Source organism: Tachyglossus aculeatus, chromosome 1 (assembly GCF_015852505.1).
Source record: "Tachyglossus aculeatus isolate mTacAcu1 chromosome 1, mTacAcu1.pri, whole genome shotgun sequence".
Classification (NCBI taxonomy): Eukaryota; Metazoa; Chordata; class Mammalia; order Monotremata; family Tachyglossidae; genus Tachyglossus; species Tachyglossus aculeatus.
The window spans coordinates 112,659,172-112,947,529 of record NC_052066.1 but is presented as its reverse complement, the minus strand read 5'-3'; the positions used below and the strand labels follow the sequence as shown (position 1 = coordinate 112,947,529).

The 288,358-nt window shown below is 42.0% G+C and overlaps 1 long non-coding RNA gene across 1 annotated transcript; it reads left to right on the top strand.

The window, feature by feature from the left end:
• Positions 1-103,474: 103,474 nt before the first annotated feature.
• On the top strand, positions 103,475-261,850 carry LOC119928058. Its single transcript, XR_005451067.1, has 5 exons — positions 103,475-103,554; positions 110,040-110,121; positions 111,793-111,849; positions 175,463-175,529; positions 261,789-261,850. It is a non-coding gene; the product is annotated as an uncharacterized LOC119928058 (long non-coding RNA).
• The last annotated feature ends 26,508 nt before the right edge of the window (positions 261,851-288,358 follow it).

The following is a 288,358-nucleotide window of genomic DNA, read 5'->3' as shown; positions in this document are numbered from 1 at the left end:
GAGCCCCATGTGGGACAGGGACTGTGTCCAACCTGATTAACTTCTATGTACCCAAGTGCTTAGTACAGTGCTTGAAACAGAGTGAGCTCTTAACAAATATATATTTTCACAACAATAATCTCATTCAATCTTCACATGATACCTGTAAGATAGGGAGAAGCTTTTATCAATCCCATTTTACAGATGAGGAACTGTGGAAGGCTCAGAGAGGTTGAGTGACTTGTGCAAGGACACACTGGAGGTCAGAGGCAGTACTGGTATTAGAACCCAGGGCTTCTTACTGTCAGACCCATGTTATCCCCACTGCTAACAATCATTAATAATCATTTAGGACTATCATTAATAGTAATAATGATAGCAATAACATCAATACTGATAATAAACCCCATGATGGGACTTTTCTATTCTGTCTGTATTGTGGGGTTGCGAAAAGATTCTCCAGGGCAGCCAGGTGACCTGTAACTCCAAGAATACTGGACTGGTTTTCATGCAGCAATTCATGCTGGAAGATCGCAACCAAGTATGGCTCAGAAAATGGAATCTGTCACTCATCAATCCTCCCCAAAATGCATCATGCCCTCTGCAGAACTCGTCACTGAAACACAGATCTGTTATCTGACCACACATCTGCCTTTGGTTGCCCTGGTATCCTCATGTCTCTCTCCACTTCAATCCATACTTCATGCTGCTGCCCAGATTATCTTTGTCCAGAAACGCTCTGGGCATATTACTCCCCTCCTCAAAAATCTCCAGTGGCTGCCAACCAATCTGCGTATCAGGCAGAAACTCCTCACCCTGGGCTTCAAGGCACTCCATCACCTCGCCCCCTCCTACCTCACCTCCCTTCTCTCCTTCTACTGCCCAGCCCGCAACCTCCGCTCCTCCACCGCTAATCTCCTCACTGTACCTCGTTCTCGCCTGTCCCGCCGTCGACCCCCGGCCCACGTCATCCCCCGGGCCTGGAATGCCCTCCCTCTGCCCCTCCGCCAAGCTAGCTCTCTTCCTCCCTTCAATGCCCTGCTGAGAGCTCACCTCCTCCAGGAGGCCTTCCCAGACTGAGCCCCTTCCTTCCTCTCCCCCTCGTCCCCCTCTCCATCCCCCCATCTTACCTCCTTCCCTTCCCCACAGCACCTGTATATATGTATATATGGTTGTACATATTTATTACTCTATTTATTTATTTATTTATTTATTTATTTTACTTGTACATTTCTTTCCTATTTATTTTATTTTGTTGGTATGTTTGGTTCTGTTCTCTGTCTCCCCCTTTTAGACTGTGAGCCCACTGTTGGGTAGGGACTGTCTCTATGTGTTGCCAATTTGTACTTCCCAAGCGCTTAGTACAGTGCTCTGCACATAGTAAGCGCTCAATAAATACGATTGATTGATTGATTGATTTTTGGCTCTTCACCTCCTAAGTCCAGAGACTTGAAAGGCAAAGAGAGAAATCTAAATTTAGAAGAGGATTCCTAACATAGAGAGTGTTACTGCTCCTTTTGGGTCCCAGGGAAAATTCACAGGGGACTATGATTTTTCTGAACTACAATAAGATTCAAATTTATGCCAAATAAGAGCTCTAACAGTTATGAATCCTGCAAAGGGAGAGAACAGCCTGGAGTGACTCTTTCTGTGTGCTTGTCCAGGAGGGAGAGACTGTTTCTCTTGTGCTGCGTGCAAAGCTAGCATGGTGGCTAATACCAGAGTATCATGATGGTTACCCATCTAGCTCCAGATCAAATAGAAATTCCGTAATGTTGGCTTTAAAGCACTCCATCACCTTGCCCCTCCTACCTCACCTCACTACTCTCCTACTACAACCCAGACCGCACACTTGGCTCCTCTAATGTTAACCTTCTCACTGTGCCTCCATCTCATAATAATAATAATGTTGGCATTTGTTAAGCGTTTACTATGTGCAAAGCACTGTTCTAAGCGCTGGGGGGGATACAAAGTGATCAGGTTGTCCCATGTGGGGTTCACAGTCTTAAGCCCCATTTTACAGATGAGGTAACTGAGGCTCAGAAAAGTTAAGTGACTTACCCAAGGTCACACAGCAGACATGTGGCGGAGCAGGGATTCAAACCCATGACCTCTGACTCCAAAGCCCGTGCTCTTTCCACTGAGCCACTCTGCTTCTCTGCAATAATAACGGCATTTATTAAGCACTTACTATGTGCAAAGCACTGTTCTAAGCACTGGGGAGGTTACAAGGTGATCAGGTTGTCCCACAGGGGGCTCACAGTCTTAATCCCCATTTTACAGATAAAGGAACTGAGGCACAGAGAAGTTAAGTGACTTGCCCACAGTCACACAGCTGACAAATGACAGAGCTGGGATTTGAACCCATGACCTCTGACTCCCAAGCCCGGGCTCTTTCCATTGAGCCACGCTGTATCTATCTCGTCACCTACCTCTCACCCACAACCTGCCTCAGTACTGGAATACCCTCCCTCCACATATCTGACAGACAATTACTCTTCTCCCCTTCAAAGCCTTATTGAAGGCACATCTTTTCCAAGATAATAATAATAATAATGGCATTTATTAAGTGCTTACTATGTGCAAAGCACTGTTCTAAGCGCTGGGGAGGTTACAAAATGATGAGGTTGTCCCATGGGGGGCTCACAGTCTTAATACCCATTTTACAGATGAGGTAACTGAGGCCCAGAGAAGTTAAGTGACTTGCCCAAAGTCACACAGCTGACAAGTGGCAGAGTTGGGATTCAAACCCATGACCTCTGACACCAAAGCCTGGGCTCTTTCCACGGAGCCACACTGCTTCTCAAGATGCCTTCCCTGACTAATCCCTCCTTACCTCTTTCCCACTCTCTTATGAGTCACCCTGTCTGGCTCCTTTTATTCAACCCCCGCTCCCATCCCCACAACACATATGTGCATATCTGTAATTTATTTATTTCTATTAATAATTATGGTATTTGTTAAGTACTTACTGTGTGCTAAACACTGTTTTTAGCGCTGGGGTAGATACAGGGTAGTCATATTGTCCCATGTGGGGCTCACAGTCTTCAACCACATTTTACAAATGAGGGAACTGAGGCGCAGAGATGTTAAGTGACTTTGCCAAGGTCACACAGCAGACATGGTGGAGGTGGCATTAGAACCCACATTCTCTGACTCCCAAGCCCGTGCTCTTTCCACTAAGCCACACTGCTTCTTAATGTCTGTCTCCCCCTCTAAACTGTAAGCTCGTTGGGGGCAGAGAATGTGTCTGTTTATTGTTGTACTCTCCTCGGGGCTTAGTAAAGTGGTCTGCACGCAGTAAGTGTTCAATAAATATGATTGACTGCAGAGCACTCGTCCTAAGCGCTTGGAAAGTATGACATTTTGAGTAGAGCCTAGGAATTTCACTTCACTTACCAATTCTTGGACCCTTTCAGAGTCTTCTTTTGTCCCATCTCTCCATGAGATGATCCTGGAAGTTTATGTTCTGTATTTCCAAAACCCAAAGAAGACATAGGATGATACTGCTTGCTCTCATCAATATCATTAAGCAAATAAGCAGCCTGGCCTAGTGAAAAGAGCACAGGTCTGGTTTCTAGTCCCAGCTCTGCCTTCTGGGTGACCAAGGAAGACGAGTCCCTTAACTTCTCTGGGCCACAGTTTCCTTGTCAGTGAAATGGGAATGAAATCTCTTCTCCCTTCCCCTTAGTCTGTGAGCTCCATGTGGGGCAGGAGCTGTTTTTACTCTTATTGTATTATAACTACCAAAGTGCTTAGCGCGGTGTTTGGCACACAGTAAGCACTTAATAAATACCACAGAAATTGTTATGATTATCAGAAAGAAAGACTATGAAATATGCCCCTTACACTCCAAAGAAGTGGTTCTCGAAGATATTTATTATGGTGCAATGAAGTGAGGCATGCAGAGAGCAATAATAATAATAACTGTTGCTGTACTACCTCACAGAAATTTTTCCTCCTATATAGGATTTCAATACGTGTATTTAAACCCAGGCCCCTGCTGGGCTCTGATTTCTTTAACTACCATGACTCCTATCAATGTTTCCACCCTCAAGATTTCAAGGTCTATGCATGAGAATTGGTCTACCAGATTAATTTACTCCCATAAGTGCACCACTTGTTTGCATAATTTTGCAACTTCAAAACAGGGGAGGGACTATTATGTGGGGAATTTTCTCTCTAGCAATAAGGGGAGGAGGAAAAAAGAGAAAAAAGTGGAGGAGGAAAATGAAAGGAGAAGAAAGATAAAATAAGGGAGACTATTTGTTATGTTTATTTCATTTGTAAATACTTTAATCTCTGTCTCTCCCATTAGAGTAAAAACCCCTTCAGGGAAGGGAATATGTATTATGCTTCCTTTGTAGTTTCCAGAGTGTTTAGCAAAGGGCTTTGTACCCAGTGGGTTCTCTATAAATACTTTAACAATAACAACTATTACTACAGCTGCTGCTACTACTACTACTACTAATAATAATAATGGTATTTGTTAAATGCTTACTATGTGCAAAACACTGTTCTAAGCACTGGAGAGGTTACAAGGTGATCAGGTTGCCCCACCAGGGGCTCACAGTTTTAATCCCCATTATATAGATGAAGTAACTGAGGCACAGAGAAGTTAAGTAACTTGCCCAAAGTCACACAGCTGACAGTTGGTGGAGCTGGGATTTGAACCCATGACCTCTGACTCCAAAGCCCGTTTACTTTCCACTGAGCCGTGCTGCTGCTACTACTACTACTACAACTACTACTGAAAAGGACACCTAGAAATGTTGTGTCATAAGGAGTGACATCTGGCTTCAGAGAAAAGACTTAAAAACACCACAGACCTCTTGTATTGCTTTTCTTTATCTCTTGCAAAAGGGATTTGAGAAACGTTGAAGAGAATTCTGACCTCAGATTAGTATTTTGGGGTTCATAAATGATACATTTTCTTCCTTTCCTTAAAAGTTACCTTGCTTTTCCTGAAAATTCCTAAAACCAGATTTTGACTTACATAAATATACTCTTTTTAATACATTAAATCTTCATTCTACTCAATGGGATGAAAATTATAGTCATTCACAAAACTTGGAGATTCATGCAGAATTTCTGAAAAGTATTTTGTATTTGATTTTTCAAATGGGATAAAAACAAAAATAGCACGTGAATTTTGTAATGACAATTCTTGGCACTCTTCCCAAAGAAAGGTTCAGCAGAACATTTTTAATCAAGTGCACATCATTAGCATCTGAGTCTCCTGTTCTAATCTTCTGTTTTGGAAATTAACTTTTGTTAGCATAGCAATTCAAGAAAGATTTAATTTATTAAATGATGATGAACAACCAAAGGCTAATTTGGTGTAAATTTAGGTGTAGGAAGGATATCCTAAAAATGTATAAACAAGTCACCTTCTGGAAAGCTATATTTTAAAACTTCAAGGAATAAACCTTTTAAGGACAGCAATATCAAATATCAGCATTTTCCATCTTTTAATATATTTGCATGATTACCTGTCTTCATTAGGGAGACACCTGAAAACAAGATACTACATTGGATTAAGAGGGCATGGTTCTTCTACACACTACATGTATTGTATAACATTCTACCATAATTAGCAGGTTAGTGTTCTGGTTTTCCTGCCCAACTCCTTCTCTATTGAGGAGTCCTCATTCACCTGGGAAATGCTAATGTTTCAGTTTCTCCACCTTTAAAACAAGAATATGTGAGCTGACATGGCTGCTTAATAACAATTTTTTTCAAAAAGCATATACTAGAGCAGATTTAAACAGCTCTAGTTTTCATACTCAAGGTGGAAAAGAAATGAGATCTAGTGATAAACAGGAAGAAGATTTAAGCCAATGGTTTTGTGTTGGGTTTTGTTTGGCTCTTCAAGTGTATCTACTACAGTTGAGAAAATGTTTGCTTTTCCTTAGCCTAGTGATATGCAAGGCATTAATATCAATAACTGTAATAATAATTGTGGTATTTGTTCAGGACTTACTAGGGGCCAAGCATTCTATTAAGTTCTGGGGTAGAGGCAAGATATTCAGATCAGACACAGTTTCTATCCCACATGAGCCTCATAGTGTAAGTGGGAGGGAGAGTAGACATTTAATTCCCCTTTTATCAAATAGAAAATTAGGCACAGAGAAGTTAAGTGACTCACCCAAGGTCACACAGCAGGCAGGTGTTAGAGCCAGAATTAGAAACCAATTTATCTGACTCCTAAACCCAAATTATTTCCACTAGACCACACTGCTTCTCTGTTTGCAAGGTTGATTTGGGGAAGGTAGGAAGGGGATGGGATGGCAAAACATGGAATGTAGTGGAATTTAAGTTTAGTCAGGATATAAGAACAGGGCAAGATTATATCTAACAGAGTTGATAAAAACTCCACAAATCCACTCACACCAGGAGTTTTACTGGCTCTCCTGCAATACCCACAATCAAGGAATAAACACAGGACACCAATAGCCATAGCCACTAACCTTAAGTCTGTTGAGCTAGGTTAGGAAAATACTCAGGTTCTGATGAAGGTGAAATTAGAAACTTACTTTTGCTTCCTGAAAATTGCATTTCCCAGATTCACCTGAAAATGACAGCCAAACAGCAAGCTGGGTAGAGCTCTTATATTTTGGAAGAGGAAGCCCTAACTTGACTTCCTCTTTTGGCTTCCTTGCTGGGACAGAGTTTGATAACTTTGGTGGCTTGTGACTACACAGAACATTGTGTGTCTAAGGAAATGTGCTTGTTTGTCAAAATTTGTGGATATGTGCTATTAAGGATTGGTTTCAAAGTATGTGGATCTGGCTCAGCATTCTCTTTCTGCATCAAACTCTGTTCTGTGCCTCAGTTCTGAGTGTTTTGAGTGAGTGGTGTGTCTTGAGTTTGGAGTCATGATCTGTAATTTATCATAGTACTTGAGGTCCAGCACTATTTTATTGATTTAAGTTGATGTATGTTGCTATTTGTGTCTTCTTTTTGTTCCTTAGTATTCCTCCCTGTTGTTTTTGCCTACCTTTTCTCACCATCAGCTCTGTCATAAATCCACAACTTCAGGAAAGTAGAGTCTTCCCATAGCTGGGCTGCAATCCTACTTCTTGCTGTGTCTCACAGCTATCTTAAAGTGTTTCTGTGCATGCTTTAAGTTGCTTTAAAATACATGAGCTGAGCTGTATTTCCACAGGTTAAACTGTCATCACACAAGATCTTGTGGGAAGCATCAGAATGTTTCTTTGTGGTTTTTTCACTGTACTAATTGCTGGGGTAGGTAAAGGGTAATCAAGTTGGTTACAGTCCAGATTCCCATGGGGCTCACAGTCTTAATCCTCATTTTACAGATGAAATAATTTAAGATCGAAGAAGCTAAGTGACTCACCCAAGGGCACACAGCAGAAAAGGGTCAGAACAGAGATTAGAACCCAGGTCCTTCTTACTCCCATTAGGCCATGCAGCTTCTCAGAATGCAGAATGAGTTTTCACAGCATGGCAATAGATTAAGTTTTATACTTGCAACTGCCTCAGCCAAAAGCAAGCATCATAAATACACATAATGAATTGGACAGACATCTTTATTTCTGGTTGTATATACACTGCAGGACTTTTATACCCTGACTCTATTCTTCTGGCAGGATCAGTCCATATTTTGAGGACGAACTCTCATTTTTAGTAGATCATGAACTTGTACCAAAAGTATCTTTATGAGGGAGATGACACTGTGAAGGCAGCACACCTGGAAATAATAAACATTAATTGCCTCAGCCATTGTAACATAAACCACCAAGCTTAGAAAGGAGATAAGTGGACCTACACTGAAAGGAATCAAACTGATTCAGTGGGGAGGCAAATTCTACAAACAGACAGCTGTTGGAAAAGTAAGGTCACACCTGAATAGCCTAAAGCCTAGAAGGAACCAGTCTTTGCAACTGAGTTGTACCTAATTAGTCTGCCTAATTAGTACAACGGCAGCAGATGACTTGCTGAATGGTATTTGTAGCACACTTTGATAAAGAACATCAGTTGTGCTTTACTTATCAATCATTTATTGAGCACTTACTGTGTGCAGAGCACTGTACTAAGTGCTCTGTACTAAGTGCTTGAGCCCCTTCCTTCCACTCCCCCTCATCCCCCTCTCCATCCCCATCCTACCTCCTTCCCTTCCCCAAAGCACCTGTATATATGTATATATGTTTGTACACATTTCTCTATTTATTTTACTTGTACATATCTATTCTATTTATTTTATTTTGTTAGTATGTTTGGTTTTATTCTCTGTCTCCCCCTTTTAGACTGTGAGCCCACTGTTCGGTAGGGACTGTCTCTATATGTTGCCAACCTGTACTTCCTAAGCACTTAGTACAGTGCTCTGCACACAGTAAGCTCTCAATAAATACGATTGATTGATACTAAGCGCTTGGGAGAGTACAATAAAACAATGTAACAGACACATTCCCTGCCTGAAATGGGCTTATAGATTAGAGACAATCTTACATTCCCCACCAGCCTCCCCTCTCTCCATCCTGGTGCCCTCCCTCATCCAGACTCTACCACTCGCTCCCCTGGGCTAACATACCTTGAGCTACCTTTTTCTTAAAATTGATGGAAAGTCATCCATGTGCAGTGCTTTTGTAAATCAGTAGCTCTAGAAATGCCTAAAAATATGTTGAGCTGTATTTCTTTCCAGTGCCCCCATCAGTGTGGAGAAAAAGCTGAAGTACATGAACTGTTTGGGCCCTAGGTACCAATCAGAGTGGGCCAGCAGCAACAATCTCATGAAGCTCTGCCACTACATAATTTCAGAGCCACAGAAGGGTGTTCTAGCATTTTTGAAATTTTGCAGACCTGTGAAGACTTCTAAGCCTCTTAGGGGCAGTTTTACGAAGCTATTGCCAAAGAAACTACCAGAGGGTAATGTCTCAAGGACTCCTAATTTGCAGTATCTGCCTCCCTTCGACCATGGAACTTGTTGGCCTTTCTTTCAGTTGTATTTGAGTGTGTACTGTGTGCAGAACACTGGGCTAAGTGCTTGTAAGAGTACACTATAACAATAAGCAGATACATTCCCTGCCCACAGCAAGCAAGGCTACTTACACCCTCCATTCCATCTTGTTGTGGCCCTGGTGTAGAATGCATCTTCTTCCCCTGCTCAACAGGTGAGAACCTCACCGGTGTGGGGAGAATTGCACAGTGAGAATGATGTCCATTGGGATGGGTTGGCAGAAAAAAAAACTAATTCCAAAAGGGATTTAGAATAGAAATGGATTATCTGGGTGACGTGAGAGTGTGGCCGAGGGGGCTAGGAAACTTGCAGAAATATGACTCATGGGCTAGGAAGAGGGGGTTTACTTCAAAGCCAGATTTACTAAAGCAGAGATTTAATCTGCTGTGAACCTCCAAGACAAGTACTGTCCACCCCCGTGCTCTGGAAAACTGCAAGAAATGAGGGAGGCAGTTAAGATCTGGGTGGCATTGGCAAGAGAAGGAATCAGGAGATTGGAACTTGTCAGAACAGTTTGGAGTTGGAGACAAACTCAGTATTTGCTTACCTGAAGCTCTGCCTAAGATCCCCCATGCCCTCCCCCTGTATTTTTAGAGGTTATTTGAACCCCCTAAGAAAAAAATATATTGATCCAGGTGTGAGGGTCTCTTAAGGGCCTGAAAGAGCTACCTGACCTCCTTGAAGATGAATCAATATTCCAGGAGTGACTGAGTCACTGAGAAGCACCTGGTTCTATCTGGGCTGCAGGTGCTGTGGAAGGGCTACCCCTGATCCAACAGTCATCATCTCTCTCCAACCACCCATGTATTGTTCTTCCATGGAATATTTGTGTTCCAATAGGGACAAGCAGGGGTTGATGAGTGTTGTATGTATTCTGCCAGCAAAGGGTTTGTGCAAATATGCATAACGGAGAAGTAGTAAGGCTTAGTGGAAAGAGCATGGCCCTAAAAAGAAGTCTGGGTTCTAATCCTGGCTCCCACTTACCTGTGGTGGAACCATAGACAAAGCACTTAATTTATCTGTGCTTCTTTCCTCGGCTGCGAAATAGGGGTTAAATATCTGTTCTCCCTTCATTTCAGTCTCTGACCCACATGGGGTTCACAGTTTATGGCTGACTTGATTATCTTATAGAAACACAGGTAACGTAGAGTGCTTGCCACATAGAAAGTACTTCACAAATATTATTATTGTTGATATGGCACTGTGTTTCTCCTTTGTGTGATTTTTTTTTCCTGTTTATAAAGAGAGGCTAGGATCTAGATATACTGAAGATCCAGGAGTTAGTGCCCTTCACTTCTCATGTGTAGTTGACAAGTGGACTTAAAAACTGTATGGCTGATTGAATATGAAAGCTTTTATTTTAGCATGATCCACTTGTTCCCTTTAATCATCAAAGCACTCTATGCTGAATGTTATCCCTTTTAAAATGTGCGTTGTTATCCTTCACATTGTCATGAGTATGTGGAACACTTAATGATTTCCAGAAACTAAATGGCCAAGATTTTTGACATTTACTTCATGCCAAGTTTGAGTCCTATTTTTAAAGAATCAGATCCTTCTTATTTACTTTGCCCTGTCTATGTTCTTCTTAATACTAACTTCTCCATCATGCCATTTGTGAGATTTGTGTCACGTGCTGACAGAGAAATATTTCCCGAAAGGCTGAAAAAATTCTACCCACAGAAATGTGCTTAGTGTTTTTTTTTCCTTTCTTGAGACTGTTAATCGTATTTATGAGCAATACATTTTTTTCCCCTTTTGATTCTCCTTTTCTTCTCACTCTTCACATCCTCTCCATTCCCTTTATTTTAGTAAAATATAGAGGAGCCATGTTGATTTAGTTCTCTTTGCTCAGGTCAAATATGTAGTACTCACTCTCTAGAGCAGACTTCTAAAAATTGATATTCTAGCTAGCAAATTGGCATGTGCCCAGTCATCCTAGACTAGTCCAATCTTCTTTACTCTAAAATCTTTAAAAGGAACTTGGCTTAGTGGAAAGAACCCAGGCATGTGAATCAGATAATAACCTGGGTTCAAGTCTCAGCTCTGCTATTTGCCTGCTATGTGACTTTGGCCATGTCGTTTAACATTTCTGTGTCTGTTTTCTCATCTATAAAACAGAGCATCTGAACTGTTCTCCCTCCTACTTAAACTATGAGCCATTTATAATAATAATAATGATGATGATGATATTAAGCGCTCACTATAATGGTAATAATAATGGCATGTATTAAGCGGTTACTATGTGCAAAGCCTTGTTCTAAGCACTGGGGAGGTTACAAGGTGATCAGGTTGTCCCACGTGGGGCTCACAGTCTTAATCCCCATTTTACAGATGAGGTAACTGAGGCCCAGAGAAGTGAAGTGACTTGCTCAAAATCACACAGCTGACAAGTGGCAGAGCAGGGATTTGAACCCATGACCTCTGACTCCAATGCCAGTGCTCTTTCCACTGAGCCACACTGAGGTTACAAGGTGATCAGGTTGTCCCACAGGGGGTTCACAGTTTTCATCCCCATTTTACAGATGAGGAAACTGAGGCACAGAGAAGTTAAGTGACTTGCCCAAAGTCACACAGCTGACAGTTGGTGGGGACAGGATTTGAACCCATGACCTCTGACTCCAAAGCCTATGCTCTTTCCATTGAACCATGCTGCTTCTCATATGGGCCAAGGACCATATCTGACCTGATTACCCTGAATCTACCCGAGAGTTCAGAACAGTACTAAACACCTAGCAGGCGCCTAACAAATACCACAATAATAATAATAATAACATAAATTTTGTATTTAATAATAATAAATATTATTGTTATTATTATTATCTTGGGAAGCCTTGTCTGCTGAAAAATAAATTCAGAGGTAGGAGAAGCTGTGCTCTATATTCTGTCATCAATAAAAATGCAAAGCCTTTATAGAAAGGACTTTTTGAATGAGATACAAGCATTTAGTCAATCTCTTCTCCTAAACCTTGTGAGACTTGTCCAGGGAAACATAAATTTCTGAGGTGGAAGAAATATGTTCTATTTTCTGTGTTCAGTAAAAAATCAGAGCCTTTATAGAAAGGTATAGAATGAGATATGGGGATTTGGTGTTTTTATATGGTGAAATAAACCTAATAAAAAGTACCAAGAGTTCTCCTTAATTTCTATTTAACCACAGAGAAGAAATGGCCATGTTGAGTGTCTCCTGAGCAGCAAAACTAGTCCCTCCAGCTCTCATAAAATGTCTCATTTGTTTAAAAATAAAAACAATTTACACGAGAGTTGTGACAAGTGGTTTAACTGCTTCAATCATCTGACTAGGGGTAGTGTAATGTAACCAGAGATCTATTTTCACTTACCCTCCTCTTTCTGTTACTCTGGAACTAAACATTTTCTCTCTATTTCCTAGAAAGTGAAATGTCTTCAAAATGACCTCATCACTTCTCTGGTGATGCTTACTAAAACAAATTAATCCCTAATGTACTGTGTTGTCATTTTTGACTCATTCTAAAAGATCCAATAGCTCTGTCCAAATTATTCACCCTTCACTTTACTTTAGGCAATAAACCATGAAAAGGAAAATTATGTGGATGATTTTTTAATGATAAAGAAACATTAATTTTCCTCATTTCCTTGCAATTGCAATTTCTGCCGAAGATTTAAGCTTCTACATTAATATTACAAAAGGCAGTTTGCTGCAGGCAGTAATATGAAATGGAACCTGGTTACTGTCACTTTTTCAATATCTGAGTGTAAATCTCCATAAGTTTGCAATATTCTTGCCAGCATATATTACAAGACAAATGAAATTCCAGAATAAATCAAATCCTGGAATATTGTGACCATTTATCACTGCTAATTCTTTTATGTTGTGCCATGAATGCCGAGTTGATGTAAAGGAATCCTTCTTTAGGTCACATTTAATTTATGGATGAGGGAAAACAAACTTCTTCCTATAGATTTCTTTTGAAAGCAATTTATGTGTTTGGAATCAGATTGTTCAGTTACTTGCTTGTCTTTCATATTCTTGTTTAATTACCTCATTCAACAGAATAGTAACACCAACCTCATAGAATTCCTTCAACTGATGAGCTGGATGGATTGTAAAATCAGAAAAGCTTAAATTGAGTCTGGGGCTTGTCTTAAACCCTATTTTGAGCCCAGTGACTTTGACAAAATAATGTTGGCAGAAAACATTTATTTTAAAGTACACCAGTTCCTTGTTTGGAATTCTCTCAGTAGGTAAGTCTGCAGGAAACAGGTTTCCCAGGAGAATCAGCATGGCCTAATGGAAAGGGCACAGGCCTACGAGTCAGAGAACCTGGGTTATTATTCAAGCTCTGCCACTTGCCTGATGTGTTGCATTGGGCAAGTCGCTTAAGTTCTCTGTCCCTGTTTCCTCATCTATATATATATATATTTTTTTTAATTTTTTTTAAATCTCTGTTCTACCTCCTACTTAGTATGTGAGCCCTATCTGGGATAGGCATAGGGACTGGGTCTGATTAGGTGATCTTGTACCTACCCAAGAAGCAGCGTGGTTCAGTGGAAAGAGCCTGGGCTTGAGAGTCAGAAGTCATGGGTTCTAATCCCAGCTCCGCCACTTGTCAGCTGTGTGACTTTGTGCAAGTCACTTAACTTCTCTGTGCCTCAGTTACCTCATCTGTAAAATGGGGATTAAGACTGTGAGCACCACGTAGGACAACCTGATTACCTTGTATCCCCCCAGTGCTTAGAACAGTGCTTGGCACAGAGTAAGTGCTTAACAAATGCCATCATTATTATTATTACTATAACCCCAGAGTTTAATATAGTTCTTGGCACACAATAAACATTTATCAAAAACTACAATTATCATTAATAGTCAACACTTGTTGAAGAAGAAAAACAGCACCATCACATTTGTCTTATTGATGAAACTATTTCCAGTATAACTTCGAGCCAGTCCAAGAGAGATGTGTCATCCTTTACCTTTGTCAAAATTCAAGGTACTAAAGCCATTCTTTTGTTTTTGTCTGGGAAGGAAGATGACCAAGGTTTTGCGGGCTTCAAGTGAAATGAAAGCAGGACCTAAAGAGAGAGGCTTAAAGGGCAGTTATAGGAAAGAGTATGGGTGTAAAAAAAAAAGCCATCTCTGGATCTGCCATTTCTCTTCTCTCCTTCTTGGCCAAACTCCTTAAACAGGTTGTCACACCCTGCTTTCACTTCCTCCCCATCAACTCTCTAGACCTATTCCAGTCAGATTTTTTCTGTGTTCGCTCCACTGGGACTGCACTTTCCAAAGTCACCAAAAAGCTCCTCATAACAAGGATTCACGTGGTCTTTGGCCTCCTGTTACATTTAATACTCTTGACCAGGATTTTCTCTGTGGATCATTCCCAGTTCATGGGTTTCCAACTCAGTATTCACCCAATTCTCCTGCCTTTCCAACCATTTCTTCTTAGTGTCATTTACTTGCTCTCCCTCCATTCATTCAATCATATTTAAGGGCTTACTGTGTGCAAACTTGCCAACTGTGTTGCCAACTTGTACTTCCCAAGTGCTTAGTACAGTGCTCTGCACACAGTAAGCACTCAATAAATACAATTGAATGAATGAAAAGCACTGTACTAAACACTTGGGAAAGTACAATAAAACCATAAACGGTGACATTCCCTACTCACAGCGAGCTCACACTCTAGAAGCTGGGAGACAGACATCAATACAAATAAATATAATTAAAGATACATACATAAGTGCTATGCCTTGGGGCTGGGGGATTGAGAGCAAAGGGAGAAAGTCATGGTGATGCAGAAGGGAGTGGGAGATGATGACCCCATTCCCTCTCATCTTATGAAATCTCTCGCTCCATCCCTTCTCCCCTCCTTAACTTCCATCTTCAACCGCTCACTCTCCACTGGTTCCTTCCCCTCTGCCTTCAAACATGCCCATGTCTCTCCCATCCTAAAAAAAACCCTCTCTTGACCCCACCTCACCTTCTAGTTATCGTCCCATATCCCTCCTACCATTCCTTTCCAAACTCCTTGAACGAGTTGTCTACACGCGCTGCCTAGAATTCCTCAACACCAACTCTCTCCTCGACCCCCTCCAGTCTGGCTTCCGTCCCCTTCATTCCACGGAAACTGCGCTCTCAAAGGTCACCAATGACCTCCTGCTTGCCAAATCCAACGGCTCATACTCTGTCCTAATCCTCCTCGACCTCTCAGCTGCCTTTGACACTGTGGACCACCCCCTTCTCCTCAACACGTTATCTGACCTTGGCTTCACAGACTCCGTCCTCTCCTGGTTCTCCTCTTATCTCTCCGGTCGTTCTTTCTCAGTCTCTTTTGCAGGCTCCTCCTCCCCCTCCCATCCTCTTACTGTGGGAGTTCCCCAAGGTTCAGTGCTTGGTCCCCTTCTGTTCTCAATCTACACTCACTCCCTTGGTGACCTCATTCGCTCCCACGGCTTCAACTATCACCTCTACGCTGATGACACCCAGATCTACATCTCTGCCCCTGCTCTCTCCCCCTCCCTCCAGGCTCGCATCTCCTCCTGCCTTCGGGACATCTCCATCTGGATGTCCGCCCGCCACCTAAAGCTCAACATGTCGAAGACTGAGCTCCTTGTCTTCCCTCCCAAACCTTGTCCTCTCCCTGACTTTCCCATCTCTGTTGACGGCACTACCATCCTTCCCGTCTCACAAGCCCGCAACCTTGGTGTCATCCTCGACTCCGCTCTCTCATTCACCCCTCACATCCAAGCCGTCACCAAAACCTGCCGGTCTCAGCTCCGCAACATTGCCAAGATCCGCCCTTTCCTCTCCATCCAAACCGCTACCCTGCTAATTCAAGCTCTCATCCTATCCCGTCTGGACTACTGCACTAGCCTTCTCTCTGATCTCCCATCCTCGTGTCTCTCTCCACTTCAATCCATACTTCATGCTGCTGCCCGGATTATCTTTGTCCAGAAACGCTCTGGACATATCACTCCCCTCCTCAAAAACCTCCAATGGCTACCGATCAATCTGCGCATCAGGCAGAAACTCCTCACCCTGGGCTTCAAGGCTCTCCATCACCTCGCCCCCTCCTACCTCACCTCCCTTCTCTCCTTCTACTGCCCAGCCCGCACCCTCCGCTCCTCCACCACTAATCTCCTCACTGTGCCTCGCTCTCGCCTGTCCCGCCGTCGACCCCCGGCCCACGTCATCCCCCGGGCCTGGAATGCCCTCCCTCTGCCCATCCGCCAAGCTAGCTCTCTTCCTCCCTTCAAGGCCCTGCTGAGAGCTCACCTCCTCCAGGAGGCCTTCCCAGATTGAGCCCCTTCTTTCCTCTCCCCCTCGTCCCCCTCTCCATCCCCCCGCCTTACCGCCTTCCCCTCCCCACAGCACCTGTATATATGTATATATGGTTGTACATATTTATTACTCTGTTTACTTATTTATTTATTTATTTTACTTGTACATTTCTATCCTACTTATTTTATTTTGTTGGTATGTTTGGTTCTGTTCTCTGTCTCCCCCTTTTAGACTGTGAGCCCACTATCGGGTAGGGACTGTCTCTATGTGATGCCAATTTGTACTTCCCAAGCGCTTAGTACAGTGCTCTGCACATAGTAAGCGCTCAATAAATACGATTGATTGATTGATTGATTGATGAAAAGCTGGACTTAGTCTGGGAAGGCCTTTGGAAGGAGATATGCCTTCAATAAGGGTTTGAAGAAGGGGAGAGTGATTGTCTGTCAGTTTTGAGGAGGGAGGGTTTTCCAGGCCCAAGGCAGGACGTGAGCCAGGGGTCGGCGATGAGACAGGCAAGATTTAGCATTAGAGGAGCGAAGTATGCAGGCTGGGTTGTAGAAGGAGAGAAGCAAGGTGAGGTAGAAAGTGGCAAGGGGATGGAGTACTTTTAAAACCAATAGTGAGGAGTCAATACAGAGGTGGATAGGCAACTACTGGAAATTTTTGACGAGTGGGGTGACATGTCCTGAACGTTTCTGTAGAAAGATGATCTGGGCAGCAGAGTTAAGTATGGACTGGAGTGGGGAGAGACAGGAGGTTGGGAATTCAGCTCATCCACTAACAGTGCAGTCCCACATGCTTGTCCTGGATCCCCTATTCTTTCTCCTATACACTCACTATTACATTCTAACTTAGTTTCTTAAATAGTAACCACTGTACAAAGTCTCCCAGAATAATTTGAAAATTGCAGGCTATTCAGATCTAGTAAGAAAGCACTATTGTGTTCGTTGTGGGTAGGGAATGTGTAAGTTGTTTTATTGTACTTTCCCAAGCACCTAGTGCAATGCTTTGCACACAGTAAGTGCTCAATAAATTTGATTGAATGAATGAATGGGAGGCAGAAGACCAGGGTTCTAAACCTTAGCTCTGTAACTGGTCTACTGTGTGACCATGGACAAATCCCTTCTAGACTGTGAGCCCGTTGTTGGGTAGGGACTGTCTCTATATGTTGCTGACTTGTACTTCCAAGCGCTTAGTACAGTCAATAAACAGTCAACAGTCAATAAATTTTGTACTTGCCGAGATCCGCCCTTTCCTCTCCATCCAAACTGCTACCCTGCTCGTTCAAGCTCTCATCCTATCCCATCTGGACTACTGTATCACGCTCCTCTGCGATCTCCCATCCTCTTGTCTCTCCCCACTTCAATCCATACTTCACGCCACTGCCCGGATTGTCTTTGTCCAGAAACGCTCTGGGCATGTTACTCCTCTCCTCAAAAATCTCCAGTGGCTAACAGTCAACCTACGCATCAGGCAGAAACTCCTCACCCTGGGCTTCAAGGCTGTCCATCACCTCGCCCCCTCCTACCTCACCTCCCTTCTCTTCTTCTCCAGCCCAGCCCACACCCTCTGCTTCTTTCCCACTAATCTCCCCCCCGTGCTTCATTCTCACCTGTCCCACCATCAACCCCCGGCCCACATCCACCCCTTGCCTGGAATGCCCTCCCTCCACACATCTGCCAAACTAGCTCTCTTCCTCCCTTCAAGGCCCTACTGAGAGCTCACCTCCTCCAGGAGGCCTTCCCAGACTGAGCCCCCTCCTTCCTCTCCCCCTCCTCCCCCTCTCCATCCCCCCCACCTTACCTCCTTCCCTTCCCCACAGCACCTGTATATTTGTATATATGTTTGTATTTATTACTCTATTTATTTATTTTACTTGTACATATCTATTCTATTTATTTTATTTTGTTAATATGTTTTGTTTTGTTCTCTGTCTCCCCCTTCTATACTGTGAGCCCACTGTTGGGTAGGGACCATCTCTATATGTTGCCAACATGTACTTCCCAAACGCTTAGTACAGTGCTCTGCACACAGTAAGTGCTCAATAAATACAGTTGATTGATTGATTACTTGTACTTCCCAAGCACTTAGTACAGTGCTCTGCACACAGTAAGTGCTCAATAAATATGACTGAATGAATGAATAAATACAACTGAATGAATGTAGAGCTCTGAACTAAATACTTGGGAGAGTTCAATGCAAAGTTGGTAGATATGTACCCTGCCCACAGTCAGTTTACAGTCTGGGGGGGATAAATAAATACCATTGATTGATAATTTAATATATTTCTTTTAATGAGCGTGACAAAGATCATGGCATTTCTTTGCTATCAGGCTTTATTCCTTAATCTATATTAAGGCTTTTCACTGCATCCATTTACTTCAGCTGGGGATGGGTTACTTTTCAGGGTTTTGGCAATGTTACCAAGTACAAGTCATAGTTAAAGTTACGAAATTTACCTTCTCTTTCCACCTACTACTATATGTTAATTCCATTTTTAAGATGTTAATAAAATGGCTAAATTCACCTAGAATAGATATAATCTGATATACTTCCAGCATCAACTGCCTAACCCCACTGACCTAATAAGACAGTTTAGATCACCATCAATGTCTATTTTGCACAGCGTTTGGTTAGAGGCAAAAGAATTAAAGACAAAAGAAAAGCTGTCAATTACTGGAGCTCCACAAAAAAATGTTTCTAAACAGAATGTCCTCAATTTAAAAAGTACAAACTGAAAGCACGATTAAGGAAACTGGGTCAGTGAGGATTTACATATCCTCAAGGATAAGAATTATATCTTAAGCTTTGGACGTTTCTGTAGTTTTCCCAAAAAAAACAAACCCAAAACTCCAAGGGCAGCATAACATTGGAAAATTATTCCATATAAAGATATACAGTAAGCCTGTTTATAACGCAAATGGAATTAATTTTATCAATGGGCTAAAAGATGAAGGTAAGTATCAGGTAAGTAATAGAAGCAGCATGGCCTAGTGGCACGAAGTCACAGCAGCAAATGAGAACTTCCTCCACAACTCCCCCCTCCGCACCCCACAAAAAAACCAAAACACCAGATAAAAGGGGGAAAGAACTGGTCCCCTGGGACTGAGGAACAAAGAAAAAAAATATCTAAGATCTGCATTGAGAAACCTTATTGGGGTGGAGGCCAAAGCACCTAAGACTTGAACCAGGAGGGCATGCTGCAGGGGGCCAGACTCATTGAAACTCCTCTGATGAGGGACTATTTTCAGGAAACTTGGGGAAGCCAGTTCGAGTGAGCCTGAAAAGTTTTTCTTCCACTGTAATTTAGTGCCGTGACTCGGATGACAACACTTGACAACGGTCTGGAGCAGCCCATCTTTCAGTGACCCTCAAGCATAACCTCAGAGGTTTTAACCCAATAGGACACAATGGCTTCTAAAATAAGGTCAAGAAAAGGGATCATCATTTAAATGACTCCCAGAGAGCCTATCTTCACCTCAGCAGATCCCACAATCTGGAGCTGTGGGAGAGCGAATCCTACCCAGACTCAAAAATTGCTCTGGATTAACCAGAGGTGAAGCCCATAGAGGTGCTGCAGAAGGTGAGGAAGCTGACCGAGTGACCGAGGTCACCGATCCATCAGTCCCTGCGTCCCCAGGAATCCAGCGGAATCACCTTCTGTACGACCTCATCTTCCGAACCAGCAAGCGGAGATGCTTCCACTGCATTCTCAGGGTCTCCCCACATCTGGAGGCCTCCTCGGCCTGGGGTCTCCTGCCCCCACGGAGAGATCACCGAGCAGACCGGTGACCAGACAAGTGGCATCCAGCCTAAACCCAGTGCTTCTGGTTTGGCATCCTGCCCTTCTCTGGAAAGCTCCCTTCTCTCCTTCTACAGCCCAGCCTGCACACTCCAGTCCTCTGGTGCTAACCTCATTGTGCCTCGATCTCGCCTGTCCCGCCATCCTACCTCTGGCCCGGAATGCCCTTCCTCCTCAAATCTGCCAAAAGATCACTATTCCCCAGCTTCAAAGCCCTACTGAAGTCTCACCTCCTCCAAGAGGCCTTCCCAGACCAACCCCCCCTTTCCTCAGCTCTCCCTCCCATCTGCATCACCTCAATTCACTCCCTTTGCTCATCCCCTCCTCTCCCTACCCCACAGCACTTATTTATGCATATATGTATAATTCTATTTATTTATGAAGCAGCGTGGCTCAGTGGAAAGAGCCCGGGCTTTGGAGTCAGAGGTCATGGGTTCAAATCCCAGCTCTGCCACTCGTCAGCTGTGTGACTTTGGGCAAGTCACTTAACTTCTCTGGGCCTCAGTTACCTCAGCTGTAAAATGGGGATTAAGACTTTGAGCCCCACATGGGACAACCTGATCACCTTGTAAATTCCCCAGCGCTTAGAACAGTGCTGTGCACATAGTAAGTGCTTAATAAATGCCATTATTATTATTATTATTATTATTTTATTTATTTATATTGATGCCTGTTAACTAGTTTTGATGTCTGTCTTCCCCCTTCTAGATTCTCTTTATTGCTGAATTGTACTTTCCAAGCACTTAGTACAGTGCTCTGCGCTCAGTAAGTGCTCAATAAATATGATTGAATGAATGAAAGAGCTCCGGGCTTGGGAGTCAGAGTTCGTGGGTTCTAATCCTGGCCCAGCAACTTGTCTGCTGTCTGCTGTCACTTAACTTCTCTGTGCCTCAGTTGCCTCATCTGTAAAATGGGGTTACCAGTTCTCCTTCCTATTTAGACTGAGAGACCCGTTGCCTCATCTGTAAAATGGGGTTACCTGTTCTCCTTCCTATTTAGACTGAGAGACCCATGTGGGACAGGGATGTCTGACATAATTAATTTGTACCTACCCCAGCACTTCACAGTAAGTGCTTAATATAGATTTTTTTTCTTTTTAAAAAAGAAAACTGTTGGCACTTGGAAAAGTACAATACAACGGAGTGGGTAGCTGTGACTCATGACCACAAGGATCTTACAATCTACATGGGGAGACAGACATTAAAATAGATTACAAATGGGGGAAATAGTAGAATCATTGGCTTGGGTAAAGATCTGCTAAACTGGTTTCTATTCAGAAGACTTTCCCCACTTCCCTTCCTCTCACTAAAAATCTCATCTGATGGACTATGATTTGCATAGTCCAGAGGAAGTCCAGGGTCTGTTTCCAGGTTTCAGTACTCTTAATGGGGGAGGGAATGACATTGCTCAAGGAAGATTCTTGTGAACACCGGATGATTATATTTTGCTGGATAAGCACAGATATTTACAGGCCATCCCATATAGTTAAAGGAAAGGTACACAAATGTCTGGGTATTGATCAATCATATTTATTGAGCAATTACTATGTGCAGAGCACTGTACTAAGCATTTGGGAGAGTCCAATAGAACAGAGATGATAGACATGTTCCCTGACCTCAGTGAGTTTACAGTACAGAGGGGGAGACAGACATTAATACTGATAAATTATGGTTAGAGACTGTTTTAGCCACACCAGTCAGTCTACCTTGGCCCAACTCCAGCTATTCTTGTTCACCTTAATTGAATGGCCTTCCATGAATGATCTGGAGAACAGTCAGATCGCAAGATTTTGAAGGAGAGGGAAGTAAGCTTTATTTCATGTGCAATTATTTTTGGAATAACTTTTTCCTCTAAAAAGGAACTAAAAGTAAATTACGTCAGCTTGGGGAATTCTCCTTGATGTATTATTTAAGAGTGATTCTTGAGGGATTCCATAGAAAGAATTTTCTTTAACTTTCAATAGACTTTGGGCAGACTATTAGGAAAAATGAAATTCTCATTTGAAATTTCTTTGAATTTATTCTTTGAAATTATCCTTAGATTCTTATTTATACTTGCCCAAATTATGCATTTAGAATCTGTATATTATTAAGTAGAAACAGTTCAGCAACTTGGCAATGAACTCTTCTTTTACAAAAATTAATATGAGAGAAAAAAATGCTTGGGTTTGATTTCATGAACTTGTATGAGTAATAAATCACTATAGAAAGTGAGACAGTTCCCATTTCAACACTTGAAATCATGACTGTTTTTTTCTGAATGATTTTAATTGATTCACTTAGAAACTTGGAAAAGAGTTGTTTTCAACATCTCTAACTCCATACTACATCATGATGAGAGTTTAAATTGAAATGTACTTGTCTGGTAGAAATAGCAGTTACCGTGGTGTCAGTTGACAGGAGATATGACTTTTGAAGATGCATGCATCAGGATGACTAACTGTAATTTTGAAGTAAGTGAAGATGATAGCAGCTTTTTTTATCTGCCTCAATCTGTGACCTTGCCAAAGCCTTGAATTAGCTAAAAGTTGATGCAGATGGCTTCAGATAGAGTATATTTTTAAAAAGAGGTGTTACAAGATGGGAGAAATAAGGATGATATTTGGCTTTTATGGTTGAGTGATTGACTTTGGTCAGCGCTGACCTTTAAAGAATGAACAACTCCCATTACAGACAGAAAAATCCCTAGAGTATAGAAAAGTATAGCCAGAATGTACTCATCAAAAAAAGTAATAAATAATAAAATGTCTTAAGGCTTCTTCTAGATTGTATTAGAAGTATGCCATTACTAAAACAATGCCTGTATTATAACACAATAGAGAGGAGGGAATTAGAAATAAAGATACTACTACTACTACTACTACTACTACTACTACTACTACTACTACTACAACTACTACTACTACTACCACCACCAATAATGGCATTTGTAAAGTGCTTATTATTTTCCAAGCAGTGTTCTAAACTTTGGGGTAGATACAAGATAATCAGGTCAGACAAAGGTCTTGTCACATGGGCTTCACACTTTAAGTAGGAGAATGAGCATCCCCTTTTACAGATGAGTAAACTGAGGCTTAGAGAAGTTAAGTGACTTGTCCAAGTTCATGTAGCAGACAATAATAATAATTATGGTATTTGTTAAGTACTTACTATGTGCCAAGCACTGTTCTAAACGCTGGGGTAGATACAAGGCAATGAGGTTGTCCCATGTGGGGCTCACAGTCTTAATCCCCATTTTACAGGTGAGGCAACTGAGGCACAGAGAAGTGAAGTGACTTGCCCAAAGTCACACAGCTGACAAGCGGTGGAGCCGGGATTAGAACCCATGACCTCTGACTCCCAAGTAGCGGAACTGGTTTTAGAACTCAGGTCCTCTAACTCCCAGACCTGGGCTTTTTCCACCACAATCTCCAATAACAATAATTACTCCTCCATCATAAGGGGGGCACATTCAGGGGAGCATGAACTCTTCCAGATTTATTTGGAAACATTTGCTGTGCTGCAGCAGAAAGTATTTGTATGATGCATGCAACAACATACCAAAAATTCCCTCCACATCTAAAGATAATTCCACTGATGGTGGGGTTTTCTGACAAATGCAAGAGAGAAAGACAAATGCATGACTACTGTCCCCGGGTGTCCTGCTTCCAGTGACTAGTGACGGTTTGGTTTCCAACTACAGTCTCATGGAAAAGCCTCCCAAAACATCTTTTGAAAAGAGCTATTTCTTTCTGGATTACGGTGTGTCTAAACTGGACTCTTCATGGTTTTTCCTAATTTCAGCTGCTTTACTATGCTGTCTCAGGTGGCGTTTTACTGTGACCTTAAATCTTTTTCTTCTTCTCTTTGCTTTCAGCTATCCCATTTCATCTCCCCATAGAGGAGCTGTTTGCCTATTCTGTTGTCATTCAATAAATCAATCAATCAATGGTATTTATTAAGCACTGAGTGCACAGACTGTTACATTAAGCACTTGGGAAAATACAATACAACAGTGTTGGTAGACATGATCTCTGCCCAAAAGGAGCTTATGGTCTTCAGGAGGAGGCAGATATTAAAATAGGGATAGGGAAAATAGTAAAGAATAAGGATATGTACATAAGTACTGTGGGGCTGTGGTAAGTAGCAAAGAGATTGAGGGGTTCACAGCAAAGTGTGAAGTTGAGGCAGATGAGAGGGAAGATAGGGGAAATAAAGGGCTTCTTCTGGGGAGGACTCTTGGAAGATGTGATTTTAGGAGGATGTGATTTGAAGATAGGGAGAGTGTGGAGGTTTTGTTGGGTACATCCACTAACTGGATTTGCATCTCTTAATCAGTGGTATTTATTAATTGCTTTTTGTGTAGAGAAAACTGTACTAATCGCTTAGGGGAATGCAATACAATAGCACTGATAGGCATGATCCCTGCCCTCAAGTACCTTACAGTAGAGTGAGTTTACAATCCATTAATCAATCAGTGGCATTTATTGTGCACTGTACTAAGCTGCCTACAGTCTACTGGGATTGGTCACAATGGAGATTTTTGTAAACTGCTCTTATATCAGGGTCATGAGTTTCTTCAAGGAGCTTCAGTGTGTTGCTTGCTAGGTTGCTAATAATTTTATATATAATTATTTCTCTCCTAAAGTGAGGCCTGAGCCCAGATGCATAATCACCTAAGAATGAGTTTTTGTTGTTGTTGTTGTTTTTTGTTTTTTTTTAATGTTATTGTTAAGTGCTTACTATGTGCCAGGCTCTGTTCTAAGTGCTGGGGAAGATACAAGCCAATCAATTGTGAAACAGTCCAGTATCCCACATAGGGTTCATAGTCTTAGGCTGCATTTTACAGATGAGGTAACTGAGGCACAGAGAAGTTAAGTGACTTGCCCAAGGTTATAAAGCTGACAAGTGCAGAGCTGAGATTAGTTTGCGAGAATGGGGGTACTAAATGAACCAAAAAGTGGTCAAAAAGTTAGTATTTCTACACATCTCCAACTTCCTGTAACAGCTGTTCTCTGAGTCTAGAAGGTTATCCTTTCAATGGTGAGATTTCATCAGTAAGTGAATGTGGCTGAAAAGGATATGTGATTGACACACTCATCATCATCAATCCTATTTATTGAGTGCTTACTATGTGCAGAGCACTGTACTAAGCGCTTGGGAAGTACAAATTGGCAACATATAGAGACAGTCCCTACCCAGTAGTGGGCTCACAGTCTAAAAGGGGGAGACAGAGAACAAAACCAAACATACTAACAAAATAAAATAAATAGAATAGATATGTACAAGTAAAATAAATAAATAGAGTAATAAATATGTACAAACATATACACATATATACAGGTGCTGTGCTCTTCCACATTGTCAAAATTCCAGCTAGTCAAGCAAAATACCACATTTACTTTTATGCATACAAAGATGGTTGGAAGCATTGGTAGTAAAGACTGGTTTCATTAAAACAGTAGCCTAATGATAATTGTGGTAATTGGGTTGGACACAGTCCCTGTCCCACATAGGGCTCACAGTCTCAATGCCTGGTGCCCTTTGCTGTGTGATCTTGGGCAAGTCACTTAGCTTCTCTATGCAGTCTCCTCATCTGTTAAATGGGGATTCATTACCTGTTCTCCCTCCTAGATCATGACCCCCAGGTGGGTCTGGGACTGAGTCTGACCTGTTGATCTTATATCTACCACAGTGCTTGGCACATAGTGAGCGCCGAACATATATGATAATTATTGTTATTCTTATGTTAATGTCTGTCCCTCCCTTTAGACTTAAAACTACTTGTGGACAGGGAATATCTGCAATCTCTGTGCTGTACTTTCCTGAGTACTTAGTGCAGCACTCTGCACACAGTAAGTGCTCAATAAATACCAGTTTGCTTGATTTCTTCCCCGCCTCTGCCTCTAAAGCCCGATTTCACAACATTCTTTTCACTGAATTTTCAGTCTTACTTTCTGCAGTCCTAATTGTATCATTTAGAATGAAAAATTCATCACATTTATTCAGGGGTGGACTGGGAAAATAAATTGTATTTGAGGATGAGGCAGGAGTACTGATGATTAAGACCCTTCTTGAAGAATTCATATGGGTTCTTCTGTGAAGGTTTGTTGTGTAGTTTGAAGACTGCCATGGACATTCATAATTCTTGACAATCACCTACACACTCAGTTTTCTTGGTGAGATTTATGCTATTTTCATGGAGTGGATTTCTCACTAGTTAGCAACTCTGGAATGACATTTAGTTTGATCCAGGGCAAAGAAGGATGGAGGGTAAGGAAGGGAAGTAACTAGAAAGCAAAATCAAAGACCAGACAATAGAGGGATATGTACTGGACAAGGCTTCAAAGTATGTCAAGTATCCCATCTTTATAGTTTCAAACAGGTACAATTTTTCATTAATTCAATTAGAATTAGTATTTCAAAGTTTTAGATAGTTTAGGATTACGATAGTCATGGATTTCTTTTAGACTGTGAGCCCACTGTTGGGTAGGGACTGTCTCTATATGTTGCCAATTTTTACTTCCCAAGTGCTTAGTACAGTGCTCTGCACATAGTAAGCGCTCAATAAATGATTGATGATGATGATGATGATGAAAAGCAATAGCATGGGTTCTTCTTCCACTTTTGACAAACTGGAGATTCTTCATCATCACTAGAATCATAGTTTTATAGGGTCATTAAACGAATCCTAAACTGTGTAGGTGAAATTGCTACTTGGCACTGTTATATTCCATAGTCCTCCCACATGACTACATTCATTCATATTTATTAAGTGCGTACTGTGTGCAGAGCACTGTACTAAGCACTTGGGAAACTAAAATACAGTGTTGACTGTAGTTAAGAACTGTTATCATTGCTTCCCACCATAAGAAAATTCTTAGCTTTCCAGTGCCTTAAGCTCACTCTGGTGTTTGCCAGTCTTCTACCTAATGGGCCAAGAGTCTGAATTCTGGCAATAAACATTGAAAAGATCAAAGACGTTCTCTGAACAGATTCTACCACTTCAACTCAGCTTTCAACAATTACATAAACAGTTCAGATGAGTGAAACCAATTCCAATTTTAAGCCTTGTTAAGGACGTAACATGTCTATTCTATAAGCCATGTCTTTCTAAGTTTATGTAATGTAAATGTTGCCAACGTGGTTCTACGTGGAAAACATAACTAGGGATACTTCTTTGCAAACTTGTGTTTCCTCCTGTCTCCAAGACATTTCTACTTGCATGTCCCAGTAGCACCTCAGTTTCCCTCCTTTCCCATTATTTTTCCTTCACTGTTGATAATACAACCATCCTCCCCATCTCACAAGCCTGTAACCTTGACATTATCCTTGACTCCTCTCCCTCTTTCATCCTGCATAATCAGTGTCCAAATCCTGTCAGTTCTTTCTTCAAATTTCTGGAATCAATCCCTTCCTCTCATTCAAACTGCCTCCACACTAGTCCAAGCATTCATCATATCCTGTCTCAACTACTGCATCAGCCTCTTCATTGGCTTTCCTGCCTCCAGTCCCTCCTCTTTCCAATCCATACCTCAGTCTCTGGTAATTTTTCAAAAACATCATTTGGTACATATCTTCTAACTCCTCAAAAATCTCCAATGGTTGCCAATTCCCAAGCATAAACTCTTTGCCATCAACTTTAAGGAGCTCAGCTTCCTTTCTGCTTATCCTTGCATCTCTATCACTAAAATCCAACCCACCTTCTTTGTACTGTGCCAATTTATTCACTCTCTACACCTGGTCTCTTTTGCCACTGACCTCTGGCTCATACCTTCTTCTTGCCTGTAATTCGCCCCACTTCCCTTCCAGCAGACCACTGCACTCCCCACTGTGAAAACCCTACTGAAATCCCACCTGCTCAGAGAGGCCTCCTCTGATTAATCTTTCAACCCTTATCTCCCTCTTCATTGTCCTTACACGTTAATACGCTCCTATCATCTTTGCTCTGGAGCCCTTCCTGCCTAAGCACTGAAGTGCTCACCCCATCTCCTTCCTCCATCAGCACTTATGAATATATCTTTAGTCTTAATTCCAATTTACAGATAAGGAAACCAAGGCACAGAGAAGCTAGGTGATTTGTCCAAGGTCACAAAGCAAAGAAGTGAAGGTTCCAGTGTTAGAAACCAAATCCTCTGTCTCCCAACCCCCTTTTCTTTCCACTTGACCCTACTAAAATCATATCTCCTCCAAGAGGCCGTCCCTGATTAAGCCCATATTCCACTTATTTGTCCTTCCTTCTGTGTCACCTATTCATGTGGTGCTGACTCTTTGTCACTTAATATTCACCCCACCACCACAGCACATAGGTTCATATTCTTGTACTATTCCATTTCCCTTATAGTAATTAATTTTAATGTCTAACTCCTCCTCTAAACTGTTAGCTCCTAAGGAGCAATATTGTGCACATCAACTCTAGTGTATTGTCATCATCATCATCATCAATCGTATTTATTGAGCGCTTACTATGTGCAGAGCACTGTACTAAGCTCTTGGGAAGTACAAATTGGCAACATATAGAGACAGTCCCTACCCAACAGTGGGCTCACAGTCTAAAGCGGGGAGACAGAGAACAAAACCAAACATACTAACAAAATAAAATAAATAGAATAGATATGTACAAATAAAATAAATAAATAAATAGAGTAAAAAAAATATGTACAAACATATATACATATATACAGGTGCTGTGGGGAAGGGAAGGAGGTAAGATGGGGAGATGGAGAGGGGGACGAGGGGGAGAGGAAGGAAGGGGCTCAGTCTGGGAAGGCCTCCTGGAGGAGGTGAGCTCTCAGCAGGGCCTTGAAGGGAGGAAGAGAGCTAGCTTGGCGGAGGGGCAGAGGGAGGGCATTCCAGGCCCGGGGGATGACGTGGGCCAGGGGTCGATGGCGGGACAGGTGAGAGAGAGGTACGGTGAGGAGATCAGCGGTGGAGGAGCGGAGGGTGCGGGCTGGGCTGGAGAAGGAGAGAAGGGAGGTGAGGTAGGAGGGGGCGAGGTGATGGACAGCCTTGAAGCCCAGGGTGAGGAGTTTCTGCCTGATGCGCAGATTGATTGGTAGCCACTGGAGATTTTTGAGGAGGGGAGTGATATGCCCAGAGCGTTTCTGGACAAAGATAATCCGGGCAGCAGCATGAAGTATGGATTGAAGTGGAGAGAGACACGAGGATGGGAGATCAGAGAGAAGGCTGGTGCAGTAGTCCAGACGGGATAGGATGAGAGCTTGAATGAGCAGGGTAGCGGTTGGGATGGAGAGGAAAGGGTGGATCTTGGTAATGTTGTGGAGCTGAGACCGGCAGGTTTTGGTCACGGCTTGGATGTGAGGGGTGAATGAGAGAGCGGAGTCAAGGATGACACCAAGGTTGCGGGCTTGTGAGATGGGAAGGATGGTAGTGCCGTCAACAGAGATGGGAAAGTCAGGGAGAGGGCAAGGTTTGGGAGGGAAGACAAGGAGTTCAGTCTTCGACATGTTGATCTTTAGGTGGTGGGCAGACATCCAGATGGAGATGTCCTGAAGGCAGGAGGAGATGCGAGCCTGTAGGGAGGGAGAGAGAGCAGGGGCAGAGATGTAGATCTGGGTGTCATCAGCGTAGAGATGATAGTTGAAGCCGTGGGAGCGAATGAGGTGACCAAGGGAGTGCGTGTAGATCGAGAACAGAAGGGGACCAAGCACTGAACCTTGGGGGACCCCCACAGTGAGAGAATGGGAGGGGGAGGAGGAGCCTGCAAAAGAGACTGAGAATGAACGACCGGAGAGATGAGGAGAACCAGGAGAGGACGGAGTCTGTGAAGCCAAGGTCAGATAGTGTGTTGAGAAGAAGGGGGTGGTCCACAGTGTCAAAGGCAGCTGAGAGGTCGAGGAGGATTAGGACAGAGTAGGAGCCGTTGGATTTGGCAATCAGGAGGCCATTGGTGACCTTTGAAAGGGCAGTTTCTGTGGAATGTAGGGGACGGAAGCCAGACTGGAGGGGGTCGAGGAGAGAGTTTTTGTTGAACCTTTCTCAAGCATGAAGTACAGTGCTCTGTATGCATCTGGTGCTCAATAGATAACTTTGATGGCACAGCCAGTATATTTATTAATAATAACAATAATAATGGTATTTGTTAAGCGCTTACTATGTGCAAAGCACTGTTCTAAGCACTGGGGGGATACAAGGTGATCAGGTTGTCCCATGTGGGGCTCACAGTCAATCCCCATTTTACAGATGAGGTAACTGAGGCACAGAGAAGTTAAGTGACTTGCCCAAAGTCACACAGCTGACAATTGGCAGAGCCGGGATTTGGACCCATGACCTCTGGCTCCCAAGCCGGTGCTCTTTCCACTGAGCCATGCTGCTTCTCTATTTACATCTATAACCTGTGAGAAAATGCAAAATTGAGAATAGTCATGGGCCAGGCATAGATCTCAACTCAGTGGATTCACCTGCTGCTGATACCCCAGGAGATTCCCTAAATCCCAGTACTGAACCTGAATCAGTATGACATCAGATTCTGCCTTTTCCCATGTGAGCATCAATATAGTTTATTGGTCACAGGTGCCTTAGATGTATACAGGGACTCTATCCGAACCTCATAATATTTTAACTGCCCCAGTACTTAACATACATTAAGCTCTTTAACATGCCATTTTTACATTTCAAAAGTTCATCCAACACAGAAGGACAGTTCTATATGTATGGCCATAACATAGTCATTTCCCAATGAAGAGAGAGAAAGGAGTAAGTTACCTAATAAATAGGTTCTCCTTTTAATAGCCCTTCAAAATACTTGAAGGCTTCTAGTAAATCACCATTCAATCTTCTCCATGCTAGATAATACACTCCCATTTATATGACCTTCATTCATCAGATTCTTAAAATTCAAAGTGCAAACCTGAACATGGCCCACCAATGAACAGCCAATCTGTGCCATCAGTTTTCACTAGCATCAGACATACATAGCACTTTTTAAATGTAACTAGTCTGGTCAACTTTCCTCAAAACTAGTTGGCATGCGGAGTTTAATACAAACCAATTATTAATTATAGAAAAAAATCAAGATTAGTCCATCTTTTAAGCACTCAGTCTGAATAACCCACCAAGCCTAATAAATGGGAGCTAGCATTAGGCAGATGGAAAAACAATAGCAGGTGGTGACAAAACCCCACACCATTTGAGTGAAAATAATTTGTCTAAAAAAAAAATAAGGATGAAAAGTTGCACAGAGAAGCAGCGTAGCTCAGTGGAAAGAGCACCGGCTTGGGAACCAGAGGTCATGGGTTCCAATCCTGGCTCTGCCACTTGTCAACTGTGTGACTTTGGGCAAGTCACTTAATTTCTCTGGGCCTCAGTTACCTCATCTGTAAAATGGGGATTTAGACTGTGAGCCCCACGTGGGACAACCTGATTACCTTGTATCCCCCCCAGCGCTTAGAACAGTGCTTTGCACATAGTAAGTGCTTAACAAATGCCATCATTATTATTATTATTATGAAAAGTCCCTCCCCATTCCTCTTCCTGCATCCCCACCCTCCCGACACATACTCAGTCTCTCATTAAAGTTCACTTCTATTAGTTTTCAAGATGCAAAATAACATAAATTAATTGGAAAAGGCTTTATTGATTCCTTGCAACTGTGATTTATCAGTACCTCTTTTCTGAATGCTGAACGATTATTGATTGAGAAAAATTGCCTACCTTCTCAAATGATAACAAATAAATTTAACAAATGCTTCTTCTAAACAGCAGAAGCAATGCCGCCGAGCATAAATCACTTTCAAGGCATTTAAAAAGTCAAATTCACAGTGATGAATAAAATCTAGCTATAAATCAGTAGATGTTTTGAATCAAATATACCCTTATTTTCTCTGTTTTCCTATCTCCTATATGAATATTTTTAAAGGTGCAGGTTATTTTGACAATTTCCTGTGTGTCATATGCCTAGGTTATTAGGTAATATAGAAAATCATGTAGGTGATAACTTATCTAAACTTTATGATGTGAAGGAACTGGAAAATACTTAGAGCTTATTTGAGACTAACAAGTTGAAAAGGTCCAGGTTTCACAGTCTACATGAGATTGGACATGATAACCCTCTAGACTGGCAACTGGATGTAGAATTTGATGTCCCATTCCTCCGCATAGGGAAAGCACACAATAAATACCACTGATTAAGTCATTGTCACTGCATTCTTTTCTCAGGCCACCAATTGCCATTTTCTGTCTATATAGCACTTATGAACTGCCCAATCAGTGATATTTATTCAGTACTTACTCTGTGCAGATCACTGTAACAAGTGCTTGGGAGAGTACAATACAATAGAGGCGATAGACACAATCCCTGCCCACGAGGTGCTTACAGTCTGAGAGGGGAAACGGATTTTAAAATGAAATACAGTTAGGGGAAATGGCAGAGTACAAACGTATGTGCAAAATTTCTGAGGAGGTAGGTTGAGTGTCTAAGGACTTAAAGGATGCACATCCAACAGTAGAGATGAAGCAGAGGGAAGGGCAAATACAGTGGGGAAATGAGGGGTTAGGGAAGGCCTGTTGAAGGATATATGAATTTAGTAGGGCTCTAAAGATGGCAATAGAGGTGATATATTGGATATGAAAGGAGAGGGAGTTCCATGTCAGAGGCAGGATAGAGGCAAAGGATTGGTGAGAGATAAAATTGAGGTACAATTAATAGTTTGGCATTTAAAAGAGGTAAGTGAGCTAGTTATCTTGCAGAAGGAAATCAGCAGCATCAGATAGGAGTGGTCGAACTGGAGGTGGACCTTAAATCTGAAGGCACTGAGTCTCTCTTTCTGGCTTGGAGATGAATTAGAATCCATTGGAGGATTTTTGAGGAGTGGGGAGAGATGGACTGAACTTTTTATCCTTTTTTTTTCTTTTTTTAGAATAATGATCTGGGCAGCAGAATGAAGTTTGGACTGGAGAGGACAGAGGTAAGTGGCACGGAGATCAGTGAGGAGGTTGTAATAGGCATGTAACTTTCTTTTTGAAGTTTTCATGCCTATTACAGTAGCAGTCAAGGTGGGATCTAAGTGCTTAGATCAGCCTGGTAGTAGCTGACATAGAAAGGAAAAAGAGGATTCCAGAGATGCAAGTTGGTGCTACAGACAGAAAGATCCTGAAAAGAGGATTCCAGGCTTTTCAGGATCTTTCTGTCTGTAGCACCAACTTGCAAAATGGGCAGCTGAACATATGTGCATACGTTAAGGAATACTTACCCATGTAAGTAGCACTCATTCAATCGTATTTGTTGAGCGCTGTGTGCAGAGCACTGTGAAACTGAACAAAAAAAATTCAAGGCTCCAAAATCCCTTGAATCACATTCATCAACAGGATCACAACATGGAAATCTCTATGGAAGAATGAATTTGAAATAAAAGCCCTATAAGAAAAATACATAGGTAAACTGTCAAATTGGAAGTTTATGACCTTGCAGTACATGAATTCTACTTTAATCCAATGCAGGGACATTTTGCGAGACATGAATGGCTAGGAAGAAATTAACAATACTAATAACTTGTTAAATTCAGGCAAACTCACTCTAATACTTGCCCTTAAAAATAAACAGAACACGTGAGAAATCACTGCGGGAGAATGAAATTTTTCCTGCCTGAGAGTTTTTCTTTCTTTTTTGTTTTTTGATTTCCTTTAGTATTGTGTGTCCCCACAAACTTTTGGGTAGAAGCCACAGACACGTTGATTTTGGCACCTCCCCCACGATGATATTCTGGTTGTCAGAAGTGAGTCATCCCCTCAGGATGGCAATTGAATAGGAAACATATCTCAGATTAAGTCCTGTAACCAGGAGTCCTATTGAACCTGATATTTCAGAAGCAATAGGCATGTAAATTTTAAAAAGATAGCCAAGTCACCAAGGAGAACAGATTTAAAAGGGCGTCAACTGAGCATTTTCATGGCAGCAAATATTAACTGCAATGGATTCACGCATATAGCTTTTCCCAGGGCATTGCATTCACCGAGTATGTATCCCCCTGGTCAAAACTCAAAAGTCATGGTCATTCATTCAATCATATTTATTGAGCACTTACTGTGTGCAGAGCACTGTACTTAGTGCTTGGGACAGTACAGTACAGCAATAAAGAAAGACAATCCCTGCCCACAACCAGGCTCACAGTCTGGGGTGGGGGGGCGTTGGGGTGATAGACATCAGTTCAAGTAAACAAACATCAATATAAATGAATAAGATTACAGATATGACTGAGCATTCATTAGAAACTTCCACTGCTTTGTTACCTTAGGTAGACTGGCCAAATTCTTGTCAAGAAATGATTCCCCTGCTTCATCATCATCATCATCAATTGTATTTATTGAGCACTTACTGTGTGCAGAGCACTGTACTAAGTGCTTGGGAAGTACAAGTTGGCAACATATAGAGACAGTCCCTACCCAACAGTGGGCTCACAGTCTAAAAGGGGGAGACAGAGAATAAAATGAAACATACTAACAAAATAAAATAAATAGAATAGATATGTACAAGAAAAATAAATAAATAAATAAAGAGTAACAAATATGTACAAACATATATACATATATACAGGCGCAGTGGGGAAGGACATACTGCTTGTATGTCCTTGCCACTCAACAAGCCAAAATTTGATATTCAGTTTAGATAAGGTGGATCAGACATGGGGTGGGGAGAGAGAGAGAGAGAGAGAGAGAGAGAGAGAGAGAGAGAGAGAGAGAGAGAGAGTGAGAGTGTGTGTGTTCATTTGGGGGAAGCAAAAAGGGTCAGTGACTACTTCAGCCCCATCCTTCCTACAGAAGCTTAGTATGGGAGAGCACTTCTAGGAATTAAGAATGAAGTCCAAATCATCATCAGGTAGTGTGCATACAATGAGAACAAGAGATGTGATTTAAATTAAATCAGATCTTGTAGATGTGCAGAAATGAGACCATGTTCCCACATAGCACAATGAAGTACTCCAGAAGCAACTCAATTCCGGCCATCCCAAGCAGAATTAGTCAACCTCCTCCCACTGAAAGTTAGAGCACCTGTCCTCAGCACTTGTGTATACCTAAAACTCCCTTTGGTGATGTGCACTTCCCAAGTACTTAGTACAGTGCTCTGCACACAGTAAGCACTCAATAAATACGATTGAATGAATGAATGAATGACTTTCTACACTGTTTCTCCACACCTATGTATGTCATCTTCTTTTTCTTCTCCTTCTTCCATGTCTTCTCATCTCCCCCAATAATTTTCACTGTCCTAAAGGGTAGTGTCTTATCTTTTCTGATGTGTTCTCCCAAATACTTAGTACCATCAGTGGCACATGAGGTCACCTTTATTGACCACAGCTGGCAACTAAGTTTCAGAGGCAAAGTAATGCAGGGATGCCTTGGAAAGTTCCAATTTGGAGACCATGCCTCAGATCTCTGAAAGCATGATATAATGCTGATCCTATCTGCCTTGGACAGGAATGGGGGTTTAAAGGAGAAAGCGGTGTGGCATTAGGGGAAACAGGACAGGCCTGGGAGTCTGTGAACTTGTGTGCTAAACCCAACTCTGTCACTTGCCTGCTGCGTGACCTTTTATTCATTCATTCAATCATATTTATTGAGCACTTACTGTGCACAGAGCACTGTACTAAGCACTTGTGAAGTACAAGGCAGCAACATATAGAGACGATCCCTACTCACAACGGGCTCACAGTCTAGAAGGGGGAGACATACAACAAAACAAAATGTGTAGACAGGTGTCAAAATCATCAGAACAACTAGAATTAAAGCTATATGCACATCATTAGCAAAATAAATAGTAAATATGTACAAGTAAAATGAATAGAGTAATAAATCTGTACATATATATATATATACAGGTGCTGTGGGGAGGGGAAGAAGGTAGGGCAGAGGGGGGATGGGGACGAGGAGAGGAAAAAGGGCGCTCAGTCTGGGAAGGCCTCCTGTAGGAGGTGAGCTCTCAGTAGGGCTTTGAAGGGAGGAAGAGAGCTAGCTTGGTGGATGTGTGGAGGAAGGACCTTGAGTAAGTCACTTAATTTCTCCTTTACAGATGATAATTTTTAATTGTTGAAACCATTTTTTTAATTTGTTCATCATCATCATAATAAAACAATTGTGGTATTTAAGCACTTAGTACAGTTCCTGGCACACAGTAAGTGCTGGGGTGATTACGAGCAAATTGGGTTGGATATAGTCCCTGTCCCATGTGGGACGCAGAGTCTCAATCCCCATTTTATAGATGAGGTAACTGAGTCACAGAGAAGTAAAGTGACTTGCCCAAGGCCACACACCAGACAAGTGGCAGAGCGGGGATTAGAATCCATGACCCCCAGGCCCATGCTTTATCTACTATGCCATGTTGCTTCCCTTGTTCATTCATTCATTCATTCAATCGTATTTATTGAGTGCTTACTGTGCGCAGAGCACTGTACTAAGCGCTTGGGAAGTACAAGTTTGCAACATATAGAGACGGTCCCTACCACAACAGCGGGCTCAGTTTGTCTTCTCCCATTTAGATTCTGAGTTCTCTGTGGGTCAATGTCATCTTAATTGATTTTCATGTATTTATTCTACTGCTAAGTATAGTGTTTTTTTAGACTGTATAAACATGAAGATAATAAGGATTGCTATCATTCCTCTAGATGGTAAACTCCCAAGTGCTTAGTACAGTGCTCTGCACATAGCAAGTGGCTATGTGCAGAAGTAGTGTGGGCTAGTGGAAAGAGCACAGCCTTGGGAGTTAGAGAACATGGTTTCTAATACCAGCTCGACCACTTGACTGTTGGGTAACCCTGGGCAACCCACTTAACTTCTCTGTGCCTCATCTGTAAAATGGGGATTAAGACTGTGATCCCCAAGAGGGACAACCTGATTACCTCGTATATACCTCAGCACTTCGAACAGTGCTTGGCACATAGTAAGCACTTAGCAAATACCATAATTACTATAACAAGTTTTCAATAAAAACCATCGATTGATATTAGTTTCCTAAACTGTAAAACAGGGATTAAATATCTGTTCTCCCTCCTGCCTAAAAGGTGAATCTCATATAGGCTGTGTGGAAGCTGATTATCTTATAGCTACTCCGATGCTTAGTACAGTACTTAGAATAAAGCATCTAACAAACAACATGAGTATGATTATTGTTACCCCAGTTGGAAGGATATCTGGAACCTTCAAGCTGAGTGAGGAGGTGAAGATGAAGGAAAAAGGAACTTCAGTTAGACAGACACCACATTATACAGAAAAATGAATACTGTGAATGAAAAACCTTGCTCTTAACTGAAATTTTAATCATAATGATGGCATTTATTAAGTGCTTACTATGTGCAAAGCACTGTTCTAAGTGCTGAATAAATTCAGGCTACTGAACTAAATAAGTTCAGGCTACTGGCAATGGACACAGGGTTTTTTTGGTTTGTTTTTTGTTTGACCACATGTTGTGAATTCACCTTATCCAATAAAATATGATTAGCTCTTCTATACTGCAGGGATTACTAGACCCCTCCACGTAAAGTAAACTCCTGCTTTAGCTCTGTCACATCTAATGCAACTGTTTTTATTGACACTATGATCTATCTAGACAGAACAATGTTGTCTGAAAACATTTCTAAATTCTGCAGCCACATTCCATCCAAAATATGTGGGAACACATCATGAACAATTGTCAATTAGTACATCAGTTATATTGAATGCTTACTTTGTGCAGAGCACTGTACTAGGCGCTTGGGAGAGTACAATATAACCAATAGGCACTTTACCTGCCCACAATAAACTTATAATTTAAAGAGGGAGACAGACATTAATATAGATAAATTACAGATATATACATAAGTGTTGTGGATTTAGGAGGGGTGATGTATAAAGGGAGCAAGTCAGGGTGACTCAAAAAGGAGTGAGAGAACAGGAAAGGAGAGCTTAGTCAGGGAAGGCCTCTTGGAGATGTGCCTTCAATGAGGCTTTGAAGAGGGGAAGAGTAATTGTTGGCATTCCAGCCAAAGATAATTGACTGCCTTCGGGTGAAATGCTGACAAAAATCTATCTCATAATCAAAATTCAATCAATTAATGGTATTTATGGGGCACTTACTATGAGCAGAGCACATAGGAATTCAACAACAAATTCAGTAATGTATTGGGTTTTGCCTTTTTCCCCTTTTAGTCCTTTTTTTTTCCCATTCTTCCTTATATTGAATTCATCTTTTCTTCACCCTTTTTAAAGTTTGAACATTTACTAGGTGGAAAGAGTCTACAGGCTTTATTTTAAACCATGCTATTTTCATTCTTTTCTCAAAATACATTTCTGCAGTTACCTATCTGTGGAGTCTTGATTTTAGGCTGAAAAGGTGGGGAAACAATGGGGGCGGGGGAGGGAAAAATAAGGATAAAGCCCAAGAGCGGAGGTGGCTGAAGATTGGCTCAGAGGAAAAAAAAGAGCAAAAGTAAAATATCAGGAAAAATAAATGACTTTGTAAAAAAGAATACAAAAACACAATGAGAAAAAGAAAGGTTAGAAAATGTCTGTGATCAAGAATAAACCTGGCTCCAGGGCAGAATGCGGTCTTAACTGCTGCGATTTAAAATCTGCCAGGAAACAAGTTTTTTGTTCTTTTTTTAAAGTGGACATAACCTAGAACCCAGCATGGGCTCTGTGAGATCAAAGATCAGCTCTGCGTCCACTTGAATCAAAGCTGGCTGGCATGGGTGAACTGCAATCAGACCACTTCAGGCCCAAGCACACTTTCACTTGCATGGCCCTCTGACACATTTTAAAGTCTGGGGTCGTCACCCATATGGCTGAGACTACCTGTCCCAGAAGACTCCAGGAGGAGCACTGAACATATTGTGCACCTCAAGGCTCTTCTACCTTGCTCAGCCCCCTCATCAGGATGGACTCAGAAACCTGACACATCTGACTTTGACACCAATCCTAGGTGCCTGCTCATATGTGGCCCTTGGCTCTGAGATTGGCCCACGCTGACCGGAGCTGTGAGGCTGGCTCATCCACTAAGAATTCAGTGGAGGATTGGAATCCTTGAAAGAGATACAATATGTGTGTTACAAATTTAATTGTCAGTCACCTCTCTCCCTCTGCTTATCCTCCTTCCTCTCCAACTCGACCCCGGATTGCACATTTCATCCTGCTCAAGCCAACTTGTCTACTGTGCTTTGTTCTCTTCTTTCACTACTGGCCTCCTTCTTGCACCTGCCATTCTGCCCAGAATTACCACCCTTCTTCCTCTTAAACCCACTGCTATTCTTCCTTAGCAGTTGCTCAGTAGACACACTGTCGTCAATCGTATTTATTGAGCGCTTACTATGTGCAGAGCACTGTACTAAGCGCTTGGGAAGTACAAATTGGCAACATATAGAGACAGTCCCTACCCAACAGTGGGCTCACAGTCTAAAAGGGGAAGACAGAGAACAAAACCAACCATACTAACAAAATAAAATAAATAGAATAGATATGTACAAGTAAAATAAATAAATAAATAGAGTAATGAATATGTACAAACATATATACATATATACAGGTGCTGTGGGGAAGGGAAGGAGGTAAGAAGGGGGGGATGGAGAGGGGGACGAGGGGGAGAGGAAGGAATGGGCTCAGTCTGGGAAGGCCTCCTGGAGGAGGTGAGCTCTCAATAGGGCCTTGAAGGGAGGAAGAGAGCTAGCTTGGCGGATTGGCAGAGGGCCATGGATCTTCCCTGGCCGCTCACTGTGCTGTTGATCAAGTGACATTTTATTGTTATATTAAGTCTGTGGGTCTAGTCTTCCTCTCTTTACTTTTGTATATTTGACAATTTGTCTGCTTGTCTCCCCCATGAGAGTCTAAGCTTCTCAAGGGCAGGGACTGCACTTTTTACTCCTACTGTATAATAGGAAGCACTCAGTAAAGTGTTCTATCCGTAGTACATGGCTGAACAAATAATGATTTTGCAGATTCTCCCCCCACTGTTGTGTCAGCTGGGAGAAGGAAGTTGCTTGCATCCTTCTGCAGCTATGAGAAAGCCTCTTTGTTTCCCCTGTTTTTATTAGGAGAAGGATAATCTAGTTCATTGATTTACAGAAGTCAAAAAGGCAAAGAAGAAAGACTTAGGGATAAGCATCAGCAGATTTCCTCCCTTACTTGTTGGGAGACTTAGGAGTATGATAAAGACTTATTAGTAAGCCTAAACGAAAAGGATCTTATATTTTCACACTCCCTTGAACTAGAAATGTGATTAAATCTCATAAAATTCAAAGGGCTCTGAGATGGGGAGGAAAACAAAACTATTAAATCAGAACTGCGGTCATTTTTCATAAATCTTTTTAAGGCAGCAAGCTCAATAAGAAATCTTCCATTTACAGTTCTCAGAGCCAACCCTTGTCACCATGGAAACAGTTGGTCCACCAAGAAAGGAAAAGACCCAGTCCTGGGTTTGAATAGAGTGATTCAGATTTAATCCAAAAGACTGGAACTTCAAAGCTTTCAGGATCATTTCCAGCTTCTGTCACCAACTCCCACAATACCTCAGAGTAGAGAATTTAGCAGCTCTGAATCTCAATTTTCTCATCTGAAAAATGAGGCTAATTCTAGCTATTTTTAAGTGTTTGTGTCAGGCATATCTATGGAAAAAAGACAAACACAACTCTTTATGAAATGGCTAACCTTACTGAGGATGATGCAGGAAAAGCAGGTGAGTAGGGTTTTTCCATATGTGTCCAGGAAGTATTCCCATTATTCATTCATTCATTCGATCATATTTATTGAGCACTTACTGTGTGCAGAGCACTGTACTAAGAGCTTGGGAAGTATAAGTCAGCAACATATAGAGACGGTCCCTACCTAACAATGGGCTCACAGTTTAGAAGGGGGAGACAGACAACAAAAGAAAACATAGAGACAAGTGTCAAAATCATCAGAACAAATAGAATTATGGGGATACTTCTCCATCTTTCAAGTTCTCACAAGTCCTGTGGACCCCACAGACTGATACATACTGTGCGGCAGAGCAAAATGCTCATCCATCTCTTCTCCTGGCTGCCTGCTCCTGTCTCCAATTCCTGCATTCACCTGGCTTCCCCCTCGTTGTTTCCACAAGGGGCCAGAGGATGGTTGAATGAGCTGTGGATCGTTTGCTACTTGTAATTATTATCACTGCCATGGACGTTGCTTATTAGCATTTAGTTCTGCTGTTCGTCTGGGGCAGGAAAACACTGTTCAGGGATCATGTCTAATCAACTCTATGGTAGTGTACTTTCCCATGCACTTAGTACAATGCAGATCATAAAGTGCCCGATAAATAGCATTGATTGATCGCTAAGGTTATCAGCAGGCCCGGTTTTAATGCCAGTTCTGCCTCCTGGAGTTATGCTATCATCCATCAAGACTGCAGAGCCACCTTGTCTGTTCCATGAGATGGAGAAGTCCAGCAGCAATAATAGTGGTATAACGTGGGTTGGAAAGACTGCAGCGGTTACCAAGACTACGGTGTGTTGAGTTTTGGCAGTACAATGCAGCAATGCAACTATGTCATGGTATTTTGTAGACTGCATGCACATTATTACAGTTTCCTCACCTTTGAAATAGGAATTAAGTATCAGTACTCCTTCCCGCTTAGACTGTGAGCCTCATGTGGGATAGGGACTGTGCAAAACCCTATGTGTGAACTTCACAACAGGTCACATCTATGCCTGCCTATTCACATGTTGCATTTCATACACTACTGGGCAATGTGACTAGCGGGGAAGAGAGAGTGTGAGTGGTGTACACTAGAACTAGAATCAATTGTTTCACACAGGTTTTCAGCCTGAAATTGCCAGATCAAGGCTTGCCTTTTCTTTCCAATGGGAGATTCCAATGTTGCTCATCAGAAGTGATAAAGTATTGCCTTTTTTTGTTGTTGTTATCTATTAAGAGCTTACTCTTATACTGGGATAGATGCACATTAATCAGATTGGGCTTGGTTCCTATTCCACATGGGGTTTATAATCTAAGAAGGAGGGCATGGCTCAATGAAAAGAGCACGGGTTTGGGAGTCAGAAGACATGGGTTCTAATTCCAGCTTTGCCACTTGTCTGCTGCGTGACCCTAGGCAAGTCACTTAACTTCTCTGTGCCTCAATTACCTCATCTGTAAAATGGGGATTAAGACTGCAAGCAGTGCTTGGGACATAGTAAGCACTTAACAAATACATTATTATTATTATTATCATTATTATTATTATTATTATAGGATTTAATCACCATTTTACCGATTAGGAGCCTGAGGCAAGTGACTTTCCCCACCCCACCCAACAAGCAAGTGGCAGAAGTGAGATTAGAACCTATAGTCCTCTAAATCCCAGGGCCATGATCTTTCCACTCAACCATGTGGCTTCTCTCCAGAGGAAGGAATGGCATGCCTGGGTAATTTCTGAGCTAATTATCTTATATCCACCTCAGTACCTGTCTCATACTAAAAATAAAAATGAAAATCAGAATCAAAATTATTAATCGTCGTTTAGCTGAGTCTGAAACTCTAACACCAATCCTATGTTTTGTAATGCCTGCTACTGATTTGGGAAGTGTGTGGGGATGGCTCAATGCAGCCCATTACCATTTCTGGAAAAACAGTTCCAGTGTTTTTGGAGCGGAGGTGGGAATTTATATGCCCTCTGTGGGGCAGGATAAGAGTTGCTTAGTTGTTGAAGGCCCAGTGGCATTTTGGGGATCTGAATAGCCTTGGGTTAGTGTTGCACATAAGGATGGGGCTCATAAAAGTGCAAGGAAGTCCCTAAACACTCCTTTGTATCAGCATCTGCTAAGCAGTGGGGAATCATGGAATTTTCCAGCCTTCTGGAGGAGGCAAAATTCTACTTTTCCATCTGTTGAGATGGTGCTATCACTGCCAGGTATTTGTATAAAGCCTCTGACACATGGAGCCTCTCTCTCTGTTTTTTCTCTCCCTGAAATCAATTTGGATTTCCCCAAATCAATAGAAACCCATCTATATTTTAAATTATATTTTCCCTAAAAGATGAGAAACTAGCTTATTCAGCAAAGGCCACTTCCAGTGGGCATCCTATTTTTGAATTGCTAAAGAAAAATTAAACAAGGGTTTGAAGAAAAAAACATTGCTAAAGAAAAATTGCTAAAGGAAAAAAATGAACTTTTGTCCAGGCAGATAATGTAGGAGAAGCTAGTAACTAAATACAAACAACTAGTTTCATTGAAATGAACACAATTAGGATGCAATTTATGAAGATCCAGGGAACATGTCTACCACCTCTTGCTGTATTCTTCCAAGAGCTTATTACAGTGCTCTGTGCACAATAAGCACCCAAATACCATTAATTGATCCAGTTATTTATAAAATATATGCTATCTATATATATACTTGTGCATTTATAAACGTGTATATATGCATCAAGCAATTACAATATTTTGGCAACATTATAAATAATAAATGAAGTCCAAATATGGTTTAACATCATATAACAATAATGATAGCATTTGTTAAGCACTTACTATCATCATCATCAATCGTATTTATTGAGCGCTTGCTATGTGCAGAGCACTGTACTAAGCGCTTGGGAAATACAAATTGGCAACACATAGAGACAGTCCCTACCCAACAGTGGGCTCACAGTATAAAAGGGATATGTACAAGTGTGCCAAGCACTGTTCTAAGTGCTCGGGAGATACAAGGTAATCAGGTTAACTCACATGGGGCTCACAGTCTTAATCCCTATTTTACAGATGAGGTAACTGAGGCACGGAGAAGTTGTGACTTGCCCAAAGTCACACAGCTGAAAAGTGGCAGAGCCAGGATTAGAACCCATGACCTCTGACTCCCAAGCCCTGGCTCTTTCCACTGAGCCATGCTACTTCTCATATATGTATCAATGTTTTCTAGAACACGATGAAAGTGCTCTAAGGCAAGCCAGTGTGAGGAACCCCCAAGCAAGATAAGCAAGGAAAATAAAAGTAAAGTAAAAGGAAACTACTGAACTACTACCCCAAGAAATTCCATGGGATTTAGGGAAACAGGAGGAGAAATTAACTAGAGGCTCAGCAGTCTTCCAGATCAGCCACTTTATAGTCCCAAAGAGAAAAAGAAATGTTTCAGCTGCAAGCTCTGGGTTCCCACTTTTGAAAGGCCAGTTAAGCTTCCAATAATAGCATCTTGGAGAGCAGGATTCATTTTCAAAGGAGAAGTTTTGTTTCATGACTTAGAAAATACTTAAATACTGGTGATTTCTGATTTGTGCTTTTTTGACAAAGGACAGTATTATTTACTACAGCATCAGAAAGACTTATTTCAGGTAGAAAGTCAATATTTTTGACATTTTTTCCATCAATCAATAGTAAGTATTGGACAGTTACTATGTAGAAGGAACTGTACTAAACACCTGGGTCACTAAAATAGAGTTAGTAGATACTATCCCTGCCTTTAGCCTACGTTATGGGCTATGGTTATTGATACTTCTCAAATCATTTGCATGATGACAAATATTTTTAAATATTTGAGATGAATCATGTGCAAACATGGTTTAAAATGAAATCCTAAATAAACACTGTTTTCTTTTAGCATGATCCATAGCAACATGATTTGTTTAGGCTGTAATTTACGAACTTTATCATTTCGATAGAATTTGAATTTGAATTTCATGATATAAAGAAGATTACAGAAGTCAACTTCTACCATCCACTACATCATTTTTGAAATGGAAAATAGGCTCCTATTCTTTCCTAGCCCATTGTTGGGTAGGGGTTGTCTCAATCTTTTGTTGAATTGTACTTTCCAAGTGCTTAGAACAGTGCTCTGCACACAGTAAACACTCAATAAATATGATTAAATGAATGAAAAAAATTCCCAAACTACTCAGCCATTAATTCTGGGACACTCCCTCTAACTGAGGTAAGTGTCTTGTGATTGAGAATAAAAATAGAGTGGAAAACATCAAGTAACTATGATACATTCTATATTCCGGTTGAATGGGGAATTTCATTGTTAGCCAAGGTTTTATTTAAAATTTTATAAACTTTGTAAATCATGGAATCTGAGGCATGCAATGCTCCCTTATGCCACTCCTTTGTGACTTTTCCTGTACAATACAATTGAGTTAATAATAACTATGATATTATTAGTATTATTAAGTTCTTACTATGTGCCAAGCACTGTTCTTGACACTGGGATAGATATGTGCCAAGCACTCTTCTTAGCACTGGGATAGATACAAGTCAATCAGGTTGGACACAGTCACTGTTGCACATGGGGATCACACTCTTAATCCCCATTTTGCAGTTGAGGTAACTGAGGCCCAGAGAATTTAAATGATTTGGGATTAGAATCCAGGTCCTTCTGATTCACAGGCCTGTGATCTATCCACTAAGCCATGCTGCTTCTCTAGAATTGGTAGACAAGATCCATGTCCTCAAAGAGTTTGAAAGTGTACTTTGTGCAGAGCACTGGGACCCTAGGGGCCTTCATACCCTCAATCATTTATGGTCAGGATATCCAGTTCCTCGGGGGTGGTCAACTTTAGGGAAGAATGTAAGCTTCTGGAAAAGTGGTGTGGGTTAGTGGAAAGAGTCCAGGACTGGAAATCAGAGGATGTGTTCTAATTTTGGCTCTGTCATCATCATCATCAGTTGTATTTATTGAGCGCTTACTGTGTGTAGAGCACTGTACTAAGCGCTTGGGAAGTACAAGTTGGCAACATATAGAGACAGTCCCTACCCAACAGTGGGCTCACAGTCTAAAAGGGGGAGACAGAGAACAAAACCAAACATACTAACAAAATAAAATAAATAGAATAGATATGTACAAGTAAAATAAATAAATAGAGTAACAAATATGTACAAACATATCTGTCAATTGCTTGCTGTGTGATCTTGGGCAAGTCATTTAACTTTTCAGCTTCCTCAGGTGTTTTCCCTCCTACTTTTTACTGTAAACCCCTTGTGGAACAGGGATTTTGTCCAAACATTAACTTTACCTACCCCAGTACTCAGAACAGTGTTTGACACACAGCACTTAAATTCTATTGAATTTTAATCTTCCAACTGCTTAGTACAATGCTCTGAACACAGTAAGTGCTTAATAAATATCCAGGATTGATTGCTTACCCTGAAGTTATTCCAGCAAAATTCTACCACCATCCTATCACTCTTAGATATATAATCCCCCAGAAGACAAGAAAATCATCATCGTTTCAGATGGTAATATGGGCTCCCAAAGGCCCAGTATTTGAGGCTGGAAGAAGTGAGAAATGTCCCCAACTTTTTCCTCCTCTCTGCATTTTTTTGCAGGTTCTAAAAAATGGATTAAACAGATGTCTTAGGTTACAAAATAGATAGCTGACATACATTTAAGAATTTCAATGGCAACAATAGTTGTACAACAGTACCTTAGATTTCCTTTGTGGGCAAACCGTCCATGGATCTCCTTCAGTTGTTCAACCTGCTGCTTCAGCCTTCCTGGGGAGCCCCAGCTTCAACACCCTCAGTTGAACAATATAATGTATTGTGTTACTATGGAAGAGTACAATGAAGTTATTAGACATCCTTGTCCTAAAGGAAGACAGGCACACAACCAAAAACATATATTTACAGCACAGTGATGAATGCTGTCACAAACTTCTGCTCCCCGAGCAGTGGACAAAGCAACACTATACAAAATAGTGGAAAACTGAATCAAGAAGGTCAAGACTGTGAGCCCCAGGTGAGATATGGACTGTGTCCAATCTTATTAATGTATATCTGCCCCAGCACTTAGAACAGTGCTTGGCACATAATAAGCACTAAACTCATACCATTAAAAAAAACTTGGGGGAGTGAGACAACTGTATGGTGTCAGACCCCACAACCAGTCAATCAATCAAAAGTATTTACTAAGTGTCAATGCTGTGCAGAACATTGTACTAGATACTAGGGAGAGTACAAATGCCATCATTATTATTACAATAAAGTTAATAGACAAAATCCCTGCTCTCAAGAAACCTACAATCAGTGGGAGAAAAAGATTGTTGTTTTTGTTTAATTTTTAATGCCACATTACTTTCATCTTGCATTTTTAATTTTTTTAATGCATCTGTTAACTGTGACACTTACCTATTTAGAGGGTGAGCTCCTTGTGAGATGGGGACCATGTCTAGTTTCCACCTTATTTCCCAGCACTTAGTACAGTGCTCAGCACATAGTAAGCATTTAAATACTACCACTATACTGAAACTATAGGTTGGGGAATCAATTATATTTACAGAGCTCTTACTCTGTGCAGACAACAATAATAATATCAACAATTGCCACACTTCTTAAGAGTTTACTATGTACCAGGAACTCTACTAAGTGCTGGAGTAGATACAAGGTAATCGGTTTGGGACACAGTCCATGTCCCACCTAGGGCTCATAGTTTTAACCACCATTTTATAGATGAGGTACCTGAGGCAGTGAAGTGACTTGACCAAGGTCACACAGCTGACAAGTGGCAGAGCAGGAATTAGTATACACTGGGAATTAGCATCTACTAGGCAACACTGCTAATCCTGGTGTAATGGATACAGCATGGGCCTGAGTGTCAGAAGGTCATGGGTTTAATCCTGGCTGTGCCACTAGTCTGCTCCCTGATGCTGGTCAAGTCACTTTGCTTCTATGGGCCTCAGCTACCTCATCTGTAAAATGGGGATTGAGACTGTGAACCCTACGTGGGACAGGGACTCTTTCTAACCTGATTTGCTTTTGTCCACCCCAAGGCTTAGTACAGTGCCTGGCACATGGTAAGCGCTTAACAAAAACCATAATTATTATTATTGTTATTACTGGTAAGTGCTTGGGAGAATACAATATAACAGAATTGGTAGACGAGTTTCCTGCCAACGCCGTAAAGAGATGTACGTAAGTAGTACTGGAGCTGGAAGAGAGTTAGAGTGTCCAAATGCTTACATGAAATGGAAATACTGAAGTAGCAATAAGAAGAGGAAATAGGGTGGGGAAAAAAGAACTTAATCAGGGATAGCATTATGAAGCAGATTTAGTTTTAGAAGGGCTTTGAAGATGTGGAGAGTTGTGGGCTGACAAGATTCATTCATTCAATCATATTTATTGAGTGCTTACTGTGTGCAGAGTAATAATAATAATAATGATGGCATTTATTAAGCAACTATGTGCAAACCACTGTTCTAAGACCTGGGGAGGTTACAAGGTGATCAGGTTGTCCCACGGGGGGCTCACAGTCTTAATCCCCATTTTTCAGATGAGGTAACTGAAGCCCAGAGAAGTTAAGTGACTTACCCAAAGTCACGCAGCTGACAATTGGTGGAACAGGGATTTGAATCCATGACCTCTGACTTCAAAGCCAGGGCTCTTTACACTGAGCCACGCTGCTTCTCTGTACTAAGCACTTGGAAAGTACAATTCAGCAATAAAGAGAGACAATCCCTGCCTACACTGGGCTTACAGTCTGGGGGGTAGTGGGGAACAGACAACAAAACAAGTAACGAGGCATAAATATAAATAAATAGAATTATAGACATATACATATATACATAAGTGCTGTGGGGCGGGGGGGGGGAAACAAAGGTAGCGAGTTAAGGTAATATGGAAGGGAGGGGGAGCTGAGGAAAAGGGGGTTTAGTCTGGGAAGGCCTCTTGGAGGAAGTGTGCCTTCAGTCAGGCTTTAAAGGGGGGAAGTGATTAGCGGATTTGAGGAGGAAGGGCGGTCCAGGGCAGAGGTAAGACATGGTCTAGGGGTTGATGGTGAAAGATGTGAATCTGGGGTATTGATTGAGCACTTACTGTGTTTAGAGTACTGTACTAAGCAGTTGGGAAAGTAGAGGGTAATAGAATTGGTAGACATGAATCCTAAACTCAAGGAGCTGACAGTTTACTGTGTGCAGAGGACTATACTATAAGAGAAACAGTAAGCTCAGTGGAAAGAGCACGGGTTTTGGAGTCAGAGGTCATGGGTTCGAATCCTGGCTCTGCCAATTGTCAGCTGTGTGACTTTGTGCAAGTCACTTCACTTCTCTGGGCTTCAGTTACCTCATCTGTAAAATGGGGATTAAGACTGTGATCCCCTTGTGGGACAACCTAGTCACCTTGTAACCTCCCCAGTGCTTAGAACAACAATTTGCACATAGTAAGTGCTTAATAAATGCCACTTGGAGAGTGTGCAATAGCTTAAGTAGACATGATCCACTAGACTGTAAGCTCACAGTGGGTAGGGAACGTATCTATCAATTCTATTGTATTGTACTTTCCAAAGCACTTTATACAGTGCTCTGCTTACAGTAAGAACTCAATTAAAACCATTGACTGATTGTGAAGAGGGAGAGAGTTCTAGGGAGAAGAGAGAGAAATGAAAATGAGGCACAGCGAGAAGGTTGGCTTAAGAGGAGCAAACTGTGAGTTATACTGGAGAGTAGTGAGGATAAGTAGAGCGGTGAAAGCTGATAGAGTACCTTAAAGCCAATGGTCAGGAGTTTCTGCTTGATGTGATGAGGGCAATGCAGCCTTTTCTACAGCTATGATACACAAACCCACACCTGACACCTTGAGCAGTAACATCTGCATTGTTAATGGGCTTTTCTCAACATCACGTGGCAATACAGGACCATAGGCAATCAAATTCTAGAATGAAGTCCGTCTCCTAGCAATGAAGCTACGCGCAGCTCAACACAGCTACAATCACAACGGGATGGCCAAACAACTGCTATATGGTGAGCTGAAATTTGAAAACCTGAAGTAAGGTGGAGGAAGGAAACTGTTGGGGGCAGGGACTGTGTCTCTCAACTCTGTTATATTGTACTCCCTCCCTCCAGCATTTAGCATGATGCTCCGCACACACTAAGTGCTCAGTAAATATATGATTGATTTGGACACAGGAAAATAAAGCCCCAGACAATGCGGCATCCCAGTTGATAACTAGGAGTCAGTTACCATGGATGAATGAGCATGGCATAAGGCAAACAAGAAAGAGAGGCTGGTTTTGCTACAAAACCTTCCCAAGGATTGAGAGCTATGGAGGCAAAACACTGCCAAGTGCTACAAACTGCAAATATAACAATTAATGACTTTGTGTGCACAATGTAGCTGGGACAGTGGGGACTGCATTGGCCTTTTCAGTCATGGGTGAATTTTATACACATTCATGGGAGATGTTCACCATTAGAGGCATCTTTATTGAGTACAGGGACAGCTCTATATACTGGGATTTTATTTTGCTTTCATATTTTGTGAAATAACTAAAAGGGGATGTGTCATGAGATCAAAAATCTCCTTTAAGTGGGGTAGAAAAACTGTGTTTTATTCCCCTTTTTTGGTCACATTTAGACCCTGCTTTTTTTTTTAAATGGACCTCATTTTTGGAATTTACTTGGCAGATGTGAGGCAGCTTGGCCTAGTGATGAAGCACAGGTTTGGAAGTCAGAGGACCTGGGTTCAAACCACAGCTATGCCTTGTGCTTGTTATGGAAGCTTAAGCAAGGCATTAAATTATCTGTGCCTCAGTTTCCTTATTTGTAAAATGGGGATTAAATACCTGTTTTCCCTCCCAACTAAACTGTGAATCCCATTTGTGTCAGAGACTGTGTCCAACCCAATTAATTTGTATTGAATCTAGCCTTTAATACAGTGCTTGGCACTTCTTTAAATGCCATCGAGTCATTTCTGACCCATAGCCACTCCATGGACACACCCTCTTCAGAATGTCCCATTTTCTGTCATGAAGTTGTTCTGGTGTGTGCATCCATAGAGTTTTCTTGGTAAAGATATGGAACTGGTTTGCCACTGCCGCCTTTCAACTTGACACTTAGGGCTTAACAAATACTATAATGATAATAATAATCATTATCCTCTTTCAAATTTCACTCTTGTTTGAAAAATATGGTATGATTCTCTATAAACTGATCCCCCACTTTCTCAGAGCTTGTAAGGGAGTGGGGACAATCCATTGTCTAGATTTATTTTCAGGTGTTTTCATTAGTTTCAGGATATTTCACCTATTAAAGAAATTGATTAAAACAACAATTTTTACATTTAAGCCCTTTTTTCTGAAATGGTCTTTGCCATTCTTTTAACAAGGACATCTAACTATGACCTAAATTCCAAATCTTCTTCTGAAGCAGTGGCAATGTGTTTTTCCCTTTTCCTTCAGTAACTGGGAAAGACTAGCAAAATTACCAGGACATTAGTTTAATCTAATGCCATGAAAATCACAAAATTTCTTAAGCTACTGACAACCAGAAAATAAGAATTGATTGAAGATATTTTGCTGAAATGCAGTGAGTATCTTTGTTCTAAGTCAGCTCAGTTCTGCTTTGCTGAACCCTGATTTGGCTTGGAAAGAAAGTAATCACTATAAATCTATATGCAGGCACCTTTTAAAATTAACTACATGGATGTATTTTGTTCTATTAAGATCGAGGGTTTCTAGACACACGACCACAGTGTGATCTGCTTGGACATGCTGTTTTTAAATGAAAATATTATAGCAATATAGTCTGAGCTTTATAATAGCCCAGAGAGTGTTCTAGAATCAATCTGTGGTGGTGTTGTTACATATTATCTCTGAAAAATCCAATGCAATGCATGCTGACCTGGGACTTGATATAAGCATTCCTGCTAATGAAAAATGCATATAATTTGGTTTCCCCACTAACCCTTCCTTAGCTGATACTTTTTATATGTGCATGCTAAGCAACTAGCACAATCAATACAAAAAATAGGCAAGGGAGAGAGGAAATGAGATAGAATTGAAATTTAATTACTCAACCCATTATAAACTTTTTGACTCACATTTAGGTATGATTCTAGAACTCTCTCCATCACTTCCTCACCACTCCACTACCACTCCCTAATAATAATAACCGTTTTATTTGTTAAATGCTTACAGTGTACAAACCACCGTACTAATAGCTGGGGTAGATACAAGGTAATCAGGTCCCCCATCCGGCTGAAAGCCTAAGTAGGAGGAAGAACAGATATTGAACCTCCATTCTGCAGAGGAGAGAACTGAGGCACAGAGAAGTTAAGTGACTTGCCCAGGGTCACACAGCAGACAAGGGGCAGAGCTGAGAGTAGAACCCAAGTTCAGGTCTGTGTTCTTTCCACTAGGCCATGTTGCTTCTTCCTCACTTTCCTCTTTTCCTGCTGCCTCTCAGGGTGATGTCTCCCATCTACTCTCTAAATCTAAGCTCTTTGTCCACGCCTCTGACTCCATCATGGTAATCATGACGATGATAATTGCAATCTAGTTTGTCTTAACTCTGTGCTGAGCTTTGTGCTAAGCGCTTGGCTAGGTTCAATAAAATTAAATCAGATGTAGCTCAGTGAGAAAAGCATGGGCTTTGGAGTCAGAGGTCATGGGTTCGAATCCCAGCTCTGCCACATGTCTGCTTTGTGACCTTGGGCAAGTCACAACTTCTCTGAGCCTCAGTTACCTCATCTGTAAAATGGGGATTAAGACTGTGAGCCCCACGTGGGACAACCTGATCAACTTGTACCCGCCACCCACCGCCAGTGCTTAGAACTGGCTTTGCAGATAGTAAGCACTTAACAAATGCCATTATTATTATTATTATTATTAGTTTCTGCCCCACTTGGGGCTCACAGTCTAAAGAGGAAAGAGAAGAGGTATTTAATTCCCATTTTACAGATGATGTAAATGAAGCACAGATAAATTAAGTGATTTGCCCAAGGCTACACAGCAAGAAAATGGCAGAGCCAAGATTAGAAACACAGTCTTCTGACTTCCAAAGTCTGTGGTCTTACCACTAAGCCATTGTGCTTCCAAATCACTCACCATTTTCTCTGACTTCTCTATTTTACTGGGGTCTTCAACCTCTCAAATGGCTCCTCCCCCTCTGCCTTCAAACATGTTAAAGCGTTTCCCTGTACCAAAAAAAAAACTATTTTCTTGCCCATTTCAGGCTACCATATCATATCCATACTCCCATCATTTCCAAACTCCTTGAGTAGGTTGTGAGCACCCAGTACCTTCACTTACTCTCCACCATAATTCTTGACCTACTATAGTTGGGTTTTTGACTCCCCCATTCCACTGAGACTATATTCTCCAAAGTCATCAATGATCTCCTCATAGCCAAATCTCAGGCTCTTCTCTGCCCTAATCATTCTTGACATCCTTCCTATCTTTGACACGGTGTACCACTAATTCCTCCTTGAATGAAACACTTCCAAACCTTGATTGCACTGACAGTGTCTTTATCTGGTTCTCCTGTGACTCGTTCTCAGTCATCTACACTTCATTCCTCTTCTGTCTCTCATACCATACCTGTTCTGTATCCCCTACTCTTCTCATTCTCCACTTACATCTCCTCCAGAGGCCTTCCCGGATTAAGCCCTCGTTTTCTCTATTCCTTCTGCCTTCTGCATTGCCCTTGCACTTGGATTTATTCCCTTTATTCACCCCACCCTCAGTCCCACAGCACTTATGGTACATATCCATAATTTATATAAATGTCTGTCTCTCCCACTAGACTGTAACCTCCTTGTGGTCAGGGAACATGTCTACCAACTCTGTTAGTATGCTCCCAAGAACTTAGTACAGTGAGTGCTCAAATATGATTGATAAATTTGACTACTATTACTAATATTAATCATGGTATTTAAGTGCTTACTATAGGCCAAGCACTAATTTAAGTGCTGAGATTGATATACGAGCATCAGTTCCCACATTGGGCTTACAGTCAAAATAGAAGGGAGAACAGACTGTAAACTCCCTCTAAACTGTAACGCTGTTGTGGGCAGGGAACGTGTCTACCAACTCTGTTTATAGTGTACTCTCCCAAGCACTTAGTACACAGCAGTAAGTGGTAGAGCCAGGTTTAGAACCCATGTCCTCTGAGTCCTTGGCCTATGCTCTTTTCACTAAGCCATACTGCTTCCCTGTATCCTCTCCAGTCTACTTCACTCTGCTGCTTGGACCAGTCCACATCTCCCTACTCCTCAAAAACCTCTAATGGCTTCCCATCTAATTCTTCCTCAAACAGAAACAGAAAGTCTGTACCATCGACTTTAAAGGCTTTTTTAAAAAAAATTAGGTGGGGGAAACATGATCCTGTTTGAAAACAAGCGGGGAAGATACATTGGAGAGTGAACATTTGATGATGGTTGTCACGGAAGGAGGAAGATGTTGCCAACTTGTACTTCCCAAGCGCTTAGTACAGTGCTCTGCACACAGTAAGCTCTCAATAAATACGATTGATTGATTGATTGAAAGGGAGATGGTGAGTGTTTTGATGAGATGTGAAGGAATTGAGGTCAGAGGCTTAGGTGGAGGGAATAGATTTTGAGAGGATTTGGCAGATCTCGAGATAATGCTGGGAAAGATAGAATGACTGTAAGGAAGGACATTTCAGTTAAGCATAGGAAAAACTCTTCCAAATGCATGGTGAAAAAATAATCCCATAAAAGGCCCATTTACAAACTTTTTGCTGACAAGATTCAGACAGTTTCTCTTCTGCTCCCTGATTGAGGCATCACTTAAGATTGTCATGAGCTCATCTCATGTTCAGTTCCCAAGTAAGAACAAATGACTCCCAAATCTCTCTTTATTTAATACTGACTTTTTCCAACCTGGCCCCATCTCTCACCTCCCTATCATTCAATTATTTTTTAAGTGCTTACTCTGTGCAGACCATTGAACTAAGCACTTAGGATAATACAATAGAATTGCTAAGTATGATTTCTCCCAGCAGAAAGTTTACAATCTAATGAGGAAGGGAGACACTAAAGAATTATAGATAATGGGAAAGAACAGAGTTTAAATATATGTATCTAAGTACTGTCATATCCTTTTGGGCAGGGAATGTCTGTTATTGTTCTATCCAAATAGCTTAGTACATTGCTCTATACACTGTAAGCACTCAATAAACACAATTGACTGACTGACTGATTTAATACTCAAGTGATTAGGAGATGTGGCAATGCTGAAGTGGTAGGATGTGGGGAAAATAGGGTGGGAAGATAAGAGATTATCAGGGAAGTCCTCCCTCTAGACTGTAAACTGGTTATGGGCAGGGAACATGTCTGCTAATTCTGTTGTTCTGTACTCTCCCGAGTACTTATTACAGTGCTTAATAAATACCATTGATTGTTGGACTTGAGGAAATACCGCAGCCCCACAGAACTTATGTACAAATCTATAATGTGATGTTTTATACTAATATCTGTGTCCACTTCTAGAGCGTATGCTCCTCTGGGCAGGGAACATGTCTACAAACTCTATTGTATTGTACTTTCCCAAGTGCTTAATACAGTGCTGTGCACACAGTAAGCACCCAAATACCATTGATTCCCAAGATCATAGAGCAGGCAGGTGGCAGAGTTGGGATTTGATTGATTAAAATGGCTTTGAGGATAGGGAGAGCAGAGGTCTGTTCCGAGTGAAAGGAAAGGGAAGGTGTGAGCAAGAGATCATGGCTTAGTGGAAAGAGCATGGGATTAGGAGTCAAAGGTCATGGGTTCTAATCCCGACTTTGCCACTTGTCAGCTGTGTGACTTTGGACAAGTCGCTTAACTTCTCTGTGCCTGTTACCTCATCTGTAAAATGGGGATTAAGACTGTGAGCCCCACGTGGGACAATCTGCTTACCTTGTATCTACCCCAGCATTTATAACAGTGCTTGGCACATAGTAAGTGCTTAACAAATACTACCATCATCATCAAGAGAGATGAGGAAGAGGCAAAACCAGTACATTGGCTTAAGAAGAGTGATTTGTGCAAGCTGGGATATAGTGGAAGAGTGAGGATAAATAGTAGGGAGAAAGGATCTCAAAGCTAATGATCAGGAATTTCTGCTAGAGGGATGGGACACCATTGGGGATTTTTGAGTAGTGGGAAGATGTTTGCAAAATGCCATTTTAGGAAAATGTTCCAGGCAGTAAAGTATGATGCGTAGAGGGGAGAGACTGGAGTCAGGGAGGTTGTAAGGTGTTTGATGCTGTAGTTGAGTCAGGAAATGACCAGGCTCTGGAGCAGTGTGGTGGCAGTTTGTATGGAGAAGATGAGGCAGATTCTGGAGATGCGGAGGAGAAAAAAAACAACCGGATTTGATGACAGAGTGAAGTATGGGGGTTGAAAGAGAGAAGAAAAAGAAGAGTCAAGGATAAAGCCAGGATTGTGCGCTTGAGAGATGGAAACAAGAATCTGTAGGCACTTGGCTAAATGAGTCACAAAATGCATCAAAACAAGTACATGTGTGTAGCCTTCAAAATCAAGTAGAAAATCTTATCTTGAGGATTTTGGCTGGCTTCACTCAAACAAAACATATTTTTCACATCCTGTAGTTCTGTCTAGGGCCATCACATTTTGCTAATCCCATCTGCCTGGATTTAATTTAGCCGTCTCGAGATTTCACTTTGGTCATGCCATGGTCCTGGAGCCGCTTTCCTCCTCCTATGCCCACAAGCAAGTCCCAGGAATAAACTGCCAAATATCTGAGTCTCTATTGCCTATCTGCTACATGGACAGGGAATGTATCCATTTATTGTTAGATTGTACACTCCCAAGCACTTAGGACAGTGCTCTGCATACAGTAAATGCTCTTTAAGTACAATTGACTGACTGATTTCATCATTCCATTCAAAAACCCTCCTCCATAAAGTCTGCAAGACTTCAAGGTATGTAACAAGTATTCTCCCCCCTGACACACCAACACCCAGGAGTGTTTCCCGCTCACTCACCCCCCTTTATTTTCCTTCCCTTCTTTTCCTTGTTCCCTCTTTGGCTTATTCTTTCCTTTTCTCCTCCTGTAGCTGATCAATAGCATATCATTATTATTTTTAGTCTACCTTCAAACCTTCCTTTAGAAATAGCTTCTCTGGGTTCCTCAGTGAACTCTAGCTGTTATATCCCATGGGATGATTAACTAAGGAAATGAGCTATGAAAAAAAAAAGAACAATTGCCTTGAGATTATATCTATTTTCAAATCAAGTTCTCCATTTTATTGCCAAGAAAGGTTTTAAAATGTTTTGGCCACCACTCGTCTTTGCAGCATCTCTCAGATGTAAGATGGTATCTTTAAATGTAGGACTGGAAGCTAAACAGTTCAGTGTCTGGCAGTAGAAGCAACATGGGCCCGGGTCTTAGAAGGTCATGGGTTCTAATCCCAGCTCCACCATTTGTTTGCTGTGTGACCTAGGCAAGTCACTTCATTTCTCTGGGCCTCAGTTACTTCATCATAAAATGGGGATTGAGATTATGAGCCCCACGTGGGACAGGGACTGTGTCCAATTCAATTTTGCTTGTATCCACCCCAGCTCTTAGTACAGTGCTTGGCACATAGTAAGTGCTTAACAAATATCATTATTATTGCTAGTGTCATTTGAAATTCTTAAGACTGAAATCATTTTCAAGTTTAATGATAATATTGAACCTACCCCAGTGCTTCAAACAGCGTTTGACATATTTATTCATTCAGTCACATTTATTGATCGCTTACTGTGTGCAGAGCACTGTACGAAGCCCTTAGAAAGTACAATTCGGCAACAAATAGAGAACAATCCCTACCCAACAATGGCCTAACATATAATATGTGCTTAACAAATACCAGTCAATCAGTGGCATTTATAGAGTGCTTACTGTGTGCAGAGAGCACTGTAATAATAATAATCAATCAATCAACGGTATTTATTGAGCATTACTGTGTGCAGAGCACTGTACTAAGCACTGGGGTAGATGCAAGCTCACCATGTTGGACACAATCCATGTCTCATATGGGGCTTCTAAGTCTTATTCCCATGCCCCATTTTACAGATGAGGTAACTGAGGCTCAGAGGAGTTAAGTAGCTTGCCCAAGGGCATATGGCAGAGAAGTCATGGAGCTGGGTTTAGAACCCAGGTCCTTGTGATTTCCAGAGCTCTGCACTGTCCACTAGGCCATGCTTCTGTACTAAGCACTCAGGAGAGTCCAATATAACAGAGTTGGTAGATACGTTCCCTGCTCCAGTGAGCTTATTGACAAACAAAACAGCACATAAAGGTCAATCTTTGGTTTGTACAGGGTGGGACTGTGGGTTTCACAATGGTCTTTTCATTATATACACTCTCAGGTGAATTTCACTTTACACGGCAGGCTTTTTTTATTGTTATGAAGAATTGAATAATGCCTTTGGAGAAATGATTGTATAACATTATGAAATCATTGTATAATATGAATTTTCCTTCCTCTGGTTTCAAAAGATTTCATCTTTATCAAATCAAAAAAGTCAAAGGGGAATTTGGTCTGGCTTAGAGGGTATAGTTCTAAGTTATATTAATCGTTTTGTTTTTCTCCTCCTTCTTCCCAAGATCAACAAACACCCTCTCTCCTGTACTCCTAAAGCCTCTTAAAATTCCAAATAGAAGATAAATAGCCGTTTCACCTTCCCTACTTGTTTGGCAGTTCCATTCACATTGATCACTCTTATTGCTTAGAATGAGAGGTACAAATAACAAAGCTGCTATATAATTTAAAGCGCTTTCATTCGTAATGGCCTTTGCTTTATTATCATTTTGTTATGGAACATTTTACAGTTATATATGTGTGTGTAGCAAAATAAAAAAAACCCTGAGAATTCCCACATCATGAGATTAGTTCAATAATGTACAGGAAAAAATTTAATACATACTGCATAATATATAATTTCTATGAATAGCTTCAGTATCTTATGTGCGTCATAACATGCTTGAATAAATGTATATACAAAAGTGCTGAGGATGGGTATATGTATGTTCATAAATGCTAAAGATGGCTGATGGGCTCATATAGCTTGGAAAGCCAGGAAATAGGGAGGGCTTTACGGACTGGAGATTATGGACTTTACGGAGGACTCTGAGATGTAGTGGATAGAGAATGGACCTGTGTATCAGAAGGACAGGGGTTCTAATCCTGGCTCTGCCATTTTGCCTGCTGTGTGACCTTGGCTAAGTCACTCCACTTCTCTGTACCTGTTACCTCATCTGTAAAATGGGGATTGAGACTGTGAGCCTCAAGTGGGACAGGGACTATGTCCAATCCAATTTGCTTGTGTCCAATCCAATTTGCCTGTATCCACCCCAACCCTTAGTACACTGCCTGGCAATCAGTAAGTGCTTAACAAATGTCACAATTACTGTTTGTTAGATTTGTTAAGCAGTTACTCTCTTCCAGATACCGTGTTAAGCGCAGGGAAAGATATAAGAAAATCAATCAGGTTGGACCCAGTCCCTCCCTGTTCCATATGGGGCTCAGAGCCTATAGGTCAAAGGAAGGAGGATTTTACAGATGAGGTAACTTAGGCAAAGAGTAGTTAAATGCCTTGCCCTAAGGTCACACAACAGACAAGTGGCAGGCCTGGACCAGGACTGTGTTCTTTCCCATAGGCCTCATTGCTTCCCTTGTTCTGCCCATACCCTGAGCATTTGGGGGCTTGGTATGCTGTATTATCAAATAAACTGCTTGGGTGCAAACAGCAGAGTCAGAATGGGTACCACATAATGTTTTCTTTTGATCAATCACATTAACTGGGCGCTTACTGTGTGCAGAGCACTGTACTAAGTGCTTGGGAGAGTATAATAAGAGGTGGTAGGCACCTTCCCTGCCTTCATCTGAGAAGCATTAGGTGTACACAGAACTAGTAATTTTCTTTTAAACTGTTAAATGTTCAATCTTTTCAATATGGAAAGGGGAGTACAAAAAGTGAGCAGTGTATCAGCGTGGCTCAATGGAAAGAGCCCGGGCTTTGAAGTCGGAGGTCAGGGGTTCAAATCCCAGCTCCGCCACTTGTCAGCTGTGTTACTTTGGGCAAGTCACTTAACTTCTCTGGGCCTCAGTTACCTCATCTGTAAAATGGGGATTAAGACTGTGAGCCTCTTGGGACAACCTGATCACTTTGTAACCTCCCCAGCACTTAGAACAGTGCTTTGCACATAGTAAGTGCTTAATAAATGCCATTATTAGTATTATTATTGGGACACAGTAATTCATCATGCCTGGCACTGAAGCCAGTTCAGCTTCATGGACTTCTGGGAAATCCACGTTGCAGAAAGTTCAAATGCAACAGGTTCTTTTCCTCCAGGCCCGATTTCATCCTCATTCTTTAAGCACAGTTACATGCCATAGGGCTTAATGTATAATTGATATCAACAAGTTTTTTCACATGAGGGGAAATATTAATGTTACTAAAACCCTCAGTCATTAGGTTGTCTTTGAAAACAGTGAAGGGACAAGATCCTGAAGGAAGAACATGAGCAAAATTACATTTGTGAACTTCAGTTTCAGAAATTTCAAACTGTTTGGTCTATTTTACCTAATTACACTGGTATCTAGTTCAATCTTTCTCCCCTAATTTATTGTACTTAAGAAATTAAGACAAATTAAAACCGTACATCCCATAAGCACCGACATAGGCTCCAAACATAGGCTGACTGTGAAATCATCTCTTCCCTAATATTGTACTCACTTTCTGCTACTTGCATGCAATAGTTTTCTATAATTTGATACTTAATTATCAATTACTACTGTAAAAAATAATGTATCTGGGTGGCAATTATTTCTGCAAATCACACTAATGTCAGAAAATGCTTTAAGCTCTGTATGGACTTTCTAGAAAGTGCCAACACTAAGAATTCGTATTCGTATTCATATTTGTGACCCTGCTGATTCAGGGCCCTTTGAGAAGCATAGAGCAGAATTTCAATGGGAACCAGCATCCCGATATGCAGTGGTTTGGGAAATATAATTTCTACTGTCTTCTAAATATACTGGCTAATTCTCATATTTCAAGCATTTTTTTTTAAGCAGTCTGTTTTAGGAAATAGCTCTACCTGTTATTTAATCCCATTGACAACATAACTGAATGTAAATTATGTTGCCCGACTTAGCTGAAATGCATTTCAGGAGCTCCTTAACAATTTACCTGGCACAAGACTCAAAAGATTAAGCTATATTGAATTAATCGGAAAAGGTATTTTATCATCCTCAGTCACTGGGTTACCTGATCATAGCACTGGAGACTTATTCATAGTGTTATTGATTTTCATCTGAATGATAACCCAGCAATAAGGCTGAGTCACAGTTAATTTTATGCTCCAATAGCTAGGAATCCCATAAGTCTAGAGAAATTGCCTTATGTTTTTTTGTTGGTGGTGGTGGGTTTCAACAGCCATGGCAAAGGGAAGCAGAGAAGCAGTGTAGTCTAGAGGAAAGAGCATGGACCTAGGAGTTGGAGGACCTGGATTCTAAACCTGGCTCTGCCACTTGTGCGCTGTGTGACTTTGGACAAATCACAACCTCTCTATGCTTTGGTTACCTCATCTGTAAAATGGGGATTAAGATAATATCTATTTTGGTATTGGATGAAATGCGGTCTCTAAAACCATAGATGTCTTGACAAGAGGATATGGAGCCTTTCAGTGATGCTTATATCCCTGTGATTTCAGAGAGTTTACTGTAGACTGGAAATGTCTAGACTAGACTAGAGAAGCAGCGTGGATCAATGGAAAGAGCACGGGCTTGGAGTCAGAGGTCAGGGGTTCAAATCCCGGCTCTGCCAATTGTCAGCTGTGTGACTTTGGGCAAGTCACTTAACTTCTCTGTGCTTCTGTTCCCTCATCTGTAAAATGGGGATTAAGACTGTGAGACCCCTGTGGGACAACCTGATCACCTTGTAACCTGCCCAGTGTTTAGAACAGTGCTTTGCACATAGTAAGTGCTTAGTAAATGCCATTATTATTATTATCATTATTATAAAGACATCCACTTCCAGCCTTCTTGTTCTATACCTGTGCATGGTAGATTAGAACAGAACTGGCCCTTCCTCAGAACCCTGTTCTTTGTGACTTTGGGCAAGTAACAACTTCTTTGTGCTTCAGTTTCCCATCTGTAAAATGTAGATTTTTACCTTTTCTCCCTCCCTTTTAAACTGTGAGCTCCACATGAGGCAGGAACTGTAACCAATCTTGTTTCTACCCCAACATTTAGTACAGTGCTTGGCACAGAGTAAGCACTTGACTTATACCGTCGAGTCATCTCCGACGCATAGCGATGCCATCATCATCATCATCATCATCAATCGTATTTATTGAGCGCTTACTATGGGCAGAGCACTGTACTAAGCACTTGGGAAGTACAAATTGGCAACATATAGAGACAGTCCCTACCCAACAGTGGGCTCACAGTCTAAAAGGGGAAGACAGAGAACAAAACCAAACATACTAACAAAATAAAATAAATAGAATAGATATGTACAAGTAAAATAAATAAATAGAGTAATAAATATGTACAAACATATATACATATATACAGGTGCTGTGGGGAAGGGAAGGAGGTAAGAAGGGGGGGGATGGAGGGGGGAGAGGAAGGAAGGGGCTCAGTCTGGGAAGGCCTCCTGGAGGAGGTGGGCTCTCAATAGGGCCTTGAAGGGAGGAAGAGAGCTAGCTTGGCGGATGGGCAGAGGGAGGGCATTCCAGGCCCGGGGGATGACGTGGGCCGGGGGTCGATGGTGGGACAGGCGAGAACGAGGTACGGTGAGGAGATTAGTGGTGGAGGAGCGGAGGGTGCGGGCTGGGCTGGAGAAGGAGAGAAGGGAGGTGAGGTAGGAGGGGGCGAGGTGATGGACAGCCTTGAAGCTGAGGGTGAGGAGTTTCTGCCTGATGCGCAGATTGATTGGTAGCCACTGGAGATTTCTGAGGAGGGGAGTGATATGCCCAGAGCGTTTCTGGACAAAGATAATCTGGGCAGCAGCATGAAGTATGGATTGAAGTGGAGAGAAACATGAGGATGGGAAATCAGAGAGAAGGCTGATGCAGTAGTCCAGACGGGATAGGATGAGAGCTTGAATGAGCAGGGTAGTGGTTGGGATGGAGAGGAAAGGGCAGATCTTGGCAATGTTGCGGAGCTGAGACCGGCAGGTTTTGGTGATGGCTTGGATGTGAGGGGTGAATGAGAGAGCGGAGTCGAGGATGACACCAAGGTTGCGGGCTTGTGAGATGGGAAGGATGGTAGTGCCATCAACAGCGATGGGAAAGTCAGGGAGAGGGCAAGGTTTGGGAGGGAAAACAAGGAGTTCAGTCTTCGACATGTTGTGCTTTAGGTGGCAGACAGACATTCAGATTGAGATGTCCTGAAGGCAGGAGGAGATGCGAGCCTGGAGAGAGGGGGACAGAGCAGGGGCAGAGATGTAGATCTGGGTGTCATCAGCGTAGAGATGATAGTTGAAGCCGTGGGAGCGAATGAGGTCACCAAGGGAGTGCGTGTAGATTGAGAACAGAAGGGGACCAAGCACTGAACCTTGGGGAAGCCCCACAGTAAGAGGATGGGAGGGGGAGGAGGAGCCTGCAAAAGAGACTGAGAATGAACGACCAGAGAGGTAAGAGGAGAACCAGGAGAGGATGGAGTCTGTGAAGCCAAGGTCAGATAGCATGTTGAGGAGAAGGGGGTGGTCCACAGTGTCGAAGGCAGCTGAGAGGTCGAGGAGGATTAGGACAGAGTAGGAGCCATTGGATTTGGCAAGCAGCAGGTCATTGGTGACCTTTGAGAGGGCAGTTTCCGTGGAATGTAGGGGACGGAAGCCAGACTGGAGGGGGTCGAGGAGAGAGTTATTGTTGAGGAATTCTAGGCAGCGCGTATAGACAACCCGTTCAAGGAGTTTGGAAAGGAATGGTAGGAGGGATATAGGACAATAACTAGAAGGTGAGGTGGGGTTGAGAGAGGGTTTTTTTAGGATGGGAGAGACATGGGCATGTTTGAAGGCAGAGGGGAAGGAACCAGTGAAGAGTGAGCAGTTGAAGATGGAAGTTAAGGAGGGGAGAAGGGATGGAGCGAGAGATTTCATGAGATGAGAGGGAATGGGGTCAGAAACACAGGTGGCCGGAGTAGCATTTGGAGGAGAGCTCCTCTGAGGATACCGCTGGGAAGGATGGGAGAGTAGCAGAGAGTGTTGAGAGCCGGGGGGTTGGAGAAGGGGGGGAAGTGACTTTGGGGAGGTCGGACCTGATGGATTTAATTTTGTTAATGAAGTAGGAGGCCAGATCGTTGGGGGTGAGGGAAGGAGGAGGGGGAGGAACCGGGGGCCTAAGAAGGGAGTTGAATGTATGGAAGAGCTGGCGGGGGTGATGGGCATGGGTGTCAATAAGGGAGGAGAAATAGTTTTGTCTGGCAGAACAGAGGGCTGAGTTAAGGCAGGAAAGGATAAACTTGAAGTGAACGAGGTTGGCACAGTGTTTAGACTTTCACCAGCAGCGTTCGGCAGCTCGAGCATAAGAGTGAAGGAGGTGGACAGTGGCAGTGATCCAGGGCTGTGGATTAGTGGTACGAGAGCGGCGAAGGGAAAGGGGAGCGAGTGAGTCTATCTGAGTAGATGCCGTGGACACATCTCTCCCACAACACCCCACCTCCATCTGCAAGCCTTCTGGTAGTGTATCCATAGAGTTTTCTTGGTAAAAATACGGAAATTATTTACCACTGCATCCTTCCGCACAGTAAACTTTAGTCTCCACCATCGACTCTTTCCCATGCCGCTGTTGTCCAGCACAGGGGAGTTTTGACTTGCAGCAGATTGCCTTCCACTCACTAGCCACTGCCCAAGCTAGGAATGGAAAGGCCTTTGTTTGACTCTCCCTACCATAGTCGAGACTGATAGAGAACTGGAAACTCTCCAGGTGTGACCCTAAGAGAAGTAAGCACTTAGCACCACTATATTTACTACTGTGATCATCAAACAGAAACTCTTCACCACCAGCTTTAAGTTACTCAATCCACTCTCCCCGTCCTACCTAATCTTGTTCCTTTCCCACTGAAACCCTGCCCACATAATAATAATAATAATAATGGCATTTATTAAGCGCTTACTATGTTCAAAGCACTGTTCTAAGCACTGGGGAGGTTACAAGGTGATCAGATTGTCCCACGGGGGGCTCACAGTCTTAATCCCCATTTTACAGATGAGGGAACTGAGGCCCAGAGAAGTTAAGTGACTTGCCCAAAGTCACACAGCTAAGTGGCGGAGCTGGGATTTGAACCAATGACCTCTGACTCCAAAGCCCATGCTCTTTCCACTGAGCCACACTGCTTCTCACATGCTTTACTCCTCTGCTATCAACCTACTCACTGTACCTCCATCTCATCTCTCTTGTCAACGACACTTTGCATACATTCTCCTTTCTGCTGGATCTCCCTCCACCTCCACCAAGGGATGACCCTTCTCCCTACCTTCAGTGCCCTACTAAAATCACATCTCTCCATTCAACTTTCCCTGACTATTCTCACATGTCCTCACCCTATTCTCCCTCACTATCACGTTGGCTATGCATTTAGGTTTGTACCCCTTAAGCACTTTAATATTCACCCCACTGCACTTACATAAGTATCTGCCCTTACATATATATCCTTACACTCTTCCATTCCGCTATGTGTAACTTATCTTTATGTCTGTCTGACCTACTAGAATGCAATCTCCTTGAAGTCAGGGATTGTGTCTACCAACTCTATTGTATTGCACTATCCCAAGGGCTCAGCTCTACACAGTGCTCAATAAATACCACTGATTGATTACTGTATAGCCCTAGCATGGTCCTGGTTTCTCACAGCCATCAATCAATCAATGTCATGACCAACATCCTTCCAAACAAGCCTGGTCCCAGGAGGTGAGGGAGTGCACCCATCCTGCACTGGGTATCCTATGCTTGGCAGCCTGATGCCCTAGGGAGCCCTAGCTTGGCTGGTTCTTAGAAGGAACACTGGCTGCCCTATTTGGGGGCTCATGCCCAGCAGAGGACAGGCACTCTGTGAGAAGAGCCCAGATGTCTTCAGGAACCAGCATGTCAGCTATGACTGTGGAATACCTCTGTTCCTCTTCCCTAGCCCCTACCCCAGCCAAGTCATTGTGTAATTCATTCATTCAATCATATTTATTGAGTGCTTATTGTGTGCACAGCACTGTACTAAGTGCTTGGGAAGTACAAGTCGGCAACATATAGAGATGGTTCCTACCCAACAATGGGCTCACAGTCTAGAAGAAATCTACCTGTGAGTGAGGGGCTGGAGATTCTGGAGGGAATACCCATTTGCCTGGATGGGTGTGGAAGGAGGGCTGGCATGGAGGGCTTGTCTATCACCAGAAAGAATCCAAACCCAGCCCTGTCTGGGTAACTCTTTTTTCTCCTGCCACATCCCCATGGCTTGGATGGAGAGGGTTCTTCTGCTTCAGAAGAGGAAAGGACAATGAACATTTCACCTGCCAGTGAGAGAATGGAATTCCTGCTGGAAAGCAAGATTTCTGCTTTGCCCTCAGCACTATGTGGTCATTCCTGTCCTGCTCTTGATCCCCTCAAGCATCCCCGTTACCAGGTGGTGATGGAAAAGTGCGAGACAGTGCCACTTAGTGAATAGAGCATGGGTCTGAGAGTACGAAGAGCCTGGGTCCTAGTCCCGGCTCCACCACTTGTCTCCTGTGTGATCTTGGGCAAATCACTTAACTTCACTGTGCCTCAGTTCCCTCATCTGTCAAATGGGGATTAATACCGTGAACCCCATGTGGGGTGTGGATCATATCCTGCCTAAATAACTTGTATCTATTCCAGTGCTTAGTATAGTGTCTTGCAGATAGTCAATTGTATTTAGTATGCTCCAATAGCTAGGAATAATAATAATAATGTTTTTTTGTTAAGTGCTTATCATGGGCCAGGCACTGTACTAAGTGCTGGGGTAGATACAAGCAAATCGGGTTGGATACAGTCCCAGTCCCATGTGGGGCTCACAATCTCAACTCCCATTTTACAGATGAGGTAACTGAGGCACAGAGAAGTGAAGCGACTTGCCAAGGTCACCTAGCAGACAAGTGGCGGAGCCAGGATTAGAATCCATGACCTTCTGACGTCAGGCCCATGCTCTATTCACCATGCCATGCTGCTTTGCATTACGCCGTGCTGCTTCCCATGCTTGATCCCATAAGTCTAGAGAAATTGCCTTATGTTTTCTTAGTAGGTTTTGACAGCTGTGGCACACAGGTAGCGGAGAAGCAGTGTGGCCTGGTGGAAAGTGCAGAGCACTGTACTAAGTGCTTGGGAGAGTACAATATAACATTTTAACAGTCACATTCTCTTCCCACAGTGAGCTTATAGTCTAGACTGTGAGCCCACTGTTGGGTAGGGGCTGTCTCTATATGTTGCCAACTTGTACTTCCCAAGTGCTTAGTACAGTGCTCTGCACACAGTAAGCGCTCAATAAATACAATTGATTGATGGATAGACGGGGTGACAGACATTAATATGAATAAATTACAGATATGTACATGTGCTGTGGGGCTGGGAAGTGGGATGAATAAAAGGAGCAAGTCAGAGTGAAGCAGAAGGGAGTGGAAGAAGGGGAAAGGAGGACTTAGTCAAGAAGGCCTCTTGGAGGAGATGTGCTTTCAATAAGACTTTGAAATGCAGGAGAGCAACCAAGTGTTAGTAAATCCAATGATTTTCTGTCCTTTTGATTAAGGTTTTGGTCCTGTAGACAGCATTACATGAGTGATCTTTGGGACTCCCAATCTTCAGTGGACCCTTCCACTCAGAACATCTAAAATCCCTGAAACAAAATGACCACAGATATTTTTTGGGATAGTTGAGGATGGAGGCTTTCGCTGCATCCCTTTGCTGCTCTGAACAAAGGACAGTTCTCTGCTCTAGGCCTGAAACCAATTTAATAGTTTTTCCACTATTGAAAAGGTAAAGCTTCAAGGATAGGAAATAGTTTACTGCCTACTTCTTATAGGCTAAACTCAGAATATTAGACACCTACCACTGCTTTGCAGGTTTCTTCTGTTCAGTAAGCTACAATCAAGGCATTTGCTTGACTCTTGCAGTTATGTACATTAATTACATGGGAGTGGAAAAGGAAAAAAAAATGAAAGAGCAATGTAAGTGCTCTCTGCAGTCTGTGACAATAGAGACACATAGGAATAGAACCAGGGAAAGCTAAATAGCAATGTGACAATAATTGAAGCAGGCACCAGAAAAAGAGAACATGACAACATATTTTGAGGATATAATGATGGTTTTAACAATATCCTGAAATTAAATAATCCCTCCAACCAAGCACTATGCTGAAGACCAAAGAACACAACTGTTCAGAGGACATATTTAGAAAGAAAAAAGCATAAAATTGATCACAACAGGGTGTCAAATAACTACCTTTAATGGAGTAATAGCCTCATATTCAAGAAAAACAAAAACTCTTTTGTCAAAAACTCTCACTAACTCCAAGTTCAAGTGGAAGGCTGCATTGTACCTCTGAGCCCAATTATCAGCCAGAGCACGAAACCCTTTTCAGATCCCAATAGCTAATATTAAATTAGAGCTTGCCACTCAAACATATCCCCTATCATTTCCCTGAGTTTATTCATATCTACCCCCCTACCATGTTGAATCCTGACCTGCCAGGCTAGTGGGCACCTACCCAGCCAGAACGGATCTTATGTAACTCCAAGTTCTGAATGTTGCTTAGCACGTAAATGATAAATCAAAACCATCATGCAAGAATGTCATTTTTGATTTCTTTGGATTGCCAAAATTCTGAAATGCTAGTTGCCCTCTTGATTCTCAAAAACCTTTAGAGAATTAGAATGGTTCCAACCAAAGCACTTAGATTTTACATTTCTGAGTAAGGTTAAATCAGTAATTCTACTTGGCATGCTTCATCAGCACATAAAATAGTATACTGTGGATAACAGTGTGTATGACACAAAAAGTGTCAATCAGTGGTATTTATTGAGTGCTTACTATATGTTGAGCACTGTACTAAATGCTTGGGGGAGTGCAATACAACAGATTTATTTATTTTACTTGTACATATCTATTCTATTTATTTTATTTTGTTAGTATGTTTGGTTTTGTTCTCTGTCTCCCCCTTTTAGACTGTGAGCCTTTTAGACTGTTGGGTAGGGACTGTCTCTATATGTTGCCAACTTGTACTTCCCAAGTGCTTAGTACAGTGCTCTGCACACAGTAAGTGCTCAATAAATACAATTGATTGATTGATTGATTGATTGATTAATTATCAGGCACAATCCCTGCCTTTAAAGACCTGGGTTCTAAACCAGCTTTACCAGTAGCTTGCTATGTGACTGTGGGCAAGTCACTTAACTTCTCTGTGCCTCAGTTTCCTCAATTCTTAAAATAAGGATTCAATGCCTGCTCTCCCTCCTACTTAGATTGTGAGCCCCATGTAGGACAGGGACTGTGTCTGACTTAATATGTAATAATAATAATAATAACATTTGTATTTGTTAAGTACTTACTATGTGCCAAGCAATGTTCTAAGCACCGGGGTAGATACAAGGTTCTCAGGTTGTCCCACATGGGGCTCACAGTCCCCATTTTGCAGATGAGGTAACTGAGGCACAGAGAAGTTAAATGACTTGCCCAAATTCACAAAGCTGACAAGTGGCAGTGGTGGACTTCAAACCCATGACCTCCAACTCCCAAGCCTGGGCTCTTTCCACTAAGCCACACTGCTTCCCCTAATATGTACCTATCACAATGCTTAGAACAGTGTTTGACACATACTAAGCACTTAGCAAATACCATAGCAAAAAAATAAAAAATAAAGTTACAGTTTAGCCCTTTCCTCAAAACTTGTTGAAGCTGGGCAGAATCTGGTGTACCATGTGATGTTTATTATCATGATTATGAACATCAGGAGAAGATGTATTCTGGCTCTCCCCACCTATCAGTCAATTGGCATTTATTGAGTACTTACTATGTGCAGAGTGCTGAACTAAGCATTTGGGAGACCAATCAATGGTATTTTTGAGCTTTAACTGTGTGATAATCACTAGGTGCTGGGAAGAGAAAACAATAGAGTTGGTAGATACATTCCTTGCCCAAAAGAAATCTACAAGTGAGACAGACATCAAAATAAGTTACTGATGGAAATGAGAGCATATAGGGCTATGTACTTTATTGCTGTGGGACTGAGGTGAATATATGATTCTTAAGTGGTACAAATTTAAGTGCATAGAAGGGAGGGGAATGGGAAAATGAGGAAGAGTCTGATCAGAGGAGGGAAAAATGAAAACAGCAATGGGAACTGTAGTTGAATGCATCAGTTCATCGAAGAGCAGGATGTGGAAGGGACTGACAGGCTCAAATCTTACCAGTCTTCTCCATCTTTGATATACCTATCCTTCACATTCAAAGGTCATGTTCCTGATTATTTTATATATACTATGTTACAATGTATATGAGTTATACAATATATTAAATCATTCTACACAATATGTTATAGTATGTTATTTATTAAGTACTTACTATGTGTCAAGCACCGCTCTAAACACTGGGGTAGATATAGGTAATTATGTGGGCTACAGACCCTGTCCCATGTGGGGCCAACAGTATGATTAGGAGGTAGAACAAGGATTGAATCCCCATTTTCTAGATGACTAAACTGAGACAGAGAGAGCTAAATGACTTGTCCAAGATCACACAGCAGGCAAGTGGCTGAGCTAGGATTAGAACCCAGATCCTCTGACTCTTAGGCCTGTGTTCTTTCCACTAGACCATATTGAGTCTATATTTTATGTCCCAAAGCCGGGCTATTATACTAATATTTTTGCATCCCAATAGCAGGGAAGGCACTATATTGTGGGGACGAAAGGAGGTGAGAAGGAAGATGAAGGTGGAAAAGCAGCATGGCTCAGTGGAAAGAGCACGGGCTTGGGTGTCAGAGGTCATGGGTTCAAATCCCAGCTCTGCCGCTTGTCAGCTATATGACTTTGGGCAAGTCACTTCACTTCTCTGTGCCTCAGTTCCCTCATCTGTAAAATGGGGATTAATATTGTGAGCCCCACATGGATCAACCTGAACACCTTGTATCCTCCCCAGCACTTAGAATAGTGCTATGCACATAGTAAGCAGTTAACAAATACCAAAATTATTATTATTATTACTTTAGATTGTATCTCTTTGATGATATTCTTACATTAAATATGCTAGCCTGTCTCTCTGACCTCCCCAACCTTCTTATACTGGGCTTCTCTAGAAATCAATCATTCAGTAGTATCTGTTGAATGCTTACAATGTGAGGAGCACTGCACTAAGTACTTGGGAGAGTAAAATGGTAGACAGATGGTAGACATGTTCCCTGTCCACAGGAGTTTACAGTCCTCTCCGCTAATCTATACTGAAACTGTTCTCTCCCACCCTGGAGTTCTTATCTCTGAAAACCTATCTTTATACCTTTTTCTCCCTACTCTGGAGTTCTCATACAACAATAATAATAATAATAATGATAATAATGATAATGACATTTATTAAGCGCTTACTGTATGCAAAGCACTGTTCTAAGCGCTGGGGAGGTTACAAGGTGATCAGGTTGTCCCGCGGGGGGCTCACAATCTTAATCCCCATTTTACAGATGAGGTAACTGAGGCACAGAGAAGTTAAGTGACTTGCTCAAAGTCACACAGCTGACAATTGGCGGAGCCGGGATTCAAACCTGGGGAAGCAGCATGGCTCAGTGGAAAGAACACAGACTTGGGAGTCAGAGGTCATGGGTTCTAATCCCAGCTATGCCACTTGTCAGCTGTGTGACTTTGGGTAATCAATCAATCAATCAATCGTATTTATTGAGCACTTACTGTGTGTAGAGCACTGTACTAAGCACTTGCGAAGTACAAGTTGGCAACATATAGAGACGGCCCCTACCCAACAGTGGGCTCACAGTCTAGAAGGGGGAGACAGAGAACAAAACCAAACATACTAACAAAATAAAATAAATAGAATAGATATGTACAAGTAAAATAAATAAATAGAATAATAAATCAATTCACTTCTCTGTGCCAGTTACCTCATCTGTAAAATGGGGATTAAGACTGTGAGCCCCATGTGGGACAACCTGATTACCTCAGTGCTTAGGACAGTGCTTGGCACATAGTAAACGCTTAACAATTACCATCATTATTATTATATCATCTCAATAATCCTGCATCTGAGCATTCTGAGCCTATGCCTCTTCCTTCCCTGGTGCATGTGCACATATTTCAAAGAAACTCCTGAGGCTGTTCCACAACATTCTGACTCTCCACCTCCTCCTACTCTGGAGCACATCACCATTACTGCTTACAAAAATGTTGCTCTATTTCTTCCTCAAATACCAGTGAACTAAACAGGGCAGGCAATTACACTAGTGAACATGATGTGTGTGTCTGTATACACCTATACTGATCTATATAACTATTATTTCTGAATATATTCATACCCACACAGGACTTAAGAAGCAGCGTGGCTCAGTGGAAAGAGCATGGGCTTTGGAGTCAGAGGTCATGGTTCAAATCCTGCCTCCGCCAATTGTCAGCTGTGTGACTTTGGGATAGTCACTTCTCTGTGCCTCAGTTACCTCATCTGTTAAATGGTGATTAAGACTGTGAGACCCCTATGGGACAACCTGATCACCTTGTAACCTCCCCACTGCTTAGAACAGTGCTTTACACACAGTAAGCACTTAATAAATGCCATTATTGTTATTATTATTATAGTGGAACTAACATTACATTCTAAGAGAAAGATCCCAGGCTTGAGAGCCAATGGATATAGGTTCTAACTTTGACTCCACTACTTGCCTGCTGTGTGATTTTGGGCAAGTCACTTACCTTCTGTATCTCCATTGCCTCATCTGTAAAATAGGGATTAAATACCTCTTCTCTGTTTTACTAATTCATTCATTGTTGTATTTATTGAGCACTTACTGTGTGCACAGCACTATACTAAGTGCTTGGAAAGTACAGTTCGGCAACAGATAGAGACAACGCCTACCCAAAAACGGGCTCACAGTCTAGAAGGGGGAGACGGACAACAAAACAAAACAAGTAGACAGGCATCAATAGCATCAAAATAAATAGAATTATAGATATATACACATCATTAATAAAATAAATAGAATAATGAATATGTACAAATATACACAAGTGCTGTGGGGTGGGGAAGGGGGTAGAGCAGAGGAAGGGAGCAGGGGTGATGGGAAGGGGAGGAAGAGCAGAGGAAAGGGGGGGCTCAGTCTGGGAAGGCCTCCTGGAGGAGGTGAGTTTTCAGTAGGGTTTTGAAGGGGGGAAGAGAGCTAGTTTGGCAGATGTGAGGAGGGAGGGCATTCCAGGCCATAGGTAGGATGTGGGCCAGGGGTCGATGGAGGGGCAAGAGAGAATGAGGCCCAGTGAGGAGGTTAGTGGCAGAGGAGCGAAGTGTGTGAGCTGGGCTGTAGAAGGAGAGAAGGGAGGTGAGATAGGAGGGGGTGAGGTGATGGACAGCCTTGAAGCCGAGAGTGAGGAGTTTTTGCTTGGTTCAAAGGTTGATAGGCAACCACTGGAGATTTTGGAGGAGGGAGTGACATGCCCAGAGTGTTTCTGTAGAAAGATAATCTGGGCAGCAGAGTGAAGTATAGACTGAAGCGGGGAGAGACTGGAGGATGGGAGATTAGACTGTGGGCCCCACATGAGATGAGGACTGCTTCTGTCCTGATTATCTTGAACCTACCCCAGTGCTTAGTAGAGTGCTTGGAACATGTAGGTACTTGTGGACAGAAACGCTCTGGGCATATCACTCCCCTCCTCAAAAATCTCCAGTGGCTACCAATCAATCTGCGCATCAGGCAGAAACTCCTTACCCTGGGCTTCAAGGCTGTCCATCACCTCGCCCCCTCCTACCTCACCTCCCTTCTCTCCTTCTACTGCCCAGTCCGCACCCTCCGCTCCTCCACCGCTGATCTCCTCACTGTACCTCGCTCTCGCCTGTCCCGCCATCGACCACTGGCCCACGTCATCCCCCGGACCTGGAATGCCCTCCCTCTGCCCATCTGCCAAGCTAGCTCTCTTCCTCCCTTCAAGGCCCTGCTGAGAGCTCACCTCCTCCAGGAGGCCTTCCCAGACTGAGCCCCTTCCTTCCTCTCCCCCTCGTCCCCCTCTCCATCCCCCCATCTTACCTCCCTCCCTTCCCCACAGCACCTGTATATATGTATATATGTTTGTACATATTTTTTTACTCTATTTATTTATTTAATTTATTTGTGCATATCTATTCTATTTTATTTTGTTAGTATGTTTGGTTTTGTTCTCTCTCTCCCCCTTTTAGACTGTGAGCCCACTGTTGGGTAGGGACTGTCTCTATATGTTGCCAATTTGTACTTCCCAAGCGCTTAGTACAGTGCTCCGCACATAGTAAGCGCTCAATAAATACGATTGATGATGATGACAGTGATTGTGTTTGCCTATTCATATTGTACTCATCCAAGTGCTAAGTACAGTGCTCTGCACACAGTAAGCACTCAATAATTGCCATTGATTGGTAATAATAACTGTTCATCTGTTAATGAATTACTAACTCCACTGTTGGAGAGAGGTCGTTTTATCATTTCAGCCAGCCTATGTTATTAACAAATAGCCTTCCAACTCTTAACTAAATTTCTCAACACTTCTAACCTTAGGAAAATAAGTGCAATTTGTAATAAAAAAAGTGTCTAAGGCTTGGAACAAGAACAGATGTTCATTTCTTACAGGAAGTTCCACCATTCAGTATTTGAATGCCAAATGTAGTGCACAGCAGGAGAAAAAGGTATTTTAGAAGCCTCTTTACACTCAAGTAGTAATAAGTAAAAACATTAAGAGGCGGACTGAAAACTATGGGACTCTATAGGAGAGCTTACTGAGGGGGAAAACAGGGGAAGTGGGGAGGGTTTTCAACCTAAGCACACTGATTGTTGTTACTACTGATATTATTATTAAGATTGTCCTTATAAATCCACCTCTGTACAGGGAGTGCAAATGGCCAGACAAGCAAAATTTCTGCTTTTGCTAATTTTAACAGACTAATAATGGAAACATTTTAAATTCCAAATTAAATTGAAACTTTCCAAATTACAGGAACCTAATTTTGTTAGTAACTAGTATGTTACTAAATAGCATTATAGTTTTAGACAATTAAAGCACATTTAATTGTCAGAGATCAGAGGCTGTGGGTTCTAATCCTGGCTCCACCGCTTGTCAGCTGTGTGACTTTGGGCACATCACTTAACTTCTCTGTGCCTCAGTTACCTCATCTGTAAAATGGGGATGAAGAGTGTGAGCCCCACGTGGGACAACCTGATTATCTTGTATCTAACCCAGTGCTTAGAACAGTACTTGGCACATAATAAGTGCTTAACAAATACCACCATTATTATTTAATCTTTTTGCAACCAGAGTGGTATGGTTTCAAACATTAAACATGTAGTTTTCTTTTATATTTAATGATGACCCCGAACCTTTTTGAGGGAGTGGGGGTACAAGGAAGGATAAAAATTCATTGAGATTAGCTAAATGTTAAGTTTTTAATGCTATGCAAACTAAATCAATCAAAGGAATTTATTGAGTACTTACCGTACTAAAAACTTGGGAGAGTACAATATAACAGAGTTGGTAGAAACACCCTTTACACGAAACAAACTTACATTTTAGTGGGCAAACACACATTAACATAATTAAATTATAAGGCATGAGTGCTGGGGGCTGAAGATCGAGGTGAATATAAAGTTAATTACTCATCAGGACCAAGCGGAGAAAGAACTCAAAGAAACAAGGAAAGGTGACTTGATTTTTTTTTTAGTGGGTGGGGGGAAGAGACATTCCTAGAGGCTGCTATTTTTATGTGGCTAATAGTTATGTATTGTGCTTTATGACATTACCAAAGCCCCTGCAAAAACTATACCCCAAGCCAGCATCAGTATGAACCTTCAGGTACAGGAAAGATATGCAAATAGAACTCTTTATTGGGCTGTTAATTTATTATTCCAATACTTATTTCCTTTTAAATGTCAGCCTGACATTAAAGTAACTTATTTGACCAATTATGCCAGTTATCCCACACAGTTGGCAATTTCTTTGAATCTTAAATGGAGCAGGATGACGTCTGACTGGGTTCCATATTTTGAAATGTCACAGATGGTGTTAGCCAACTTCGGAGTGAAGACAGAGGGCAGCTGTAAATTGGCTCCTGTCCGGAGCAGAAAGGTGCTGACGTGACACTAGTCAGCTCCTTCCATTTCCCTCTGCATGAAGGAGAACATTGTCTATGACATGATCTTATAAATATGTCAGAAGCCAATAGCTTTTTTTGCTTCAGTGGCTCCATGGTGGATGACATTTTCACGTTCCACTCCACGCTGATAAAAACATAAATAGTGTTGGTTTTGGTAGCAGAAACAATGGAAAGCACTTCCTCCTCCTTAGCTCTGGACCCACACCTCAGAGTTGTCTATACAAAGGAGCTTTCCTTCAATCATTTTATTTGAAAGGAGTTTAGAAGTGATAAAGATTTTTGTCCTCCTTTGTCTGGGTCCACTTACAAATGCCAGACTTGTTAAAAGAAGGTAGTGGCATTAGCATGCATCAACCATGACTCAAATTCCCAGAAATGCAGTAGCCAAAGTCAGGGGTGAAGAATCCAAGGAAACCTGTGACAATCGCTTCAAAGAAAGCAGTATTCTGAGAAAAATTCTATTCAGAACTGAATGGCCCAGCCAAGCATTTGCAGCAGGATAAATTTCTAGCAGAAATTTTGTAACAATAGCTAAAAGTCCTTAGTCCTAGATTGTCAGTTGCTAAGTAATGAAAGTTTTCAATACTTCTAATATTAGAAAACTTTCATAGCTCAGAGAAAGTCTTCGTTGTGATGATAAATACTTCTTTATGACTATATTATTTAGAAGGATGTTAAATGTAAGCTCGCTACATCAGTTTGAACCTTGCTTTTATTATTAAATGTTGTAGCTACTTGTCTTCTGAAAAATGTCAAGACCTAATCAGTTCAGATAAAATAGACCTTTAAAACATATATTTCCATCTTTCAAGAGCACCTGGTAAGAGCATTCCGGTCATGACTATTCAGAAATCAAAAATTGTGTGCCAACACTGTATAATAAAATGTTTACTTATAATAGGCTTGTAATAATGATAATTGTTGTACTTGTTATTAACCACTTCCTGTGTTCCGAACATTGAGATAGATGTGATATAAACAATACAGTCCCTGTCCTATATGGAGCTCACAGTCATATTTCAGTAGATCATATTTGATCACATACTGTGTTCAGTGCACAGTACTTAGCAATTGGGAGAGTGCAATGTAACAATCAACAGACACATTCCCTGCCCACAACAAGCTTACAGTTTAGATGGATGAGTTTACAGTCTAAGGAGGAGGAAGAACTGATTTCTTGTCATTTTTAAACATCAGGAAACTGAGGCACAAAAAAGATAAGTGATTAGCCCAAGGTCATACAGCAGGCAAGTGGCAGAGCTGAGTTTAGGACCCACTCCCAAGCCTGTGTTCTTTTCACTGGACCAGATAGCATACTTTTTTTTTGGTCTAGGAGATGCAAATGTGCTGTCTAATCTCATATTACACTTCAAAAACTCAGTATATCTTCCCAACACTGCCATATTTGTTGCTAGATATCTAGCTCATTCTACAGATACTGTACAGTTTGTCACTCAATCAATCATATTTATTGAACAGTTATCATGTGCAGAGCACTGTACTGTGTGCTTGGAATAGTACAATAAAATAGAGGTGGTAGATATTTTATCTACACACAAGAAGCTTACAGTCTAGAGGGAAGACAGACATTACAATAAATTACGGCTATTGACAGTGCTTGGCATATAGTAAGCCCTTAACAAATTCCATTATTATTATTACTGTGGGGCTGACTGTGGGGTGAATAAAGAGTACAAATCAAAGTGCAAAGGTGATACAGAAGGGAAAGGGGGTAGGGGAAATGAAGGTTTAGTTGGGGAAGGCCTCTTAGAGGAGATGCAATTTTAATAAGGCTTTGAAGGTGGGGAGAGTGATTGTTGTTCATTATAATAGGGGAGGGAGTTCCAGGTGAGGGGCAGGAAGTGAGTGATTGCAATGGATCATCATCATCATCATCATCAATCGTATTTATTGAGCACTTACTGTGTGCAGAGCACTGTACTAAGCACTTGGGAAGTACAAGAATGGTTTGAAAAGAAGAAGAAAGGAAGAGATGAGATTAAGGTACAGTGAGTAGGATAGTGGTAGTGGAGTGAAGTGTGAGGGCTGTATTATAGTAGGAAATCAGTGAGGTAGAAGGGAATCAATGAATGAATGAGGGTTCAAGGTGATTGAGTGCTTTAAATCCTCTGGTAAGGAGTTACTGCATGATGCAGAGGTGGATGGGCAACCACTGGAGGTTCTTGAAAAGTGGGGAAACATGAACTGAATGGTTTTGTACAGAAATGATCTGTTTGCTGCTACTGTTGCTATCATCCAGTCAGTCAATCAATAGTATTTATTGAGCACTTACTGTGTTCAGGGCACTGTACTAAGCACTTGAAGAGTACAATGCAACAGTGTTGGTAGGCACATTCCCTGCCCACCCCCTAGCTGAAGACTCCTAGTGGGTAGGAAGCATGTCTACTAACTCTCTTGTATTGTACCCTCCCAAATACTCTGCACATACCAAGTCAATAAATATTCTTTGATTGGCTTTAAAATCAACCACACACTCTACTGCAATATGCATAGAGACAGCAATCCCTTCTCTACTCAGTCATTTTCATCTTACCTTTCCCTTTACCAAGAGTACAGAATTAAAGGAGGGATTTAAGGTGGGGAAGGTGGCTAGGAAATCTGCAGCTTCTTTCTACATAGGATCCAATTCCAATAGGGAGGAAGCAGGGGTCTGAGGATTACAGATTATTATCTATGCTCCAATGCACTGTATTTACTTGGCACCTCCTGGGTTGGGAGAACTCTATTAAGCGCTGGAGAGAGAACAATAGAATTAGAAGACATGATCTCTGTTCTAATGAGCTTCCACTCTTATGAGGAAGACAGATGCTGAAATAAATTTCAGATGGGAAGGAGGAGGAAGAAGGATGTGTACATGAGATAAGGCTTATGTAACTGGACATGTAAGATATGTGCAAAATGTGTTAAAGTGCTGAGGTGGTACAGATTCAATAAACTGGAGAGAATACAAATGACTCAGAGAAGACATCCAGGAGGAGATGGGATTTCAGAAGGAATTTATATATGGGGAGAACTGTGATCTCTCAGATTTGAAGGGGTAATGAGTTCCAGGCAGGGAAGAGGAGCTGAGCAAGAGCCAGACAGCAGGAGTCACAAGAATGAGGCAGTGTGAGTAGGTTAGGAACAAGCATTATTAATTATAAGTTCATTATTAAGTAAAAAAGTGCCACTATACCTAAGCTTGCTTCTTGTGAGCACCCAAGTGACTCACTGCTTGTAAATGACTTACTAGGAGACACCATTAACTATAGGCCATTAAGAGACTATTATGGGTGCACTCATGGTTGCAACTTCACTGTCAGCAGTGTTGGCTGAGAACCAAAGGACAACTCTACTGCCTCAGGGAACTAAATAATACCCAGTTGGTCTATAAGAGTTAATGAGCTCTCTGAGTTAATGAGATTCACAAGGTTGACCAAATATAAGAAATTCATAATATATAAACCTTTGAAAGAATACTAGAAATTGGAGTTACTGAGCATAATATATTGTACTAAGCACTTGGGAAAGCATGACAGACTCACAAGCCCTGTTCCCTGCCCACAGGGTGCCTACAAAGACTCAAAAATCTCTAAACAAGTACCATAAAAAAGGGTAAAAAAAAAAAAAAACAATGCAAAAGGCCGCCATAAATAGAAAACTCATCAGCTAGAAGATGTGTAGTGAGATTGAATTTCTTGAAAATTTTCAAATGGAATGGATACTTAATCACATGCAATCTTTTAAACACCAATAAATCACTGGTACTTATTGAGGGCTTACTATGTGCAGGGCATTGTACCAAGGTCTTGGGGAACTACAATAAGTTATGAAGATAGAATTACTGCCCTCAAGGAGTTTGCAATCTAGCAGGGGAGACAGAAAAGGAATAATTATATAGGTAGGGGAAACAAAAGAAACAACACGAGGAGCAGTGTGTTGTAGTAGAAAGACTATGGAACTGGTAGACAGAGGTGCTGGGTACTAATCCCAGTTCTGCCATTTGTTTGCTGTGTGACCTTTAGCAAGTCACTTTACTTCTCCTTTTCTGTAAAATGGGGATTAAAACTGTCAGCCCTATGTGGGACTGAGACTGTGTACAACCTGATTTTTCTATATTTACCTCAGTGCTTAGTATACTTCCTGGCACATAATAAGTGCTTAACAAACAAAATTTATATACAAATACATATGTATATAATTAAATATATGTGCATATACGTACATATAAATGTTAAGTACTTATTATGTGCCAGGAACTGTACTAATACACACACACACACACACACACATGTATACATACACATATATACACAAATATATACACACATATATATATACGTGTGTGAATATTTTATATTATATATGTATGTTATAATATCATATTGTACATTATATTGTGGTATAATATAATATTTTATATTATATATTTTGTGCATGAATTCCTGAATTTCGGCCCCCAAATGAAATGGTAAATTTTGCTCAGTTTTAGATCTCTTTTAGAGAAAAAAAAAGAGATGATTAGGCATTTTAAAATCAATTTATTGAATACCTACTGGATGCAGAAATCTGTACTAAGCACTTGGGAAAGTTTAATAGCTAACAGACAAATACCCGCCTTTAAAGAATTTACAATATAGTGAGGGAGACATAATTAATTTCTTGTTAGGAGGAAGAAGTGGATATGGATATGCATAAGGTATATAGTACAATTGGTGGTTGTGAACACATAAATTGTCTCAGGAGAGTTGGAGTAGTTTGGTAGATCCATTCCCAGGAGTGGGTGGGAAAGAGAAATTAATCTAGCATTTATCTGAGTTTGGTTTCAGATCAAGGCAGAAATAATACCAAGGTGGCATGAACCTTGGAAATCAAAGGTCATGTGACTTTATGTACTAATTAATGTACTCATTAGGTTTTTCTTGGAATTTGCCTATTCATTCTATTCATTTAATCATTTTTATTGAGCACTTAATATGTGCAGAGCGGTGTACTAAGTGCTTGGGAGAATACATTATGACAATAAACAGACACATTCCCTGTCCACAAGGGGCTGACATTCTAGAAGTGGGGGGACAGACATCAGTGCACGTAAATAAATCACAGATGTGTACATAAATGTTCGGTGGCTGGAAGGTGGGGGGAAACTAAGGGAGCAAGTAATGCCTGGAAGTATTCTTCTACAATCAGTGAATCAATCCATGGTATTTACTGAGTGCTTACTGTGTTCAAAGCACTGTACTAAGTGCTTAGCAGAGTTCAGTACAACAAAGTTAGTAGACATGTTCCCTACCTACAGCAAGTTTACAGTCCAGAGGGGAACACAGACAGATATAATTTGAAGATATGAATATCAATTCTGGGGGGTGGATGGGGTGGGGAGCAAATATCAAAGGCACAGAGATCACAGATTCAAGTGAATAGATGATGCAGAAAGAAGAGGGAGCTGGAGAAAAGTGGACTTAATCAGGGAAGGCCTCTTGGAGGTCTTCTGTACTGATGATGTACTAAGACATGATAAAATGTGAGTTATCGAGATTTTGCTAATAAATATGGGTGTTTGAAAATGGGAAAAAGAAAGTAGGCCAGTCTAATCTAAGGATACCTAATGACTTTAGTGTGTGAATGGACTATTTCTAAAGTCCTTGGAAGTTTTGAAATAGATTCCTCTGGGCAATATAGGAAACCTGGGTCATTTATGGCAAATTACCTTTGAGCTGGTGTTAATGAATAACTATGTGGTTCTTTGGCTGCATTTCTTTCCCTAACAAATCATTAGAAAATGGGATTAGGAGCTTTACATTTCAATGGTTATAAAAAAGTCTGTCATTCCCCCAACTAAGCTCTCTCCTATGGTTTATGTTTTAATCACATTAGAATAGAAGAAAAGAATGTTAATGGGAGAATATGCTATTGAAATCTAGGCACATATCTGTAGGTAGTCAGAAGAATAGCAATACCCAAACTCTGAATTTGTTGGCGAGTCCAGACAAAATGGAATTAGTATAATTACAGATTATACAACATCTTTTTTAACGAAGTTATCATGAGAAAGTGATTCATTCTATGAAGGTCACTTCTTATGCCCAACATTTCATTCAAATCTACGTTAAATCTGAAAAGCATTTCCTATATCCAGAGAGAATAAGCGCTTAAAGATATTTAAAAATATTAACTGACGAAGCCTTCCATAGATCCCTAAATTTCACCAGCCATTACTCTATCCCTTTCTAACTAGGATGCGTTTCAGTGCTGGGCCAGCAGTAGCCCAGTAACTTACTATACTTACAATGAAAGTGTATTTTTAATTTAATAATTCCTAAATGCTCACCTATTGATTTGTTTCATTCAGGCCCCCGGGCTGTGAATTCCACCAATTTACAAAAATCTGCTAAATTCCATTAACACAAAATCACCACATCTTTCACCTATTCCCTTTCTATTTCAGCCTGAAAGCATTGTAGAAGCTTATAACAGTGGGAAAAAAACAATTTCATGTCAAACATCCAATGCAGTTGAGATCTTAATAGAAGAAAAAATGCTATTTCGGGGCTCTGATAATTTTTTTACCAGTCAGCTTGTCTTTATAATGGGTAGACATCCCTTCCAGGGAAACAAGTCTACACTTCATTATTGTATGATAATAAAAGCAAGTGGAAGGTGACTGTATTGATTTCATGGAATTATAATGTTGACAAGTGACCCACAGATTTGAAGGGCAAGTAGTTTCATGCCATGTCTTCTTCCTCTGGCTCTGGCTCAATGGAAACATTGACTTCAGGCACCTGCAGTTACAGGATGATGAAAATTTAAGTTTCTGATGAAAATGTAATCTAAAAATCTACATCTTTGTCAAGCATTGAAATGATTTTAAACAGGTAATCAGCAAGGGGTCACATCTTTTAAGTATTAATTGTTGTGAAATGAACAGCTTTTGTTAAAAATGGATGTTGTACCTCAAACCATTTTCACTGGACATTTCAAAAATAAGGATTATGGAGAGCTCTAGTTTATAGATCTCAGAAGCAGCGTGGTTCAGTGGAAAGAGCCCGGGCTTTGGAGTCAGAGGTCATGGGTTCGAATCCCTGCTCCACCACATGTCTGCTGTGTGACCTTGAGCAAGTCATTTAACTTCTCTGAGCCTCAGTTACCTCATCTGTAAAATGGGGATTAAAACTGTGAGCCCTATGTGGGACAACCTCATCGCCTTGTATCCCCCAGTGCTTAGAACAGTGCTTTGCACATAGTAAGCGCTTAACAAATGCCATTATTATTATTATTATTATTATTATCTCATTTATTTTAGGAAGAGATCACATAGTGATCACAGTGATCTGTCCTTGACTACTGAATCTGGCTCCTCGCTGACCTCCCAGCATTCTGTCTCTCCCCACTCCAATCTCTACTTCACTCTACTGCACAGATCATTTATCAACAAAGATAAAGTCCATGTCTCCCAACTCCTCAAGAACCTCTAATGGTTGCCTTTCCACCTCTTGCCCTTCCACCTCTGCTTCAAACAGAAACTCCTTGCCATTGACTTTAAAGAACTCAATCATTACACCCCACCATACCTCATTTCACTGATTTACTACAGTCCAGGCTCACACTTTGCTCCTGTAATGACAGCATACTCAACAGTGCCTTGATCTCATCATTCTTACCACTGACCAATTTTCTACATCCTCCTCCTAGCCTGGAATTCCCACCCTCCCTCTCCATATGCACCAGACCACCACTCTCTCCACCTTCAAAGAATTATTAAAGTCATAACTTCTCCAAGAAGCTTTCCTCAATTAAGCATTCATTTCCCTGGTTCACTCTCCCTTCTGTGTCATCTATGCATTTGGATCTGGGACCTTTAGGTATTTGATATTCACCCCTCCCCCAATAAACACACAAGTCTATTCAGATAAATTCAGAATCTCAGGAGGCACATATGTGCAAGAAACTGAAGGTATTTGCTGGATAATTCATTTTTTAAACAGGTGGATAGAATAGTAGGAGGGAATCAGCAGGAAGTCAGCAGATGGACAGGATACGTACTTATGTCTTGTCTTATGCTGTCGAGTCATCTCTGACCCATAGTGATGCCATGGATACAGCTCTCCCAGGATGCCCACTTCTATTTGCAATAGTTCTGGTAGTGCAACCGTGGAGTTTTCTTGGTAAAAATATGCCAGTGATTTACCATTCCCTTCTTCTGTGCAGTAAACTTGAAACTCCACCAATGACTCTCTCTCACGCCGCGCTGCCCAACAAGTGAATTTTGACTTGTAGCAGTTTGCCTTCCATTCGCTAGCCACTGCCCAAACTAGACATGGAATAGATATTCATTCAATCATATTTATTGAGCGCTTACTTTGTGCAGAGCACTGTACTAAGCGCTTGCACTGTGGATATGCCTCTGTTTGACTCTCCCTCCTGTAGTCAAGATTGGTAGAATACTGGAAACTCTTCAGGTGTGACCCTGAGAATAGAAGTACTTGCGTATCTTTTAACTTATATATTACAAACTATTTGTAGTAATTAATTAATTACAAATTAATGTAATTAATGTGTGTCTGCCCCTCTAGCCTGTAAGCTTGTTAGGGCAGGGAATATGTCTGTTATATTGTTATTTTGTATTCTCCCAAGTGCTTAGTACGGTGCTCTGCACACAGTAAGCTCTCTTTAAATACGATGGACCGACTGACAGACTCTATCCACCAGGGCACGCTGCTTCTCCAGCATGATCCCATCGTGGTCCCATCAAGTTGATAACCTCAATCTAATACAAGTTTCCTTTTTCAATTAGTTACAGCTCCTGTGTGACAGGGAAACTGGAGGTTTGAATGATCTCACTGTTCACACTGGGTTTTGCCAAGCCTCTTTTTTCCAGGAACCCAGCCAGAGGAAGCCAGAATTGTAACACCTAGTCCCAGAGTTTCATGGGCTCTAATTTTAAACTATACATATTTGGGGATCATTAGCTGGTATTGCATCACCCCAATTCTCACACATACTTTCCAGTCTAGCATTAATGCAGTATATCCTTCAGGGACTGCAGATGTGGGTGAAAACCTCAATCATATCATATGTTTCAATAATTCTATCATAAAAATAATATGCTATTCATTTATAGATTATGAGATTTTGGCAAACAATATTTCCAACTGCTTTAATCTTTTCAATCACGATGCTTTTGATAGCTCTTTCTGAATAAATAGCTAATCTGATAAGGATCTCTGGCAAGAGCTGCCTATTAAAATTTGACTTTTTAAAAATGATTCTACATCCTCACTTGGATACAGGGATGATTGTTTTAAATTTTGATTTCAGCTTCAACACTTTTTTCCCTCCATTCCCCTGTCTATTTCTGTTGGTTCTGGAATCATTTTCGAAGTCTATGGGACTGGGTTCCTACTGATGGCTGATTTGAGAATGGGAATGCAATACTGCAAGGCTGCTGTGTTAATCAGAGCTATCATTTGTTGGATAATCATAAACCATTTGCTTAAGGGCTCTCACCCCATGATAGCAGCATTTGTGTGTTTCAGTGGAGGGCTCAGTTGGTCCAACATCAATTAGGCAGAAAGCAGACTTTCACTTCTTCTTCCCGTGCTCCACCTATTCAAGATAAAGCTTGGTAATGAGGACCAGAGAGCATATCCACCTTATTGCATTGAAGAAAACTCCAGAGCCACCTTAAAATGGATATCATTGTGTAATGTAGGACAATTTATTTCTCAGGAAAAGGAAAAAAAAGGAAATGCTTTTGTCCCGGTGTCCTGTCCATCTGCTGACTTCCCACTGTTCCCCTTCTACTATTCTATCCACCTGTTTAGAAATGAATTAGCCAGCAAAGACCTTCAGTTTCTTGCACATATATGCCTTCTGAGATTCTGAATTTATCTGAATAGACTTGTATGTTTATTTGACTTTTAATGTTTGTGTACTGGGGCTTGACTTGCTCTCAAATTAACCCACAAGCTCTTTGAGGGTAAGAACCATGTTTTAGCACCCCTTTCTAAATTCACCTCAGACCCTAGGATGCTGCTATATACAAAGGAAGAAGCTCAATAAGTACCATAAATGATCACAAGGATGAACACTGGTAGAATATGAATCGGTAGCATGCTGTTATTTAGCAAAACACCAAAAATGGCTGGCAATATTTGTGAAACAAATTAAGGAGTTGGAAAGCTCCCCTCTGGATTATAAACCCCTTCTGGACAGGGAATGTGCCTACCAACTCTGTTGTTTTTTGTCAAGCACTTAGTACAGTGCTCTGAAGACAGTAAATGTCCAGTAAATATCTTTGATAAACGACTTTGGCAGCCTAAGGCTCCGACTGATTAAAGACACTGATTTCTGGTTTTTGGAATGCTTGAAACATTTTTTTTTTAAATATCTGATAGCCTTGTTTGCCATGTGACATGACTTGATTCAGTTTTGTATTAAACTTGGGTTCAGTGATTGGAGAAATTGTTTCAAAATACACTTTGACACAATTATGCATGGTTTGTTACAATTTTTTTGTCAAATTCATGTCTAAAATGAGGTTTTGATTCATCTAAGGTAATTTCCTTTTCATTTGTTGCCAGTTTTCATACTTCTGCAATTGGTAGTCAAGGGATCGCATATGACATTAGCAATTTGTTTCCCCCAAATAGGATTTGTTCTTATGAATCTAAACTGTCAAGCTTTGCATTCTATAGTCAACAAAAGGGCTTGATTGATTTTTGTATACAGTATATTTTTTTATGCTATCTCTCCCTTTAGCACTAAAGTCTTTTATGTTATTCTTCAGAGAAGTTTAAAATAATGCTTTACATCTATTCTCTGAAATACTTGTGGGCACCATATCCATTTTGCACAAATAAAATTGAGGAAAAAGGGTAATATTATGTACCCCACCTTACATAACATCCACACTAGAAAGCTGCCGTGCAGCCATGAACATGACAAAGCAATTACCTGGCAGCACTGGCATTAAGGTTGAGTAATTTGGCTATTTGATACCACCTCTATTACATATTGAGAATATTCTTATTTGAATATATATTTTGTTTTACTTGTTAAAGCATTTAAATGGTTCAAGAGATTTAAAAGAAAGTAGGACGTCATAAATATCTACCTGATCATTTGCTTAATTAATCACTTGTATTTATTTAGTACTTACTGTGTGCAGAAACAGTACTAAGTGCTTGGGAAAGTGCAATATAACATTTGGTAAATGTGATTCATTCATTCAATCATATTTATTGAGCGCTTACTGTGCACAGAACACTGTACTAAGTGCTTGGAAAGTACAAATCGGCAACATATAGAGATAGTCCCTACCCAACAACGGGCTCACAGTCTAGAAGGGGGAGAGAGACAACAAAACAAAGCAAGTAGACAGGTGTAAATACCATCAGAATAAATGGAATTATGGCTATATACACATCATTAATAAAATTCATTCATTCATTCAATCACATTTATTGAGCACTTACTGTGTGCAGAGCACTGTACTGCCATTCAATCATATTTATTGAGCACTTACTGTGTGCAGAGCACTGTATTAAGTGCTTGGGAAGTACGAGTTGGCAACATATAGAGATGGCTCCTACCCAACAATGGGCTCACAGTCTAGAAGGGGGAGACAGACAATAAAACAAAACATGTGGACAGGTGTCAAGTCATCACAAAAAATAGAAATAAAATAGAGTAATAAATATGTACAAATATACACAAGTGCTGTGGGGAGGGGAAGCGGGTAGGGCAGAGGGAGGTGGGGGGAGGGGCAATGGGGGGGAGGAGGAGGAGGAGAGGAAAAGATCCCTGCCCAGAAAGAGGTTACACTTCTACAGGGGAGATGGACATTAAAATAAATTACAAATAAAGGAAACAGTAGATCACTTGGCATTTATTGAGTCAGTTGTATTTCTTGAGTGCTTACTGTGTACAGAGCACTGTGATAAGTGCTTGGGAGAGTACACTTTAACAATGAGCAGACACTTTCCCCACCCACAACAAGTTTGCAGTCTAGAGGGGGAGACAAACATTAATATAACCAAATAAATTACAGATGTTTACTATGTGCACTATCTTCAGCACTAGGGAGAGTAAAATACAATACAGCTGGCAGACATATTTCCTGCCCACAACAAGGTTAGAGCCTAGATATGTATGTAAGTTCTTTGTGGCTGGGATGAGAAGTAAAGTGTTTAAGGGTTTCAAAGCCAAGTGCATAGGTGATGCAGAAGGGTGGGTGAATAGTGGAAAAGCTTCTTGTGTGAGATATGGTTTTAGAAGGGTTTTGAAGTGGGGAAGAATGATAGATAGCCAGATTTGAAGGGAGGGGGAGGGTTTTTTTGTTTTTTAATGATATTTGTTAAGTGCTTACTTTGTGCCAGGTACTGTAATAAGCGCTGGGCTGGATACAAGTTTGGACACAGAACATATCCTACATGGGGCTCACGTTCTTAATCCCCATTTTACCAATGAGGCAACTGAGGTACAGAGAAGTGTAAAGACTTGTCCAAGGTCACACAGAAGACAAGTGGCAGAGTGGGATTAAAATCCAGGTCCTTCTGACACCCAGGCCCTGCTCTGTCCACTAGGCCATTCTGCTTGCTTCTCCAGTTCCAGGCTGGAGGGAAGACATGGACAAGGAGTTGGTGATGAGATAGATGAGAGTGAAGTGCAGAAAGTAGGTTGTCATTAAAGGATTGGAGTGTTTGGATTGGGTTGTAGTAGATCAGCTATGTTAGGTGGGAGGGAGAGAGCTCATTGAATGGTTAAAGTTGATGGTAAAGAGTTTCTTTTCAATGTACACACACCCCTTGGTGACCTCATTCACTCCCATGGCTTCAACTATCATCTCTACGCTGATGACTCCCAAATCTATATCTCTGCCCCTGCTCTTTTCCCCTCCCTCCAGGCTCGCATCTCCTCCTGCCTTCAGGACATCTCCATCTGGATGTCTGCCTGCCACCTAAAACTCAACATGTCCAAGACTGAACTCCTTGTCTTCCCTCCCAAACCCTGCCCTCTTCCTGACTTTCCCATCACTGTTGACGGCACTACCACCCTTCCTGTCTCACAAGCCCGCAACCTTGGTGTCATCCTCGACTCTGCTCTCTCATTCACCCCTCACATCCATGCCATCACCAAAACCTGCCGGTCACAGCTCCGCAACATTGCCAAGATCCGCCCTTTCCTCTCCATGCAAACAGCCACGCTGCTCGTTCAAGCTCTCATCCTATCCTGTCTGGACTACTGCATCAGCCTTCTCTCTGATCTCCCATCCTCGTGGCTCTCCCCACTTCAATCCATACTTCATGCCGCTGCCTGGATTGTCTTTGTCCAGAAACGCTCTGGGCATGTTACTCCCCTCCTCAAAAATCTCCAGTGGCTACCAATCAATCTGCGCATCAGGCAGAAACTCCTCACCCTGGGCTTCAAGGCTGTCCATCACCTCGCCCCCTCCTACCTCACCTCCCTTCTCTCCTTCTACAGCCCAACCCGCACCCTCCACTGCTCTGACGCTAATCTCCTCACCGTGCCTCGTTCTCGCCTGTCCCGCTGTCGACCCCCGGCCCACATCATCCCCCTGGCCTGGAATGCCCTCCCTCCCAACATCCGCCAAGCTAGCTCTCTTCCTCCCTTCAAGGCCCTACTGAGAGCCCATCTCCTCCAGGAGGCCTTCCCGGACTGAGCCCCCTCCTTCCTCTCCTCCTCTTCCCCCTCTCCATCTCCCCCGTCTTACCTCCTCCCCTTCCCCACAGCACCTGTATATATGTATATGTTTGTACATATTTATTACTCTATTTATTTATTTATTTTACTTGTACATATCTATTCTATTTATTTTAATTTGTTAAAATGTTTGGTTTTGTTCTCTGTCTCCCCCTTCTAGACTGTGAGCCCACTGTTGGGTAAGACTGTCTCTATATGTTGCCAACTTGTACTTCCCAAGTGTTTGCTGGCTTATGATACAGGAAGGATAGTGATGTGGTCTACAGTGCTAGGAAAGTATCAAAAGTTGTCTATACTCAGTTTTAATGAAAGTCCATGTGAAAAGCATGAGCCACTCCACTACTTGACAGCTATGTGACATTACACAAGTCACTTTTCTGTGCCTCTTCTGTGTCTTTTCTGTGCCTTAGTTTCCCCATCTGTGAAATGGGGACTAAATACCTATTCTCCCTCCCCCTTAGACTGTGAGCCATATGTGGAATAGGCACTGTATTTTATATCTACCCCAGCATTCAATACAGTTTTTGGTATAAAATAATTATTTGATAAATATAATATATATAAGTATTTACTAAAAGCTTATCATTATCTGTCATTTTCTAAAGTGTTCAGTCTTGCAAATATTTTAACAATGGAGGCTATCATGAATTATGATGACAGTATATACTATACAAAACAGTTTAAGAAAATTTGAAAGGTAGTTTATTAAAAAAAGAACCCTTCCAATCTCATATTACATGTTGAATAACTGCTCATATAGTCTTTATCTGAGGATACACAATGTCTGTAGTTTTCCCAACTCTAACCCCTTTTTAACTATATTTTGTTTAAATTGGAAGATAGCCACATTATCTTGGCAATTTATATATATTTCAGACAGCTAAAGATGCTTTGAAGTTTGTACTAGGGTAATTAATGATCATTAACACAGGAGGCGCTCAATAAATATGACTGAATGAAATAGTGCTCAAATATAGGGCAAAGATTTCTTGGTTTTTAAAATGACATAATATGAGAGTAATTGTCTGGTTAATTTTTCTTTTTAAAATTGGGATAAAATAGCACATATTTTCCATTTCAAAATTTGGGAGTTTAACCAAACCTGTAGCTATCCCTATTAAATATGTAACTATCTGTTTATTCCACATACACATTTTTGGCTTAATAAGAATCATGATAATAAATGAGAATGATTTTGGCATTTGTTAAGCGCTTACTGTGTGTCAAGCGCTGTACAGAGAAGCAGTATGGTGAAATGGATAAAGCACCAGCCTGGGAGTCAGAAGGTCATGTTCCAATCTTGGCTCTGCTACTTGTCCGCTGTGTGACCTTGGGCAAGTCACTTAACTTTTCTGTGCCTCAGTTACTTCATCTGTAAAATGGGGATTGAAACCACAAGCCCCACGTGGGACTGGGATGTCCAACCCGATTTGCTTGAATCCACCCCAGAGTGTAGTACAGTGCCTGGCACATAGTAGTGCTTAACAAATATCAAGATTATTATTATTATTTTTACTTGGGCACATACAAAATAATCAGGTTGCATATGGGGTTCACAAACGAAGAGGGAGAACAGGTAATGAATCCCCATTTTGCAGATGAGGAAACTGAGGCAAAGAAAAACTAAATGACTGGGCCAATATCAAAGAGTGGGTGCATGGCACAGCCAGGATTAGAATTTAAAAGCCCATTCTCTTTCCACTAGGCCATGCTGCTTACTTTTGTTACTAGCATGTTTGTGTTCCCTTTTGATCTCATTCTAAGTGCGTACTATCTGTGTCTGTCTTCTTCCTTTAAATTGTGAACTCCACGATGACAGGGACTGGGTCTTCCCCTGTCATTTCATGCACTTTAATGCCCAGTACATGGTTCTACATACAGGAGATAATGAATATTAATTTGTTTTACGTTTAGCATATAATCATTAAATTTAAGAAGACAAATATTCATTTTAATCATATAATTCATGAAAAAACCATCGGAGGGTGTAATTTAGTTCCGTGATAAATCATCCAACTTCACTGAATAGTGAACTGGTAAGAACTGAGCAACGTTAGCACGAAATCATTTCCTTAGCCAGAAATGCCAATAGATGACAGTGTTAATAAATAATACCGTTTTTCTCTCAAATTCCTAAGATTCTAAACTCACAGTCTAAGGGGAAAGGAGAACAGGTATCAAATCCCCATCTTACAGTTGAGGAAACTGATGCACAGACAAGTGAAGTGGCTTGCCAAGATCATACAGCAGGCAAGTGGAGACTGTGTCTGACCTGATCAACTTAAAATAGTGTTTGACCATAGTAAGCACTTAACAAATGTCATAATCATTATCATTATATAATGATATAATTATTTAATAAATATGTGTACACTTATTTAATAATAATGCAATAATTACAATGATTATAATATGTAATTAGTATTAAAAGGAAGAGCCAGAATTAGAATGCAAGTCCCCTGGCTGCTGGGCCTTTCCACTTGGCCACGATGTGGGAATTCATTCATTCATTCAGTCAGTCAGTCAGTCATATTTATTGAGCGCTTACTGTATGCAGAGCACTGTACTAAGCGCTTGGGAAGTACAAGTTGGCAACGTATAGAGACGGTCCCTACCCAACAGTGGGCTCACAGTCTAGAAGGGGGAGACAGACAAGAAAACAAAACATGTGAAGGGGGAGACGGACAACAAAACATATGTCAAGTCATCAGAATAAACAGAAGTAAAGCTAGATGCACATCATTAACAGAGTAAGTGGAATAGTAAATAGAACAACCCCCCGCTCTTAGAACAGTGCTTGGCACATAGTAAGAACTTAACAGATGCCATAATTATTATTCATTAATTCAATCATATTTACTGAGTGCTTACTGTGTGCAGAGCACTGTACTAAGCACTTGGGAAGTACAAGTTGGCAACATAGAGACGGTCCCTACCTAACAGCGGGCTCACAGTCTAGAAGGGGGAGACAAGCAACAAAACATATTAGCAAAATAAAATAAATGGAATAAATATGTACAAGTAAAATAAATACATATAGAGAATTGGCCAAGGGTACACATTTAAGTGGGTAGATGGATTCCTTACTTAGAAATCCTCCTATCATCAACAATACATATACCAATCCATGGAAAAATGCCGTCTAACATGGGAGACGGTGGACACTAGCATGATAGATGTCTGGGCAGGATTATCCCCTATTTCAGTCCCTTTACCTATCTTCCCAAACAGGAATGTTAGAACAGGAAGGTCAAATAAGGGTTGGATTGTCCCTTATTGGAGAGACAGTCTCACCTCCCTAGAGGATCAGAGAATGAGTGAAATCGACCCAAGCTGAGGACTGGAAACACAAATTATTTGTGAAAACAACCCTGCCCAAAGTCCTCATAATTCCCAAATTGAAAACAAACCTTCTCTCAACACAAACAGCACCTTGAGAACCCAGAATACAAGGGACAAAGGCCAGAGTTGAATTGTTTATAACAAGAAATTAGGACTGTACCATGCACAAACTCTATCAAGTTCTCAGATGTCTATATATAAAAAGAACAAAAAAGATTAAAACAGACAGCAATGGAATTTGTGAAACAAGGAGACCAAAGAGTTGCCCAGTGAATCAAAATTTGTCATCAATCATAAGTGCAGGACAACTGGGGCAGAAACAGAGTGGTTGGTTTTATAGCAAAGATGGTAGATAGCTCTGACATCTTTTCTCAAAGATAAATGACACTTGTACTATTTTCTGTATGCTGGGATGTCTAATATATAGGCTATGGTGTAGCCCAAAGCAATAGGCAGGAAAAGGGGAAATGAAAAGATTCTTTGTGGAACTGACTGTTGCATCCAAAACAGAAGTGTCCTCATCTTTACATCCAAACCCTGGCCTCCCCTTGTCGTTCACTTCACAACCCCATTATTGTCCCCATCTCACAAGCCCTTAAACTTGGCATTGTCCTGAAGTCATCTCTCTCATTCAACCCACATATTCAATCTGTCATCACATCCCGTCAGTTCTACCTTCACAATATCGCAAAAATTCTCTTTACCCTCTCTATCCAAAATGCCAATCCAAGTACTTATTCTACCTTAACTATGGCATCAGCCTCTTCAGTCTCCTCCCTGCCTGCCTTACTCACTTTTCTACAAAATGTTCAGTCCATGTCTCCCCACTTCTCGAGAACCTCCATTGGTTGCTCAAACACTACCATGTCAAATAAACTCCATACCAGGACAGGGCATACCATTAGCCTTAAGGCACTTTGTCAGCTTGCCCCTTCATATGATGTGTTGCTGATTTTTCTACTACAACCCAGCCAGCCTTCTTTGCTCCTCTAATGCCTACCTACTCATTATACCTCAATCCCACCTATCTCACCACCAATCCCTTGCCCACATCTTCCCTCAGTCCTAGAACCACCTCCTATTCTCCCTACCCCCCCATATATGACAGACCACCACACTCCCCACCTTCACAGCCTTATGAAAATCACAACTCTGAGCATAGGCTTAGGAGTCAGAGGACATGGGTTTGAATCTCGGCTCTGCCACCTGTCTTCTGTGTGACCTTGGGCAAGCCACAACTTCTCTGTGTCTCAGTTACCTCTTCTGTAAAATGGGAATTAAGACTGTGAGCCCCATATGGGACAATCTTACAACCTTGTATCTACCCCAGCACTTAGAGCAGTGCTTGGTACCTAGTGAGCGCTTAACAAGTTCTGTAGTTATTGTAAGAGGCCATCCCTGATGAATTCCTCATTTCCTTACTTCTCCCTTCTGCACTGCCTATGCAACTGGATCTATACCCTTTAAGCACTTGATGTGAACCCTACCCTCAGCACTTATGCACTTATTTTAAAGTCTGTCTCCGTCTCTAGACTGTAAGCTCATTTTGAGCATGGAACGTGTCTATTAACTCTTTATCCGTCAGTCAGTCATATTTATTGAGCACTTACTCTGTGCAGAGAAGAGAACTAAGAGCTTGGGAGAGTACAATATAACAATAAACAGAAACATTCCCTGTCCACAATGAGCTTACAGTCAAGAGGGGTAGACAGACATTAAAATAAATAAATAAATTGCAGATATATGTATAAATACTGTGGGGCTGGGATGGGGGGACTGAATAAAGGGAGTAAGTTAGAAAAACAAATAAAGGAGTGAGTGAAAAGGGTGGCTTAGTCTGGAAAGGCCTCTTGGAGATGTGCCTTCAATAATGTTTTGAAGCTGGTGGAGAGTAATTATCTGTCAGATATGAGGAAGGAGGGCATTTCAGGACAGAAGGAGGATGTGTGAGAGAGGCTGGTAGTGAGATGAGATTGAGGTACAGTGAGAAGGTGAGCATTAGAAGAGTGAAGTGCGTGAGCTCGATTGTAGTAGGAGTGGCAAGGTGAAGTAGGAGTGGATAAGGTGGTTAAGTTCTTTAAAGCCAATGGTGATGAGTTTCTTTTTGATGCAGAGGTAGATGGGCAACCACTGGAGGTTCCTGAAGATTGGCAAAACAAGACCTGGACGTTTTTGTACATAATCAATCTGAGCAGCAGAGTGAAGTATAGACTAGAATGGAGAGAGACAGGGGGCTGGGAGTTCAGCAAGACGGCTGACAAAGTAATCAAGACATAATGATAATAATAATAATAATAATGGCATTTATTAAGCACTTACTATGTGCAAAGCACTGTTCTAAGTGCTGGGGAGGTTACAGGGCAATCAGGTTGTCCTGCGGGGTCATACAATCTTAATCCCCATTTTACAGATGAGGTAACAGGCACAGAGAAGTGACTTGCCCAAAACAAGACATGATAGGATAAGTGATCAGATTAACATGGTAGCAGTTTGGATGGAGAAGAAAGTGCAGATTTTAGCAGTGTTGTGAAGGCCAAACTAACAGGATGTAGTGATGGATTGAATATTGTATTGAATGAGTGAGAGGAGTCAAGGATGGCACCAAGGTTATGGCCTTGTGAGACAGGAAGGATGGTTGTGCCATCTACGTTGATAGGAAAGTCAGGGGAGGAGAACAGGTTTTGGGTGGGAAGATAAGAAGTTCTGTTTAGACATGTTAAGTTTGAGGTGACAAGAGGATATCCAAGTACAGATGTCTTGAAGGCAAGAGGAAATACAAGACTGCAGAGAGGGAGAGAGATTAGTGTTGGAAATGTATATTTGGGAATCGTCTGCACAGAGGTAGTAGTTGATGACATGAGCTTAGTATAATGATGTGCACGTAGTAAGTTCTCAATAAATATAACTGATTGAGGTTCACAAACACCTTGGGACCAGGGAACATTTTGCGGGTATAAAATAGTTACCAAGGATGTTTCAATGGCAATTTTAGAAACATATAGTAAAATGAATGAGGAGTCTGTTTGATTATATCTGCACAAATACAGTATCCTAAAAACAAGCATGTTAGTTGACTGGGGAAAAAAATCAACCCAAGTCATTTAGAATAAGATTATGAACTGACTGATGAAAAAAAGATCATCTCCATTCCCTTGCCAATCCACACTCAGATTGCCAGAAATGCCATGGTTAAAATCCATTTATTGCCCAAGAAGACCAAATTAAAAGGATTCAAAAGCCATGGAAGAATCCCAATTTAGTGGAGACATGTTTGAGGAAGAATTATGCACCTTATCTTCAAATATCATTCTGCTATAGGGAGAGAACATGGTTCCCATGTATTTCTTCCCCAAGTAATCTCACCACAACAGTAGACAATGAAAGGAAATGAAGTCAGAGGGAATGCTGAAATAGTGGGGAGTAGAGGATATATGAAGACTAAGAAGGGAAATGACAAGATGGGGGACTCTACACAAGAATCTGAGAAACAATTTAAAATCACTTCAAAAAGTTTAGAAAAAGTTGAGCCAAAGTAGTGAAAAAGATCTTAAAGAGATTTGAAAGTAATTGAAGACAAGCTGATTATTTCAGTACTCTGAAAGATAAAATTTGAGAGAGGACAACAGACACAATCAGGATAGATGAGATTTGTTCAATTCTACAGTGACCTCTTCCAAAGTCATAGTGAATTGTATTCAGCCAAGAGAAAATCTGGTACAGCCCTAAAAGGAATTTAGGGCTGTTTAAATCTTCCAAGTCTTTTGCACTGGAGAAGGGACAATGGCTGCAACCCAAAAAAGAAATGCTATGCAATCAATTGAATTTATTGAGTGCTTACTGTGTGCAGGGCACTGTGCTTAGATGAGTACAACATGATAGAGTTGGTAGAAATGATCCCTGCCCACAGCCTAGAGGGAGTAGGAGTCACTTTGAGACAGGACAACAGATAGAACACCAGGAATCTTCTGAGCAGTGACAAAACAACTCGGAAATCAATGCCAAATACTCGAGATAGAATAAAATGATGTAATGTTGACTTCCATTTATGGAGAAATGAATGAGGACAAGTCAGAAAAAAGGATACATAATGCTGATGACCATAAATTTTAGAGAAGGAGATTAGTTCTCACAACCTGTCTACTTTGGCAATATTAGAGTCATTTCTGGTGACAAATCTTCATCCTGCGTAACATTACTAGATATTAACAATGGCAAATAATGGGAGTGCTAAAGATGGTCAACTTGAAATCTGTAGTCTAAGTAATACTACTTTCTTCATTAGATATAGCAACTGAGGATTTATGCTTCTGCACCTATACATAGACATAGCAAATACAGAGGGTACAATTTCACCATAATGCGAGTGCAACCTTAGGTTAAGACCACTTTGAAACATAAAAGGCAGGTGGCAGGACTAAGTAATTCACCTCCTACCTCCCTTCTTTCCTTGTCCCTCCCAGCGTGTGCTCTCTGCTCCTCTGCTGCTAAGCTTCTCACTGTGTCTCATTCTTACCTGTCCCGCCGTCAACCCCCAGCCCACGTCCTTCCCCTGGCATGGAATGTCCTCCCTCCACACATCTGCCAAGCTAGCTCCCTTCCTCCCTTCAAAGCCCTACTGAGAGCTCACCTCCTCCAGGAGGCCTTCCCAGACTGAGCCCCCTTTTTCCTCTCCTCCTCCCCATCCCCTCCTCTGCCCTACCTCCTTCCCCTCCCCACAGCACTTGTGTATATATATATATTTGTACAGATTTATTACTCTATTTTACTTGTACATATTTACTATTCTATTTATTTTGTTAATGATGTGCGTATAGTTTTAATTCTATTTGTTCTGATGATTTTGACACCTGTCCACATGTTTTGTTTTGTTGTCTGTCTCCTCCTTCTAGACTGTGAGCCCATTGTTGGGTAGGGACCGTCTCTTTTTGTTGCCGACTTGTACTTCCCAAGCACTTAGTACAGTGTTCTGCACACAGTAAGCAATCAATAAATACGATTGAATAAATGAATCATGCAGGCATGATTCATTTGTTTGGGATAGAAATTCCAGCTCTTTCCTCACATGTTTCTTGCAAGAGCCACCCTTGCCTTACAACAGTTCAGATTCAGATGAGATTCCAACTAGAGGTGGTTTCTCTACTTTCGAGGTCACCTCAGAAATTTCAGCTGGGAATAAAGGATCTGGTAAATTGGTTAGAGAGACCAGAATCTTTTTGATCTCCACAAAATGTAATGACTTCCTGTTCCCTTTAGGCCGCAATTCTCCTCATCCATTATTCAGGATTTTCCATCAAAGTTAAAACTGGACAAGAATTTTAACTACTGTTGTGAAAATTGATAATCTTGTGCTATGGGCTGAGGATAAAGATTTCTGAGGATAGGATGAAGAAATCAGAAAGGGCCTGCAGAAAAGAAGGTTTGATAGATATTTTTGAGAAAACACGGTCATTTTATCGAGAATTTTGACTAGCCGTATATTTCTCTGGGGCTAGACAGAGGAAATGTTTGAATCAAACAGGATAGATATACATACATCTGAAATAGTGTATTACAGGTTCATAATATTTTCAGGTGGAAAAAGGATCACAAACTTGCAAAGCTTTTACTGTCCCAGCTTTGCTTTTTTGCTGTTGTTTTTTAGTATCTATACAGCACTTTCTATAATAATTATTATTATGGTATTTGTTAAGGGCTTACTATGTGCCAAGCACTGCTCTGGGGTAGATACAAGACAATCAGGTTTTTCCACGTGGGGCTCACAGTTTAAATCCCCATTTTACAGATGAGGCAGCTGGGTCACAGAGAAGTGAAGTGGCTTGTCCAAGGTCACACAGCAGAGATGTGGCAGAGGCAGGATTAGAACCCACATCCTGACTCCCAAGCTAATGCTTTTTCCATTAAGCCACACTGCTTCTCATAGTCTTGAGTGTGTGTGTTGTGGTGGGGTGGGGGGCGGGGAGAAGGTTTGGCACACAGGCAGGGCAGGAGGGGAGAAAGGAGGTTAAAAGCAACTATGTAATCCCATATATACTATAGTAATAATGGTGGAATTTGTTAAGGGCTTACTCTGTGCCAGATACTATACAAAGCAGTGGGATGGATACAGGCAAATCAGGTTGGACACAGTCCCTGTCCCCCTATGGGGCTCACAGTCTCAATCCCCATTTTGCAAATGAGGGAATTGAGGCCCAGAGAAGTGAAGTAACTTGTCTAGGCTCACAGAGGAGACCGATGGAGGAGCCAGAATTAATAATAATAATAATGGCATTTATTAAGTGCTTAGTATGTGCAAAGCACTGTTCTAAGCGCTGGGGAGGTTGCAAGGTGATCAGGTTGTCCCACGGGGGGCTCACAGTCTTAATCCCCATTTTACAGATGAGGGAACTGAGGCCCAGAGAAGTTAAGTGAGTTGCCCAAAGTCACACAGCTGACAAGTGGTGGAGCCGGGATTTGGACCCATGAACTCTGACTCCAAAGCCCATGCTCTTTCCACTGAACCACGCTGCTTCTTGTAATTAGAACCCGTGACCTTCCTACTCCCAACTGCTGTGACCTCAATCACTGTTTTTTTACTGAGTACTTTCCGTGGGCCTAGCTCTGGGAGTAGGGAATTGGGAAGAACAATCTGTCTTTAAGAGAAGCAGCGTGGCTAAGTGGAAAGAGCACGGGCTTTGGAGTCAGAGGTCATGGGTTCGAACCCCGGCTCCACCACATGTCTGCTGTGTGACCTTGGGCAAGTCACTTAACTTCTCGGAGCCTCAGTTACCTCATCTGTAAAATGGGGGTGATGACTGTGAGCCTCACGCGGGACAACCCGATCACCTTGTATCCCCCCAGTGCTTAGAACAGTGCTTTGCACATAGTAAGTGCTTAACAAATGCCATCATTATTATTATTATTATTATTATTTAAGGCACCCGATCAGCTCCTTCTCTTCTACCTAACCTGAATGATTCTAGCTCACACACTCTGTTCTTCTATCACCCACCTACTCTCTGTACCTAGATCTCATCTATCCTGCCACCAATCCCTTGCCCACATTCTACCTCAGACCTAGGACTTCTTCCCCTTCATATCTGAAAAGCCACCACTTGCTCCACCTTCAAAACCCTCCAAAAATCACATCTCCTTCAAGAGGCCTTCCCAGACCAAGCTTTTTATTTCCCCCATCTGTCTTCCCCTTTTTGTTAACTATGCACTTGGCTGCTTACCCCTTGAGCACTTAGTTACTCACCCCAGCCCCACCGTACTTTCGTAAATACCGTTATAGTATACCATGTCTCCTCTCAGTAATCCATTTTAATATTTGATTTCCCCTTTAGGCTATAAGCTCCATGTGGACAGAGATCACATAGACCAGTTCTGTTTTTACTGTGCTTTACAGTAATTGCTCAATTTGTACCGTTGAGTTGATTATATTGATAGACAGGTTCACTGCCCACAAGGAGCAAGAAGGCAGACTTTTCTCCTGAGGATTGGACAAGGAGAGGTAGGCTTACCTGGCCATTAGGTTCTCTTTGGAACATCAGACCTGGTTTTCACTAAAGCAATGCTCACCCAGTTCATCTACTACCTTTCCACTGCATCTTAATTTTGTTTGATGGCTCCTCTTCAGTTAATCAGTCAATGGTATTTGAAAGTTTATTGTATGGCTATCACTTAAGAAGGGCTTGAGAAAGTACAATACAGTGGAGTTCATAGCCACTACCCCTGCCCTCAGGGAGCTTACAATCTAGTGGAGGAGACCAATATTAAACAAATTACAGATATGGGAAGCCCCAGAGAATCAGGAATAAGGAGAATAAGGGCTTTGGGGGTGTGGTGAGTAACAGAGAGCTCAAGAGGTACAGACATAAATACATACATAGGTAACCCAGAAGAGAGGGAATATAGGTTGGGAAAATGAGTGGTTAGTCAGGGAAACTTCCTGGGGGAGATATTCATTCAATCATATTTACTGAGCACTTACTGTGTGCAGAGCACTATACTAAGCATTTGGGAGAATATAATACAACAATAAACAAAACTTCCTGCACACAATGAACCTACAATCTTGAGGGTGATTTTACTAGGGCTTTGAGAGGATGAGAGTAGTGGTCTTTCTTCCCTTGATCATCCCCTTACTTGTGGTTGTCTCACAAGATTCTTCTGGCCTCCTAAATTTCTCTTTACACTGACTCAGGGAGCTCATCTGATCTCATAACTTTAACTACCATCTCTTTACAGTTGTTTGCCAAATCTACCTACTCTTGGCCCAAACCCTCATCCTAATTCAGGGAGCTCATCTGATCTCATAACTTTAACTACCATCTCTTTACAGTTGTTTGCCAAATCTACCTGCTCTTGGCCCAAACCCTCATCCTCGTTCCCTCATGCCTCCAAGACAGAAAAACAGCATGGCTTAGTGGAAAGAGCCTGGGCTTGGGAGCCAGAGGCCATGGGTAGTAATCCCGGCTCTGCCACTTGTCAGCTGTGTGACTTTGGGCAAGTCACTTAACTTCTCTGGGCCTCATTTACCTCATCTGTAGAACGGGGATTAAGACTGTGAGCCCCACGTAAGACAACCTGATCACCTTGTATTCCCCCCTGGTGCTTACAACAATGCTTTGCACATAGTAAGCACTTAACAATGCCATTATTATTATCATTATTATTATTATTATGTCTAAGATATGTCATGTCAGAGTTAAATTCTGTCATGATTCTGTAACCTAGGTAGAACAATGCCTAATGTGTTCTTGTACATATTTACTATTTGATTTATTTTGTTAATGATGTGTGTCTAGCTTTATTTCTATTTATTCTGATGACTTGACACCTGTCCACATGTTTTGTTTTGTTGCCTGTCTCCCTCTTCTAGGCTGTGAGTCCGTTGTTGGGTAGGGACCGTCTCTATATGTTGCAAACTTGTACTTCCCAAGCGCTTATTACAGTGCTCTGCACACAGTAAGCGCTCAATAAATATGGTTGAATGAATGAATGAATAATGGGGCAAGGTTAGACAAAGAAGTAGAAAACCAAATCAAGGACAACCAAGTCAGCCAGCCAATCGTATTTACTGAGTGCTTACTGCGTGCAGAGCACCATACTAAGCTCTTGGGAGAGTACAATAACAATACACAGACACATTCCCCACCCACAACTAGTCTAGAGAAGGAGACAGACATAAACATAAATTGTTAGTATCAATTATTAAGCATTATTATGTATTAATAATTAAAAGAAATTACAAATATGTACATAAGGAGTTGTGGGGGGGACGAATAAAGGGAGCAAGTCAATCAGGGAGACACAGAAGGGTATGGGAGAAGAGGAAAGATGGGCTTAGTCAGGAAAGGCAACTTGGAGGAGATGAGCCTTCAATTATACTTTAAAGTCGGGGGCAGGGGGGGACCATAAGGGAGGAGCAGCCTTTTTGGGTGTCCAATTAGGCCAGCACTATAGTCCTGCATTGCATTTTCTTGTAACCACAGATAAATTTCACTGTTAGTGGTTTATATTTGATTACACAGGACAACCATATGTAGCCATATCTTTCCAGTATCATACAACCTACCTCCAAGTAAATCCCATTTGGGTACCAACTCTTATGAAGTCCATTTATTACCAAAAAAAAGTAAGACTAGACTTGGTGCTTTTATGATTTGGATATCAATAACACTCAGAATGTCTTACCAAACTCTTCTAAAACAGGAAAGGCATAATTCACTCAATCTAAGTGCCTAATTTTTACTTTGACCAAGAAAGATGTTTTGCATTAATGCTGTAAGCATTGTGTTGCATTAATGCAGTGGCAGGACTAGCTGACCTCTAATTTTAATTTTCCTTCCTAATTATTCTTCACTGCTTCAGGGAACAACACTGAAATCATTTCTATGACATAAGAAAATTGTGCAATGCAGAAATACAGAAGCATCCTAGCAGATGTCTAATGCACTTAAACTCACCCTTCCCTTTATCCTACATTATGACATTCAAGATCCGCTTAACAGCCCTCAAATTAGATCCTTGGGCTATTTGCCTAAGTTTGTTGATCTTCAGTACCCATTGCAAACTTCTGTTTATTATGTCCTGCCATTCTCTATTTGATGGGGAGTTTAAGCTGATACTTTCATCATAAGAGTTAAATTTGCCTTTGGTCTGAATGTCCTAGGAAAAGTGCGGCACTTTAAATAAATCAGTCCATGAATGTCATTTTGCCACCATCATTTTCAAAAAACCACAAGAATTCAATTTATTTAAAAATCCAAACAAAATTGGTTATCCCTTTGATGAATCTCTTCTATTGCTTTAAATCTTTCTCTTTGATCTTGTTGCACTTTGGTTTTCGCCCAAATTATTTGGGTAGTTTGCTTTTCATCAGAAAGTGTTTTGGCTTGGGTGTTTACAAACTTTATTATCAATCATAGGACTGTGGTTTTCATGGAAAAAAACAATCACTTAGCCTTGGGAAAGTCCCAGGATGAGGAGATTCAAGTCATCCACATGAAAAGTACAAACCGGAACATCTAAGACGGTGGTACGTGATTGTATTACAGACTTACATTGTGTTAAAGGAAGATTTTTCAATGGATCCCCTTTTGGAACTCACCTGTGTCCCAAGAATCTGCTCTGAGGACACTCCATCCAAACCATGACAGAACTACCTGAGGCTCAGGTACCCATACCCTTGCTGTCCTGAAAGGCTTGAAACGTCCCAGATTTCTTCATTGGTACTGAGATGCCAGAACAAACAGAGAAAGCATGTTGGCTCAACAATAGTGGTTCAGTAATATTACTGAGCTGGTCTTCTCAGCATGCATTCTTTATGCCTACTTGCACCTCAGCTGGGAAATCAAACAATCTTACTCCTTCCATTCAAGTGATGACAAATCATAATCATTACTTCATTAATCCCATCAAATTTCCTCAAGGCATCGTGCCCCATTTAGTCTCCATTCCCAAACTACCTTACCTTGACAATCAAATTGACACCTTAACCACTCTCTCTACTGAACTCAACTCACTCGCTCCCCTATTCATTCATTCATTCAATCGTATTTATTGAGCACTTACTGTGTGCCGAGCACTGTACTAAGTGCTTGGGAAGTACAAGTCGGCAACATATAGAGACGGTCCCTACACAACAACGGGCTCACAGTCTAGAAGGGGGAGACAGACAACAAAACAAAACATGTAGACAGGTGTCAAAATCGTCAGAACAAATAGAATTAAAGCAATATGCACATCATTAACAAAATAAATAGTAAATTTGTACAAGTAAAATAGAGTAATAAATCTGTACAAGTACATATGCAGGTGCTGAGGGGAGGGGAAGAAGTTAGGCCCTGGGGATGGGGAGGAGGAGAGGAAAAAGGGGGCTCAGTCTGGGAAGGCCTCCTGGAGGAGGTGAGCTCCCCTAGCCCTTTACTGATCTCATACCACTAACCCACAGCGCTGGATCACCTCCAAGCTCCACTTTCTTCTCTCCTGTGCATGAGCCACAGACAATCTGGCATAAACCCAGATATCAGGTCGACATCATCCACCTCAATATCATTCTTGCCTATTTTAACTCTGCCTCCTCCTCTCCCTGACAACATTATTTCTCCATCCTTTTTGACTCCCATACCCATTACCCTCAGCAGTTATTTTTAGATGTTAAACTCCTTCCTCAAACCCCATGATTCCCCTTCTTGTCTCATTCCTTGCCCTTAATGACCTGGCCACCTACTTTATTGAGAAAATTGAAACCATCAAGCGTGATCTCCCTAAAATCTCCCCTGCTCCTCTCCAATCTCTCCTTACCCCGTCCCTTCTTCAAGTCTCCCATCTTTCCCAGCATTATCTCAAGAGATCTCCTGCCTCCACTTACCCTCTCTGCCTGCACCTCTGACCCCATCCCAGACTGAACACCCCTTTCCCTCTCTTCCTCCCCATCCCCCCCGCCACCTCCTTCCCCTCCCCACTGCACCTGCATGTTTGTACAGATTTATTACTCTATTTATTTTACTTGTACATATTTACTATTCTATTTATTTTGTTAATAATGTGCATCTAGCTTTATTCCATTTATTCTGATGACTTGACACCTGTCCACATGTGTTGTTTTGGCTGTCTCCCCTTCTAGACTGTGAGCCAGTTGTTGGGTAGGGTCCGTCTCTATATGTTGCCGACCTGTACTTCCCAAGCGCTTGTACAGTGTCCTGCACACATTAAGTGCTCAATAAATATGATTGAATGAATGAATCCCTTCATACTTATCAAAGCACTTGTCCCCTCCCTTCTTTCCTCCCTGACTGCCACTTTCAACTGTTTACTCTCCAAAGCCTTTTTCCCCACTGCTTTCAAACATGTTCATGTATCCCCTATCCTAAAAAAAACCCTCCCTGGAAGTCACGGCTCCCTCCAGTTATTTACCCATCTCCCTCCTATCATTCCTCTCCTAACTCCTTGAGCGAGTTGTCTATGCTGCCATCTCCAGTTCTCCTTGAACCTCATTCCAATCTGGGTTTCTACCCCCATCACTCCACAGAAACCACCCTCTCAAAGGTCACAAATGATCTCCTTGCCCAATCCAATGGCTTCTATTCCATCCTAATTCTTCTCGACCTCTATCAACCCCTTCTCCTGGAAGCAGTGTGGCCTAGTAGAAAGAGCATGGGCTGGGAGTCAGAGGACCTGGGTTCTAAACCCAGCAGTGCAAATTGCTTGCTGCATGACCTTGGGCAAGTCCCTTCACTTCTCTGTGCCTCAGTTTCCTCAATTGTAAAATGGGGATACCTGTTCTCACTCCTTTTTTAAACTGTGAACCCCATGCAGTCTAATTAACTTGTACCTACCCTAGGGCTTAGAACAGTTTTTGAACAGCCTTTGACACATAGTAAGCGCTTAATAATTACCATTAAAAATAACAAAAAACATTATCCAACCTTGGCTTCACTGACACTGTCCTCTCCTAAATCTACTTTTATCTCTCTGGCTGCTCCTTCTCACTTTAGCAGGCTACTCATGTGCTTCCCACCCCTTAACTTTGGGAGTCTCTCAAGTCCGAGTTCCGAGTCCCCTTCTATTCTCCCTCTATACCAACTCACTTAGAGAACTCATTTTCTCCCATGGCTTCAACTAGCATCTCTATGTGGATTATTCCCAAATCCACATCTCTAGCCCTGATCTCTCTCCTTTTTCAGTCTCATATTTCCTAGAGGACATCTCTACTTGGATGTCCCACAGATACCTCAAACCTAACATTATACTCACCCAGAACTTAGTATAGTCAAACCTGCCCTCCCACTTGAGTTTTCCCATCACTGAAGAGAATACCACCATCTTCCCTGCCTCACAAGCCTGTAACCTTGGTGTTTTCCTCAATTAATCGCTTTCATTTCAACCCTCATATTCAATCTGTCACTAGATCACGTCAGTTCAACCTTTACAACATCACTAAAATCTGTCCTTTCCTCTCTATTCAAACTGCTACCATGCCGATCCAAGCACTTATCATACCCTGCCTTGATTATTGCTGACCCCTGCCTGTCTTTTCCCTACTCCAGTCCATACTTCACACTGCTGCCTGGATCATTTTTCTACAAAACGTCCAGCCCTTGTTTCCCCACTCCTCAAGACCCTCCAGTGGTTGCCCATCCACCTTCGCATCAAACAGAAACTCCTTTCCATCAGCTTTCCATCCACGCTGGGAAGCAGCATGGCTCAATGGAAAGAACAAAGGCTTGGGAGTCAGAGGTCATGGGTTCAAATCCCGGCTCCGCCGATTGTCAGCTGTGTGACTTTGGGCAAGTCACTTCACTTCTCTGGGCCTCAGTTCCCTCATCTGTAAAAGGGGGATGAAGACAGTGAGCCCCAGGTGGGACAATCTGATCACCTCGTAACCCCCCAGTGCTTAGAATAGTGCTTTGCACATAGTAAGAGCTTAACAAATGCCATCATTTATAGTGCTCTGACTCAGTAAATGCTCAATAAATATGATTGATTGACTGATGTCCAAAACAGAACCACTTATCTTCCCACCCCAAACCTGCCCTCCCACTTAAGCCTTCCCATCACTGAAGAGAATACCACCATCTTCCCTGCCTCACAAGCCTGTAACCTTGGTGTTTTCCTCAATTAATCTCTTTCATTTCAACCCTCATATTCAATCTGTCACCAGATCATGTCAGTTCAACCTTTACAACATCATGAAAATTTGCCCTTTCCTCTCCATCCAAACTGCTACCACACCGATCCAAGCACTTGTCATATCCTGCCTTGATTATTGCTGACCCCTGCCTGTCTCTTCCCTACTCCAGTCCATACTTCACTCTGCTGTCTGGATCATTTTTCTACAAAACATTAAGCCCTTGTTTCCCCACTCCTCAAGACCCTCCAGTGGTTGCCCATCCACCTTCGCATCAAGCAGGAACTCCTTTCCATCAGCTTTTAAGCAATCACCTTGCTCTCTCCTACCTTTCCTCTGTTCTCCTGTGACAACCAAGCCGGCCTTTGCTCCTCTAATGCCAACTTATTCACTGTACCTTGATCTTGCTGCCGACCTCTCACCTACATCCTGCCTCTGGCCTAGAATGCCCTCCCACTTCTCATCTAGCGGAGGATTACTCTCCCCATCTTCAAAGACTTATTAAAAGCACATTTCCTCCAAGAGGCCATTCCCAACTAAGCCCTCATTTCCTTTTAATAACAAATAATAATGATGGTATTTGTTAAGCGCTTACTATGTGCCAAGAACTGTTCTAGGAGCTGGGGGTATGCAAGGTAATCAGGTTGTCCCACGTGGGTCTCACAGTCTTAATCCCCATTTTTCAGATGAGGGAACTGAGGCACAGAGAAGTTAAGTGGCTTGCTCAAAGTTGGACGGCAAACAAGTGGCAGAGCCGGGATTAGAACCCATGACCTCTGACTCCCAAGCCCGGGCACTTTCCACTGAGTGATGCTGCTTCTGAGCCATGCATGCTCTTCTCCCCACACTTTTTGTGCTGCCCATGCACTTGGATTTCTTCCCTTGATTTACCCTTCCATCAGCCCTGCAGCACTTATGTATTTATATTAATGTTTCTTTCTACCTCTAGACTGTAAGCTCCCTGTGGGCAAGGAACAGGTCTACCAACTCTGTTATGTTTTTCTCTCCCAACCCCTTTGTACGGTGCTCTGCACATGATTTCTAAATAAATTATTAGATGCACAGTGGTTTAAAATTTCAAGATTATATTACAAAAGTCAATCAATTGATGGGATTTGAGTGCTTACTGTGTGCAGGTGTGTGCAGCACTTGAGAATATATAATATGGCAGTAAAAATAATAATGATTATGCTATTTAAGTGTTTACTATGTGCCAGGCACTATATTAAGTGCTGGGGTGGAACCAAGCAAATTAGGTTGGGCACAGTTCCTGTCCCATGTGGGAGGCTCAGTCTCAATTCCCATTTTAAAGGTAAGTTACCTGAGGCCCAGAGAAGTGAAGTTACTTGCCCAAGGTCACACAGCAGACAAGTAGTGGAACCGGGATTAGAACCCATGACCTTCTGACTCCCACCATGCCATGCTGCTTCTCACAATAGTTAAGCATGATCCCTGACAACAAAAGAGCTTGCAGTTTAGAGGGAGAGATAGGGATAAAAGTAAATTACAGATGGATACTTAATAAATGCTTGGGAGAAGCAGCATGGTGTAGTGGATAGAGCACAGGCCTGGGAGTTGGAAGGTCATGGGTTCTAGTCCTGGCCCCACCACTTGTCTGCCATGTAGGCTTGGGCAAGTCACTTCCTTGTGCCTCAGTTACCTTATCTGCAAAATGGGCATTGAGACTGTGAGCCCCACATGAGACAGGAACTATGTCCAATCTAATTTGCTTGTACCACCCCCAGTGCTTAATACAATGCCTATTAAGCACATAGTAAGTGCTTAAATACCACAGTTAAGTGGGGGTTAAAATCAAAATGCCTAAGGTTTACAGATGAAAGTGTATAGGTGATGCAGAATGCAGGACTAATAAGGGAAAGTGACACAAAAGGGAAGGCAAAGAAGGAAACTGAGAGCGTAATCAAGGAAGTCCTCTCATAGGAGATGTGATTTGAGTAGGACTTTGAAGGTACGGGAGTGGCTTTCTGTAGGATATGAATGGAGAAGGAGTTCCAGGCAAGAGGGAAGATGTGGGCAAGGGGTTGGTGGCAAGAAAGAACAAGTCAAAATACAGAGAGTGGATAGGCATTAGAGGAGCAAAGTGCCCGGGCTGGGTTGTAATAGGAAATCAGCAAGGTAAGGTAGGAGGTGGAAAGCTGATTGAGTGCTTTGAACCTTATGGTCAGGAGTTGCTGTTTGATGTGGAGTGGTTGATGGGCAACCCTTGGAGGTTTTTGAGGATTGAGAAGATGTATACAGAATGCTTTGGTAGAAAAATGATCCAGGCAGCAGAGTGAAGTAAAGACATGAGTGGGGAGAAACAGGAGATAGGGAGATGAGCGAGAAGGGTTAGGCAGGAGTCAAGGTAGGCCATTAGAGCTCAGATCAGTGTGGTGGCTGTTCGGATGGAGAGGAAAGGGAAGATTCTCGAGACGTTGTGAAGGTAGAACTAACAGGATTTAGTGCCAGGGTAAATATGCGAGTTTAATAAAAGAGATGAGGGGAGGCCAATGCCAACCATACAAGCTTGTGAGATAGGGAGGATTGTAGCATTGTCTACATTTATGGGAGAGTTCGGAAGAGGACAGGATATGGGTGGGAAGACAAGAAGCCCAGTCATCCCCGGAGCTCTTTCTCTGATCCTTCTAGAACAGACAATGCTAAATGTGGCTGCTTTTCACTGGAACATCACAGATTCCTAAGGCTTCCAGAATAGCACTCCGGGACGGTTGTGACAATATTCCATAGAAGGAAAAACTGAACACAATTATAACAATGTCACAATACTGAAAAAACTCATTGCTATATATGTCCCCACCCAATGTAAAATGGTTTCTGAAAGAATTCAATTTGTGTATAAAAGTTTGTAATTTAAATCACCTTTTTTCCAGTGAGACATCACACATTCAGCGTAAACACAACCGGCACACTGCTTCCCTGAAACGCTTTCAAAGCCAGTGTTACGTCACCAAGGTCAGTATATTAACTGTATTTATCAACTAAGAGTTACTTTGTAACTTCACCCAAATTTATATGCTTAAATAAGTAAATCTGTAACGCAGGCAACATTTCACTTAGGTTTAACCTACAAATATATATTTCAAAATGAATATGAAAGTTAAAAATTGTAAAGTTGCAGGGAAATAGCATAGTTTAAGAAATGAATATGTTTTGTAAGAAGTACAACACTTGATCACATTCACATAACCAAAATTATGCTAGGCTCCCCAGACCTCATTAAATAAACACTGAGGCATACCAACCAACAGCCACTTCATGGAAGTTATGGATTTATTTACACCTGTGTGTGTCAAGGTAAAAATCAATGGTACAGTTATTTATTTTTCTAATAAAATCTAGCTGTATATCCTATTGGGATGTAACCACCTAATGGGCATGGCCTTTGGGTTCTTTGGTTTTGCTTTTTTTTTTTTGTACTTCCTCAAGCACAGTTCATTACGTCCAATGGATGCACAGAATAATTAACATTACTACAATTGCAACTAGTACACACTTGCATCATCCCAGAGAGACAAGTGAAAGAGCTGGGATTAGAACCCAGGTCTCCTGATGAGCAATCCTCTGTTCTTTCCACTAACTCCATGCTGCTTCATAAACCTAACTCTATTTAATCTATCTCTGCCAGAATTGTCAGGAAATGCTACATAGTTACTGTGCATAGACCATCTCTCCCCTTCTAGACTGTAAGCTCATCATGGGCAGGGAATACGTCTGTTCATTATTTTGTACCCTCCCAAGAATTTAGTGCAGTATTCTGCAAACATAAGTGCTCAAAAATATGATTCAGTGACTATAGAGGGTTAAATGGCTGGGATTGTATCTTCCAACTCTATTATAGTTCACTCATCCAAGTGCTCAGGACAGTGTTTTGCATACAGTAAGTGCTCAATACATAATGTTGATTGATAAAACCAGAGAATAGCATCCACAGGTGAAGATGTGAAGGAGCACTGCAGTTGTATACTCCATCAACTCTACTATGGTCAGCTGCTCCTTTACTTCCATAATGTCCGCATTGCTAGGAAGATATCAATTCTTCATTCAGACCAGATAGAGGTCCAGATTCATATAAAATGGGAGGAGTTAGAGGTGGTTCTCTTCTCTCTCCCATCCTGCAGGAGATGCATCATTACAATTTCTGGAGCTTCAAGAGAAGAAGTCTGATGCATTTCTTTTTAGGAGTTACCATCCTTTTGAACTCGCATTCTAATCGTAACTTGACCTACAAGTGGAAGAATAGTTGGGTGTTTCTTAAGAACTGCCCTCCATGTGTAGAATTCATTTTCCATATAAGTTCAATGTTAGAAGTCCAGCAGATAATCTTTGCACCATAGCTTCTCTCTCAATAATTGGACCCTCTTATCTATGGCATTTGTTCTTGTTTCCTTCTTAATAATGTGCCTGAAGTCCTTGGAGAAAGTGGATCTTGTTCAAATAAATAATTCAAGGGTTGGAAAAAAAGTCAATAGAAAAAGAGCAATAAGGGGAACAAAAAACTTGGTAATTTGTGCTTTGTCACACAGGGAGTATGCTGGCTGCATAAGCATTTCAGCTAGCTTTTGTCCTCTGATGACTTGAAATCGCCGTTTAAAAACCAAACACTTCTATTTCTGTTTTTTCTAGGAATCTGTCGATTCATACCCAACAAAGTTCAAATATTTCCACTGCCCCACAGATCTGGTAATGCAGAATGTGTCAGCAATAGTCTGATGGGAATTGTAGAAATATTTCATTTTTTCTGGGGGAAAGAAATAAACTGACAAGTTTATTTCTGGTCTCAGTAATGATAACAATCTTAGAAGACAGAGAGAACAACAAACTTCAGTTCTCAGTAATCTTTAGGACAAAAAATGTGTTTGTTAGCATAACACCAACAAGAATATTTTCTGGAACTTGCCATGGCTTATGGAAGTTAATGTGTATTTTAGCAGTTACTGTTGTTATTGTGGTTCCAGTGATTATGTATACAGTTGAATTCCTCAGAAGCAGGAGGCCTTTGAATAATGTTAAAGAGATGAATAGGCTTTAACTGTGCTTTTAGGGGCTCATATATACTTACTGCTACAGTGTGTGTGTATATATGTAAGTAGATATATGCCTCAATGAGGTAACAGAATTTTATTTTATGGTAGAAAAATACAGCTTTATTAGTGGGACTTCTGAGGGGTGGAAAAATGAACTTGCATTGTAAAATCACAATTATGTGGACATTTTCTCAATATTCATTCTGATTTATAATATTAATATCGGACAACATTATATATCACACAGTAGACAGGTGGAGGAGCTGGGATTAAAACCCAGGTCCTGTGTCTCACAGGCCTGGGCTCTTTCCAGTCAGTCAGTCGTATTTATTGAGCACTTACTGTGCAGAACAAGTGAATGCTGAACTGACAGGAATTATTGATAGAGTGAATATGTGGGTTGAAAGAGAGAGGTGAGGCAAAGATAACATCAAGGTTACAGGCTTGTGAGAGGGGAAGCATGGTGGTGCTTGTCTACAGTGAGGGGAAAATCGGGGAGAGGACAGGGTTTGGGTGGGAAGATAAGGAGTTCTGTTTTGGACAAATTAAGTTTGAGGTGTTGGCGGGGCATCCAAGTAGACATGTGTTTTGTACCATTTGCATTGCTCTCCTCTTTGGCTTCTACCTCTTGTGAACTGGGTAACTTGGGTCCTCTTCTTTGAATTAAATAGAGAGCTCTTCAGGGGCAGGGAACCATGTTTCTCAATAATAATAATAATGATGACATTTGTTAAGCGCTTACTATGTGCGAAGCACTGTTCTAAGCACTGGGGGGATACAAGGTGATCAGGTTGTCCCACGTGGGGCTCGCAGTCTTAATCCCCCTTTTACAGATGAGGTAAGTGAGGCTCAGAGAAGTTAAGTGACTTGCCCAAGGCCACACAGCAGACATGTGGCGGACTGCGATTCGAACCCATGACCTCTGACTCCCAAGCCTGTGCTCTTTCCACTGAGCCACGCTGTTTCCTAAGTGTCTGGTACAGTGCTTTTCTTACTATTAATGTGGTATATGATGATTAATATGAACAATAACCCCACATTTTAGAAACTTAATTCTTACCTAAAGTCTGAAATCCTCTTTCAAATAATAAGGATAATGATGGTATTCATTAAGCACTCACCCTATGTCAAACACTGTACTAACTGCAAGGGTTGATAGAAGATAATCAGATCAGACATAATCATGTCCCGCCTAAGATTCACAAATTAAAAGGATGGGAGAGCAGACAGTTTATCCCATTTTACAGATGAGATGTTGAAGCAGCATGCCAAGTGCAGAGAGATAAATAAGAGAACATACATAGAGAAGCAGCATGGCTTAGTGACTAGAGCCCGTGCCTGAGAGTCAGGTCATGAGTTCTAATTCTGGCTCTGCCACCTGTCTACTGTGTGACCGTAGGCAACTCACTTAGTTTCTTTGGGTCTCAGTTACTTCATCTGTAAAATGGGGATTGAATATGAGCCCCTTGTGGGATGGGGAATGTGTCCAACCTGATTAACTTGTATCTACCCCACGCTCAGTGGAAAGAGCCCAGGCTTGGGAGTCAGAGGTCATGGGTTCTAATCCCGGCTCCACCACTTGTCAGCTGTGTGACTTTGGGCAAGGCCCTTAACTTCTCTGAGCCTCAGTTACCTCATCTGTAAAATGGGGATTAAGACTGTGAGCCCCACGTGGGATAACCTAATGCCTTGTAGCCCCCCCCAGCACTTAGAACAGTGCTTTGCACATAGTAAGTGCTTAACAAATGCCATCTCATCATTATTATTATTATTATTACTTAGAATAGTGCTCGGCACATAGTGAGCGCTTAATAAGTACCATCATTATTATTATTTAAGATGAGCGAATCAAAGTTCCTATCCCACATCAGGACTCACAATCTGGTGGGAGAGGGCAAACGATTGAAAGAAATCCATTTGTGACAACAAATTAGAGCATTTAAAACACAAGAATCAAAAATCATGGATAAAGATAGGAGATGGAGTTACGGATGCTCTCCCCGACCCTAGGCCACATGCGGTCTTTGGTTCCAAACCCCCACGTCCTCCCCAGTGTTCTAACACTTGTGAAAGTTTAGTAACACCCTTGCTCCCCGCACACACCCAGCTCCCTCGGGGATGGAGTCTGAGTTCCTGCAGTGTTAGATAGGACTGAGAAGGAGACTTTGGGCTTTGGTGACTCCCAGGAGACCCAGAATTTGCAGAGGCCCAGTTACCCAGACGTGGGTTTAGATTTGCCCTCCCCTGCCCACACAGAGCCCCTGGAGACTGTTCTCCTGAGTGTTGGATGGGAGAGGAAAGGCAGGAGTACCCCTCAGGAGATGGAAGCCCAGTCCCAGGTTTTTACTACATTCTTGGTTCACATGCTGTTGTCAGTAAAGAGGAAATCATAGAAAACTGGACACAGAGTGTACAAGAATTTAAAAAGTCAATCATCTGACATAAATCAACAGGCTACGAAAAGAATCAAATTGACTTCCAGACTCCTGTCCAAGAGCCCCAACCACTGTCACTCCCTTAGCTTTACGCTGAAATGACTGCTCAGATGGTTATTAAATCGACTATCGCATTTTCATAGAAATCACCCCAAATGGGGACACAAACTCTTGCCACTAAAACTCTGGTGTCCTCGGGTGGGAAGAGGATTGACAGGTGGTTGTGGCATCCCTAATCCTAATCCAACACTAAAGCCATTGAAATTTTGGGTAATTTCTCCCAGAAGACAGCCTGGTTGGCCAGAAGTGGTGAGGTGCTAGAGACCACCCCATCCAGATACTGACTAATTTACATTTTCCGTATTAGTTCCACATTTAATTGTGGATATTTTTGAATTGTTGAGTTCCAATTCTTTTTTTTTAATTACTGGATGTTTTGTTGGTGTTCTATGCAACTTTTCTCCCCCCACACTTAGATTATGAGTTCTCCGTGGGTCATCATCATCATGAAATTACTCCCCTACTTAGTACAGTGCATTGTAGACAGAATGCACGTGATGATAACAATGATTACTATAGCGACAGTTTCTTCATCGGTTAACTGGGGATTAAATACGTGTTATCCCTCTTGGACTGTGAATGCTTTGGTATAGTGCTTTGCATACAGTAAGCATGTAACAAACACCATAATTACTATTATTGTTATTATTATTATCAGACCTAAAAGACAACCATGCCTAATTTTTATGGTATTTGTTAAGCACTTACTATGTGTCAAGCACTGTTCTAAGCACTGGGGAAGATAAAAGTTAATTAGGTTGGACACAGTCCCTGTCCCACATGGGGCTCACAGTCCAAGTAGGAAGGAGAAAAGGAGAACTGAGGCTCAGAAAACTTAAGTGACTTACCCAAGGTCATGCAACAAGCACTTGACAGAGCCAGAATTAGAACTCAGGTCTTGTCTGTTTGCTTGTATTGATGTCTGTCTTCCCCGCTCTAGATTGTGAGCTCACTGTGAGCAGGGATGATCTCTCTTTATTAATGTATTGTACTTTCCCAAGTGTCTAGTACAGTGTTCTGGACACAGCACTCAAAAAATATGATTGAATGAATGAATGACTCCTAAACCTGTGTCTTCCCACTAGACCATCCTGCTTCTAACTATACCATCAATAAGGGCATAAGCTGCATAAACAGAACCTGACCTCTAAGCAACTCCTTGACTTCCATATGTCAGAGGACAATGGCCAGCCTGTGTTCAGTAAGCAGCAATGAAAGCTGTAATAAATACCAAATTGTCAACAGAAGCAATACTGAGACAGGTGAACGATGTAATAACTAAATCTTAATTCCATATTCTTTTCTCTTAGAAGCAGCATGGCATACTGGATAGGGCAGGGACCGTCTCTATATGTTGCCAATTTGTGCTTCCCAAGCGCTTAGTACAGTGCTCTGCACACAGTAAGCACTCAATAAATACGATTGATTGATTGATTGGATAGAGCACAGGCCTGGAAGTCAAAAAGCCATGGGTTCTATTCCCTACTCCTCCACTTGTCTGCTGGGTGACCTTGGGCAAGTCACTTCACCTCTCTGTTCCTCATTTACCTCATCGGTAAAATGGGGAGTGAGACTGTGAGCCCCATGTAGGTTAGGGATTGTAGCCAAACCTCTCTGCTTGTATTCACTCCAGCGCTTAGTACAGTGCCTAGCACATAGTAAGTGCTTAATACCGCAAAAATTATTAGTAAAACATTTTTCTCTCTTTCATGTATTACCTTAACCCTTAATAGCATCTTGGAATAGGTGCTAGACATAGTTCAATTCTTCCATTAAAGGCAAGCAAAAATGGCTGTGGCTGGGTAAATTGTGTGAGGCTTTTGCTCTGCTGAACTAAATTAAATTTATTTTCAGATTATATCAAATTGTCCCTTGATAGCCCCAAAATGGAACACACAAAGATGCATTTTTCCCAAGCAATTGCTAAACAGTAAACTAAAGATTCCCTGGTGCCACTTTACAGCCCGCCAAGTACTTTCAATTATGCAGCTCGGTTGTAACAGTCTGTTCTCATTAACCCCAAAATCCATGCCTCAAGAATTCTCAAAATAACCTTGCTTTTTTCCAGCATTCACCTATATTGACTTGGACATCTAAAAAACTTTCTAATTAAACCTTCAGGCCCTAGCTTCTGTATTTCAAATTCCTCAAAAGTAAGAATAAAAGTGTGGCATAGTGGAAAGACTGTGGGTCTGAGAACCAGAGGATCTGAGTTCTAATCCCAGGTCTGCCATATATCTGTTGTGTGACCTTAGGCAAGTCCATTAACTTACTTGTGCCTCAGTTCCCTCATCTGCAAAATGGGATTCAATCCCTGTTCTCCCTCCTACTTTGACAGTGAGCCCTATGTGGGACCTGATTATCTTGTAGCGTGGCTCAGTGGAAAGAGCATGGGCTTTGGAGTCAGAGGTCATGGGTTCAAATCCAGGCTCCGCCAATTGTCAGCTGAGTGACTTTGGGCAAGTCACTTCACTTCTCTGTGCCTCAGTTCCCTCATCTGTAAAATGGGGATTAAGACTGTGAGCCCCACGTGGGAAAACCTGATCACCTTGTAACCTCCCCAGTGCTTAGAACAGTGCTTTGCACATAGTAAGCACTTAATAAATGCCATCATCATTATTATTATTATTGTATCTACCCCAGTACTTAGTACAATCCTTAACGAATATCACAATTATTAGTAATAAAAAAATGAAGGCATGCTCTACATTCACTTAGCTCTGAATACACGTTAATTATGAATCTGTTTCATGAACTGATCCAAAAGGAGCTGTGTGTTTTGAATAGATTTCCATTGAATCTAAAAACAAAATGCAGAATTTGAAGCTGTATACAATAATAATGTACTTTATGGAACTCTTACTCAAGATTCGGAATCATGTCCCAAGTTCATACCCTCTAAACTTAGCCAAAAATGGATTTTTGCCCTGTTCTATGGATAAAAGTGAGACAGATCTGTATTTACTGCTATAAGTTTGAAATAGTATTCATTACATTTGTGTTCTAAATTTAAAGTGGGGTGATAAGACATTATATAAGCAGACTGAAACTTTCCAAACTCTAAGGTACTGCAACGTGATGCTTGAAAGCACATCACGATAGCAGACTAAATTGAGCAGTCTGTTCAATAAAGGTAGCCACCTTGAGCACAGCCATGCCTGTCTGATCTCATTACATTACCAATTTATAGCACATGTACCATTTTTAAACTACAGAAATATTAAGTTTCTGTACAACAGCTTGCAAGTCTCCAATGGATACCTCCTCATTCATTCCCAGAATCAATATGCGGTATCTCCCTAATCCTCTTTGTAGAGAACTACTAAAAACACAAACTATTTTTCAGAGAATTGATTCTAGTGGGAGATGGAGCCTCTGACATTTTAATGTAAGACAAATTAAATTATTTCACTCTCAACCTACTTGCTTTCTCATTGCCCATGGGAATTCCCTTTCCACCATCTCTTAAACCCTTTATGTTAACATATTTCTCCTTTCACAAAGGTCCCTTAGTGCAATAATTCTACTTGCCTGTATTTCCCTAAAGCACTGGAGAAATTTAAGAGTAAACAAAAAGTATGTCTTTTATGGTCTTGATTTTGATTTTGAAAAAGAAATATCAGATGAGTACAAAATGCCAGGGAGGGAATCAGAGCAGTAATAATTGTAGTACTTAAAAGAGTTTACTGGGTGCCAGGAACTGTACTGAGCCCATGGGTGGATACAAGCAGAGTTGATCACAGTCCCTGTCCCACATGGGGCTTCCAGTCTCAATCCCCATTTTACAGATGAGATAACTGAGTCACAGAGAAGTGAAGTGACATGCCCAAGGCCTCACAGCAGGTAAGTAGCAGAGCTGGGATTAGAACCCACAACCTTCTGACTCACAGGCCTCAGCTCTATCCACTATGCCATTTGATTACCTGAGGAACCCCTGCTGGTATTCTCTATAATCCACTGAAATCACTCAGACATGTATTCAAATAGTGTAAGTGCTATCTCTCTTTATTACTATTAATCAAAAATCAATGGTATTTATTGGTAAAGACCCATTTGAGCTTACAAACGCCTTCCCATTTAATGTTATAATTTTTCCACTTGTGACATTCCTAGAGGGTTCCAATGGAAGTGGATTAAATATTTTATTTTTTTCAAGATAACAAACTATGATTTTTAAAATATCCTTTCTATAGATTGCTGATCAGGACCCAAAGTGAATTCGCAGAGAGGCCAAATGCCCACTGTTTCAAATGTAGGGGGCCTCAAATAAATTTCTAGTATGTCAAGCATTTTTCATGGAGAGCACACTTGTAACTCATGCAGAAAGGCTTTTTACCCAGCAAATATTTTTGAATCACTCAAAGATAATAACAAACAATTCTTCTCCATGGAGAGTTGTGTTTGAAAGAGTTGCTAGATATCACTTTTGGACATAATAATAATAATAATAATAATAATAATAATAATGGCATTTATTAAGCGCTTACTATGTGCAAAGCACTGTACTAAGCACTGATGAGAAAGTAAAAGCAATTCAAGAAACAAACAGATCTTGTATGGCTGTGTGACATAGCCTTAAGAATGCAGAAGATAGTTATAGGACAATAATAATAATAATAATGATAATAATAATGATGATGTTATTTGTTAAGTGCTTACTGTGTGCCAAGCACTGTTCTAACCACTGAAGGAGATACAAGGTAATTAGGTTGTCTCACGTGGGGCTCACAGTTTTAATCCCCATTTTCCAGATGAGGTAACTGAGGCACAGGGAAGTTAAGTGACTTGCCCAAGGTCACACAGCTGACAAGTGGTGGAGTGGGATTAGAACCCATGACCTTCTGATTCCCAGGCCCATGCTCTATCCACTACATCACGCTGCTTCCAATGGTGAGGAGTTTCTGTTTGATGTGGAGGTAGATGATCTTGCTTCTTGAGGAAGAATGTTTTTTGAAGGAAATGATCCAGGAAAATGGTTCCAGTACAGACTAGAGAGGGTAGAGACAGGAAGCAGGGAGGTCAGCAGGGAGGCTGATAATCAAGGTGGGCCCGGGAGTCAGAAGGTCATGAGTTCAAATCTTGACTCCACCAATCAATCAATCAATCATATTTATTGAGTGCTTACTGTGTGCAGAGCACTGTACTAAGTGCTTGGGAAGTACAAGTTGGCAGCATACAGAGACGGTCCCTACCCAACAGTGGGCTCACCACTTATCTGCTGTGTGACCTTGGGCAAATCACTTCTCTGTGACTTAATGGGAATTAAGAGTGTGAGTCCCATGCAGAACAGGAACTGTGTCCAACCCGATTTGCTTGTATTCAGCCTAGCGCTCAGTACAGTGCCTGGCACATAGTAAGCACTTAACAAATACCACGATTATAGAAGCGGCATGGCATAGTGAATACAGCATGGACCCGAAGTCAGAAAGTCATGGGTTCTAATCCCAGCTCTGCCACTTGTCTGATGTGTGACCTTGGGCAAGTCATTTCACTTCTCTGTGCCTCACTTACCTCATCTGGAAAATGGGGATTAAGACTGTGATCCCAATTTGGGACAAGGACTGTGTCCAACCCAATTTGCTTGTGTTTTCCTAGTGCTTAGTATAGTGCCTGGCACATAGTAACAGTTACCTTAATTATCATTATTATTATAGGTGCTTTGGCTGTAAGCTCGTAGGGAGCAGGGAATATGTCTGTTTATTGTTGTATTGTACTGTCCCAGGTACTTAATACAGTGTTCTGCACATAGTAAGAGCTCAGTAAATGTGATTGAATGAATGAATGAATAAATGAATGATTAACATGGTACCTGTTTGGATAGGGAGGAAAGGGCAGATTTTAGCGATTTTTGCGAAGCTGGAACCGGCAGGATTTAGTGATGGACTATGTGGGTTGAACTGAGAGAGAGGAGTCAAGAATAATGACAAGATTATGGGCTTGTGAGACAAGAAGGATGGTGGTGCTCTCTACAGTGATGGTAAAATGAAGGGGAAGACAGGGTTTGGGTGAGAAGATAAGTTCGGTTTTAGATATATTAAGGTTGAGATGAAGGGAGGACAAACAAGTAGAGATGTCTTGAAGGCAGGAGAAAATGAGAGGCTGTAAAAAGGAAGAGAGATCAGGAAGAAAAATGCTTTTGATGGAAAGATGAGAAATTTATACAATTTGGGGTTCTGGGAGTTAAATAGGAAGGGTCATTGGAGGACATGAGGAGAGCTGGAATTATGGTGAAGCCTGTGAGGTGTTGTATTTAAAAAGGGAGGGAATTTCGAGCTAGAGGAACACTAATAGCTAGAGTTATGAATGTGAGATGGTTGAGAACAAGATAGAATTAGGTTAGTTTGGAAGCAAGGGAAAGAGCAAGTTGGGGAGTAGAAAGTGAAGAGAGAAGATTAGTGGAGTGAGTTAGAGGGGAATTTAACTGGTTATCCTGCCCATAACATAGCCAATCACAGAAAAGGATTGAGAAAATGAGAAGGAACTACTTAATTGTGGGGGATGAAGCCCCTAGGCCATTTTTTTTTTTTTTATTAGAGCTCAGATAGAGATCTTTGGGACATGAGACAAGAAGAAGAGGTACCTTGTTGGGGTTACAAAAGATAAAATATCTTAAAAGCAAGAGAAGCTGCATGGGCTATTGGGAGCACAACTAGGGAGTCAGCACAACAGCACAACTAGAGAGTCAGAGGACCTGAGTTCTAATCCAAACTCCATCACTTACCTATGCTATGTGACCTTGGGCAAGTCACGTGAGACCGTTGTTGGGTAGGGACTGTCTCTATATGTTGCCAACTTGTACTTCCCAAGCGCTTAGTACAGTGCTCTGCACACAATAAGCGCTCAATAAATACGATTGACTGAATTAACTTCTCTGTTTCCTCAACTGTAAAATGGGGATTCAATATTTGTTCTCTGACCCATTTAGACTGTGAGCCCCAAATAGAACAGTGACTGAGTTCTATCTTATTACCCTATACCTAAACCAGTGCTTGATTTATTATTATTTTCTAGGAAAGAAGCATGGCCTAGTGGAAAGAGCACAGGCCTGGGAGGTCGTAATCCCAGGTCTGCCACCTATTTGCTGTTTAACCTTGGGCAAGTCACTTCACGTCTCTGTGCCTCAGTTACCTCATCTTTAAAATGGGGATTAAGACTGGGAGCTCCATGTGGGATAGGGACTGTGTCCAACCTGATTATATTACATCTACCCCAGTGCTCTGAACAGTGCTTGGCACATAGTAAGCATTTAACAATACCATGATTATTGTTATTATATTAGCAAGGTTTCTTCTCCAGAGTTGGGGAAAAGTAACAATGTAGATTAGCAGCAGTTTCATCCTAGTATCCAGAAATCCTGAAGGAAATATCCTGAGATGGGAGACTTTGAATCTAGTGTTCTCCAAGAGAGGCTGAGGAGAATAGAACAGACAAAAATGGGCCGGGGCTCCTTTCAGGAAAGTAGAAGGATCCGATCATGGAGGAGGAACAAAACTTTTGAGGCAAAGGTATCAGATAAAAGGGTAGGAGGTTTGGATTGGCTTTAATCCACCATTGTTACCTATTCATGTTCATTAAGTAACATCTACCACAAAGTTTTAACCTGCCTCCTCATCCACATCCTCTCTTACAAAAAACTGGTCCTCACCCACTACCGAACCCCCAGATTCAGGACTCACATGACTTATCCCAGGCTCCCACATCCTTCTTGGACTTTTTCCTTTAGCATGAAAATACATGCCTGCAATTCTGCCCTTTCCGCTAATCTCAACTTCCTTGTCCCCATTCTTTCATCATTCTCACACCACTGACCAACCTGGCTCACTCTTTCATGTCTGCTTTCTCTGGTTCCACACCCATGCAAATGAATGAGCACAGCTGGTGTCTGTCTGACTTCTATCTTGAAAAATTCATCCTGCCCTTATAAAATTCAGCTTTCTTTGTTAGTCAACTGTTTTATTCAAGCCCCATTGTCTCCCATGATCACAATCCCCAGTAACTTTCCCAAACCTTTAACCTCTTCCTGAAACTCCTAGTTCTCTCACCAAAATCATCCTTAACTAAATTGTTGGTAAAACTGAAGCCATCAGGACTGGAATCCCCATGGTCTCCTCAACTTCTCCTCACACTGCCACTACTTCCCTCCATGTCCTTCTTCAAGCTTTCCTGCTATTTCTCAAGAGGAAGTCTCCAGTGTGCTCTCTAAATCCATTCCCTCCACCTGGGCATCTGTGTCCTCCCACCTCTAGAAAGCAAACACTTACATTATGCATTATACATTATGACATCCACTGTCAAATATTCCCTTCCTTTCTGCCTAAGAAAGCTCTTTCTCTATCCCACAGCCTCCTGCTTCTATTCCCATGCAAACTCCTGGAACACATGGATCTTTCCTTCATTCATTTAATCATACATATGGAGTGCTTACTGTGTGCAGAGCACTTTACTAAGTGCTTGGGAGAGTACAATACAACAATAAACAGACACATTCCCTGCCCACAACAAGCCTACAGTCTAGAGGGAGGAAGACATATCAGTGAAAACAAATAATTTACAGATATGCACATAAGTGCTGTGGGCTAGGAGGGGGAAGAACAAAGGGAGAAAGGGTGATGCAGAAGGGAGTGGGATTAGAAGAAAGGAGGGGCTTAGTCTGGGAAGGCCTCTTAGAGGAGATGTGACTTCAGCAAGGCTTTGAAGAGTGGGGAGAGTAACTGTCTCTCGGATTTGAGGAGGGAGGGTGTTCCAGGCCAGAGGCAGGATGGTGGCAAGGGGTTGGCAGCAAGATAGGCGAGATTGAGGCACAGTGAGAATGTTAGCATTATCAATCAATCAATCAATCAATCGTATTTATTGAGCACTTACTGTGTGCACAGCACTGTACTAAGCGCTTGGGAAGTACAAGTTGGCAACATATAGAGACAATCCCTACCCAACAGTGGGCTCACAGTCTAGCATTAGAGGAGTACTTGTCTTCATTTTCCTTTTCACTCACGCTCATTTTGATCCACTTGAATCATGTTTCTCATCTCTTCATTCCACTAAAACTGCTACCTCTAAAGCTACTGATGACCTTGAAGTGCAATGGAATCTATTGCATCCTAATTCCTCTGAACACTTTACTTGTCTTTAACACTGCAGAGCACTCTGCTCCTCCTTGAAACTCAATCAGGTCTTAGTTTTTATGATACATCATTAACCTCTTTCTTCTCTCTATGGCAGCTCCCCCTCAGGCACTTTGCTGGCTCACTTTCCAGCTAACAACCCCTATCTGTAGGTGTTCTTCAAAGCCCTGTTCTGAGTAATCTCACTCTACTTTCTGGAGGACCTCATCTCCTCACATAGCTTCAGTTACCACTTCTAATAGAGATGGTTCCCAAATTTAGCTCTACAATTTCCAACTCTCAACTATCTTGCAATCCTGCATTTCTTGTTGCCTTGAAGTCATCTCTACTCAAATTTCCCAGTAGCACTTCAGACATAATTTGTCCAAAACCGAATTAACCATCTTTCATCCAAACACAATCCTCCTCCCAACTTTCACGTCTCGGTTGATGATACCGACAACCTCTCTGTCCCAGAAACCCACAACCGTGGTGTCATTCTTCAGTACCATCATCATTAATGTGATCTTATTTTGAACATTTACTGTATGCGGAGCACTGTACTAAGCACATGGGACTACTCACTGTCTTTCAACTTTCACATTCAAATGTCACCTAAATCCCAGGAGTTCTTTCTACACATAATTTCATGCACTGCCCATTTCTCTTCACCCAGACCGCAACCACTGTGTTTGATGGTCATCTCATACTGTAGTTAGGCTGTTGTATCAGCCGCCTCACTGCTTCCAGTCTCTCCTCATTCCTATCCATATTTCATATTGCTGCACAGTTCTTCTTTTTCAAGCAACACTCATCTCATATTTCCAATCAATCAGTGGTATTAAGTGCTTACTATGTGCAGAGCACCATACTAAGCTCATGGGAGGGCACAATACAATAGAGTTGGTAGACATGTTCCCTGATCACAAGGAGCTCTCCAGTCCCTTCAGAACAGAGTCCAACAGATTCCCATTTCCCTCTTCATCATGCTAAAGCATCTTTAGGTTTTGTTTCAAGATTCTCCACTAACTGTCTCCATTTTACACGTCAGCCTTCTTGACTTGCTTCTCTCCAGCCGGCTGTCGTCTTTCCTCTTAAATCACCCGCCTCCACCTTACTCAGATTGTCCACTAGCCTGGAATTCCTCCCCCAGTACAACAAACCACATCTATCCCCACCTTAAAATTCTCATAAATTTCCAATTCTTCCAGCAAGCCTCACCTATTAATCATTCAATCAATGATATTTATTGAAGACTTACCATGTGCAAATGATAATAATAATAATAATAATGGCATTTGTTCAGTGCTTACTATGTGCAAAACACTGTTCTAAGTGCTGGTGAGGATACAAGGTGATCAGATTGTCCCATGTGGGGCTCACAGTCTTCATCCCCATTTTACAGATAAGGTAACGGAGACACAGGGAAGTTAAGTGACTTGCCCAAAGTCACACAGCTGACAATTTGCAGAGCCAGGATTTGAACCCATGACCTCTGACTCCCAAGCCCATGCTCTTTCCATTGAGCCACGCTGTTTCTCTAAGCACTGCTAAGCACTTGGGAGAGCAAAAATACAGCACAGTTGGGTAAACATTATCTCTACCCTTAAGGAGTTTACCATCTAATCCCAACACCTGATTCACACTAACCCCAGCCACCTCTAGTATTTGCATATTTATTTGTATTCTCCCTCAACACTGAAGTATGAATGTATATTCAATTACATGGGCAATTTTTTTTATTCTGATTACCCTATTTGGAAACATTCGTTTATCTGTTGCCCTTGTATGAGTTCCTTGTGAACAGGCAATAGCTTATGTTTCTGCTGCATCTAGTGGACACTAAATACCTTCACCATGCCTACATTTTCTATTAAAATCCGGGAAGAGCTCCAACCTTGGTGCCTTGCTATGGCAGGGGGTGTGAGGGCTCTTGTCTGCTGGAGAGCTACTTTTGCCAGGGAGCTGTGGGAGGAAGAGCAAGAAAAAAGCTTTCTGATTTTCCTGCAGCCAGCTCCCCTCTGTAAGTTAGGTTGGCTGACTGGACCCGGAATGATTTCCTTGCCATTCATCTGAGAGTCAAAGGTCGAGGATAGTGAATTAATGGTGCCATTTTGGGGCTTCCTATGCAGCTGTTCCTAGAAGGGAAAACCTGAAGGATTCAGGACCCTGTATAGGAGAATGGGTGAGGGGACACCAATCTGCCACAAAGTGTTTCAAAAAGAATAATTACAATAGTTAATATAATTATAATATAATTAATACAATTATAATAATGATAATTGTTCTTATTAAATGTTTGCTATGTGTACTGAACTGAGTGCTTGGGTTAATAATAATAATAAAAATAATAATTGTGGCATTTAAGTGTTTGCTATGTGCCAGGCACTACACTAAGCACTGGGTTGGATAAAAGCAAATCAGGTCGGACACAGTCCCTGTTCCACATGGGGCTCACAGTCTTAATGCCCATTTTACATATGAGTTAACTGAGGCACAGAGAAGTGAAGTGACTTGCCCAAGATCACACAGCACACAAGTGGTGGAGCTGGGATTAGAACCCAATCTAATTAGGTGGGACAACTGGTATTGAATCCCATTTTACAGATGAGAAAATTGAGGCACAGAGAACTTGCCCAAAGTCACCCAAAAGGCAAGCAGCAGAGCCAGGATTAGAACCAAGGTCCTCTGGATCCCAAGCCTGTGCTCTTTCCAGTAGATCATGATGCTTCTCTAAAACTCTTCTAAATAGCCTCTGTTTTCTGCAGGTAAGAGTATTCTATCAATCAGTGGAATTTGAGTGCTTACTGTGTGCAGAATACTATACTATGCACTTAGTAGACTACAATAGAACAGAATTCTTAGAAACATTCTCTACATATAATGAGTTTACAGTCTAGAGGTAGTATTTTTGCATAAGAATAATCTGTTTCCAGCATGTCAGCTTATGCTGGGCAAAAACTGAATCAGAACAAATATTTTACTTTATTCCTGGAATATCATTGCAGGTTATTTCACTTAGAATGTATGAAATGTACTAAATTTCTGAAGTTCCTAATCCAGTTATTTCTTTGTAGACTACAAGAATTGTGATTTGGTTTAATATCTATGTGTATCTAAGTCCAATCCACTTCAAACATATTTCCTGTGAAAGATAAAGTATGAATCTACTAGGTCATAGCCTACTATTATCTTAATACTTTTGTGCAACCTCTTCATTTATGCCTTTTCACTCTCAATACTTCTGGACATATCAATTTATATACTCTATTATTCAAGCACCTATTCATCCACATACCCATCTTTTCATTCTCTTCTTACTCTCATAATGAATTTTGTGTCTGTCCTTCCCACTAAAATATAAGCTCCTTGTGAGCAGGGAGGTCAAAGCAGCATGACTGAGTGGATAGAGCAGGGTCCTGGAAGTCAGATGGACCTGGGTTCTAATTCTGGCTCTGCCACTTGTCTACTGGATGACCCCGAGCAAGTGACTTCACTTCTCTGTGGTTCAGTTACCTTATCTGTAAATTGGTGACTGAGATTGTGAGTCCTATGTGAGAAAGGGACTGTGTCCAACCCAGTTTGCTTGTCAGTCAGTGAATCATATTTATTAAGCACTATCTGTGCACAGTGCACTGTCCTAAGGCCTTGGGAGGGTGCAATATAACAATAAACAGACATATTCCCTGCCCACAACAAGCTTACAGTCTTGAGGGGGAGACAGACATTAATATAAATAAATAAATTATGAATATGTACATAAATGCTGGGAGTTAAAAGGGGGGAGAAATAAAGGGAGCAAGTCAGGGTGATGCAGAAGGGTGTGGGAGACCAGGAAGGGAGGGCTTAGTAAGGGAAGGCCTCTTGAAGAAGATGTGCCTTCAATAAAGCTTTGAAAAGGAGGAGAGGAATAGTCTTTCAGAGCTGAGGAGGATAGGTATTCCAGGCCAGAGGCAGGACGTGGGTGAAAGGTCAGCAGTGTGATAGATGAGATTGAGATACAGTGAAAAAGTTAGCATTAGAGGAGTAAAATGTGCAGGCTGGGTTGTAGTTGGAAGCTAGTGAGATGGAGTAGAAGGGGGCAAGGTAATGGAGTGCTTTAAAGCCAATAGTGAGGAGTTTCTGTTTTACGTGGACGTGGATGGGCAACTACTGGAGTTTCTTGAGGAGTGGGGAAACATGTCCTGAAGGTTTTTGTAAAAAAATGATCCAGGCAGCAGATTGAAGTATGAACTGGAGTACTGGAGTAGGGAGAGATAGGAGGCAGGGAGGTCCGCAAGAAATCTGATACAGTAATCAAGGTGGGATGGGATAAGTGCTTGGATTGATGTGGTAGCAGTTTGGATGGAGAAGAAAGGGCAGATTTTAGCTATGTTGTGAAGGTGGAACTGACAGGATTTAGTGAAGGGTTGAATAAGAGAGAGGAGTCAAAGTTAATGCCAAAGTTATGGGCTTATGAGAAAGGAAGGATGGTGGAGATATAGTGATAGGAAATCAGAGTGAGGACAGGGTATGGGTGGGAAGATAAGGAGCTCTGTTTTTTGACATGGTAAGCTTGAGGTGATGGGAGGACATCCAAGCAGAGATGTCTTGAAGGCAGGAGGAAACGTGAGACTGCAGAGAGGGAGAGAAGTCAGGGCTGGAGATGTAGATTTGGGTATCATCCACATACAGGCAGTAGTTGAAGCCATGTGAGTGAATGAGTTCTCCAAGGGAGTGGGTGTAGATGGAGATTGGAAATGGACTCTGATCTGAACCTTGAAGAACCCCCACAGTTAGGGGGTGGGAGGCAGAGGAGGAGCCCATGAAAGAGACTGAGAATGAGCAGCCAGAGAGATAGGAGGAGAACCAGGAAAGGACAGTGTCAGTGATACTGAGGTTGGATAATATTTCCAGGAGAAGGGGGTGGTCTACAGTGTTGAAGGCAGCCGAAAGGTCAAGGAGGATTAGGATGGCGTTAAGGCCACTGGATTTGGCAAGAAAGAGATCACTGATGGCTTTGTGATTTTGGTGATTTCTGTGGAGTGAAAGGGATGGAAGTCAGTCTGGCACGCTGTAACTAATACCACCAGTAGTAGTAGTAGTAGTAGTAGTAGTAGTAGTAGTAGTAGTAGTAGTAGTAAAAGCCTCTGTAAACAAATCGGCCTTCAGTGTATTTTATTGATCGATTGGTGTAGGGTGCTTTTCTAGGGAGTGCTGCTCTGTTTTCAAAGTTAAACCCCAATTTCCATGTCGCTGGATCTAATTAAAGATTTTCTAATAAAAAAATCTCGTTGAAATTCCCTGTATTATTCACAGTATTATTTCAAGAGGTGCTGCCATAAACAGTTGGTCTGAGTCACTGAAGTATGGAAAAAAAACAGCTCTGTGCCTTGACTTTTACCGCAAATGGGGTGTAATCACCACCAAATTAAGCCTCTTCTGACCTAAATAACTCTAAAATGGAGAATGGCAGGCCAAATGATGCCATAACAGGAATTATAAATATTATAATTTAAAAATAATATTATTAGCCTCTCACACACTCAAGAATTGCTAGTTAATCAGAAAGCTGAATGTTCTTTTTGCACTGTTATAAATGGTCATTAGACCAGGTATCTAGTAGCTTGAAATGCATTGATAATGGTATTTATTCAGCATATACCATAGCATATAGCACTGTACCAGATATTTAAGTAGATACAATAAATATGATTGATTGAAACAAGATAAGCAGATCAGAATCCATTCCTGTCCCTCTTGGGGCTCACAATCTAAGAGGGAGAAGAGGGATTTTAATCTCATTTTACAGATTAAGAAACTGAAGCACAGAGAGGTTGTGAGCCCCTTTTAGACTGTGAGCCCACTGTTGGATAGGGACTGTCTCTGTATGTTGCCAACTTGTACTTCCCAAGCGCTTAGTACAGTGCTCTGCACACAGTAAGCGCTCAATAAATACAATTGATTGATTGATTGATTGATTAATTTGCCCAAGGTCACACAGCAGGTAAGTGGTGGAGCCAATCAATCAATCAATAGTATTCATTGAGCACTTAATGTGCTCAGAGCACAAAGAGTACCAAGTGCTTGGAAGAGTACTAAAACATCATAGATGACAAACATGTTCCCACTCTCCTGTTCTTTCTTTCATTCATTCAATCATATTTCTTGAAGACAGGAAGAAATGTGAGGCTGCAGAGAGGGAGAAAGGTCAGGACTGGAGATGTAGATTTGGGTATCCTCAGCATAGAGGCGATAGTTGAAGCCCTGAAAGTGAATGAGTTCTCTGAGGGAGTGCTTGCAGATAGAGAATTGAAGGGGGCCCAGATCTGAACCTTGAGGGGGTGAGAGGCAGAGGAGGAGTCCACAAAAGAGACTGAGATTGAGCAGCCAGAGAGTTAGGGGGAGAATGAGGAGAGGACAATGTCAGTGAAGCAGAGGTTCAATAATATGTTCAGGAGAAAGAGGTGGCCGACAGGGTTTAAGGCAACTGAGAGTTGGTAAACACGCTTTCTGCCCACAACAAACTTACAGTCTAGTAGCAGAGACAGATGTTATTATAAATGAACAATTTGTAGATATGTACCTAAGTGCCCTTGGGCTGAGGGTGGGGTGAATACCAAATTCCCGGAAGGAGATCCTAGGATACAGACACTGAATCTAACTCCTATAGCCCTCAAAGAAAGACACAGATTTTATTACTGCCAAACTGCAGTCTGGAGGTCAAGCAGCACAAAGCACAAAGCAGCCAGTTGGGAACACACTGGCTGAATCATAGAGCAAAGTAACAAGTGGTTAAAATATTTTAGCAAATTCACTTATGCTTTAATAGTAGTAAATATTAATTTATTCTCTCATATTTATTGACTGCTTACTAATGTGCAGAGCACTGTACTAAGTGTTTAGGAGAATACAATATAACAATAAACAGACATACTAAATGAGAACTAATTACACAGTTATCACTTGGAGAATGTGATTTTAGTTGTCACAATTTAGTATGGATTTAAAAATTATTATATTGTGCCAATATAACATTTTGCTCTTTGGGCATTTGGTATTCACCCCACCTTCAGCCCATGCTTGTCTCTCCATTTAGATTACGATCATATAATCCCCATGTAGACAGGGAATGGGTCACTTCTTTATTCTGTACTTCTGAAGTGCCTGGTAGGGAACCCATAAATGCTACTATTAGTACATACATACACAAACAAAAAAAAACTTTGTGGTCTTATGCAGCTCAAATTCCTGAAACAAAGAAACCAGATTGCGTTTTGGAAAAGCAATAGTATCTCTCTTCAACTCCTTTAATTTTATAATTTACTGACAGCTACCTTAATTTCTGTCAATAAGGAATGTGATGAGTTGATGTTCAGAAGAATTTATTCTTCCCTCATGGGAGCAGAATGAATAATATGCATCAGAAGTGAAATAAAGCATAGAACACAATGGCTCTAGAAATCAGACCTGAAAACTTAATTCAGACTGGCTCAAAGGAGAATCACATGAATGACCTGTTTTCCAAAAAGAATAATGATAATCATCAATAATTCAAGTTTGTGGTGCCAGACAGAGAGCTGAGCATTGCATCTGTTCTTACCTCACTTCGTTAATCTTCTGGAAGAAAAATCACATATTGATTAAATCTGTAGACCATTTTAAAGAGGGAAATATTGTGAATTGAAGTGAGAAAAGATATAACTAGAGGAATTAGATATTTAGAAAGACAAAGGATTAGAATAATCCTCGTAAAAAAACTAAGCAAATTTGTTACCCCCAAATATGAGTGAAAAAGTGGATAGTAATAATTCTTAAATAGATCACAATGGAAAACCTCCTATGTCCATACAACTTTCCCTCTCCCAATTAATCATCAGTATTCATTGAGCATCTACCGTGTGCAGAACACTCTACTAAGCACTTGGGGTAATACAATAGAATTAGTGGAAATAATCCCAGTCCTGAAGGTCCTGAAAATTTAGCAAGGTTGAAAGATTCTATTAGGATTTGTAAATGAGGGCTACAGAGGGTTATATGTGTTTAGTGCCTCAGAAGAGTCAGTTGAGTTACCTAAAGGGAACAGATTAGAAAATAATTGGAGAAGGCCTTCTGGAGATTCATTCATTCAATCAATCAGATTTATTGAGCGCTTTCTGTGTGCAGAGCACTGTACTAGGCGCTTGGGAGGTACAAGTCGGCAACATATAGACACGGTTCCTACCCAACAACAGGCTCAGATGTGCTTTCAGAAGGACTTTGAAGATGGCATTTCCTCCCAGAGGTCTTCCCTGATTAGTCTTTCATCCCTCCCACTTGTATTTTCAAGCATTCTATATCACCTAAGCATTATAGTCACCACAACCCCTGTAGCGCTTATGTATACATTTTATATACTCCATTACTTTGCCTATCTATAATTGTCTGTCTTCTCAGTCAAAGTGAAGGCAGGCATTCTCTTCTCTTTCGTAGTCTCCCAAGTGCACGGTACAGTTCTGGGTCTCCTTCTATTCTCCAACTACACCCACTCCGTTGGAGAACTCATTCACTCCCATAGCTTCAACTACCATTTCTATGAGTATGATTCCTAAATCTACATCTCCAGTCCTGAGCTCTCTCCTTCTCTGCAGTTTCACATTTTCTCCTGCTTTCAGAACATCTCTACTTGGATGTCCTGCCAACTTCTAAAACTAAACATATCCTATACCGAACTCCTTACCTTCCCACCAAAACCCTGTACTCCCTCTGACTTCCCTGTTACTGTAGGCAGCAACACCATTTCCCCTGTCTCACAAGCCCTTAATCTTGGCTTTATTCTTGACTCGTCTCTCTCATTCAGCCCACATATTCAATCTGTCACTAAATCTTGTTGATTCAAGTTTCATAATAGCACTAAACTGTCTTATCCTCTCCATCCAAACTGCTACTATGTTATTCCAAGTGTTTATACTATCCTACCTTGATTACTATATCAGCCTCTTTGCTGACCTCCCTGACTCCTGTCTCTCCCCACTCCAGAATGTCCTTCAGTCTGTTGCCCGGATCATTTTTCAACAAAGCCATTCTGTCCTTGTTTCCACATTCCTCAAAAGCCTCCAGTGGTTGCCCATCCACCTCCACATCAAACAGAAACTCCTTACCATTGACTTTAAAGCACTCAATCACCTTGTCTCCTCCTAATTTACCTTGCTGCTTTCCTATTACAACCCAGCCCTCTCACTTCATTGCTCTAATGCTATCTTACTCTCTGTACCTCAATCTTATCTATCTAGATGATGACCTCTTGCCCACATCCTGTCTCTCCCTCTTCATATCAGACAGATGGTCATTCTCCCCACCTTCATAACCTCATTAAAAGTACATCTCCTCAAAGAGGCCTTTCCTGACTAAGCCATCACTTCCTTTTCTTTCACTGCCTTCTGAGTTGTCCTTGCCCTTGGATTTGCCCCTTTTATTCAGCCTTCCCTTAGCCCTGTGGCACATGTGCACATATCCCTAATTTATTCATTTATACTCATGTATGTCTCACCCTCTAGGCTGTAATCTTGTTGAGGGCAGTGGATATGTCTACCAACTGTGTTGTGTTGTGCTCTCCCAAGCACTTAGAACACTGCTCTGCACACAGTAAGCATTCGATAAATATGATTGATTGTCCAATCAATGGCATTTATTAATAATGATAATTATAATTGTAATGGTATTTGTTGAGCACTTACTCTCTGCCAGACACTGTTCAGAGCACTGGAGTAGATAGAAGCAAATCAGGTTGGACGCAGTCCCTGTCCAACTTAGGACTCACAGTCTTAATCCCCATTTTATGGATGAGGATACTGAGTCACAGAGAAGTGAGTGACTTGCTCAAGGTCACACAGCAGACAGGCGGTGGAGCCTGAATTAGAACCCACGTCCTTTTGACTCCCAAGTCCATGCTCTATCCACTAAGCCACAATGCCTCTCCACTGAGGATTTATGGTGTGCAAAGCACTGTACTAATCACTTGGGAGAGTATAATAGAGTAGGTAGACACAATCCCTGCCCTAAAGGATCTTACAATCTAGTGTGGAACACAGATACTAAAGTAAATTAGGAATATATGCATAAGTGCTACAGGGCTGTGGGTGAGGTGAACATCAAATTCTTAAAATGTGCAGCTCCAAGCGCACAAGTGACAAAGAATGGAGAGGAAGTAGGGGAAATGAGGGCTTAATTGGCAAAGTTCTCTTGGAAGAGATGTGATTTTAGTAAGGCTTTGAAAGTGGAGAGAGTGGCAGTCTGTCATATATGAAGGGGAGGAATTTCCAAGCCAGAGGGGAGGTTATAGGCAAGGGGTCGGTGGCAAGATTGATGACATAGAAGTACAGGAGTAGGCTAGCAATAGAGGAGAGAAGTATGTGGGCTGGATAGTACTAGGAAATCAGAGAGGTAAGGTATGAGGGAAAAGGTTGATGGTAAGGAGTTGTTTTTTGATTCAGAGGTGGATGGGAACCAAATAGAGGTTCTTTAGGAGCAGACTAAACTTTTTTTTTAGAAAAATTATTTGGGCGGGAGAAAGAATTAAGGACTAGAGTGGGAAGAGATGGGGGAAATGAGGTCAGCTAGGAGGCTGATACAGTAGCCATGCTTGAGGAAGGGGATAAGTGCTTGGATCAGTATGGTAGCCAGTTTTGATTGAGCAGTAAGGGCAGATTTTAGAGATGTTGTGAAGATGGAACTAAGAGGATTTGATGACAGAATGAATATGTGGGTTGAATGAGAGGGATGAGTTGAGGATAACGCCAAGCTTATGGGCAGGGAGTACAGTGGTGTTTTCAGCAGTGATGGGAAAGGCAGGGTTTGGGTGGATAGATCAGGAGTTCTGTTTTGTACATATTTAGTTTGAGACATTGACAGGACATCCAAGTAGAGATGTCTGAAGGCAGGAAGAAATACAATACTGTGGAAAAAGAGAGAGCAGGGCCAGGGCTGGAGATGTAGATTTGGAAATCATCCATGTCGAGATAATTGTTGAAGCCATGCGAGTGAATGAGTTCTCCAAAGGAGCTGGTATGATGGGGAATTGAAGGGGGCCCAGAACTGAGCCTTGAGAACTCCCATAGTTGAGGGTAGGAGGTAGAAGAGGAGCCTGTGAAAGACTGAGAATGAGTGACCAGAGAAATTGGAGGAGAACCAGGGGAGGATAGTGATGGTGAAGCCAAGGTTAGATAATGTTCAAGGATAATGGGGAGGGCCACAGTGTCGAAGGCAGCTAGGAGGTAAAGGGAGATCAGAATGGAGGAGAAGCTATTTGACTGGGAAAGAGGAAGGTCATTGGTGACCTGTAGGATGGTTTCCATGGAACAAAGGAGGCAAAAGACAGATTAGAGGGAATCAAGAAGAGAATTAGAGGAGAGGAAGTGGAGACAGCAGGTGTAGACCACTCACTTCTGATGAGGCAGTAACTGGAAGGAGCCATGCAGTCAAGGGAGAGTTTCATAGAATAAGGGAGACATGATCGTGTTTGAAAGCACAGTGCATTGGCTCTGCCAATGGCTTGTTATGTGACCTTGGGAAAGTCACTTAACTTCTCTGTGCCTCAATTTCCTCAACTAGAAAATGGGGATTAAACACAGGTTCTCCCTCCAAATTAAACTGTGAGCCTCAAGTGGGACAGGGACTGTGTCTAACCTGATTAACTTGCATCTACCCCAGCGTGTAAAACAGTGCTTGACATATAATAGGTGCTTAACAAATATAATAATAATAAAAATAATATTAATGATAAAAGAGGGATCTGATTAAATGATAAGGATTTGTGAATGATTGATCTAGACTGTATGCTCATTTAGAGAAAGAATCTTGCCTACTCTTTTGTATTGTACTCTCCCGAGCTGTTAGTACTCAATTAGCACTCAATAAGTAACATAGATTAATTGATCAATTGGATGTTTTGCACAGTTATTCATTCATTCAATCACATTTATTGAGCACTGACTGTGTGCAGAGCACTGCATTAAGTGCTTGGGAGAGTGCAAAATAACAACAGACACATTCCCTGCCCACAGCGAGCTTAGAAAATAGGCACTTACTAAATGCAGTTGATAGATTAACATACAATCCCTCATGTTCTGTACTGTCAGGGACTCCAGCTGAAATAGATAAATTATCAAGAGGCAGGTAGGAACAGAGATTGGAAGGTTTCTACCTATAATGGCCAGATGCCTCTCTGCAGCCTGCCAGACCCGCAGTCTTTGGAAAAGAGCTCTGCCAATGGCTTGCTCTGTGACCTTGGGAAAGTCACTTAACTTCTCTATGCCTCAATTTCCTCAACTAGAAAATGGGGACTAAATACAGCTTCTCCCTCCAACTTAAACTGTGAGCCTCAAGAGGGACAGGGACTGTGTCTAACCGGATTAACTTGCATCTACCCCAGCACGTAAAACAGTGCTTGACATATAATAGGTGCTTAACAAATATAATAATAACAAAAATAATATTAACGATAAAAGAGGGATCTGATTAAATGATAAGGATTTGTGAATGATTGATCTTATAATTTTTGGACTCATTTAAGTTGTTCCTTGTCAACAATTGGAATTTAGAGACGGGGTTAAATTTCTCCCAAATCTTTGGTATATGTTGATGGCCTAGGAGCTTGATAAGTATCACTGACTGACTGATCAAATGATAGATCATCTGGACTGTGGTATCCACAGAAGATTGTCTCAAAGTCAAAGAAAGGAGGCTGTTATTTGCTTCCTGTTTCATAGCAAAGATGTGCTACCACCATCTCCAATTGTGAGGAGGAATTGGCCTTCTCAATCCCAATTGACCTTCCTACCCAAATTCTCTCCTCCATCTAATTTTTGCATTATGGTCAACACCACCACGATTCTTTGAGAAGTAACATGACCTAGTAGAAAGAGGACAGGGCTGGGAATCAGGAATTCGGTGTTTAATCCCAGCTCTACCACTGGCCTGCTGTGTGACTTCGGATAAATCACTTAACTCCTCTGTGGCCCCATTTCCTCATCTGAAAAATGGGGTTGAACATCTATTTTCCATTCATCAGAGTGTGAGGCAGTGACTGTGTCAGAACCATGGGAAGCAGTGTAGTCTAGTGGAAAGAACATGGGCCTGCAAGTGAACCGGATTCTAATCCTGGATCTGACACTTGTCTGTGGTGTGAATTTAGGCAAGTCACAACTCGTTTCTCTGGTTCCCTATCTGTAAACCAAAGATTCAATACCTGTTCTTCCTCCGACTTAGATTATGAGCCTCAAGTGGGATAGGGAATCTGTCCAGCCTGATTATCTTGTATCTGGCATTTACTTGGTACATAGCAATTGCTTAGTATACCATTATCATTATTGTTGTTGCTATTAGGTCAATAATAATAATAATAATGGATTTGTTAAGCGCTTACTATGTGCAAAGCACTGTCCTAAGTGCTGGGGGGATACAAGGTAATCAGGTTGTCCCACATGGGGCTCACAGTCTTAATCCCCATTTTACAGATGAGGGAACTGAGGCACAGAGATGTTAAGTGACTTGCCCAAAGTCACACAGCTGACAAGTGGCCGAGCTGGGATTTGAACCCATGACCTCTGAAGGTCATAGTAGATCCCACTGAGTTGGGCATGGTGTAGTGGATAGAGTCAGAAGGTCATGGGTTCTAATCCTGACTCCACCACTTGTCTGCTGTGTGACCTTGGGCATGTCACTTCACTTTTCTGTGCCTCAGTTACCTCACCTATAAAATGGGGATTGAGACTGTCAACCCATGTAGGACAGGGACTGTGCCCAACCCGATTTGCTTGTATCCACCCCAGAGCTTAGCACATTGCCTGGTGCACACAGGATGTGCTTAACAAGTACCACAATTATTATTCATTCCTTCAATCGTATGCATTGAGTGATTACTGTGTGCAGAGCTACTAAGCACTTGGAGGAATACAATAACAATATACAGATACGTTCCCTGCCCACTGCGAGCTTACAATCCAAATATCATCACTACCACTGTCTCCTATTGCACACCTGCATCTATCTCAGGGACCTGCACCCTTGGAGAAAGACTCACACCCCTGAGGCAGACCTGTGAAGGCCAGGCAGTGGTGAGGTCTATAATGCAATAGATTCCACCTGCAAAACATCCTTCCAAGGTCAAGGGTTTTGAACATTTGTCAGGAACTAAGGCAGTTTTGAGAAAAAAAGAGTCCTTGGCTGCTGCTGAACACTGAGATTTCTCACCACCTGTTATTTTCCTATCTTCCATCAGAAGATGTCTTTTATGTAGCAGATTGTAAGTCATAAACTAGTCAGTCAATCTCATATTTATTGAGCAGTTATTCTGTGCAAAGCACTGTACTAAGCGCTTGGGAGAGTACAATGTAACAATATACAGACACATTTCCTGCCCACAATGAGTTTACAGTCTAGAGGACTAAATGATCTTACAACTAACTTCCTTCATCTTTATGGATCCAGCTTTCCCCTCTGCCACTTCCACTTCCAATTGGGCTAGAAATTATTTATTCCACAGACATGCAGAATTTGCCTTTTGGAGTTTTAAATAATGCATAGAAACCAAAAAAAACAGTCTTTATTTTGAGAATAGAGTTAGGTCCTCACTGCAATCTGCGTCTGATCTGGTCCTTTCTGTTGCTTTATCATTCATTTTGGTCAACATTTAAAAACGTTTGAAGACTTTTTTAACAGGAATTATTTTTAAAACAAGATTTATGGAATGAAATGGATCCTAAATGAAGTGAACTCATTCATTCAAAGAGGGCTTTAATGAATTTTACATTGATCCCCACACGACTGCATTCAATTTGACCACACAATTATGTTTCCAAATGACCAAGAATAGATTCCACTCTTAGTAGTGGAACTGTGATATATAACCTAGACTAGACATGCCCCATTTGTGTTCATAGGCTGTATCTTGCGAGTGTTAATGTAATCTGAATAAATTCATTATGGTTCATCTATTCAGAGACACCTCTGTTTACCCTTCTTCTATTTCTGGGTCCTTCATCTTGCCCATTTTTGCATAAGCTTGTAAAGGTGTTACAAAAATTACAAAGGGCGTGAACAGGGACAAGAAGCGAATTATTGTACAAGAAACCCCATGATTCCTGGATGAGGGAGTACCCGCTCAAGCTTGAAGATGTTAGATTCCAAACCAACATGAGGAAACAAATAAAAGCAGATGCAAGTAAACGGAATTCATTAACACGGCAAGTTGGGCAGGCCAAAAATGACAGCTGCTTCAGGAAGGTTTTGATAAACTCAAGAATGGTCGGGTAATGAAAGGAAAATTGGGGATGTTTTATTATTGGCCATTTATTGATCTCTGCCTTTACTTGTCAGCTACCAGGGTGACTTCCTTGGCTCTCTTTGATTGCAAGCTCCATGAGGGCAGGGATTATTTCTTTTCTTTTGTTATACTATTATGGATAGAGCACTGGCCTAGAAGTCAGAAGGACCTAAGATTTTATCCCGGCTCTGCCACTTGTCTGCTGTGTGATCTTGGGCAAGTCACTTCACTTGTCTATGCCTCAGTTGCCTCATCCGTAAAAGAGGGATTAAGACTGTGAGCCCAGTGTGGGACAGGGACCGTGTCCAACCAGATTATTTTGTATCTAACCCAGCACTTAGAACAATGACTGACGCATAGTAACCACTTAAGTACCACAGTTATTATTATCCTTATTATCACTATGCTTCACTGTGGCAGAATGAAGATAAGTTCTTGAGAACTCTTTAAATATTTGGGTTAGGGTAGCTGTGGTTGTGGCTGATGAACCCCAAATAGCCATGCTTGGACGGTGAGAAGCATAAAATTGCTCCTTTAGCCAAAATGTACTGCAGTTTTTATTGTGTTTATTCTGGTCCCTGCCTTTTTATACTGTTCTGTTTTTATTGTTTCACCTTTCCTTACGTTTCCATTTCCGAGCTTCCCAGCCTCATTCTTAGATTTTGAGCCCTTTGAGAGTCAGGGATCAGCCCGTTGTTGGGTAGGGACCATCTCTATATGTTGCCAACTTGTAGTTCCCAAGCACTTAGTACAGTGCTCTGCACACAGTAAGTACTCAATAAATATGATTGAATGAATGAATGAATTTATCTACAGTTGTTTTCCCAGAATTTAGCATAGTCCAGATTAGGTACTTAATGAATACTATGAGTACTACTGTGAGATGTTGATTTATTTCAAAATAGCCCAGAAGATGCAATAATTGCCTTAAAATGGTAATCACAAATATTTTTAAGGTTAAAACATCACAGCAGTAGAAAAAGAAAAAGTGGTTCTCTTTCTAGCCTGAATAGCACATTCATTTTTATCCTATATTAAGCTTTGAGAAACTCTAACTGCAGTTGCATCGTTAGCATCCCATCAGTGCACAACCATCAGAATTTTAGACTGCAGAAAATCTGCATATTTATGAGTGAAATGGGGCCATTTCCTAATTTTTCCCCCCCAGTAACTTTGCAAAACTGCATTTTGAACTGCATCTAAACCTCTTAGCTTTTCACATCAATTTCAAACTGAATTTTGTTTAAGCCCTTTCACTTTCAAGTGAGAGCAGGAATATTTTCTGTGCACAATTTCCCCTTTTCTAACTCTTTAAAAATGAATGAAACAAGGTAAGCAAGCTGCACTGAGACTTGTTACAGATTCAAGTGGTAAGTGGGCATTCCTGCCAGAACCTGACAATTTTGAGCTTAACTTGGATAGAATGTGATGAAAAAATAAGAGGACATGGTTACTCTAACCTGTCTATGATTTGGTTATAAGTCAGTGAGGCTTTGTTACGAATGATAAGGCTCAGGGAAAGGGTGAGACAGTGCCAACCGCTTAAGAAGGCTTTTTAGTTTTCCAAAACTTTCTTGAATTTTCACACGGTGTTTCGTTTTCAGTTATTTTTGAACCGCCTTTCCCCCAACCCAGATTTACCTTTGAAGCACAGTATGATTGAGACCTAATATGCTAATATGGATATTTGGATAACACAAGAGTTTGCAAAACCACAACTACTGTGATATTCCAGGAATGGGAACTGCATGGCCAGGTAGATAGAGCACAGGCGTAGGAGTCTGAAAGACCTAGGTTCTAATCCCAGCTCCACCATGTGTCTGTTGTGTGACCTTGGGTAAGTCACTTCACGTCTCTGTGCCTCAGTTACCTCATCTGTAAAACGGGGATTCATTCATTTATTCAATTGTATTTATTGAGCGCTTACTGTGTGCAGAGCACTGTACTAAGCGCTTGGGAAGTACAGGTTGGCAACATAAAGAGACGGTCCCTACCCAACAGTGGGCTCAGAGTCTAGAAGGGGGAGACAGACAACAAAACAAAACATATTAATGAAATAAAATAAATAGGATATGTACAAATAAAATAGAGTAATAAATATGTACAAATATATATATATACATATATACAGGATTAAGATTGTGAGCACCATGTGGGGCAGGGACTGTGTCCAACCTAATTTGCTTATCTCCAACCCAGTTCTTGGAAGAGTGCCTGGAACATAGTAAGTGCTTAACAAATACCGCAATTATTATTTCACTTTTATAGTCTGGATCCTTACCCAACCCATACCAACCTGCGTATTTTGGTACTGCCCTCTCCGGAAACTCCACCCACCAACCAGCTCTAGCCCTTGGAGGAAACATTGGCCCAGTTTGTCCTGAGAAAATGGTCTTACCTAAACACACCATAACATGGAACTATTGTCCTGACTACAGTTATCTAATTTGAGCAGTCATAGCTTATTGAGAAGCAGCATGTCAGGAGATGAGGGGGCACCGAGGGGTTAGGGGGTGCTCAGGGCCTCTCCCTCAATCAGTGGTATTTACTGAGTGCTTACAGTGCCTAGAACAGTGCCCAGCGCTTAGAACAATGCTTGGCACGTAGTAAGCGCTTAACAAATACCATCATCATTATTATTAGTGGTAGTAGTAGTAATAATAATAATTAGGAGAAGCAGCGTGGTTCAGTGGAAAGAGAATTGGCTTTGGAGTCAGAGGTCATGGGTTCAAATTCCGGCTCTGCCAACTGTCAGCTGTGTGACTTTGGGCAAGTCACTTAACTTCTCTGTGCCTGTTACCTCATCTGTAAAATGGGGATTAAAACTGTGAGCGCCCTGTGGGACAACCTGATCACCTTGTAACCTCCCCAGTGCTTAGAACAGTGTTTTGCACATAGTAAGTGCTTAACAAATACCATCATTATTATTAGTAGTAGTATGTGCAGAGCACTGTATTAAGCACTTGGGAGGGTACCATTCATTCATTCATTCAATCGTACTTATTGAGCACTTACTGTGTGCAGAGCACTGTACTAAGTGCTTGGGATGTACAAGTCGGCAACGTATAGAGACGGTCCCTACCCAACAGCAGGCTCACAGTCTAGAAGCAGCATGGCTCAGCTGCAAGAGCCCGGGTTTGGGAGTCAGAGGTCATGGGTTCTAATCCTGACTTCACCGCATGTCAGCTGGGTGACCTTGGGCAAGTCACTTAACTTCTCTGACCCTCAGTTACCTCATCGGTAAAATGGGGATTAAGACTGTGAGCCCCATGTGGGACAATTTGACCACCTTGTATCCCCCACAGCACTTAGAAAAGTGCTTTGCACATAGTAAGTGCTTAACAAATGCCATCATTATTATTATTATTATTACTAATAACGATGATGATGGTATTTGTTAAGCACTTACTATGTGCAAAGGGTTCTACCTTCATGACTTCTTTAGAATCCAGCCCTTCCTCTCCACCTTAACGTACTGCTTAGCCAATCCAAGCATTTATCCTTTCCCACCTTGACTTCTGCATCATTGACTTCCCTGCCTCACCTCCTCCAGTCCGTACTGCCCAGATCATTTTCTGTAAAACTATCCAGTCTGCATCTCTTCACCTCCGCAAGAACCTCCAGTTGCTGCCCAAACTGCATCAAATTTAAACTCTTTGCCATCAGAGTTGACACTCAATCAGCTTTCCCCCTCTTATCTTACCTCGTTGATCTATTACAACCCAGCCCACACAGTTTGCTCCTCTAATACCAATCTAACACTTCCTTAATTTTGTCTCCCTTGCCACTGATCCCTCGTCCACTTCCTCCCTCAGCCCTAGAACTCTCTCCCCCTTCATATCTGACAGGCCATTTATCCCCACCTTCCAAGTGCTCCTAAAATCACATTTCCAAGAGGCCTTCCTTGACTAAGCTCTCAATTCCCATATTTTCCTTCCTTTCTGTGTCGCCTATGCACTTGGATCTGTACTTCTTAAGCACTTGATATTCACCCCAGCCCTTGTTCCAAAGCACTTATTTCCATCTCCTTATTCTTTGCCATTTCTGCTATCTGTAATTTATTGCAGAACAGTGCTTGGCACACTGTAAGCATTTAACAAATACCATCATAAGTATTATAATTATTATTGTAACGTCTCTCTCCCTCTCTTGACCGTAAGATCCCTGTGGGTAGTGATCATGTCTACCAACTCTATTGTACTGTACTCTCCCAACCTCTTAGTATAGTGCTCTGCACACACTAAGTACTCAATAAATGCTATTGATTAAATGACTGATTACAGCCATGGGATGCAGCACACCTTCTGTGCTTTCTCCACAGAAGAGAGATTACATTTCAGTGAGTCGTATAATACGCCTTCGATTACCGTGACATTAAAAATGATCCTCTTATTCATTCAACGTGCCAAGGAGGAGTATCCTAGATAAACCTGTCAAAATCTCTATCACTGTATCATCTGAAAATAAGGATGCTACAGTAAAAAGCCCTACTATATTTCTTTTCCCCATGTATGTGTTTGGTAATTACAATTAAAAACTGAGTTCACTTCCCATCCACTGGAATCAATTTTCTTGCTTATAACTAATAACCCTCCAATTAAAAGCCATGTCCCTGAGATGGCTCAAAATATTTAATGCTACTAAAATTCACAGTAATCTGTGGCTCGCCATCGGAATGTAAAGTGGCAAAATCGTTTTAAGTCCTTAAAGGGATCCTTCAAAATCATGTAAAAGAATCCTTTCCCAAGCACTGTATTGTAGGTATATAAATACAGTTCTCTCCTCCCCATCTCCAGTAAAACATTATAACTTATGTATGTTGCACATCCACAGTTTATATACGTGGTGTCTAGCACAACATTGGAATGGTCCTTTCCCAGAAACCTGTATTCTCATTTTAAAGAGTGATTCATGCAAACTTCACTAGATCCTTTCTATTCAAAACAAGAAACAGTATATTGAGTATATCAAACATGGTAAAAATTCCTTTCCCCTTACCGTTTTGGTGTTTCCTTATTGTCTCTTCCTGAATTTTTTAAAGTGCAATATATTTTGTTTGAATGCTCAGGCCCAGTGATTCATGCCTTTGAGAAGGTGAGGGTAGATTGAATTTTTTTCACTTGAGTCTCATGGTAGAGAAATGGTGAGCTTCACCCTTGATCTACAGTCTGTCTATTGTAGTAGAGTGTTGGAATGGTGTTGGAAGAGGGAGACAAGTAGGACTTGAAAAGGAGGCAAGACAAGAGGGCAGTGCTGATGGTGTTTTCAGGGAGGAAGTAGTGATTACCACCTACCCCTGATTTTTCTTCCTCCCCCAGTGGATTCTCCCTGGATGTCTCCTCTGCCATAACCGCTTTCCAGGGGAATTTCAAGGCTCAAAACCCCTGTTTGAAAAAGGCTAGAGAAGCAGCATGGCCTAGTGGTGTGAGCACGGGCTTGGGAGTCGAAGGATATGGGTTCTAATCCCGACTCCACCACTTGTCTGCTGTGTGACCTCAGGCAAGTCACTTAACCTCTCTCTGTCTCAGTTACCTCATCTGTAATGGTGATTAAGACTGTGAACCCCACTTGGGACAACCTGATTGCTCTGTATCTACCCCCACGCTTAGAACAGTGCTTGGCACACAGTAAGTGCTTAACAAATACTATGTCAGAGTAGATAGAGCATAGGGCTGGGAGTCAGAAGGTCATGGGTTCTAATACCAGTTCTGCCACTTGTCTGCTGTGTGACCTTAGGCATGTCATTTAGCTTCTGTGGACCTCAGAAACCTCATCTGTAAAAGGGAGATCAAGACTGTGAGCCCCATGCGGGAGAGGGACTGTGCCCAACCCAATTTGCTTGTATCCATCCCAGCACTTAGTACAGTGCCTGGCACTTAGTAAGCATTTAACAAATACCAGAATTATTATACAGTGCTCTGCTGGCATAATGGATAAAGCACAGTCCTGGGAGTCAGAAGGTTATGGGTTCTAATCCTGGCTCCACCACTTGTCTGCTGTGTGTGACCTTGGGCAAGTCACTTTACTTCTCTGGGCCTCAATACCCTCATCTGTAATGTGGGGATTGAGACTATGAGCCTCACATGGGACAGGGACTGTGTCCAACCCGATTTGCTTGTATCTACCCCAGTGCTTTTTACAGTGTCCAGCACATAGTAAGTGCTTAACAATTGCCGTAATACATTCATTCAGTCACATTTATTGAGCACTTTCTGTGTACAGAGCACTGTACTAAGAGCTTGGGAAGTACAAATCGGCAACTTATAGAGACAGTCCCTACCCAACAACGGTCTCACAGTCTAGAAGGGAATGACAGTATTTGTTAAGCACTTACTATGTGCCAAGCACTGTTCTAAGCCCTAGGGTAGATACAAGGTTATCAGGTTGTCCCACATGGGGGACACAGTCTTAAAGCCCATTTTCCAGATGAGGTAACTGAGGCACAGAGAAGTTAAGTGACTTACCCAAAGTCATACAGCTGACAAGTGGCAGAGCTGGGATTAGAACCCACGACTTCTGACTCCCAAGCTCGGGCTCTTTCCACTAAGCCACACTGCTTCTCATTATTATTATTATGAGTCCATGCTTTCAGATAAAGGGAATTTGCATTCTGTACAATGAAAAGCTGCAGATGGAGTTTCCTGCTGAGAGCAACTGCTGAGCTTCAGTCCTGGGGCTTCGGACCCATGAACCTGCCTGGAGGTACTGATTGTGATGGTGTTGCCTGGCACAGTGTCATTCTCACGCTCTCTTTCCATCTATCAATGATATTCACTGAGCACTGTCTGTGTGAAATCAATCCATCATATTTATTGAGTGCTTACTATGTGAAGATCACAGTACTAAGCGCTTGGGAGAGTACGATACAACAGAATGAGCAGACACGTTCCCTCCACATAACAAACTCATTGTCAGAGTGCTGTACTGTTTCGTAGAGTACAATATAATAGTTTTGGTAGACCCAGTCCCTCCCAAAAGGAGCTTAGAGTCTACAATTTCCAACTAGCCATAATAATAATTATGGTATTTGTTAAGCGCTTACTATGGGCCAGGCACAGTACTAAGGGCTGAGCTGGATACGAGCTAATCGGGTTGGACACAGTCCCTGTCCCATGTGGGGCTCATGGTATCAATCCCCATTTTACAGATAAGGTAACTGGCACAGAGAAATGAAGTGACTTGCCCAAGGTTCACAAACAACTGAGAAGCAGCGTGGCTCAGTAGAAAGAGCACGGGCTTTGGAGTCAGAGGTCAGGGGTTCAAATCCCGGCTCCTCTAATTGTCAGCTGTGTGACTTTGGGCAAGTCACTTAACTTTTCTGGGCCTCAGTTACCTCATCTATAAAATGGGGATTAAGAACTGTGAGCCCCCTGTGGGACAACCTGATCACCTTGTAACCTCCCCAGTGCTTAGAACAGTGCTTTGCACATAGTAAGTGATTAATAAATGCCATTAAAAAAAAGTGATGGAGCTGGGATTAGAACCCATGACCTTCCGACTCCCAGGGCAAGTGCCATGAGTGAGCAGCATCTCTTTTTTTACATGCAGGATCTGCTTCTGGCTGAAAATGCCACAACAAAACACACTTCACAATGTACTGTGCACCCCCTGACAAAGAACTCTGAAAAAGAACTGGTTAACGTGGGAGGCCAAGTCTGCCCAGGCACAATCAATCAATCAATCAATCGCATTTATTGAGCGCTTACTGTGTGCAGAGCACTGTACTAAAAGCTTGGGAAGTACAAGTTGGCAACATAACTCCTGGAGCTCTACGTAATCCAGCAGAGGATCAGCTTGGCAACCACTGCAGTCTTGGTTTCTCACGTAAGCCAGCTCTTTCTCCAAATTCCTATAGGACCTGTCCACCTGGAGAAATGGCTGAGATAGTTGCTTGGTCAGAAAACTTCACGACTAGGGGCAGAACCCCAGCAGGCAGAATTGGGGCAGAACCCAGGTCTCCTGCATCCTAGAGCAGTTCTCCATCTATTGGATCAAATTGGATCAGGGAAGCAGTGTGGCTCAGTGGAAAAAGCACGGGCTTTGCAGTCAGAGGTCATGGGTTCAAACCCCGGCTCCACCAGTTGTCAGCTGTGTGACTTTGGGCAAGTTACTTCACTGTGCCTCAGTTACCTCATCTATAAAATGGAGATTAAGACGGTGAGCCCCTCGTGGGACAACCTGATCACCTTGTAACCTCCCCAGCTCTTAGAACAGTGCTCTGCACATAGTAAATGCTTAATAAATGTCATTATTATTATTAGCAAATGCTATTAGTACAGAATTTTAAACTGACAAATAAGGTTAAGGCTCATGAAGGAAGAACAACTAGGAATTCCCCCTTTAATCATCACTGCGAAACCCCCCCCGACAACTGTCTCCCTTCTCTCCACAGCTTACTTTTCCATAAGAAGATTTGAGCAGATTCCAATTTCTCTTATCTAAAATTGAGGCTGTCAGGGAAAGCTTACTCACTGTCTCCCGGTAACAGCAGTCCTTAAAGAGATATCTTCAGGCCCTTCAATGTCTAATCCATTTTAGGGCTACATAGGTTTTTGCAGATCAAGGCTTTTTCTCTTATGAAGAGTGTTCACTGCTTGAAACTTTTACAAAACAGATGTCAATAGTGCAAGCTAATGCATCCCCAAACCAAGAAAACAATCGTTGAATAGGTAGAGAGGTTGTATTACCTACTCGTCTTCGGTGACAGTGGCACAGTTTGAACAAAAACCAGCAGCAGAAGAGAATTTGCAGCAGTGAGGCCTTCTCCTGACCTTATCCTACGAAAGAGATGAACCTCTTTGGATTGTCATTCTGTTCAAGTAGGATATCCATTTGAATAATAATAACATAATGCCCAAATTGTGGCTGTTGCTTGGAATATTTAATCTCGCTCTCTGATTATCCAAGCAGTGTGCAATTCTCGAAAACCATATATAATAAGATATTTTTATTTGACCTTTAAGATGTTAAATACCATATGAAAGATGGGATGGCTGAAAAGCTGTGATAATTATATCTAGATTGAAACAGCCATGTAAAGCCATTAAATAATAGTTATTATAATCTCCAAAATGCTTTTGCTGTCTCCTGTAAACACTTACAGAGCTGGTAACTTGATGAGCATAAGACTGCAAAATTAATAAAGATGTTTGGAATGCAAAGCCCATAATAGAGCAGTGGTTAAAGAAATTAAAAGCCTGTCCATAATTAATATGGGCATCAATCTTTTTGAAACGTTTTAGAGCAAACCAATTCTTGCTGAAATAATTTAAATCACTGTGTCTCCTAAAATAGCACAAAAGGAAAGAGAAATAGGAATTTAGAATGAAAGCAATTTAGAAAATGCCAGCACCTAACTTCCTTGGCATTCTGGCTTTATCGGTAAGGCTCAGCTCTCTCCCACGGGAACTCAGAACGATTTTTTCTGGAGAAATAACAAGTTTTGGGTCTGCAGTGGAACCTGTTATAAATGAAAACACTGTGCATTTGGCCCTAAGAGAGAGGCAGTGAACATATGGGATATAAGTACCTAATTGATGATGGCATCTTTGCTCGGAGCTGCTAAGATGACAATGGTATGGGAATGAGGCTGAACTCCAGACCATTCTGGGAAAAATTGAGCCTTTATTCAGATGGTCCTCTTTCAAGCTCTATGCAAAGGTGAAGTGGAGGAAGGGACCACTAACCCTTCATGAGTAGGAAGCAGACTGCAACTGGTGGCCGTCTTTTACCATTCGACTTCCATGCAACTTGAAAAACATAAAGCATGAAAAGCCGTGTTGCCTGGTGCAAGGGCCCAGGAGTCAGAGAACCGGGGTCTAATCCCAGCTCCACCACTTGTCTGCTGTGTAATTTTGGGCAAGTCACTTAACTTCTTTGTGCCTCAGTTCACTCATCTGTAAGATGGGGATTAAGAGTGTGAGCCCTATTGTGGGACAGCGACTGTGTCCAACCTGATTATCTTATATTTACCCAAGTGCTTACAACAGTGCTTGGCACAGACTAAGCACTTAAGAAATACTACCATTACAGCTTCTCCTATGAACCTCACTGCTCTGCTTCACCCTTGACAACCAAGCGGAGACCCTGCCGGACAAGGGGCCTCTATTTATTGAGTGCTTATTGTGTGCAAGCCACTGTACTAAGCGCTTGGGAGAGTACAATGCAACACAGTTGGTAGACATGTTCTCTGCCTACAGTGAGCTTACTAGAGGAGGTGGAAGTCCTCGGAAGCCACTCTGAGACTCAGACTGTCTTATTAAAGTACCTGGATGAGGAACAAAATTAACAATTCTTTCTCAATCAAGACATTCCAAAGAAATAAGGGAGATAAGGAACCTAACCGGGATTCAAATTAAAAAGTTCCTAGACTTTTGGCGGAGCTTCAAGGCCTTTGGGTGAACATATTTGACATGAAATTTCCAAACACAGTTATTGTCAACAAATAATACTTTACTCAAAAAATATGTACTTAAGGAAAGAATGCTTCGGGAAAGATAGCGAATTAGAAAGGGAAAAGGTACCATTTAATCCACATCCAGAATGCCAGTCTCTTATTGCTTGTACCTTAACCACAAGATATACATACACACCCCCACATTTAAAATATATATGTATATATTATGTATGTGTGTGTGTGTGGGGGGGTGTTTGTATACATATATGTATTACACATACAGCACTTACTATGTGCCAAGCACTGTTCTAAGCACTGAAGTAGATGTGAATTAATCAGGTTGGACACAGTTCCTGTCCCACATTGGATTTACAATCTATGTAGGAGGGACTAAGGGATTAAGGTTGATTAAATATAAATGAGTCTTGAAGTATTCTCAGACCAAGACTTGGAGGAGAAATAGGGTCCAGTTACCAGCCACAAGCTCAGAAAGAAAAGAAACTAAAGTTCCTGCAAAGGTTCTCCTAGAGAATCCTGGGAACTTGGCTCCACCCAGAATTAACCCCCTCACTGGTTACCAGGGAAGACAAAGTTAGCTCCCTTTGCTATTGGGAAATACAATTGTCATGTTCCTTCTCTACATTTCCTTTACCCACCTTCAACAGGAAATTGGATTTGGTGTTTTTTGTTTTGTTTTGATTGTATTTGTTAAGTGCTCACTATGTGCCAGGCACTGTAATAATAATAAAAATAATAACTCTGGTATTTGTTAAGCACTTACTATGTACCAGGCACTGTACTAAGTGCTGGGGCAGATACAAGCAAAGTGGGTTGGACACAGTCCCTGTCCCACATGGGGCTCACAGCCTTAATCCTCATTTTACAGATGAGGGAACTGAGGCCCAGGGAAGTTAACTGTCTTGTCCAAGATTACAGTGCAGACAAATGAAGGAGCCAAGATTGAACCCCAGTCCTTCTCACTCCCAGGCTCATGCTCTATGCACTAGGCCATGCTGCTTCTCGAGTGCAACCACTTTCTTCTCAGGTTTTGACATGCAACCAACTCCAATTGGTTATTGTTTGGTTGTCTTGCAATAATGAACAATTTAATGGCCATTTCAGAGCCCAGAGTGGCAGAAGATGGAGTGGGTCCCCCTGATTCACAATCCAGAAAGTAGCCTGGAAGGTAGAAATGTTTGATTTGCCAAGAGTGGCTGAATGTTGCTGAATATCATTTTTCACCTCTGGATCATATTCTGAGCATCCCCATCTATCTGAAAGGCTCCTTTACCCACCTTCAAATCTCTTCCAAAACTCCATCTCCTCCACTCATGTCTCTGAAGCTACTCCACCACCCTGTACTCTCATCCAACATCTCTTGCACTTACTGAAAATTCTGTCAGATATTTATTTCTGGATTTCTTGTGTTTGCTTGCCTGTTATTGCACTAGTCTTTTGTGAGGTGTCTTTTTAATATCAAAATAGTCCCTGAAATTCTACCTTCTGGGTACAAGTGTGATTATCAGATGGGGAAGGGAATAAGAGATATCCATTCACAAGCACTTAGCACAGTGCTAAACGCTTAGTACAGTGCTCTGCACACAGTAAGCGCTCAATAAATATGATTGAATGAATGGCTTCCCCCAGGTAAATCAGTCAATAAATTAATCTAATTTAGTTAGTGCTTACTGTGTGCAGAGGACTGTACTAAGCACTTGGCAGAGTACAATATAACAATATGAGTTGGTAGACATGTTCCCTGCCCACAACAAGCTTACAGTCTAGATGGGGCGACAGACATTAATATAAATAAATAAATTATGTACACATACATAAGTGCTGTTTGGCTGAGGGAGGGATGAATGAAGAGAGCAAATCTGGGTGCAGAGGGAGAAGAGGAAATGGAGGCTTAGTCAGGAAAGGCCTCTTGGAGGAGATGTAACTTGAGTAAGGCTTTGAAAGTGGGGATGATGATGATGGTATTTGTTAAGTGCTTACTGTGTGCAAGGCACTGTACTAAGTGCTGGATAATAATTGTGGTATTTGTGAAGTGCTTACAATGTGCCAGGCACTGTAACTAAGCACTTAGTACAAGCAAATCAAGTTGGATGCAGTAATTGTCTGTAGGATATGAAGGGGGAGGGCATTCCAGGCCGGAGGCAGGTTGGGGGCAAGAGGTTGATAGTGATATAATAATAATTATGGTATTTGTAAAGCGCTTACTAGACTTGCTATGAAGAGCCTGGAAAATGTCATGAAATGTGCTGTTGTTACAATTGCCACAAAAATACAAATTGTCAATTCTATGGTGTTTCCAGTAATAATATATGGATCCAAAAGTAGGACAGTGAAACAACAAGATAGAAAGAGCATTGATTATTTTGATGATGGTACAAGTTAAGCACTTACTATGTGTCAAGCACTGTTCTAAGCACTGGGGGAGATACAAGGTTATCAGGTTGTCCCACGTGGGGCTCACCATTTTAATCCCCATTTTAAAGATGAGGTAACTGAGGCACAGAGAAGTTAAGCGACTTGCCCAAAGTCACACAGCAGGAAATTTCCTGCTGTGAAATGTGAAAAACATTTTGAAATGTGGTGGTTGGAGAAGGCTTTTGTGAATACCATGGACTGCCTGAAAAACAAACAAATTAAGCCAAAGTGGTCTTTGGAATCCCAAATAACTTGACCTAGATTGGCATATTTTGGACATATAATCAGGAGGACTAATTCTCCAAGACACAAATGCTATCAAAATTCCAGGGAAAATGTGGAAGAGCAGACCAGCAGCTAGATAATAACAGTAATAATAATTACGGTGTTTGTTAAGTGCTTACTGTGTGCCAAGCACTGTTCTAAGCACTGGGGGAGATAAAAGTTAATGCAGTTGTCTCATGTCTCACATGGGGCTCACAGTCCTCATCTTCATTTTACAGATGAGGGAGCTAAGGCACAGAGAAGTTAAGTGACTTGCCCAAGGTCACACACCAAACAAGTGGCGGGGCCGGGATTAGAACCCACGTCCTCTGGCTCCCAAGCCTGGGCCGTTTCCACTAGAGACCATAATGATAATAACGGAAGAACTGTTAGAAAGGTTGCACATTATGGTAGAGGACAGAACGTTCTGGAGAAAGTATACCCATGGAGTCACTATGAATCGGAAATGACTCAATGACACTTAATAAAACGCTTACTATGTGCCAAGCACTGTACCAAGGGAGTAAGTTAACATGAGAGGAGAGAAGTGTGTGGGCTGGGTTGTAGTGAGGTAAGGCAGGAGGGGGCAAGGCGATTGAGTGCTTTAAAGCTGATGGTAAGGAGTTTCTGTTTGATGAAGAGGTGGATGGGCAACTCCTGGAGGTTCTTGAGGAGTGGAGAAGCATGGACTTAACATTTTTGTAGAAAAATGATCTGGACAGCAGAGTGAAGTATGGACTGGAGTGGGGAGAGACAGGAATGCTCCAGGTGGCCGGAATGCTAAAGAAAGATCTCCTCTTAAGGCTTCTCTATTCTTTTTGGATGCCTTTCCTGGTTCCACCATAAACAGTATTACCTTGATCTCTCATCTAACCTACATTATGACATCTCCACTTGCATCCAGAACACCACTGCCTAGAGGTCCCACCGGCACCGCAAACTCAGTGTGTCGAAACGGAACTGCGCATCATCTTCCCTGAGCCCTTACCTCCTCCTAACTTTCCCATCTCACTCATTACCACCACCAACCTGGTCCCAGAGATCTGCAAGATCTGTTTTCAAGGACTTGCATTCTTTCAATTTTTACATTCTATCAACCAACTCCGTTTCATGGCACTCTCCCAAACACTTAGTACAGTGCTCTGCACAATGTAAGCATTCAATAAATACCACCAATTGATTCATTCAATCCACTGTCAAGTTCTTTTTTCATTCTTGGGTAATATTTCCCTGAACCCTCCATTCCCCTCCATCCAAACAGCTACCACCCTGGTCCAACATCAATTTATAGCACAGGTAGATTATCGATGCATCCTCCTTTCTGGGACTTCCTGGTTCCAGCCTCTCCTCACTACAACATATTCCCTACTGCTCCAGGGATCACCTTCATGGAGGGTTGTTCAGCAAACATCTCTCTACTGCCTGAGCCCCTCTTCCATTTCACTACTCCTCAAGACTTAATTTTTAAAATGGTAACCATTAAGTGTTAAGTATATATTATGTGCCAGGCACTGTACTAAGCACTGGGGTAGACACAGCTAATCAGACTGGACACAGTTCATGTCACAACTGGACCTCACTGTCACAGCAGGTGAGTGGCAGAGCTGGAATTAAAACCCAGGTCCTCTGACTCCCAGGAACCTGCTTTTTCCAATAGGCCACAGTGCTACCCCTCATTGCCCCTTAATCAAGTAAAAGTCTTCTGTGACTGCCCCTCAACAAGAACTTTCATAGTCAGTTTCAAGGCTCTCAACAAATTCACTCCCTCTTATAGAGGAACAGGGATGCCTAGCTTTTATGGTATTTTTTATGCACCTACTATGTGCTAGGCACTGTACTGGCTGAGCCACACAGGGCTCACACTCTCAATCCCCATTTTACAGGTGAGCTAACTGAGGCTTGGAGAAGATAGAAGATTGCCCAAGGTCACACAGCAACATGTGGCAGAGCTGGGATTCAAAGTCAATTCCTTCTGACTTCTAGGCCCATTGGTTGCTGTGAGAACTTGGGCAAGTCACTTAGCTGATCTGTCCCTCTGTTTTCTCATCTGTCAAATGGGGATTCAATCCTACACCCCCTTACTTAGACTGTCAGCCCCATGTGGGATAGGGGCTGTGTCTAACCTGATTATATTGTATCAACCTAAAAGCTTAGTTCATTGCTTGGTACGTAGAAGGTGCTTAATAAACTATTATTATTATTACACATTTGAGCTCTTCAGTCGCTACTCCCCAGCTTGCTTTGTTTATTCTCAAACTAACTTCCTAACAACTCTCACTTCTTCGTCCTTCAACAATCAATCAATCAATGGTATATATTGAGCACTTACTGTGTGTGGAGCACTACTAAGTAAAGCTGATAGACGTTATCCCTGCCCAAGAGGAGCTTACAATCTGTAGATAAATAGATGAATTGCAAATAAAGTACATCCCCTCTTCCATGCCATTCCCCCGACCTGAAACTTCCTCCTCCCCACACTCAATACCCCATCAAATCCTACTTCCTCCAACAAGCCATTCCCAAATAGATTCCAGTACCCCAAGCTGTACAAATCTACTAACAATGTTCAGGACTTAAAAACTTATTTAATCCCAAGTCTCAGCCCTTTTGAATATATGTTATTTAATTGTACATTCCTTAATTACTCTACTTGTAAATATTTGTCTGACTCCTCCATTAGAGTAAAAGCTTCTTGTGAAGCCAATTACCTGTTTTGAATTTCCCACATGCTTAATATAGAGCTTGGTGCTCAATAGGCATTCATAGTACTACTACTACTGGTATTTATTAAGTGCTATTGTTAAGTGTTTACAAGTTCTGGGATAGATACAAGGTAATCAGGTCCCACATGGGGCTTAAAGTATAGGGAGAACAGGTAATGACTCCCCACTTTGCAGATGAGGGAACTAAGGCACAGAGAAGTTTAGTGACTACTCCAAGGTCACACAGCTGACAAGTGGCCAAGCAGGGAGTAGAATCTGGATCCTCTGATTCCCTAGCTCCTGCTCTTCCCACTAGGCTATGCTGTTTATTACCACTACCTTGTAATTTCTTTCAGATAGGATTGAGGTATATCCTCCTGGATTCTTCCTCTGTAGTAAGTTTCTTGGCTTCCCAGTCTGGCAGAAGAAGTCTCTACTATCAATCAATCACACTTACTGAGCACTTAATGTGTGCAGAGCACTGTACTAAGCTCTTGGGAGACTACAACAACACATTCCCTGCCCCGAACAAGCTTACCCTTAACATCTTCTAAAGCAGCCTGGGCTCTCTTCCACTTGGGATACAATTAAGTCAGAACACCTACCTATCCTGCACTGTAATTCAAGGGTTTGTTTTCTACCCTTATGAAAACAGCATTTCCAAAGCAGCATGTCCACATGTTTTGTTTTGTTGTCTGCCTCCCCCTTCCAGACTGTGAGCTTGTTGTTGGGTAGGGACCATCTCTATATGTTGCCAACTTATACTTCCCAAGCGCTTAGTACAGGGCTCTGTACACAGTAAGCGCTCAATAAATATGATTGAATGAATGAATGAATATGGGCCTGGGAGTCTAATGGGCTAGGTTCTAATCCCAACTCTGCCAATTGCTGGCTGTGATCTTGGACAACTCACTTAACTTCTTGGTGCCTTAGTTTCCTCAACTGTAAAATGGGGATAAATCATATTCCCTCCTACTCAGACTGTGAGTACCATGTAAGACAGGGACTGTGTCCAACATGATTAACTTGTATATACACTCTCTCGTACACCGCACACACCCAATCTGTCACCAAAACCTGCCGGTCTCACCTCCACAACATTGCCAAGATCTGCCCTTTCCTCTCCATACCAAACCGCTACCTTGTTCAACCTCTCATCCTATCCCAACTGGATTTCTGCATCAGCCTCCTCTCTGATCTCCCATCCTCCTGTCTCTCCAGTCTATACTTCATTCTGCTGCCCAGATTATCTTTGTGCAGAAACGCTCTGGGCATGTTACTTCCCTCCTCAAAAATCTCCAGAGGTTACCAATTAACCTACACATCAGGCAAAAACTCCTTACTCTCAACTTCAAGGCTGTCCATCACCTCGCCCCCTCCCACCTCACCTCCCTTCTCTCCTTCTACAGCCCAGCCTGCATCCTCGGCTCCTCTGCCGCTAAGCTCCTCACTGTACCTCATTCTCGCCTGTCCCACTGTCGACCCCTGGCCCATGTCCTTCCCCTGGCCTGGAATAATAATAATAATAATAATGTTGGTATTTGTTAAGTGCTTACTATGTGCAAAGCACTGTTCTAAGCGCTGGGGTAGATACAAGGTGATCAGGTTGTCCCACAAGGGGCTCACAGTCTTCATCCCCATTTTACAGATGAGGGAACTGAGGCCCAGAGAAGTGAAGTGACTTGTCCAAAGTCACACAGCTGAAAAGTGGCAGGGCCGGGATTTGAACCCGCAGCCCCTGACTCCAAAGCCCATGCTCTTTCCACTGAGCCATGAATGCCCTCCCTCCACACATCAACCAAGCTAGCTCTCTTCCTTCCTTCAAAGCCTTACTGAGAGCTCACCTCCTCCAGGAGGCCTTCCCAGATTGAGCCCCCTTTTTCTTCTCCTCCTCCCCATCCCCCCCGCCCTACCTCCTTCTCCTCCCCATAGAACTTGCATGTATTTGTATAGATTTATTACTCTATTTCACTTGTACATATTTACTTTTCTATTTAATTAAAATGATGTGCATATAGCTTTAAGTCTATTTGTTCTGACGATTTTAACAATTGTCTACATGCTTTGTTTTGTTATCTGTCTCTCCCCCTTCTACACTGTGAGCCTGTTGTTGGGTAGGGACCGTCTCTATATTGCCGACGTGTACGTCCCAAGCGCTTAGTACAGTGCTCTGCACACAGTAAGCACTCATAAATACGATTGAATGAATGAATCTACCCCAGCACTACCCCATGACACATAGTAAGCACTTAACAAATGCCATATAAAAAGAAAAAGAAAACCTAGTCCATTCCAATGGGCATTATAATTTTCTCCAGACCACCTCACTGTAAAACAAATGATTTAGAGATTTCACCTCTCTAGGTCTTAGAATATGCTGAAAGTGTAATAGGCAAGCCACTGGATTGTAAATATAGAATAATAATAATAATAATAATAATGGCATTTATTAAGCATTTACTATGTACAAAGCACTGTTCTAAGTGCTGGGGAGGTTACAAGGTGATCAGGTTGTGCCACAGGGGGCTCACAGTCAATCCCCATTTTACAGATGAGGTAACTGAGGCACAGAGAAGTTAAGTGACTTGCCCAAAGTCACAGAGCTGACAATTGGCAGAGCCGGGATTTAGACCCCTGACTACTGACTCCAAAGCCCATGCTCTTTCCACTGAGCCACACTGCTTCTCTATGATGAATGATCCCTCAAAGGGGATGTAAGGAAAATGGAAAGTAATCTTGAGGTCAAGATAGGGCAAAAGAGGGTTAATCTCCACTCTGTGAAAGGGGATTTCAAAGAAATGAAATTTTCAAAGAAATGAGATTTTCAGGGGTAGGCCAATTGTCCAAGTGTGTAGTGGAAGAGAGAAATAGAAAGTAAAGAAGAAAGAGGAAGGAAAGACACACTTGCCAAAAAGACTCAAGTGATAGGGATGGAGATACAGGTCTTGCAATGAGGTTGGGGGGTGGGGGGGGCGGGAAGGTGGAGAGAGAGAGAGAGAGAGAGAGAGAGAGAGAGAGAGAGAGAGAGAGAGAGAAGAGGGGAGGAGGCAGCGAGGCGAGGAAATTGAGGAGAGAGGAGTTAAAGACAGGGGCTCAAATGAAAATAAACAGCTTTAGCCATCAATCAGATCTGGTTGGAGTGATCCATCATATGAAAGGGTGGGGCCTCATCAGAGGGAACAGATCACAAACCCATGGTTTTCCTTGCTGGAATCAGAGTTTTACAAAGCCTTTCATTTTCAAGGGAGTCGACCCTTGAAGAACGGAGGGCGGCCTCCCTTTCACTCCCATTCCCCTGTCAGGAATGCATTTTGATCTCTGTCTCCTCCTCTAAACAGTGAGCTCCTTGTGGGCAGGGATGTGTCTACCAATTCTTCCGAGTGCCTAGTACAGGTAAACTCTCAATAAACATCACTGACTGATTGATTGATTGATTGATCAATCACGTAAAGCAGCCACCTTGAGCAAATGGCAGTTGAGAGCCAGCCTGGAAAGAGGCACTGTGGATTCCCTAAGGTTTTCCTCATATCAAGCTTCCGTGTGCTCTTAGGGCAGATGGGCCCAGCAAGGATCTTCTGCCATTGGAGATAAAGACCAGAGTCTGCCAAATGATGTGTGCCTGAGGGATGCATGCTGAGCAGGCACAACTTCTTTTCCTGGCACCAACGTCCCCATTATCTGAATGTTTTTCATACACATTGCAGAGCTGAATCAGAAACTGCTATTGTTATGTTTCCGGCACAGGCCACAAAATTATGGGAAATGAACTGAATGTCTGTGGACCGTGATTTTGGGTGGTGGTGGTAAGGGGACTACGATGTGGAAAGTGAATGAGAAAGGTGCTCATTTAGGTTGAGAGAGAGAAAATAAAATACAATGCTTTTTTATTAGGGAAAATTTCAACACATGCTTTGGAAGGCTGCTAATCCTGCAGGAAATTACACTCTCTCATTTGTAAATAGTTCTTTAGAACTGAATGTTAGTCAATCAGTCAATCAATTACTCTTATTTATTGAGCAGTTACTTTGTGCCAAGCATTGTACTAAAGTGCTTGGGAGAGTGCAGTTTGAACACATTCAAATAATAAGCTATTTTGAAAGCTGTCTCCTTGTAGGATCACCAGCAGGATTCATGATCTGGTTTCCTGATATAAATGACCTACACTCCGTATAAATCCTTCAATCATGAAAGATTAAATTCAGTTCCTCCCCATTTGCAATATATTTGCATTTTTGCTACCATTAGCATTGGCTTAACAAAAGGATAATTGGAATGGCCTATTTTAAAAGATTTTCTCACCTCTGTTTTACACAGGTGTTAGCCAAATTGCTTCCCAAGGGATACTATAAAATGGATTGACTTCTGGGAGAAATGGCTCCTCTTTAAAGAAAAATAAATGTATTTCTATGTATTGGTACTTTTGCTAAATTTGACCCAAATTGAATGTTTTCACCTATTTTATTTGTACTACATGGACTGCTTCACTTGGAAGACATTTAATTCTATCAGTAATGGGAGGTTTTGCATGAGTATTGGACTCATTCAAACAATCACTTGTATTTATTGACCACTTACTATGTGCAAAGCACTGTACTAAGCACTTAGGAGAGTAAAATACAACAGAGTTGCCATCACATTCCCTGCCCACAATGATCTTACAATCTAGAGGGGGAGACGGGTATTAATATGAATAAATAATTTATAATGTATAATTTAAAGTTAAGTAAATAAGTACGGTGGGGTTGAGCCCAAATAGAGCTATCCTGTTGTACTGACTGTAGCTTTGTCACAGAAAGAAATCCTTAGCAGGACTAAACTTGTTTGGTGAATGATTTTAACAACAAAATATGTGGCCAGATATTCTGAAAATAAAACTCAATTACAGATACGGATGACCAGAAAACATAATGACCCTTAGGGAATCAGAGGGAAGGGGGAGAGTTCTCTTTCTGACACATTCCAAATAAGCATCTTGACATTCAATAATTGTTTACGTACACATTTACTCATCAGCAGAAAAGTACTTTCTTCACCCACATATATCTAATTCACTGAAGAGTTTTGCAAGAAAGAGGCAAAGAATGTCTCATCTAGTCCCAGCACTACTGTAGAGCTCCCAATTAATCTACCTAAAGAGGTGTGAAAAGGAAAATGTTGTAGTGTCAATTGATTGATCAATCAATCCAGCAATGTATTTATTGAGCACCTACTGTATGCAGAGCACTTTAGATTTTGGGAGAGTACGGTATAACAGAGGTGGTAGACATGTTCCCTGACCACAACGAGTTTACAATCTAGAGGTCCAGGACATTTTTTAATAGTATTTATTAAATTTTTACTTTGTGCCAGGCATTGTACTAAGCACTGGGGCATATACAAACTAATTAGGTTGGATACAGTCCATGTCCCACATAGGACTCACAATTCTAATTCCTATTTTGCAGATGTGAGCACAGAGAAGTTAAGTGACTTGCCCAAAGTCACACAGCAGACACGTGGAGGAGCTAGGTTTCAAACCCAGGTCCTTCTGACTTCAGGTCCTTGTTCTATCCACTAGATTGTCTCATGAATATATAGAACATAACATTTTTCAAAAGGAGTAGGTTTCATCAGAAGGCCAAATCATTTTTCCTAGGATTTTGTGTACATTTTACCTACATTTTTTTCCCCAAAGAGAAGCTGATGTTCTGCTGTTGTAATTGATGGAGTGTAGGTTAAAATCACTAACATTGCAACAGGTGGTTACAAAGATGGGATTTTATAGTTTTCAGTGAAATATGGGAATCATCTAATTAATCAATAGTATTTATTGAGCACTTACTCTGTGCACAGCACTGTACTAAGCAGTTGGGAGACTACAATCACACATTCCACACATTTGGTAGACACATTTCCATACCACACATTTGGTAGACAAATTCCCTGACAAAAAGGAGTTTACAGTCTTGAGGAGGAAGTTAAGCTCTGGACTAAGCCCTATTATCCCCTATTCCCTGTACCTTCTGTGTGGCTCTGCACTGGGATTTGTACCCTTTAAGCACTTGATAACTTGATATTCACCCCACCCTCAGCCCCACAATACTTACACACATATCCATAGTTTATTTTATGGCCTTTCTCGCCCTCTAGACTGTAAGCTCCTGGAGGGCAGGCAATCTGACTATCAGCTCTTATACCCTTCCTGCCACCTGTTTTTTTTTTTTTTATTTGAATCTGTATCACCTTAACAAGGATGGTGATTTAGCACTATGCTCTCCAGAATCTTAGGAGATATTTTTAAAATTCTAGAATACTCTGCCATAACTCTTGGAGAGGGAAAGGTTTATGTGTTTTCTATTATAGAAAATTTAGTGATGGACAGATCATAAATCCAGGATTTTCAGTTCATTTTTAGAATGAATATGACTGATGTTTATCATTACTATTAAATGATTTTAATATAGCTTTATTCCGTGAAAGGCTCTACTGAAATTCAACAATTAAATCACATGAACTGGTGGTGTTTTTCCTGGGGACATAGTTAACTAAGTTGGCCTCAAAACTAGATGCCTCCTTGGTTTATATAAGTGATGGTATTTTTTAAGCACCTGATTAGTGAAGGGGAGTGAACTAAGTTCTTGGGAAAGTACAGTACAAGGAAAAATATGTTCCTTTCCCTTCTTTTTTTTAATGGTATTTGTTAAATGCTTACTATATGTGTGGCACTGCACTAAGCACTGGGGTACATACAAGAATAATCATGTTGGACACAGTCCATGTCCCACATGGGACTCAAATTCTTAACCCCCATTTTACAAATGAGGTTACTGAGGCACAGAGAAGTTAAGTGACTTGACAAAAGTCACACAGCCAACAAATGGCTGAGCTGGGATTAGAACCAAGTTCCTTTTGACTGCCAGGCCCAGGCGCTATCCATTAGGCCATACTGTGTCTCATGAGGGAACAGACGGGTATTATTTACAAATAGTGGGAGCACAAGGAAGAACAATAAAATACCTCGTAGTGCAAATGAATATTTCAGGATGAAATAGCTGAATAAACAAGGAAATATGTATGTTTGCATGATAATAATAATAATGATGGCATTTGTTAAGCGCTTACTTTGTGCAGAGCACTGTTCTAAGCGCTGGGGGGAATACAAGGTCACCAAGTTGTCCCACGTGGGGCTCACAGTCATAATCCCCATTTTACAGATGAGGTAACAAGCTCAGAGAAGTTGTGACTTGCCCCAGGTCACACAGGAGACACGTGGCGGAGCGGCATTCGAACCCATGACCTTGGACTCCAAAGCCCGGGCTCTTTCCACTGAGCCACGCTGCTTCTCATTTCCATTTCCATTTGGGATCTCCATGCCTAGAGTTAATCCCTATATGCCCCCACCAAACAAAAAGGCAGTTTACATAAGAATTTTTCACTTTTTTCAGCTTTTTTTTTTCAATTTTTCTCGTTTTTTTTTTCAAAAAAATTTTTTTTCGTTTTTTTTCCACTTTTTTTCACCTTACATGTCATATAATTTCTCCGATATTATATATTATTATATATTGAGATATATATTATATATAAATAATATATTTATTATTATTATAATTGCTGAGGATGGTTATAAATACATAAGGACCAGTGGTTGTTGGTAAATAGAAATAATATGAGGATTTGGGAACTAATCCATGAAGGCTTTCTAGAGGAGGGTGTTTTGGGAGGATTTGCAAGATGGAAAGAGCTATCCATCAGATTTGGGGCAGGGGAGTGTTTCAGGCCACGGAACATCATGAGTGAAGGATCAGAGGCAGGAGAGTCGGGAGCAAGGTAGAGTTAGTAGGTTTGCTTGTAAAGAACCAAAAGTTGTCTTGGAAAATAGCATATGAAAAGTGGTATATATAAGATAGTAAGGGTGGTGAGAGCATTGAAATCGATGACAAGAAGTTTGTTCTAGATGAAGAGGAAGATGGGTAGACTCTGGAAGCTTTTGAAGAGGTGTAAAGACACTAATACTAGGAAAAGTCCAGGGAAAATGTGGAAGAGGCAGACCAGCAGCTAGGTGGATAGAGACCATAAGAATGGTAACGGAAGAACCATTAAAAAGATTGTGGATTATGGCAGAGGACAGGATGTTATGAAGAAAGTATATCCATGGAGGCACTCTGTATTGGAAATGACTCAACAGCACTTAATAATAACAAAAACAAAGACAAATTCTGGATGACAGTCAGGATGATAAATAATAATTATTATTACAACCACTTACTATGTGCCAAGTACTCTTCTAAGCCCTGAAACACAAAAGTTAATTAGGTTGCACACAATCCCTGTCCCACATGGGGTTTATACTCTTAATCCCCAATTTTACAGACGAGGTAACTGAGGCCCAGAGAAGGAAGTGACTTGCCCGAGGTCACGCAGCAGACAAGTGGCTGAGCCAAGATTAGAACTTAGGTTTTTCTGACTCCAAGGCCCTTGTTCTACCCACTAAGCCATGGTGCTTTTCTAATAATAACACTGGATGATAACACTGGCAACATCATGGATCAGGATTAAAGGAAGGGAAATTCTAGAGTCTGGGGGACCAGTGAGAAGACTGATACAGTAATTAATTCATTCATTCATTCAATCGTATTTATTGAGCACTTACTGTGTGCAGAGCATTGTACTAAGCGCTTGGGAAGTACAAGTTGGCAACATATAGAGATGGCCCCTACCTAACAGCCGGCTCACAATCTAGAAATGACTTGCCCAAAGTCACACAGCAGACAAGCAGCAGAGCTGGACTGTACTAAACGCTTGGGAAGTACAAATTGGCAACATATAGAGACGGTTCCTAAACAACAGCGGGCTCACAGTCTAGAAATGACTTGCCCAAAGTCATACAGCAGACAAGCAGCAGAGATGGAATTAGAACCCAGGTCCACTGACTCTCAGGCCCGTGATCTCCACAAGACCACACTTCTTCACGTTCCAGTACGATGCTCTGAACACAGCAGTGGCTCAATGTGTCATTTACCAATCAATTAATTCTCCTTAAAATTCTCCTTATTAAAAGGCTGTTTAGGAATGGGGCTCTCTCTGATCCTACCATTTTCCAAAGGGGAATATACCACCAGTTGGTTGGTGTCCTCTGGGATTAGAAGAGGGTAAATGACTGCTTGGGTTATAATAGGTATGATATTTACAGAACGCTTACTATGTGCCAAGCACCTGTGCTAAACAGTAGGGCAGATACAATTTAATCCAAACAAACAGGGTCCATGTTCCACCTGGGCTTCACAGTCCAAGGTTGAGAGGACAGGGGAGACCTGGGAATTGTCCGGGTCTCACCAGAAAAATTGGCGGTATTTAGCCGTAGATTGACTATGAGAACATAAAGACAGTGAGGAGTGAAGAAAGATCCTGGTGTTGGGAGGATGGTAGTCTTGTTGACAGAGATGGGAAAATGGAGAGGAGTTGGTTTAGAAAATAATATGGGAAGTTCAGTTTGAGTTTGAGAGGCTCACCAGAGGGAAATCCATGGGGAACTGTCTTGGAGACAAGAGGAAACACAAGAGTTTAGAGCAGGAAAGAGAGTCTAGGCTAAAGAGGTGGCTTTGGTATTCATCCACATAGCAGCATGTTCTAGCAAAAAGAGCAGAGGCCTGGGAGGGAGGATAACTGGGTTCTATAGCCAGCTCCAACTCCATCCTGTGGTGTGTGATCGTGGTCAAGTTAGCATGACCTAAGAATAATAATAACAATAATAATATTTGTTAAGCACTTCTGACTCCCAGGCTCAAGCTCTATCCACTAGGGAGAAGCAGCATTGCACAGTGGATAGATCATTGGCTTGGGAAGGGATTGTCCCTATTTGTTGCCAAATTGTACTTCCCAAGTTTTTATTACAGTGCTCTGCACACAGTAAGCACTCAATAAATAAATATGACTGCCTGAATGAATGAAAGATCATGAATTCTAATTCTGACTCTGCTGCTTGACTGCTGTGTGACCTTGGGCAAATCACTTCACATCTCTGTGCCTCAATTACCTTATCTGTAAAATGGGAATTGAGACTGTGAGCCCCATGTGGAACAGGGACTGTGTCCAACTCAATTTGCTTGTATCTACCCCAGCACTTAGTACAGTGCCTGGAGTGGATGCAAGCAAATCCGATTGGACACAGTCCCTATCACATGTGGGGCTCACTGTCTCAATCCCAATTTTGCAGAAGGGATAGCTAAGGAACAGGGAACTTAAGTGAGTTGTCTAAGATTACAATCAATCAATCAATCAATCGTATTTATTGAATGCTTACTGTGTGCAGAGCACTGTACTAAGCGCTTGGGAAGTACAAGTTGGCAACATATAGAGACAGTCCCTACCCAATAGTGGGCTCACAGTCTAAAAGGGGGAGACAGAGAGCAAAACCAAACATAGCAACAAAATAAAATAAATAGAATAGATATGTACAAGTAAAATAAATAAATAGAGTAATAAATATGTACAAACATATATACATATACACAGGTGCTGTGGGGAAGGGAAGGAGGTAAGATGGGGGGGGATGGAAAGGGGGACGAGGGGGAGAGGAAGGAAGGGACTCAGTCTGGGAAGGCCTCCTGGAGGAGGTGAGCTCTCAGTAGGGCCTTGAAGGGAGGAAGAGAGCTAGCTTGGCGTGGACATGTGGCAGAGCCAGGATTAGAACCCAGGTCTTCTCTCTCCCCCAGGCCTGTGCTCTTTCCAGTAGCCCACACTGCTCTCTGTGTATACACATACACACACATACATGGCAACCATTGGGTGTTTTAGAGGAATAGGGATATGTGGACTGAACACATTTTTAGAATATTGATCGAGGCAGGAGAGTGAACTATGGATTGGAGTAGGGAGAAACAGAAAACATGGGGGTCAGGGAGGAAGTCCAGCATGGTTGGGATGGAAGTCAACATGACCTGAGTTCAAATTCCGGCCTGCCACTTACCTGTTCTGTGACCTTGGGCAAGTCACTTACCTTCTCTGTACTTCAGTTTACCTCGCCCGTAAAATGGGTATTAAGACTGGGAGCCCCATATCATCATCAATCGTATTTATTGAGCGCTTACTATGTGCAGAGCACTGTACTAAGCGCTTGGGAAGTACAAATTGGCAACATATAGAGACAGTCCCTACCCAACAGTGGGCTCACAGTCTAAAAGGGGGAGACAGAGAACAAAACCAAACATACTAACAAAATAAAATAAATAGGATAGATATGTACAAGTAAAATAAATAAATAAATAAATAAATAGAGTAATAAATATGGGACATAGACTGTGTCCAACCTTGCATCTACACCAGTGCTTAGTACAGTAACTGGCACCAGTAAGCGCTTAACAAATACCACTTTAAAAAAAAGTCCAACTATGGTGACAAGCTTCAGAATATACTGTACCAGCTGGAATACCAGAGGTTTGCTTTACAAGGAACATCAAAACCAGGAGCAAAGGGAAATGTAAGTATTTTTCAGCTAACTGCATTCATTCATCATTCAATTGCATTTATTGAGTATTTACTGTGTGCAAAACACTCTAATAATAATAATAATAATATTAATAATAATAATAATGGCATTTGTTGTACTTCCCAAGCGCTTAGTACAGTGCTCTGCACATAGTAAGCACTCAATAAATACGATTGATAATAATGATGATTTGTTAAGCACTTACTCTGTGCTAAGCACTGTTCTAAGCTCTGGGGCATATACAAGGCAATCAGGTTGTCCCATATGGGGCTCACAGTCTTAATACCCATTTTTCAGATGAGGGAACTGAGGCACAGAGAAGTTAAGTGACTTGCCCAAGGTCACACAGCAGACATATGGCGGAGGCTGGATTAGAACCCATGACCTCTGACTCCCAAGCCCTCACTCTTTCCACTAAGCCACACTGCCTCTAAGTGCTTGGGAGAATACAGTATAACATGAGACACATTCCCTGCCCACAATGAGTTCACAGTCTAGAGGGCGGGGGCACAGACATTGCTATAATAAACAAATATATAAATTACAAATATATACAGATATATACATATGTTTTGTGAGGAAGGCAGGGAGGATAAATAAAGGAGCTAATATGAGCGGCACAGAAGGGAGTGGGAGAAGAGGAGAGGAGATCTCAGTCAGGCAAGGCTTCCTGGAGGAGATGGGCCTTCAATAAGGCTTTGAAGTGCGGGAGAGCAATTATCTGTCTGATATGAGGAGGGAGGGCATTCCAGGCCAGAGGTAGGATGAGCACGAGAAGTCGGTGGAAAGATAGGTGAGATCGAGGTATAGTGAGAAGGTTAGCATCAGTGGAACAAAGTGTGCGTTGCATCCCTTGCATTAGAGAAGCAGCATGGCATAGTGGATAGAGGAAGAGACTGGGAGTCCGTTCTAATCCCAGCTCTGCCACTTGTCTGCTGTGTGACCTTGGTCAAGTCACTTCACTTCGCTGGGCCTCAGTTACCTCATCTGTAAAATGGGAATTTGGAACTGTGAGCCCCATGTAGGACAGGGACTGTGTCCAACCTGATTTGCTTGCATCCACCACAGTGCTTAGTACAGTGCCTGGAACATAGTAAGCAGTTAACAAAAACCATAATTATTATTATTATTATTATTGCCTCCCTCCATACATTGCTGGTGAGAGATGGGAAAGGAGACAAGCCACGTACTTACTACCTCGCTTCAGCCAAGTCTCCCTTTGAACAATAATCAGAAGTCAATTACTATATGGCAGAAGTTACACAAGCAGGAGTTCCTTATTCAGTTTTGTCCCTGGAGAATGAGCTACTGATTTCACAGAAATGAGGAGATAATCCATGCCACTTCCCCAGAAAGGCAATGTCAGATCTATTTGGTCTGTGAGATAAATTTGCCATTGCACACATTTTGCCTTACGAATTGCTTAAAAGTGCTTTTCAAGGGTAACTGGTCTATGTTAGCGATTACCCCAATTTTGCAGTTTCTATGTTCCTGTTTCACCCACAGGATTGCAAATTCTGCAAAAGTATACATCTCTAAAATACAGTGATTAAAAGATTCTGAATGTCTCCTCTTCTACACTCATGGAACCATTTCTTGTGAAGATGACATTTGTAAATTTGAACTGAGGTTTGACATATCATTGAATCTTCAACTACTGTGGGCATTTGCTAATGGAGATGGACAATCCAATCTCCAAATAGAACAATTTCATAAACTCTGTACAGTCATTTCTCCTATAAAGAATATTGTCATACAATTTGGATAAAACGTCTTAGAAAATCAGAGCATAATGCAGCTATGAAAATGTTATAAAGGGATGGGGCTCTATCAGAAATTGTTCCAAGCCAATACTAGATAGTGTGGAGACCTTGTTATAAATCCTTCATTAGCATTACAAAGGGAAACAATTTTACCTACTTAAATTTCAGTATTTACTGAAAAATGCTTTAAAGCTTTTTAAATTAGCTCCCTGGAAGGTGCTAATGATCCCTGAAATGTTCATTCATTCATTCATTCAATTGTATTCATTGAGTGCTTACTGTGTGCAGAGCACTGTACTAAGCACTTGGGAAGTACAAGTTTGCAACATATAGAGATGGTCCCTATCCAACAGCGGACTCACAGTCTAGAAGGGGGAGACAGACAACAAAACAAAACATATAAACCAAATAAAATAAATAGAATAAACACATACAAGTAAAATAAATAAATAGAGTAATAAATATGTACAAACATATATACATATGTACAGGTGCTGTGGGGAGGGGAAGGAGGTAAGGCAGGAGGGATGGAGAGGGGGAGTGGGGGAGAGGAAGGAGGGGGCTCAGTCTGGGAAGGCCTCCTCTGTCAGCAAAATTTCAGAGAAACAAGTATTAAAAGTTCGTTTCAGATTTGACTATTTCAGAGCCTCCAAAATCTTAAATTTCACCCAGTCTGTACTATTCCAATTGTTTCTGAACTCTCTTCATCAAAATAATAATAATAGTAATAATGGCATCTGTTAAGCATTTACTATGTGCCAAGCACTGTTCTAAGTGCTGGGGTAGATACAAGGTAATCAGGTTGTTCCGTGAGGGGCCCACAGTCTTAATCCCCATTTTACAGGTGAGGACACTGAGGCACAGAGAAGTTAAGTGGCTTACCCAAGGTCTCTCAGCATACAAGTGGTGGAGCAGGGATTAGAACCCATGTCCTCTGACTACCAAGCCCATGGTCTTTCCGCTAAACTATGCTGCTTCTCCACTGAAACAGTTGTTGACACAATATAATCTTTGGATAACATGAGGATTTCCTAGAATGCTACTTCGATTTTACTGGAGATATATCTGCAAATCAACCACAGAATAACTGAAGCCCTGTGTGTGGCTCTTAAATAGCTATTCCTATGTAGGCAAAGAAAGGTCTAGACTGTGAGCAGGAATGTGTCTGTTTATTGTTGTATTGTACTCTCCCAAGCTCTTAGTACAGTGACTTCCAAACAGTAAGCTCTCAGTAAATACGATTGAATGAATGAATGAATAGTAGGCCTTTAACCTAGTCTGAAACCTAATTCTATGGTGTTGCCACACTGTTTTTGGTAATAATAATAATAATAATTTTGATATTTGTTGAGCGCTTACTATGTGCCAAACACTGTTCTAAGCGCTGGGGGAGATACAAGGTAATCAGGTTGTCCCACATGGGGCTCACAATCTTAATCCCCATTTTCCTGATGAGGGAACTGAGGCCCAGAGAAGTTAAGTGACTTGCCCAAAGTCACACAGCTGATAAGTGGTGGAGCTGGGATTAGAACCCATGACCTCTGACTCCCAAGCCTGTGCTCTTTCCACTGAGCCATGCTGCTTCTGCTTCTCTGGTAGTAAAATACATTTGGATTTTTACTATGCTTTTATTTTTCCACATTAGCAGCATGGGCTAGTGGAAAGAGCATAGGCCTGAGAATCAGAGGACTTGTGTTCTAATCCCTGCTCTGCCAACTGCTTCCTGTGTGACCTTAGTCAAGTCACTTAACTTCTCTGTGCTTTAGTTGCCTTATTGTAAAATGGGGATTAAAATATCTGTTCTCCCTCCCACTTAGACTATAAGACCCATGCAGGACAGGGACTTGTCCGACCTAATTAACTAGCATTTACCCCTTGTTTAGAACAGTGTTTGACACATAGAAAGCGCTTAACAAAGACCATTAAAAAATCCCTGTGAGATAAGAAAAGACAGACATTATTATCCCCATTTTACAAATGAGACAGCGGAGGTACAGAAAGTAAGTTACCTATCTAGAGTCAATAACAAGCCAGGGGCAGAGTTAAGACTAGAATTCATGTTTCTGATATCAATATTTGTATGCTGTTTCAATTAGAACATACTGTTAACCTGTTAGTCTGCTATATGTATTATGATATGTATTATTGTGTGCACTTGGGGGAGTTCGGGAGAATGACATAACAGCGTTGGTAGACACAGTCTATGCCCACACTGAGCTTACAGTCTAGAGATGATTTTACAGTCTAGAGACTGGGGAGGTTGATTTTGAACTTCCTTGTCTTTCTGTGCATCATTGGACAGTGATTCCCTAGCATACAGAATGTGTCAGCAGGCACATAACGAAAAAAAATTACTCTTTAGTAATAATAATTATGTTATTTGTTAAGCACTTACTATGTGCCAAGCACTGTTCTAAACCCTGGGATAATCGGGTTGTCACACGTGGGGCTCATAGTCTTGCTCCCCATTTGAGAGATGAGGTAACAGGCATAGATAAGTGAAGTTACTTACCCAGTGTCACGCAGCAAAGTGGTGGAGCCGGGATTAGAACCCACATCCTCTGACTCCCAAGCCTGCCCTCTTGCCATTAGGCCATGGTGCTTCTCAATAATAGCAGTGACAAAGTGGTTCAAGATGTAAAGTAAGTGGAGGCAAAGATATATGCAATTATTTGCACATGCTCCAATGGAGTTTGTGAGCTCCTTGGAAAGACACAGCCCTGGAATTACCTAATAGAGCTTAGGTGGCGTATCTAGCATATTTCAAGGATATTCCTCCCACTACAGTTTTCATTAGTGAAAACTGTGCCCTCACTGTGCCTCTTTCTCACCTGTCCCACCGTCGACCCCGGCCCACATCCTCCCCCTGGCCTGGAATGCCCTCCCTCCGCACATCCGCCAAGCTAGCTCTCTTCTTCCCTTCAAAGCCCTACTGAGAGCTCACCTCCTCCAGGAGGCCTTCCCAGACTGAGCCCCCTCCTTCCTCTCTCCCTCCTCCCCCTCCCCCCACCTTACCTCCTTCCCCTCCCCACAGCACCTATATATATGTTTGTACATATTTATTACTCTATTTATTTTACTAGTACATATTTACTAGTCTAGTTATAATATGTTTTGTTTTGTTGTCTGTCTCCCCCTTCTAGACTGTGAGCCCGCTGTTGGGTAGGGACCGTCTCTATATGTTGCCATCTTGTACTTCCCAAGCCCTTAGTACAGTGCTCTGCACACAGTAAGCGCTCAATAAATACGATTGAATGATTGAATGAATGAAAACAGAAGCTTCCTAGGTTTTGACTATACAGACAGAGATCCTCCTGTTTGGGGAATTCAGTCAATCAATAGTATTTATTGAGTGCTTAATGTGTGCAGAGCATTGTACTAGCCCACTGTTGGGTAGGGACTGTCTGTATATGTTGCCAACTTGTACTTCCCAAGCGCTTAGTACAGTGCTCTGCACACAGCAAGCGCTCAATAAATATGATTGATGATGATTTGGAGACCATCCATTTACTCCCAGTTTTTGTGGGAATAGGGTCCATCCATTTTCCTGGAGCTGGGTCCCAGACTGCTGGCTTCTCCCCACAGCTCTCTAGTAAGGAAAAAAAATTCCCAAGGGCAGCCAGCCAGCCCAGCTGGCATTTCACAGGGGATTCCTGGGTTCTAAATAAGTGTGGCTCAGCTCAGACTCGTGCTGTAGCTATAAGAAACAGCGGCAGTCAGACATTTCCTGGGGAATTTGTGGGTCCTGGGGATTTGGAGTGACCCTCTGTGAGAGTAGACATGAGAAAAAGAGGTACCAAGGACAGCTGGGTGACAGAAATAGGTGTCCCCATATACCCCACACCATAACCCTACCAGAGGGGCTTGTGTCACTGGAGACTCAACAGGCAGATTTTCCTACCAATGTGATCTAGGTTGGGCATGGCGTGCACTCAACTGGTAGATTTGCAGGGAAATTTTTAGGGAAGCAGCATGGCTTAGTGGATAGAGCAAAGGCCTGAGAGTCAGAAGGTCATGGGTTCTAATCCCGGCTCCATTACTTGTGTACTGTGTGACCTTAGGCAAGTCACTTCACTTCTCTGGGCCTCAGTTACCTCATCTGTAAAATGGGGAATAAGACTGTGAGCCCTGTGTGGGACAGGGGCTGTGTTCAACCCAATTTGCTTTTATCCGCACTAGTGCTTATTACACTGCCTGGCTAATAGTAAGTGCTTACCAAATACCATTATTATTATTATTATTATTTGCCCAGCAATTAGATCCTGCTGGGGGAACCAGAAGATGGGTGGTAGAGGCAGATTATAAACGAATGTTTTAATTGGAGGAATCCCAACAATAAAAATTTCCCAGAAGCATTTGTCACAAAAGTCAGATTAGCAAGCGGATTAGCAGACCAATTAGCTTGTATCTACCCTTAGTACAGTGTCTGGCACATAGTAAGTGCTCATCAAATACCATAAAAAGTGGCAAATGTATCATGTATCTGTTTGCTGCAGTGTGTTCTCCACTTTCTTCCTTTGACTGAATTCCTTTTCTCCTTCTCTCTGCCCCCTCTCTCCTTAGATATGCTCTTTCAGTCAGGTTTTATCTGAAGCTCAGCTGCATCCCAAACTCCCTGGAGATTTTAGTGAAGCAGTATTTGACCTCGTATCAGTTCTAATCACTACCCAGTACTCAACTAAAGAGGTCAGGAAGGAGAATTTGAGTTCCATTATGGCTGCTACATTTCTGCTCTTCTACCTGATTCTGAGACAAAAGACATTCTCTGGGCTATTTAGGAGGGAGTGGCCCTGGTATGGCACTAAGTTTGGAGGGTGACATGGTGTATAAAGGAATTACTGGGACCCTGTCAGCCCCATGTGGTCCACACTGCTGATAGTAATAATGATGGTATTTGTTAAGTGCTTAATACGTGCACTGCACTGTGATAATAATAATAATGGTATTTATAAAGCGCTTACTATGTGCAAAGCACTGTTCTAAGCACTGGGGAGGTTACAAGGTGATCAGGTTGTCCCACGGGGGGCTCACAGTCTTAATCCCCATTTTACAGATGAGGTCACTGAGGCACAGAGAAGTTAAGTGACTTGCCCAAAGTCACACAGCTGACCATTGGCAGAGCCGAGATTTGAACCCCTGACCTCTGACTCCAAAGCCCGTGCTCTTTCCACTGAGCCACACTGCTTCTCTGCTGTACAAAGTACTGGGGTGAATACAAGAAAATTGGGTTGGACACAGTCCCTCTCCCACATGGGGTTCATGGTCTTAATCCCCACTTTCCAAAAGAAGGACTGAGGCATTGAGAAGTGAAGTGACTTGCCCAAGGTTACGCAACAGACAAGGGGCCGAGTCAGAATTAGAACCCAGGACCTTCTAACTCCGAGGCCTATGTTCCTTCCACTAGGCCATGTTGCTTCTCCAATTGCACCATACTGCTGGTTCCATCCAGCAAGTTCCCACTGTGAGCCCTGAGGCTGCAGGCTCAGAGCACTGCTCTAATGAATTAGGAGTAACCCTACTTTGTCTTATTATTATTATTTAGTCTCTGCTCTAGCCATCCTTCAGCTATTCTCCATAAAACCTAGAAAATTTTGCATTCTCCTTATGTTGAAATTGTTGCTTTTCTCCCTGCTCTTTCCATTCCAAAAAGAGTTCTTAAAAGAACTACGGTCCTCTAGGATCCATGTTAGAGAGCTATACAAGAAACTTGTTCTTCAACAGCACACAAACACTCGCTCAACTTGAAATACCCACTGGACTGTTTTGGGGAGAGGATTATCTAATTGCTATGCAAATAACACACCAAATAGATTCCCAAGTAGAGTTTGGTTCAGTTATCCATTTATTTGAATGCCCGTGCATACAATTAGAGTTCCTGAAAAACAGCTGCAAAATTCAGGTGCAGACAGCAAACTCTACAAGAGAATAATTTGTCCTTCTTGAATTACACTGATGCATTCAAATTTTAAAAATAATTTGGATTTATAAAATAGTCTCCTTCAAAAGAGCTCAAAATTCTTTCCTGGATGAATGTATTTAATTTATAAATTATGCCCTTCATGTTTAGAAATGGCACTACTGACAGATCTCAACCAAGTGTGTCAGTACTGTGGAGAAAAGCTCTTCAACTACATTAGGTATATTGGTCTCAGGCATCCTACTGAGTTGGGTATTATCCTATTTTACGTTGTACAGAGATCTGCCCAGACTAAGTGGTCAATAACTACTACCGTTTGACTTACCAAAGTAGAAATAGCAACATTTTTCCAAATGAAGCCAAGATTAGATCACACTTCTCCAATACTCAAAGCTACTTGTGAAACTGTTACTACTGTAGCAAAATTCACCTTGGTGATTGACTGTAATGTATCTTGAATATTGAAGAGACAAACCCCATAAAGCCTCTATTCTTCCAAAGGCTAACTGAACTGTTCCTCTGTACTTAGTTGACAGGTCAGCCTACTTCCTTGGAACACACTGGAAAGACATTCAGGATGGCAGGTCAGAAAGAAAATTTCACGTGAACCAGGCTTCAGGGGAATAGGACTTTGAGAGGACAGGCCTCCTCAAGCCCATTTTCTTTCCCAGTCTCTTCTCCCCTTTTCCCACCCTATACAGAATTTCTATGCAGACCATTCTGCCAAACTAGCACAAAGAGTACAGAACTCACCATCAATCAAGCAATTAATCAATGGCATCACAACAAACGTACGGTCAAGAGGAACATCGACAACCTCTCTTTGGAAAATACAAACCTGTATAAGACTGTAAACTCCCTGAAGGCAGGAATTGTGTCTACCAAGTCTTTTGTACTCTCCCAAACATTTAGTATAGTGCGGTGCACACAGTACATGGTCAGTAACTAGCACTAATTGATTGACTAATGTATAGATCTACAGTTATCTATGTTTAGAGTGTGTATGTGTCTCGAGTCCTTTTCCTTAAGGGAAGAACCTTCCAATTCTATTTCCTTCTGCTTTTCCTCCCCTCCTCCTACCCTTCATATAATTCTAGTCCAAAAGAAACACATCCAAATAGCCTTTCTGGATGCTGAGTTAAAATATGTGGCCTCAGCTGCCCTCTGAGCAATTAGAAAAAAACAAAAGTCTAAAAGGTGGCTAAGTAAATTGTGCCAAACTAACGACAGGAAGAATATTATCAGTGGGAAAAATATTGAATTTCTGGTTAAGGCTGAAACTAACTGATGGCTTTAATATTTTGCCTTATAGCAGTAAATTGAATGCAAATTGCAATTTTAAATGGCAAATTAAATGAATGATTCAATAATAATCTAAGAACAGCAAGCTCTATGATTGAAATCTTTTCTTTAATTGTTCTTTCAACCAAGCTTTCACTCTCTTGTTTCATCAGGATTAAATCTGAATCTTCAATTCACTGAACATTTTTCAACCATCCAGGAACCCAACTCAAAACAATTGTGAGTGTTGCAGTAAAGGAGTCTTTGTTCTACTTGACATCGGTTTTAGGTATTTAACTTGATTTGCTGGCCAAAAAGGCCTTAGGTGATAAATTGCAGAATGTAAGAGCATTTGCTCAGAATTGTACCAAATCAGCAGCATACCTGTTTTGAAGAGGAGGACAAATATATGTGTAGACAGTGTGCTCATTGTGGACTGGGAACATTTCTACCAACTCTAATTATTATTGCATTCTCCCAAGCACTTAGTAACAGTGCTTTGCACAAAGTAAGCCCTCAATAAATACCATTGATTGATTTATTGATGCATAACCTACTGTGCATATGGAGTTCCACAAGAACTGGGCTCATTTTGATTAACTGCCTAACCAGCTTTACTTGCAAGCACGAAGATTTTACCTGCCCAACTCATCTTATCAAGCTCCTACTCACAGTGCCCCTCGGCCAGCTACTGAAGAATATATTTGAACAAATGCTCCCTTGGAAGCTTTGCCCAGATATCCTTTAATCATAAGGCCAAAGTGTCCACTGCTCTAGGTATACCCTTACACAGGAAAGCTATTTTGGTCAATAGAGTGATAGACTGGACAGGTAATCTCTGTCCCGAGCTTCCATATTGACATATATGATTACAGATATCTATACACGGTGGTATCACAGCCCTACCTTTTATTGAATGACTTTGTTAGACACGGATTTCCAAATCTATCTCCAGGTTCAGCCTGAAGTAGTCTCATCCTCATTTTTTTTTCAAAAATATGAAAAAAAAGATGTATTTGGGAGAGGAGAAAAGAGAAAAATCTCATTTTTTGAATTATTGCAGGCATTGCCTCACTTAAACATATGCAAATTAAAATGATAATCATTTCCATTTGTTCTTACAATGGTTTCTTGCCAGCTAATTATCTTCATTTTCTTTCTATAATCAGGAGGACAAGTTTTGCATTTTGTGTCAGTGTTTGCATAGATTGTGACTGTGGCTGTGACTTGAGCAGCAGGTTTGGAGTGTCTCATAAATGGTCCATGGGTTCCATGCATATCTTCATATTTTTCAAAAACCTCCAATGGTTAACCATTCCTCTCTGCATCAAGCAAAAACTTCTCACCATCAACTTCAATCAACTCTCAATCAGCTCTCTCTGCCATATTCATCCCCAATTCTTTCACAAAAACCCAGTTTGCACACCTTTCTCCTCACAAGCCCACCTACTCACTGTGATTCACACTCACCTCTCCTCCTGCCACACTCTTGCTCACTCTTTCCTGGAATCAATCAATCAAAAGTATTTCTTTATGAGCCTACCGTGTGCTGAGCACTCTACAAATGCTTGGAAACATTATCTAACCTTGACTTCACCTGTTCCTTCTCAGTCTCATTTTTAGGCTTACTCAATCAATATCAATCGTATTTATTGAGTGCTTACTATGTGCAGTGATTAATGTGAATATTTTATTGTATATAATTTAATGATATGTACATAAGTGCTGTGGGGTTGGGGTCAGGATGAATATCAGATGTCTAAAGGTCACAGATTCATTCACTCAATTGTATCTATTGAGCGCTTACTGTGTGCAGAGCACTGTACTAAGCACTTGGGAAGTACAAGTTGGCAACATATAGAGATGGTCCCTACCCAACAATGGGCTCACAGTCTATTCAAGTGCATAGATGATGTAGAGAGAAGAGGAAAAGAGGGCCTAATTGGGGAAAGACTCTTGGAGAATATGTGACCTTAAAAATTATTTGAAGGTGGAGAGGGCAGTGGTCTGTCATGTACTGAGGCGAAGGGAGTTCCAGGCCAGGGGGAGGACATGGGAAAGGGGTTGGGAGTGAGGCAGATGAGATCGGGGTACAGTAAGTAAACTGGTACTAAAGGAGGGGAGTTTGCAGGCTGGGCTGCGTAGGAGATTAGTGAAGTGAGGTAGGATGGAGCAATCTGAGTGAATGCTTGGAAGAGTATGATATATCCATATAATACAATGGGTAGTCATATTACCTGCCCATAACGAGCTTACAAGCTCCTCCTCTGCCTTCCACCCTCCAAATGGGGGGATCCCTCGATGTTCAGTTTTGGGTCCCTTTCCATTCTCCATCTCCACCCGTTCCCTTGGAGAACTCATTTGGCTCCCAAGGTTTCAAACTAACATTAGATGATTCCCAAATCTATCTCTCTACCCATAACCTCTTTTCTTCTCTGTAGTCTATTTCCTCCTGCCTTCAGGGCACGTTTACTTGGATTTTCCAAGAACACCTCAAACTGACACTTAACATATCAAAAACAGACCTCCTCATTTTTCCATCCAAACCCTATCATCCCCCAACTTTCCCATCACTCTAGGCAGCACCATAATCCTCCCTGTCTCACAAGCCATAGTAACCCAGCCAATATCCTCGATTCAGCTCTGTCATTCATCATCAGTTTATTGAATGTTTACTGTGTGCAGAGCACTGTACTAAGTTCTTGGGAGAGTTAGATATAATACAGTTGGAAGACATGTTCCCTGTCCACACCAGATTACAGTCTAGAGGGTGCTTACATATACTATTTCTTACCAATTCTGTCATTTCTACCTTCACAATATTTTTTAGAATCCACACTTTCCTCTCCATCCAAACTATTCCCATGATTCTCTAAGAATTTGTCTTTTCCCGCCCTACTACATCAGCTTCCTCGCACAACTCCCTGCCTTTTGTCTCTCCACTTTTTAGTCCATACTTCACTTTGCTACCTGGATCATTTTCCTGAAAAGTAGTCTCATCCATGTTTCCTTAATCCTCAAAAACTCCAGTGGTTGCCCATCCACCTCTGCATTAAACAAAAACACCTTACCATTGGCTTTAAGGCATTCAAATGATCTCTCCCTCTCCTACTTTATCCTACTACAACCCAATCCATACACTCTGTACTTCTACCCCACCACCAACCCCTTGCCCATATCCTCCTTAGGGCTCAGAGCTACCCCTGATACTCGCTTCATATCTGACAGACCACCACTCTCCCCACCTTCAAAACGCTCTGAAAATCAGGCCTTGCCCAACTAAGTTGTCATTTCCCCTATACAACTGCCCCTTCGTGTCAACTATGTAGTTGGATGTGTACCTTTATAAGGCCGGAGCACTTATGTACATTTCCTTATTTGCTACTATTTCCTCTTTGTCTCTCTGTAGAGAGTAAGTTCCTTGTGGGCAGGGATTGTGTCTACCAACTCTATTGTATTGCACTTTCCCAGACACTTAGTACACAGTGTTATGCACATAATAAGTACTCAATAAATGTGATTGATTGACTGGAGAGAATATAATAAAATTGGTAAACCTGATCCCTGCTTACAGTTTAGTGTAAGAACATCCTTCCCCTTCACGTCTGACAGGCCACTGCTCTCCCCATCTTCAAAGCCCTTCTGAAATCACACCTCCTCCAAAACGTTAATCTCTGTGAGTACCAGGTGGGACATGTGTTCAGCATGATTAGCTTGTAACTACCCCAGAGCTCAGTACACTGCCTGGCATGTAATTAGTGCTTAAGAAATACCATAAAAATACGCCTTAAAAATCTTTCATTCTTTAGTGCTTGTCTCTCCCATTAGATTGTAAACTCCTGAGGACGGGTATAATAATTACTAACGTAATTGTGTTTTTTAAGTGCTCACTCTGGGCTAAGCACTGCACTAAGGGCTGGGGTAAATACAAGATAGCCAGGACTGAGGTGGGGCTCACATTCAACGTAGGAAGGAGAACAGGTATTGAATCTGCATTCTGGAGATGAGGGAACTGAGGCACAGAGAAGCAAAATGACTAGTCCAAGGACACAAAGCAGACTAATGACAGAGCCAGGCATCACATCTATTAATCATACTTACTCTCTCAGGAGCTTAGTACACTCCTTTCCTTAGAGTAAGTGCTCACTAAATGGAAAGCAGCATGGCATAGAAGATAGAACACGGGCTTTGGAGTCAGAAGGTCATGGGTTCTAATCTTGGCTCCTCCACTTTTCTGCTGGGTGACCTGGACAAGTCACTTCATTTCTCTGTGCCTAAGTGATCTCATCTGCAAAATGGGGATTAAGACCGTGAGCCCCATGTGGGACAGGGGACTGTGTCCAACCGGATTTGCTATATCCACCCCAGCTCTTAGTACAGTGCCTGGCACATACTAAGTGCTTAAAAAATGTCATAATTTTTTTAAAAAAATACTACTGATTGATCGAGTGTTCCCTTGCTAGAAACTGTTTGACCCACTACTAAGTAGGGTCATATTATAGTTCAGCCATTGCCAAGATCCGCCCTTTCCTCTCCATCCAAACCGCTACCCTGCTCATTCAAGCGCTCATCCTATCCCGTCTGGACTACTGCATCAGCCTTCTCTCTGATCTCCCATCCTCGTGTCTCTCTCCACTTCAATCCATACTTCATGCTGCTGCCTGGATTATCTTTGTCCAGAAACGCTCTGGGCATATTACTCCCCTCCTCAAAAATCTCCAGTGGCTACCAATCAATCTGCGCATCAGGCAGAAACTCCTCACCCTGGGCTTCAAGGCTGTCCATCACCTCGCCCCCCTCCTACCTCACCTCCCTTCTCTCCTTCTCCAGCCCACCCCGCACCCTCCGCTCCTCTGCCGCTAATCTCCTCACCGTACCTCGTTCTCGCCTGTCCCGCCGTCGACCCCTGGCCCACGTCATCCCCCGGGCCTGGAATGCCCTCCCTCTGCCCCTCCGCCAACCTAGCTCTCTTCCTCCCTTCAAGGCCCTGCTGAGAGCTCACCTCCTCCAGGAGGCCTTCCCAGACTGAGCCCCTTCCTTCCTCTCCCCCTCGTCCCCCTCTCCATCCCCCCATCTTACCTCCTTCCCTTCCCCACAGCACCTGTATATATGTATATATGGTTGTACATATTTATTACTCTATTTATTTATTTATTTATTTATTTTACTTGTACATTTCTATCCTATTTATTTTATTTTGTTGGTATGTTTGGTTCTGTTCTCTGTCTCCCCCTTTTAGACTGTGAGCCCACTGTTGGGTAGGGACTGTCTCTATGTGTTGCCAATTTGTACTTCCCAAGCGCTTAGTACAGTGCTCTGCACATAGTAAGCGCTCAATAAATACGATTGATTGATTGATTGATTGATTGATAATATGTCTTCAGGTACACTGTCACACATCTCTGCATGTGCTTTTCCCTCCTTGAGGGATTAATTTTATCTAAGAGCTAGCTACAGTGGAATTAAAAAAGAGCTTACAGTCAACCTGCAGGTTTTAATGGTGGTAGCAGGCAGGAAGCCTGAAATTTTATCATGGGTGTCACATCTCATATTTCTAGTGTAAATTCAGAGCAACCTAGAAAAGTATGCAGTCCACAGTGGGCACTAAATAAGTATTGAGGAGGAGGGTGATGATGATGATGCCTCATGTGAGACATGGACTGTGCCAACCTGATTTGTTTGTATCTATCCCAGAGTTTACTACAGTGCCTGGTACATAGTAAGTGCTTAATTAGTATCTTAAAAAGGAGCTTGTAATCTAGGTTGGAGCATACAGCCTTGTAGGAGAAGCAATCAATCAATCAATCATATTTATTGAGCGCTTACTGTGTGCAGAGCACTGTACTAAGCGCTTGGGAAGTACAAGTTGGCAACATATACAGTCCCTACCCAACAGTGGGCTCACAGTCTAGAAGGGGGAGACAGAGAACAAAACCAAACATATTAACAAAATAAAATAAATAGAATAGATATGTACAAGTAAAATAAATAAATAAATAGAGTAATAAATATGTACAAACATATATACATATATACAGAAGCAATACGGCTTAGTGGAAAGATCCCAGGCTTGGGAGCCAGAGGTCATGCGTTCTAATCCCAGCTCTGCTACTTGTCAACTGTGTGACTTTGGGCAAGTCACTTAACTTCTCTGGGCCTCAGTGGCCTCATCTGTAAAATGGGGATTAAAACTGAAAGCCCCATGTGGGACAACCTGATTACCTTGTATCTACCGCAGCACTTAGATCAGTGCTTGGCACATAGTAAGTGCTTAACAAACACCAACATTATTATATATTATTATTGTGGTTTCTTTGACCACTGTGTTAAACTGTCTCCTTTCTATTGAGCAGTCAATTAATGGAACACAAGAACCCAGTGGAATTTCAGGTAATTAAGCATCTGGTCTGAAGGTCAGGATTTTGTCTAATGAGCATTATGCCCAGACTTTAGAACTGTACATCAGGTGATCTAGTAATTACATTCTGAGTATGTCAAAACGCTACCTGCAAACATATGATGAGTGAATGATCTATCCTCTTGTTCGCCTCTTTCCCTTTATGATTGACATTGTTAATTGAAATGGCATCTGCTTTTTCTTAATTGGCTCACAGCAAGGAGACACATCTTGCTGTAGTTACAGTTCCTATGCTTACTTTTTATCACCTGCCCTTTACCAAGCTTACGTAGGCCCTTATAAACTCAAGAGTGCAACAGCAGTGTATAGTCTAAATGGAATTAGAGTGAAAGATCCTTGAGGGCGTGAATCATGTCATACTTTCACTTTACACACCTAATGGTGATGATGGTATTTGTTAAGCAATTACTATGTGCCAAGAACTGTTCTAAGCGCCGGAGTAGATACAAGGTAATCAGGTTGTCCACTTGGGGCTCACAGTCTTAATCCCCAATTTACAGATGAGGCAACTGAGGCACAGAGAAGTTAAGTGACTTGCCCAAAGTCACACAGCATACAGTGGCGGAGCCAGGATACAGTACAATATTCTGCACACAGTGGGTGTTCAATAAATAGTACTGAAAGAATGAAAAGGAGCAATTAGGGGTACCTTATTTTCTGGATAATGTAGCTAATCATCTGCAATTAAGATGGTAGAATTTATTGACACAAAAGTCTGGAAGTAAATTAATCTGTCATTTAGGCCATCATCCTGTTTGAATGCCTCCAAATAAATATTTACTCGGTTTACAAAGACTTTTAGAGCAAGAGATTTTTCAACCTTTTCTAGGACATATTCCAATATTTAATCGCCTACCTGAATATCACATCATCACCTTAACCTCAACACGTTCAGAGTGGAACTTTTCATTTTCCTTTCTAAATACTCTCTTCCTCCTGACATTCCCATCACTTTTGGCAAAACTCCCATCCTATTTCACAAGCCCACACAACTTTGGCATTATTCTTGACTTATCTTCCTCTTTAAAACTGTGTACTCAGTCACTAAATCTTTGTGATTCTAGTTCCCACACCCTTCCCTGAATTTGCTACTATCTCTCCATCCTAACTGCTACTCCACAGATTCAAGCGCTTTTCATATTCCACATGACTACAGCACAGCCTCTTTCCTGCCTTCCCTGTCTCCATCCTCTCTCCTCTCCAGTTCATATTTCATTCTACAGTCTGGATATTTTAAAAAGTATTCTTCACATGTTCTCCCAACTCCTCAAGTGACTCAATAGTCACCCATCCTTCCCTGTATCCATCAGTATCTCCACACTATCAGATTCAAGGCACTCATTCAGCCCTCTCCTATTTAATTATCCTCACTACAACCAAGCCAATACACTTCACTCCTCTAATAATAATAATAATAATTGTGGTATTGGTTATGTATTTACTATGTGCCAGGCACTGTACTAGTCCCTGGGGTAAATATAAGATAATTGGGTTGAACACAGCCCCTGTCCCGCAAAAACTCATAGTCTTAATACTCATTTTACAGATGAGGTAACTGAGGCACAGAGAAGTGACTTGCCCAAGGTCACACAGCAGACAAGCAGTGGAGCTGGGATTAGAACCCAGGTCCTCTGAGTCCCAGGCCTGTGCTCTTTCCACTAGACCATGCTGTTTCCACTCACCAATCTAGTCTCTCATCTTCCTCACCATCAATGACTAGCTCACACCCTCCTTCTGGCCTGGAACTCCTCCTTCCCCATAAATATCTGACAAACCAGCTCTCTCCAAATCTTCAAAGCCCTGGTAAAATCATACTTCTTCAAGGAAGCATTCCCTGACTACAAACTTATCCCCTCAATCCTATTTCCTTCTCTATTATCTCTCATACACTTTGTCCCTCCCACTAAGTACTCACCCTATTCTTTCCTCCACAGCACTATGTATACATCTTTATACTCCATTTCTTTCCTTACCTGTTATTTATCTTAGGGTCTCCTCCCTTAAACTGTAAAATGCTTCAGGAGAGGACTCAGGTCTACTAACTGTATTGTATTCATTCAATCATATTTATTGAGTGCTTACTGTGTATGTAGCACTGCGCTTAACACTTGGGAGAGTACAATATAATAATAATGCACACTGCCCACAATGACTTTACAGTCTAGAGGGGAAGACAGGCATTAAAACAAATAAATAAATTACAGATATGTACCAAGTATATATTGTGCTCTTCCAATTGCTCAGTATAGTACACTGCACAAAGAAGGCACTCAATTAATACTACTTATTGATGGTAAGTCATGAAAATCTTCTGTAGTGTCAACCTTAAACCCATGTGCTCTGCCTCAAATCAATTTACATTTGTTTCATCATTAGGGGATTTGCCATCTTTCAGGATAGCTGATAGCATATTTGGAAACCATTACATCACTTTTCTGGTTTCTCTTATCTACTTTAACAATCCCAGTTCCTGTAGCCTTTATTCTTGAGCCCTTTAAATAACCTTGGTCTGTTACCTATTCACTAGCTATAAAATGCTTCCATGGAATATGTCCAAATGACTGATATAGATTGCCAAATTAAATCTAATTCTGATCTGTGATGTTTTTCTCCCACATTTCCATAAAAGAGAAAATATTAAACAAAGTAAGTACCTTTCCCAGATTAAACTGTTGTCATAAATAAAGATTAGTAACACCAAGCTCTCACTGTCTATAACTGGTCTGGTATCATTTAATCATTAAATCTTCAAATGTCTGTCTCCAGTGGGGAGAGGAATTGCCAATAGGGCCAACATTTTGTTTATGAGGAAAATCACATGCATTTGAATCGTGCATCTAGAAGGCAATCAATAAATAATAATTGATGGTGACAACAGGGATGGAGATGAGAGCAAGCACACAGAGTGATATTTTGCTGACATTCAGAATTGAGAGTCTCCTTTACTTTGACTGATTAACACAATTAGATTTTACATCAAAAATCTCAGGATGAAAAACGTGTTCGGTGAAGAGCACGCTTTAAACTTGTTCATAATATATGTGTCTATGTAAACTATTCATCCAAGTTGGACATCATTTAGTGCTTTAGAAAAGGGAATCTGTAAAAATAACCTGCTGTTCCAAAGAGTTCAATCACCTCACATGGAAAGCGGTATATTCTGAGTTCTTCATTTGCTCCAGACTATCTCTGGTTGCAGCTGATTACTATGGCTACTATGACTATTTGCATATTATTAAAGAAGATGATTGCTAACATACCTAGTTTAGGGGAAACAGTGGGATCTACTGAAAAGAGCACGGGCCTGGGAGCTGGAGGATTTGGGTACTAATCCCTACTCCACAACTTTCATACATTCGTTCATTCAATCATATTTATTGAGTGCTTACTGTGTGCAGAGCACTGTACTAAGCACTTGGAAAGTACAAATCTGTCAACTCTGGGCTTACAGTCTAGAAGGAAGTAGACAGACATCAAAACAGCTTGTCTGCTGTGTGACCTCGGGCAAGTCACTTTACTTGTTTGTGCCTCAGTTACCTCATTTGTAAAATGGGGATTAATAATATGAGCCTTATGTGGGACAGGGACTATGTCCACCCTGGTTATCTGGTATCTACTCCAGAGCTTAGTGCAATACCTGGCACATAGTAAGTGCTTAATAAATACCATAAAAAACAAAACAAACAAAAAACTAAGAGTATTTACAAGTTTTACTTCCTTTTTGTGTAGTGTTACCAACAACTGCTGTCACAACAGTAGATAAGAAATGGAGCACCTCAATGAGGCTTTTAAGTGCACATCATAAAAGAGGAAGAGACATTTAATAATTAGAACTCTGATGCCATCATGTTTGTCCTTTCTTTCCAAATCTATTAAACATAGACAGTGGAATCAAAAATCTTTAAGAGTCCCCTAATTAAGTCCAATGTACCTGGATGAAGCAGGAATATACTTTGCTGCAGCAATTCAAAGACTTTTCCTTAGTGGTTAATCAATCAATCAATCAATCATATTTGATGAGCGCTTACTGTGTGCAGAGCACTGTACTAAGCGCTTGGGAAGTACAAGTCGACAACACATAGAGACAGTCCCTACCCAACAGCGGGCTCACAGTCTAGAAGGGGGAGACAGAGAACAAAACCAAACACACTAACAAAATAAAATAAATAGAATAGATATGTACAAGTAAGATAAATAAATAAATAGAGTAATAAATATGTACAAACATATATACATATATACAGGTGCTGTGGGGAAGGGAAGGAGGTAAGATGCGGGGGATGGAGAGGGGGACGAGGGGGAGAAAAACCACCACCACCACCAACAAAAACCAACAACATTTCAGGCAAGACCAGACAATACAATATTTATATGCTGGTCAAGATGTTAGGAATGAAATGTAATAAAGTACAACCTTATGTTGGTCATTAATCTACCTCATAGCAACTTGAGATGAAATATGTTTTGCAAATATCACTCTTTGCCACTGTGGAAATTATATATTGTCATGGAGTTTTGTAATGCTAAACCATTTTAACCAATGTACTTGTGGGTAGTGTGTATGTGTGTGTGTGTGTGTGTGTGTGTGTGTGTGTGTGTCTATTATGCACGAATATATAAAATAGATGTTAGTATCCCAGCTCTGCCACCTGTCTGCTGTGTGACATTGGGCAAGTCATTTAACTTCTCTGTGCCTCAGTAACCTCATCTGTAAAATGGGGATTGAGACTGTGAGCCCCACGTGAGACAGGGACTGTGTCCAACCCAATTTGCTTGTAACCACCCCACAGCTTAGTACAGTGCTTGGCACATAGTAAGCGGTTAACAAATACCATCATTATTTTTATTATTAATATTATTCAAAATTCACCTGAATATGTGTGTGGCTGGAAGGTCAATATGGGACCCACAGCCCAGGCCGTATTATTCACACAAAAAAGCCTGAACAGTGCAGTCATATTTGATGTTTGCAGCACCTTGTCCTATTTTCTGTTTTTCCTCCCTGCCTCTCATTCCTAAAGATGTTTTTGATCAAAAATAGCCAATCCTTTCTTGATAGCAGTATGCCATGCTAGTCTGCCCTTGACAAATGACTCCTGGTTTTTATCTAGGAAGCAGCATGGCTCAGTGGAAAGAGCCCGGGCTTTGGAGTCAGAGGTCATGGTTTCAAATTCCGACTTGACCACATGTCTGCTGTGTGACCTTGGGCAAGTCACTTCACTTCTCTGAGCCTCAGTTCCCTTGTCTGTAAAATGGGGATTAAGACTGTGAGCCCCACGTGGGACAACTTGATCACCTTGTATCCCCACCAGCGCTTAGAACAGCGCTCTGCACATAGTAAGTGCTTAACAAATGCCATCATTATTATTATTATTATTATTATTATCTGGGATGCACCTTTGCTGAAGCTCTGTTTTACATATACTTAAAACACTGTCTCTGCCCTCCTTGCTTTCCGTTTCCCTTTTCAGCCATTGGCCAAGTATCCTGCACTCGTGTCCTCCCAGTGTAGTTCTGTTGAGGTTTTTGTTAAGCACTTTCTACATGCCAGGAGATGAATTGAATGCTGGGGTAGAAACAAGATAATTGGGTCTAACACAGACCCTGTCCCACATAAGGTTCACAGTCTTATTCCCCATTTTACAGATGAGGTAACTGGGATACAGAGAAGTTAAGTGACTTGCCCAAGGTCACACAGCAGACAAGTGGCAGAGTGGGGATTAGAACCTGGGTCCCCTGTCTCCTAGTCCCAGACTCTTTCCACTAGGCCTTGTTGCATCTCAGGGATAGGAGGCTGATTTTGTTCCAGAATTTCATTGTTTGTGATCTTGCATTGCCATTTCCCATGCAATATGGGCCTTAAATAATCCTGATGGAACTGCTCAATAAGCTGGATATGACAACTGGGTTAGGTCTTGGTCTTACAGCTGGGAAGAAGATTGGGCAGAACAACGGCTCTGTAAATCTCTAACATGGCTGGGAGCATCATACGTTCACTCAACTGTATTTATTGAGTGCTTACTGTGTGTACAGCACTGTACTAAGCACTTGGGAAGTACAAATCGGCAACATATAGAGACGGTCCCTACCCAACAACGGGCATGCTGCCACCACAATCTATGGAGCAATCTCCCAAAGGATGCTCCTTCTAGATGCAGTTTTCTACTTCCTTTTCTATGATCACATTGTTGTTCCTAGTGCTACCCAAGGTACTGTTCTGAGTTGCTAATATAAATTTTTGGATTTGTATATGGCTTGTCCATCACCTCGGTTTTCTGTAGACTTGTTGTCAGCCTTTAATACCTGGCTGATTTGGTGAAACATTACGTAACCATTTGGATGTGTGCCTCAAAGGCAAGGTCATCTAAATACAGCAATTCCTAAAGGAATGCCTTTAGGACTATCATCTCCTTTCTTGCCAACCCAACAATAATAATAATAGTAATAATAATAATAATAATAATGACATTTAATAAGCACTTACTATGTGAAAAGCACTGTTCTAAGCACTGGGGAGGTTACAAGGTGGTCAGGTTGGCCCATGGGGGGCTCTCAGTCTTAATCCCCATTTTACAGATGAGGTAACTGAGGCACAGAGAAATCAAGTGACTTGCCCAAAGCCACACAGCTGACAACTGGTGGAGCTGGGATTTGAACCCCTGACCAAGGTGGTGAAAGAGGAAGGAGGTGGTGTTGTCTAGAGAGATGGGAAGGATATGGGGAGGACTGGGTTTGGGTGGGAAGATGAGAAGTGCTGGTTTGGACAGGTTAGTGGCTTCTATTCCATCCTACACTACTCCCCGACCTCTCAACTGCCTTCAACACTGTAGAACCACCCACTTCTATTATCCAACTTTAGCTTCACTGACACTGTCCTCTCCTGGTTCTCCTCCTATCTCTCTGGTCGCTCATTCTGCAGGCTCCTCCTCTGCCTCCCACCCCCTAACTGTAGATGTCCCTCAAGGTTCAGGTCTGAGTCTCCTTCTATGCTCCATCTATGCCCATTCCCTTGGAGAACTCATTCGCTCACATGGCTTCAATTACCATCTCTGTGTGGATGATTCAGAAATATACGTCTTCAGCTCTGATCTCTTTCCTGCTCTGCAGTCTCATATTCATTCATTCAATCGTATTTATTGAGCGCTTACTGTGTGCAGAGCACTGTACTAAGAGCTTGGGAAGTACAAGTCGGCAAAATATAGAGATGATCCCTACCCAACAATGGGCTCCTGCCTTCAAAACATCTCCACTTGGATGTCCTGTCATCACCTAAAACTTAACATGCCTAAAATAGAACACCTTAACTTCTCACCCATACCCTGACCTCCCCTGACTTTTCCATCACTGTAGACAGCATCACCATCCTTCTTGTCTCACAAGCCCATAAACCTGGTGTTATCCTTGACTCCTCTCTCTTATTCAACCCCGATATTCAATCTACCACTAAATCCTGTCAGCTCCACCTTCACAATATCGCTAAAAATCTGCCCTTTCCTCTCCATCCAGACTGGTACCATATTAATCCAAGCACTTATCCTATTCCACCTTGACTACCGTATCAAACTCCTTGCTGACCTCCCTGCCTTCTGTCTCTCCCCACTCTAGTCCACACTTCTCTCTCCTGCCCAGATCATTTTTCTACAAAAATGTTCAGTCCATAATCCCCCTCTTCTCAAGAACCTTGAGTGGTTGCCCATCTACATCCTCATCAAACAGAAACTCCTTACCATAGGCATTAAAGCAGTCAGTCACCTTGCCTCCCCCTACCTCACCTCACTACTCTCCTACTACAACACAGCCCACCCACTTCACTCCTCTAATGACAAGCTACTTACTGTACCTCAGTTTCATCTATTTCCCCACCGACCTTAAGCCCATGTCCAGCCTATGACCTAGAACACACTCCCTTTTCATATTTGATAAACAATTACTCTCCTCACCTTCAATTCCTTATTGAAGGTGCAGCTTCTTCAAGGGGCCTTCCCTGACAAAGCCCTCATTTCCTCTTTTCCTACTCACTTCTGCATTGCCCTGACTTGCCCCTTTACTCATAACTGCCACCCCAATCCCACAGCACCTATGTACATATCCATAAAGCATTCATTTATATTAATGCCTGTTTCCCCCTCTACACTATAAGCTCATTGTAGGAAGGGAGTGTGCCTTTCATAATGTTGTGTTGTACTCTCCCAAACACTTAGTATAGTGTTCTGCATACAGTAAGTGCTCAATAAGTGAGATTGATTAAACAGGAATGGGGGTGTTTTTAAAATGGGGAGAACTGAGAGTTGGCAGATTTTGTCAAAGAGATAAGTCATTTGGATTTGATGTGGAGAGTGACGGGCAGCCACTGGAAGATTTTAAAGATTGTAGACACATGTACTAAATGACATTGAAGGCCGCTGATCTGGGCAGTAGTACAGAATAGTGACCAAATTTGGGAAGGCAGGAAAATTAGTGAGAGTGGAACAGAAAGAGATGGGACCAACAGAAAATTTGTTTTACCCAATCCTCTGACTATCCAATCAATCAATTAATCCTATTTCCTGAGCACTTACCATGTGCAGACCATTTTAATACGCACTTGGGAAAGTACAATATAATAGAGATGGTAGACATGATCTCTGTCCAAAAGGAGCTTACAGTCTACTGGGGGAGATTTGCATTAAAATAAATTACAGATAGGGGAAAGAGTAGAGAGTATATGGATATGTATACATCCCTGTGGGGATGAGTTGACTATCATTGTGCTTAAGGGGCACACAGCCACGCGCATAGCCAACCGTTGCAAGGGGAGAGCACGGAGAGTGGAAATGATGGCTTAGGGAAGGAAGGCCTCTTATAGAGTTGTAATTTTAGGAGGACTTTGAAGATGGGGAGAGTGTTGGGCTATTGGATATGAAGGGGAGGGGAGTTTCAGGCCCAAGGGAAGGTGTTGGCAATGGGTGGGCAGTGGGGCAGATAAAATCAAGGTACACAGATTAAGCAGGTGTTAGAGGAGTGGAGTGTGAGGGTTGGGTCGTAGAAGGATGTCAGCTAGGCTAGGTAGGAGGGAGAGAGCTGATTGAGTGTTTTAAAGCCAAAGGTAAAGAGTTTCTGTTTGATATAGAGGTGGATGGGTGACCATTGGAAGTTTTTGAGGAATGGGGAGATATATATGGACTGAGCATATGTTTTAGAAAAACAATCTGGGCAGCAGAGTGAAGTATGGACTGGAAAGGGGAGAGACAAGAGGTAGGGAGATCAGCGAGGAGGCTGAAGCAGTAGTCAAAGTGTGATACGTAGGGGTTTGGATCAGTGTGGTAGCAGTTTAGATGAAGAGGACAGGGTGGACTGTGAAGGTAGAACCAACATGATTTTGTGACAGATTGAATGTGTCAGTTGAATAAAAGAGGTGAGTCGAGGATGATTTTGGGGTGATGGGGAAGACGGGAAGGACAGGGGGAAGATGAGGAGTCCTGTTTTGAACATGTTAAATTTAAGGTGTCAGTAGGATATCCAGGTCAAAATGCCCCAGAGGCGGAAGGAAATGCAGGACTGCAGAGATGGGAGGAGATCAGGGCTGAAGAAGTCGATTTGGGAATCACCCACATAAAGATGATATTTGAAGCCATGGGCGAGAATGTGTTCTCCAAAGAAGTGGGTGCGGATGGAGAATAGAAGGGGATCCAGAGCTCAACTGTGAGAGACTTCCCACAATTAGAGGGTGGGAAGCAGAAGAGTAGCCTGTGAAAGAGATTAAGAAGGAGCAACCAGGAGAGGACAGTGTTGGTGATGCCAAGGTTAAATATTTCCAGGAGAACATTATATAACATATTCATGCAAGCATATCATAAACCACCTAGAAGTTATTTTCATGCAAGCCTATCATAAACCACCCGGAAGTAAATACTTTGTTACCTCAATTGATTATTTAGTTGTTGTAGTCACAGTAATACTTTCTTGTTTCACCCAAGGAAACAAGTATAAGTAATTTTCAAAGGTAGGGGTCCATCAATATGAGGTTGCTATTTTCAATGGTATTCAATTTTTCCCAATATTAAAAACAATTTTCCTCCCCTTATATTGGAAAATATTGAGAAACACTATTAGTCTCTTAAAGATATTAAATTAAAATTTAATGCAGATAAATTACTCACTTGAAATGAATTACATACTTCAAGTTCTCAGAAATCATCAGAGCATAAATGTTCTTATGAAACTATTTTCTTTGAGAAATAAAGGCATTTTTTCTTTCGAGACTACAAGTATTTTCAAAACTTCTAAAGTGTTATTTTCAAATAATCCCTCTGCCAATTCTAGTTTGATCTATGGAGCTGTCGAATATTTGTTTCAGCTTTAGGCTTTCCATTCTATGTCTACCTACATTTTATTACATTTTCAGAAATTATTTCATCAGTCTTATTGTTTTTTGCTGACATTTTGGTGTTTTTATGGTAGTGATCATGCTTGATGAACTAAAAATAGAATTCAATGCACCATTATGAGATTTTTTTGTAGAAGCAGAGTCAGGCTCTTTTCAAAATCTAATTTACAGAACATTGGAAAATACTGGGACTCTGCTTGTCTTTGTACTGTCCCTAGTAGCCTATTGTTAATCATAAAATAGTTACTTAGGTTCTGCAATGCAGTTAGATCAGTGCCGTTAATAAGATTTTTTCAGGTTTTTGTTTTAAGTATTCTGGACGGTTATATTCAGATTAAATCATTTTTATTCCTCACTATTCCAGCTAATCATATTGTACTGTAGAGAAGAAATGTAAAATTATCACATTCATTCAATCAATGAATGCATGGTATTTATTGAGCACTATGTACAGAGTACTGTGTTAACTGTTTGGGAAAGTACAATTCAACAGTGGGCAGACATGATCCCTGCCCACAAGGAGCCTTCAGTTTACAGTGGGAGGCAGACATTAAAACAGATTATGGATAGGGGAAATAGTAGCATGTATGGTTATTTACATAAGTATTGTGGGGCTGGAAAGAGTATATGAAAGTACTTAAGTGCATAGTTGATGTAAAAAGGGAGGGCAGGTAGGATGGATAATTAAAAATATTTAATACTCTACTTCTTATGGAAAAAGTGTTCTTAAATGAAAAGAAGTGGCTTTTAAAAATATTTAATCAGTATTGTTGCATTCTTCCATTCATCTAATGGCTACCCAGAATATTTGCCTTATTGAAATACACCAGTTTCTTATTGCTAACCAGATCTCTAGACTTCATAAAGGTAAATCACCTAAGAATAGCAATACTGCACACCAATGAGTTATCCACTTGAAAACTTTGTTACATGAATTAATTTTAAATGGTATTTGTAAAGTGCTTAGTTTTGCCAGGCACTAAAATTATAATAATAATTGTGGTATGTTCCAGGCACTGTATGAAGCACGGTGATGGGTACAATCAAATCAGATTGGACACAGTTCCTGTCTCGCATGGGGCTCAGAGTCTTAATCCCCATTTTACAGATGAGGTAACTGAGGCACAGAGAAGTGACTTGCCCAAAGCCACACAACAGACATGTGGTGGAGCAGAATTAGAACCCATGACCTTCTGACTCCCAGGACATGCTCTATCCACTATGCCATGCTGCTTCCCCAAGTGCAGGGGTAGATACAAAATAAAGAGGTTGGAGACAGTCCCTGTCCCACATGAGGCTCACCGTCTAAGTTGGAAGGAGAAGGATTTAATCCTCATTTTACAGCTATGGTAATTGAGGCACAGAGAAGTTACATGACTTTCCCAAGGTCATATTGCAGCAGTTCTACCTTCACAATAACACTAAAATCCCAACCTTCCCTCTCCGTCCAAACTGCTACTCTGCTGATCCAAGCCTTTAACCTTAACTACTGCATCTGCATCCTCGCTGATCTCCCTGCCTCCTGTCTCCTCCCCTCCAATCTATACTTCATTATGCTGCTTGGATCGTTTTGGGATTTAGGATATAAAAAAGTTCAGTCCTTGTTTCCCCATTCCTCAAGAGCCTCAAGTGGTTGCCCTTCCACCTCCATGTCAAACAGAAACTCATTACCGTTGGCTTTGAAGCACTCAATCACCTCCTCCTACCTTACATCATTGATCTCCTATTAGAGCCCAGCCACACGAACTCTTTGCTCCTCTATCATCAGCTTGCTCACTGTGCCCATATCTTGTCTGCCTCCCAGACTGAGCCCCCTTTTTCCTCTCCTCCTCCCCATCCCCCAGCCTTACCTCTTTCTCCTCCCCACAGCACCTGTATATCAATCAATCAATCAATCATATTTATTGAGCACTTACTGTGTGCAGAGCACTGTACTAAGCACTTGGGAAGTACAAGTTGGCAACATATAGAGACAGTCCCTACCCAACAGTGGGCTCACAGTCTCGAAGGGGGAGACAGAAAACAAAACCAAACATATTAACAAAATAAAATAAATAGAATAGATATGTACAAGTAAAATAGAGTAATAAATATTTACAAACATATATACATATATACAGGTGCTGTGGGGAAGGGAAGGAGGTAAGACGGTGGGGATGGAGAGGGGGATGAGGGGGAGAGGAATGAGGGCACTCAGTCTGGGAAGGCCTCCTGGAGGAGGTGAGCTCTCAGTAGGGCCTTGAAGGGAGTAAGAGAGCTAGCTTGGCGGCTGTGCGGAGGGAGGGCATTCCAGGCCAGGGGGATGACGTGGGCTGGGGGTCGACGGCGGGACAGGCGAGAACAAGGCACGGTGAGGAGATTAGCGGCAGAGGAGCGGAGGGTGCGGGCTGGGCTGGAGAAGGAGAGAAGGGAGGTGAGGTAGGAGGGGGCAAGGTGATGGACAGCCTTGAAGCAGAGGGTGAGGAGTTTCTGCCTGATATGCAGATTGTTTGGTAGCCACTGGAGATTTTTGAGGAGGGGAGTAACATGCCCAGAGCGTTTCTGGACAAAGACAATCCGGGCAGCGGCATGAAGTATGGATTGAAGTGGGGAGAGACACGAGGATGAGAGATCAGAGAGGAGGCTGATGCAGTAGTCCAGACGGGATAGGATGAGAGCTTGAATGAGCAGGGTAGTGGTTGGGATGGAGAGGAAAGGGCAGATCTTGGCAATGTTGCGGAGCTGAGATCGGCAGGTTTTGGTGATGGCTTGGATGTGAGGGGTGAACGAGGGAGCGGAGTCGAGGATGACACCAAGGTTGCAGGCATGTGAGACGGGAAGGATGGTAGTGCCATCAACAGTGATGGGAAAGTCAGGGAGAGGGCAGGGTTTGGGAGGGAAGACAAGGAGTTCAGTCTTGGACATGTATATATGTTTGTACAGATTTATTACTCTATTTATTTTACTTGTACATATTTATTATTCTATTTATTTTGTTAATGATGTGCATCTAGCTTTAATTCTATTTGTTCCGACGACTTGACACCTGTCCACATGTTTTGTTTTGTTACCTGTCTCCCCCTTCTAGACTATGAGCCCGTTGTTGGGTAGGACCGTCTCTGTTTGTTGCCAACTTGTACTTCCCAAGCGCTTAGTACAGTACTCTGCACACAGTAAGCACTCAATAAATACGATTGAATGAATGAATGAATGCCTCACCACCAGCTCCTTTCCCGTATACTCCCTCAGACCCGGAACTTCCTCCCGCTCGATAAGCAGCGTGCCTCAGTGGAAAGAGCCCAGGCTTGGAAGTCAGAGGTCATGGGTTCAAATCCTGCTCCACCAATTGTCAGCTGTGTGACTTAGGGCATGTCACTTATCTTCTCTGTGCCTCAGTTACCTCATCTGTAAAATGGGGATTAAGACTGTGAGCCCCAAGTGGGACAATCTGATTATCTTGTATCCTCCTCAGTGCTTAGAACAGTGTTTTGCACATAGTAAGCGCTTAACAAATGCCATCATTATTATTATTATATGCCAGACCACTCCTCTCTTCCCCTTTAAAGCCTTCCTAAGGTCACATCTTCTCTTAGAGGCTTCCCTGATTAAGCCTTCTTTTCCCCCTCTTTCTCTCCCTTCCGAGCTATCTAGGCACTTAGAGATATCCCCTTTGGGCATTTGGTATGGACCTCACTCTCAGCCCACAGCAGTTATGTGCATATCTACAAATCATTGATTTATATTAATGCCTGTTTCCCTCTCTAGATTGTAAGATCGTTGTGGGCAGGGAACGTGTCTACCAACTCTTTTGTGTTGTACTCTCCCAATCACTCAGGGCAGTGCCCTGCACACAGCAAGCCCTCAATAAATACCACTGATTGACTGATTAATTGATTGGTTAAAATGGTAGATCCAGGATTAGAACCCGGGCCCTCTGACCGTCAGGCCCATGCTCTTTATTAAATGTTTGAAATACTTCCTAAATCCTTAGAAATAGTTTTATAAACTAGAACTGATGACTAATACAGCTGGACTAAAGTATCATCATCATTGCAAACTTGCACGTGAATCCTTTATGGGGCAGAGAGCGTGTCTGACATCTGATTGCCTTGTATCTACCCCAGCACCTGTCATGTAAGTGCCTAATGAAGGCCATAACAATAACAAAAGTAATTATTACTATCCAAAGGTACAGGTGGATGATTGGGACTACTAAATTTACTGCCTGTTCCCTTCATGATTCCAGAAGATTAAATCATCCTTAATGGATTCCTACAATCTCATAGCTACCCAACAGAGTAGATAAAATGGTCAGTATTGGGTGAATCTGAACATTTATTAACTCCCTACTTATTTCTGCTCTTGATGGATGTTTTACAATGCAAGGGGCATTTCAGACTTTACATGACCTTTTAAACATTTAAATCCTTGATATTTGGGGAGGGTTGATAATGTAGAATATTATTTAACAGAAATTCTATACAGGAGGATGTTGATCTGTTAATTTTCAATGAAAAAGAGGCCCATCAGAAAATTCTTTCTTAAAATATGCTCTACAGATTTGCATCTAATCCAATTTTATTCTCCAAAATGCTTAACTGGATTAACTGCATAAAATGCTTAACCTTTTCAGTAGGTTAGAATATAAGGATTATTTTAAACTCAGGACAGCTTTCTGCAATTGGAGTAAACTAGGCAGGCAATGTCAGATAAATCTCCAGATATTCTGTTCTAAAACATAGATTTCTTGGGGTAGAAAATCTTGGTTTTAGCCTCGGTACTACTTCAAACACCTATGGCCAAAATGTCCCTTACATCAGTAACTCATCCACTAAAAGGATCCAGTGGAAAGACCAGTCAAAACACAAAGGAGTCCAAGAAAGTTTCTCATTCTTCAAACAGAGAGGTTTGCAAACCCAGTTTTGCAAATCTCATTCATTCATTTCTTCAATCTTATTATTGAGTGCTTACTATTTTCAAAGTACTGTATTAAGTGCCTGGGAGATTACAATATAACCATATTACTATGACCATACAATATTACAATATATACAATATTACAATATACAATAGAGAAGCAGCACGGCTCAGTGGAAAGAGCCCAGGCTTTGGAGTCAGAGGTCATGGGTTCAAATGTCAGCTCCACCACTTGTCAGCTGTGTGACTTTGGGCCAGTCACTTCCCTTCTCTAGGCCTCAGTTCTCTCATCTGTAAAATGGGGATTAAGACTGTGAGCCCCCCCCCCGTGGGACAATCTGATCACTTTGTAACCTCCCCAGCACTTAGAACAGTGCTTTGCACATAGTAAATGCTTAATAAATGCCATTATTATTGTTATATAACAATAAACCGACACATTCCTGCCCACAATGAGTTCACAATCTAGAGGGGGAAACAGACATCAATATTAATAAATAAATAAATTACAAATATATACAGATATATACATATGTGTTGTGGGGTTGGGAGGGAGCATGAATGAAGGAGCAAGAAAGAGTGGCGCAGAAAGCAGTGGGAGAAGAGAGGAGGGCTTAGCCAGGGAAGGCTTCTTGAAGATGTGCCTTCAATATGGCTTTGAAGGTGGAGAGAGTAGTTGTCTGTCGGATTTGAGGAGGCAGTGTGTTCCAGACCAGAGGTAGGTTAGGGGTGAGAGGAGAGCGGCGAGATAGATGAGATTGAGGTACAGTGAGAAGGCTAGCATTAGAGGAATAGTGAGGACAATATAATATAATAACCAATTGATTAATAACAGAACCTTCCCTCGCTGACCATCTTCAACAGCTCACCTCTAGACTGTAAGTTTGTTGCGGTCAGGGAATATGTCTGTTTATTGTTGAATTGTACTCTCCCAAGTGCTTAGTACAGTGCTCTGCACACAGAAAGCGCTCAGTAAATATGATTGAATGAACTATCTGATGGTTGCTTCTCTCTACTTCCAAATACACCCATGCCTCCCCTATCTTAAATTTAAAAAAACCTCTCAACTACACTGTACCCACCAGTTATTTCCCCATCGCTTTCTATCATTTCTGTCCAAATTATTTGAACCGGTTGCATTCGCCTGCCAACTCCCTCCTACTTATCCTCATTCCTCTCCCACTACAACCCAGACTGCCCACTTGGCTCCTCTCAAGCAAACCTACTCTGTGTGCTTCATTCTTGTCCCATATTGCCAACCTCTTATTCACATTCTCCTTTCTGCTTGGTACCACTTCCTTCTTCACATCCTTCAGACCACTGCCCTCCCCATCTTCAGGCCCTTCTGAACTCGTATCCTCTCCAGGAAGTTCTATATCCTTTGGGTACTTGGCATTCTCCACCCTAGAACCCACCACACTTAATAATAATAATGATGCTATTTGTTAAGTGCTTACTATGTGCCAGGCATTTGTGTACACAGCCTTAATTTATTAATTTCTATTAATGTCTGTCTCCCCCTCCAGTCTGTAAGCTCACTGGAGGTAGGGAACATATCTTACCAACTCTGTTGAATTGTCCTCTCCCAAGTAATTAGTACAGTTCTCTGCAGGATCGTGCAGTCTAGAGAGAACCAAAACGCATTCTTTAACTGTATTATCTAAAATCTGAGAATGAGAAAAAAAGACATTACTCTGAAAGAAAAGGAAACCTGATAAATGATTGATTTGAATCGTTTGAAACTTATTGTATTTCCTATTTGCATGTTTAAATATGGAAAACCTGTCTTGCCTTTGACAATTGCCTGTGGCCACCTAGTCTGATAGTGTGGACTGGAAGGTAGGGAAGAAAAGAGCCCAGGGGGTGTCAATTGTTCTGAAGAGGTGACTGGCAATCAGCTTTAGAGGCAAGTACCATTGAACAGAATGGTAAGATTCTTACCACTGATCCTTTCAAGTATCTGGTCCTCGTTAGTTATTTTCACATTACATTTTAGACTTGCTTCATGTAATTCACCATGTTCTTTGTATTTGCCTTTCCCCACTAAGACAGTGAGCCCCATGCGGCACAGGAACTGTGTCTGTTCTGATTATCTTTTACTTAAAAACAAGCTTAGTGGAGGACTTGGCAAGCAGCGTGGCTCAGTGGAAAGAGCACGGGCTTTGGAGTCAAAGGTCAGCAGTTTAAATCCCGGCTCTGCCAATTGTCAGCTGTGTGACTTTGGACAAGTCACTTAACTTCTCTGTGCCTCAGTTTCCTCATCTGGAAAATGGGAATAAAATACCTGTTCTGTCTCCCCCTTGGACGGTGAGGCCTCACATGGAACAGGAACTGCATCTGATCCTATTGTATTCTACCTACTCTGGTACTTTTATTCCAGTGGCATTTTTTAAGCACCTGCTATGTGCCATGCACTGTACTAGGCCATTCTTCTTGGCATAGTGATTGGTGGAGAAGCAGCAGGGCCTAGTAGTCAGTGGACCTGGGTTCAAATCCTGACTCTGCCACTTTATCTGCTGTATGATCCCTTCACTTCTCTCTGCTTCAGTTACCTCATCTGTGAATACTGAGCCCCCCATGTGGGACATGGACTGTGTCCCATCTGATTACCTTGTACCTACCACAATGCTTAGAATAATACCAGGCAGAGAGTAAGCACTTAACAAATACCATTTAAAAAGAACTTTTCTGTGACTCAGTTTACCTTATCTGTAAAATGGGGATTAAGACTATGAGCCTTATGTGGGGCAGGGACTGTGTTCCACCCAATCATCTTGTATGTACCCCAGCACTTAGTACAGTTCCTGGCACATAATAAGCACAAAACAAATTCCACTGAAAAAACAAAACAAATTGCACAATTATTATCCTTATCATAACTTACATGCCAACATCAGGCTTTCCAGGATGCAGAGTCTCTCATGCAGAATCAGATAGCTCAAAAACTACTGACACAGACAGCTCTATACTAAAAGCCTGTTGGCACAATAGTTGATCATCTTGAAGTTTAAGGTTAGTGTTGGAGCACGTCGATGCAAGCTAAAACAGGAATCTTCAGGGTGTGGCTAGACCAAGCCGTTATGGATGAAGTTGAGAAATTCAATGGACAATCACAATGGCAGTTTCACCTCAAAGAATGTAGGATTCCACAAATTCAGTCATTTTAAAATCCAGTGTAACTGTGCAAACTGACTTTGGACAGGCGATTCCCCAAAGCAGAGTTCAAGTGGAGCCCAAGTATTCATCGAAACAAAGCCCTTGATTCAAATCAGAATTACATGGGCAGCAGTAGCATTCTTTACTTTAACCAGGAATTTATTATTATTATTATTAATGATAATAATAATACAATTCAATCATATTACATTGTTGCATTATTGTACATTATATTATTAATAATACTTGTTCACATTATTATCATTATTATTATCACTAATGTGTTTGTTAATCCCTTACTATCTGCCAAGTACTTTATTATGCCCTGGGGTAGATAAAAGACAATCAGGTTGGACACAGTCCCTGTCCCACATGGGCCAATTAGTCTAAGTAGGGGGAGTAGTATTTAACCCTCATTTTACAGATGAGTATGCTAAGGCACAGAGAAGTTAAGTGACTTGCCCAAGTTCAAACAGCAGGTGAGTGGCAGAGCCATGATTAGAATCCAGGTCCTCTGACTTTCTGGCTCATGCTCTACCCACTAGGCAATGCTGCTTCTCTCATGCTTCTCTTGTTAACCACTTGCTATACGCCACACACTGTTCTAAGAATTGGGGTAGATACAAGTTAATCAGGTTGAACACAGTCAAAATAGGACAGAATAGGATTTAAACCTCACTTTACAGATGAGGTAACTGAAGCACAGAGAAGTTAAGTGACTTGCCCAAGCTCACACAGCACAAAAGTGGTGGATCAGGATTAGAACCCAGGTCCTCTGACTCCTGGGCCTGTGCTGTTTCAACTAGGCCATGTTGCTTCTCGTGCACTTTCCTGTGCTTCCTATATGTCCAGCGCTATTCTAACTACTAGAGTAAATATGCGTTAGTCAGGTTGGACACAATCTAAGTAGGAGGGAGTAGGATTTAATCCCCATTTTACAGATTAGGTAACTGAGTCACAGAGAAGTTAAGTGACTTGCCCAAGGTTGCACAGCAGGCATGTGACTTTGGACATTTCTTGTTGCATCACACTGATAAGCATCATGGACTAGTGGACAGAAAGTCATAGGTTGTAATCCTGGCTCTACCACTCATCTGCTGTGTCACCTCAGGTGAGTCACTTCACTTCTCTGTACCTCAGTAATCTCATCTGTAAAATGAGGATAAAGAATGTGAGCCTCATGTGGGACATGTACTGTGCCCAACCTGATCACCTTGTATCTATCCCAGCTCTTAGTACAGTGTCTGGCACATATTAAGCGCTTAAATACCATTAAAAAAAATCACATAGGAAGTAGAATGAACCAGATCACACTATCAGCTATCAGCTCTTTGTATTCAAGCAAATTTGTCCTCTCATAATAATAATAATAATAATATTTGTTAAGTGCTTACTATATGCCAAACTCTCTAGTAAGTTCTGGAATAGAAACAAGATAATCAGGATGGACAGAGTCCCTGTCCCACATGGTGCTCATGGTAAGTAATGGAAGATATTAAGTATTGAATCTTCATTTTACTGATGAGGAAATTGTGACCCAGAGAAGCAAAGTGACTTGCCCAGTATGACTCAGCAGGCAAGTGGCAAAGTCAGGATTAGAACCCAGGCCCATGTTCTTTCCACTAGGCCATGCTGTTTCTTATGTAGTAGTAGGAAGATCAGATAGCAGCGGATGAGGATCAGCAAGGGCATTTGCTAATTTCTCCTCCCAAACCTCTGAGGAGGTCTAAATTCAATAAAGAGCTCTGCATTACAACATAACCATCTGAAATGTGATACAGGATTGTTGTGTACTCAGTTCTGCCACAGATGTCTTTTCAATATGCATTTTGGCTAGGATGCAATTAGGGAAATAGCGATTGTCATTCTGACAACACAAGTCCATTGGGGTGAGCGTGTCGTGTTATCAAACTACTTGTGAGTCAGGATGGGTGAGTACTACAGCGTGGGTTTTCTCTAATTAAAGAATGTGGGAAACAGCATGGACAAATGAAAAGATCACTGTTCTAATAACTGTTCTACCACTTGCTGGCTGTGTGACCTTGGTCAAATCACTAACATCTCTGTACTTCACTGTCCTCATCTGTAAAACTGGGATGCAATACCTGTTCTTCCTCCCTGCCTAGATTGTGAGTTCCATATGAAACAGAGACTGCACCTGATTTGATTATCTTGTTTATACCCCAGAACATAGTACAATATTTGTCACGTAGTTTGTGCTTAACAAATACGACAATCATCACTGTCATTATAATCCAGGCATTACAGTAGAACTGGTTGTACCTAGGATACCTAGGAACATCAGTTCTACTATCCTACCTGGGTACATCAAGTTCTACTGTAATGCCAGGATTACAACGACAATAATAATTGTGATTAATCACTCCCATTGCCAGGGTTCTTCTCTTCCTAAAGAGAGAAAAGCAATTAAGGATAACTTCAATCAACAAAATGCAGTGAAATATAGAACTTTACTCAAAACCATGAATTCTTGAAGGTTTTTAGGGACTACTTTTAGTGTGAGGTAGAAATACTGCAGATTCTAGAAAAATACTCAATGTTCCAGATCACCGGAATCAATCTGTTCGAGATCCAGTAACACTTTAGAAATCAATGCAGGAGAGAGGAATTTTCTTGGCAAGCAGCAATGAATATGGAAGTGTATTTAAATCTCCACAGTTCAGAGAAGACAAGGAACAAGTGATAAAGCAGAATCATTTCCTTTACATCGTAATTGTGATGTTGTGCACTGTTGGTCATTTCTAAAGATAATATAGATGGGTTAGCAATTTCACTGCCTGGATTGGTTGAGCCTAGCCAACACTTGATAGAACAACAGTACATGAATTCGTTTAAGAAAACCAGGGTTTAGCAATATCAATTTCAAGGACCAAAGTCTTGGCACTGATATATGAACAGTATTCTTGCCAGCTCTTCCACTGGAAACACTCCTGTCTAAAGAAACAAGATGTATTACAACCCTAGGATTGCATGAATATTACCTGAAACAAGGAGGAAGAGAAAACTATGAACTTTAAGGACCTTCTTCCATTACTGATTAGCTTTGGAAATAACCCTGTAGCTTTGGAATTAATGGAATTAATTAAGGAAAACTTGCTTTGAAATGAAAAGGACAGAGAGGTTATGTGATAGGAGGTTGCTGTTATTCAAGGTGGAAGAATCAGTGATTCCATCCATTCTTCAGGATTAAGAATAAAAACAGTATCTGTATTTTGTTTCACTTTAAGAGCCTCATATTCCCATTATAGATATAATTATTTTGAGGTCAGTAGAGGGCAGAACCTGTTTCCTCCACTCTTAATAGAAGGAGAACCTGGCCACAGAAGGGCTAATAGCTTAAGGCAATAAGGAAATCAGAATACTTGCTCAGTGCATATTATGTGCTAAGCCCTGGACCAAGCACTGGAGTAGATAAAAGATAATCATTTTAGAAACAATCGCAGTCTCATATGGGATTCACAGTCTAAATTGAAGGGAGAACATGTATTCAATCCCTAGTGTACAGATGAGGAAAGTGAGGCACAGAGAAGGTAAATAATTGCCCAAGGTCACACAGCTGGAAAATGATGGCGGCAGGATTAGAACCCAAGTTTTCTGACTCAGTCAATTGTATAATGCAGAGCACTGTACTAATTGCTTGGGAGAGTACAATACAACAATATAACAGACATTTCCTACCCACAACAATAATAATAATGGTATTTGTTAAGTGCTTACTTTGTGCCAAGCACTTTTCTAAGCACTAGGGTAGATACAAGGTAATCAGGTTGGACACAGTCCCTGTCCCACATGGGGCTCTCAGTCTCCATCCCCATTTTACAGATGAGGTAACTGAGGCACACTGAAGTTAAGTGACTTGCCCAAGGTCACAGAGCAGACAAGTAGCAGAGCTGGGATTAGAACCCACAACTTCTGACTCCTAAACCCATGCTCTTGTCACTAGGCCATGCTATTACAAGCTTATAGTTTAGAGCATGAGACAGACATTAATATAAATAAATAAAATTACAGATATGAATATAAGTGCCGTGGGGCTGGGAGGGGGATGAATAAAAGGAGCACATAAAGGTGGCACCGAAGGGAGTGGGAGAAGAGGAAAGGAGGGCTTCGTCATGTCTGTGCTATTTCCACTAGGCCATTCTGTTTAAGAGAAACAGCCTTTAGTCATGAGCTAATCTTTAGCCAATACGGGAATAACAAAAAGGTTCAACTTCCAAATCCGTCATTTACCAACCCAATAGTAAACTCAAAGCCTGTTTCAAACTTTAAATGGACAAACCATCTCCTCACAGGCCACTTCAATTCATTACTATTCAAATGTGAAAATGCAGTGACTCAGACATGAGACTGCTATAATAGTAAGACTAAAATGATCAAATTTACAAAATAGAAAAACCATATTCCTTTGCCATTCCAAAATATTTTTGAGGATAACCCTCTCCCCCTTAATTCCAGTAATATTCATTGAGCATGTTTAGGAAGAAGGACTGTACCTGTGGGGAGGGAGTCAGTCAGTCAATCATTCAATCAATCATATTGAGCGCTTACCATGTGCAGAGCACTGTACTAAGCACTTGGGAAACTGCAGTACAACAATAAATGGACACATTCCCTTCCCACAATGAGCTCACAGTCTAAAGGTGGGAGACAGACATCGATACAAATAAATAAATGACAGATATGTACATAAGTGCTGTGGGGCTGGGACAGGGAAGAGAGAAAAGGGAGCAAGTCAGGGAGACACAGAAGGGAGTGGGAGAAGAGGAAAGGGGGTAGGGTGCTAGTCTGGGAAATGTGCCTCAATACAGTTTTGAAGTGGGGGAAAGTAATTGTCTGTCAGACTTGAGGAGGGAAAGTACTCCAGGCCAGAGGCAGGATGTGGGCCAGGGGTTGGCGGTGAGACAGGGAAGACCAGGGCACAGTGAGAAAGTTAGCACTAGAGGAGAGAACTGTGCAGACTGGGTTGTAGAAGGAGAGCAGGGAGATGAGTACGAGGTGGCAAGGTGGTGGATGGTTTCAAGCCAATGGTAAGGAGTTTTGGGTTGATGCGGAGGTGAATGGGCAACCACTGGATTCTTTCGAGGAGCGGGGTGACCTGCACTCAATCTTATTTACAGTACTTACTGTGTGCAGAGCACTATACAAAGCACTAGAAAGAGTACAATATAATAATAAACGGACACATTCCCTGACCACAACAAGCTTACAGTCCAAGGGAGCTGGAGAAAAGGTAAGGCAGCAATTGTCAACACCACCGTCAATAACAACAACTCTGCCACCAGAACTAACACCCCACGGTGTAGTATTGCTCATGGCCCCATTCTAAAAATAGTCCTGGAGGCACTTCTTAGGAGAGTACACATTATCATGATAATTGTGTTGTTTTTTAAATGGTTGCTATGTGCCAAGCACTGAGACAGATACAAGGTCATCAGGTTGGATGCAGTCTTTGTCCCTCATGGGGCTCACAGTCAAAGGAGGGAAGAGAATCTTGGATCCCTGTTTTGCAGATGGAGCAAAGAGGCAAACCCATGAAGCTGGTGCTCTTTTGAGTCCTGCAGGGCTTATTGGAGTGAGATTAACATGTAACCTTAGTCCTAAAGTGGCTTCTGCAAAGGCAGTTTTTGTTTGAAGTGGAATGAATGGCTACTGGGAAATGGACACCAAATTCACCATTAACAAAGACCCTGCTCCTTCCCTATAAGATGTTATGATTGGGAGTAGGCGTAAATGAGTTTACAGACTACAGGGGACTACTGATATTAACATGAATTACAGCTGGATATATATATATATATATATATAAGTGCTGTGCGTCTAGGGGAAAGGTGAATGTCAAAATTCTTAAGGGAACAGACCCAAGTGCATAGGCAATATGGGAGGGAGGTTTTAGACCAGGAAGAGAGGGCTTTAGCTGCAGGGAAGAGATACCTTGGAGGAGATATGATTTATAGTAGGACTTTGAAGATAGGATGGTGGTCTGTCAGATAAGGCAAGGACAGAGTTCCAAGTCAGAGAGAGAAGGTGGGCAGGAGATTGGTGGTGAGAAAGACGAGATCTAGGTACAGTGAGAAGGTTTGTGTTAGAAGAGAGAAGTATGCAGATTGGATCGTAGTAGATCAGCAGCATAAGATAGGGCAGAGAGCCAACTGAGTGCTTCGAACCCAGTGGTAAGGAGTTTATGTTTGAGGTGGAGATGGATGGGCAATCATTGGAGGTTCTTGAGGAGAGGGAAGGGAAAATGTGGATTGAGCAGGTTTTTAGAAAAATGATCAGGGCAGCAGAGTGAAGTATGGATTGGAGAGGGGAAAGATGAGGCAGGGAAGTCAGCAAGGAGGATGATGTAGTTTTGCTCAGCTTTGTGTCAATTAGGGTGGAAAGAAAGGGACAAATTCTAGTGATGTTTAAAAGTTCCTACATAGAGTAAGGTGTATTACCCAAGCAGGGACAGTAATTGTCTCCCATATGAAGGAGGACATTTCAAGCCAAAGGCAGGACATGGGCGACAAGTCAGTGGCAAGACAGACAAGATTGAGGTGTAGTGAATAGGTTGGCTTTAGAGGAGCAAAGTTTAGTACTAGAGGGCAAGGCATTCGAAATTATATTCAATTTGAATATAAAGGTAAAGGAGAAAATAAAGAAGAAAGAGGACCATAGAAGAAGGAATCATAGAAATAAATGGAAAATGAGGAACTATGCTAACTGAAAGGGAGGGATAGTGCTTAGCAGGAAAAAAAGGCTCGTAAGTTTTGGAATCCTTTGGCAAGGTGTTCAACTCTTTCAAAGTAGACTTCCCTACCGTGGTTCTCTTCTTTGCTGTATAGGATGAAGAATTTTCAGAGACGTTACAACATCATTACATTAAGTGTGCAGGCTTTTCCTCACATAATAGTAATAATAATAATGATGGTATTTGTTAAGCGCTTACTATGTGCAAAGCACTGTTCAAAGCGCTTGGGAGGTTACAACGTTGTCCCATGAGGGACTCACAGTCTTAATCCCCATTTTACAGATGAGGTAACTGAGGCACAGAGAAGTTAAGTGACTTGCCCAAAGTCACACAGCTGACCATTGGCGGAGCTGGGATTTGAACCCATGACCTCTGACTCCAAAGCCCAGGCTCTTTCCACTGAGCCACGCTGCTTCTCACATAAGAGCACAACATTCCCTCTGAACAACTTACATTTTTTTTTCAAACATATCAGACAGAACATAACTCTCCCCCTTCTGGACTGTGAGCCCACTGTTGGGTAGGGACTGTCTCTATGTGTTGCCAACTTGTACTTCCCAAGCACTTAGTACAGTGCTCTGCACACAGTAAATGCTCAATAAATACGATTGATTGATTGATTGATTTCATGTTGCCATGGGATTCATTAGCTGCACTTCAGTTTGTTTCTACAACTTACAATTCGGACAGATTTGAAAAATTTTCATTCAACCCTTCATAGACAGGTTCTAAATGATTCAATTCGGGAAACTACATTAAAGTACATATTTATTATTAGATTGCTATTGTATTATCATGATTATTATTAATAATAATTGTATTTGTTAAGTGTTTACTATGTGCCAAGCACTGTACTAAGCGCTGAGGTAGGTAGGTACAGGATAATCAAGTTCCACATAGGGCTCAAAATCTAAGTAGGAGGGAGAACAAGCCATTGAGTCCCCATTTTTCAGATGAGGGAACTGAGGCACAGAGAAGTTAGATGACTTGCCCAAGGTCACACAGAAGGTAAGTGGCACAGCCAGAATTAGAACACAGGTCCTCTAACTCCCAAGCCTGTGCTCTGTCTGTTAGGCCACATTGCTTGCCAGGAAAAAATTGCAAAGTCACAGTTTATAGCCTTCTGCAGGGTGTGTCCAAGTCTGAAAAAACACTCTCTACACCCACTCTCAACCCTACAGCATCATCCAGCTCTTACCCCATATCTTTCCTAACATTCTTAGCCCAACTCCTTGAACCTACTGTATACACCTGCTATCTCAATTTCCCTTCTTCCAACTTCCTTTTGGCCCTCCTACAATCCAGCTTCCATCTGAATCACTTCAGTGACACTACTCTCTCCAAATCACCTGTGATACATACGCCAAATCTAAATCTCTCTCTCCCCCTTCCTAATCCTCCTCAATCCCTCAGTATCCTTGGACACTGTGGACCACCCCTTCTTCTGATAACACTATTTAACTTTGTTTCCTCTGATACTGTCCTGATTCTCCTCTTACAGTGTTTTTTTTATGGTATGTGAGGTGCTTATTATGTGCCAGCACTGTATGAAGTGCTGGGGTAGATACAAGCAAATCAGGATGGACACAGTCCATGTCCAACATGGGGTTCACAGTCTTAATCCCAGTTGTACAGATCAGGTAACTGAGACACAGAGGAAGCTAAATGACTTACCCAAGGTCACACAGCAGTCAAATGGTGGGGCCAGGATTAGAACCAGGGTCATTCTGATCCTGGGCCCATGCTCTATCCACTAGGACACGCTGCTTCTCCACGTCTATAGGTGATCCTCCTAGGTTACTTTGCTGGCACTTTACCACTTCCCACTTGTCAACTATGGGTGTCTCTCAAGGTACCTTTCTGGATCCCCTTCTATTCTCTGTATACATGTGCTTTTTCAGGGAGCTCAACTTTAACTACCACCATGATGCAGATGACTCCCTCATCTACCTCACTAGCTCTGGTCTCTCACTTTCTCTGACTCCCTCCAGAACAAGCAGCGTGGCTCAGTGGCAAGAGCACGGGCTCCGGAGTCAGAGGTCATGGGTTCTCATCCCAATGCCGCCACTTGTCTGCTGTGTGACTTTGGGCAAGCGACTTCACTTCCTACCCAGCCTCAAAAGTTGCTCTGGATTAACCAGCGGTGAAGCCCATAGAGGTGCGGCAGAAGGTGAGGAAGCTGAATGAATGACCGAGGTGACTGAGCCACCGGCCCCCGCATCCCTGGGAATCCAGCAGAATTGCCTCTGTACAACCTCATCTTCCGAAACAGTGTGCGGAGATGTTTCCACTGCATTCTCAGAGTCTCCCCACATCCGGGGGCCTCCTTGGGCTGGGGTCTCCCGCCTCCATGGAGGGACCACCTAGCAGGCCGGCAGATATGTGGCATCCAGCCTAAACCCAGCGCTCCTGGTTTGGCATCCCGATCTTCTCCGAAAAGGAGCAGATCAGACCACTCACGTCATGGAGTACTTTGGGGGGAATCCAGGCTCTAGGACTACCTCAACCATCTCAGAGCTGCCCACCCTGCACAATCCACTCTTCTGGCGCTAATCTTCTCACCATGTCTCAATCTCGCCTGTCCAGTCGTCGACCCCTGGCCCACGTCCTACCTCTGGCCCAGAATGTCCTCCCTCCTCAAATCTGCCAAAATATCACTCTTCCCCCCTTCAAAGCCTTACTGAAGGCTCACCTCTTCCAAGAGGCCTTCCCAAACTAAACCCTTCTTTTCCTCAGCTCCTCCTCCTGTCCGCATCACCTCAACTCACTCCCTTGGCTCTTCCCCCCCTCTCCCCACCCCACAGCACTTATGTACTTATGTATATATGTATAATTCTATTTATATTGATGCCTGTATACTTGTTTTGATGTGTACAAACCTATAATTTTATTTATATTGATGCCTGTTTACTTGTTTTGATGTCTGTCTTCCCCCTTCTAGACTGTAAGCCCTGTATGGGCAGGGATTGTCTCTCTTTATTGCTGAATTGTACTTTCCAAGCGCTAAGTGCTCAATAAATACGATTGAATGAATGAATGAATACTCCCATAGGTTGCATACTCCCTAAGGTTGTCCATCCCTTTCCATATCAAAAAAAGTTCTTGACCATTGACCTTAAACCAATCAATCAATCAATCAGTCGTATTTATTGAGCGCTTACTATGTGCAGAGCACTGTACTAAGCGCTTGGGAAGTACATATTGGCAACATATAGAGACAGTCCCTACCCAACAGTGGGCTCACAGTCTAGAAGGGGGAGACAGAGAACAAAACCAAACATAGTAACAAAATTAAATAAATAGGATAGATATGTACAAGTAAAATAAATAAATAAATAAATAGAGTAATAAATATGTACAAATATCTCTCTTCTTGATACTTATCCTCACTCCTCTCCCACAACAAACCACTTATCTCACTATGCTCCTCCCAAACTGACCTACTCATCTTATCTCATTTTCAGCTCAGAATTGACCTCTTGCTGAACCAAATCAACCTACTTGTATCTTCCTCTGGCAGATCACTGCTTTTACTATCTTCATAGCCCTTATAAAATGGTATCTCCTCCAGGAGGCCATCCTTGATTAATCTCTGATCCCCCAAACGTATTTCCCTCTATTCTACTTGCACTCCTGCAATTCTGTATCGCCACGTACTCAGATGCTCATTGTACATATCTATAAACTTTGTTGCTTCTTACTGTACTGCATGTCTCTCCCACAGGGACTATATCTACCGTATCTATTGTATTCTGCCAAGTGCTCAGTATAGTGTTCTGAATGGAATAAACACTTAATATACTGACTGACAATTTTACAATATTTTATAATACTTTTACAGATACTTTTACAAGTACAGCACTCATCAAAAAAAAGCAAAAGAAAACCAGAAAATCATTTTTTTTTAAACTGCATCTGTTAAGCGCTGAGTCTTCGACAGGCACTGTAGTAAGCCCTGGACTAGACACCAGCTAATCAGGACAAAGTCTGCGTCTTACAGGGGGCTCACAATCCTTATTACCATTTTACAGATAAGGGAACTGAAGCACAGAGAAGTTAAGTGTCTTGCCCAAAGTCAACTAGCAGATAAATGGCAGAGCTGGGATTAGAACTTGGTCCTTCTGACTCCCGAGTCTGTGCCTGTGCTATTTCTTAGTAGTACATACAAGACATTCACTGAATAATTTCCTTCTCAGTAGCTCAATCTAGATATTAACCAAATAATTCAAATATTTCCATTTGGACTTTAGTTTGATTGTTTTGGAAAAGAAATAACAGGGATTTAAAATTCAAATTTGATTTTAGGTAGTGATACTCTAATTCCCTATTGAAACTTTGACTTATTTTGCTTCACTTTTTCCCTTGGGAAATGAGGGGTTCTTTTTTCCTAAAGGACCATTTGGTTCAGATATGGGGGCAGAGAGGGACACCATCAGCACCTCAGGAGCCACAAGGAACCCCCTTCTCGACCACCAATCCTGGGAAGTCACTGACTCCTGACCATCTGGTGTGGCAAAGTCCCTGTACAGTTTTCAAATATTGTTGTGCCTGAGAGTCAGAAGGCTATGGGTTCTAATTCCAGCTCTTCCACTTTGCTATGTGACCTGGGGCAAGTCACCTCACTTCTCTGTTCCTCAGTTACCTCATCTGTAAAAATGAGGATTGAGACCGTGAGCGCTAAGAACAGTGCTTTGCACATAGTAAGTGCTTAACAAATACCATCATCATCATTATTATTACTATCATTATAGTGAGCCCACTGTTGGGTAGGGACTGTCTCTATATGTTGCCAATTTGTACTTCCCAAGCGCTTAGTACAGTTCTCTGCACATAGTAAGCGCTCAATAAATACGATTGATGATGATGATTATGTGGGACAGCAACTGTGCCCAACCCTTCTAGCTTGTATCCTACACAGTGCTCTGTACAGTGCCTGACATGTAGTAAGCACTTAACATACCAGTATTATTATTATTATTATTATTATTATTATTATTATTGTGGTAGTCCAAAAAACAAGTACTTCATGCCTGGGATAATGAGGAGACTGAAGATTTCCCTTCCTGAGCTCTACTACAGGTATTTTTATTGTTCTATGCTGCCTTACTTTCACTGTGTTCACAGGATATTCTTTTGTAATATTTGGTAGTCCCCCTCCTCTGCTTAGATCGTAAGCCCCTTTAGATGCCAGGAGAAATGTTCAATTGATTTTCTCATAACTATCCTAGAGCCTAATACAGTGTCTTCCACATTCTAAATATTAGGACTAATAACAATACAGGTAAAAGTCCGATCGGTGGCTTGTAAAATGGTATTTCTTGTGGGTATTGCATGCTTTATGTCTTTTTATAATATGTTCTCAGACGCTCGACCCTTTTAATACCCCGCAGATGCTCTTGCTTCTTCCTTTACAGAACTCACATTTGAGAGGGGGACGACAATGAGGCCACTGTTGGGTAGGGACCGTCTCTATATGTTGCCAACTTGTACTTCCCAAGCGCTTAGTACAGTGCTCTGCACACAGTAAGCGCTCAATAAATACGACTGAATGAATGAACAAACACAATTGGCAGTCTGTGATCGATCAGCAGGGCTCCCAACACAGTACATAGATGCGGACGCTGGACCAGCAGGGGGCGTCCAAAACACTCTTATATAATACAATAAAATACAATAATACAATATAATACAATAGCCCAGTTCTGATTTGCGAGGCTGAACTGGAAAAACGTTCTTTAGGTTTCCTCCAAGCGCGGTCAGTTACCAAAAAGTCATCTAATCATATCTGACTATAATCCAGTTAATAACAATCACGAGCACCCACCAAACCAGTGCATTTAAAGAAAGGTGATTGAGGTCACAGTGTATAACACTGTGTATAACAGTGTTAAATGTATAACACTTAAGAGAAGCAGCGTGGCTCAGTGGGAAAGAGCCCGGGCTTTGGAGTCAGAGGTCATGGGTTCAAATCCCGGCTCTGCCACTTGTTAGCTGGGTGATTTGGGGCAAGTCACTTAACTTCTCTGTGCCTCAGTTCCCTCATCTGTAAAATGGGGATGAAGACTGTGAGCCCTACGTGGGACTATTTATTTTATTTTGTTAGTATGTTTGGTTTTGTTCTCTGTCTCCCCCTTTTAGACTGTGAGCCCACTGTTGGGTAGGGACTGTCTCTATATGTTGCCAATTTGTACTTCCCAAGCGCTTAGTACAGTGCTCTGCACATAGTAAGCGCTCAATAAATACGATTGATGATGATGATGATGATGACAACCTCATCACCTTGTATCACCCCAGCGCTTAGAACAGTGCTTTGCACATAGTAAGCGCTTAATAAATGCCATTATTATTATTATTATAACAGGATTTCATATAGATTTCAGATTCATATAGATTCAGATTTCACCTGTATATATGTTTGTACATATTTATTACTCTATTTTACTTGTACATATTTATTCTACTTATTTTGTTAATATGTTTTGTTCTCTGTCTCCCCCTTCTAGACTGTGAGCCCACTGTTTGGTAGGGACCGTCTCTATATGTTGCCAACATCTACTTCCCAAGCGCTTAGTACAGTGCTCTGCACACAGTAAGCGCTCAATAAATACGATTGAATGAATGAATGAATATTCATATCGGAATAGGGCTTTGAGGAGGTTGAATATAGCTTAGATCGGTGAAAGGAAATATTGCTGCACTTCAACCACCATTGAGTGGTGAGGGTGAATAGGGCAGGAAATAAATTCCCAGATTCCCAACTGAATCCACAGTTAAATTTATCAGTGTAACGGGCAGGAAAAGTCCATAATATGCAAATTTTCCCTAATGAAAGTCCCATAACTTTCTAGGATGATCACATTAATGATTCAGAATGCATTCATTTCAGTTTCCATAGATACAAGCCTAGGAAATAAATGTTCTTGGAGGTAAATGTTAAAAATCAGACTGATGACAGAGGGTAGAGCTTACTTTGGATGACAGAATAAAGAGACACAAGCCTTAATCTGATCTTTGCATTGCTAAAGTAAACTTCCAAAACCAATTCTTCACTTCCTTTCATTGCCCCCTTATCACCTTTGTCTTTCTTAACTGTATAATCGGCTAAAATTTCACTCTATTCAATATAAAACTTTTGAAAAAGCCTCTTGGATATAAACAGTTTTATTTCTTACTCATGATAGAGAGGCCTGGAAATTTTACTCTATTTAATATAAAACTTTCGAAAAAGCCTCTTGGATATAAACAGTTTTATTTCTCACTCATAAGAGAGAGGCCTGGAAATTTCATTCTATTCAATATAAAACTTTTGAAAAAGCCTCTTGGATAGAAACAGTTTCATTTCTCACTCATGACAGAGAGGCCTGAAAACAGTCTGTGAACATGCAAAGTACTTTGTTTTCTACAACTGAAACAGAATAGCTTTAACAATGAGATAACTGTTATCTGAGGGCTAGACCTGATAGAGCAGAGTCCCTCTGACGTCAATCAACAGAATGTCAGTCTGTTGTTATTCCACTGATTTCATGGACCCAAGTAAAGAAGAAAATTCTGATTCCTTCCCTACATCGTAAATTCAAATTTTCTGCAATTAGTAAAACTCATCAGATTTCCTGACTCCTGTGTCCTCCACAGTCATGTGGATTGAAGAAAAGCATTTAGGCATAAAAAATCTGTAGGCAGGTATTCCATCCCATTTGACAATCGTTGTCCTGAAATGGGAAAATAAGGATGGCCACTCAGTTTGGAAATAAACACCCATGTTTTTCACAATAAATATAAGGCAAGGATATTCCTTTGAGCTACTTCAGACTGACTATCAGCCAGAGCCTCCTTAACTCCACATAAAAGGATGTAGAGACTGAGGCTATACAGGACAAACATGATGTTTGAAAGGAACTTGCCACTAAATCCGCATAGGACAAGTCAAATTTAAACACCAGCTAATGTTAGCAGGAACTGTCCGGTTATTTGTTTTGTGTTTACTATGTACTAAAATCTGTTCAAAAGCAATCAATCAATTGTGTTTCTTGAGCATTTGCTGTGTGCAGTTCACTGAACTGAGAGATTGGGAGAGTACAATGCAACAGAGGGGTGGACACACCCTAGTGTGGACTCAATCAAATCATATCTGTCACTCCCTTTCCTACATAGGGCTCACAGCTAAGGAAGCCAGACAACAAGTATTTAATTCCCTTCCCCACAGCACCTGTATATATGTTTGTACATATTTATTACTCTATTTATTATTTATTTTACTTGTACATATCTATTCTATTTATTTTATTTTGTTAGTATGTTTGGTCTTGTTCTCTGTCTCCCCCTTTTAGACTGTGAGCCCACTGTTGGGTAGGGACTGTCTCTATATGTTGCCAACTTGTACTTCCCAAGCTCTTAGTACAGTGCTCTGCACACAGTAAGCGCTCAATAAATACGACTGATTGATTGATTGATTGAATCCTTATTTTATAGCTGAGGAAACTGAAACAGAGAAGTTAAGGGACTTGCCTCAGGTCACACAGTGGGCAGATGAAAGATCTAGGCCACACGAAACCACTTTATGGAACTTTATCCCAAAAAGCTTGGTTTAGGATCTAAACTGGAGATCTTCTAGTCTTTTATGGAACTTTATCCCAAAGAGCTTGCTTGGGGATCCAATCTCTAAATCCTCTAGGCTGTAGCCTTGCTGTGGCTATGGAACGTGTCCACCAACTCCGTTATATTGTACTCTCCCAAGTACTTTCCCCACTCAGGATGGCACCTGGGAAATCTCCAGTACTCTACCACTCTCAGCCATGGGAGAGAGAGTCACGCAGAGGTCTACCCATTCCATTCCTAGCTTGGACAGTGGATAGCGAGTGACAGGAAATCTGATACAAATCAAGCTCATCTGTGCTGCACAGCAACAGCACAGGAGAGAGTAGTGGGCAGAGACTCAAGTGGACTATGCGGAAGAAGGCAATGGTAAACCACTTCTGCATTTTTACCAAGAAAACTCTATGGATACACTACCAGAAGGATTGCCGATGGGGAGTGGGGCATTCTGAGAAAGATGTGTCCTTGGAGTCACTACGGGTAGAAGATGACTTGACAGCGTAAGACAAGACCCAAGTCCTTAGTACAGTCCTCTGCACACAGTAAGCACTAATAAATATCACTGATTGATTGATTGATTGGGAATCCCAACAGCATTATGCCTGTCAGAAGAAGAGAAATGATTCCACCGTTGTGGGCACGGAATGTCACTGTTTATTGTTGCATTGTACTTTCTCAAGTGCTTAGTATGGTGTTCTGCAGACAGTAAGCACTCAAAAAATGAGTCAGTAAGCACTCAAAAAATGAGTGAATGAATTAATTCCAGGCTTTCACTCTCACCCCTGGTCTCCTACCCCACAGCTGCTCCAGTGATCACTGATTGGCCCTAGAGCCCAGGCAGGCAAAATGTAACAAGGTGGAGAGGAAGACTGATTTCTGACTGTCTTCATGACGGAGAGTTCAGAGGCAGGATACTGAAGCTACTGCTGCTGCTTTTTGCCTAAGGGGATAAGGCAGCCTGCCATACACACTAGACACCTATGAAAGATGGCATTGTCCCATTTATCCTAAAATCCCACTTCCTCCAACACGCTTTCCTCGACCATGTCCTACCTCTGGCCTGGAATGCCCTCTCTCGTCACATCTGCCAAACTAGCTCACTTCCCCCCTTCAAAGCCCTACTGAGAGCTCACATCCTCCAGGAGGCCTTCCCAGACTGAAAGCCCCTTTTCCTCTGCTCCTCCACCTCACCCCCTCGCCCCTACTCCCTCTCTCTGCTCTATCCCCTCCCTGCCCCATAGCACTTATATATATTTGTACATATTTATTATTCTATTTATTTTATTAATAATTTGTCTATAATTGTATTTATTTATTTTGATGGTATTGATACCTGTCTACTTGTTTTGTTTTGTTGGCTGTCTCCCTCCTTCTAGACTGTGAGCCCATTGTTGGGTAGGGATTGTCTCTATCTGTTGCCGAATTGTACTTTTCAAATGCTTACATGCTTTCAAGTGCTCTACACAGAGTAAGAGCTCAGTAAATACGATTGAATGAATGAATGGATGAATATATCATGTCCTCGACCACCTTTAGCTCCTATGAACTTTTTTTTAACAATATTTGTTAAGCACTTACTATGTCCAGGCATTGTATTAAACAGTGGGGTAGGTAAAGGCTAATCAGGTTGGACACAGTCCATGTCCAACATGAGGCTTACAGCCTAGGAGGGAGGGACTAGAATTTAACCCCCATTTTATAGATGAGGAAACTGAGGCACAGAGAAGTTAAGTGTCTTGACCTAGGTCACACAGCAGATAAGTGGTGGAGCTGGGATTAGACCCCAGGTCCAGTCTCCCAGTTCTGTGTTCTATCCACTAGGTCATGCTGCTCTCTTGAACTTTATACCCTTCTTAGTATTCATGAATGTATATCTGCTCAATTTATTTATATCGACAGTTATAAATATTTTTTGTTTATCTCCTCCATTAGAATGTAAACTCCCTAAGAGCCGGAAAGGTGTCCCTTCATTGTTCTGTGCTTTCCAAGCACCTAATACAAAGCACTCACCAAGTGTGTGCTCAATAAATGTTGCTGCTATTTCAATTCTGGCATCTTGAATAAACATCTAGAGTGCTGAGGACTGCCTCATGCCTTTTGGGAAGAAATAAATGCAGCTGCCCAGACCCGGAAGAAGCAGCGTGGCTCAGTGGAAAGAGCACGGGCTTTGGAGTCAGAGGTCATGGGTTCAAATCCCGGCTCCGCCAACTGTCAGCTGTGTGACTTTGGGCAAGTCACTTAACTTCTCTGTGCCTCAGTTACCTCATCTGTAAAATGGGAATTAAGACTGTGAGCCCCCTGTGGGAAAACCTGATCACCTTGTTACCTCCCCAGTGTTTAGAACAGTGCTTTGCACATAGTAATTGCTTAACAAATGCCATTATTATTATTATTATTAGGTGTAGGGAGAGGGAGAAATGCATTCAGGACCTCAGAAGCTGCCAGGGTGGTGGGGAATAGAGAAGGTTGTGAAAGGGTCCAGGGAGAGCCAAAGTCATGGAAAGAGGGTTGAAAGGATCCTGAAATTGGGGAGAGCATGAAAGTACCTTTCATCTATCAATGGTATTTATTGAGAGCTTATTGGGTTTGCACATCAGTACTTAGTGCTTGGGAAAGTACACTACAGTTGAGTTGGTAGACACAAATCCTTGCCCATAAGGAGCTTATAATCTTTTTGCAAATAAATGAGAGATAAATGAGTCTCTAGACAGTAAGCTCATTGTGGGCAGGGAATGCCACTGTTTATTGTTTTATCGTACTTTTCCAAGACCTTAGCACAGTGCTCTGCACACAGTAAGTGTTCAATAAATATGACTGAAAGAATGAATGAGAAGCAGCATGGCCTAGTGGAAAGAGCAGGGGCTTGGAAGTCAGAGGACCTGTGTTCTAATTCTGGCTCTGAGATGGGTCTCCTGTGTTATCTTGGGCAAGTCACTTAACCTCTCTGTGCCTCAGTTACCTCGTCTGTAAAATGGGAAAAATAATAATAAATAATAATAATAATAATAATAATTACGGTACTTGTTAAGTGCTTTCCATAAACCAAGCTCTATTTTAAGTGTTGGGTTAGATACAAGTTCATCAAGTAGAACACAGTCCCTGTCCCCCATGAGACTGTGAGCCCCTCATGGGACAGGGACTGGGCCCAAATTGACAACCTTGCATCTGCTCTGGCACTTAGTACAATGCCTAGCACCCAGTAAGTGTTTAAGAAATGCCACTGTTATCATTATTATTACTATTAATGCTATTAAGAATAAATACCGGCAGGAACAGAGCTGTTTAGTGATTCAGTGCCAGTGATTGATGTCTCGGAGTCTTGAAGCAACAGAAACAGATTCTAAGTGGAGAAAAAACAGTACAAATGTTTTGTTTTGCAATATCCTCTCTATTCTAAGAGAAAAAAGTATGATAGTGGCACAGAGGCTGCAAAAGACATGTAATACTGCCTGCCCATCCTTCCTTCTTCTCCCAGGGCATTATGATCAACAATGTTCTTTATTCAATCAATGGCATTTATTGAGTGCTTATTGTGTGCAAAATACTTCATTAATAATAATAATAATAATGGCATTTATTAAGTGCTTACTATGTGCAAAGCACTGTTCTAAGTGCTGGGGTGGATACAAGGTGATCAGGTTGTCCCACCGGGGGCTCACAGTCTTAATCCCCATTTTACAGATGAGGTAACTGAGGCTCAGAGAAGTGAAGTGACTTGCCCAAGGTCACACAGCAGACATGTGGTGGAGCCGGGATTTGAACCCATGACCTCTGACTCCAAAGCCCGTGCTCTTTCCACTGAGCCACGCTGCTTCATTGAGTCTCTATTGAGTGCAAAGAACTGTGGTAGGGAGATTGAGTTAACAAACCTTAGGAGCCAGTCGTCATCATCATCAATCGTATTTATTGAGTGCTTACTGTGTGCAGAGCACTAAGGCACATTCAAGAATGCAATCTTACAGAAAAATTTCCAGTCTATCCAAACTCACTCTGGCTCTTTTTAGGCTTTCAGAGCTGAACTGCGACATAAAGAACAACAGTAGTGGCAAATCTCCTTAACATTAACTGGTTAATATGTGAGTTATCCTCAGGGCCACCCAAGAAAAGAGTGGATTTGGGAAAAATTCAGTGTCATCTTGCATTCAGATACTTTAGTAGGCCAGGGGGCGGGGCCTACTTTTCACACCATGGGAAAAGTTCAAGCTAATAGCAGCAGCATCTCCTGATGCCAGCCCTAATAATATGAAGAATTATAGTATTTGTTAAGCACTTACTATGTGCCAAACACTGTACAAAGTGCTGGAAGCAGTGTGGCTCAGTGAAAAGAGCACGGGCTTTGAAGTCAAAGGTCATGGGTTCAAATCCCGATTCTGCCAATTGTCAGCTGTGTGACTTTGAGCAACTCAACTTCTCTGTGCCTCAGTTCCCTCATCTGTAAAATGGAGATTAAGACTGTGAGCCTACCGTGGGGCAACCTGATCACCTTGTAACCTCCCCGGAGCTTAGAAGTGCTTTTCACATAGTAAGCCCTTAATAAATGTCATTATTATTATTACCAGCAAATGAGATGGACACAGTCCCTGTCCCACATAGGGTTTACAGTCTTAATCCTCACTTTACAAATGCGGTAACTAAGGCACAGAGAAGTGAAGTGACTTACCCAAGGTCACACAGTGCTTACTACAGTGCTCTGCACACAGTAAGCACTCAATAAAGACGATTGAATGAATGAACTAGTGGCAGAGCTGGGATTAGAACCCAGGTCCTTCTGACTCCCAGACATATGCTTTATCTACTAGGCTATGCTGCTTCTCATAGCCCTACATCTATCAATCAATCAATGGTATTCATTCAATTGTATTTATTGAGCACTTACTGTGTGCAGAGGACTGTACTAAGCACTTGGGAAGTACAAGTTGAACGCCTAGTGTGGGCAAAGCACTGAACTAAATGCTTGTGAGAGTAGAGTACAACAGAGTTAGCAGGCATAGTCCCAGTCCACAACGAGTTTACAGCCTAGAGGAGTGCCTGAACATTCCCGATCATGGTGGCCCAGAGTTAGCCTTAACCTCCACCACCCTGTGTCTCCGCTGGGCGCTGGTAGATGCAATTAAAAAGCAGCATTGCCTAGTGGAAAGAGCACAGGGCAGGGAGTCCGAGGACCTGGGTTCTAATGCCGACTCATCCACTTGCCTGCTAATTTGGGGCAAGATCCCCCTCCTACCTCACCTCCCTTCTTTCCTTCTACAGCCCTGCCCGCACCTCCACTCCTCTGCTGCTAACCTCCTCTCCGGGCCTCGTTCTCGCCTGTCCCGCCATCGACCCCTGGCCCACGTCCTCCCCCTGTCCTGGAATGCCCTCCCTCCGCACATCTGCCAAGCTAGCTCTCTTCCTTCCTTCAAAGTCCTACTGAGAGCTCACCTCCTCCAGGAGGCCTTCCCAGACTGGGCCCCCTTTTTCCTCTCCTCCTCCCCATCTTCCCTGCCCTACCTCCTTCCCCTCCCCACAGCACCTGTATATATGTTTTTACAAATTTATTACTCTATTTTACTTGTACATATTTACTATTTTATTTATTTTGTTAATTATGTGCATTTTGCTTTAATTCTTTTTGCTCTGATGACTTGACACCTGTCCACATGTTTTGTTTTGTTGTCTGTCTCCCCCTCCTAGACTGTGAGCCCGTTGTTGGGTAGGGACTGTCTCTATATGTTGTCAACTTGTACTTCCCAAGTGCTTAGTACAGTGCTCTGCACATAGTAAGTGCTCAATAAATACAATTGAATGAATGAACATTATTTAACTTATCTCTGCCTCAGTTTCCTCATCTGTAAAATGGGGATTATATCTTATTTAGATCGTGAGACTCACGTGAGACAAGGCCTGTGTCCAACCTGATTATCTTGTGTCTACCCCAGCACTTATTACAGTGCATGGCCAATAATAATAATAATAATAATGGCATTTGTTAAGTGCTTATTATGTGCAAAGCACTGTTCTAAGCACTGGGGGGGATACAAGGTGATCATGTTCTCCAACATGGGGCTCACAGTCTTAATCCCCATTTTACAAATGAGGTAACTGAGGCTCAGAGAAATAACGTGACTTGCCCAAGGTCACACAGCAGACATGTTGGGGAGCCGAGATTAGAACCCCTGACCTCTGATGCCCGGGCTCTTTCCACTGAGCCACTCTGTAATAGCAGACATTTTACAAGTACCTCCACTGCTATTATTATTGTTACAATGATAATAATGATACAACAGAGCTTAATTTCTCACCAAAACCCTATCCTCTCCCTTGACTTTCCCATCACAGTAGACAGCACCACCATCCTTCCCATCTCACAAGCCCATAACCTTGGCGTTATCCTTGACTGTTCTCTCTCATTTGACCAACATATTCAATCTGTCACCAAATCTGGTCAGTCCCACCTTCACAACATTGCTAAAATCTGCCCTTTCCTCTCCACCCAAACTGCTACCGCGTCAATACAATCACTCATCCTATCCCACCTAGATTACTGCATCAACCAACTTGTCTCTTCCCACTCCAGTCCATACTTCATGTCGCTGCCCAGATCATCTTTCTACAAAAATGTTCCGGACATGTCACTACCCTCCTCAAAAATCTCCAGTGGTTGCCTATCCTCTTCTGTATCAAACAAAAACTCCTCACCAATGGCTTTAGAGCAGTCCATCACCTTGCCCCCTCCTACCTCACTTCACTTCTCTCTTTCTACAACCCAGCCAGCACACTTCACTCCTCTGGTGCTAACCTTCTCACTGTGCCTCAGTCTCACTGCCGACCTCTGGCCCTTGTTCATTCATTCAGTCATATTTATTGAGCACTTACTATGTGCAGAGCACTGTACTAAGCACTTTGGAAGTACAAGTCGGCAACATATAGGGACAGTCCCTACCCATCAACGGGCTCATAGTCTAGAAGGAGGAGACAGACAATAAAACAAAACTGGCCTGGAATACCCTCCCTCCTCAAATCTACCAGATATTGGCCCACTGTTGGGTAGGGACTGTCTCTATATGTTGCCAATTTGTACTTCCCAAGTGCTTAGTACAGTGCTCTGCACATAGTAAGTGCTCAATAAATACGATTGATGATGATGATGATGATGATTTTCTCTCCCCCACTTCAAAGACTTATCGAAGACACATCTTCTCCAAGAGACCTTCCCAGGCTAAGCCCCTCTTTTCCTCATCTACTACTCCCTTCTGCATCACACTGACTTGCTCCCTTTGCTCTTCCCCCCCAGCCCCAGTCCTACAACACTTATGTATATATCTGTAATTTTATTTATTTGTATTGATATCTGTCTCTCCTGTTGCCTAGACTGTGAGATCTATGAGGGCAGGGAATGTCACCGTTTATTATAATATTATTCTATCCCAAGTGCTTAGAATAGTGCTCTGTACACAGGAAGCACTTAATGAATATGATTGAATGAATATTAATGATAATAACATTATAACATTAACAATGTTATTAATTAATTAACAATTAATTGATTAACAATTAATTAATTAATAACAAACAATTAATTGTTAATAACTAACAATTAATTGTTTATTAATTAATAATAATAACAATTAATTAATTAATTAATTAGCAGTAGCAATAGCATTCAGGGTGGCAGTGAGGTTAGGGGCTTAACATGGGACAGGGGTAGACAAGACAGAATTGCTACTTATCTTTCCAGGGCCCATACCATATGAGGGATTTTCCCAAGCATGGAAGTCTTTTGATATGTGGTTTCTCAAACATTCTTTTCATCCTTGAATTGCAATTCTTTCAAATATTACGTTTAGTACTGCATATTGAGTTTGTCTTTTGCAAATCATTCTTTGCCTTATGTAGATCAGCCCAAAGCTGTTATTCTCATTCACTTTATTAAATGAAATAAAGCTTGAAAGGGCTACGACTCCTACTCCACCAGGTGCCTACAGGAATATTAAAGGTAGGGAGTGATTACGTTAGACTTAGCAGCATCTGGATCCCTTTCTGATCATTCAAGCATAGTCTTAAATAGAGTGCTAAATCTCTCAAATGAATCTCTCCTACTTGTCCTTTACATGTATTTGCAAAAGACCACACATTCACAAATACTTTAAATATTTATCTGGACCTGTTACAACGATGGCTATTTTTGTCCTAGCTCCAAATAATCCAAGAATAATGACTGCAACACATCTTTGCTTCCTGATCAACATTAACATATCTGAGAGCTCGACTGTACTTATTCAAATCCATTTTTAATCTTTATTGATTGATCAATCAACCTGGCATTCAGTCCCAGCTCTACTTTAAAATTCAGATTCAATTATAGAAGGTCATCATGAATTGTGTTATTGGTCCAAGACATTTAAATATGGATGCTCAGATAAAACAGAAAAGTGATATTTTTTAATGAGTGCATTGAATTTTATCATTTTATTTCCATGTAAATTTTCAGGGGAAGAGCGTCCCTGCTATTTTATTCAAAAGGCATCCAATCTTCCTTCCATAAGGGCAAATTTCTACCTCACTGAATAGCAAATTTTATTCAATCTATTCTATGTTCGACATCTACAAAGCAAAGTAATGCATTTATACACTGTGAAGGAATTACGAGGGAGAAAATAAGATATAGTCTCTAATTACAATATCTGAGGACTTGGTGTCAAGGAGCTTACATTTCAATATGCCACTGCCATCTTTCATAATCAAAAACTAATCTAATAGTACATTCTGGACTTCAATATTGAATTGAATGCGAAATTTATTCCCTGCATTTATTTCATACTACCATAGACTACTTTTGTTCATGAGAATTTCCTTCTTTGGAGGAGGAGTGATTTTTTTATGGTATTTGTTAAGCACTTAATATGTATCAAACACTGTTCTATACACTGGGATAAGTACCAGTTAATTTGGTTGGACACAGTCCCTGTCCTACAGTTCTCAGCTGAGGCAATTGAGGCACAGAGAAGTTAAATGATTTGCCCAAGGTCAAACAGAAACCAATTGGTAGATCCAGAATTAAAAACCAGGCCCATGCTCTTTCAACTAGGTCATGCGGCTTCTCTGTGTGACTGGAGAATCCAGTGTAGAGGAGAATTCAGTACTTCATGCAAAAATTGAAAGGAGTCTGGCCTAACACTGCAACTTTAAGGCTGGATATATGAGTTGCCTAGGGAAAAGACACAAGATATGTTCAAAGCTTTGCTGTGCAGAATTAAAGGCAATGATGAATTGGAATTCATCATGGGAACTTACTCCAAGGTTCTGGCTTGGAAGTTTATATAATGACATTATGAGTTGTGATCAGAACACAAGGCATAAGGGAAGGTTGTCTTCACTTTTTTTTGAGTTGGCAATGTGTCATCTAAAGGGGGAAAGGGGGAAAGTTCAGGGATGGAACCGCCTATGCAAAGACTGTTTAAATATGAAGAAATCCACTCAGGAGTCACATTTACCTTGGAGAATATTCAAGCACCTCAAAAGCATGTCTGCTTTGCAGTGTACATGAGTATGTACTTAAATACTCACTCCATCCTTCACCCCCACAGCACTTAGGTACAGATCTTTGTACTTGCTTCCCTTATCTGTAATTTATTTTACTATCTGTCTCCACCTATAGATTGTAAGCTCCTTGAAGTCAGGGATTGTGTCTGCTTACCCTGCTTAATTTTCCCAAGTGCTTAGTGCAGGGCTCTGCAGAGAATCACCACTCAAAAAATAACATTGATTGTATACAGCACCTTAGAGGAGCGCTAGTCAGCCAATCATAATTATTGAGCACTTACTATGTGCAGAGCAATATATTAGGCACTTGAGAGATTACAAAATAACCACATAACATAAACTGTCCCCACCCACAACGAGCTCACAGTCTGGAGGAGACAGACATCAATATAAACATATTACAGATATGTGCATAGATGCTGTGGGGCTGCAAGGTGGGTGAATAAAGGGAGCAAATCAGGGCAACATAGAAGGGAGTTGAAGAAAAGGAAAAGAGGGCATAGGGAGGCTTCTTGGAGAAGATGTCCCTTCAGTAATGCTTCAAAGGAGGGGACAGTAATTGTCTGTGGGACATGAGGAGGAAGGGTTTTCCAGGACCCAAGTAGGATAACCAACTGCTAATACTTACATATTACACATCCAATCAGCGAATATTTAATCATGGACATATACAGAGTTGACTCAACCATCATCAAAATATACTCTCAACTCCTGCACTAACTCTAACCTCATCTCCCACTCCCTTCTGCGTTGCCCTTTGCTCTTCCTCCCTCCCAGCCCCACAACACTCATATACAGTACTTACATACACATCTGTAATTTTATTTATTTATATTGATGTCTGTCTCCCCCACACTAGACTGTAAGCTCATTGTGGCCAGGGAATGTTACTGTTTATTGTTGTGTTGTACTTTCACAAGCGCTTAGTACAGTGCTCTGCACACAGTAAGTGCTCAATAAATGACTGAATGGATGAATGAATGAATGCTTCAATTGAGTGTTAGTGAGGGAGGAAAAATAGAGATACAACTGGGATAGTGGAAGTAAGGAAAGATGGAAAAGGGAATAACTAACTGAATGAATGGATAGAGCACATTGATTGATTCATTCCTAAATCCTAAGGGGGATATTGGCAGAGCATGAACTGAGTGGGGTGAATCAGATGTTTTCGTGGGTCAGTGGAAAGAACATGGGCTTGGGAGTTAGAGGTCATGGGTTCTAATCCCGGCTCCACCACTTGTCAACTGTGTGACTTTGGGCAAGTCACTTAACTTCTCTGTGCCTTAGTTACCGCACCTGTAAAATGGGGATTAAGACTGTGAGCCCCACTTGGGACAACCTGATTACCTTGTATCTTTCCTAGTGCTTAGTACAGTGCTTGGCACATAGTAAATGCTTTACAAATACCATCATCATTATTATCATTATTATTGCTATGTTTGGGGGAACAAAAGTGTTCACAGGAAGGAAAGCAGAGTCTGTGGAGAAGAGGATGTGACAGATTTATGTCCAAAAAACAGATAAAGGAGTTGGGCTAGGCTGTGAAGGTACAAGTGAATGCAAAGACAGAATATAGTCAGAACATAAAGCAAGCACATGCATATCGAGGGGTAGTTATGAGAATTAGCAGAAGCACAGTGGAAAAAAATATAACAAGGGTCATGCATTACTCCACCCACAAGTCATAGCCCTGACAAGACAGAGAACATGGCCTAATGTATTTACCATACAAGGGAAGTCCAGAGGAGGGATGAAAGAAGAACAGATGGGATGATGGAGGTGGAGTGTTGTATTCATTCAGTCAGTCATTCAGTTGTATTTATTTAGTGCTTACTGTGTGCAGATCACATGGGAAGTACAAGTCAGCAACATATAGAGAAGGTCCCTACCCAACAGTGGGCTCACAGTCTAGAAGGGGGAGACAGACAACAAAACAAAACATGTAGAAAGATGTCCAAACTGTCAGAATACATAGAATCATAGCTATATGCTCATCATTAATAAAATAAATAGAGTAGTAAATCTGTACAAATATATGCAAGTGCTGTGGGGTGGGGAAAGAGGTAGGGTGGGGGGCCAATGGGGAGGAGAAGTGGAAAAAGGAGACTCAGTCTGGAAAGGCCTCCTGGAGGAGGTGAGCTCTCAATAGGGCTTTGAAGGGAGGAAGAGAGCTAGTTTGGCGTATGTGTGGAGGGAGGGCATTCCAGGCCAGGGGAAGGATGTGGCCGGGGGTCAATGGTGGGGCAGGCGAGAACAAGGCACAATGAGGAGGTTAGCAGCAGAGGAGCGGAAGGTGCGGGCTGGGCTGTAGAAGGAGAGAAGGGGGTGAGGTAGGAGGAGGTGAGGTGATGGAGAGCCCTGAAGCGGAGGAGTTTTTGCTTGATTCGTAGATTTTGCTTGATTCGGAGATTTTTGAGGAGGGGAGTAACATGCCCAGAGCGTTTCTGCATACAGATGATCCGGGCAGCAGCGTGTAGTATAGACTGAAGTGGGGAGAGACAGGAGGATGGGAGATCAGAGAGGAGGCTGATGCAGTAATCCAGTCGGGATAGGATGAGAGATTGAACCGGCAGGGTAGCGGTTTGGATGGAGAGGAAAGGGCAGATCTTGGAGATGTTGTGGAGGTGAGACTGGCAGGGTTTGGTGATGGATTAGATGTGTGGGGTGAATGAGAGAGCAGAGTTGAGGATGACACCAAGGTTACGGGCTTGTGAGACGGGAAGGATGCTGTCTACAGTGATGGGAAAGTCAGGGAGAGGACAGGATTTGGGAGGGAAGATAAGGAGCTCAGTCTTGGACATACTGAGTTTTAGATGTCTGGCAGACATTCAGATGGAGATGCCCTGAAGGCAGGAGGAGATAAGAACCTGGAGGGAGGGAGAGGCAGCAGGGGCAGAAATGTAGATTTGGGTGTCATCAGAGTAGAGATGATAGTTGAAGTCGTGGTTCTACTCTCCCAAGTGCTTAGTATAGAGCTGTGCACATAGTAAGCACTCAGCACATACTATTGATGATCATCAGGAACAGATGGGGCTAAGAAGTACATGGAGGGGTGAGGGAGGATCTGAAACTTTGGTACTGTGTGTCTGTAAGGCATGTCCCTTAGGATTACTGCCTGTGGAAAGAGCTTGGGCCTGGATGTCAGAGAACCTGGGTACTAGAGAAGCAGCGTGGCTCAGTGGAAAGAGCCTGAGCTTTGGAGTCAGAGGTCATGGGTTCAAATCCCGGCTCTGCCAATTGTCAGCTGTGTGACTTTGGGCAAGTCACTTAACTTCTCTGTGCCTCAGGTACCTCATCTGTAAAATGGGGATTAAGATTGTGAGCCCCCCGTGGGACAACCTGATCACCCTGTAACCTCCCTAGTGCTTAGAACAATGCTTTGCACATAGTAAGCACTTAATTAATACCATTATTATTATTATTATTACTAATCCCAGCCCTGCCACTGGTCTGCGATGTGACCCTGGGCAAGTCACTTAGCTTCTCTGTGCCTCAGTTCCCTCAACTGCAAAATGGGGATTCAAAACCTATTCATCCTCCTACTTGGACTGTGAGACCCATGTGGGACAGGGATTGTATTTGGCTGGATTAACTTTTATCTTACCCAGCACTTAGAACAGTGCTTGACACAAAGTAAGCACCTAAGAAATACCATGATTGTCATTATCATTATTATTAAATGAGTCTGTTGGTGGACTCTGGTAATAAAACTTGGCTCACCCAAAACCCCGATTCCTTTCGCTGCCTAATAAAGGGTTGGTTGGGGATTCGGTCTAACAGGTAACATTTTCAAGGCAACAGACAGCATCGTTACCTACTCTTCAAAACACTGCTATGAACTCTGGTTATCTGGAGAGGCAGCAAAGGGACAGGAAAGAAAAAGCCGCAGAGAGTTAGCATCTGAATACCTTGTTGGAGAGAAGACCCTCTCAGGTCTCAGTTCTTCTTACCTTTTGTTCTCCCCAGAGAGATGTCTCCACTTACCACTGAATAGATCCCCAGAGAAGCAGCGTGGCTCAGTGGAAAGAGCCCGGGCTTTGGAGTCAGAGGTCATGGATTCAAACCCCAGCTCTGCCAATTGACAGCTGTGTGACTTTGGGCAAGTCACTTCACTTCTCTGGGCCTCAGTTCCCTCATCTGTAAAATGGGGATTAAGATTGTGAGCCCACCGAGGGACAACCTGATCACCTTGTAACCTCCCTAGTGCTTAGAACAGTGCTTTGCACATAGTAAGCGCTTAATAAATGCCATCATTATTATTATTATTATTATCTTGGGGTGGGGAATGACAGACCCCTATACAGACCCCGAGAATCAGCATGGCCTAGTGGAAAGAGCACAGGCCTTGGGGGTCAGGGGACATGGGTTCTAATCCCAGCTCTACCATGTGTCTTCTGGGTGACCTTGGGCAAGTCACTTCACTTCTCTATGCCTTAGTTACCTCATCTGTGAAATGGGGATTAAGACTGAGAGCACCATGTGGGACAACCTGATTACCTTCTAACTACCCTGGTGATTAGAACAGTGCTCGGCACATAGTAAACACTTAACAGATAGCATTATTTTTATTATAATATGTTTGTGCCAAAGGCGTGAAACTCTCTTTGCAAACCCTTAGTCTCTTCTTCCATAGTCATTAAATGAATTGAGTGGGTGAGCGGAGAGCTTCGTAGCTTTTGTGTTATGCATATCGATCAGTCAATCAATCAAAATTATTGAGCTATTACTGTGGGCAGAACACTATACTAAGCACTTGGTAGAGCACAATACCAAGAGTTGGTAGATATGTTCTCTGCCCACAGTGAGCTCACAATCTAAAAGGGGAGACAGACATTAATATAAATAAATTACAGATTTGTATATGAAAGCTGTGGGGCTGAGAGAGCTGAATGAAACAGTAAAAATTCAAGTGCAAGTGTGATGCAGAAGATGAGAAGATGGATAAGAGTATCTGAAGGTCTATTTGGGGAAGACCTCTTTAGGGAAACATGCAGCATGGCTTAGTGGAAAGAGCACAGGCTTGGGAGTGAGAGGTTGTGGGAGATGTGCTGTCACTTGTCAGCTGTGTGACTTTGGGCAAGTCACTTAACTTCTCTGTGACTCAGTTACCTCATCTATAAAATGGGGATAAGACTTTGAGCCCCACGTGGGACAATCTGATGACCTTGTATCTCCCCCAGCACTTAGAACAGTGCTTGGCACATAGTAAGCGCTTAACAAATACCATCATTACTATTATTATTATTATTGAGGCTTAAAAGGTGGGGAGATAGCTATCTAAGTGAATTTGGGTTTCATTCCTCTTCGTTTTTGTAGAATTTGTTAAACTCTTACTATGTGCCAAGCACTATACTAAACACCAGAGTAGATACAAGGTAATCAGGTTGGACACAATCCATGCCCTATATGGGGCTCACAGAATTAATCCCCTTTTTACAGATGAGGTAATTTAGGCAGTGAGAAGTTCATTCATTCATTCAATAATATTTATTGAGCTTTTACTGTTTGCAGAGCACTGTACTAAGCACTTGGGAAGTACAAGTTGGCAGCATATAGAGACGGTCCCTACCCAACAACGGGCTCACAGTCTAGAAGGGGGAGACAGACAACAAAACAAAATATGTAGACAGGTGTTAAAATTGTCAGAATAAATAGAATTATAGCTATATGCACATCATTAACAAAATAAATAGAATAGTAAATATGTATAAGTAAAATAGAGTAATAAATCTGTACAAATATATACAAGTGTTGTGGGGAAGAGAAGGGGGTAGGGTTGGAGGAAGATGGGGAGGAGGAGAGATAAAAGGGGCCTCAATCAATTGAGGTTGGAAATGTGATACAATGACTGGGCTGGTGTGGGCTACACAGTGTTGTCTATGTGGGCACAGCGTCTCAACAAGAGGGACCCCAGGAAACAATTATTGTGTTTAAACCCAGACATTCCAAGTCTTCCTTAATTCGAGACTGCCTCAGCCTCTGCAACATCTTTCGATTTCAGTTTGGCTACCGCATATTTGTCTTTGTCCTTTAAGCTGTTTTAATGTTTTAGTATTTAATTGCTCATTTAATCATAGTTATTAAGCACCTGTGTGCAGAGCACTGTGCTAAGCACCTGGGAGAGTGCAATATAACAATAAACAGACACATTCCCTGCTCACAACAAGCTTACAGTCTAGAGACAGACAATATAAGCACTTAATACAGTGCTCTGCACACAGTAAGCACTCAATAAATACGATTGAATGAATGAATAATATAAATAAATATATTAAAAATATGTACATAAGTGCTGTGGGGCTGGGGGGGAGGATGAATAAAGGGAGCAAGCAAGTCAGGGTGATGAAGAAGGGAGTGGGAGAAGAGGAAAGGGGGGCTTAGTCAGGGAAGGCCTCTTAGAGGTATGCCTTCATTAAGGCTTTGAAGCCGGGGAGAGTAATTGTAGGATTTGAGGCAGGAGGGCATTCAAGGCCAGAGGAAGGATGTGGGCAAGGGATTAGCGGCATGACAGGAGAGATTGAGCACAGTGAGAAGGTTAGCATTAGAGGAGCAAAGTGTGCGGGCTGGGTTGTAGTAGGAGAGTAGTGAGGTGAGGTAGGAGGGGACAAGGTGATTGAGTGCTCTAAAATCAGTGGTGAGGTGCTTTTGTTCCTGATCTGCAGGTCTCCAGTCCTCCCTGACCTTCTATATTCGAAGATGTGAGCCCTTCGAGGGACCCACCTGCGTACTTTTACTCGTGCTTAATACAGTGCTCTGCACACAGTAAGCACCTGCTAAATACTATTACTACTACACTGTCAATCAATCGATCAATCGTATTTATTAAGTGCTTACTGTGTGCAGAGCACTGTACTAAGCGCTTAGGAAGTACAAGTTGGGAACATATAGAGACAATCCCTACCCAACAGTGGGCTCACAGTCTAAAAGGGGGAGACAGAGAACAAAACCAAACATACTAACAAAATAAAATAAATAGAATAGATATGTCTTAGAATAGAATGTCATTACACAATCCTTGTCCAAGAGGAGTTTACAGACTAAAAGGGGAGCCAGATATTAAAATAAATTACAGAGGGATATTGTATGCAAATGATGTGTGGGCGGTGTGAAAAATCACAATGCTTAAATGTTACAGAGCAAAGTGCATTGAAAGCAAAGGCAAATAAGGGAAGTGAGGGCTTAGGCAGAGAAGGCCACTTGGAGGAGATGAGATTTAAGAAGTGTTTTGAAGGTGGGGGAATGGTGTTCTGTTGAATATGAAGCAGTGTGGCCTAGAGGAAAGAGCACAGTCCTGGGAGGCAAAGAACCTGGGTTCTATTCCCAGCTCTGCCACTTGTTGCTTTGTGATCTTGGGCAACTTGTTTAATATCTCTGTGCCTCAGTTTCCTCACCTGTAAAATGGAGATTAAATCATACTCCCTCCTACTTAGACTGTGCACCCTACATAGGGCAGGGATTGTGTCCAACCTATACCAACCTTGCATCTATCTAGTACAGTACAGTGCTTGGCACACTACAAGCACTTAAATACCATATTTTATTAATTGTTTTAACGAATTATATGATTGGGGAGGGAGTACCAGGCCAGAAGGAGGATTCATTCAGTCATATTTCATATTTCAAGGCCCTGCTGAGAGCTCACCTCCTCCAGGAGGCCTTCCCAGACTGAGCCCCTTCCTTCCTCTCCCCCTCGTCCCCCTCTCCATCCCCCCCATCTTACCTCCTTCCCTTCCCCACAGCACCTGTATATATGTATATATGTTTGTACATATTTATTACTCTATTTATTTATTTATTTATTTTACTTGTACATATCTATTCTATTTATTTTATTTTGTTAGTATGTTTGGTTTTGTTCTCTGTCTCCCCCTTTTAGACTGTGAGCCCACTGTTGGGTAGGGACTGTCTCTATATGTTGCCAATTTGTACTTCCCAAGTGCTTAGTACAGTGCTCTGCACATAGTAAGCGCTCAATACGATTGATGATTTATTGAGCGCTTAGTGTGGGCAAAGCACTGTACTAAGTGCTTATGTGGGCAAGAGATTAGAGGCAAGAAACATAAGATTCAGATACACTGAGTATGTTGGTATTAGAGGAGCAAAGTTCAGGTTGGGCTGTACTAGGAGATCAGTGAGGTAAGGTTGGAATGTGAGAGCTGATTTAGTACCTTAAAGTCAATAGTAAGGAGTTTCTGCTTGATATGGAGATGGATGGGCAGCCATTGGAAGTTTTGGACAAGAAGGGAAAAGTGGATCCGAGCTGTGTTTTAGAAAAAGCATTTGGAATTGCACCCTTTATTCACTCTTCTCTCAGCCCCACAATACTTATGTACATATCCGTAATTTATTTATTCATATTAGTGTCTGTCTCCCCCTCTAGACTGTAAGCATATTGTGGGCAGGGAATGTGTCTAACAATTCAGTTATGTTGTACTCTTCCAGTGCTTAGTAAAGTGCTCTGCATACAGTAAGTGTTCAATTAATATGATTCATTGGCCGAAAAATGATCTGGGCAGCAGAATGAAGTATTCACTGGAGAGGGGAGAGATAGGAGGCAGGATGCAATAATCAAGGTGGGATAGAATAAGACCTTGGATCAGCAAGATAGCAGCTTGGATGGAGAGGAAGGGGAAGATTCTATATGTTGTGAAGGTAGAACCAACTGGATTTGCTAACAGAGTAAATGTGCATAGAATGAGAAAGATGAGCTAACGCCAACGTTACAAGCTCATGAGACAGGGAGGATAGTGGTTTGTCTACAGTTTATGTGCAAGTCTGGTGGAGTACAGTACCTAGGTGGGAGGATGAGTTCTGTTTGGAACATGTTAAGATTGAGGTATTGATGGGATATCCAAGTAGAGATATTCTGAAGGCAGGATGAAACGTGAAATTGCAGAGAAAGAAAGAGGTGGTGGCTGGAAATAAAGATTTGGGAGTAATTCACAAAGTGAAGACTTGTGAGTGAATGAGTTTTCCAAGGGAGTAGGTATGGATGGAGAATAGACGGGCCCCAGGACTGAGCCTTGAGGGACTCCACAGTTAGGGGGTGGGAGATAGAAGGGGAACCACCAGAGAAATAGGGGGAGAACCACATGGAAAGCAGCATGGGCCTGCGAGTCAAAGGACCTGGGTTCTAATCCTGGCTCCACCACTTGTCTGCATGTGAAGTTGAGCAAGTCACTTAAATTGTCTGTGCCTTAGTTTCCTCAACTACAAAATCATCATCATCAATCGTATTTATTGAGCGCTTACTATGTGCAGAGCACTGTACTAAGCACTTGGGAAGTACAAATTGGCAACATATAGAGACAGTCCCTACCCAACAGTGGGCTCACAGTCTAAAAGGGGGAGGGTCTAAAATGGGGATGCACAGTCTAAAATGGGGATGCAATGCCTGCTCTCCTTCCTATTTAGATTGTGCGTGCGGTTGAAAATGATGGTTAGGAAGAGGAGAAGGGAGTGGGCAAGTGTTTATAGTAATGGAGGGATGATGTGGATATGATAGATTTAAGAAGAAATGGAGAATTTCCTCTTGTGACACTGCTGGAAAGGATTAGACTGTCAATCAATCAATCAATCAATCGTATTTATTGAACGCTTACTGTGTGCAGAGCACTGTACTAAGCACTTGGGAAGTACAAGTTGGCAACATATAGAGACAGTCCCTACCCAACAGTGGGCTCACAGTCTAAAAGGGGGAGACAGAGAACAAAACCAAACATACTAACAAAATAAAATAAATAGAATAGATATGTACAAGTAAAATAAATAAATAAATAAATAGAGTAATAAATATGTACAAACATATATACATACATACAGACTGTCCTAGATTGGGTGCCAAATTTAAACCTTGTCTGTTTTTATTCCTCAACATGGTTATATTGTACTCTCCCAAGTGTGTAGTACAGTGCTCTGCAAGCAGAAAGTGCTCAATAAATACCATTAATTGACTGATTTCCAGTCCAGTGACAAATTCTGATAATTAGAATTAAATGTAAGAAGTATAGCCTTGTGGATAGAGCACAGGCCTGGGAATCAGAACGACCTAGGAACTAGGTCCTAACCCCAACTCCACCACTGGTGTGCTGTGTGACCTTGGACAAGTCACTTCACTTCTCTGTGCCTCAGTTACCTCATCTATAAAAGGGGATTAAGGCCGTGGGACAGATTGTGTCCAACCTGATTAGCTTGGATCTACCTCAGAACTTAGTACAGCATCTAGCACACAGTATGTGCTTAACAAATACCATAAAAAAATTTTATTCACCCTTTAAGCAGCACTTTACAATCTGGAAAAACAATCTGGGAAACCTTAAATATTGATGGTTATATTCAGGGGTCATTTAAGGCTACACTGGAGGATTTTAGTTCATCACTAAGGACAAATTGGTAATACAACATTGGCAGAACTTTGGGTTATACATCCCAACAAGTCAATGCAGAATGTCTCTATTATTGTACTTGAGAAGATGCCCAGTTGTCAAAACAAAGACCATGTTCTCCAAGCCAGGCTGTTTCCAGGTAAATTACCAAGGCATGCACCAGACTACAAATCTTTTAACAAATTCCTCACAGTAGTTCCAGCAAGGAGATTTCTGCCAACCCATTCATGTACAACATTTTTGGCTTGACAGATCAAGATTCTGCTATGCTAATATAATGAGAAGAGGCTATTCCTCAAATTACTTTGCAAAGTATTTCAGCATGCCCGTATTTTGTTTTGGTTACCTTTCTGCTCCACTACTAATCAAATCCAGTACAAGGATACATGTTTATTCTTCCTAACTGATCTAGAAAGATGAATGGCAACACTGCATGACACACCTAGAGACTTCAGCTTGGAAATATTTTCAGTGCAATGCTGAGGGAAAAAAAGTCTAGAAAGTGGTGGATGACAATGCTACACCTTTTCAAGGAAATATGAAGTAATGAATAACTATGAAGCAATTATTAGAAGCCTGGGAAGAAGACTGCCACACATTTTAAAAATTTCAATAGGACAGGTTTTCGATAGAACTTACGCTCTTGAGGAGCTCAGACATGTTTAATGTCTGTTGAGAAATCTTGTTAGTATCTTTAGGAGGAAGAAAGGAGTAATCCAGTGAACAGAATTTTTACATTCTATTCATTCTGTGTTAATTTGGAAAGCTGTTTTGCCTAGTTGGAGGGTTGAGTGAAGCTTTTACAACTTGTCTGATTTATTTATATTTGACCTCAAAGAAAAAACCCTAAATGCAAATGAAGAAATTGTTCAGTTTTGGAAAACTACCTAGCTGTAGAATAACAGCACATTTAATGTTCAGTTTTTACTTTGCAGAATATGTTGGTAGAGTCTAAGCAGGTGCTCAATAAGAACTTTTGATTTTGAACATTAAAAGCCACTTTTCATTCACTCAGTCATATTTATTGAACACCTATTGCTTGGAGAGCACTGTACTAAACTCTTGGGAGAGTACCTTAAACAGATTCCTTGCCTACAACAGGCTTACAGTGCAATAAATAAATAAATTGCAGATATGTACTTAAATGCTGTAGGGCTGGGAAGGGGGAAGAACAAAGGGAGCTAATCCAGGCTCTGCCATTTGCCTGCTGTGTGACCTTGGGCAAGTCACTTCACTGGGCCTCAGTTATCTCATCTATAAAATGGGGATGGAGACTATGAGCCCCACGTGGGACAGGGACTGTGTCCAACCCGATTTGCTTGTATCCACCCCAGCACATAGTACAGTGTCTGGCACATAGTTAAGTGTTTAGGACAGTGCTTGGCACATAGTAAGTGCTTAACAAATACCATCATCATCATTAACAAATACCATTAAAAAAAGTCAGGGCAAGGCAGAAGGGAATAGGATAAGAGGAAAGGAGTCAAGAAAGGCCTCTTGGAGGAGATGTGCCTTCACTAAGGCTTTGAATGGAGGGAGAGTAACTGTCTGTTGGATTTGAGAAGGGAGGGTTTTTCCAGGCCAGGGGTCTGCAGTGAGATTGAGGCACAGTGAAAAGTTTAGCATTAGAGAAGTTAAAGTGTGTACATTGAGTATACTGTAACAATTAATATATTCCCTGCCCACGATGAGCTTACAGTCTAGAGGATTAGAGGTTAGGGGAGAGATAAGGGCTAGAGAGGTAGAATTGGGGTAGAATAAGAATCACCTGCATAGAGATAGTAACCCACCCTGAGAGTGGGTGAGCAGTTGAAGAGAGAGAGCCAGAGAAAGAGCGAGTGAGCGAAAAGACTAAGGAGGCAGGACAGGGGCTGGTTGAATAGCCACATTAAACGAAATGCTATATGAGACAAATTGAGGCATATTCAGAGGAAGGAGGAGAACCAGGCTCCTGTTCACAACCATGGTCTCCCTCCCTCCCACCGCGGTGTTATTTGGGTTGGACATTCAGAGGTGCATCCTTAGTACTTCACCAAACTGCAAATTGTACTAAACATGAAACAAAACACATTCTCCACAAAAATACACCGATTTCGCTCAACTTTTTGCCCACACTCAAAACATAATATGGGATGCTGGATACAAAAGATAATATTATAAAGCATGATGACATATCTCTGATTATAACCCAGTGGTTCATGGCACTAATTTATGAGGTCAAGTAATCAAAACTTGGTGGAACTTCAACTCATCTTGCCTGACAGCCAACTAATCAGAGTGGTAATCTACAGCAGTTATTCTTGCCAGCAGATTGAAGATTCAATTACTGTTTTGCCTCCTATTTAAACTGTAGGAGTTGATTATCTTCTTTCTCCCCCCAGTGCTCAGTACTGTGTTTGGCACATAGTAAGAACTGAACAAATACCACAATAATTATTTTACTACCTAACCTTGACATCATTTCCTGAGTACTTTGTTCCTTGATTTTTGTAATATGTGGTTCTTTCAGGATTTGATGCAGGCTTGAGTGACTGAGAACAGGCTAAATATACTTTTTATTAAGGCAGCATATGGAAGGAAAAGTTTACGCATCGAACTCCATCTTGGAACAAAAAATACAGGAAATAACTTCTCGGATGAATAGAACACAGGGAGATGGAGAGGAAAGTAACAACAGCTACATAAAGACAAAAGTAGAGATAACCTTTAATGAAAATACCTGGAAACTTAGTTATTCTTTTAGTGCCAGAATTTAATTTTCTTTTCCAACCCACAATCTTTCCTGAAGTCACATAGGAGTTTGATGAAGGATATATGGAACAGAAATTTTGATTTACTGGAAGCTTGTACGTGACATGTGCTTTACTCCAGCTCAACAAACCCTGGTTGTTATTCTCTCTCCATGGTGGCTCAAGGAGGAAGAGAACCAGAACCAGAATAAATTGCATGTGTTCTCCTGTCCTTAGCAGGGTCTTCTGAAGCCTCGTGGCTAGGGGGGACTCCTTCAATTCTGGCAGAACATAAGACTCGGGCAAGTCCCAGCTGCCGCTGTGTAAAATGTTTGCCCTGATTCACTTCTGTCTGGATGTAATGTAGGTGGACCAAAGAAAGATTCAGGTATTTCCTTTAATGTCACTGGGTCCAAACCAATTGGTTTCTGAAAACCGCCTCAATACAAAATGTGTGTTGGAATAAATTTTCTCATAGGAACAATGTTACACATTGGGTTAGAACAGTTAGAGCATGGGTTTGGTAGTCACAAGGACCTGGGTTCCAATTCCGACTCCGCCACTTGTCTGTTGTGTGACCTCGGGCAAGTCACAAACTCTCTGTGCCTCGGTGACCTTATCTGTAAAATGGTGATTAGGATTGTGAACCGCATGTGGAACGGGGACTGTGGCCAACCTGATTACCTTATATTCATTCATTCAATCATACTTCCTGAGCACATACTGTGTGCAGAGCACTGTACTAAGCTCTTGGGAAAATACAATGCAATAATAAACTGAAACATTACCTGCCCACATTGAGATTACAGTCTAGATGGGGAGGAGACAGACATCAATACAAATAAATACATTACAGATACATGCTTAAATGCTGTGGGGCTGGGAAGGGGGAAGAACAAAGGGAGCAAGTCAGGGTGATGCAGCAGGGAGTGGGAGAAGAGGAAAGGGGGGTTTAATCAGTGACGGCTTCTTGGAGCTGTGCCTTCAACAAGGCTTTGAAGGGGAGGATAATTGTCAATATTGAGGAGGGAGGGCATTCCAAGACAATGGCAGGACATACACCAGGGTCAGCAGCAAGACAGGTAAGACTGAGGCACAGTGAGAAGGTTAGCACTAGAGAAGCAAAGTGTCTGGGCTGAGATGCAGGAGGAGAGTATGAGGGGCAAGGTGGTGGAGTGCTTTAAAGTAAATGGTGAGGAGTTTTTGTTTGATATGGAGGTGGATGGGCAACCACTGGAGTTTTCGGAGGAGTGGAATGACATATCCTGAACGTTTTTGTAGAAAAATGATCTGGGAAGCGGAAAGAGGTATGGACTGGAGTGGGGAAAGCCAGGAAGCTGGGAGGTCAGCAAGGAGGCTGATGCAGTAATTCAGATGGGATAGGATGAGTGATTGTATTAACACGGTAGCAGTTCGGATGGAGAGGAAAGGGCAGATTTTAGTGATGTTGTGAAGGTGGGACTGACATGATTTAATGATGGATTGAATATGTGAATTGAATGAAATAGAGGAGTGAAGAATAATGCCAAGGCTTATGGAACAGGAAGGATGGTGGTGCCATCTACAGCAATGGGAAAGTCAGGAGGAGGGCAGAGTTTGGGTGGGAAGATAGGGAGTTCTCTTTTGGACATGTCAAGCTTGTGGCGGTGGGAGCACATCCACGTAGGGATCTCTTAAAGGCAAATAATAATAATAATGGTATTTGTTAAGCACTTACTATGTGCAAAGCACTGTTCTAAGCACTGGAGAGATTACAAGGTGATCAGGTTGTCCCACAGGGGGCTCACAGTTTTAATCCCCATTTTACAGATGAGCTAACTGAGGCACAAAGAAGTTAAATGAGTTGCCCAAAGTCACACAGCCGACAGTTGGCAGAGCCAGGATTTGAACCCATGACCTCTGATTCCATAGCCCGGGCCCTTTCCACTGAGCCACGCTGCTTCTCCAAAGAGAGAGATCAGAGTTGGAGATGAAGATTTGGGTATCATCCATATAGAGGTGGTAGTTGAAGCCATGGGAGCAAATGAGTTCCCCAAGGGAGTGGGTGTAGGTGGAGAATAGAAGGGGACCCAGAACTGAACCTTGAGGAACCCCCACAGTTAGGGGGTGTGAAGCAGAGGAGAAGCCCTCAGAGGAGACTGAGATTTTATGGCCAGAGAGATAAGAGGAGAACCAGGAAAGGACAGAGCCAGTGAGCCCAAGGTTGGAAGATGTTTCCGGAGAAGGGGGCAGCTGAGAGGTTGAGAAGAATTAGGATGGAGTAGAAGCCGTTGGATTTGGCAAGGAGGAGATCATTGTTGACCTTTGAGAGAAGGTGGTTTCTGTGGAGTGAAAGGGATGGAAGGAACATTGGAGGGGCTCAAGGAGAGAATTGGAGGAGAGGAATTACCCCACATCTTAGTACAGTGCCTGACACGTAGTAAGTGCTTAACAAATACCATTATTCTCATTATTGCTAGTAATAATTACTCAGTATTGATTTCTGGACCAAATAATCATTCAGTGGTATTTGCCAAATCCTTATGGTGTACCAGAGATTGTTATAAGCACTAGGAAAGAAAATGTATTTTTACAACAATTACCAGAGTTGGATACTCGGTTATAAATGATAACTACAAGTTATCACACAGTAAGCTCTCAATAAATACAACTGAATGAATGAACTACAAGTGCTGCTACTGAATTGGAGAAGTTCCCTGATAGGCTAGTGGACTTTTACTTCACTGAATATATATATATATATATATATATATATATATATATATATATATATATATATATATATATGATATATAAATATATATCATATTTATTGAGTGCTTACTGTATGGAGAGCACTGTACTAAGCACTTGGGAGTGCACAATATAACAGAGTTGATAGACACATTCCCTGTGTTGACTTTCCTCGGTGACTCTGCCTGATGAAATTCTAACACCTTTGTTCTTCCTATTCCATCTTTCCATTGCCCCTTTTAAACTTACTCTCTCCTTCTTCCTCCCTTCCTCCACAGTTCCAGCTTTCAAAATTATTTTCCCTATTTTCCCATGGCTCTTATGCTAGTTCAATGAAGTAAGATAGTTTTTAAAGTAAAAATAGGTGAAAATTTAAAACATTCTAAGGTGCAATTTCATCACAGCTCAAAACATCTTAAACTGAGGACTGCCTGGAACTCAAAATCAACATTAAAAAAAAATCTTTAACATGAACTTTAGCTGTATAGCTTCAGGATAAGAAAAATGAGCATATCCTGGTATTGGCTGAGCAGCCAACCACCTCTGTGAAACTATGTCACAAGAGCATGGCATCCAACTTGCTTAAATGAATAACTTGCACCCCATGTCGCAAGATGGAACAGATGAGAATCACTGGCATTTGCTGAGCTCATATTGTGTGCAGAACACTTTACTAAGCATTTTGTGAGAGTACAATACATTAGATTTGGCAGACACAATCCACTGGGGCTTACAGTGAAGTGAAAGTTGACTGGTATAAAGGGAAGTCAGTTATCAGTCAATGGTATTTACCTAGCTCATACTGTGTGCAGACCACTTTACTAAGCGCTTGGGAGAATACAATAAAGTAGGGTTGGCAGACACGATCCATGTCCACTAGGGCTTGCAGTCTAATGAAAATTGGTATAAAGTAGTCAGTTAAGAATCAATGGTTATTATCTAGCTCATACCGTGTACAGAGCATTTTACTAAGCCCTTGGGAGAGTACAATACAGTAGCATTAGCAGACACAATCTCCGTCCACCCGGGCTTACAATCCAGTGAAAGTTGACTCCGAGATAAAGAAATCTGGTTATTAATCAATGGTATTTATTGAGCATTTATCATGTGCAGAGCATTCCTTGCAGAGCCCTTGGGCAAGTAGAATATAATGGATGTGTTAAGTACAGCTCAGGCCCTCTAACAGCTTTAATCAATCAATGGTACTCATCGAGTGCTTATTGTGCACAGATCATTGAACTGCTTGCTTGGGAAACTGCAATCAATCATATTTATTGAGCGTTTACCGTGTGCAAAGCACTGTACTGAGCACTTGGAAGAGTACAAAAAACAATGTAACAGACACATTCTCCACCCACAATGAGCTTACAGTCTAGCGGGCATTACATAATAGAATTGGTAGATGCGTTCCCTGTCCACAAAGAGCATACAGTCTACAGTGAGAGACAGACATTGAAATAAATTTTCGATAGGGGTGGTAGTAGAGGAAAAGAATACGTACATAAGTTCTGGGGAGCTGGAGTGAGTATCAAAGTGCTTAAATATGTTGTAAATATGTTTGTACATATTTATTACTCTATTTTACTTGTACATATCTATTCTATTTATTTTATTTTGTTAATATGTTTGGTTTTGTTCTCCGTCTCCCCCTTCTAGACTGTGAGCCCACTGTTGGGTAGGGACTGTCTCTTTATGTTGCCAACTTGTACTTCCCAAGCGCTTAGTACAGTGCTCTTCACACAGTAAGTGCTCAATAAATACGATTGATTGATTAAGAGGTACCAAAGCCAAGTGCATATGTGATGCAGGGTGGATAGAGGAAATGAGGGCTTAGACAGGGGGCTTAATCATCACAAAAATGTGTTCACCGCTGCTGCCGGTGAGTGTCTGTGGTGCCCGGCTCATTGACAGTGGGTTAGAGCTGGTCACCCACCACAGGCAGGGGCCTGGGATCAGTGACACTCTCTTTCTGAGTGAGTTTAACGGGGGGAGGTGGAGGAGAAGCCCCTCCTCACTGCCCCTCCAGGCAACTACTGCTGTTCCTCAAACCCTGTGCTCCCTTGAGCCTGGTATGTGAGCCAAAAGAGGTGAGGGCGACCTCAAAGCTCAAGCTCTCCTCACACCCTGGTCCCTCCCACCACTGCCGTCACCTTCATCGGGGTGTTCCAGGAAGGATGAATGAAGCATCAGGTCCAAGTAGGAGGAGCTGAGCTGAAACAGCAAGGGCCTGGGAGTAGAGGACCAGGGTTCTAATCCTGTTTCTGCTACTTGCCTGCTGTGTGACCTTGGGCAACTGCCTTGACTTCTCCATGCCTTGGTTTCCTCATCTATAAAATGAGGGTTAAATACCTGTTCTTCCTCCCCCTTGGACTGTGAATTCATTCGTTCAATCATATTTATTGAGTTTACTGTGTGCAAAGCACTGTAATAATAATAATAATAATGGCATTTATTAAGCACTTACTCTGTGCAAAGCACTGTTCTAAGTGCTGGGGAGGTTACAAGGTGATCAGGTTGTCCCACGGGGGGCTCACAGTCTTCATCCTCATTTTACAGATGAGGTAACTGAGGCCCAGGGAAGTTAAGTGACTTGCCCAAAGTCACACAGCTGACAGTTGGCAGAGGCGGGATTTGAACCCATAACCTCTGACTCCAAAGCCCGTGCTCTTTCCACTGAGCCATGCTGCTTCTGTACTTAGCGCTTGGAGAAGCAGCGTGGCTGGAGAAGCAGCGCGGCTCAATGGAAGGAGCACGGGCTTTGGAGTCAGAGGTCAGGGGTTCAAATCCCGGCTCCACCAATTGTCAGCTGTGTGACTCTGGGCAAGTCACTTAACTTCTCTGTGCCTCAGTTACCTCATCTGTAAAATGGGGATTAAGACTGTGAACCCCCCGTGGGACAACCTGATCACCCTGTAACCTCCCCAGCACTTAGAACAGTGCTATGCACACAGTAAATGCTTAATAATAAAATGCTTGGGAGAGTACAGTACAACAACAGACACATTCCCTGCCCACAATGAGCTCATAATCTAGAAGGGGAGACAGACATTAATAGAAATAAATAAATTACAGATTTATGTACAAATTTGCTGTGGGGATGGGAGAGAGAATGAAAGAAGGGAGCAAGTCAGGGCAATGCAGAAGGGAGTGGGAGAAGAGGAGAGGAGGGCTTAGTCAGGGAAGGCTTCTTGGAGGAGATGGGCCTTCAATAAGGCTTTGAATTGGGGAAGAGCAATTATCTGTCTGACATGAGGGATGGCATTCCATGCCAGAGGTAGGATGTGGGTGAGAGGCCAGCAGCGAAATCGACAAGATCGAGGTACAGTGAGAAGGTTAGCATTAGAGGAATCCATTGTAGGTCAGACTGTGGAGAGGCAGCATAGTATAGTGGATAGATCACGGGCCTGAGAGTTAGAAGGATGTGGGTTCTAATCCCGGCTCTGCCACTGGTCTGCTGTGTGACCTTGGGCAAGTCACTACACTTCTCCGGGTCTCAGTTACCTCATCTGTAAAACAGAATGAAACTGTAAATCCCATGTTGGATGGGGACTGTGTCCAACCCCATTTGCTCATATGCACCCCAGCGCTTAGTACAGTGCCCGGGACACAGAAAGTGCTTAATCCCACTATTATCATGTCTGACCTAAATTTATTGTGTCTATACTGATACTTAGTACAGTGCTTGGTACACAGTAAGCGCTCAACAAATACCACAATTCTGACTATTACTTGCATACCATGAACTGCAGGTCTGTGCTTCCACAGGCTGGAAGAACAGCTCCGGATATGAAGAAAGGGATGAGGCCCCCTTTCTGGGGATATCTGTTCCCTGTTTGACATGTAGAGACAGAGAATCAATCAATCAATCAATCGTATTTATTGAGCGCTTACTGTGTGCAGAGCACTGTACTAAGCGCTTGGGAAGTACAAGTTGGCAACATATAGAGACAGTCCCTACCCAACAGTGGGCTCACAGTCTAAAAGGGGGAGACAGAGATCAAAACCAAACATACTAACAAAATAAAATAAATAGAATAGATACGTACAAGTAAAATAAATAGAGTAATAAATATGTACAAACATTTATACAGGTGCTGTGGGGAAGGGAAGGAGGTAAGATGGGGGGGATGGAGAGGGGGACGAGGGGGAGAGGCTAGAGCACCCGGCCTCTTGCCCCACCAAAGACAACATCAGGTTGTGCTGCATACTCGGTAATGTGCATAGCTAGTGAGTAGCATCACAGGAGTATCGATAAGACATCTTTTCCTTGCATCTTAGGAGAGGCTGCATCTGGAGCCAGGCCCCCGAGAGTAAAATGCACTGACGCAAGATACGTAATGAAAAGAAGTCAGGCTAATAAGTGCCAGGATCTATACTTTGTTGTCTGTCTCCCCCTTCTAGACTGTGAGCCCGTTGTTGGGTAGAGACCGTCTCTATATTTTGCCAGCTTGTACTTCCCAAGTGCTTAGTACAGTGCTCTGCACACAGTAAGCACTCAATAAATACTATTGAATGAATGAATACTTCATCTTTCCGAGGGACCCGTCCAAGTTTAATTCTCTACAAACACCACATCAATCAAGGTGCCGCACTGGCATAATTCATTCCTGTTGCAAGACAGTCTATCAGTATCACCAGAGGGAAAAACGCAAGTCAATCTGGGGTTGGTAAATATTTTTGTATAAAATAAAACATTTATCACGTCTCTGCAATATTGCCAGTTTACATGTAAATATTTTTAGGTTGAATATTTATGAATAGTAGAACTGTCCCATTGGCAATGAAAGAGATTAGATCCATATTAAATCCACTGATGGAGAGGTTCCATTCATCCTAATAAACTTGTGCAGTACAGATTGGGAACTGGAACTAAACTGCCAGGTTAGAAACGGGGATTTTACCTGCTGCAGCAGCAAAAAATCTACACCTCAGTTTATCGGCTTACGAAGCCACTTTATTCTTACTTCCTTTCTGGATATAGCAATCCTACAAATAAACATTCTTTTAAAAGTCATTTGCTCACCCCTTCGTCAATCAGTCAACTGTATTTACTGAGTGCTTACTGTATGCACAGCACTGTAATAATAATAATAATGTTGGTATTTGTTAAGTGTTTACTAGGTGCCAAGCACTGTTCTAAGCACTGGGGTACATACAAGGTAATCAGGTTGTCCCAGGTGGGGCTTACAGTCTTCACCCCCATTTTACAGATGAGGTAACAGGCACAGAGAAGTTAAGTGACTTGCCCAAAGTCACACAGCAGACAAGTGGCGGAGTTGGGACTAGAACCCATGACCTCTGACTCCCAAGCCTGGGCTCTTTCCACTGAGCCACGCTGCTTCTTGTGCTGTACTAAACACTTGGGAGAGTGCAATGTAACACACTGGTTCCCTGCCCAAAGGAGCTGACAGTCTAGAGGGGGAAAAAGACATTACCATAAATAAATAAATTACAGATATGTACTTAAGTGCTGTGGGGCTGGGAAGGGGGTTAAATAAAGGCAGCAAGTCCGTGCGATGCAGAAGGGAGTTGAAGAAAAGGAAAAGAGAGGACATGCCTTCAATAAGACTTTGAAGGGGAGTGTAACTGTTTGTCGGATATAAGGAAGGAGGGAGTTCCAGGCCAGAGGCAGGATCAATCAATCAATCATATTTATTGAGCACTTACTGTGTGCAGAGCACTGTACTAAGCGCTTGGGAAGTGCAAGTTGGCAACATATAGAGACAGTCCCTACCCAACAGTGGTCTCACAGTCTAGAAGGGGGAAATGTGGGTGAGAGGTCGACAGTGACACAGATGAGATCCAGGCACAGATGAGAAGGTTTGACAGAGTAGCGAAGTGTGCAGGATGGGTTGTAGTAGGAGAGTATAGCTGGTGAGTTAGGAGGGGGCAAGTTGATTGAGTGCTTTAAAGCCACTAGCGAGGAGTTTCCATTTGATGAGGAGGTGGACGGGCAACCACTGGAGGTTCTTGAGGAGTGGGGAAACATGCCCTGATGATTATTAATTGAGTTCTTACTATGTCCTAAGCACTTGGCCACCTACCAGCTTTGTCTGGAAATCAATGGGAGGTAGTAAAGTGAAGAGAGTTTCAGATGTTCATCAGAGCCTGTTTAGAGGAACGTGGAAAGAGAGCAGAGGAATCCGGGTAAAGCATTCCCTAAGGCCCCCTCATTCCTGGGAAAGGGGAAGCAGCCAGAAAGAATGGAAAGTTTATTCATTCATTCATTCATTCATTCAATCGTATTTGTTGAGCGCTTACTGTGTGCAGAGCACTGTACTAAGGGCTTGGGAAGTACAATTTGGCAACAATAGAGACGGTTCCTACCCAATAGTGGGCTCATAGTCTAGAAGGGGGAGACAGAGAACAAAACAAAACATATTAACAAAATAAAATAAATAGAATAAATATGTACAAATAAAATAAATACAGTAATAAATATGTACAAACATATATACAGGTGCTGTGGGGAGGGGAAGGAGGTAAGGCCAGGGGGATGGGGAGGGGGAGGAAGGTGAGAGGAAGGAGGGGGCTCAGTCTGGGAAGGCCTCCTGGAGGAGGTGAGCTCTCAGTAGGGCCTTGAAGGGAGGAAGAGAGCTACCTTGGCGGATGTTGGGAGGGAGGGCATTCCAGACCAGGGGAATGATGTGGGCTGGGGGTCGACGGCGGGACAGGTGAGAACAAGGCACAGTGAGGAGATTAGCGGCAGAGGAGCGGAGTGTGCGGGCTGGGCTGTAGAAGGAGAGAAGGGAGGTTAGGTAGGAGGGGGCGAGGGGATGGACAGCCTTGAAGCCCAGGGTGAGGAGTTTTTACCTGATGTGTAGGTTGATTGGTAGCCACTGGAGATCTTTGAGGAGGGGAGTAACATGCCCAGAGCGTTTCTGGACACAGACAATCCGGGCAGTGGTGTGAAGTATGGATGAAGTCTTAAGGAATCCTTACTTCATTCAATAAGGGAGCAGGAGTCAGGAAAAGAATGGTATGGAAGGTACACCCACTTTTCCATTCTTCCTCTCCCTCCACTTAATATGTAAATCAGCAAAGCACCATGGCTTGCTGAAAAGAGCACGGGCCTAGGAGTCAGAGGACTTGGGTTCTAATCCCGGCTGTGCCACTTGCCTGCTATGTGACCTTGGGCAAGACACTTCATGTGTCTGTGCCACAGTTACCTCATCTATAAAATGGGGATTAAGACTGTGACCCCTATGTGGGACAGGGACTTCGATGAACTTATCTATCCCAGTGCTTTGATTAACTTATATCTACCCCAGTGCTTAGAATAGTTCCTGGTACATAGTAAATGCATAACAAATGTCATAAAAGAAAAATAACTCTTGCGGGAGATGTAAGTGGTTGGATATATATATATCAAGCGTACAACCACTCTCAACCCAAAACCTGATTGCCAACATCATTTTCTATATCAAGCTGTATTTAAATTGGTTTGGTCTATAAACTGCCAGTCAAGCATTGAACAGTTTCTGAAAGAAGGAAGAAACTAAAAGGAAATAAGTTCAATTAGAATGCCAAGTACAAACTTTAGAATGACTCACTTCTCCCAGAGAGCCACATTTCACTACCTTTAAGAGAAAGACCTATAAGTATCCAGTTAAGAAAAAAAAGGTAAAACAATATATAACTTTGTGCACTACCTCTTTGGTCTATTAGAATATCACTGCAGGAGGAATTTGTTCTTAGCAAGGGAATATAAGCTACTTGCATACTTGCTTGAATGATTTGTCACCCTGATTCTGTGGGTTTGGGAGCACAGTGCAGGCCCGTGGCCATAAGGGAGATTTGTAGTCCCCTGGACTGCCCCTAGAAAGCTCTGGACGTGTCTAAATGGGGCTAAATGGCCAGATTTTCTCTCTATCATGGAGCTGTTACATAATAATAACCGCTCAGTAAATACTACTGATGATTGATGATGATGATGACCGTCACAGTGGCCTCCTCTTGATAGCCACTGTGTGTCCACGTATGCGGTAGATCAGGGACAATTGCCCTTTTTCCAGATTGCTAAAGTTGTCCTGGTTAGGGGGCAAGAGAGTAAAGTCTAGTAGAATCCATGAGGGGATCCTCATTTTCACAGAATGTCTCTGCTGTTCTGTGCAGAGAAGTTTTGTTAATTAGTTCTGACTCCACTAGAAAGCAGTAGTGGCCAGAAGAAATAGCATGGGCCTGGGTTCTAATTCTTGCTCTGCAACTTGTCTGCTGTGCAACTTTGGCCAACTCACTTGACTTCTCTGTGCCTCTGAGTGGGGATTAAATGTCTGTTCTCCCTCCCACTTAGACTGTAAAAACCATGAAGGACAGCAACTTGTAAGACCTGGATACTAATAATAATGACAATAATAATAATAATGGCATTTATTAAGCACTTACTATATGTAAAGCACTGTTCTAAGCGCTGGGGAGGTTACAAGGTGTTCAGGTTGTCCCACAGGGGGCTCACAGTCTTAATCCCCATTTTTATAGATGAGGTAACTGAGGCACAGAGACCTTAAGTGACTTGCCCAAAGTCACACAGCCGACAATTGGCAGAGCCTGGATTTGAACCCATGACCTCTGACTCCAAAGCCTGTGCTCTTTCCTCTGAGCCACGCTGCTTCTCTGCTGCTTCTTAACCTATATCTACCTAAGCACTTAGTATCAATTGATCTATCAGTCAATCGTACTTATTGAGTGCTTGCACTAAGTGCTTAGGAGACTAGAATATAACAGTTGGTAGATACATTATCTGCCCACAACAAGTTTACAGTTTATAGAGGAGACAGACTAATATAAACTGTGGTTGTAACAATGTTAATAACAATAACAAGTATTATTATTATACCTGTTAAGTGCTTACTATATACCAAGCATTGTTCTAAGTGTTGGGGTAGATACAAGTTAATCAAGTTGGACACAGTCCCTGTCCCACATGGTGTTCACAGTTTAAGAGGAAGAAGGATTTAATCCCCATTTTGCAGAGGGTATAACAGGCACAGAGAAGTTATTTGTTCAAAGTCACACAGCGGACATGTGGAAGAGCTGGGATTAGCGCCTCTGACTCCCAGACTCGCGCTCTTTCCACTAGGCCCTGCTGCTTCTCAAACCTCATGTACATATGTTCTGGGGGTGCTGAGGGAGGGGTGAATAAAGGGTACCAATCTAAATACAAGAGCAGTGCAGAAAGGGGAGGGAGAAGAGGAAATGAGAGCTTTGTCAGGGAAGGCTTTTTGGAGGAGATATGCCTTCAGAAAGGCTTTGAAGGTGGGGAGAGTGATCATCTGTCAGTTATGAAAAGGGAGAGCATTCCAGGCCAGAGATAGAAAGTGGGCCAGAGGTCGGCGGTGAGATGGATGATATTGAGGTACAGTAAGTAGGCTGGCATTTGAGGAATCTAGTGTGTGGTCTGGGTTGCAGTAGGAAAGCAGCAGGGTAAGGAAGGAAGAGGGTAACGTGACTGAGTGCTTTAAAGTCAATGGTGAGGAATTTCTGTTTGTTGCAGAGGTGGATGAGCAACCATTGTTGGTTCTTCAGGAGTGGAGAAACATGAACTGAACATTTTTGGAGAAAAAGTAACCGGGCAGCAGAATGAAGTATGGACTGGGGTGGAGAGAGACAGAAGGCAGGGTGATCAGCAAGGAAGCTGATACAGTAATCAAGGCAGGATAGGACAAGGGCTTGGGTTAACACGGTAGCCATTTGGATGGAGAGGAAAGGGAGGATTTTAGCGATGTAAAGGTTGAACTGACAGGTTAGGGTGACAGATTGATTATGTGGGTTGAATGAGAGAGATGAGTTGAGGATAATGCCAAGGTTATGGGCTTGTGAGACAGGATGGTAGTTCTGTCTACAGTGATGGAAAATTGGGGAAGGACAGCATTCGGGTGAGAAGATAAGTAGTTCTATTTAGGGTGTTAAGTTTGAAATTACTGAACACAAATTAATGTTTAAGTGTGTTTTGAATCAGTGAATTGCACTTATTGAGCACTTTGTGCAGAGCGCCGCTTGGGAGAGTACAATATAGTTGGTAGTCACGTTCCCCACCCATACTGAGCTTATTATAGTCTAGAGGTCTGGAATTCTCTTTACACAGCCATTAGCAGATTTATTCATTCAATAGTATTTACTGAGAGCTTACTGGGTGCAAAGCACTGTACTAGGCACTTGGGAGAGTACAATACAATAAACAGACAGGTTCCCTGCCCACAGCAATATCCAAACAACCATCTGAATAGATATATACAGCAAGTATTATTCTCTACCTCTTTAATTTTTGTTGGTGCTAACAATCTAGGGATGGAGAGTGTTAACCAATATATGGGTATTTGGTTATCCTTGTCCAGAAATACTTAGCACAGCTCCCAGAAAAGGTCTTTGGGCTTGAAGTCTCCAGGAGAATGGAGAATTCACTAGCTGGAAATACTTCATCTTGTCTTATTCTTTCGAGTTGTCTCTGACCCATACCGACTCCACAGACACATCTCTTTCAGAACGCCCCACTTCCATCTGCAATTGTTCTGGTAGTGTATTCATAGAGTTGGCTTGGAAAAAATACGCAAGTGGTTTACCATCGCCTTGTTCCTCACTGTAAACTTGAGTCTCCACCCTTGACTCTCTTCCATGCCACTGATGCCCAGCACAGGTGAATTTTGACTTGCAGCAGATTGCCTTCCACTGCCAGCCACTGCCCAAGCTAGGAATGGAAATGCCTCTGCTTGAGTCTCCCTCCCATAGCCAAAACTGGTAGAGTAATGGAAATTCTCCAAGTGCGATCCTGAGAGGTGTGGATCTTCCTAGAGACTTCCAAATTGGTAAATGGTTAACAGGAGGAATTAGGAGAGACTGTCCTTTGGAAGTTGAATCAGAATGAGCTGATAGATACTATAGGCATCACCTCTCAGGCTCTAGTTACGAACAGAGAGGAATTTAAGCCTAGTATTGTGATGAGACTGTCTAGTGAAATGTAATGAAAAGCTTTACTGAAGTCTGATTGCTTTGTGATCTGTTCTAGTCTCCCTCCGGATATAATCAGATCTTTAATCAATCATGTTAAATTAATAGTTAATAAACAGAGCCACTCCTTTTTTGTCTTTTTTTTAAAAGATGAGCATACCCAGTCTTTCCTGATACCCAGGGATTCCTCTTGCTCTCCATGAGTTCAGAAAAATAATGGTGACCAGCGCTGGAATAGCACCTGGCCATTCATTCAATACCTTCAGACATATCATCACTTCCAAATGATTTTTAATAGTTGTTTGAGATACTGTTACTGTTAAACTATTTTAGTTGCATTTCCCACTTTCCGTTACAAGGGGTCTTGATGGGGTCAAATGTTCATTTTTCTCTTTTGTTGTAAAGTCAGAAAAAGCCTAAAAGAATGTTATATAATCTCCATCCTTGTAGACCTATAAGTATAAACACCATCTGTGCTGCTTGATTATCCAGCTGAGGTAGACGAATGGACAAGATAGCCTTACAGTATCCTCCCAGCTAGGTGTCATCATCAGAGAAGCAATGTGGCTCAGTGGAAAGAGCCCGGGCTTGGGAGTCAGAGGTCATGGATTCTAATCCCAGCCCCACCACATGTCTGCTGTGTGACCTTGGGCAAGTCACTTAACTTCTCTGAGCCTCAGTTACCTCATCTGTAAAATGGGGATTAAGACTGTGATCCCCACATGGGACAACCTGATCACCTTGTATTCCCCCCCACAGCACTCAGAACAGTGCTTTGCACATAGTAAGCACTTAACAAATGCTATCATTATTACTAGTATTATCAGCATCATCATCAATTGTCATCAGTGGTAATTACTGAATGCTTACTTTGTGCTTACTATCGCCCTTTCCTCTCCATCCAAAGTTCTACTATGTTAATACAAACACTCATCTTATCCCACTTGGATTACCGCATCAGCCTCCTTTCTTACCTCCCAGCCTCCCGCCTCTCCCCACTCCAGTCCATACATCACTCTGCTGCCTGGATCACTTTTCTACAAAAATGTTCAGGACATGTCACTCCCATCCTCTGAAAACTCCAGTGGTTGTCCATCCACTTCCAGATCAAACAAAAACTCCTCACCACTGGCTTTAAAGCACTTCACCACTTAACCCTCTCCTACCACGCCTCGCTTCTCTCCTACAACCCAACCCACACACTTCACTCTTCTAGTGCTAACCTTCTCACTGTGTACCAGTCTCACCTATCTCACCACAAACCCCTATTCCACATCCTGCCTCTGTCCTGGAACTTCCTCCCTCCTCAAATCCAACAATCACTCTCCCAGACTTCAAACCCTTATTGCAGGCACATCTTTTCCAAGAGGCCTTCCTAGACTAAGCTCCACCTTTCTTCATCTCCCACATCCTTCCCACGTCCTGCTCCCTTTGCTCTTCCCCCCTCTGAGCCCCACAGCACTTACATACATATCTGTAATTTATTTATTTGTATTGATGTCTGTCTCCCCTCCTCTAGACTGTAAGCTCGTTGTGGGTCTGCTTATTGTTGTATTGTACTCTCCCATGTGCTTAGTACAGTACTCTGCACAAAGTAAGTGTTTAATAAATACAAATGAATGAATTAATGAATGAGTGTAAAGTACTCTACTAAGTGTTTGGGAGAATAAAATACAACAGAGTTGGCTGATACATTCCCTGTCCATAGTGAGGTCATGGTCTACAGGGGAGGCAGATATTAATATCAATAAATAATATGATATATAATTCATAGATATGTACTTAAGTGTTTTGGGGTTGAGAGTGGAGTGAATATCAAATGCCCAGAGGCCTGATGAGCAGTGTAATTTAGCAGTAGAGCATGGGCTTGGAAGTCAGAAGGTCTCCTAGGTTCTAATTGCGCTCCGCCACTTGCCTGCTGCATGAACTTGGGCAAGTCATATAACTTCTCTGGACCTCAGGTACCTCATCTATAAAATGAGGATTTATAATATTATCCCCATGTGGTAAATGGAACACATCCAGTGTGATTATCTTGTATCTACTCCAGCACTTGGAACAGTGTCTGGCAAATAGTAAGTGCTTAACAAATAGCATAAAAAAAAACAAAGATGCAGAAGGGAGAGGGAGCTGGAGAAAAGAGAGCTTATTTAGGCCTCTTGGAAGAGATGTGACCTTGATAAAGCTTTGAAGGTGATGAGAGTGGTGGTGTAGAACGTATGTATGTATATATGCAGAGGGAGTTCCTGGCTGAGGGGGAAAGGAAGGGAGGAGGGGAATTGTATCTTTTCCATTCTTGATTATTCTATTCATAAATCAGCGGCAAAATAAATCAGTCTAATTTTTGTACTCAGTTTTATATTTAACTTGCTTGTTCACTGAGAACAGTACCCCAAACTGCTTGTCAGTTTATAAAACACTTTAGTGCAAGATGAATGAAAAGGATCTCTTCTAAGCCCTTAGTACAGTATAATTCACATAGTAAGCACTCAATTTATGATTCATCAAAAGATCAATATCTGAATGGAAAGGATCAGTGAGAGTGGAGCGGCAGTAGATGGCCAATTTCTATCCAATTTGAAAAGTCCAAAAGTCCAATTTCCAAAACAATTTGAAAACAATCTCAATTATCCAGCCTGGCTATCCCTGACAATACTGATCATCTTACCTGGAGAATTTCAAAATTTCCACTGCACTTTTTGTTTCTTAGGTACTGTTGGGATATTTCATTTTAAAGATCACACTACATTATTAGAGAGATTCCTATTAAAAAACAGTGAGAGATTCCAAAAAGTATTTGATGTTTGGCACCACACTCTGTACATGATAGTTAATGTTAATTTGTTATCCATTAGTTGAAAATTTCAGGAATAAGAAAAAAGGAGATATTCTATGTTGTAACAGTTTTTCTGCCTGGCACATTATGCTGTTTAAAATGGTTCCAATACAATTTTTTGTCATGAAACTACACCAACCCCTCCAAAAAAATATAGCAAAATGCAGAAGGAAATAACAAGCTTTGCAAGACTAAATATTTCATTTAAATTTTCCTGCAGCACAGACACATCATATGAAACAAAAATTGTATTTTGCAAAGAAGTAGTAAATGCTATAACATCAAAAACAGAATCTAAGTTTTCCCCAAAAATTCCTAAATCCAAATCCAAAATTCAAAATTCAAATCCAAAAATTCCAAAAATCTTCATTTTTGTTTCTTGTACCTGATGACCTATCAAGATTTTAAATAGAAATCACTGCTTAAATGCAATGACAGGTGAAATTTCAGGAATAAACTATACTAGTCTTCCCTGAGCTTTTCCATTTTTAAAATCAAGACAGTAAATGGGACTAACTTTGCTCCCAAGATAGAAAACTTCAGAAATTAAAGTTAACCTCATCCTTGGAGGTTCATTTGTCAATTTCTGCCTATGCTTGTCTTCAGATTGTGTTTTTTTTCCCGGTGCATTCCAAAGTTCACCTGAACAAAGTATCTCTTTCCCCTTTACTCTTCACTATTTACCCATTTATATACTGGTCCAACTTAAAACTCTAAGGCAATTTAAGTTATAGGGTAAACTAACACAACCAATTTAAACTATTGTGGCCTAGTGGATAGAGCACAAGACAGAGTCAGAAGAACCTAGGTTCTAATTCTGACTCTGCCACTTGCCTGCTGTGTGACCTTGGGCAAATCACTTAAGTCCTCTGTGCCTCAGTTACTTAGGCTGAAAATGGGGATTAAAATTGAGCCCCATGTTGAACAGGAATGGTGTTCAACCTGATTTGCTCGTATCTGCCCCAGCGCTTAGAAGAGTGCCACAATTATTATTATTATATCATTACCAAACTCTCACCCAGGCACAAAAGCAGGGAGAAGAGAACTCTTATAAATCCATGGAGGAAATATTCCATTGTCTTACTTCTTTTAAAATGGTATTTGTTAAGCGCTTACTATGTGTAAAGCACTGTTCTAAGCGCTGGGGAGATACAAGGTGAGCAGGTTGTTCCACGTGGGGCTCACAATCTTAATCCCCATTTTCCAGATGAGGGAACTGAGGTCCAGAGAAGTTAAGTGACTTGCCCAAAGTCACACAGCTGACAAGTGGTGGAGCTGGGATTTGAACCCATGACCTCTGACTCCAAAGCCCGTGCTCTTTCCACTAAGCCATGCGCTTCTCTAAGGAAGGAGAGAAGGATGGGGGGCCAGAGAATATGTCCCACCATGGACTCAGCAAAATGATGTTTAGGCCCATTCCTGAAAGTTCCCAGTGACATCTAGGAGGATAGATTGTGAACTCCTAAAGGGAGAGGCTCTGTGTCTAATTCCCATCTGCTTTTTCTTTCAGTGAATCAATGGTATTCATTATTATCATTATTATTGTCATTATTGATAACATTCTAAGTCACTTAACTTCTTTATCCCTCAGTTCTACTGTTCTCTTTCCTAGTAAGACTATGGGCCTCATTTTGGACTGGAACTGTGTCCAAACTAATTAACTTGTATCTACCCCAGCACTTAAAAGAGTGTTTGATCATAGTAAGCCCTTAAATACCATAAAAAGTAGGAGGGAGAACGGGTACTGTATTCCCATTTTGCAGATGAGGAATTTAGGCATAGAAAAACTAAGTGACTTGGCGCAATATCCCACAACAGACAACTGGCAGAGCCAGAACTAGAACCCAGGTCCTCTGACTGCCAGGCCCAACTCTTTCTACTAGACTTCACTGCTTCTCAAGCTGCTTATTGAGCACTTACTGTGAGCACAAAATTATACTAACACTTGGGAGAGTTTAGCACAAGAGTTGAAGAATTGTGGCGAAGTGGATAGAGCAGAGGCCTTTGAGTCAGAGGACCTAGGTTCTAATCCCGGCTCCACCATTTGTCTTCTGTGTGACCTTGGGCAAGTCACAACTTCTCTGTGCCTCATTTCCCTAATCTATAAAATGGTGATTAAGACTGTGAGGTCCACGGGCTGTGCCCAACCTGATTATCTTGTATCTACCCCAGTGTTTAGTGCAATGTCTGGCACAGAGTAAGGGTTTAATGAAATACCATAAAAATATATGCAGTGAAGCCCACACTCAAAATAATTCAGATGCCACCACAGCCTACTTCCAGCCTGATGAACAACAATCAGGAGAAGAGTTGCTCTCCTATAAGAGAGGCTTCAGGAGGTTCATAAGGGTTTGTAACATAATGGTAATGTTTAGTTTCAAATGAATTGTTTGGCATTTCATTCCAGGCTGACATTCCTTGGCAGCTTCCCATCTCCTCCCCTTCCTCAGGAAGGAATGAAGCAGCACAGCCTAGTGGAAAGAACACAGGTTTGGGAGTCAGAGGTCATGGGTTCTAATCCTGGCTCCCCCACTTGTCAGCTGTGTGACTTTGGGCAAGTCACTTCACTTCTCTGGGCCTCAGTTACCTCATCTGTAAAATGGGAATTAGTAAGCGCTTAACAAGTACCATCATTATTATAGAAGCAGCATGGCTCAAGGGAAAGAGCACAGGCTTCGGAGTCAGAGGTCGTAGGTTCTAATCCCAGCTCGGCCACTTGTCAGCTGTGTGACCTTGAGCAAGTCACTTCACTTCTCTGTGCCACAGTTACCTCATCTGTAAAATGGGGATGAAGACTGTGAGCCCAACATGGGGCAACCTGATGATCTTGTATCTACCCCAGCACTTAGAATAGTGCTTGGCACATAGTAAGTGCTTAACAAATATCAACATTATTATGAGAAACAGCGTGGCTCAGTGGAAAGAGCACGGGCTTTGGAGTCTTTTAGACTGTGAGCCCACTCCTTTTAGACTGTAAGCTCACTATTGGGTAGGGACTGTCTCTATATGTTGTCAACTTGTACTTCCCAAGCGTTTAGTACAGTGCTCTGCACACAGTAAGTGCTCAATAAATATGATTGATGATGATGTTGATGATGATGGAGTCAGAGATCATGGGTTCAAATCCCAGCTCTGCCAATTGTCAGCTGTGTGACTTTGGGCAAGTCACTTAACTTCTCTGTGCCTGTTACATCATTTGTAAAATGAGGATTAAGACTGTGACCATGGGACAACCTGATCACTTTGTAACTCCCCTGTGCTTAGAACAGTGCTTTGCACATAGTAAGCACTTAATAAATGCCATCATTATTATTATTATTATTATTATGAGTGGAAAGAGTACAGACCTGGGAATTAGAAGACCTGGATTCTAAACCCAGCTCTGCCACTTGTCTTTGTGACCTTGAGCAAATCACTTAATTTCTCTGTACCTCAAGTACTACAACTATAAAATTACTCTTCAGATTTGGAGCCCTATATGGGATAGGGACTGTGGCCAACCAGATTATCTTCTACCTGCCCCAATGCTTAGTACATTGTCTGGCACATAATAAGCACTTAACAAATAGCATTAAAAAGTGTATCAAGTATATCCTGATGAAATAGCTGAGTATACAATCAAATGCTGAGACTTGGAAACAAAGGGGAAGCAGTGTGGTTTAGTGGACAGAGCATAGATCTCCCAAACCCTGCCCTCTCCCTGACTTTCCCGTCACTGTTGATGGCACTACCATCCTTTCCATCTCACAAGCCCGCAACCTTGGTGTCATCCTCAACTCCGCTCTCTCATTCACCCCTCACATCCAAGCCGTCACCAAAACCTGCCGATCTCAGCTCCGCAACATTGCCAAGATCTGCACTTTCCTCTCCATCCAAACTGCTACCCTGCTCATTCAAGCTCTCATCCTATCCCGTCTGGACTACTGTATCAGCCTCCTTTCCGATCTCCCGTCCTCGTGTCTCTCCCCACTTCAATCCATACTTCATGCTGCTGCCCGGATTGTCTTTGTCCAGAAATGCTCTGGGCATGTTACTCCCCTCCTCAAAAATCTCCAGTGGTTACCAATCAATCTGCACATCAGGCAGAAGCTCCTCACCCTGGGCTTCAACGCTGTCCATCACCTCGCCCCCTCCTACCTCACCTCCCTTCTCTCCTTCTCCAGCCCAGCCCACACCCTCCACTCCTCTGCCGCTAATCTCCTCACTGTGCCTCATTCTCGCCTGTCCCGCCATCGACCCCCGGCCCACGTCATCCCCCAGGCCTGGAATGCCCTCCCTCTGCCCATCCGCCAAGCTAGCTCTCTTCCTCCCTTCAAAGCTCTACTGAGAGCTCACCTCCTCCAGGAGGCCTTCCCAGACTGAGCCCCTTCCTTCCTCTCCCCCTCGTCCCCCTCTCCATCCCCCCATCCTACCTCCTTCCCTTCCCCACAAGCACCTGTATGTATGTATATATGTTTGTACATATTTATTACTCTATTTATTTTACTTGTACATATCTATTCTATTTATTTTATTTTGTTAATATGTTTGGTTTTGTTCTCTGTCTCTCCTTTTAGATTGTGGGCCCACTGTTGGGTAGGGACTGTCTCTATATGTTGCCAACTTGTACTTCCCAAGTGCTTAGTACAGTGCTCTGCATACAGTAAGTGCTCAATAAATATGATTGATTGATTGATTAAGAGGATCTGGGCTCTAATCCCAACTCCACTTCACTCCTCTATTGCTATCCTTCTCCCTGTGCCTCAATCTTATCTGTTTAATCACTGACCCCTCATCCACATCCTGCCTCTGGCCTGGAACATGCTCCCCCCTCAAATGTGCCAGACAATTACTCTGCCCTTCTTCAAAGCCTTAACGAAGGCACACCTCCTCCAAGAGGCCTTCCTTGACTAAGCTCCCCTTTCCCCTTCTCCCACTCCCTTCTGCATCACTCCGACTTGTTCTCTTTGTTCACTGCCCCCCAACCCCACAGACTTACGTACATCTCTGTAAGTTATTTATATTAATATCGGTCTCCTCCCCATCTAGACTGTAAATTCATTTTGGGCAAGAAACACGTCTGCTTATTGTTTTATTGTACTCTCCCAAGTGCTTAGTACAGTGCTCTGCACAAAGTATGAACTCAATAAATACAATTGGATGAATGAATGAATTGTCTGCTGTGACCTTGGACAAGTCACTTAACTTCTTAACTTCTGCACCTTGGTTATATCATCTAAAAAATGGGGATTAAGACTGTGAGCCCTGCGTGGGACAGAGACTGTGTCCAACCTTATCAACTTGTATCAATCCCAGCTCTTAGTACAGTGCCTGACAAATAGTAAGCACTTCACAAAAACCATAAAAAACCCTCCAATTTTCCAAAGTCATCATGCCCCATTTGGTCTCCATATCTAAATTTGCTCCTCATGGCATACAAATCTATACTCTCATCACTGAACTCGACTCTCTAGCTCCAGTGTCCCTTCATTAATCAGTCAGAGATCAGGGATTCAAATCCTGGCTCCGACAATTGTCAGCTGTGTGACTTTGGGCAAGTCACTTAACTTCTTTGTGCCTCACTTCTTTCATCTGTAAAATGGGGATTAAGACTGTGAGCCCCACATGGGACAACCTGATCACCTTGTATCCCCCCACTGCTTAGAATAGTGCTTTGCACAAAGTGCTTAACAAATACCATCATTATTACTATTATCATTATTAATCTCAAAGCACCAATCCACAACCTTGCATCGCCTCTCCTGTATGTTTTCTCCACTCCTGTGCATGCACTGTAGAGCACTACTGGTAGAAATCCAGGCCAACCTTCGGCATTTCAGATGCATCTTCTCCTGCTTTAACTAAACCTTCTCCTCCTCACTGAAACAATCCTATTTTCGTATTGACTCCCGTGACCATTGCCCTCACAAGCTGTTTCAGTCTTCAACTCCCTCCTCCATCTATAAAATGAGGATTCAAAACCTGTTTTCCCTCCTACTTAGATTGGGAGCCCTATTTTGGACAGGGACTATGTCCAACCTGAATATCACCTAACTCATCCCAGAATTTAGTAAAGTGCTTGGCACATGGTAAGTCTTTAAGAAGCAGCATGGTATAGTGGATAAAGCATAGGCCTGGGAGCCAGAAGGTCATGGGTTCTAATTCTGGTGCTTCCATTTGTCTGCTGTGTGACCTTGGGCAAGTCACTTCTCTTCTCTGTGCCTCAGTTATCTCATCTGTAAAACGGAGATTGAGACTGGGAGCCCCACATGGGACAGGGACTGCGTCAAATCCGATTTGCTTCTATCCATCTAAGCACTTAGTATAGTGCCTGGCACCTAGTAAGTGCTTCACAAATATCCTTATTATTACTATTGTCATATTGTCATATTGAGAAGCAGCGTGGCTCAGTCTAAGTAGCCTGGGCTTTGGAGTCAGAGGTCATGGGTTCAAATCCCGGCTCCGCCAACTGTCAGCTGTGTGACTTTGGGCAAGTCACTTCACTTCTCTGGGCCTCAGTTTCCTCATCTGTAAAATGGGGATTAAAAGTGAGCCCCTCGTGGGACAACCTGATCACCTTGTAACCTCCCCAGCTCTTAGAACAGTGCTTTGCACATAGTAAGTGCTTAATAAATGCAATTATTATTATTATTATTATACAACAAATTTTTATACTATCATTATTAATTTGCAGTACTGATTAAATGTTCAATTTGCTCATTATCTTGTTTGGGAATATGGCTCAACAATGGTCTCTGGGGCCTTCCCAGAACTCTCAACTAGGTCTTAGCCGAAGCTGTTTGTCCCACACTTCCCTGGCATCACCCTAAATACTGGATAGCTTAAGGCAGCCCCATCCTGGAGTTATGACAGTTAAGCAGCCCCAATTTTTTTTAATGGTATTTGTTGAGCGCTTTCTATGTGCAAAGCCCTGTTCTAAGCGCTGGGGAGGTTACAAGGTGATCAGGTTGTCCCATGTGGGGTTCACAGTCTTAATCCCCATCTTACAGATGAGGTAACTGAGGCCCAGAGAAGTTAAGTGACTTGCCCAAAGTCACAAAGCTAAGTGAAGGAGCTGGGATTTGAACCCATGACCTCTAACTCCAAAGCCCGTGATCTTTCCATTGAGCCCCGATCTCCAGAGGGAAAAGCCTTGGAGTCAAATGATTAAACTATTTTTATTTTCTCACAGTGGGTGTGACTCTGGAACATAATGGCAGCAATTACTCTTCTAAGATGCACCTGTTGAACTGGTAAGTTAAGTGGCCATGAGATGTTGATAAGCCTCATGCCTAAGGCTTGAGTAGATTGCTTCTCACCATAGGCGCTCTTGTAGTTATCAGTGGTTCCCGGCAGAGCTTCAAGAGCAGGATTGAGAGCCTTGCTAGGATCTAGAAAAGCCTTGGAAGCATTCAAAGCAAAAATGTGTTGCATTAGAATCCAGGCTGAATTATGCCTTCACCATAGTGTCGACAGCTGTCGACAGACAGCTAGCTCTCTTCCTCCCTTCAAGGCCCTGCTGAGAGCTCACCTCCTCCAGGAGGCCTTCCCAGACTGAGCCCCTTCCTTCCTCTCCCCCTCGTCCCCCTCTCCATCCCCCCATCTTACCTCCTTCCCTTCCCCACAGCACCTGTATATATGTATATATGGTTGTACATATTTATTACTCTATTTATTTATTTATTTATTTATTTATTTTACTTGTACATTTCTATCCTATTTATTTTATTTTGTTGGTATGTTTGGTTCTGTTCTCTGTCTCCCCCTTTTAGACTGTGAGCCCACTGTTGGGTAGGGACTGTCTCTATGTGTTGCCAATTTGTACTTCCCAAGCGCTTAGTACAGTGCTCTGCACATAGTATGCGCTCAATAAATACGATTGATTGATTGATTGATTGATTGACAGGATTGGGAGGGAAGAGATGTTAACTTTACAGGGACTCATAGTAAGATGCATATTACATTTTCAAAAAGATACAAGTGGCTAACAAGCAACATGGCATAGTGGAAACAGTACAGACCTTAGAGAGCGCTTAGAACAGTGCTTTGCACATAGTAAGCACTTAAATGCCATTATTATTATTATTATTATCTGGGTTCAATCGTGGCTCCACCACTTGCCTGCTGCGTGACCTTGGGCAAGTCACTTAACCTCTTTGTGCTTTAGTTTCCTCAACTGTAAAATGGGGATGAAATACCTGTTTCCGATTAGACTGTGAGCCACATGTGGTACAGGGACTATATCACTGTGGGAAGCAGCATGGCTCACTGGAAAGAGCCTGACTCCAAAGAGTCAAAGGTCATGAGTTCAAATCCCGGCTCCGCCCATTGTCAGCTGTGTGACTTTGGGCAAGTCACTTAACTTCTCTGGGCCTCAGTTACCTTATCTGTAAAATGGGGATTAAGACTGTGAGCCCCCCGTGGGACAACTTGATCACCTTGTTACCTCCCCAGCGCTTAGAACAGTGCTTTGCACATAGTAAGCACTTAAAAAATGTCATCATTATCATTATTATTATATTAAGCACTTAGATTAGTGCAATATAACAGAGTTGGGATGGCAGGCTTTATTTCCAAGCCCAAATCAATGACTTGAAAGTATACCAGTATAATCTGCGATAACACTAATCTCAACTCTGACTCACTAAATTGAAAATGGGGTAATGAACACTGGGGCTATTAAAAGGAGCAAGTGGGTTTCACGCGTATTTTTTTTTCTTCTTGTCACATGGTGAAGTTTGCTTTTTTGGGGGCTTCTAGACTGTGAGCCCGTTGTTGGGTAGGGACTGTCTCTATATGTTGCCGACTTGTACTTCCCAAGTGCTTAGTACAGTGCTCTGCACACAGTAAGTGCTCAATAAATACGATTGAATGAATGAATGAATATCCAACTTAATTATGTTGTGGCTATTTATTGTGGTGCTTAGCACTCGGTTTAGCATGGAGAAATAACTTTAATACCATTTAAGAAAAAATGCCTAATATTTGCTCTTGGTCTGCTTTCATAAAAGACAAAGTTATCAGTCTACTTGGTTGTTAGTGAAAGAAAGCAGATTTGCTTAGATATGAAGTGGATCAACCTCCCTTCCCAAGAGTGGAAGCTTCTAAATGGAGATAAAATTAAAATGCTTAACTATGGGCTAATGACATGGGCTATCATCATCAATTTTTATTGAGTGCCTACTGTATGTAGAGCACTGGCCTAAGCACCTGTTGTTTGCAGAGCAATATAGCTGCAGTTTCTTTGACCATTTTCCGCATTGTACAACAGGAATTAACATCCAGATTTCACCAGCAGAGGCTGCATCATTTATAATTTATCTGCAGCATAAAATGGCAAGCTAGGATGAGAAGCAGTGTGGGCTAGTGGAAAGAGCCCGGGCCTTGAAGTCAGAGGACCTGGGTTCTAATCCCCATGCTGCCACATGCCTGCTGTATGACCTTAACAAGTCACCTAACTTCTCTGGGCCTTAGCTCCCTCATCTGCAAAATGGGAATTAAGAGTACGAGCCCCCAGTGAAACATGAACTGTGGCCAACCTATTTAGCTTGCATCTACCCCACTGCTTAGTACAGTGCCTAGCACATAAAAGGTGTTTAACAAATACTATTTTTTTAAAAAAAGTCTGTCTCATAGCATTGAAGTGCTAATTGATTCAGGGATCATTTCTACCAACTCTATTATTATCGTACACTCATATATGTTTAGTAGACTGCTTTGCACACAGTAAGCGCTCAATAAATAACATTGATCAATTCAACTCAGCCAGGTGGGTTGGGATGTGAGAAGAATGGATAATGGCAGAATATTCAAATAAATGGCATTGTATGGTGTAAGACAGAGGAAATTTTTTAAGGCTACAGTCCACTGAAAACTGTCAGTCAAGCTACTGCAGATGGAGCACTAAGGTACATTACACTGACGAATGGACAGGATCTTTTCCCAAAAAAATCTTCATAAGGTTTTGGAGACGAAGAGGCCAAAGCAAAACAGCACTAGACAATGCAATAAAAAAAATACCATAAAAAAGAGAAGTGACTTGACCAAGGTCACACAGCAGGCAAGTGGCAGAGGCAGGATTAGCACTCAGGTGCTCGGGCTTCCAGGACCAGGGTCTTTCCACAAGGCCATGCTCCTTCACAACAGTCAATATTTATCTTCTGTCACTGAACTTTGTTTCATAAACAGATCACAGCAATGTGCCAAGATACAAGAACCATTTCCTAAACTTTTTTTTTTTTTTTTTTTTTTACAGGCTCCTGGGGTCCAAAATTTCTCATTCTTTTCAGGCTTGGGCAGCTTCAAGCTTGTAGCAGAATCACAATTCTAATCCAGTTCTTTTGAAGTAGATTCAATGAACTATTTTTCCTAACAAGAAAAGAGTACCATTGTTAATGTGCTGAGTTCTCAGTCGATGGGGGTTACAGGAGTACAAGGGTAAGTAAATTAATTTTGGTGAATTCTGTTTAATCTTTAGCACAGAGAGAGGACAATAATCCTATGAGAAAAACTTCAACTACCCAGAGTTATAAATAAATGGCCATCAAAGATTTTAGCTTAAAAACAAAGTGATTTGTGAGATCCAATACTTTTGGTGACAATTCAAATGTCGATATGTTGAAAGCAATGCAGCTAACATTGAGTCAGCATCTCAGACTGTAAAACTCCTAATTGGAGTCACCCCCAAGGTAAGAAAAAGGTTACCTTGAATTGAATATAGCTTCAAGTGTCTATTTTGGGCAGTATTTCATAAAACCTCATTTCCCTTCATCGAATTACTCCTTTCCTTAATTAGCTACCAAGTTGCAAAGACTATGTCAGAGTGCTCCAAGAAAACATTATAAAAAGACAATTTCTGATCCACTAAGTCTACATCTGATCCCCATGCACAGAATGACCCCTCACTTCCTAAGAATCTAAACTGGGAAGACAATAGCTCCAAATATCCCCTGCCCTACCTTCTACCTAACCCCCACTGTGCTCCATAAATCACAAATAACCTTAAACCTCTGACATTCGACTGTGAAAGACACGGTTCCTTTGAGGGGTATATTTTGGTCACCAATGAACCTGGTCCCAAGGTAGATAAATCAAATCAAACTTCTCCCATCCACTAAGCAAGGTTAGAAGCTCCCCTGGGCTGCTATCGCCAGATCTGTGAAAAGGGCTTTAGGAGAGAGGAGAGTGGGCCAGAATGTGCTCAATTAAGCCAGGATCCTCATGACTGGGAGGCCAAACAGGGACAATCTTTATCTGCTGATAGGGACAGATCCCACAGGGCAGTTTCAGGCCAGGCTGTTTCTAACCCAAACTCTAAGTCTGGACAACGTTCAGCTTTCTGGAAAAGCTAAGTAGGGTTTTATTAAGTACTTCTCAAAATAACACACTTGCAGCAGTAAGGATTTAACATTTTAATACTGAAGAAGGTTCAAGAGTGAGGACAGACGCATGACAGATATTAAATGGTTTCCAGAAAAGCAGCCCAGAGTGCAGACCTGACTCAGCAACCACTGAGGCAACAGCTCTCCAGGAGGCAAGATCTGCAAAAACACAGACCCGCACAATCAATCAATAGCAGGGCTCCCCTCAACCCTGAGCGTACCCCTCGGCCTAGCTGCTGGACCCAAGAAGCCCTGAGCTCTGATTAGCCATGTGGGGATGTGTGACTTTGGGAACACCGCCTGCCGGGGAAAGGAACTCCTCAGCTCCAGGAGCTCTGAAGCTTCTAGACTGTAAGCTGGTTGTAGTCAGGTAATGGTGTCTTTTAACTCTGTTATACTGTACTCACCCAAAAGCTCAGTGCAATTCTCGACACACAATAAGTGCTCAATAAGTACAATTAACTGATGGATTGAAGCAGCCATTCCTTCATCGTACCTCACCTGTTCCCACTCTGCATGCAGCCCAGCCTTACTAAGGCAGCAGAGTGGAGCGGAGCAGGTGTGGCTCTCCGACCCAGCCATGAAGGCCCCTAGCCCTTTTGTACATCAACAGCTGCCATATTCGCCTATTAACTTTCAGAGAGCCCCCTGACTGGATGTGTTCCTTCCCATCCACTTTGAAGGACCTGATATCAGCCCTGTGACTACTCTCACATAAGACCAGATCAAGTTGCAACTGTTCCAGACAATCTCTCTTAAAACCCATAAAACTCACTGACCTCACCATGTCCCCTCAAACTCCTCCTTCGAATCACCCTATCCCAGATCTTTCTTATCACAGTGCCATGCCCCCTTCAGCTCACTCCCATCCAATCCTCCCCACCCTCACTCTGTCATATGTCCCCTCCCCAGCCAAGTGCAACCTGTGAACCCCCCTACTCCATCATGAGAAAGCTTCCCTTCATCCTTGACCTGTTCCTGACCCAATCACTGCTCCTCTTTGCCGTCACTGAAACCTAGCTCTCTCCTGATGACACTGTCTCCCACTTCTTCACTGTCTATACCTGTGCTTTTGTATTGTCCTTTACCAAATACTTATCACAGTGCACTTAATAAATACTATTAACTGAAAGAAAGACTCCCTGGGAAAGAGAGAGGAGTCTCCTTCCTTCTTGCCCCCCAGTGCTATTTTCTCACCATCCCACTCCCCCATCCTTCTCCTCCTCTTCCTTTGAAGCCCATATCATTCACCTCTACCTGTGCCTAGGCCCCACTCTCAGCTTTCTGAACCATTTCGATCCCTTTGTCACATTTCTTCTATCTTTCTCTGTCTTGACACTGATCCTCAAGGATTTCAATATGCAGATGAATATTCCTAATAACTCTTCCAATCCCCACTTCCTGTCACTCTCCAACTCTACCTGATCTGCCCCCCTCATCAGCTTGGACACAGTCTCAATCTCATCATCTTTAATCATTATTCAATCTCTAATCTCACCAACTATGAAATTCCACTCTCCTCACCTGCCTTATTTCCCTGCAAAACTGTTCCATTCTCCCACAGGGTGCTCTGATATCTCAACATTCTCCACTACTCCAAACTCATCATGCCCAATTGGTCACCATACCTAACCTACCTTTTCTTGACATAAAAACACATGCCCTCAACTCTGCCCTATTCTTTGAACTCAAAACCCTCAGTCCCATGTCTCTGTCAAATTGTAAAATTGACCCACAGCACTTCCACAGTATGTATTTCCACATTTTTGTGTGGGCTACAGAGTATTGCTGGTGGAAATAAAGATATCAGGTTGATCTTGTCCATCTCAATCTCATCCTCTCTTGCTATACCTCCACTCTCTCCTCCACCAGGCAACAATACTTTTCAAACTTAATTCATTCCCATGTCCATTGCCCACACCAGTTGTCTTTCAGCCCCCCTCAAACCTGCTGCTCCCCAATCCCTCTCCATTTCTTTTCTTAATGACGTGGCCACCTGCTTCATTGATCAATTAATCAATCAATCATTTATTCAGCACTATGTGCAGAGCATTACACAAACCAATGCATTTAACAAAGAGTACATGGAATTAGTAGACTTTTTCCTTGTTCACAAGGAGTTTAAAGTATAGAGAATAAAATTGAAGCCATCGAGTGTGACTTCCCTAAAATATCCCCTGAACCAAAATAACTCCTTATCTTGCTACCAAAACCTGTCTCCCTTCATGACTTTCCTATCACTGTGGACAACACCACCATTCTTCCTGGCTCATAAGCCCCTAAACTTGGAATTTTCCTCAACTAATCCCTCTCATTCAACCCACATATTTAATGTCACTAAATCCAGGCAGTTTAGTCTTCACAACACCACTAAAATCCATCCTTTCCTCTCCAAACTGCTACCGTGTTAATCCGAGCATTTATCATATCCTGCATTGATTACTCTATCAGCCTCCTTGCTGACCTCCTTGCCTCTCCCCACTCCAGTCTGTACTTCACTCTGCTCCCCAGATCATTTTTCTAGAAAAATGTTGGTCCATGTTTCCTCACTCCTCAAAAACCTCCAGTGGTTACACATCCACCTCCTCATCAAACAGAAACTTCTTATCATCGGCTTTAAAGCACTCAATCACCTTGGCCCTCCCTTATCTTTCCTTGCTGCTTTCCTTCTACAACCACCTCACAAATTTCACTCCTCTGATGTCAACCTACTCACTGTACCTAAATCTCGTCTATCTTGCCAATAACTTCTCGCCCACATCCTACCTCTTGGCATGCAACTTCCTCCCTTTTCATATCTGACATGATCATTCCCCCACCTTCAAAGCTTCAGTGAAGGCACATCTCCAAGAGGCCTTCCCCTACAAGGCCCTCATTTCCTCTTCTCACACTCCCTTCTGTGTCACCCTTGCACTTGGATTTACACCTTTATTTGCCCCTCCCTCTACACTATAACACTTACGTATCTATCTGTAATTTATTTATTTATATTAATATGTGTTTCCCCCTTTAGACTGTAAGTTTATTGTGGGCAGAGAGCAGGTCTACCAACTCTCTTACATAGTACCCTCCCAAATGCTTAGTACAGGGTTCTGCACATAGTAAGCACTCAAAATCACTCCCTCATTGACTCATATCCTTTCCAGATGTATTTTAAGAGGTCTCCCATCTTATCTCAAAATCTACCCTTCCACCTGCACTATCAAAACCCATATCTTTGCCCCTTAGTCATTCAAACATATTTACTGAGCACTTACTGTGTGCACAGCACCGTACTAAGCACTTGGGAGTACAGTATAACAGACACATTCCTGCCCACAACGAACTCACAGTCTAGAGATGAGCTCTCAGTTCTTTATTAAAACATTTGCCCCTCCCTTCTTTCCTGTTCCATAAATACACCTAGAGAAATAGAGGCATAAATCAATCAATGGTATTTGCTGAGTGCTTACTATGTGCAGAGCACTGAACTAAGTACTCGAAGAGTACAATATAACAGAATTAGCAGATGCATTCCCTGACCGTCATGAATTTATAGTCTAGAGGGACTAAAGTTAGTGAAGACTGGCAGCTGGCCATCAAAGAATTATAAAGCAACTGCCGAAGTGTCCTCTATGGTAATCCTTTGGCCCCTTTCACTATAGAAGAGGAAAAAGAAGTTTTAATATATCAAAAATATCCCCAACTGCAATTTCCTCTTCCTAGTAGCATTGAAAATGTGATCTCTTTTTAAAATTTGAATTACAAATACACCCCAGAAAGAGAAGAAAAAACATTATGTCCATCACAGACACTCCTTAAAAATGCATTTGAATGGATCAAACAGTCATAAATGACAAGAACAAATCATTCTCTCACTTGAAGTTCAGCACTCTATGCAACATTTTTTTCTCACCACTTTTTTCCCCTTTTTTCTCAGAGTAACAGCATGAAAATAAACCTGTAAAACTGAAACTTTATGCTACAGCATTATTTCCTCAAGAAGTAAACTTGGTATTTCTAGTTAAAACTGGATTGTCTTTCTGTTTCTTCCAAACTTGTCCTAGGATACTTCCAAAAGTCTACACTCACTTTAGTTAGGGCATGGGTTCTCTTCACAAGAATTGTGTCATATTCATTCATTCATTCAATCGTATTTATTGAGTGCTTACTATGTGCAGAGCACTGTACTAAGAACTTGGGAAGTACAAGTTGGCAACATATAGAGATGGTCCCTACCCAACAGTGGGCTCACAGTCTAGAAGGAGGAGACAGAGAACAAAGAAAACCATATTAACATAATAAAATAAATAGAATAGATATGTACAAGTAGAATAAATAGAGTAATAACTATGTACAAACATATATACATACATACAGGTGCTGTGGGGAAGGGAAGGAGTTAAGGCGGGGGGATGGAGAGGGGGAGGAAGGTGAGAGGGAGGAGGTGGCTCAGCATGGGAAGGCCTCCTGGAGGAGGTGAGCTCTCAGTAGGGCCTTGAAGGGAGGAAGAGAGCTAGCTTGGTGGATGTTGGGAGGGAGGGCATTCCAGGCCAGGGGGATGACGTGGGCCGGGGGTCGACAGCGGGACAAGCGAGAACGAGGCATGGTGAGGAGATTAGCGGCAGAGGAGCAGAGGGTGTGGGCCTGGCTGTAGAAGGAGAGAAGGGAGGTGAGGTAGGAGGGGGCGAGGTGATGGACAGCCTTGAAGCCCAGGGTGAGGAGTTTCTGCCTGATGCGTAGGTTGATTGGTAGCCACTGGAGATTTTTGAGGAATATCATATCAATGAAATGAGGGGAAAGATATTTAAATGTGGGCCTTTCTGTTAATTATATATCTGCCTTGTTAGTCCTATTAGACTGTAATCTCCTTGAAGACAAGGACCATATCTGTTTACAGATACCCCAAATTCTGAGGGTCAATGCTGTGTAAGTTTAGACACTCACTTTACAGATCTCCAGCAGCACTGGGGATCCTCCCTCCCATGACTTCCTATCAATACTGCTCAGCTGACAAAAACATGGTATCCTGGAGAAGGCTAGAGAAAATCCTCCAAAGAGAATCTGAAATCCATTGAACAGCCAAGAGTCAACAAGATGAATATGAGTCAATGCCTAAAACAAAAACTCTGAAGTAGATCCAAATCTTAAGAAAAAGATAACAGAATTTCCTATGTCAGACTTGAACAGTCCAAAGGTGAATATTGCCAGAAGATGTATCCTGAACCTTAGTTTTCACATAATCTCAGAACCACTGGTCTGTATTGCTAAAACAGCAATTTAGCCTCCAGGTTTTTCGGCTTGCCCTTTCAGCCACTGCAATCAATCAATCAATGGTATTTATTGAGCACTTAATACAGCAATTTAGCCTCTATGTTTTTTGGCTTGCCCTTTCAGCCACTGCAATCAATCAATGGTATTTATTGAGTGCTTACTATGTGCAAAGCACTGTACTAAGTGCGAGGAAGAGTACAACAGAATTAGCAGACACATTCCCTGTCCATAATGAGCTTACAGTCTAGAGGAACGAGCATGGGTGACTGCTCCAGAGGAGAGGTTTGAGGATGTCAAGACACTTAGAGGGAAAATCTAAAAGACAGCCCTAAAAGCATGAGGCAAAACTCACACACACAGAATGTGGAAGAGATGCCAGTCACCCATTGTGATCGTGTCAGGTCACACTTGAACCCCCTAATAAAAAAAATTAAAAAGCCTCACAATAGACAGAGTTTTGTTCATATATAACCCAATAGATGGCTATATACAAATATATAGACTCTGATGAACTAAAGGGCCATTTATTTCACCAGATTGGGGTTCTATGAAAAGAAACCCTGCTGCTATTCATTTTTATTGATGTAATTGAGCCTTCACAGTCAAGCCTGGTGAACTCAAAACCTTGAAGTGACCATATCCAAAATTACATTTGCATTCTGGAAAAGAAAATGAAGTAGCATATAATAATAATAATAATACTAATGGTATTTGTTAAGTGCTTACTATGTACCAAGCACTGTCTGAAGCGCTGAGGTAGGTCCAAGGTAATCAGGCTGTCCCATATGAGGCTCACAGTCTTAATCCTCATTTTACAGATGAGGGAATTGAGACACAGAGAAGTTAAGTGACTTGCCCAAGGTCACACAGCAGACAAATGGTGGAGCTAGGATTAGAACCCATGACCTCTAATTCCTAAACTCAGGCTCTTTCCACTAAGCCATGCTGCTTCTTAATGCTCTACATATGCTACAATTAAATTGCCACTCTCAGTATCAGTAGATTTGGGTTTTGTGTTATTCTCTCCGCCCTTGAGAATATTGATCACAAAAATGGCACTTTTGGTCATTTCTTGTGAACAGCTGTTGCTTAACTTACTCAAATTCCCTTCGTCTTTTCAGCTGCTTATTCTTTTTAACAATTGGCTGTTACTGTTGTTGCTTTCCCTCCAGTATTCTATTTTGAGTACATCAATTATAATCTTGTTCTCTGGCAGAATTATTTTCCCCTTTTGAAGTCTAATGCCTTTCTTAATTTTTGCTTGGGGAAGCAGAATGTCCTACTGGAAAGAGCACAGGCTTGAGAGTCAAAGGGCCTGAATTCTAACCCCAGCTCTGTCGTTTTCCTGTTGTGTGACCTTGGGCAAATCACTTACCTTCTCTACACTGCAATTTTCTCATCTGTAAAATGGATATTCAATACGTGTTCTCACTCTTACTTAGACTGATGGGACAGGGACTGTGTCCCATCTGGCTGTATCATATCTTCCCAGCACTTAGTACGGTGCTTTGCACATAGTAAATGCTTAACAAATACTATTGTTATTGATTTTTAATGGTCCATCCTGTCCATAAGAGCTCTTTTGAATATTATTTCTTCCAATGTCCATCATCCACCTACACATCCCCAAATGCTGTCCTACCCCTCATTTTCATAACTTGATTGATCTCTTCTGAGTATGAATCCTAGCATCTTGCTTCATTTCTATCTTTTTTTCTGGTAGAGCTATCATCTTCGGCTTTCAGTTTCTGACACATTCCCCCATCTCTCCACAAGATTTTCAGGGCTTTTCAAGGAAACTGCAAGTAAAGATTTCAGTGATCTGTTTTAGCTTCAATCAATCATTTATTGAGCACATATTGTGGGCAGAGCACTGTATTAGGCACAGGGAAGAGTACAAGAGTTGGAAGACATGTTCCCTGTCCACAGAGAGCTTACAGTCTACTTAAGTGGGGTTTCCCCCTCTTACATTCCTTCTTCAATCTCTCCAAACTCATCCCTTGCCATTTATTTCATTTCTATTTTTCAAATATTTATTACTGTTACTACCAAAAGAACACAATGCATGGTGGTCTTTCTTATAACCTAGCAAACAATATGTTGAAGCGAGGTCTCCATTTTCTATCTCCTGAATTAAGGCTTGTTTTATTTTGATCTGACATCATTCTAGAGTAAATACTTCTAAAGATACATATTCCATTTCCTTGCAAGCATATTATCCACTTTGCCTAAAGTAATTTTTAAATCAAAATTTCTCATTCCAAGTTGGCAAGTGCCCATGAAACTTTATGATGGGATTTTTTTTAAGTTTTGGGTAAAATAGTTTTTAAGGTATCCAACTTTCAAACCCAGAGGTTAGGAATAGAAGAAGAAAAAAGTGTTTAAGAAAAAAACTATCATTGCAATGGCCTCCAATAACTCAAACAGAGCAACCAATCTGAAGCTATGTAGTGGATTTTAAAGCAATATGCAATAAGAATGATGTCGTTTCACCTACGTAAAAAATACAGCTTACACTGGTTTTCAAGTTCCCATTAGCAACTACTGAATAATGAAATAGAATATTCTTGCTATCATTCTAAAGTTGATTCTTTACCTCCACTCTCTATCCTATGTCCCTGGTCTGTCTAAGCAATCTCTTCCCCTGGCATAGCTTAGCTATTTTAGCACAGCAAGACTTGACTGGGATTCCTAAGACATCTTTGATGTCACCCAAGGAGTCAAAATAGTTTTGGAAAGGCATGCCGAGCTCACGTGGCAAGACAGACTTATACTGAATACTCACTTTGCCTCAGCCCCCTAAATGAGCATGATCCATGATGAACACATTATATAATAAAGCTACTCTATATTTTAGTTCCATACTATTGCAACCTCTAGACTGTGAGCTCACTGTGGGCAAGGAATGTGTCGCTAGCTTCTTCTTCTCCTCCCACCCTCTATGGGGTCCCTCAAGGTTCAGTTCTGGGTCCCCTTCTATTCCCCATCTACACCCACTCCCTTGGAGAACTCACTTGTTCCCATAACTTCAACTACAACCTCTTTGTGGATGACACTCAAATCTACATCTCCTGACCTTTCTCTTTCCCTCCCTCCCTCTCTCCCCATCTCTCTCCCTCTCTGTTGTCTCACATTTCCTCCTGCCTTCAAGACACCTCTACTTGGATGTCATCCCATCACCCCAAGCTTAATATATCTAAAACAGAAATCCTCATCTTCCCTTCCAAATCCTGTCCTCCCCATGACCTTCCCATCACGGTAGATGGTATCACTATCCTTCCTGACTCACAAGCCCCTAACCTTGGTGTTATCCTTGACTCCTCTCTCATTCAACCCACATATTACTAAACCCTGTTGGCTTCACCTTCACAACATTGCTAAAATCTGCCCTTTTCTCTCTAAACTGCTACCACATTAATACAATTACTTATCCTCTCCTGCCTGGATTACTGCCTCAGGCTCCTTTCTGACCTCACAGCCTCCTGTCTCTCCTCACTTCAGTCCATACTTCACCCTACTGCCCATATCATTTTTCTACATAAACATTCACGATGTTTCCCCACTCCTCCAGAAACTCCACTGACAGCCCAACCACCACTGCATCGAACAAAAACTCCTCACCATTGGCTTTTAAAGCATTCCATCATCTTGTCCCCTCCTACCTCACTTCACTGCTCTTCTACTACAACCCAGCCCACATACTTTACTCCTCTGATGTTAACCTTCTCACTGTACCTCTATCTTGTCTATTTCACTGCCAAACCCTTGCCCGCAACCTCCCTCTGGCCTGCATTTGAGGAGGAAGGGCATTCCATTCATTCAGTCATATTTATTGAGCACTCTGCACACAGTAAGCACTCAATAAATATGATTGAATGAATGAATGGAATGCCCTTACTCCTCAAATCCAACAGGCAATTACTCTCCTCCACTTCAAAGCCCTGTAGAAGGCACATCTTCTAGACAAGGCCTTCCCTGATTAAGCCCCCCTTTTCTCTTCTTCTACTCTCTTCTGTGTCTCAACTTGTTCTCTTTATTGATTCCTGCTCCCAGACCCTGAGCACTTATGTACATATCTGTAATTTATTTATTTACATTAATGTCTGTCTCCCCCTCTAAACTGTAAGCTTGTTGTGGGCAGGGAATGTGTCTATTTGTTGTTTTATGATACTCTCCCAAGTGCTTAGTAGAGTGCTATGCACACAATAAGTGCTCAATAAGTATGATTGAATGAATTTTTATAGTACTCTCCCAAGTACTTAGTACTGTGCTTTGCATGCAGTAATCACTCAGTATATACAATTGAATGAATGAAATGAACTTCAAATAAATATTTCTGATAGATGATGCATTTCCTGGATTGCATGTCCTGACTGCCCATTTCTGTGCCATTATATCAAGCAATCATAATTACTTAGCACTGTGTACACCCCTATACTAAGCGCTTGGCAAAGTTCATTCATTCAATCATATTTACTCAGTACCTACTGTTTTCAGAGCACTTTACTAACTGCTTGGGAAAGTACAATATAACATTAAACTGTCACATTCCCTGCCCACAGTGAGCTTTGTCTAGAGAGGGGATACAGACATCAATACCAATAAATAAAATTACATAAGTGCTGTGGACAGCAGTGGACAGGGGAAGAGCAAAGGGAGCAATTTAGGGTGATGCAGATAGGAGTGAGAGGTGAGGAAAAGTGGGACAGTCTGGGAAGGCTTTTTGGAGGAGATGTGCCTTCAATAAGGCTTTAAAGGTGGAGAGAGTAATTGTCTGTTGGATTTGAGAAGGGAGGGTGTTCCAAATCAGAGATAGGATGCGGGCTAGGGGTTGGCAGTGAGACAGGAGAGATTGATGCACAGTGAGAAGGTTAACACTACAGGAGCAAAGTGTGCAGGCTGCATTGTAGAAGGAGAGAGGTGGGATGACATAGGAGTGGGCAAGGTGGTGAAGTGCTTTAAAGCCAATGGTGAGGAGTTTAGTTTGATGCACAAGTAGATGGGCAACCATAGGAGTTTTTTGAGGAGTGGGGTGACATGTCATGAATGTTTTGTAGAAAAAGTTGAAAAATGCAGCAGAGTGAAATATGGACTGCAATGGGGAGACACATAAGGGTGGGACATTAACAAGGAGGCTGATGCAGTAATGCAGGTAGGATAGTATGAGTGATTGTATTAACATGGTAGCAGTTTGGATGGAAAGAAAAGTGTGGATTTTAGCTATGTTGCAAAGGTGGGACTGACAATATAACACAGCTGGTAGACATGTTCCCTGCCCACAACAAACCTACAGTCTAGAGGGGGAGACAGACATTAATGTAAATACATTAATGATCAATATGCGCATAAGTACTGTAGGGCTGAGGGAGGGGTGAATAAAGGTTGCAAATCCAATTGCAAGGGTGACCTGAAAGTGACTGGGAGAAGAGGAAGTGAGGGATTAGTCAGGGAAGGTCTCTTGGAGGAGATGTTCCTTCAGAAAGGCTTTGAAGGTGGGGAGAGTGATGTTCTGTCAGGTATGAAGAGGGAGGTTGCTCCAGACCAGAGGCAGGACATGGGCAAGAAGTCAGTGGAGAGATAGATGAGATCGAGGCACAGTGAGTAGGTTCACATTAGAGCAGCAAGGTAAGATAAGAGGGTCAAGGTGACTGAGTGCACTAAAGCCAATGGTAAGGAGTTTCTTTTTGAGGCAGAAGTGCAAGGGCAACCACTGGTGGTTCTTGAGCAGTGGAGAAACATGGACTGTACATTTATGTAGAAAAATATTCCAGGCAGGAGAATGAAGTATGGACTGGAGTGGGAAGAGACAGGAGGCAGGGAGGTCAGCAAGGAGGATGACACAGTAATCAAGGCGTGATTGGTTTGGTGCTTGGATTAATGTGGTGGCCATTTGGATGGAGAGGATGGGCAGATTTTAATGCAGGTGAACGTTGAACTGAAAGGATTTTGTTGCAGATTGAATAAGTGAGTTGAATGAGAAATGAGTTGAGGTTAATGCCCAGGTTAAGGGCTCGTGAGACAGGAAGGGTGGTAGTGCTGTCTACAGTAATGGGAAAGTCAAAGGGAGTACAGAATTTGAGTGGGAAAATATGCAGTTCTATTTTGGACTTGTTAAGGTAAAGGTGTCAGTGGTACAGCTAAATAGAAATGTCCAGAAGGGAGGAGGAAATGTGAGACTGCAATGAGGAAAGAAATCAGGGCTGGAGATGTTGATTTGGGATTCATCCACACAGAGATGGTAATTGAAGCCATGGGAGTGAATGAGTTCACCAACGGAGGTGGGTGTAGATTCATTCATTCATTCAATCGTATTTATTGAGCGCTTACTGTGTGCAGAGCACTTGGGAAGTACAAGTTGGCAACATATAGAGACAGTCCCTACCCGACAGCGGGTTCACAGTCTAGAAGGGGGAGACAGACAACAAAACTCGACATATTAACAAAATAAAATAAATCAAATAAATATGTACAAATAAACTAAATAGAGTAATAAATACGTACAAACATATATACATACATACAGGTGCTGTGGGGAGGGGAAGGAGGAAAGCCGGGAGGGATGGAGAGGGGGAGGAGGGGAAGAGGAAAGAGGGGGCTCAGTTTTGGAAGGCCTCCTGGAGGAGGTGAGCTCTCAGTAGGGCTTTGAAGGGAGGAAGAGAGCTAGCCTGGCAGATGTGCGGAGGAGGGCATTCCAGGCTGGGGGAGGACGTGGGCCGGGGGTAGACGGCGGGACAGGCGAGAACGATTATTAAAATTATTATTTTAATAATTATTTTAGTAATAATGATGGCATGTTTTAAGCGCTTACTATGTGCAAGGCACTATTCTAAGTGCTGGGGAGGTTACAAGGTGATCGGGTTGTCCCACGGAGGGCTCACAGTCTTAATTCCCACCTTACAGATAAGGGAACTGAGGCCCAGAGAGGTGCAGTGACTCGCCCAAAGTCACACAGCTGACAATTGGCAGAGCCGGGATCCGAACCCATGACCTCTGACTCCAAAGCCCGTGGCCTTTCCCCTGAGCCACGCTGCTTCTCTCTCCACCCCTCCTCCTCCTTTGAGGTTTTGGGAATCGAACAGTCCGGCTTGCCAGGGTGATGCCGATGGAGATGGAGAATAGAGAGGAACCAAGAAATGAACCTTAAGGGACTCCCACTGTTATGGGGTGGGAGACAAAGAAGGAGCCTGGGAAAGAGCAGTCAGAAAGATAGGAGAAGTAGGTGAGGACACTGTCAGTGAAGGCGAGGTTGGATAATGTTTCCAGGAGAAGGCGGTGGTCAGCATATATAGAGGTCATTGGAAGTGGCAAGAAGGAGAGCACTTAGGATCTTTGAGAGGGTGGTTTCTGTGGAGTGAAGGGTATGGAAGCCAGTTTGGAGAGAGTCAAGGAGAAAATTGAAGGAGAGGAACATGGGATAGCGGGTGTAAACAACTTACTCAAGTAGTTTGGAGAGATATGGTAGGAGATGGGGTGATAACTGGAGGGAGCCGTGGGGTCAAGTGAGGGGTTTTTTAGGATCAAGGAGACATGGGCATATTTGAAAGCACTGGGGAAGAAGTCACTGGAGAGTAAACAGTTGAAGATGGCAGTTACGGAGGGGGCAAGTGTTTTGATAAGGTGTGAAGGAATAGGGTCGATTGCAAAGGTGGAGGGGGTGGATTTTGAGGGAAGGCAGATCTCCTCTTGAGATACTGCTGTGAAATTATGGGGGAGTGGAAGAAGGAGCAGGAAGAGGGAGGGACTGGGGAAGGGCAGGGGAGTTTGAGGGAGATCCCACCTGATAGTTTCAATTTTCTAAATACAGTAGGTGGCCAGCTCACTGGGGGCAAGAGATGGGGAGGCAGGGGGACAGGGGGTTTGACGAATGACAAACTTGTGGAACAACTGGCAAGGGCAGTGGGCATGGGTGTCAATAAAGATGAAGAAATAGTTTTGCTGGGCAGAAGAGAGAGTTAAAGTACGCAACTGTAAACATGAAGTGGACAAGTTCCATCCGATATTTAGATTTCTGCAAGCTATGCTCTGCAGGTCATGCACAAGAGTGAAGAAGGCAGGCTGTGCAGATGATCCAGGACTGTGGGATAGTGTTATGATATCAGTGAAGGGATAAGGGAGTAACTAAGTTGAGTTCAATGGAGAAGTAGTGTTGAGAGCATCAATTTGATTGTCAAGGGAAGGTAGTTTTGGTATGAAGGCTAAATGGGGCATGATGACTTATTGAATTGAATGGGATCAAAAGATCAGAGGTCTCTAAGGAACAGGACAGATTTGTGGAGAAGAGGTGTGTGTCTGTGAGAAAAGGCAGGTGAGAAGGTTGTCTTTGGACAGAGGGATTTCAGAGTTGATGAGGGTAGAGACTGTACAGTGACTGGAGTTGAGGAAATCGAATCTATGTCTATGTTGGTGAATGGGTGAGGTGGGGTGGAGCCGAAGGTCACTGAAGTTGAGGAGTGATAGAAAGCAGGCAGAGGAAAGATATTGTTCAGCAATGTCTATGTGGATATTAAAGTCCCCAAGGATCAATGTAGGGATGGAGAAAGAGAGAAGGAATGTGAGAAAGGGATCAAAATGGTTCAAAAAGTTAGAGGTAGGACCTGGGAGCAGTAGTATTTGGAGTGGATGGTAACAGTAATAAAATAATAACAATACTATGTGCCAGGCACCGTACTAAATGCAGACACTGTACTAAACAAATCGGGTAGGACACAGTCCCTGTCCCGCATGGGGCTCACAGTCTCGATCCTCATTTTACAGATGAGGTAGCTGAGGCCCAGAGAAGTGAAGTGACTTGCCCAAGATCACACAGCACACAAATAGTGGAGATGGTACTACAATCCATGACCTTCTGACTCCCAGGACCACGTGCTATCCACCACGCCACACTGCTTCTCACTACACTGGATGATGCAGTTTATATAACCAGAATAGGGAGAGAGAGAGATAGTCTCAAGGTGTTTCCCAATCCCAACTTCAAGCAAAGCATTTACCAGGAGACTTTGGTTATCATTTCCTATTGAGCTGAATAGGAATTTGAGGCAGAGAAATTAGACATCTGGAAACAAAGTCTTAATGAATGGTAAATGCTTATTATGTGCCAGACATTGTAATAAGCGCTAGGATAGTTACACAAGTTGATCAGGTTGGACACAGCCCCTGTCCACATAGGGCTCATAGTCTTAATCCCCACTTTATAGATGAGACAACCGAGGCACAAAAGTAAAGTGACTTGCCTAGTGCCCTTCTAGACTGTGAGCCCGTTGTTGAGTAGGGACTGTTCCTACATGTTGCCAACTTGTACTTCCCAAGCACTTAGTACAGTGCTCTGCACACAGTAAGCGCTCAATAAATACGATTGAATGAATGGATAGTGTCAAGTGGCAGTGCCGGTAATAGAACCCAGGTCCTTCTGACCCCCAGGCTGATGCTCTCTCCACTAGGCCATGCTGCTAGCACCAAATACAGGCTAGGTGCCTAGAGAAGCAGCATGGCTCAGTGGATAGAGCATGACTGGCCTGGGAGTCAGAAGGACCTGGGTTCAAATCCTAGCTCTGCCACATGTCTGCTGTGTGACCTCAGGTGAGTCACTTTGCTTCTCTGGGCCTCAGTTACCTCATCTGGAAAATGGGGGTTAAGAGTGTGAGCCCTATGTGGGACAGGGACTGTGTCCAACCTAATTTGTACTTACTCCATTGCTTAGAACAGTGCTTGGCACATAGTAAACACTTAAAAAGTACCATAATTCTTAATATAGGGCTTAGCACGGAGTCAGCATGCCCTTAATAGCACTGATTAATTGACTGAGGATGAGGGGGTGGAAAGTTCCCCTGTCTACTTGTTTTGTTGTCTGTCTCCCCCTTCTAGACTGTGAGCCCATTATGGGGTAGGGTCTCTACATATTGCCAATTCGTACTTTCCAAGTGCCTAGTACAGTGCTCTGCACACAGTAAGTGCTCAATAAATACAATTGAATGAATAAATGAATGAAAGCCAGTTCCTGAAGAAGATGGTGGACGGAACCCAAGACCTTGGAGTGGAGTCAAATGGGAATGTCAGCACTGAGGCAGCTGGCGTTGAGAGAGACAGCAGGGGCCTGGACATGATGAGATTTCCAGAGCCAGTAGAGTCCTCTTACTACCCTTGATTTTGATTTTGGTGTCTCTTCTAAGCATGGGGAAGCATAGAAAACAGGGCAAGTGATTCAAAATAATAATGATGGCATTTATTAAGGAATAGGAATAGGAATTTATTAAGGAATAGGAATGATGGCATTTATTAAGGAATAGGAATTAAGGAATAGGAATTAAGTGCTTACTATGTGCAAAGCACTGTTCTAAGCGTTGGGGAGGTTACAAGGTGATCAGGTTGTCCCACTGGGGGCTCACAGTCTTCATCCCAATTTCACAGATGAGGGAACTGAGGCACAGAGAAGTGAAGTGACTTGCCCAAAGTCACACAGCTGACAATTGGCGGAGCCAGAATTTGAACCCATGACCTCTGACTCCAAAGCCCGAGTTCTTTCCACTGAGCCACGCTGCTTCTCTGGATTCAAAAGTATCCAGAAAGGGCCAAGGGCCCTACAGTGCTCTTTTGCTTTCCCCACAGAGAGCTAGTATCTAATCTTCCTGAATCAGATATTCCCCATTCTTTTAAGATACCTGGTCCCCCTGATTTTGAGAATACCAAGAGTTTGTGATTTGGTAAAGATGAAATTCATCCTGGAAATCCCACATATATATATATATATATATATATATATATATATATATATATTTAACACCAACGTCTGAGGAACACTAGTGGTGGTGAGGAGAGAATCTGTAAAACACTTTGCAAAGGTAATATAAAAGAAATTTTCAATCAGAGAAAAATACCCAGTAAATTGAAAAGGGGTGGAATGTGTAACTAATTTGGACTTTAACAAGACTTCAGTTGTGTCTTGGTCACATCAGTAAATTAGGAAAATGTGATTCTGGATGGTGTATCTCCTGGATGGGTTATGAAGGTACAAATGTTCACTTTGACAAACTGTGAGTGGTGCTTCTGAAGCCAGGTTGCTTTAGCATTTTTATCCATGACTGGCTCACTGGGTCTACTTAATGCGAGCAAACTGACAGGATGGCAAGGACCTGCTGGTAAAATGATCAGAAAATTGAGAAATTTGGGAAACCATCAGACATGCACTGATGAAATTCAGCTGAGCCATTCGTGGGATGTGGGGTGTGTCTGAAGGAGAAAAACAATGCTCTTCCTTCTTTACAGACAGACCTAGGAAGTGATGATTACTCCAAATTGACCATGAAAGATTAGAATTCTGAACAGGTACCTACAAGATTGACTCTGACCCGAATGAATGTAACAATATATTTGAAAGAAAGTGATGTTGAATGCAGAAATTCAATCTTTCATGTATATTCAGCTCAATGGAAAGAAAATATGTCTGAATCGATCTAAGGAGAAATAGTCACCACCACCTGAGGTCACATCAGCATTCAATATGTAATGGCTTAAAATAAGTGATTTGGAATTCTGTACACCAAGAGAAAATGTTTAGGTCTTTCATTTTAACAAAACTAGAAAAAAAATGTTTCGGGGTGAATTCTTGCTACCAAGGCCAAATACACACACACACACACACACACACACACACACACACACATATTTAAGGGAAAACTGACAGATGTTAGATCAGTCAGGGGTATTCATTGAGTGCCCTCCGTGTGCAAATCACTGTACTAAGTTCTTGGGAGAGTAAAATACAACAGAGTTGGAAGACATGCTCCCTTCCCACAAGGAACTTATGGTGCAATTCCTCAATTACTGAGAGATAAGAAATTAGAGACCACAATGTTTTCATGAAAAGAAATAACATGAATTTTAATGGACTAAACTGTACTCAGATGTTTTTAGAAAGGAAGCGAACATAAAACTCTTCAAAATCTGATTGGTACAATAAAAACCAAAAAGGCTGCTATACAAAAAAAAACCAGTTGCTCTTACCTACATTTGGTTAAAAAAATAAACATTAGATTTGCAGAATGTGTCTACCAACTCGGTTATGTTGTACTCTTCCAAATGCTTAGTTCAGCGCTCTGCACACAGTAAGCCCTCAATGAATAAGATTGACTGATTGATTCACATCAGAGTGTTCTAGATGAATCCATCATAATATACCTCCATGCACAGCTCTTGAGGTCTCAAATTCTAGTCCAAGTTCATCTCAATGATTTCCATCTTTTCCTTTCCACATCTTAGAACTCCATGAACTAGGCAATCCTCTCTCTGCACACACAATTCCAGTCGACCTTCAGATTAAAGACCAGGTTCATAATGGCTACAGCAACAGGCACTCACTGCCACATAAAAGCATTCAAAGTGGAAAGAGAGAAACACAAGAGCCACTTATTTGACTGCCATTACACAAAGGAATATATAGAATGACTTTCACAAACGACATCCACACTAGAGGAAAAATCCTGTAAGGCAGAGGTGGAGAAATCATATTGTAAAAACAATAGAAAATAAAACTGTCAAGAATAATTGTGCATCTACAACATGGATTAGGTAATTCATTTTAATGTTTTTTCTTGCCTCACAGTTCTAGTGTTCTAAAGTAGATTTTGAAGACTAAAGGTTAAAGGGGGGAAGTATACAAAGGCTTGTTCTTCAAGGATTTTTTTCAATTGTAATAGAAGAAAATTTAAAAAGTACATTTTCTGCATCATGGGAAATGCTGCCAGTTTTTCCACCCATATTATGTGAACCAGCCCCTTCCTTTTATTTTATTTTTTATAGTAAATGCTAAGCATTTTACTATGTGCCAGGCACTGTACTAAGTGCTGGGGTAGATACAAAGCTAAGCAGGTTGGACATAGCCCATGTCCCAAATGGGTCTTAAAGTCTTAATCCCCATTTTTCAGAGGACTGAGGCACTAAGAAGTTAAGTGACTTGGCCAAGTTGTCACAGCTTACAAGTGGCGGAGTCAGAATTAGAACCCAGATCCTTTGGACTCCCAGGCTCATGCTCTATCCACTAGACCACGCTGCTTCCTCACCAACCTTGCAGCCACTACCTGTTCTGGGGAAAGCATCTCTGGGAGACAGACACTAGAGACCTGGGAGGGGACAAGTGGTGGTCTAAGGAAATCCTCTGAAGTATACCCAAAGCCATTATTATTATTATTATCATTATTATTATTATTGTTATTATGTGTTAACAATTTACTATATGTCAAGCACTCTTCTAAGCTCTGGGGTAGTTACAAGTGAATCAGGTTAGACACAGTCTTTGGCACACATTAGCTCCCAGGCTAAGTAGAAGTACTGTGGTTAAGTGGATAGTGCATGGTCCTGGGGGTCAGAAGGACCTGGGTTCTAATCTTAGCCCTGCCACTTGTCTGCTGTGTGACCTTGGGCAAGTCACTTCAAGTCCCTGGGCCTCACTTTCCTCTTCTGTAAAATGGGGATTAAGACTGTGAGCCCCATGTGAGACAGGGACTATGTCCAATCATCATCAATCGTATTTATTGAGCGCTTACTGTGTGCAGAGCACTGTACTAAGCGCTTGGGAAGTACAAGTTGGCAATATATAGAGACAGTCCCTATCCAACAGTGGGCTCACAGTCTAAAAGCACCACCTCAATGCTTAGTTCAGTGCCTAGCAGATAATAAGGACTTAAATACCATTATTGTTATCATTAATCAATTAGTTGTATTTATTGAATGCTTTATTGAGCATGCATAGCACTGCATAAACACTTGAGAGAGTACAATATAACGGAGTTGGTAAACACATTCTCTGTACAGGAGGGAGAACAGGCGTTGAATTCTCATTTAAAGATGAGGAAAGTGAGGCAGAGGGAAGTTAAGGGATTTGCCCAAGGTCACACAGCAGACAAGTGGCAGAGCTGGGATTAGAACCCAAGCCCCCTGACTCCCAATCCCACGCTCTTTCCACTAGGTCACACTGCTCCTGCAGGGTTGCTTCAAAGACCCATTTACCCCTCGCCTCAAATTTTGATCAAATTTTAGCAAATCTCACTCTACTTTTCCCCTGCCACTGACTCTTCACAAAAGAAGGATGAAAATTACTTAGATGTAAACATGCATCCCAGCAAATCGTAAAGGATGAGTAGAAAAATAAATGGCCATCTCCCAGCTCACTAGGCTGCTCAGCCACTAATGGGACGAGAACTAAGAACTCAATCCGCCAGCATCTACACTGCTTGCTCAGCAAAGTTCTCCCAAGCATTATGAAAACTGAAACAACCTGGCAGCAAATCAAAATGAAAATTTAAGCACCACCTACACATTTAGTCCTTAACTTTTTCAGGTTCTTGGAGCTCAGTTGTGGAATAAGGGTTGGAGGGTTAGTAAACCTTTTATGGGCCTGTAAATATTTTGCATCCTAAAGATATTGTGAACCCTCTCTCTAAGCCAAACCCATCATGCTGTTTCAACAAAGCACCAACTGTAAACTTTTTATTAAGGTCTTTTAAAACACATAATTTGAAGGCTTCACAAATCTTTTTGTAAACAATGGAGTCAATTCATTCCACTTTACTCTAGAGCCTCTTCGGTCCATTTACAATGATGGACTCAAATGGGATATTGGCGATTGGTTTAATTATATCTTGAATGTATAAAAGACAGTTAAGACACTCTGAACTATGGTTTTCACCTCATGTATTTAAATGAATAGTTCTCTGCTCGTTTCCTTTTAACTTTCTATAATTACATAGTCTATTAACTAGCAACACAAACTGCTGAAATGTGTTGACAGTTAAAGAAGTGTGGCATTTTAGGTTTGAGAGCGCTAAATGCTCTTCTGATCGGTGCCCATGTAACTTTTATTTTAAATCTAGCATATTCCAACCAATTTTTAATGTTTTTTGTTACGCTTTCTATGTGCCAAGCACTGATAAGTGGTGGGGTAGATACCGGCTAATGAGGTTGGACACAGACTCCATCTTACATGGGGTTCACAGTCCAGTTATAATGGTGGTGTTCTATTTTTTTAAGCACTTACTATGTGCCAGGCACTGGGCTAAGCACTGGGGTAGATTCAAGCCAGTTGGATTGGCAATAAGGGGGAGCAGGAATTAATCCTCGTTTTATAGATGAGGAAGCAGGCACAGAGAAATTAAGTGACTTTCCCAAGGTCATGCAGAGAACAAGTGGTAGAGCGGGGATTAGATAGCATGGACCTGGGAATCCGAGTACATGGTGTTTCCACTAGACCATGCTGCTTCTCAGTTTCACACGCTAGACTTCACTCAGCCCGGTTCTTTGAAAATAGTGTTCCCCAGAGGATGGAGAGAAGCAGTTTTTCAGAGGGGTTATCTGTGTGGCCTTTGTCACACCACGATGGAGTCTGTCCCATCAGTAATGATGAATGAGCTCAGATCTGTGACAGGTTCAGGCTAAGGATCTGCACAGAGGAGATGGTCAAAGCACCAGATGCTGGCACAGTGCCACCCACACCCTCTCATCCCTGTCAGTCCAGCCCCTGGGGTACCGTATACCACAAGAAAGTAGGCAGTCAGGAGGGCAACACTTTGTAAAGTGAATGTGCGGTCTTTGCCCATCTTTACCAGGTTCAGGCAGAATAGGGGCTAGAACTCAGGCTCCCTAATAGCCAGAACAGTGTTCCTTCAGTGGACTAACACCTTGCCCCTTTTAGACTGTGAGCCCACTGTTGGGTAGGGACTGTCTCTATGTGTTGCCAATTTGTACTTCCCAAGCGCTTAGTACAGTGCTCTGCACATAGTAAGCGCTCAATAAATACGATTGATTGATTGATTGATTGCCCAGTTCTGTTTAGTGTGAACTATTGTCTGCTCTGAACTAAGAAGGTAAGCACATCCTTAGGGAGATTGTCAAACCAAGCGTGGCTCAGTGGAAAGACCCCAGGCTTTGGAGTCAGAGGTCATGGGTTCAAATTCCGGCTCCGCCAATTGTCAGCTGTGTGACTTTGGGCAAGTCACTTCACTTCTCCGGGCCTCAGTTCCCTCATCTGTAAAATGGGGATGAAGCCTGTGAGCCCCCGTGGGACAACCTGATTACCTTGTACCCCCCCCCCCAGCGCTTAGAACATTGCTTTGCACATAGTAAGCGCTTAATAAATGCCGTCATCATTATTATTATTATTTAGTTGGTCAAGAGCATGGTGTCAGACTTCAGGCCAAAATAAAGGTTGACAGAGCTACAGTTTTGTCCAAACTTGTCTATGGCTGTGAGATCTGGATCTCTCACAAGTTCCTTTTTAATGATATTTAATAAACTGTGGTATTTGTTAACGGCTTACTATGTGCCAAGCACTTTACTAAGCAGTTGGGTGGATACAGCTAATTGGGTTGGACACATTCCCTGTCCCATGTGGGACTCACAGTCTCAATCCCTACTTTAAAGATGGGGTACCCGAGGCGCAGAGAAGTGAAGTGACTTGCCCAAGGTCAAATAGTAGACAAGTGGTGGAGTCGGGATTAGAATCCATGACCTTCAAACTCCCAGGCCTGTATTCATTTCTTAAGTGTTTACTAGTGTCAGAAACAGTTCCACCAATATTACTTACACAATATCAAATGGTGAGACAAGATCACAAACAATGAAGTTTTGGAATGCAGTCTCCTAGCACTGAATTTACAGTCCCCTTAACACGGCTATTCCGGACGAGACATGTGAGGAGAATGAGTGACAGCTGGATACCCAAACAGCTGCTCTATGAAGAGCCAAAATTGAGAAACCAAAAGCAAGGAGGGCAGAGGAAGTATTTTAATGAAATGGAAACAAAGCCTCAGTCAATGGTCCAACCCAGCTGAAAACCGGATGATATTTGTTAAGCGCTTAGTATGAGCCAAGCACTGTTTGAAGCACTGAGGGGGGATACAAGGTAATCAGATTGGCTCACGTGGGGCTCACAGTCTTAATCCCCATTTTACAGATGAGGTAAATGAGGTGAGCCTGTTGTGGGGCAGGGATTGTCTCTACTGTTGAATTATACTTTCCGGGGGCTAAATACAATGCTCTGCACACAATAAGCGCTCAATAAGTTCGATTAAATGAATGAACTGGAAGTCGATCATTGACATTCAATTTATGACATACTGCTATCAAAAGGAGTGACTTGTTC